The 224,851-nt window shown below is 41.8% G+C and overlaps 5 protein-coding genes, 1 non-coding gene and 2 pseudogenes across 9 annotated transcripts; 4 read left to right on the forward strand and 4 right to left on the reverse strand.

The window, feature by feature from the left end:
- Window positions 1–18,054: 18,054 nt before the first annotated feature.
- On the reverse strand, window positions 18,055–23,249 carry FAM25A (family with sequence similarity 25 member A). 2 transcript variants are annotated; one of them, XM_045569031.1, is made up of 4 exons: window positions 23,161–23,249; window positions 20,585–20,895; window positions 19,427–19,489; window positions 18,055–18,229 (listed from the first exon to the last, which is right to left on the reverse strand). In XM_045569031.1, the coding sequence occupies exons 2-4, from the start codon at window positions 20,655–20,657 to the stop codon at window positions 18,096–18,098; spliced, it is 270 nt and encodes an 89-aa protein (XP_045424987.1). In that variant the 5' UTR covers window positions 20,658–20,895; window positions 23,161–23,249; the 3' UTR covers window positions 18,055–18,095. The 2 variants fall into 2 exon arrangements, with proteins under 2 accessions (XP_045424987.1, XP_045424988.1); XM_045569032.1 differs by lacking the exon at window positions 23,161–23,249 and having other exon boundaries at window positions 20,585–21,053.
- A 6,239-nt stretch (window positions 23,250–29,488) lies between these two features.
- LOC123650308 lies at window positions 29,489–29,800 on the forward strand (annotated as a pseudogene).
- A 7,973-nt stretch (window positions 29,801–37,773) lies between these two features.
- On the reverse strand, window positions 37,774–40,379 carry ADIRF (adipogenesis regulatory factor). Its single transcript, XM_045569033.1, has 3 exons — window positions 40,216–40,379; window positions 38,168–38,230; window positions 37,774–37,991 (listed from the first exon to the last, which is right to left on the reverse strand). Exons 1-3 carry the CDS (start codon window positions 40,274–40,276, stop codon window positions 37,885–37,887), a joined length of 231 nt encoding a protein of 76 aa, XP_045424989.1. The 5' UTR covers window positions 40,277–40,379; the 3' UTR covers window positions 37,774–37,884.
- A 5,058-nt stretch (window positions 40,380–45,437) lies between these two features.
- On the reverse strand, window positions 45,438–49,936 carry SNCG (synuclein gamma). Its single transcript, XM_045569034.1, has 5 exons — window positions 49,697–49,936; window positions 48,864–48,905; window positions 48,407–48,534; window positions 45,986–46,057; window positions 45,438–45,705 (listed from the first exon to the last, which is right to left on the reverse strand). Exons 1-5 carry the CDS (start codon window positions 49,815–49,817, stop codon window positions 45,685–45,687), a joined length of 384 nt encoding a protein of 127 aa, XP_045424990.1. The 5' UTR covers window positions 49,818–49,936; the 3' UTR covers window positions 45,438–45,684.
- Window positions 49,937–50,934: 998 nt separating this feature from the next.
- On the forward strand, window positions 50,935–66,566 carry MMRN2 (multimerin 2). 3 transcript variants are annotated; one of them, XM_045569035.1, is made up of 7 exons: window positions 50,935–51,139; window positions 58,810–58,938; window positions 59,018–59,124; window positions 59,214–59,294; window positions 60,011–60,187; window positions 60,364–62,178; window positions 65,333–66,566. In XM_045569035.1, the coding sequence occupies exons 1-7, from the start codon at window positions 50,976–50,978 to the stop codon at window positions 65,713–65,715; spliced, it is 2,856 nt and encodes a 951-aa protein (XP_045424991.1). In that variant the 5' UTR covers window positions 50,935–50,975; the 3' UTR covers window positions 65,716–66,566. The 3 variants fall into 3 exon arrangements, with proteins under 3 accessions (XP_045424991.1, XP_045424992.1, XP_045424993.1); XM_045569036.1 differs by having other exon boundaries at window positions 64,830–65,426; XM_045569037.1 differs by lacking the exon at window positions 65,333–66,566 and adding an exon at window positions 62,298–62,672.
- Window positions 66,567–74,506: 7,940 nt separating this feature from the next.
- BMPR1A (bone morphogenetic protein receptor type 1A) lies at window positions 74,507–210,943 on the reverse strand. The gene is made up of 13 exons (XM_045569039.1): window positions 210,901–210,943; window positions 146,264–146,378; window positions 119,595–119,814; window positions 109,826–109,988; window positions 108,026–108,128; window positions 101,058–101,154; window positions 100,807–100,903; window positions 89,108–89,252; window positions 83,936–84,128; window positions 81,773–82,070; window positions 79,727–79,902; window positions 78,406–78,536; window positions 74,507–78,319 (listed from the first exon to the last, which is right to left on the reverse strand). The coding sequence occupies exons 3-13, from the start codon at window positions 119,659–119,661 to the stop codon at window positions 78,194–78,196; spliced, it is 1,596 nt and encodes a 531-aa protein (XP_045424995.1). The 5' UTR covers window positions 119,662–119,814; window positions 146,264–146,378; window positions 210,901–210,943; the 3' UTR covers window positions 74,507–78,193.
- Window positions 138,162–138,268, forward strand: LOC123650470. Its single transcript, XR_006739346.1, has one exon. It is a non-coding gene; the product is annotated as a U6 spliceosomal RNA (small nuclear RNA).
- On the forward strand, window positions 152,524–154,692 carry LOC123649746 (annotated as a pseudogene).
- Window positions 210,944–224,851: the final 13,908 nt, after the last annotated feature.

Raw genomic sequence — 224,851 nt, forward strand, 5'->3', positions numbered from 1 at the left:
TTTTAAAGAAACAGGGCAATCCTCCTGCCTTGGCCTCCCAAAGTGCTAGGATTACAGGCATGAACCACCATTCCTGGCCCCTATGGGTTTTTCATAAATGTCCTTTAAGAGGTTGAGGAAGCACCTTTCTTTTCCTAGATTGTTCAGGGTTTTTATGATGGAAGGACATTTTCTTAAAATGTTTTTCTGCATCTATGGAGATGATTATGTTTTTTTCTCTTTATTCTACTAATAAGGTATATTACATTGATTTTCATATGTTCAAAGAACCTTGCATTCCTGGATAAATCCCACTTGATCATGGTGAATAATCTTTTCTATATGCTGCTGGATTTCAGTTGCTAGCATTTTGTGGAAGAATTTTCCATCTATATTTGTAAGGGATATTGTTCTGTGGGTTTTTTTTCCTGTGATGTCTTTGTCTGATTTGGGATCCAGGGTAATACTATCCTCATGGAATGTAGGAAGTGTTCCTTCATTTTCCATTTCTTTCCTAGGGTTTGTGAAAGACTGGTGTTAATTCATCTTTAAATTCCTCATAGAATTCACCAATGAAGTCTTGATGCTGAGCTGTTCTCCCCACCTCAAGTGTTTTTTTAGGGAAATTTTTTATTACTAGCTCAGTCTCTTGTTACAAGTTTGCTCAGATTTTCTCTTTTGTCTAAAGTCAGTTTGTCTGGTACTTGTGTCTTTCTAGGAATTTATTTATTTCATCTAGGTCATTTAATTTGTTGTTATAGTTCCTCCTTGTAGCCCTTTTATAATCCTTTTTATTTTGTAGGGTTGGTAATAATGTTCTCTCTTTCATAGTAGTAATATGTCGTTTTTCATGGCACATGTTAAAATGTCACAGAAGCTAGCTTTAAGGAGTTTCCACCAGCCAATTCTAAGACAGCCAAGCACCAAAATATATAATGACATAATAGTATAACCATTGAATAAAGAATTAGTGCATCCATGCTAATATAAATAAATGAATTAATGGAGGAAAGAAAAACTCTCACAGGAACATGCCAACTGAACAGGGAAGGAATAAGGCTGAGCACAGTGGCTCACACCTGTAATCCTAGCACTCTGGGAGGCCAAGGTGGGAGGATTGCTTGAGCTCCGGAGTTCGAGACCAGCCTGAGCAGGACTGGAGACCCCATCTCTACCAAAAATACAAGAAATTAGCCAGGCATGGTGGCACACGCCTGTAGTCCCAGCTACTTGGGAGGCTGAGGCAGGAGGATTGTTTGACCCCAGGAGTTTGAGGTTGTTGTGAGCTAGGCTGACGCCATGGCACTCTAGCCCGGGCAACAGAGCAAGACTCTGTCTCATAAATTAACAAATAAATAAGGAAGGAATAAAGTTAGAAAATCTCCACTGATATAAAACAATTGAATGAATGTTTAATGGGGAAAATGATATTTATATAGTCTCAAAGTAGCTCTCCACAAATTATTTATTACAAAAGGGAAGAACAGTAATTTTGCAATTGAGAAACCTATTGAACACTATTAATCAAAATTAATATCACTAGTATTGAGAAATCTGGAATCATGATTCTAGATATCATGCATTGAGAAGGATAAAACATCCACTCTTGTTCTATTCCTGCTAAGTAACAACATTAATATGAGAAAGCATGAAGCAAACCACAAGTTGATGGACATTCTACAATGTGCTTATACTGATGTCAAAAATTATTCCAGATTAAAGGAGATTCGTGACAATTATCACCATTTTAATTCCCTTGACAATTTTTTTATTCTACTTTTTGAGATTATTTTCTTAGTGGTTTCCCTAGGGATTACAATTAACATCTTAATTTATGACAATCTAGTTTATATTAATACCAACCTAATTTCACTAGTCTACAAAAGCTCCTATGTAGCTCTGTTCCCTACCCCCACTTTTCTGCTATTGTCATTGTCATACAAATTACATCTTTGTGTATTATATACCAATCAACAAAGACCTTTAATAATTTTTTTATGCAGGTGTCTTTTTTTTTAAGTTTTATATTTAGTTTTCACAGATATCAGAGGTCTACCTTAGATAATAGGTGTGGTCCCACCACAATAAAATGGCATTAAAATTAAAAGTTTCATGACACAAAACAACTTAAGCAATTCGGAGTTCCACTGAGCTGGATCTGAACTTGGGAGCACTTTCTTAACTTGATGCTTTACTGTGAAAACATTAAGCACAGAGTTAGTTTAATCCTAAGATTTCTAGATAGAGAATATGATATCAAGCCAAGATGGCAAAGCAGGAAACATGAAGGCTCTGGAAGCTGATACACTAAAACTTGACCCATGGGTATTTATTGCCATGCATTTATAAAACTTTTCTTTAACATTAAGTGCTTAGGAGTTAGATGACCAAAGTGAGCTTGATCCATAAGTGCTGAGGGAGAAAGAGAGGTGACTGTCAGTTGACTACTTCCCACTCTGTGGAAGTGCCAGAGATGTTCTTAGTTTCCACACATACCAGCTTCAGTTTCTGTCGGCACCACCAACTGCAGGGGATGTAAGACATTCCTAGGGTTATCTAAACAGATGGCTGTGTTAATAGTAATAACGCTCCTGGGACATTCTTAGGCTGGAGTTAAGCAGACCTTTCCAGAAACCAAGAATGTTCGAGTTCCCAGGCATCAGAGTCTACCCTGGTCATTATGGGCTTCATGACTCTTGTGAGCCAAAGAACTGGCATAGAATGTACTGATTCCCTCTCTTAAATGCTAGAAAGGTAATGCCTGTTAAGGCCTTACAGTCTTTCCTTCTTAGGACATACAATATTTTGGCCATTATCTTGGGTATGATTAGGAAAATCTTACACTGGTGGTGAGATCCTCACAGAGAGCCCCAGGGGTGAGGGGAACTGGTAAGGGGTCAAAGTTGCCGAGTCTGGAAGCCTCTCAAAATCTTCAACTGTACCACTTTGTGCAGAAGCCAGAGCTGAGCTGTCTTTGGAAAACCCGATGCCTGAAGTTCTCTCTAGAAATTGCTTTCTAATTCTGTAAACGCAATACTCACAAAAGCACCCAATTTCAGGTGGTGGTGTGAAAGATGCAAAGTAGGACACTTCAGGAATTAGTCCTCCACTGAGACAACTATTAGACGAGAACTCAACTATTTTGGAATTTTGGAGTCTAGTCAAATACTTGCAGTGTCCAGGGGAGTACTTGATGAGAAAAGGCTAGTAAAATTCAGTGATTTTCAACATTTTACGTAGCAGCTACCATTCCGTATCCCATAGCCATAGGGAAGACAGCCCATATGTGACATGCTGGTGCCATGGTGGGCAATAGAGACCTCTTCTACCAAAAATCAGGGTTGTGTGTTTTTATTAGCCTGACAGTTCAATGAGGGGCTAACACAGAGGCTGGCAGTTGTTTCAGCCCCCTCAGATTTAAGTGACTACCCCAGTGAAGTCAGTCACGGAGATTTACAGAGAACACCTCTTTTTTTATTCTTTTGTTTTCTTATTGGATCCAGACATTTAAGGAAATCTGTCAGGTCACTGCCTGACCACAGAGATAATGGAACAGAAACTTCAGTAATCATGGAAGACAAGGAATATACTCTGTGTAGAAATCATTTGGAAAAGTCACTGAACAAACGGATGACAGCAGCCTTTATCAAGTAATGACAGCAGTCCCATGGGAGGGAGGAGACTCTAATTTCTAAAGTTATCACATTAACAATTTTCAAAATGTTCAATTTCAACCGAATTTTGCAAAGCATACAATGAAACAGGAATGTTTGGCCAATTCACAAGTGGAGAGGGGGAGAAGAAATTAACAGAAATCATCCCTGAGAAAGTCCAATGACTTCCTAAACAAATACTTTAACTGTCTTAAATATTCTCAAAGAGCTGAAGGAAACCATTGACAAAGAACCAGAGGAAATCAGAATAATCTATGAACAAGTAGGAAATATCAATAAAGAGATAAGAACTATTTTTTTAAAGGATCAAATAGAAATTTTTGAGCTAAAAAGTATAATAGCTGAAATACAAATCTCACTAGATGAGTTCAACAGCAGATTTGAGCAGGCAGAGAAGAAAGAATCGATGAGCTTGAAGACAGAGCAATTGAAATTACCCAGTCTGAGGAGCAGAAAAATGAACAGTGCCTAAGAGACCTATTGAACATGACCAAGTATACCAACATGCATTATGGAAATCCCAGAAGAAGGAGGGAGAGAAAGAACGAGACATTATTTGAAGAAATAATGACCAAAATATCCTGAATTTGCTGGAAGGTGTGAATCCACACATTCAAGATGCTCAACAAATTCAAAGCAGGATTCACTCAGAGATCCACACTGAGACATATTATAATCAAACTGCAGAAAGGCAAAGACAGAGAATCTTGAAAGTAGCAAGAGATAAGTGACTCATCACATACAAGGGATCCACAATAAGATTAATAGTTGGTTTTCATCAAGAACCATGGAAGCCAGAAAGCAGTGGAATGATATATTTAAAGTACTGAAACAAAAAAAATCATCAACCAAGAATCCTACATCTGGCAAAAGTATCCTCTAAAAAATGAAGGAAAAATTAAGACATTCCCAGATAAATAAAACCCAAGGGAGTTTATCAGTAGCAAACTTGTACTATGAAGAATGCTAAAGTGAGTCCTTTAGGCAATAATGAAAGGACACTAGATCTTAACTCAGAGCCATATGAAAGAATAAAGGTCACTGGTAAGGGTAACTATGTAGCTAAATACAAAACAAGTGTGGGGTTTTTTCTTACATAATTCTTTTATTCTCCTTTATGACTTAAAGACATGCATAAAATAATTTTACATCAATGGGTATTGAGTGTTAAAAGAGGTAATTTGTAACGATAACAACAACTGGGGGGATGGCGGAGGAGTTCAAAAGGAGCAGAGTTAGTGTATGTCATTGAAGCTAAGTTGGTATCAGTCTAAACTAGATTGTTACAACTCAGCGCATTATAATAAAGTAAATCTTCATGGTAACTGCTCAGAAAATAACTAAAAAATATACAGAAAAGAAATTAAGAGAGGATCAAAATGGTACAGGAGAAATAATCAACCAAACACAAAAGAAGGCAATATTGGAGGACTTGAGAAACAAAAGAGATATAAGACATGTAAAAACAAACAACACAATGGCATAAGTAAATTCTTCCTTTCAGTAATCACTTTAAATGTAAATAGATTACACTCACCAATTAAAAGACAGATTAGCAGAATGGATTTTAAAAAGAAGCAAAGTGACTCTGCAGTTGTCTCCCAAGGTGGGCTGCGCTGCCCAAGCCACTGGGCTGGGGAAGCACTGGCAGTTCACAGCGGGGCCAGCTCCTCCCAGCACTCTCAGGCACACAGCCCGGGAGCCAGTGGCACCGCCCAGGATGCTACTGAGCCGGCTGCACAGCCCGTCAGGGACCAGCACTAGCAGAGCTTCTCCCACCTTGCCCTGGGGCAGATAAGTGGCACCCTGGCGCCCCCTCTTTGCCCACAGCCCCACCAGCATCACACCCTGTGGGCCACAGGGGTTCATGCAGCCATCAAGCAAGATGGCACACTAGAAGCAGCCTGTACAACCATGCTCTCGCAGAAAGAATCAAAAGTGGTGAATATTCCCCACAAATGGAAACCAAAAGTGAACAGCAATAGCTATTCTCTTATCATATAAAATAGACTTTAAATCAATAATGGTAAAAAAAATACAAAGATGGTCATTACATACTGATGAAGGGATCAATTCAACAAGAAGATACAATAATCCTAAATACATATGCACCTACACAGGAGTTCCCAGATTCATTTTAAAAATCCTACTAGATCTAAGGAAAGAAATAGACAGAAGCATCATAATAGCTGGGGACTTCAACACTCCACTGACAGAACTAAACAGAAAATCAACAAAGAAACACTGGACTTATGTGAGATTATAGAATAAATGGACAGAACATTCTATCCCAAAACTGCAGAATATATATTCTTCTTATCAGCACCAGGGACATTTTCCAAGATAAATCATATGTTTGATCATAAAATAAGTCTCAGCAAATTTAGAAAAATCAAAATCATATCACAGTGAAATAAAGCTAGAAATCAATTCCAAGAGGAACTTTCAAAACTACACAAATACATGAAAATTAAACAACCTGCAGCAGAACGATCCTTGAGTCAATGACGAAATCAAGAAAGAAAGAAAGAAATTTTTTGAATTGAACAACAAAGATGACATAAGCTTCCAAAATCTCTGGGATACAGTAAAAGCAGTGTTAAGAAGGAAGTTCATAGCCTTAATGCCTACATCAAAAAGATAGATCGCAAATTAACAACCTTATGTCACACTTGAAGGAATTAGAAAAAGAAGAACAAACCAAATGCAAAGCTAGCAAGAGAAAAGAAATAGCAAAGATCAGGGCAGAACTAAATGAAAAGGAAACTAAAATAAAAATACAAAGGATCAGTGACAAAAAAAGTTGTTTTTTTGAAAAGATAAATAATATTGATAAACCACTAGCTAGATTAACTAGAAATATAAAACAAGGGATTCAAAGAAGCTCAATCAGAAATAAAAAAGGAGACATTACAAGTGATCCCACAGAAATACGAAATATCATACAAGATTACTATGAATACTTCTACACACACAAACTAGAAAATGTAGAGGAAATGGATAAATTTTTGGAAACACACAACTTCCCAAGCTTGAACCAGGAAAAAATAGAAATCCTGAACAGATCAGTAATGAGTAGCAAGATTAAAACAGCAATAAATCTACCAAAAAAAGAAAAAAAATCTCAGGACCAGACGGATTCACAGCTCAATTCTACTAGACCTACAAAGAAGAACTGGTATCAATCCCACTGACACTGTTCCAAAGAATTGCAAAGGCAAGAATTCTAGGAATTCCTAATTAATTCTAGGAAGCCAATATCACCTGATACCAAAGCCAGGAAAGGACACAACAATAAAAGAAAACTATACACCAATATCCCTAATGAACATAGATGCAAAAATCCTCCACGAAATACCAGCAAATCAAATCCAACAACACATTAAAAAGATAATTCACCACAATCAAGTGGGTTTCATCCCAGGAATGCAGGGGTGGTTCAACATACACAAATCAATAAATGTGATTGACCACATAAACAGAAACAAAAACCATATGATCATCTCAATCGATGCAGAAAAAGCATTTGATAAAATCCAACATGCCTTCATGGTAAAAATCCTCAACAAACTAGGCATAGAAGAAACATGATTCAAAATAATTCAAGCCATATACAACAAACCCACAACCAATATCATGCTGAACAACAAAGTTGAAAGCATTGCATTCCCCATATGAACTGGAACAAGGTAAGAATGCCCAGTATCATCACTTCTAGTCACATAGTATTGCACGTCCTAGCCAGAGCAGTCAAGGAAGAGAAAGAAATTAAGGGCATCCAAATTGAGAAAGAGGAGGTCAAACTATCTGTTTGCCACCTGTATGATCTTATATCTAGAAAACCCTAAAGATTCCACCAAAAGACTCCTAGTTTATAAATAAGTTCAGTAAAGTCTCAGTTAAAAAATTAATGTACACAAATCAGTACCATTTCTATACACCAATAACAGTCAAGCTGAGAGTCAAATCAAGAGCTCAATACCATTTACAATAGCTGTAAAGAAAATAAAATACCTAGGAATGTACTTAACCAAGGAGGTGAAAGATCTCTACAAGGAGAACTACAAAACGCTGATGAAAGAAATCATAGATGACACAAACAAATGGAAAAACATCCTATGCTCATGGATTGGAAGAATAAACATTGTTAAAATATCATACTGCCCAAAGTAATCTATAGATTCAATGCAATTCCTATCAAAATATCGATGTCATTTTTCACAGAATTAGAAAAAATAATCCTAAATTTCATATCGAACAAAAAAAGAGCCCATATAGCCTAAGCAAAAGAACAAATCTGGAGGCATCACATTACCCAGCTTCAAATTATGCTACAAGGCTGTAACAACCAAAACAGCATGGTACTGGTACAAAAGTAGATACATAGATCAATGAAACAGAATAGAGAATCCTGAAATAAAACCATATACCTACAATCAACTGATCTTTGAAAAAGCAAACAAAAATATACATTGAGGAAAGGATGTCCTATTCAGTAAATGGCCCTGGGAAAATTGAATAGGTACAGGTAGAAGAATGAAACTGGATCTGTATCTTTTGCCATATATAAAAATTAACTCAAGATGGATTAAAGACTTAAATGTAAGACCTGAAACCATAAAAATTCTAGAAGAAAACATAAGAAAAACTATTTTCAATATTGGCCTAGGCAAAGAATTTATGGCTAAGACCCCAAAACCAATTACAGCAACAACAAAAATAAATAAATGGGACTTAATTAAAAAGTTTCTGCATAGCAAAGAAAATAATCAACAGACAACCTATATAATAGGAAGAAATATTTGCAAGCTATATATATCCAACAAAGGACTCATATCCAACATCTACAAAGAACACAAACAAATCAGCAAGAAAAAAAATGAATGACCCAATCAAAAAGTCGTCAAAAGACATGAACAAATATTTTTCTAAAGAAGATAGACAAATGGCCATAAATATATGAAAATATGCTCAACATCACTAGTCATCAGGGAAATGCAAACTAAAACCGCAATGAGATACCACATTACCCCATCCAAACGGCAATTATTAAAAATCAAACAACAATATATGTTAGTTTGGATGCAGTGAAAAAGGAACCCTTGTACATTATTAGTGGGAATGCAAATCAGTACAACCTCTATGGAAAACAGTATGGAGAGTCCTCAAAGAACTAAAAGTAAACCTACCATTTGATTCACAGCAATCCCACTACCAGGAATCTACCCAAAGGAAAAGAAATCATTTTATCAAAAAGACTCTTGCACCCAAATGTTCATTCTAGCACAATTCACAATTGCAAAGATATGGAACGAACCTAAGTGCCCATCAACTAATGAATGAATAAAGAAAATGTGACATTTATACACCATGGAGTACTACTCAGACATAAAAAGGAATGGAATGTCTTTTGCAGGAAGAAATGTCTTTTGCAGCAACTTGGATGGAACTGGAGACCATTATCCTAAGTAAAGTATCACAGGAATGGAAAACCAAATACCACATGTTATCACTTACAAGTGGGAGCTAAATGAAGGGTGTATATGATCATAAAGTTGTGTAATGAACATTGAAAACCAGGAAGGGGGAAGGAAAAAGGGCAATGAGGGCTAAAAATTGTGTACAATGTACACTATTCTGGTGACAGGTATACTAAAAGCCCTGACTTCAGCATTATACAGTTCATTCATGTAACAAAACACACTTGTTCTCCTAAATCTATTGAAATTTTAAAAAAAGAAAAAAATAAATTTAATGCTAAAAAAGATGAGCAAAGTACATGATACATGATCCAATTATGCTGCTTGCAAAAGACTCATTTTAGACCCAAAGACACAAATTGTTTGAAAGTGAAAAAATGGAAAGAGAATGCCTACAAACAGCAACTAAAAGAGAGCTGGGGTGGCTGTGCTAATATCAGATTAAATATATTTTATGCCAAAAAAAGTTACAGGACACAAAGAACATTTTATGTTTATAAGAGAGTCAAATTATCAATAAGATATAATGATTATAAATATATATGGACCAAAAAACAGCCCTAAGATATATGAAACAAATTGACAAAATTGAAGGAAGAAATAGTTTCACAATAATAGAGACTTCGGTACCTCAATTTCAATAATAAACAGGACATTTAGACAAAATCAAAAGGGAACTAAAGGAATTGAATACTGTAAGCCAACTAGACCTAACAGACATATATAGAACACTCTGCCCAATAACAGCAGACTATATATTCTTCTCAAGTGCATGCATATATATGAAACATTCTCCATGATAGACCATATATTAGGCCATAAAACAATTCTCAATAAAGTTAAAAAGATCAAAATCATACAAAGTATATTTTCTAGCTACAATGGAATGAAGCTAGAAATCAATAATAAGAAAAACTGGACATTTTGCAAATATGTGAAAACTAAACAATACTTTTAAACAAGCAATGGCTCAAAGAAGAAATGACTAGAGAAATTAAAATACTTTGAGATTAATTACAATGAAAATGCAACATGCCAAAACTTATGGGATGTTGTGAAAGCTGTATTCAGAGGGAAATTTATAGCTGTAAATGCCCATTAGGAAAGAACAATCCCAAATCAACAACCTAACTTTTCACCCTAAGGTGTAAAAGAAGAGCAAACTAAAACTAAGGCCAGCAGAAGAAAGGTGTGAAAAAAAGAGCAAACAAAATCTGCAGCCAACAGAAGGAAGCAAACATTAGAGATTAGAGCAGAGTAAATGAAATAGAGAGTAGAAAAAAAGGTAATTGACAAAACCAAAAGTTGGTTCATTAATAAAACCAACAAATTTGATAAACTTTAAGCTAGACTGACTCAGAAAAAAAAGAAAAGCAGCAAATAACTAAAATCAGAATGAAAATGGAAACATTATTATTGAATTTACAGAAATTAAAAAGATTTGAAGACAATAATATGAGAAATTGTATGCCAACACTTAGGTGCTCTCATGGAAGTAATATTCATCGGGTGCCAGGCAGGTCGGAGGAGGGCGGAGGGGATGGGTAAATGTATAACAAATAGGTGCAGGGCGCACTGTCTGGGGGATGGGCATACTGGTAGCTCTGGCTTGGGCTATGCAAAGGCAATATATGTAACCAAAATTTACCCCCATATTATGAAATTTTAAAAAAGAAAATAATGAATTTAAAAAAAGAAAAATTATTACATGCAAAGCTGTAACAGTTAAAAAAATATCGTATGCCAACAAATTCCTAGAAACATACAGATTAGCAGAACTGACTCAGGAAGAAATAGAAAATCTCAACAGACCTATAACAAGTAAAGAGATTAATCAGTCATCAAAAACCTCCCAACACAGAGACAGAAAGCAGCACAATGGTTACCAGGGTGTAGGGGAAAGGGAGAATGGGCAGTTAATGTTTAATGGGTACAGAGTTTCAGTATGGAATGATGAAAATATTCTGGAGATGTATAGTGGTGCTGGTTTCACAACAATGTGAATATACTTAATGCCACTGAACTGTCACTTAAAAATGGTTAAAATGGTAAATTTTATGTTATGTATATTTTACCAGAGTAAAAACAAACAAAAAAATAAATCAATGCCCCAAACCAAAAAAAAGTTCAGGCCCTGGTGACTTCATTGATGAATTCTAACAAATATTTAAAGGAGAATTAAGACTAATCCCTTCACAAACTTTTCCAAAAAATAGAAGATGGGGGAACACTTTTAACTCCTTCTATGAGGCCAGTATAACCCTGATACCAAAGCCAGACAAAGACATCACAGAAATAGAAAACTATGCACCTACAGCTTTTATGAAAATAGCTATAAAATACTGAACAAAATACTAGCAAACCAAAGCCAACAGCTTATTAAAGTAGGATACACCGTGACCAGGTGAGATTTATCCCAGGAATGCCAGGTGGCTCAACATAAGAAAACCAATCAATGTAATACATCACATTAGTAAAACAAAGGACAAGACACACATAATCATCTCAATAGATGCAGAAAACGTATCTGACAAAATTCAACACCCTTTCATAATAAATACACTCAACTAGGAATAGAAGGAATTTCCTAAACATAATAAAGGGAATTTTTATGAATAATCCACAGCTAACATCATACTCATTGGTGAAAAGTGGAAAGCTTTCCCCTAAGAACAAGACACTTTCACCACTGCTAGTCAACATTGTGGTGGAAATCCTAGCCAGGATAATTAGACAAGAAAAAGAAATAAAAGGCATCTAAATTGGTAAGGGAAGAAGTGAAAATATTTGCAGATGCTATGATTCTATATATAGAAAATCCCATAGAATACACATATACACACACACACATACACACCTACTAGGGCTAATAAATTAATTCAGCAAAATTTCAGGGTATAAAATTAATACATTAAAGTAAGTTGTGTTTCTATACAATAGCAATGAAAAATCTGAAAAGGAGGCCGGGCGTGGTGGCTCACGCCTGTAATCCTAGCACTCTGGGAGGCCGAGGTGGGTGGATCGCTCGAGGTCAGGAGTTCGAGACCAGCCTGAGTGAGACCCCGTCTCTACTAAAAATAGAAAGAAATTATCTGGCCAACTAAAAATATATATAGCAAAAAAAATTAGCCGGGCATGGTGGCGCATGCCTGTAGTCCCAGCTACTCAGGAGGCTGAGGCAGTAGGATCACTTAAGCCCAGGAGTGTGAGGTTGCTGTGAGCTAGGCTGACGCCACGGCACTCACTCTATCCTGGGCAACAAAGTGAGACTCTGTCTCAAAAAAAAAAAAAAAAAAAAAAAAAGAAAAATCTGAAAAGGAAATTAAGAAAGCAATTCCATTTACAATAGCATCCAAAATATATAATATCTAGGAATAAATGTAACCAAGAAAGTGAAAGATTTGTATGCTGAAAATTACAAAACATTGCTAAAAATAAATAAGAACATTTTTTTTCATTCTTTTTGCTTTCTGTTCCTCAGATTGGATAATTTCATTTGTTCTATCTTCACATTCTCTGATTCTTTTCTTTGTTTTTTGAGACAGAGTCTCACTCTGTTGGCCAGGCTAGAGTGCCATGGTGTCAGCCTAGCTCACAGCAACCTCAAACTCCTGGGCTCAAGGGATCCTCCTGCCTCAGCCTCCCAAGTAGCTGGGACTACAGGCATGCGCCACCATGCCCAGCTTATTTTTTCTATATATATTTTTAGTTGGCCAGATAATTTCTTTCTATTTTTTAAGTAGAGACGGGGTCTCGCTCTTGCTCAGGCTGGTCTCGAACTCCTGACCTCGAGCGATCCACCCGCCTCAGCCTCCCAGAGTGCCAGGATTACAGGCGTGAGCCTCTGATTCTTTTCTTTTTTATGCTTGCTGAAATCTATTCTTGAGGCCCTCTAATAAAAATATTGTTTCAATTGTACTTTCAACTCTAGAAATTCTATTTGGTTCTTTTTTAAAGTAATTTCTCTCTTTATTCGTATTCTCTATTTGGTATCAATTTCATACTTTCCTTTAATTTCTTAGATGTGGTTTCGTATAGCTCTTTAGATGTATAAAATAGTTGATTTAAAGTCTCTTTCTAGTAAGTCCAATACGCGGGCTTTCTCAGGGGCAGTTTCCAATGTTTTTTCCTCCCTGTGAATGGGCCATAACATCTTTCTTTGAATTTCTTGTAATTCTTCTGAAACTGGACATTTTAAATAATATAATGAGACAACTCTGGAAATCAGATTCCATACCCCCTCCTGCAATTTGTTGTTATTGTTCAGGGCTTAGTTACCTGTCTGAACTAATTCTGCAGTCTGTTTTCTTTATTGTCTGTGACCACTGAAGTTTCTACTCAGTTAGCTTAGTGGTCAACCAATGATTGCACAGAGATTTTTTTAAATGCCTAGAACAAATCTGTCTCTCAGCTGTGCCAAGGTACTCTGTATTCTGTGTGCGTGTTGGGGCTCCCTGTCAACACTCAGCCAGGTGGTTACATCTGTACCTTAGCCTTCACATCCTGCTTGCTCAGAGCCTAAAGGTCAGTCAGAGGTGAAAGCTTTGAGCCTTCACTGGTCTCTCTCTTTTTTTTTTTTTTTTTAGACAGAGTCTAGCTCTGTCCCCGGCCTAGTGGTGTCATCATAGCTCACTGCAACCTCAAACTCCTGGGCTCAAGTCAACCTCCTGCCTCAGCCTCCTGAGTACCTGGTTAATATTTCTATTTTTTATAGAGACTGGGTCTAGCTCTTGCTCAGGCTGGTCTTGGTCTCGTGGCCTCAAGGGATCCTGCTGCCTCGGCCTCCCGGAGTGCTGGGATTACAGGCATGAGCCACTGAGCCTGGCCAGGTCTTTAATGAGGAAGTACACAGCCTTACATGTGGGAGTAGTCTTCTAGATTCCCAGGAGTACGTTAGAATTTTCAAAGCCCCTCTGGCCATCTCATTCCCCAGTTTCTCCTTTCAGGCTTTTGGTTAGCCTATTGTTTGCCCAGGCTGTTATCTCCCGCCTCATGCAGACACCACCTTAAACAATGGCTTCTATTAATAAATGTTTTTGACAAATGGACCTAAGGAAAGGGCTTTGTTGCACCAAGGAGCTCCTAGTCAGGACAAATAAAGACATCCTGGCAGTGAGGTCTTCCTGGAAACCACAAGCCAGGTTAAATAATGACAGTTCTCTGGGAATGAGGCTTTGGAAGAATGCCAACCCTGCGCTGTTGGTTTTCGCTGCCGTTGTGAGCTGTTAGTTTTCAAGGTTGCCGAGGAGCCAGTGGTGAGGGGATGAGAATAAATAGGGCAAGTTAAAAACACCAGGAAGCTGGCTGTTCTTAGGAAGATTTTGTTTTGTTGGTTTTAATTTGCTTTTATTTTTTTAATTTTATTTTTAGAGACAGGGTCTCCCTCTGTCTCCCAGGCTGGAGGGCAGTGGCCTGATCATAACTCACTGTAACTTCAAGCTCTTGAGCTCAAGTGATCCTCCTGCCTCAGGCCCCTGAGTATCTGGGACTACAGGTACTCGCCACCACACCTTGCTGATTTTTAAATTTTTTGTAGAGATAGAATCTTGTGTTGCCCAGGCTGATCTTGAACTCCTGGGCTCAAGGGATCCTCCCACCTTGGGTTCCCAAAGTGCTGGGATTACAGGCCTGAGCCACCATCCCTGGCCATTTTTTTTTCTTTCAATTTTATTGTTTTTAAGACTAATCAAGTGCAGTAGGGAGAAGGGGGGAAAGGGTAGAACAAGGAGTTCAATTTGTACCTGACTGTGAACGATCTTAACGCACTACTTCGGACCAACCTGTTTTTAATTTATTTTGATTAAATTCTCCCTAGATTGCTACAAACTTTCAGTTAACTTCCAGAGTTCTAGAAGAGTTGATTCTTTGTGTTGTTGTTATTATTTGTTTGTTGTTGTCAGTTTTTTTCATTGCTTTTATGAAGGAGAGAATTTTGGGCCGGGCGCAGTGGCTCACGCCTATAATCCTAACACTCTGGGAGGCCGAGGCGTGTGGATCACTCGAGCTCAGGAGTTCGAGACCAGCCTGAGCGAGACCCCGTCTCTACTAAAAATAGAAAGAAATTATCTGGACAACTAAAAATATATAGAAAAAAATTAGCCGGGCATGGTGGCGCATGCCTGTAGTCCCAGCTACTCAGGAGGCTGAGGCAGTAGGATTGCTTAAGCCCAGGAGTCTGAGGTTGCTGTGAGCTAGGCTGACGCCACGGCACTCACTCTAGCCCGGGCAACAGAGTGAGACTCTGTTTCAAAAAAAAAAAAAGGAGAGAATTTGGGGGAGTCCTGACTCCACCATTTTTGTTGACATCACTCTCTATTGCTTTTTTTTTTACTGACGTTAAAATATTCACACAAAATCTATTGCTTTTTATAACACGTTTAGAGTTTGTCTGAGGTTGACTTCACTGCCCTCGTTGCACAACACCCACACACAGTAAAAAGAAAAGGAGAGACGACAGGAAGTGCTTATTGTGTAACAGCGGCCTGCAAAGTGAGGCCAGGGGATGAGGGCAGTGCTTTTCCAACTCTCTGTGGAGTGGACCACGGAGCCGGGAGTGGAGAGTCGGCGAGTCGGAGCCAGTGTCTTTGTTTGTTTATCTAATTCATCGTGGTATGTAGTCCTGCACGTGGCTAGTTTACGTGCAGCTTGCTGTGCAAGTTCAACAACCCAAGCTGCTCTGTACCTGGCTCAGCAAGAATCATCCAGGGATCACTCTCTGGGAGGTCTGGGCAATGTCAAATTGCTGTGAGTTTCCAAACCCTCTCAGTCATCAAGTGGTAACAAAGTTCCCAAACCAGCAAACTTTGAGTAGCACTTTCTAGGAAGTCATCTTAAATAAGCTGGTACTGCCTAAAAACCACATTTTTAAAAACATCTGTATTGGTTTTCTCTTAAATTTATGCATCACAGAAATAAGTAATGTGGAAGCAAGGAGTTCCCATATTTGCACAGAGATGACCACTGTTCATATGTGTGCGATATATATGCCACCAGTTTCTTCTACTCTTACACAATTATATGTTTGCTTTATAAAAATGAACTCATTCTACATATATATCTTTTTTTTTTTTTTTTTTTCGAGACAGAGTCTCACTCTGTTGCCCGGGCTAGAGTGCCGTGGCGTCAGCCTCACTCACAGCAACCTCGAACTTCTGGGCTCAAGCAATCCTACTGCCTCAGCCTTCCAAGTAGCTGGGACTACAGGCATGAGCCACCATGCCCAGCTAATTTTTTCTATATATATTTTTAGTTGTCCATATAATTTCTTTCTATTTTTAGTAGAGACAGGGTCTCACTCTTGCTCAGGCTGGTCTCGAATTTCTGAGCTCAAACGATCCACCCGCCTCGGCCTCCCAGAGTGCTAGGATTACAGGCGTGAGCCACCGCGCCCGGCCCTCTACATATATATGTTGCAGCTTATTACTTTACTATACATTTTCCTGAATGATGTATGTGCATTTTCCTCATTTTTAACAGCCATGGAGTACTCCATTTCATATACTATATATGCAATATTCATTAGCCAGTCCCTGCTGGTGGCAACCTAGGAACAGTTTCCATTTTCAAGCTAAGGTATTTATAACACACTAGAAATAATAGGTGTCAACTCCATACTGTGTCCCAAACATAATAAGCACAGCAAAGCTTGCCATCCAAGTGATTTCTGTCAGCACTTTAGGATGTTTCCAATCTCTTGCTGGTTACAAACATTCTACAATGAATCTGTGTTCCCCTTTGGGCACCTGTATGTACCTGTGCACACCTGAAGAATAAAGTCCTGTGAGAGAAACTGCCATCCAAAGAGGGTATTTCAGTCTACACTGCCACCCATAATGTCCTCATCCTTCCGAGCTTGGATTTGGATTGGGGGATCAAAAGTCATCATGAACCAAGATACAGAGTCGCTGGACAGTGGCAAGTGTTCCAAAGCCACGATGTTGGAGATTCCTGGGCTGTTCTGAAACTTGTGAGGCCAGTGCTAGAAGAGAGCCAGAAATATGGTGAGCACCTAACTTATTCTTTAACCAAAACACCTTTTCTTCTAATTTCTGCTGAGAACAAATTTTTGCTTCCAGCAAGATTAATAAAGGATGCCGTATTTTTACAAGTCATTTCTCTTTTTTTATTCCAATTGTTTTTCTTTTCTTTTCTTTTTTCTTTTTCTTTTCTTTTTTTTTTTTTTTTTTTGAGACAGTCTCACTCTGTTATCCCAGCTAGAGTGCTGTGGCGTCAGCCTAGCTCACAGCAACCTCAAACTCCTGGGCTCAAGCAATCCTCCTGCCTCAGCCTCCCGAGTAGCTGGGACTACAGGCATGCACCTCCATGCCCGGCTAATTTTTTCTATATATATTTTTAGCTGTCCATATAATTTCTTTCTATTTTTAGTAAAGACGGGGTCTCGCTCTTGCTCAGGCTGGTCTCGAACTCCTGAGCTCAAACAATCTGCCCGCCTCGGCCTCCCAGAGTGCTGGGATTACAGGTGTGAGCCACCGCGCCCAGCCTAAACTCTTATCAGGTTGATCTGTTATCCCCACCCTGAGTCCTGCAAGAACATTTCAAGAAAACCCCAAAAACATGCAAGACAAATTATGGTCCTCCCTTGGGGTGTTTTTAAAGCATTGGGGTGCCTCAAAGCTATTAATATACATAGTTTCTGGGGAAACAGCCTTGTAGGAAACGTAGCATAGATACTAACGATTCTTTAAGAGCTCCTTACTGATGAGAAATCTTAGAATGTGAGAGAGAAGCATCTGACTCACCAGGGGAACCTATCCACCCTGCAGCTGGTCCCCTGTACTCGTGTACACCCGGCAGAGGAGAAACGGGACATGAACGGTGTTTCTGCTGAAAAATACTTGGCCTAGCATTTCCAACCAAATAGAAATAAATCCAGGACTCAATGTACACATTTCAGGGTTTTTTATTGAGATTTGGGAAGGGTCGGTGGTGGTGGCAGCTGTGCTCACTGCCCCAGCTTGCCTAGGCCCTCCGCTGCGTGGGTGACGGCATTTGTGACTGTGTTGGTCACTGTCTCAGTGACCTCCTTCACCACTTTGTCTCCTGACTCCTGGGCCTTCTTTAAGGCATCGGCAATAGCTGTTGGGAAGAAAGAGGAAGAATGTCTGGGTGAGCCATTCACTGGGCTAGCGTCCCCTGGAGTGGCTGTGGGACACGCAGTCTTACTGGATAGGTCCCTGGAGCAGCCCAGTGGGACCGAGGGCAGCAGGGCTCCTGGCAGAATGAATTCAGATCTGGTCCACTCGCCAGCAACTTGCATTTCTTCAGTGGAGTGAGACTGAGCATCTGCTTATGGGTGTATTGGCTACTTATCCTTCATTTTTGGGCAAACTGCCTGCTTGAATCTTTTGGCCATTTTTATATTGGGTTGTTACATTGGATTATCATTTTTATTACAAATATTTTTCATCAGTTTGTGATTTTTTCTTTTGGCTTGGTTTATAGTTTGTTGGGGTACCTTTTATTATGGAAAATTTTGAAGTTTTATATTGTCAAATTTACCTAGTATTTCCTTATGGCTGCTGGGGTTTCTGCCATCGTTGAAAAGATCCTCCCATCCCTGAGATTGCATCGTAGTCTCCTGTGTTGTTACTATGGTCTGAACTGTTTGTGTCCCCCCAAGTTCACATGTCGAAATCCTCACCCCCAATATGATGGTATTCAGAGGCTGGGATTAGTACCCTTATAAAGGAAACCATGGAGAGCCAGCTGGCTCCTTGCATGCGAGGACACAGCTGGAAGTTGCCATCTAGGAACCAGGAAGCGGTCCTCATCAGACACCCGCCTTACTCTTGGACTTGCTAGCCTCTAGAACTGTGGGAAATAAAGTTCTGTTGTTCATAAGGCACCCAGTTTATGGTATTTCCTTATAGCAGCCTGAGTTAACACAATTGTCATCTAACAATTTAATAAATTCATGTATTTAAATTTAAGTCCTTGATCCATCTGGAATCTATTTTGTTGGAAAGGATTGAGACACACATACATATGCTTTTTACATAGTGCTATTCACAGCACACACACACATAGTGTTTATAGAAATATGTATTTATATAAACATATAATTTTATATCTTAAACGTTTTGTCCCAGCACGCTGTCACATAGTCTTGTGACCTTGTCTTCTGAACATTCCACAGAGAGGACTAACTAGACAGAGCCCTAATGCAGAGTGATTCTGTGGCCGCCGATGCGACAGCGGGCCAGGGTTTGACCTGGTTAGTCAAACAAGGGGTTGGTCCCAGCACCCAACTTCCCTGCCTCCCGCCCGCCTCACCTTTCTCTCCAACCTCCTTGGCATGGTCCACCACCTCCTTCACCACTTCCTCCACGGCATGAACTGAAAAGAGACAAGTCCAGAGTGAGCGCACCTGCAGGCCTGCTTCTCCTCACGGCGGCCTCGGCACCTCTGGACATCCAGGGTGGGGCTCTGGGATGCTGCCCCCAGCCAGGATGGGCTGGTTCCTGGGAAGGACCCCCAGCCGGCTTCCTTCAGAGATGCTGGGAGACAGCCCAGTGACTCCCGCTGGGGCACGGGGCCCTGCCCCTGCCTGGCGGGCCTGGAATGCCCACAAGCCGGCCCTCCTGCCAGCTGGGGCCCGGAGCCCAGGCCAGGCCTGTTTGCCAGGTCACAGCCCGGCAGGATGTGCCAGCTGTCCTGCCTCCGGTCAAATCCCGAAGCCTCCTCCAACAAAACTAAGTCCCCCCAGGCAATTCCTCCAATAGGAGGGAATTCTCTGCCCTCCTCCGGTTGTGTAAGGTGTGGGTGGGAGCGCGCTGGATCAGAAAGATTTCCGAGTCCTAATTGTTACTCCACCCTCCACTGTTTGGTTCCCTCATCTGTGAAATGGAAATAAAGCAAAGCTAGAGGGCTAGTGAAAGATTAAAGGGGTGGTCAATGCCGGCTGCAGTTACAAATGAAGGAAGGACATGTCCGCAGCAAACTCCAGCACGAACTTCTTCCCAGTAGTGTCCGACAGGAGAACAAGCCTTCCCCATACAGCGTGGACCTCTGCATACGAAATGGGTTTCCACGGACTTGGGCGAAATTGAAAATGTCCTTTTTGACTTTGAACAGAATCAGACTTAGTGGCTGCTTAATGAAGAAATATTTGAAACTTTAAAGTTATGATAAAAATAGAAGTCCATCTCCCTGGGTGCCAGCTGCTCACCCAGGACTTGGGTTGCCCCCTTTCCCCAGGAGCCTCCTCTGGGCTGGTCCTTCCTGGCTCTCAGCCACGGACCCCAGGGGCAGGCTGAGCCTGAGTCTCGACACCCGCTTCACGCTGAGCTGCCCTCCCAGCTTGCCCCCCCCAGCTGCATCGTGTCCTGGTGGGGCTGGTAGGCAGGGTTCCCCACGGGACCAAGGCCCTCTCCTGCCTGCTGGGATCAGCTTCTGACAGGCCCAGGCGGAAAAGAGCCCCAGGGTCCTTACCGGCTCCCTCGGTGGCTTTCTCAGTGCGGTGGGCCAGGCCCTCAGCGGCAAGTTTCCCAAGTCCTCCAAGCATTGTGCGGCAGCAGGTGGTAGCCAAGTAGGATGCTGGGGACTGGTCCAACGTGCTTTTATAGACGCCTCTGCTGCCTCTCTGGGTTCTGGGGCACCAAGCCCCCGCCCCAGCCCGGTAGGAGGCTGGGCAGGTGAGTCAGCAAAGGCGGTGGCAGCAGGAAGAGACTGGGCGGAGCCGCCCCAGCAGTGGGGTGGCAGCTTTGCCCCTCTGGCAGCATGAGATCCCCGTACCCCATGTCCTAGGGATCATGTGAAGGGTAAGGGCGGGGCTGAGGCTGGACAGGAGAGGCCAGCTCTGGACATGCCCCTTCCCCAAGGCAGGGGGCCTGAGTGCTCTGGTGGATGAGAGCACTTGGGGACAGCAGCCCTGCCAGTCCTCTGGGTCCCAAGCTCCCCATGCCTGGACACTAATGTGTACCTAGTGATGAGGCCTGGGACTTCCAGCCTGCTGCTCAGGCCCCCAGTGTGGCCTAGTCAGGGAGTTGGAGGTCCTGTGGGGCTGGGCACCTAGGCAGCCCCTGAGGTCAGGAACACAATGGCCCCCCAATTTTCAAGGTCCCTGGCTCTGCAGAGCAGCTTTGCGGCCTTGATGGGCAGGTGGGGTGCTCACGGTAGTGCCTTGCCCAGGGCAGAGGAGGACACAGCAATGACCAGAAATGCAGTCACCCTGGCTTGCGGGTCAGCTGACTCTCACTCACCCAAGCACATGAGTGGCCAAGTGCCAGGGTGGCCGGCAAATGAGGGAACCCTGATCCTCTCTGCGCCTTGAGGCCCGGCCTCTCAGGGAGGCTCTCTGAGGTCAGCGGGGTTCCCCTACCCCCAGAGGTCCTGGAGGAGTAGACAGAGGACCCTACTGCCACTCAGGGAGGTGCTCTGGCCCTAGCTAGAATTCCCCAGAAAGCAGCTTCACCGGCTCCTGGCACATCACATTCGCAGGGAACCAGGCTGCTCCCTCGTTACTCAGGATGGACAGAGATGCCTCAAGCCACCTGCCACATACTGCGTCCCTTAGTCACTAGCCCAACCTGAGCCTCAGCTTCCTCAACTATAAAATGGGGACAACCCTCCATGACTTCCTGGCTATGTCACTTGCATGTTTTGGGTGGAGCAAAGCATGCAAGCTCTTACTAAACACCTGTTCCCTTGCCCTCATCACTGAGGTGCTAGGGAGGTGTCCCTTGGCAGTGAACCCCAACCAACCAGTGGTGTGGGCCAGGAAGTGGCTGGGGCATGAGACTGCCTTGGAGCCAGAGGGCTGGGGCATGTGACCCCTGCTGGCCAGGAGTTGAGATGAGAAGGCCTAGGCCTGGGGCGGGAGTCCGAGGCCACCTCCCCCCATGCAGGCTCCCTCATCCCTCAGAGCTGCCGTCCTGGGTGTGGCAGGGCCTAATTAGTGTTTACTGGACTGCGGGCGTCTCAGCCTGGGCCCTAGGAGCCGAGGCCCTCTCACATTCCTGTGCAGTGCTGCGGGGCTCTGGGGCTATGGCTGGCCCCCTGGGGTGGGCAGTGGGTGCAGCAGGACCTCTGGGTCACGAGGCCACTGTGCCATCTCCCTTGAGCAGGGGTGGGTCAGGGCGTGAGCAATTTGGAGAGGGCCTCTAAGAAAAAGAATACAATAATTGACTCTTACACACTTTACAAATATGTATATGTATGATCCTATGGACCCAGAAAGGGCCATGAAATTGGGGTGCCCTGGTGCTCAAGCAGGTCCAGACAACCCTGTCCTCCTCTTGTTACAGCCAAATTCCAGAGCGTTCCACCCAGGGCATCAGGCCAGCACTTCAGGGGATAGGGGGTACTTCTGGGACATGGCTGGTAGGAACTGGGCTGAGGGACCCCCTGGACCTGTCAAACTCCTCTGTTTCCTCTGTGGCTGTATGTGTCCCCCCCACCCCCACAGGGATCCTCCCTGCACCTGCTCCCCTGACAGATGTCACCCACTACCTCTGGGATGGCTTCCAGACCCCGAAGGCCCCTTCCCACGAGCCCCCACCCTGGGGTGCTCTTCCTAGTTCCCTCTCTCAGGAGCTCACCAGCCCCAGACAGGTCATTGTCAGGGCTCAACCACTCAGCAAGACTCTGGCCCAGTGCCTGGTTCAGAGCCTGGCTCCCCACAGCCTCAGGGTACTGCCGCCCTTTGCCCCCGATGGGCAACTCTTGCCCCCTCCACACCGTCCCCTGCCCTGAGACCCTGCCCTTCTTTAACACGCTGCCTTGCAGTGAGCACAGTGACTCCATTGAGCACACACCACAGCCCCCGGTCTCCTGGGCAGGGCTGGGTCCCGGCGCGAGTCCCAGATACCTGCTGGGGAGGAGGCAAGACACCTGGGGAGGCTGGGCTGCCTGGGACCAGACCTGGGCCCCAGGTGCTGGTGCTCTGGCCCAGGTCCGGTCCCACTTGGCCTTCTGGCCCCAGCTGTGACCAGCTCCCCATCCTCCCAGCCCAACCCAGCCTGTGTACCGCAGCAGGCCGACCCCTGAGGACTGGACCCCTTTCTCACCGAAGAACCTGGGATAGCCCAAGACTCTCCTAAGCATGGATGGATTTTGGTCTGAGGGCTGGGCTCGGTGACTCCTGCAGGGAGCAACTTCACCTGCCTGGATGAGGCTGAAGATGACTCAGGTGGGGCCCGCCCAGGGGGTGCCCATCCTCCACCATCTCATCTTGGAAGAGGCCCAACCCACACTGGGCCCTGAGGGAGCCATCCCTGAACACAGGCACCCAAGTCAGCATATCCTGAGTCAGAAGGTCAAGTCCAGCCTCCTCTCAGGCAGGGGGAATCTGGCTTTGATGGGAGCAGACCAATTCTGCAAGTGGAATTTGTCCACAACCCAGTTTGGCAAAGGACCAGGGGCTGAGTCACCATGTTGAGGAGAGCCGATTTGCAGACACAACTTGCCAGCTTAGCAATTATTTCCAAAAAACAAATCGTTCATTTCAGACAGTTAAATACTTAGAGCCATCTCACTTCTGAAGCATGACTATTGATTTCTTCTGTGATTTAAACCCCATACGTCACAGATGTCCTGAGTTGTGTGAGAATCCGTCTCACCTGTGCTTTCTCCCACCTCTGCTTCGTGGACTTGAGCCCACAGTGCGTTCTGTGCCCCCAGATCCTGCACGAGCCGACCACGCTCCAGAGCAAGACTTGCCCAGCAGCGTGCACGGTGTCAGTCTGGGTCCTGGTGAAAACCGGAAGACATACTCAAACGGGTACCTGAGAAAACGGACAGTTCACAGGGGTGTGCGCAGAGTTAAGGACACCAGTGAGAGAGGGTGAAGCGCCTGGGGACCAGCAACAGTGGGAGTTGTTATCTCCCTGGGTCTGGAGTGGCAGGAGAGGTGTCCGCGGACCCCAGCGAGAGCCGGGACCGGAGGCGGGGATCTCCAGACGGGAGCCCCAGCCGTCAGCGGAGGACCACGGCCACTGGCACACCACGCCCGCAAGGAAGGAGCTGGGGAGTAGCAACCTCTCCCTCCCTCTCCAGTCTCCAAACAGTATCATCCCCCATTGTGTGAACTCAGCCAGGGCCAGAGGGTGAGGGAGCCCGGGCGTGCGGTCCAAGAGGGCGCAGGCAGGGAGGAGGCAGGCGGTGAGCTGGTGTGGAGGGCACGCGGAGAATCCCAGCTCCCCCTGCCTGACTTCTGGGTCCAGTGGGAACATGGCAGCAGCTTAATTCTAAATTGTCCCATTTCTCCTTCTTGGAGCTCTACGGGGCAGCGAGGAGAACAGAGAAGGAGAAGAAAAGGAGAATGAGGAAGAGGAGGAGGAGCAGAAGAAGAGGAAGAGGAAAAGGAGGAGGAGAAGGAAGAGGAGGAAGAAGAAGGAGGAAGAGGAGGAAGAAGAAGGAGGAGGAGGAGGAGGAGAGGGGATCTCGTCATCAACACATACATCAGACTTAACTTCAGAGAAACTAGGAAGCTGGGAAGATATGCAAACCCAAACACAGGTGACACCAGCAGGACCGATGCAGGAAGCCAGGGAAAAGCAGAAGAACAGGGCACAGGAGGGACCCCGTGGACGGGGTGTGTGTGTGGGGGGGGGTGTTGGCTGTTGCCAGCAACGCTCATTCCCAGGAGGAGAGGACCCGCTGTGTGAGAATGAAGACCTGGGGAAGTGAAGAAAGTAGGGGCAGATGGTGCCCAGGAAGTCCCGAGGTGTGGCATCTCAGAGTGCCACTTTCCCAGAGAGAAGGGAGCCCCTTGGGGAGGCTGCAACAGGGGAAAGAAGGCTGGTGGTAGAACCTTCCCCAAGCCGGTTGGGTTCTGAGAGGCAGAGCGGTTGTGGCTACACAAGTGAGTCTGACACATTTGTGAAGGAAGGACGGGCTGCTAAGGAAAGGAGCCGGGGACCCCTCCCTTAGATGCCCACTGAGCCCCACCCCTACCCACAGGAATTTCTTTCTGAGGATGGGAAATTCCACTTCATATTTGAAAGACGCCACCATGAATAGAGGGTCTCATGGCTGATATGGTAGGTTCCTCTCTTCCAAGTCAATAGTATAGTTTCCATACATTTCTCACCCGGACTCCCAGAACGTTCACTTCTTACGTATAACCACAGTACAGAGATCAGAACCAGAAAATTGACATTAGCATATTTAACTAAATTAAATTTAATATTATTTCATGAAATAACTAAACTTTCTAATTTAAATAAATTTAAATTATTTAAATAAGTTAAAATTAACATATTAACTAAACTAAAGACCAGTTTTTCCACTAATGTCCTTTTTCTGTTCCAGAATCCCACCCAGGGTCACACACTGCATTTAGTGGTTATTTCTTCTTCATCCTCCTGCAGTTTCGTAGGACTGCAGCGACAGTTCCTCAGTCTTTCCTTATCTCTTTCATGACCTTGACACTTGTAAGCAGTACTGGTCAGTATTTGTCAAAAGTTCCTCAATTTGAGTTTGTCTGATGTTTTCTCATGATTGGACTGAGGTTATGCATTTTTGGCAAGATTACCACAAAAAACGATGTGCTGTCCTTCCCAGTGCATTATATAACAGGGTTACGGTGTTGATATGTCTTATTACTGGCAATGTTGAACTTGGTCATTTGCTTAAGGTGGTTTCTGCTGGGTTTCTCCACTGTGAAGTTACTGTCTTTCCCCCTTGTAGTTAACAAACATCTTGGGAGAAATACTTTGAGACTATGCAAAATCTGTATCTCCTTAAACTTAAAAAAAAAATTCTATTTTTAATTGTGGTAAAATATACATAAAATTTACCATCTTAACCATTTTTAAATGCACAATTGGGTACTGTAGAGTATATTCACATTGGTGTGTAACCAGTGTCCAGAACTTTTTCATTTTGCAAAACTGAAACTCTATCCATTAAACAACTTCCTGTTTTCTCCTCCCCCCACAGTCCCTGGCAACCACCATTCTACTTTCTGTTTCTGTGAGGTTGCTGACCCTAGATACTTCACGTAAGTGAAATCATACAGTATTTGTCTTTTGTAACTGGCTTATTTCACTTAGCATAATGTCCTCAAGGTTCATCCATGTGTAGCATGTATCCGAATTTCTTCCCTTTTTAAGGCTGAACGTTTCATTGTACGTATGACCATATTTAGTTTATCCATTCACCTGTCAGTTGGCAGTCAGGGTGCAGCCATGATCATGGGTGTACAAATATGTCTTCAAGACCCTGCTTTCAATTCTTTTGGATATATACCCAGAAGTGATATTGCTGGATCATGTGGTCATTCTATATTTAATTTTTTTAGAAACTGCCATACTGTTTTCCATAGCAGCTGCACCATTTTACATTCCCACCAACTGTGTAACTAACTAGGGTTCCAATTGCTCTACATCTTCACCAACACTCCTTATGTTGTTTTCTTTTTTTTTTTTAAATAGCAGTCATTCTCGTTGTAGTTTTGGTTTGCATTTCCCTAATAATTAGTGATGTTGAGCATCTTTTCATATGATTATCAGCCTTTTGTATATTATGTTTGGAGAAATGTCTATTTAAGTCCCTTACTCATTTGTTAATTGAGTTTTTAAATTGTTGAGCTCTAGGAGTTCTTTATATATTCTGGATATTAACCTCTTACAAGATACATTATTTTAAAATATTTTCTCCTATTCTACAGGTTGCCTTTTCACTCTGTTGATTGTGTTCTTTTTTTTTTTTTTTTTTTTTTGAGACAGAGTCTCGCTCTGTTGCCTGGGCTAGAGTGCCATGGTGTCAGCCTAGCTCACAGCAACCTTAAACTCCTGGGCTCAAGCAATCCTTCTGCCTCAGCCTCCCAAGTAGCTGGGACTACAGGCATGTGCCACCATGCCCGGCTAGTTTCTTCTATATATATTTTTTAGCAGTCCAGATCATTTCTTTCTATTTTTAGTAGAGACAGGGTCTCGCTCTTGCTCAGGCTGGTCTCGAACTCCAGACCTTAAGCGATCCTCCAGCCTCGGCCTCCCAGAGTGCTAGGATTACAGGCGTGAGCTACCGTGCCTGGCCAGTTGATTGTCTTCTTGATGCACAGAAGTTTTAAATTTTGATGCAATCCAGTTGATCTATTTTATTTTTGTTGCCTATGCTTTTGTTGTCATATCCAAGAAATCATTGCCAAATCCAATGTCATGAAATTTTTACCCTGTGTTTTCTTCTAAGAGTTTTTATAGTGCTAACTCTTATATTTTGTCTTTGATCCATTTTGAGTTAATTTTTGTAATGGTGTAAGGTACTGGTCCAACTTCATGCTTTTGCACGTGGATATCCAGTTTTCCCAACACTATCTGCTTAAGATTGTCCTTTCCCAATTTAATGGTTTTGACACCCTCATTGAAAATCATCTGACAGCTCCTCAAACTTTTGCATACTAATTTGAGCATCTATCAGTGAACTTCATTTGCAATAATTATTACTGTGGTTTGCCTAATGGTGATTCACTATTGCCCTCTTTCTTCCCACATTAATTAACTGGAATTCTCCCATAAGCGTTGCCCCTTCTCCACATTTATTTAATCCATGATTTATTTATATTAGTATGGATTCATGAATATTAGATAGTAATGTAATACTATTGTTATTTACTTTGTTGCTCAAATTATTCCAGCTTTGGCCATTAGAAGTTCCTTCAGGTTTGCTCCCGTGTTCTTTTGACAAGCCTCTATTTTTTAAAAAATTATTTATTTTTGTTTCTTTATTTTAGTGTTTTCTGACTTTCTGGCACTCTAAGGTGTTCTGGGCTCATCTTGCATTTCCCATGCCCCAGCCCTACAATCAACCACTTCTCCTGAGAAACCTGGCCCCTGTTATTAAAGAATGGCATTTGGCACCAAGGTCTGGTGCTACATATGCTCATTACTTCCGGTTGTCATTGTGTCTAGGAACTCTCAACAGACAGAGCTAGGAAATATATGTGTGTGTTTACTAACCCATTCATATGTATTTCTGTATGTATCAGTACATGAATTAACAATCCATGCATCTACATTGATACTTCAGATTCCAATCCAGAACCACATAGGGTGTTGGAATAGTGTTCCCCATTCTTCATTTTTAATTTCTTTCTCCAACAGTGACCAACCCAGTTCTTACTATCTACAGCGTATTTACTTGTGTGTTCAATTCTACTATATGCAGAAAGTTGCTTCAGAATTGCTTACCTACAATCCTGTGAGAATCATATTTACTGAATAGATTACAGAATTTATATACAGTTCTTCTTGCCTTTAGCCCTACAGAATCCACTCAGTATACTATTCTCTACGGTTACTTGGGTGTTTTTCTTTTCTTCCCCACTCCCTTCATTGTGGCTATTTTCTTCACTTAGAGTTAGGTTTGCCTGTTAATGTTTCTGTTCCATTTTGGGCTCCCCGCCCACACATTCTAGTTGGTTTTAATTGTCTGTTTATATTTTGGGTGCGTGAACATTATTACTGTTCTGAGAGTCAGAGCTATAAAAAAGACTGAGAAGTGTCACTCTTCTTGTCCCTGCTATCTTGTTCCCACTGCCCACTTCTTTCCACCCCTTCCCCACTTCCCCACTGCAGGGAACCAATCTCTTTAGTTTCTGGCTTCTCCTGCATTTTCTTTCCACAAATAAGCAGAGATGTACTTTCTTACAGCCTCTTTCATTCTTACCATAGCATACCATAGCTATGTACTTCACTTTTTTCTTCACTTTTTTCTAACAGTGAAAACATACTTTTTTTTTTTCAAGACAGGGTCTGGCTCTGTCTCACAGGCTGGGGTGCAGTGGTGTGGTTATAGCTCATTGCAACCTCCAACTCCTGGGCTCAAGTGATCCTCCCACCTCAGCCCCCCGAGTAGCTGGGACTACAGGTGCATGCCACCACGCCTGGCTAATTTTTTATTTATTTTTTTTGGTAGAGACGGGGGTCTCGCTATGTTACCCAGTCTGGTCTCGAACTCCTGGGCTCAGGGGATCCTCCCGCCTAGCGCTCCCAGAGTGCTAGGATTACTGGCATGAGCCACCGCACCTGGCCAAAAAATATTTTTAAATGTGGAAAAAGAATACTCAACATTCCAACATGAATTTTAAAAATAAAAGAAAACACTTAATGAACAATAGTAGTCATGAGGGAAGACTATGAAACAGAAATGCCAGAACTCTGAGATGACTTGGCCAGATAACAGGAATAGACGGATCAGGAACGTACATAACTCAGGAATAAAACAGAAGAAAAAGCTCCTGGTTGTGAGCGTGGGCCGCTCTGGCTGGCCTTGGGGGCGGGGCTGTAAGGAAAAGTGCCAAAGCCACTGAGATAAGACAACTGAGGAACAGAAAGTTAAGTGATTTGTCCAGTCATGCAGCAAGTCTGAAATAAGAACTCTACCAGCGAGGAAATGGCTGCCTCTTCATCATTCTCCTCTGCTGGGGGGGTCAGTGGACGTTCTGTCACTGGATCTGGTTTCAGTGCCTCAGACCTTGCCCCAGCACAGAAAGCCCTTTCCACGTACCCCAGAGGAGCTGGAGAGGTGTTAGAAATGGCTCTGACAGAGTCCTCTGTGGGTCTGTTTCCAGTGTGGCATCCACGCTTAACCAGGTGAAACATGATTAGCAAGTTGCTCAGATGGAAAAACTAGCTGGTTTGGTACAAGAGCTGGCGGTTTAAGCCCGTGGAGCAGCTGCTGGGGTTCACGCCCTCTTCAGGTTGATGCTGCCTGGGCGGCCACCTCTGGTGGCAAGTGCAGAGCCAGCGGGGGACTTTCTCACAGCTCACATAGCCATCCAGAGATGCACGGCTGCATCCCTGAATTATGGATTCACATTTGTGCTTGGTTTCTCTGTATCTATCCACAGGCAACAAATACTTAAACATGTTATCTTGCAGGGGAAATTTGCGTTTATTTGTTTTAAAAAGTGTTGGGAGGCTGGGCGCGGTGGCTCACGCCTGTAATCCTAGCACTCTGGGAGGCCGAGGCGGGTGGATAGTTTGAGCTCAGGAGTTGGAGACTAGGCTGAGCAAGAGCGAGACCCCCATCTCTACTAAAAATAGAAAGAAATTATACGGACAACTAAAAATATATATAGAAAAAATTAGCCAGGCATGGTGGCGCATGCCTGTAGTCCCAGCTGCTCGGGAGGCTGAGGCAGAAGGATCGCTTGAGTCCAGGAGTTTGAGGTTGCTGTGAGCTAGGCTGATGCCACAGCACTCTAGCCCGGGCAACAGAGTAAGACTCTGTTTCAAAAAAAAAAAAAAAAAAAAGGGTTGTGAATCAGATTAAGACAATCAGTTTCAGGGAACCAGGAAATTTAGGTTGAAGCAATATTTATAAAATTTTCACAAGCCAGGTAAGGCACATGCCAGAATTGGCCAACTGAATGGCATCTATCCGGTCACCCATACGGTGCCTGGAAGTCTTCACCAGTCAAGTCCAAGGTCAGGATCTGTAGTTATAAAACACATTTCTGACCTAAAACAGTTCTTTTTGCAGATGAATGTGATTTCAACTCAGGACCTGTCCAAATGCATTTTAAATGTTTTTTTTTAATTTTTAGACATCTAATTCTATAGATTTAATTTTTTGTAACCTCTTCTAAATATGACAGATGCTGGCAAAAATAGTTGCTGTTTGAATGTTGTAGCACTTGTAAAAATAGCAAAATACTTTTATTTTATTTATTTGTTTTTTATTTTTATTTCAGGATATTATGAAGGTACAAACATTTTGGTTACATTTTATGTCTTCACCTCACCCAAGCGAGGATTAGAGGCATGCCCTTCCTCTCTATAATGCTCACCGCGTCCATTAGTTGTGAGTTTACCCCCCCAACCCCCTCATCCCTGGGAGAATATTACTACCGCATGAGCACCATAGTGTTGATCAGTCAGTGCCAATTTGATGGCGAGTACATGAGGAGTCTATTCTTCTGATCTTGTGATACCTGGCTTTGGAGGATGGGCTCAAGCTCTATCCAGGAAAATATAAGAGGTGCTAGATCACTGCCGTTTCTTATAATTGAGTAATATTTTAATGTTATATTAATATTATAATTGAGTAATATTCCACTATGTATTCCAATATACCAAATTTTAATAATCCACTCATGAATCGATGGACACTTGGGTTGTTTCCACATCCTTGCAATAGTGAATTGTGCTGCCATAAACATTCGGGTGCAGATGTCTTTATTATAGAATGTCTTTTGCTCTTTTGGGTAGATGCCTAATATGCTATTGCTGGATCGAATGGCATTTCTATTTTTAGCTCTTTGAGGTGTCTCCAAATTCTTTTCCACAGAGGTTACACTAATTTGCAGTCCCAGCAAAATACTTAAAAACACAGAAATCCTGAGTTCATCTCCTTGGTAGACTCAAGCAATTCTATAGCAAATAAATCCTTTGAAAGAGCTCCAAAAAAAAGAAGAAGAAGAAAAGCAATAAAACAAAGTATTGCAGATATGAAGACTCTAAGAAGAACAAGAAAGTGGATACCACAGTAGGTGCCTATGGAATGGAAATGGAAAAAGTAAAGAAAAGAAAGGAATCATATTTAAAAGATTCACAGTACTTAGGAGACAACAGGAGATATGGAAACCAGGTAGAAAAGAACCTCATACTCACACCTGGAATTCCAAAAGAGGAAAGCCAAGCAATGGAACAGAGCAAACATTTTAAAATACAATTAAGTAAGTACATGAAAGGTGCTCAACATCACCTATCAGGGAAATGCAAATCAAAATCACAATGAGAGCTTTCACCTCACACCTGTTAGATGGCCAGTATAAAAAAGACAAAAGATGACAAAAGATGGTGAGTGCCAGGCGAACTGTCTGGTGAATGGACACGCTTGAGGCTCTGAATTGGGGGGATGGGCAGACATGGACATTGTATATAACCTGAACTTATGTACCCCCATGATGAGCTGAAAAAAAAAAAAAAAAAAAAAGACAAAAGAAGCCAGGTGCAGCGGTACACACCTATAGTCCCAGCTTCTCCAGAGGCTGAAGCAAGAGGATCTCTTGAGCCCCAGAGTTTGAGGCTGAGGTGCATGATAATTTCGTCTGTGAATAACCACTGCACTCCAGCCTGGGCAACATAGCAAGACCCCATCTCTAAAAAAACAACAAAAGATAACAAATGTTGGTAAGAATGTGGAGAAAAGGGAACCCTTGTACACTGTTGGTGGGAATGTAAATTAGTACAGCCATTATTAAAAACAGTATGGCAGTTGCCCCCAAAATTTAAAAATAGAACTACCATATGATTCAGCAATCTCTCTTCTGGGTATGTATCCAAAGAAACTGAAATCAGTATCTCGAAGAAATATCTGCCTCCCATGTTCATTGCAGCATTACTCACAATAGCCAAGATTTGGAAAAAACCCAAATGTCCATCAGCAAACAAATGGATTGTGAACCAAAATCAAATTTTAAGGCTCACCCCCCCCACCGGCTGACTAAATGGACCCGCTCCTGGCCAAAGGGATATCCCAAAACTAAATTGTCTGCCAGGAGGAAGGAGGTCCGATATGCCTCATCATGCCCACTTCCCTTCTTAAAGACATCCTTTGTAACCCATTAATAGGCCTAAAGCTATGCAAGAGAAACCTGCAGTTCTTCAATTTACACAATAAATATATGTCAGGTAGCTTGTCTCTGATTAACAACTCCTTATCTTAAAACATTCCAAGCCCTTAGACAAAGCTTCTTGTCTTTAACCAATTACAAGTCAAAAAATCTTTAAACTCACCTATAACTTATAAGCCCTCCCCCACCTTTGAGATGGCCCACCTTTTTTTTTTTTTTTTGAGACAGAGTCTCGCTGTATTGCCCAGGGTAGAGAGAGTGCCGTGTCGTCAGCCTAGCTCACAGCAACCTCAAACTCCTGGGCTTAAGTGATCCTACTGCCTCAGCCTCCCCAGTAGCTGGGACTACAGGCATACGCCACCATGCCCGGCTAATTTTTTCTATATATATTTTTTAGTTGGCCAGATGATTTCTTTCTACTTTTAGTAGAGACGGGGTCTCGCTCTTGCTCAGGCTGGTCTCGAACTCCTGACCTCGAGCGATCCACCCGCCTCGGCCTCCCAGAGTGCTAGGATTACAGGCGTGAGCCACCGCGCCCGGCCGAGATGGCCCACCTTTTGGGGCCAAACCAATGTATGCCTCCCACGTATTGATTTATGACTTTACCTGTAACTCCTGTCTCCCTAAAATGCATAAAACCAAACTGTAACTTGGCCACACCGAGTCCACTTGCTAAAGGCTTCTTGGGAGTGGCTCTGGGTCATGGTCCTCAAATTTGGCTCAGAGTAAATCTCTTTAAAATTATCTTGCAGAGTTTTGTCTTTTTTTTTCTGTTGACAGGATAAAGAAAATGTGGTCTAGGCTGGACAGGCGGTATCTCACACTTGGGAGGCTGAGCAAGAGGATTGCTTGAGCCCAGGAGTTTGAGGTTGCAGTGAGTTACGATTTCTCCACTGCAGTCTAGCCCAGGCAACAGAGCAAGACTTGGTCTCTAAAACAAAAAAATTATTAACTCAGATCCAAGATGTCTTATCAGTTTATCTGTAAACATTTCATTCTTAAGACTTCTGGAGGACTAACAATAACCAAATAGCAGAAAATATTTCAGTAAAAGGAATGGCATCTTCAATTGCAGATCTAAGACAAAAACAAAGGTGTGACTCAGGGATGAGGAATGAAATGTAAATGCTACATGTTTTCACAATGTAGAAATGAGACAACCAATAGGAGGGGGAAAAAGGGAGAAGGGGAGAGAAAGTAGAAAAATCTGCCCTTTGCACCATCTGTAGTCTGATGGGAGTGAAAGCTGAAATCCAGTGGTAGGTGTTTTAGTACAGAGACGTGAACCTAAAATAAACTCTTAAGCCCCCCAGCCAACTGAATGGAACCCCTCTTGTAACAGAGATAATAGCTTGAAAAAGGGTAAAATGTTTTATGAGCTTTCTTTTTAAAACTCCCCCCACTCTTTTTTGGGAATTAAAACCTACATCCCTTCCCAAGGCCAATAACCGGAGGGGGAGGGGAGTGGTCCTTTGTTCTTTGTATCACAGGAGCTGGCTCAACTGGATTCCTTGAGATTGTCTTTGCTGGAGATGGGATGGATCAGGACCATCAACTGTAGTTAAACAGCAATAGCCTGAAGCTGAAAATCCTCCCTCTAAAAGCTTTGTATGTCTGCTTATAGTTAGAACGGAGGCACTTAGAGTCTCCATCCTCCTCATTTGCAAATTAAGAAGCCTCCCTTTCCTTCTCCTCAAACCACTTGTCCTCGTTCTTCTGATGTAGCCTTGGGGACAAGTGCCAAACTTTCAGTAACACTCTTGGCCAAGGAGACCCCAGAAATACCCTAAAGGTGAGTTGCTGGCCATAAGAAGGGAGATCAGACCTGCCTCATCATGTCTTCTCCCTTGGAGATAACCTTTGTAACTCATTAACAGGCATAATGATGCTATACAAGACAAACCTTTAAACCACACCTGCAGATCCTCAATTTACTTAACAGATCACTTGAGTGTGGGTACACCTCCGGTGGCTTGTCTCTGACTGGCAGACTTCCTTAACTTAAAACATTGTAAGCCTTTAGACAAAGCTTCATTTCCTTAACCAATTACAAATCAAAGAATCTTTAAACTCATCTATAACCTGTAAGCCCCGCACCCCTGGCCCCTGCTTCAAGATGTCCCACCTTTTTGTGCCAAACCAATATACACCAAACCAATGATTTATGACTTTATGTGTAATTCCTGTGTCCCTGAAATGTATAAACCAGACAGTAACCCAACCATTGTGAGTCCACTTGCTCAAGGCTTCTTGGGCATGGCTCTGGGCCATGAACTTGGCTCAGAATAAACCTCTAATTATTTTACAGAGTTTGGCTTCTTTTCTGTTGACAGAGATAAAGAGAAGGAAAGCTCATCCTACTGACTGAAAACGGGCAGTGAGGAAGAGGAGGGAGGAAAGAACAACATCCAGAGAGATTTATTTAAGGAAATGTCCTCTACTCACAATGTAATTTTAGTGACTTTGTGTCTGGCTAGACGGGGAACTGGGATCTGGAGAATTAGGAATTATTTGGGGGATTGGTAATGGAACACTGGATCTCTGGAGACCTGACTGAGATCCAACGAGGTATAATGGCCACAAGCTCTCTCCTCCTCAGCCAGTCTGGGCTCAACCAGCCTCAGGAACCTCAGTGGAGACAGGCCGGGGAACATGTAGGCTCCCATGGGCTCCCCTGGCACTGTACCCTCTGTGTCCCAGAAATGGGCAAAAGACAGGACCCAGCTGGCCCTGCGCTCAGGGCTTACAATGGAATAGAAGCACACAGGAACAGGCACATGCCCGGTGCCATGGGAGCACCAGCTCCACAGAGCTGGGGACAATGCGGAAGGGGCTGCATTGAAGAGACGGCTCCATGTGAGCCTGAAAATGTGAGTACTTACTGTCACCCAGTAGGAGGATGAGAGGACAGTCATTAATGTATTCACTCAGCAGTGCTGCCTGGGCACTGTGCTAGGCACTGGTCAAGCACTAATTAGCAGAAGGGACTTGGTTGCAGCCCCATGAACACCCATCACAGAGAGGCACATGGGAAAATAAAGGATTAATTAATTGTGACTGTGAAAAAGCAGTACAAAGGATGTGAGAATGTGTTTCCGGTGGCCTGGCCCATTCCAAGTGTGTGCGTGTGCGTGCGTGCGTGTGCACTTGCACTCACGGCGGCTGAGGCCTGAAGGATGGAAGAGCAGGAGCCACCTAGGCCAGGGCGGTTTCTGCAGAGCATTCCAGGCAGCAAATGCAGATGTGAACACGGCAGGGGCATGATGGGATGGGAACGGAAATGAATAAAGAGCAACCTGGCTGAGGCGCAGAGGGAGGGAACGCCGTGAGAGGAGGGTGGCCAGGACTGGCTCTTTCTCTAACCTGCTCTGTGCCCTAATCAGCAAGCTGGCTCTTCCTTAGGCTTGTCCCTCCTGTGGTCGTACGTGGCTGCTACAGGTCCAGGATCCTGTCTAGCCTCAAGATGTCCACTGGAAGACAAAGGATGCTTGTCTTTTTTTTTTTTTTAACGCAAGAAAAAGCTTTCTTAGAAGCCCCCTGGCCCTCACACCTGACCTCTCGTGCCCTAGGCCCGCGCTGGGTCACACCCCACGCCTACGGCAAATCACTCACAGGGAGAGCAAGTGAGGTCTCCTTCCTCCGCCGTTATCCCTATCCCTGAGTCACACCGCCGGGCAAGGACGCTGACCAGAAAGACCTTGGGGCTCTGCCAGCTCAGCCCCACCAGCCTCCCTGGGCGGCCCCGAGGCCGACTCTGGCGATCCCCGGATACAAGGGGTCCTAGAGACGCTGGAAGCGCCCCCGCACTGCCCCATGTGTCTCTCCCAGGACCTTCTCATGGAGCCACAGGGAGCAACCTTGGCTCATTTTGCAGACTTGGGGAGACCGTCTTTTGGGGGCAGTCAGCAACAACACAGAGCTGAGCATGGGGTCGGGCGCGGCCCCGGGTCAGGGTGGGACCTGTGTGCCGCCCACGGGAGAGATCTCAGAGCGTCACCCACAGCGAGGCCTGGGCTGGGAGCGGGCTTGGGGACACTGCCGCCTGCAGGCAGGCCCGGGAGGGCCCGGAGAGCCGCCCTTGAACGGGCTTTGGAAGGAAGGACGCCGCTTTGTCCCTTAAATCTTCCCGGAACTGAGAGATGCCGCGTAGTCTGTATTTGTGAATTGAAAAGGAAAGTCTCCGAGCGCTTGTGAGAAGATCAGAGCCCAGGTGGAGGGGGAAAACGGTGTGACGCGCGTGGGTGGGGAAGAGGAGCCGGGCGTGGCCGCCGAGGGGCGGGGAGGGCGGCCCGGGCGCCGGGGCTGGGCCTCATCCTGTGGGCGCTGTGAGTCACCCATCAGCGGGGCGCGCCCAAGACTGGGGTCGCGTGCTTGGACACGTGCCGGGAGTTCGGCTTGCTGGAAACCCAGTCCTTCGCGGACCCGCGTTCCCGGCCGGAGGCTACCGGTCTGTCTCCAGGGAAGGGACACTAGAGGGAGGGGACTCATGCTCACGCGCGCGCACACATGGCCTTGTCCCCCGCCGCCGCCCCCGGGCACAGCCCCGTGCGCTGGAGCCCCTCCCTAGAGGGCGGGGCCGCGTGCAGCCTTACAAAGCAGCCGCGCGGCGCCGTCCGGCACTGGTGCAGGGTAGGGACCGCGTAGACGTCCCGCGGGCCGGGTTGGGGGAGCGAGGCCCAGAAGCCCGGCTACTGCGACTCCGAGTCGCTCCCGCAACCTCCCGTCACCTGAGGTCGTTGGGGACGGCGGCACTGGCGCAGCTCGTGGGGAGAAGTTCCCGAAGCCCCGGCCTTTGCGGCACCCCCCCATCCCCCTCCCAGAGTGAGCCCTTCGAGGATTTGGGGACGGAGCGGGGACGGAGCAGGGCCGGGCCCCGGAGCAGGAGAAGCGGCTTTGGAATCAGGGGCGGGGGCTGGGGAGGAACTCATACCCAGATAGGGGCTGGACTGCGGGAAGAGCCATTTGAGGGGCGGGAACCGGGTTCCTTAAACAGTCGATCTGGGTTTCCGAATTTGGGAGGCCAGGACTCATGGGAGTTCTGCTCTTGGCGGGGGAGGACTGGGCCGGGTTTCCGAGGAGGCATGAAGTGCACACGGGATGGAGCATGAATTTTAATGTGGGGCCAGACCAAGGAGACAGCTGGTGACCAGAGCTTGGGGCCAGGCTCCGTTGCATAGGGCCTGTAGGGGCATCACCCTGTCTCCCTCTGTCATTTCATGAGGCCTAATTTTTTCGCGAAACCTGAGTAGGTGTCAGAGGCCTGCTTAGCAGTCTTGTCGATGGTTTCCTGGGTGGAGCTGGCCAGCTGGTCCATGGCTGGGGAAGGAGAGGAGAGGTCAGGGTGCCCATGCAGGGTTAGCATGGCCAGGGTCTCTCCCCGGGAAGCCTGTCTTGGGGCATTGTGGGCAGAGGGGCCTGCAGAGGAGAGGGTGTGCCTGAGCTGGGGGTGTGTTGGAGCTGCCCATCCTCCCTGCCCTCCAGCCCCACCAGACCTTGCTGCCCGGCCTCTGTGGCCTGATCCACCACTTGCTGAGCTTTTGCTCCGGCTGTTGTTACTGAAACAAGAGAGATGTGACTTAGAGCCCCTGTTGAGGCACCACTGACCACAGGGGTCCCACCATTGCTGCACCCCCATGCATTCTTTCTTTCTTTCTTTATTTATTTTTGAGACAGAGTCTTGCTTTGTCGCCCGGGCTAGAGTGAGTGCCGTGGTGTCAGCCTAGCTCACAGCAACCTCAAACTCCTGGGCTTAAGCGATCCTCCTGCCTCAGCCTCCCGAGTAGCTGGGACTACAGGCATGTGCCACCATGCCCGGCTAATTTTTTTCTATATATATTTTAGTTGGCCAGGTAATTTTCTTTCTATTTTTAGTAGAGACGGGGTCTCGCTCTTGCTCAGGCTGGTCTCAAACTCCTGACCTCGAGCGATCCACCTGCCTCAGCCTCCCAGAGTGCTAGGATTACAGGTGTGAGCCACCGCGCCCGGCCCCCCATGCATTCTTTAAAGCAGTTTGTCTTACAGGCCCAAGGGATGGATGCCAGTGACATGAAATCCCTTACCCAAGGCCACCCAGCTAGCAAGGGGCATGAGCCCTTTCCATGCCTCTGAAGAGTTCTTGTTTATTTATAATGCTAGGCCCCTCCCCTCTGGCCGGCTTCCCTTCCCCTCCCCAGACTTGCTGAGAAACTGTTGGACAGAGGAAGGAAGGTGGGGCAGGGCCAGGCTGCAGCTGGCATCTGGGCTGTGGCTGCTGCTGGACATTGCCCAGGAAGACCTCCCCTTTAACAACTTCTCCCCTAGAAGCCTGGCCCAGATGCCTGAATTCCCATCTTTAGTGCACTTGGCCCTGGGGCCTCCTCTACTTTTGCCAAGCTTTCTCACCATCTTCTCCCTCCTGAGGCCGGCCCAAGAGAGCACAAAAGCAACAAATGCCAGTGCCTCCTTGGACAGGCAGCTTAAGGCATTAGGAGACCAAGTGCAGGAAGGAGCTGAAACTTCCAAGGTCAGGCTGTCTCCTCTGGACCACAGTTTCTGCCTGTGGTGAAGGAAGTTTTCCAGGTGGGTCAGCCTGCTGGGTGGGCTGACGGGTGGCTGTGGCCTGCAGAGATCTGATCCATCCTTGCTGCAGGATGGGAAAGGGCTTACCTTACCCAGAGCCCATCCTTGCTGCAGGATGGAAAAGGGCTTACCTTACCCAGAGCCCATCCTTGGGAGAGGGCTAGGCAGGTCCTGGGTGTGCTCACAGAGGGTCTGACATGACCCATCAGAAAGCCACAGAGAAGCAGCCTTTGCACCCAGCTCACAGATGGGAAAAGTAAAGCCTGGAAGGAAGGGTCCTACAGACAGAGGCTTCCTTGGTGGCGTTGTAGTCTCACCAGGAGAACTGTGGGCTTTCCCTGGGGCACTGGTGAAGGAAAGGGTCGGTGTCACTTGACTGGGATATTGGGGGGAGGATTGAGAGCTGGAGTTCCAAGGAAGTCTGGGCTAGATGCTGGAAGAGCCAACCCGGTGAGCCAGGGGCCACCTCAGGTCCCCTACCCCCAACCCCAGGAATGTGTAGCCTCGGGAATGAGGAGAGAGGGGGAGGGACTAAGGCTGGGACGTGCCCTGCCGTGTGAGAACTTAAAGTAAGGAAAGGATTATTTTTCGGGGGATGGGGGTGGTGTTGAAACAAATCCCTGTGGGGTCGGGAGCAGCCTCCCCATCCCATCTGGTCCTTGGGCGGAGACCCCGGCAGGCGGAAGTCGGGGGCGGAGCGCGCTCTCTCCGTGGACCTTCATCCTCGCCTGAGGGCTGGGGTGGGGCCGCTCCCCGCCCGCGCCACCTCCCGTGATGGGCTCGGGCTCCTCCGGCACTGATGTTCCCAAACCTCGCTCAGGGCATCCTCCCTCCGCTGCCCGCCCCTCCATCTCAGGGGAGGGCCCTCCCGGGCCTGAGCCTCCGGTGTGCGCACTTGCGGGCTGCCTAGACCCGCGGCTTCTGCCCGCGCGCCTCCAGGCGGGAGCCCCTGCCTGTGCCCCAGGTGGCGTGCAGTCCTCACCCGCTTCCTGGGCCGTCTCCTCCACCTGTTGCTTCAGATCTTGCAAGCTCTTGCTGGCCATGGCTACTGGGGGTCTGCGGGGTCGTCAAGGGCAGTCGCAGCAACGCTGGATCCTGCCCAGAGCGGCGATGGCGAGCGCCAGCTCCGGTTTTTAAGGCGCCCCGGGGCCGGCCCGGCCCGCCCCACAGAAGGGAGGAGGCGCGGGGCGGTTCCCGGCAGACGGGCTGGAGAGTGACCGGGCCCTGCTCCAGGCTCCGCCAGCCTGGGAGCACATCCTGGCCTCCGGCTGGCCGCGGTGGGGAGGGGACAGTTCGAACCCAGGTCCGAAGAGGGGCTAAGGACTGCAGGGGCCCTGGGTTTGGGGTTCAGAGTAGGATCCAGGGAGGAGCTGGGGCAGGAGAGGGGCGCACACACCTTCGCGCACCTCCGCCTCCGATCCTGATTCTGGGCATCCCCCAACCGGTGAGCGCGGGGTCAGCGCCAGGTCGGGAGCTCAGGGCTGGAGTTGACATTAATAACAGCAGCTGCCTTTTATTGAGCATTTCTCTTGTGCCAGGTGCTACCCTAACGCTCTACAGTCTCTTGTATGATCTTTACAACTACCTCATGAAACGGGTGTTTTTATTAATAGCATCAGTTTACAGACGGAAACTGAAACAGAGAGAGGGCGAGTTAGGTCCTACCCAAACTCATTCGGCAGGGACTCAAATCCGCGTAGGTGGGCTGTCAACTCTAGGGTCTTGGCAACAGCCGCGCCGGCCAGCCCGACGCCCGGGTTCGGGCACTGCAGACTGGCCATCTGCCCAGTGGCTCGCGGGACCCAGCGCATGCAGACATGGGAGGGTCGGGTAAAGCCCACCCCCAGAGGGCGAGGCACCTGCGGACGATGCAACCCCAAGTGGAGGGGGAGAGGATGGTCCTCGCGTGCCTGGTCTAAACAAGGAGACGGCCATTGGTCACCAAAGCCTGATGAGTTGGGCAGCAAGCACGGCTCAGAGAGGGCAGGACTGCGCCCTGGCCTCTCGGGTCATCTCTCCTGCCGGGACGCATGGGGATAAAGGACGATCTGAGGGGCCAGGAGGGGAGTTAGGAACCTGAGTTTGAGTGGAGGGGTCAGGGATCCCGGGGGCAGCAAAAGGACCCGCGAGGCACAATCCCCTGGCATACAAGAGGCGCAGGTCAGGCCTCACGCTGCCCAGCGCTGTCCCACTCGCCACGGCCTTTGGAGCCCGAAGCCCGCGGCACACCCTCTCTGGGTCTGTTTGTTGCACCTCTGCTGGAGGCTCCCCTGTTCTGAAGCTCTGGGAAGCCGCCCCGCCCCCACCCCCAGGCCCACTCGGGCCTGCCTGGCCTGCAGGTTCCCTGCCTCTAGTGGAGGAGGAGCCCCTGGTGTGGGGCGTCTGGAAGCGCTGCAAAGACGCAGCGCGCCTAGGGCATGGATTAATTGAGAAGAGGTTAACCCTGAGCAAGCGGGAGAGGCAAACAATGAGATTAGGTAGAGGAAGAGGGGGAGCACAGTCGCAGACAGCAAAGCAGGGCAATGGCCCGCCCAGCTCCCGCCCCTCCTGGCGCAGAGCCTGCCCCTGCCCTGGATGCAGTGGTGCAGTGGGGAGGGGCCTGCTCGCAGCCAGGGGGGGACCAGGGAGCCAAGCCCAGTCCCTGCCGCAGCCCTGCCAGCCCTCCCCAAATCACCCGGGCTGGTTTCTGTAGCCAGGAAGGCCTCTGACTGCTCTAGTTAATCCCTCGGCCGCTGATGCTATTTGGAACCAGGCCCAATGGGTGATGAGCAGACAGAAAGGCAGCAGCCTCTGTGGGAGAGACAGCCAACCGCCAGCCGGTGATGGCAGAGACAGCTCAGGGTGGCCCTAAGACAGCAGGCACTGGAGTCACTGGGCTCAAATACCCCTAGGGCAAGTCCCTTCACCTCTCTGAGCCTCATAACAGAATTTCCGGAAGTGTTTTTGTGAAGATTAAATGGGTGCCCAACACTCACAGGGGACCTTGCAAGAGGGATGGAGCACTGGGGTGTCCCAGACTCGGAGAGACTAAGGAGAGAGGGCATTTCAGTGGTCTCCCTTATCTGCACTTTCACTTTCTGGAGTTTCAGTTAGCCGCTGCTGGGGCTTAGAAACCAGTACCCCCAAACATGGTGCTTTGCTGAACTGAACTAGCCTCAGGGTCTCTCTGACCATCTCCCGTCCCCCCATCTCTCAGTCCTTGGTCTTCCAAAGCACAGGCTGATGCTCTGTAGTCCCCTTATCTGCCAAAAGTCTGCACCTGCCACAGAAGAAAACCACCACCTCTAGGCTCTTCCCTGAGTTTTCCTTAACTGAACTCATACAAGAAGAAAGTCTGAAAAGTCTCAACACACCTGTACAGACTTTTGTCTGCTCTGAGGGCCCAACAGACTTGTCCCAGGCCACTGTATGTTCTCCAAGCCCATTGAATTTCCCTAAAAATCATGTACTACCCCCATAAAGTCATCCACACTTCCCCAACCCCCTTTCCCATGCAACCATCTGCACTCCACTGGGTGGTGGGGCAACCACTCTGATTTTCACCCCATGCATGCGAATAAATGTGTATGCCATTTCTCCCAGTAATCTGCTTTTGTGAGTTTATTTTTCAGTGAAACTTCAGAGGGGAAAGAAGAAGTTTCCTTTGGCCCCTACACCAAGGTCAGATGCAGTAAATGGAAAATTCCAGAAATAAACAATTTATAAGCTTTAAATAATTTTTCTTTTTTTTCAAGACAGAGTCTCACTCTCTTGCCTGGGCTAGAGTGCCATGGCATCAGCCTAGCTCACAGCAACCTCAAACTCCTAGGCTCAAGCAATCCTCCTGCCTCAGCCTCCTGGCTAGCTGGGACTACAGGCATGCGCCACCATGCCTGGCCAATTTTTCTATATATATATTTTAGCTGTCCATATAATTTCTATTTTTAGTAGAGATGGGGTTTTGCTCTTGCTCAGGCCGGTCTTGAACTCCTGAGCTGAAACAATCCGCCCGCCTCAGCCTCCCAGAGGGCTAGGATTACAGGCGTGAGCCACTGTGCCCGGCCTAAATAACTTTTATTACAGCATATTGTCATAATTGTTCCATTTTATTATTAGTTAATATTAATTTTTTTTTCTTTTTAAGTAATTAAAGGGGAGGCGAGGCCGGCTGGGCTGGCTCAGACGCAGGTAAGCAGGCAGCAGGCCTGATACCAGTGGGTTATTGTTGTTTGTTGTTGTTTTTGTTTTTTCCCCTCTGCGCCCCCCTTCTCCAGTTACTGTTAATCTCTTATGGTGCCTCATTTATAGATTAAACTTTATCATGGCTATGTATGTACAGGAGAGAACATAGTATATATAGGCTTCGGGACTGTGGTGGTTTTGGGCATCCCGGGAAGTTTGGGATGGGGCAGGGGACTCCGGACTCCTCTGGGGAAGTGAGAGGCTGCCTCACAGGGCCCAGAGCACGAGACAGGGGCTTAAAGGCAAAAAGCACTGCAGGTGCCCATGGGCTGGGGAAGGGGCTTCCTGGAACAGGCAGATCTGGATGTTTGTCATTTGAGTCCAGCAGTAGGCCCCAAGTGTGTGTGTGTGCGCGCACGTGCATGTGTGTGTATGTTGGGGGTGGGTGCGAGCAGCAGGGACCCTTCTAGGCTCCTTCAGCAGAGGCAGAGGGAGCCTGCGCAAGGCTGTCCCCAGGGGCCGGGTGTAGGTGCCCTCTTCCCCACCCCCAGTCACCTGAGCTGGCCTTGCTCCTCCTTGCTTTCTCACAGCCCAAAGAGCTTTCGGGCACACCCAGGCCCGGGGTGGCCTGCTGCTGGGACACGCACAGTCCTGTTTACATGCACGTGGTGTCTGAGCCGGGGAGCAGGAACACCCCTGACTGCCCTGAGCTGCTGCCAGACCCTTCTTCACTCCCGCCCTGGCAGGGTTTGCGGGGTAGGGGACCAGCAGCCCCCTGCTCCTTTCTGCCTCCTCAGTGGATGCCCAGGGGACAGCCCAGCTCAGCTGTGTTTGATGGGGCTTCTGGTCTCCAGGCTGCCTTGACCCCTGCTCCCCACTGCAGAGGCTAGCTGGGGAGGTGGTGTGGACAGGGCAGTGTCTGGAGTCAAGTGTGTACTCGGGCTCTGCCCCGGACACCCAGCACAGGAGGCCCCGGGGCAAGTCACTCAGATGCTCTGAGCCCAAACTGGCTGGGTGTCAAAGGGGAGGGTGGGGTCCCCAGGGAAGCCGGGTCTCTGTTCAGCCAACTCTGAACAAGACTGCTAGGCATGACGCAAACAGCCTTGCATGTAGGACATTGACCAGCCCAGTCCCTGGGTTGTTTTGGAACTTTGGGTATGGGGGGCCTGCCACGAGCACCCTGGAGCTTGTGCCGTCCCAGTGGCTGTAGCAGAGAATGGAGGTCGACCGGGTGGCTCTGGGGCAAAGTCACCTGGGCTTGTGCCCAGCACCCTCCTTCTCAGCAGAAGTGGGATCATACAAATCCTACCTGATAGGTTTGTTCTGAAGATTAAATAAGGTAAAGTGCTCAGAACGTACCCGACAGACGCCTGGGAAGAACTCAGCAAATACTAATTTTTACTATTTTTCTCTCAAGGCGAGGCTTACTCTTGTGCACCTCCGCTGCTGTGGTTTTTAATGACACCTCACAGGCTTCTGGGTGCAGGAAGGGAAACTCCAGCTCTACTTCCAGAAGGAGCTTGAGGCTGGGTGGGGCCAGGCAGGAGGTGCCCTGGGGTCACCTCATGTCTTTGCTGGGGAGGGTGCTCTTCATTTCACTGTGGGTGTAGACTTCACCATCTTTGAAGTTCCTGTCGCTCCAGGGAGGGCGTTAGGTGACCCTGCTCCCTGCAGGACACTGGAGCCGTGGACGCTGGTCCTCACCTCCTGCTGACAGCAGGCTCCTGGGAGACAGAGCGGGCAGGTGGGGGCCACCCCAAGGGTGAGCTAAGGCTGCTCCTGCAGACAGACAGGACCGCGTGTCCTGCCGATGGCCTGGGCGAGCCGAAGGCAGGGCCACCTGCTCCATGTTAGAGGCAATGGGTGAGTTGGGATGGGGGTGTTCCTGATGGCAGTGCCTGCTCGCATAGGTTCCAGAAGTGCCCAGTGTGTCCCTGTGGGGTACCTGGTCCCATCAACAGGCTGAACCAGTTCCAGTTCCTGGGAGGGCCCAACCGGCCTCTTTGTGAACTATGCAGGGCAGAGAGGACGCATGGCCAGCAATAGGGCTCAAGTTTTATTTGGAGTCACATACACACAAAATAAATAAATACATTCACAGCAGCATCTGTGGGGTCAGAAGGACCAGAGGGCAGGAAGGGCCAAGGGAGGGCGGTGCGGGCGGCCAGGCGAGGGGCGGGGAGTGTGGGCAGCTGCAGGTCACACGCCAGGGCGGCACTCCTTGTGCCACGAGGGGGCGGGGTCCAGGGCAGAGGAGTGTCCTCGGGCCTCCGAGCTGGCTGGCAGCCCTCTAGTCTGCCCCACTCTTGGCCTGGAAGAGAGAATGACCCTCACACACAGCTCCAGACCCCTGACCCTCAGTGTCCACCCTGAGTGGCCTGGGGAAGCTTGTCACCTGTGCCCCCTGCCTGAGGGGTCATTTGTGAGGGGATCTCACACTCAGGTCCAGGATTGGCCCTGCCCACAGTCCCTGTGGGGGCTGCAGGAGGTCAGGGGGGCCCCACAGAGCCTGAGAGCGAAGTGGGGAGTCTGTGGGGAATGGGGACCCTACCCAGGAACCCTCCGTGGTGTACCCCAGACCCATCTCCTACCTCTTCAGCCGCTTCCTCTTCCTCTCTGGCTGCCTCGTCCTCCTGTGGGGGGGCAGGTTGCTTCAAGTCGTCCTATAGGGGAGCAAAGGGGACATGAGGCCATGTGGAGGACGCAGGGACTCGCAGCTGCCCTGCAACCAGGGCCTCGTCTACCCCGGCCTCAAAGACGAGCAGAGGGGCTGGAGGCATGGGAGTGCGGGAGGTGTGGGAGCCAGACTGCAGCTGGGGCTCTGTCTGACGCCACCCCCCCCAGCTCTGGTTGGGGTGGGCTGAGGTCGGGTGGGGGCGGGGCAGAGGTCCCTGAAGCCCCAGGCCTGACCCTGCCCACATGAACACACGCCTTTGCCCTGCTGAGTCCCTATTCAGCCCTAGGACAAGGGATGTGTCATCAGTGCTCACACAGGGACCCTGCGGCCAGCGGGGCTAGGTGTCAGCTCAAGGCCTCAGAGCTCAAAGGAGCAGGGCTTGTGGGCCTCAGGTCAGGCTTGCTCCAGGCCCACTCAGGTCCCCAGTAGCATGGGTCCCTCTCCCTGCCTCCTGGATGGGCTCCGGGCACAGGCTGGTTAGGGCTAGCAAGGGTCACACAGTCCTCTCCCACTTCCCATCTTCTTCTGTCCCCCTGTACTCCAGGCCAGCCAGACACTTGGCCCAAGTGGTCATGACAGCTGGGGATCAGCCTGGACACTGGTCTCAGCACCTGCCTCTGGAGGGTCCTGCCACCTCTCTGCTGCCACAGGACTGTCCTGCCCTTTGTTGGTGTGGGGCATGAAAGGGCAGAACTTCAGAGTTGGCCAGGTTCCCCAGGGGAAGGGCAGGTGGTCACCTGCCTAGTCCTGCTGCCCTAAGGGGTGATGAGACCAGTGGAATGCACAGTCGCTCTGCATCCTTCTACGGTTCACTGGGGGTGAGTCATGACTGGGTTTTGGGTGTCACCAGGAAATGGGTCTCCCTTGGGGCAGCTGAAGGGCTCACCAGCCATCCTCCAGGCTCCTTGAGGAGGGCCCGGGCACCCCCACACTAGGGCCTCTGTAGCTGGGGGGGTGGGCAGGGAACGGGGTCTCCCAGGGCACGTATGGGTTCTGCCCAGGCACTGATGATGACAATACAGTCACCTTCATTTGTTGGGCGCTCACCAAGAACCAGGCAGACCTCTTCATCGGGGTCCTATCCCTGCCTCATCACACAGCACGGTGAGACAGACACTTTTGCCCCCGTTTTACAGATGAGGTAGAGGAGACCCAGAGAGGTTACTTGGATTCCCAAGGTCACACAGCTAGGAAGGGACAGGGTGGGGACTCGGAGAGGGAGCAGCTGCAGGCTCCTAGGATGTGGAGACCCCATGCTGGCCCTGGAAACAGAGACTTGGGTGCCGCCCCAGAGCCAGGGGCAGGGTGGCCTCTACTCTTCCACCCACCCACTCCCAGGTTCTCAGCGCTGGGAGCCTCGGACTCCACTGCCCAGGCAGCCTGGGCCTGTAGCAGGTAGGGGAGCTGGAGACAGCACCGCCACCCCCACCCCACCCCAGGTTGGAATCTCAGTCCCCCAGCCCACCACCAGCTGCACTGCCAGAGTCGCTCAGGGCACAGGCCCCTGGTGGGGAATCCAAGCCCGTGTGGACTAGCCATGGGACCTGGGGCACATTACTTAATCTCTTCGGGCCATAGTTTCCACACCCTGTCTCATGGGATTTTGTGCCGACTGAATGAGCTAATAAGCGTAAAATGCTTAGTGGAGCCTGCCCTGTGATAGGTGCTGGGACAGCTCACCTGGCCAACACCCACCCTGCTGCCGGGCCGAGCGCACACATGCACACTCACACATGCACACAGTCACCCATAAACACACACACACACACACACACACACACACACACACACACACACACACACACAGTGCACGTGCACACGCCCACTCGCACACAAAGGAGGCCGCAGAGGGCGGGGTCGGGCCGCACTCCTTTCCCACCACCAGGGGGCGCCGCTTCCCTGCTGCTTGGGGAGCCAGGCCCGGGAGGGAAGCTGGACCTGGGGGCAGGTGGTGACTTGGCAGCTCTGGCCTCGTGTCCACTGCCCGGGAGGCTGCCTGTCACCGCGTGAGGCCCTGTTTTCACTTACAAAGTGTGGTATCTCCTAAATGCCGGGAGCCATACAGAGGGCGTGGCGTTGAGCCTCACTTTCCTTGTCTATAGAATGGGCCCACAACACCCCCTCACAGGGAAGGAGGTGTGAGGATTCCAGTTGCGAATGGGTGTGAAACGTGAAACGCCAAGTTCAGAACCCCCTTCGCCCTGGCACACAGTGGGTGTGGAAACTGAAGCTTCGGTCTGTTTCCCTGTGTGCCCCAGGCAGGGTCCAAAGCCTCCTCCCTGGCCGGCCTCCCCGGGCCGAGGGCAGACGGGCCAGTCCGAGGGCTGGGGCTCACCTTGCGCACCACCCCAGAAGTGACCGCGATGTTCTCCGCCTCCTCCACGGTCTTGGCGGCCACGGTGTTGACGCTGGTGACCACAGCCTCGCTCACGGCGTTGGCCTGCTCCTTGGTCTTCTCAGCCACTGTGGGGGGACTCTGGCTGGTCTTGGCCCTGACCCCTCCCCACCTGGCTGGCCCACGCAGGTCAGGCCGCAGCCGCCCTTTCCCAGGGCACTCAGAGCCCGGGCTCTACTGGGACCCCCGGCTGCCCCCTTTCTCACTCCAGGGCAGCTCTAGTGCTGGTGGGGGGAAGGGCAGGCCCACCCTGGTCGCGCCTCGGGGTCTGGGTCCATGTAGGGTTTGGGAGCCCAGTTGGGAGTAAGGCAGGACACTGGGCTTGGGCCCTCAGTACTAGGGTACAGAAGTCCCGGGGGTCCCAGCCCCCATGTCCCCCAGTGCTGGGGCTCCTCACCTGAGGTCACGCTGTGCACGACACCCTCCTTGGTCTTGGCTCCTGGGGAGGAAGTGGAGGCATCAGCCCAGGCCCACCCCTCCGGGTGTTGGTGGTGTCAGGGCAAACACGCCACAGAACAGCTGACAGCTGGCCCAGCTGTGGGGTCAGTAGGGGGTGAGGAAGGTGTCTGGCGGCAGCGGCCCCTTCAAAGGGCCACTTCCTGCTGTGTCTGGAGGAAGTGAATGGATGGGAAGGGGACAAGACAGGGTGGGGGACAAGAGAGACCAAGCCTGAGGGGGACACTGGTTGGACTCAGGGTCTAGACCCTGTCGGGGTGTGGCTCAGGCCTGAGAAGCAGCAGCAGGACAGGGCGGCCAAGTGCTGAGTCATCAACCTCCCCTTCCTCCTCTCTGGAGTGAGCCACAGAGGAATGGGGCGGGTCGGACACTGAGCCCGGGTCTCATCTCCCCAGCCCAGCCTGTCCCTCTGGGCAGTGTGGGGACCTGTGTTCTGGCTGCTGGCCGTGGCAGCTCCCGTGTGGAGAGGGCAGAGAGCCCACCTGAGCACCAGGGTGCTTCGGGGGCTGCAGGCCCAGGGAGCCCAGTGTGTCTGGCCGTGCCTTTGTGTGTGCACAGACAGGTGGCCAGCCGTGTCTGCCATCTGAGTGTCCCTCTTGCTGTTCTGTCCCAGGCACTGTGGATGCTCCAGGGCTCAGAGACCCTGCCTTGACAGCCAGGGCCTCACCCCTCCCAAAATGCCTCCCTGGGGCTGGGAGCAAGGTCAGGCCAAGGTAACTGGGCACCCCACCCTCAGGCCACCATGTAGCCGCGCCCTGCCGCGCCCCCACTCACCCACATACATGACCCCCTCCTTGGTCTTCTCGGCTGCCTCTGTCACCCCCTGCTTGGTCTTCTCCACGGCACCCACCACGCCCTCTTTGGCGATGGAGAAGCCCTTTTTGAAGACGTCCATGGTGCTGGACAGGTCTGGGCTTGGCTGCTGCAGGCAGGACAGGAGCCGGACTCTCCCTGCGAGCTGCGGGCTGGAGCTGGCGCGAATGCTGCTGCAGTGGCTGTCCCCGCCGCTGCCTCCTATTGACGCGATGAAATATTGATGCAGAGGCCAGCTGGAGCCCAGCCAGCCCGGGGTGCGGGGAGGGAGGGACGGAGGCCTGCCTACACCTTCTCCCAGGGTGGGGCAGCAGGGGACCCTGCAGGCTCAGCCCTGCCCTCCTGCCCCTGCCCTCCAGGAAGGCGCTGCAGGGGGCTGGACACGTCTTAACCCATCCTGCCCCTCATTCATTCGCTGCCCTGCCCACCTATGGCGTGGACCCTGGCTGGGTGCTCTGGGGCTGGGGGCTGCTGTGTCTGGGCTATGCCTGGGGAGACAGGGACAGAGGGGGAGGCGCCTTGGCTGGTGCCCCCACGTCCCAGGTAGGGAAGGGGTCAGGCCATGCAGGCCTGTCAGGTGAGAGAGGCCAACCTCCCAGACGGATCTGGGCTGATCAGCTACCCACCAGCATCCTGGATGCCCCTGGCCAGGCTCTGCAGAACCAGCTGGAGGAGCTGGGAGGGGCACACAACGGGCTTCCCCAGGCCTTGGCCCCTGGCTGCACGCTGTGCAACCCCAGAATAGCTTCTTTCCTTCTCTGAGCCTCCACCCACCAGCTGGCTCCCACAGCCCAGCGGTGAAAGATGCTGAGGAGGCATGACGTGCCCCCCACTTCCTGGCCAGCAGTGTGGATGGGCAGTGGGTCCCCGAGACCAGCCCCACCGCTTCCTGCAGCCCCACCTTGAGGCTTATGTGCTTCTCCTGGCTCCCAGGGAGCAGGTTCCCATGGGGACGTGTTTGGTAGGGCCACCCCTTGTGTCTCCCACACCCCCAGTGTCCCTGAGCCAAGTCTTCTTGGGGTACAGGGAACGAACGGCCTGCATGGTTGGTGGCTCCTGTGGGGAGCAGGCAAGGGGGGGCGGGGGCCGGATGAGACCCACCGGGTGGGCCGGCCCAGGCCACTTCCTCTCTTTGTTGTCCCTGTGTTTTTTTCCTTCTGAGATTTAACTTGAAACCAACGTCACTGGCAGTTTCTGGAGTCACTTGCTGAGCCAAGCCTAAGCCTGTCCCACCACCAGGATGATCCTGACTCTGCTGCTCGGCCTCGGGGGGCCCCTAGCCTGGGGGCTGCTGGGGGCCTGGGCTCAGGCCCCTGGTACTGGGTTCTCTGACCCACACAGCTCCGGGCCGCCTGGGGTCTGGAGCGCAGAGGCTGAGGACACCAGCAGGGACCCTGTTGGACGGTAAGAGGGCCTGGATCTCGGCAGAGGTCACGGTGCAGGACCTGAGTCCCAGCTCTGCCAGAGCAGGGCCTCTCTTCCCCATCTGTGAAATGGGCTGATATTGTCTCTCTGCTGGGCCAGCTGTGAGGCTTAACCAGGTTCTCCTTCGAGGGGCCGCCCCAGACAGCCTGGACTGGATGCTCCAGCGTCCACCTAAGAATGACAGGGAGCTCCCTGTCTGAGCCATGGCGGGAACACGGCCTTGGAAAGCGAGGGAACAGCTCCTGCCATCAATCACCCAGCATGGGGGCGCTGAGGGACAGTGGCCCTGCATGGTTCCAGCTGGCCTGGCCATGGCTTCTGTTCTTCGAAAGAAATCAATTCTGAAAGCTGAGCCCCAGCAAGGCTGGTCCGGCCGGGGATGGGATTTTGATCTGAGTCCCTGGGGCGCAGCCTGACTGCCCAGCAGGGAGCAGAGAGGGAGCCCTGCTCTCCAGAGCACAGAGGGGCAGGGGCATCTGGGGGGCTCTGCCTTGGCGCCCCTGGGAAGGGGAGGGGTGGTCTTGTGACCGGGACCCCCGACACTGTCTTCCAAAGTTCTGTTTGTCCAGGGTCAGGGCCAGTCCTGCTGGCAAGGTGCTGGGCCTGTGGGTCCCCCCAGGGTCTGCAGTGGCCCCGGAACCTCATCTCCAACCACAGCAGAGGAGCAGGTGCCATTTACTGCGGGGTCTCTGGGCACCTCGCCAAGTGTTATCTCAGTTAACCCCCCAGACCTGAGGCTCAGAGAGGCTGAGCAGCGTGCCAAGGTCACACAGCTAGGGAGAGCCCGGGCAGCATCTGAATGTGACTCCAGAGCTCATGCTGGACCCTCAGAGTGGAGCGCTCAGAGGCAGCCCAGCCCCCGGATGCCCTGCCCCGCCCCCGACTGCCCCCACCTCCCTCACACACCAGGGTGGTTGGGTACATCTGTGTGGATTTGGAGGGTGAAGGGGGCCCACTCGCATTCACCCAGCGTCTCCCATCTGGATGTGTGACAGTCACCATCACGCTGGCTCACAGAACCGATCTGCCCGGGACAGCCTCAGTCTCGGGCAGCTTCCCATTTCCAGGTGAAGGTTTGCTGGGCACTTTCCCAACAGCAGATTTGCCTGGCAGAGGCAGGGCTGAGAGTTAAGTGCCCATCGGCCCATCGGCCCTTCGTGAGCGGGCCTGGCCGTGGAGAAACCCCCTCCTGCCGGCTCCCAGGTCTTCTCAGGGCCGGAGGCGTGGGTGATTCTTGGGGGTGGGGGCGAATCCAGTCACCCAGCTCTGATTTCAGGACCAAGGACCAAGTCTTCCCTCCCCAAAGCCACCAGCTCCATGCCTGGGTCTCTGGGCCACCTTCCTCCCTCTGAGGAAGGAGTGGGGAGCTGCTTGGTTGTGGGGAGGGACTTGGATCCCTTGGCCTCAGGGAGCAGGCCTGGGTCCCCTCAGCCGTTCCCTGGGGGTCTCAGTGTGGGAAGGTGTGTGCACCAGTACACCTGGCCCAGCAACACCCAGGTGTCCCGAGCCTGGGACCGCCCTGCATGCTGGGGTCTCCTTCCCACAGCCCTAGAAGCTGCGGCCCCCACAGGCCAGGCCCAAGTTGTCCAGGCTTCCGGAGGGCTGGTGAGAAGGAAGGAAACGCTGCGGCTTCCTGGCCTGATTGCTTCCCAAGCTCCTGTGATGGGAGGCGGAAGTGTGCGCCAGTCCCCCCTGGAAACGCTGCACTCCAGCAGCGGGGTGGCCACCAGCGGGGTGGCCACACCATTAGTGACGAGGCCTCCAGCCTGCATTTGCCCTCATGCCTGTTTGCAGAGCCCGGGGCTGGGGCAGGCCCTGGACACAGACCTTGTCAGAGCCCGAGCAAGGAGGAGCACGAGCCCAATGACTGTGTCTGTGGACTGCTGGGTGGGGGTGGAGGAGGGGTGTGGTTTGCTGCTTCTCAGGTGCTTGGGGACCCCAAGGGCCCCAGCCCAGGGAGCCAGCAGTGTGAGTGCTGGGAGTCTGAGAGGAGGAGGCCCTCTCCGTGCTCCCAGGCGTGGTGGGGTGTTTAGACCGTGGGCTCCTCAGACCCAGGACTTGCTGCCCCAGTGGGACTGTCTCTGAGGTTGGGACCCTACTGAGCCCCAAGGAAGGTTTCCCGTCTACCACATTGCTGTGACAGCTCAGAGGGGTGGGGACGCTACCCAGGGCCACAGAGCCAGGCCCCCCCAGGCATCCTCTGTCCTGTCCCCTAAGAGGGTGGTAGTGTAGGGGGTGCTGCTCCCAGTAGCCTGGCGGCCCTCACACAAGGAGCACCTGGGATTTTGCCACTGGGGTCGAGCCCCAGAGCAGTCCAGCATATGGCTGGAGGTCACACAGGAGCAGGGCGGAGCCCAGGCCAAGGTCTCTGGGCCACACTGCACCTCCTGCACCCACGCCTGCCCCGGGGCACAGGGCCCTGGGCATGAGCAGGGGAGAGCCCCCAGGCCCACACTCAGGGAACCCGGCTCTGGGCTGCCCGCTGAGGGGGCCTCAGGCTTCTCTGCCAAGGCTCCTTTCTGGCTCAAGGACAAAGCCCTGCGAGCTTCTCCCCTGGGACGGTTACGTTAATGGCTGGATTCAGGGCCTCAGAAAACAAGGCTGCTGAGAGTACGCCCTCCCTCCCCAGGACCACGTGGGCCCAGCGGGAGGTGGGTTTACCGGCTGTTGAGAGGCCCTCCAGGCCATTTACATAATGGCTGTGCTCCGGGCGGCCGCATCCATTATGCGGAAGGCTGGGCTAACAGCCCCTTCCCTGCAGGCCGCTCCCTCTGCCTGCCCCACCCCTGTGCTCCAGGACGAGCGCTTCTCCACGTTTCCAGAACTGGGGGAAGGGCCTGTTCAAGGTCACCCTGGGTTCAGAGAGCAGAAGGGCTGAGAGCCCGGACTTCCCAGCTCCCAGTTAGAAGCTCCAAAGGGACCAGCAGACTGTCCCATCTGGTTCAGGCCAAGGGCAGGCCAAGGGCAGGCCCAAGCCAGACCAGAGAGCCCCTTCCTACCCCCTCCCACCTGGCACCAAACTCTGGGCTGGCTCCTCCCCCTCCGTAGACCACTGGGAGATGGGGGCACCCAGCGGGGCTCCCCGAGGGAGGGCACAAAGAGGGAGCAGGCCTGCGACTATGGAGGGGCAGTGAGAACAATGGGCACTTCAGCAAGTTGGGCCAGGGGCACAGGCACAGAAGGCCAGCATGAAGCTGCCAAGAGCAGGAGGAAACCAAAGCAAAGGTCAGGAATGTTCCCAGGGCTTCTGGGCCAGCAGCCTGCATGGTGCCAGCGGAGGGACTGCCCAGGGCGGGGGAGTGCGGGCAAGAACAGTGGCTGCTGGAGCCCAAGATTCCGGAGGCCAGAAGAGAAAGTTCCTGGGCAGGAAGGGTGGGCGGCATAGTTTTCGGTTCCAGGAGCTGGAGGTGGAAAGTCCCCGTCACTCCTGGCAGGCTGGACCAGGCCGGGCGCGCTGGGGCCACAGGCCTTCCAGGCCCCTCTGCAGCAGGTCAGAGGGTGTGTGAGAAATGGAACTTTGTTTAGAGACAGTGTTTCTTAAACCTTGGCACTAATGACATTTTGGACTGGCTAATTCTCTGTGGGGGTGTGGGGGCTGTCCTGTGTATTGTAGGGTGTTTGGCAGCACCTTTGGCCCCCACCCACCAGCTGCCAGTCATGGGTAGCACCCACCAGCCAACTGTGACAATACACCTGGGAATAGTCCCCTCTCCTCCCATTCAGAACCACTGAGAGGTGGTTTAGAGAGGTGCTTTCCCCTAGGGCTGAGCCCGAGTTCCAGGAATTTCTAGGGGGCCCAGGGCAGGTGTCTGTGCAGCCAGGCATCTCACCCGGGGTTCCAGAGCTCCAGTGTTGAGCGAGCAGTCCTTCCTTTCTTCCATCCTCATCTTGATGTGCTCCCTTTTGCCCACTTACTAATCCCTTGGGGATGCACAGGCCCCTTCCTGGTCCCTGTCCCACTGATTGGTTTGCCAAACCCTGTGCCAATGCCCATGGTTTTCATTACTTGGCTTTAGAGCTGGGCTTGACAGTTAGAAGAGAAACTCCCTGCTCATAGTTGTCTTCCAAAATGTTCTTGCTATTCATCTGCATTTTCTCTTCCAGATGGAAATAATTTTATTTATTTTTTTAAGTTTTATTTTTATTAGTTATACATATCTATAGGCAGGGGTCAGAAAACTTTGAACACCTGTTTTTGTTAATATAGCTTTATTGGAACACAGCCGGGCTCATTCATTTACATACCGTCAGTGACTGCTCTTCTGCTACAATGGCAGAGTTGAGTAGATGTGACAGAGTCTATGTGGCCTAAAACAGCCTAAAATTGGGGTCAGCGTCGGGGGCATGTGACCTTGCAGGCTCACACAAGGCCCTGGACTCCGAAGGGCCCCACACTTGGTGTCACCATCCTGAAATTCTTCATAATACTTGAACAACAGGCCCCACGTTTTCATTGTGCCCCGGGCCTTGCAGATTATGTAGCTGATCTTGTGTGAAATGTTTACTACCTGTCCCTTTAGAGAAAAGGTCTGCTGACTCTCTGGGTTAGAGGGAACTGCTTCCACAGCTGAGTTAAGACAGTCAGAAGCCCAGCCTCCTCTCATCCTCAAAGGCAATGACTTTCAATTTTTGAGGTGATTCTTTTGCATTTACCTGTGTCTTAAATAACATGCTTACATTGCTGCTGCTTGGGAGGGAGGGTTATCTGTGACTCAGCTCTCCTTCCTACCCCACGCCACACCCCAAAGTGCATGCATGTGCACACATCCATGCGACTATACTACCACTTAGGGTTGAACCTTGAAATAAACTATGAAGCTTTTTCTCCTCCCTGCGCACTTTTGGTCTTCCCTGGAGTAAAAAGTTGTCTTGCTCTTGTCTTTGTCCACTCAATTCCCAACTCTCAGCCAGCTGCCCACATTTGCTCTCAACATCTCATTCACGTCAGGTGTTTGACCAGCTGCGTCTTCTTGGAGATGCTGCTCCCAGAGCCTCCAGGTGTGCTCCAGTCTGACTGCTGCCCTCTGTCCCCACAGCCCACTGTTGTCCCGGGCGCTCCCTTCACCTCGGTTCTGGGTTGGAACCTGTTTCCTGATACCAGGCTTTCTCTGTCTTGGTTTTTTCTCTTGTACTGCTGAAGCGCTTTCCACGGCACAGCAGTTCGGGCCCGGGCTGTACCTTAGCATGACTCAGAGAGGTTCAAAATGTGATGCTCAGGTCCCAACCTCAGGGAGTCTGTGATGGGGCCCAGAGACTTTTTTTTTTTTTTGACAGTCTTGCTCTGTCACCCTGGGTAGAGTGCAGTGGTGTCATCATAGCACTCATCATAGCTCACAGCAACCTCAAAGTCCTAGGCTCAAGTGATCCTCCTGCCTCAGCCTCCCAAGTTGCTGGGACTACAGGTGCATACCACAACACCTGGCTAATTTTTCTATTTTTGATAGAAATGGGGTCTTGCTTTTGCTCAAGCTGGTCTCAAACTTCGGAGCTCAAGCGATGCTCCTGCCTCTGCCCCCAGGGTGCTAGGATTACAGGCGTGAGCCACCGTGCCTGGCCTGGCTCTTTATTTTTCTTACCTTCTCTCTCCTATTTTTCATCTGTTTGTTCTTTTAGGGAATTTTCTTTAACTTTACCCTCTAACATTTCTATTAAATTTCCTTTCCATTTCTACTGTTATGTTTTTAATTTCCAAGGGTTCTTTTTTGTTCACTCCTCCTATCTCCTTTTTTTTTTATAGCTTCCTGTTCTTGTTTCTTGGGTGCAGTGAATTCTCTTATCAATCTGGGAATAGTGGAAGTTTTTGGGAAGTTCACTTCTCCTTGCACAGTCTTGGTTTTCTCCAAGTTGACTTTTTTCCTTTTGCTCATTTTGACCTCCCCTTTGTAACAGAGATGTTTCTGGGGTGATCCTTGGATCCCTCCATAAGAGCAGGGAGGGTGAGAAGCTGAGTAGAAGCTGGGTGTGTGGATGTGGCTTTCTGGTCCATGTTGCAGTAGGATGCTCTGGCTGGGCTATTTCATTGGGGGAACCCTGATGTCAGCATCTTCAGGTCGTTTCCTCTTGGGCCGGGCCATTTCCTGAGGAGCTTTTCTAATCTGCAGTGGAGGGTGACGGCTGCCACCAGGCTTCTGGGAGCCAAGTGGGAAAGTAGGCTGGGGGGGCCTCAGCACTCAAAATGGACAGGGCCACTCGGTCCTCTCAGTCTTCTCCCTGCCTTTCCCAGCAATATCCCTGTGTGACAGTGCCCAATGGCCCCAGGACAAAGACCAGCTCCAGAGAGTAAAATCTCAGCACCAGCCACTCCATCACCAAGGCCCTGTCCTCTATATCTCACAAATATGGCCACCTCTCCCATCGCCACCATCCTCCAGTCCAAGCTGCCCTCATCTCCCTGCTGGGAGGGTTTCTGCAACCAGGAACCACAGTGGCTCTTTCGTGTCACTTCCCTGCTGAAGCCCCTCTGTGACTTCCCATGCCCTCAGGACAGTCCAGCTCTTCCTCAAGGTCTGGCCTCTCCTGATGTCCCCAGCCTCCCTCCTCACTCCCCTCAGCTGATTCTCTCCCTTTAAGACATGGTCCAGTGATCTCCTCCTGAAAGTCTCTCCAGATCCTGGCACCCATCATTCTTTCTGCGACGAGTGCCTGCTCTCCCTTGGGACCCTGAAGGGAAGGTCTGCACCTCCACACCTGGTGCCTGGCACCCAAGAGGTGCTGAGCTGAATGGGCCTCGGAGTCATCACCACTTGCAACTCTGGAGAGCTTTGCCCTGGGAGCTGACTGCCTGGGGAAGGGCCCTCTGACCCCTTCCACTGACCCCATGGAGCCAGCCACCCGCTCAGTGAGCTGGGGCTCTGCCAGTATGAGTGTCCCCCCACTCCTGGGACCCCACAGCACATGCTGGGGAAGGGCAGAGATGGAGAGGCTACCTCTCAAGGGTTCAGGATGCTGAGTGAGACCCCCCAGCCCCCTGCAGGACCCTGGAGCAGTGGCCTTTCCCAGAAAGGAGACTGCTCTGCCAGCTGCTTTCCTTCCCCTACAACAACTCTTTGAAAGTCCATTTCTGTAATCGTCCTAATGGGCGTGGCCAGGTAGCTGGTGCCCTCGCCGTGGTCTCTGGTGAGGAAAGATGTGAGCAGTGACTGGGGAGGCTGCGGGGCAATGGGGCCGCGCAGCGTGTTCACAGAGCGCTTGTCAGGAGCCAGGCACGTGGTCTCAGCCGCCCCTTAGAGGAGGCACCACGATCTCCACGCATAGGTGGGGAAACTGAAACTCCCTAACTGCCTCGCTCATGCTCACATAGGCAGAAAGAGTGACGGATTTGAATCCAGGACTCTCCAGCCCCAGCTCCACCCTGAAACCTCCTGGCACCAGGAGAAACAGTGACAGCCCTTCTGGCTCTGCCAGTAACTTCGCTGTGTGATTTTGGGGGCTCCTCGGCCTCTCTGTGCTGACTTGGGGAGGCTTCAGGAAGGCGGCGGAGCAGGTGCCCTCCGCAGCCCAGGGATGAATAATGCAGAGCGCTCCCTGCTCAGGCTAATGGAGTCCCGGATTCCAGCACCCGGCGGGGAGGCGGGGTGGGCGCTCTGCACCAGCGCCCCCTGTCGACCAGGGTGTGGCTCAGCAGCCCTCTCCTCTGGCTTGCTTTCCAGTAACTGGTGCCCCTACCAGAAGTCCAAGCTGGTCACCTTGGTAGCCGCTTGCAAAACGGAGAAATTCCTCGTCCACTCGCAGCAGCCGTGCCCACAGGGGGCTCCAGACTGCCAGAGAGTCAAAGTCATGTGAGTGGGGGAGGGCAGGCCACTCGCCCAAGTCCCACGGCCTCACCTTGGAGTCACTGAGCCAGCCCTCCTCCCCCAGGTACCGTGTGGCCCACAAGCCAATGTACCAGGTCAAGCAGAAGGTGCTTACCTCCGTGGCCTGGAGGTGCTGTCCAGGCTTTGGGGGGCCCGACTGCCAACACCAAGGTAGGGCTCCCTGTAGCACCACCCCCTTGATCTCTGGTTAAGCAGCTCCTCTGACCCCTGGGGTCAACATCCTATGCTTTCTTCTGCAGATTCCATGGCAGTTATGGAGCCTGAAGATGCAGGTGATGACCGCCAGGAGCCTTGGGACGGGCCAGTCAGCGTGGCACCTGGTGTGTTGCTTTCCTGGGAGTGGCGGGCAGGCAGGCTGGCAGAGCCATATGTCCTGCCCTTTCTCCCCTGATAGGGCAGTGCCATTTCAGGAAAACCTTGCCCCAGAGTCAGCAGGGGCTCCTCTGAGGCCCTGAGCTACCTTCCTCCTCAGGGGCCAGGTTCACAGGGCCATCGGCTGCCTGCCTGCTGGTTGAGCAAACATACCCTTTCCCTTGCCCCCAGTGTCTGGGAAGAACTGGTTTGTTGGCATTTTCCTTGCCCCCAAACCCATGCCCGGAAGAGGCATTGTCACCCTCCCCTACCCCCCAACCAGGGCCAGGAAGTTGTGCTGGCCCTGGTCTTGGAGTCACCACAGGAAACCCACCAAGAGACTCCACTGGGCATAGGGCCTTTTGAGGCTGGGCCCAAGGTTGAGAAGGCAAATGAGTTTTGTCCTGTGGTGAACTACTGTTGACAAGGGCTGCGGTGAATCATGTGAGGCCACATCCATGTGCTGAGGAGGGGAGTGTGTCAGGATTGATTAGTCATGGCTGCTGTGGGCGTGGGAGGCAGGGAGGGCTCACTTGCTATGCATTTGCTCTCCTGATGCTAAAGGCTGCAAAGGTCAGAGGACATCAGCATGTACCTCTCCTGCTCTCAGCCCCCAAACCTCCTCCTTTGATCTGCCCAGGCCCGGTGGGTTAGCCCTTGATGCTTATGTGTGATGTGTATTCAGGCCACCCTATTGCTGAGATCAACCAGCTTGAGGTGCAACAGGAACTACAGGAATGGCTGCTGGGAGATGTCCAGAATGACATTCAGGAGGTGGCAGACAGCCTGCCAGGCCTGTGGAAAGACCTGGCTAGTAACCTCACAGCCGCAACAACAGAGGCCAATGGAACACAGCAGCTGGGTGAGTGGCAGGCTCTAGAGGCAGAGGCAGAGCCACATGGAGAGGGGAGGGCTGGGAGAGGCGGGAAGGCTCAGACCTCAGAGGACTGCGCTAGTCCCGGCCTGGGGAGGGGCTCCCAGCCTGGGAAGGGGTGTCTGCTTCTGCAGGGCTTTTGTACAAATGTGTGTCTGTTGCAGAGTTCCCTGGTAGCTCCTTGGAGCAAGTGTTGCTGCCCCATGTGGACACCTTCCTGAAAGTGCATTTCAGCCCCATCTGGCGGAGCTTCAATGAAAGCCTGCATGGCCTCTTCCAGGCCATAAGAAACCTGTCTCTTGATGTAGAGGCCAACCGCCAGGCCATCAAGAGGGTCCAGGACAGTGCCGTGGCCAGGGCTGACTTCCAGGAGCTTGGTGCCAAATTTGAAGCCAAGGTCCAGGAGAACACCCAGAGGGTGGGCCAGCTGCAGCAGGACGTGGAGGATCGCCTGCACACCCAGCTCCTCTCCCTGCACCACTCCCTCTCTGAGGTCCAGGCCGATGTGGACACCAAGTTGAAGAGGCTGCACAAGGCCCAGGAGGCCCCAGGGACCAACGGCAGCCTGGTGGTGGCAGCCGCGGGGGCTGGGGCAAGGCCAGAGCCGGACAGCCTGCAGGCCAGGCTGGGCCAGCTGCAAAGGAACCTCTCCGCGCTGCACGTGGCCATGGGCCACGGGGAAAAGGAGCTGCAGAACACCCTCAAGGACATGAGGACCACCCTGGCCCAGCACGCGGATGAGATTAAGGAGCTGTACTCCGAATCCGACGAGACCTTCGATCAGATCAGCAAGGTGGAGCGGCAGGTGGAGGAGCTGCAGGTGAACCACACAGCGCTGCGGGAGCTGCGGGTGATCCTGATGGAGAAGTCTCTGATCATGGAGGAGAACAAGGAGGAGGTGGAGCGGCAGCTCCTGGAGCTCAACCTCACCCTGCAGCACCTGCAGGGCGGCCACGCCGACCTCATCAAGTATGTCAAGGACTGCAACTGCCAGAAGCTCTACTTCGACCTGGACGTCATCCGGGAGGGCCAGAGGGACGCCACGCGCGCCCTGGAGGAGACCCAGGTGAGCCTGGACGAGCGGCGCCAGCTGGACGGCTCCTCCCTGCAGGCCCTAAGGAGCGCCGTGGACGCCATGTCGCAGGCCGTGGACGCGCACACAGCGGAGGGCGAGCGGGCGCGGGCCGCCACGGCGCGGCTCCGGAGCCAGTTGCAGGCGCTGGACGGCGAGGTGGGCGCGTTGAAGGCGGCAGCGGCCGAGACCCGCCGCGAGGTGAGCCGGCTGCACAGCTCCTTCGCCGCCCTGCTGGAGGACGCACTGCGCCACGAGGCCGTGCTGGCCGCCCTCTTCGGGGAGGAGGTGATGGAGGAGATGTCGGAGGAGGCGCCGGGGCCGCTGCCCCTGCGCTATGAGCAGATCCACACCGCCCTGCAGGACGCAGCCAGCGGGCTGCAGGAGCAGGCGCTCGGCTGGGACGCGCTGGCCGCCCGGGTGGCCGCCCTGGAGCAGGCCGCGGGCCGTGGCGCACAGCCCCCACGGCTGGCAGAGCGCCCGGAGCCCAGCCACGACACGGGCGCGCAGGAGGCGGGCGCCACGGCCCTGGCCGGGCTGGCCCAGGAGCTGCAGCGCCTGAGCTCGGAGGTAAAGCTCGCCGGGCGGTGCTGTGAGGCCTCCGGGGCCGCCTCCCTCAACGGCTCTCTCGAGGGCCTCCACGGCGCGCTCCGCGCCTCCGAGCGCAGCTTGGAGCAGCACCTGCACCTCTTCCACAGCCTCTTTGGGAACTTCCAAGGGCTGGTGGCTGCTAACGTCAGCCTAGACCTGGGGAAGCTGCAGGCCATGCTGACCAAGAGAGGAAAGAAGCAGCAGAAAGGCCTGGAAACTCCCCGGAAGAGGGACAAGAAGCAGGTGGAGCCTTTGGCGGACGCACATGTCACAGGGCCGGTGCAAGCTGCCTTGGGCGCTGAGCTCTGGGAGGCAGGTGAGTTTCTGGGCCCGGGAGACCAGGGGACTCTAGGGGGCCAGGATGAAAGAGAACAGCCTGGTCACCGGTCACCATTACTCAGGGTCCACCTTCCCCTTGACCCACTTTCTTTACAGGGCTATGGGCCTCTTAGGCTACCTAGAGTCTGGAGGGGCAGGAGAAGTCACAAGAACCAACTGCTGATGCCAGAGCCTACGAGCTGGCACGGCCCCCTCCATGCTGCTGCCCCCCTGCTCATATACACACGCTGGGTGCCTGCTGCTCCTGCCGCAGAGGAAAGGGCACCACCTCCCTTCCATGGCACACCCTCAAATCCCTCCAGCTCTGCCCTTCCCCCCCTGTGTCTTTAACCAGCTTACCGCTGTACACAGGGAGTGTGCACACGGGCTGGAGCCGCCTGCCGTGGCAGTGCCCCAGGAGTGCAGCAGCAGTCTCCCGATCTGCTGTTTTGCCTTCCACAGTTTCAGTTTCCAGCATCAACCACTGTCCGAAAATAGGCAAGTGCAGTACAGTAAGATATTGTGAGAGACAAACCCCATTCACATAACTTTTATTTCAGTATAATTGGTCTATTTTATTATTAGTTATTGTTGTTAATCTCTTACTGTGCCTAACTCATAAGTGAAACCTTACCACAGGTATGTATAGGAAAAACTATAGTCCATAGAGGGTCTGGTACGATCTGTGGTTTCAGGCATCCACGGGGGGTCATCCCCAGGGATGAGAGGGGACTGCTGTACAGGGAAAGGCTGAGGCCTGAGAGGAGCTCGTTCTCTCCGTGTGTGTCCCACAGTAGTTAACCTGGCTCGCCGCCCTGTGCCAGGGCCCCTGCAATGCCCCTTGTTGGGCTGCATGGTGAGGAATCATCACAACAGCTCGAGGATGCACTCAGTATCGCTACCTACCACCTTTCCCCAAACTGAGGCTCAAACAGGGGAAATGTCCTGCTCCCACAGCCAGCGAGTGGCACAGAGGAGCGTTGGACCCAGTCCAGCTGTCTCTAGCGAGCTGGCTCTCCCCCTTGGAAAGGCCCTCAATGGCTGGTCCCTCCAGGGCCCTGGGCTGTGGGCCTGGGAATTGGCTCTGAGGCTGAAGCCATGTGTGGCCAGCCTTCTCACCCCCTCCCTGAATGTGGCCCTAGGAAGGGACCACTAGGCTCTGTGCCTCAAGTAACTCTGCCTGAGGCTGGCGCCACTCCTCACCCAGATGCAGGGCTAAGCACAAGGCTGTCATGTTGGCTGTCTATACCCTGGTGCAGCCTGGCCCGTGGGAAGTCCAAGGCCTTGTTGAAGGTCCCATCCCTGAACCCCAAGGCCCAGGAGGCAGTGTGGAGCAATGGGAAGAGCCTAGGCTCCAGCATCACTTATCTGTTTCTTCCTCTGTAAAATGGGAGAATCACTGCCCACATCAAAGGGCTGATATGAAGGCAGCTACCTTTACCAAATGCCCAGCACAAGGCTCGGCACATGCAGGAACCCAGTCCATGTTTTCCCATTTCCCCAGCATTTTCAGGACTGAGGCTGTGTCCATCACCTACCCTAGCTCTTCCATCCTTTTTCCTCAAATGAGCAGCGCAAGGCCTCAATGTGCTGATGACTTTCAGAATTTGCCCAATGGTTTAGGTATCTGTGTTTACCACTGCAATATTTTATAATTAAAAAAAAATGTTTTCCTTAAAAAAAAGTCCCCTTATTCGTCTTGCAAGCTGTAGGGCTTGAATTTGTGCCCTGCAGGGACGGGCACTCTCCGTTTGCACACGCCTCCACCTGCCGAGGGCCTGCTGGGTGCACGGGCTGGGAGCTGGGAGCCGGGGGCGCAGGCCGCGGGCCGCACACCATGGGGTCCGAGGCCTTCCCGCGGCTGGGCGCGAGCGCCACCTGCTGGGCGCCGGGGGAACTGCGGAGGCCGAGGCGGCCTTCCGCTTGGCGCGATCTTACACGAACGGGAACGCTGTTCTGAACTCTCTCATTCTCAGAGTATTTTCCAGAACCAGAGAAAAGAAACATTCTGTCATTCACAAGGCTATTGCTGGATTGGGAGCCAAAGAGCTGGGGCTCTATTTCTGGAACATAAGTGGCCGACTGCTGTGCAAAGTGCTCCTCCTCTAGACCTTGGTTTCATCCCCTGATGAACAGGGTCGTGGTCTCGGCTCCTCGAGAGCTAGAGCCTCGAGGGAACCCACGAGGGCGGGACATGCCCTTGGTGCCACGGCAAGTGTCGCGGCCAGGACTCACCCACGCTTCCCGTCCCTTGGCCCTACCCTCCCCCTGCCGACCGCCGGCCAGGCAGCGCCGCTGGCTCCTTGCTGGCCGTGGGGTCCCCACCCACGCGGCGGGGTCCTCTGCCCCCATGCCTGCGCATGCGCGGGGCACCTGCGCTCGGTCTCAGCGTTACTGTCCTCCCGAGGCTGGCTCGTGCGCTCCTGCATGTGGCAAAGGTGAGAACATCTGAAATCAAGAGACCCAAGATCCGCTTCCAGCTTGGTAATTTACTAGTTGTGTAGTCTGGAGCAACAAGCTTTCTGGGCCCCAGTTTCCCCATTTGTAACCCCAGGTCTCTGTGCAACATTTTGAAAACCACCTGAAGAAGACCAGCTTGAACAGGCCTCCTTTCCCCAGCCCCACCTGCTCGTTCCTTCTTTCTCTAAGGTCCTGTGCCCTTATCCAGTAGGAACCGCCCTTCGCTGCTCCACAGTGATCTCCCTATCAGCACCATTACCTTGAGGATGGGTAGCATTTTCTTTCTTTCCCCGGGTATCTCAGGATTCCCAGCAGGTAGCAGTGGTTTGGGAGCAGGCGCTTGGGTTCCTGCCCCCGCGTGCCCTTTGCACACCGTGTGGCCGCAGCCCCAGTTCCCTCAATCAGGGATACTTTTCTCTCAAGAAAGTTGGAAAAGGGATCACACAAGAAAGAAAGTGCTTTGTTAAAATGTACATCAGTTGAGACAACAGACTTGTATTTTCCCTTCTCTGGATTCATGAAAACCTGAGAGTTGGCAGTTTAGCTCCTGCTCCCGGCAATAACATTACTATTGGGAAATGTGTATTAACATTTCCAGTGCTAATACAGTGAGAAAGGCAGGTCTCAGGGTTTAATTTCCCATCCAGGGGAGTGAGGGACGAGTCACTGAGCACTTTCCTTCTGTGTTTCAGGCGCCCCTGTGGCCTTCTATGCCGGCTTTTCAGAAGGGACAGCTGCCCTGCAGACAGTGAAGTTCAACACTACATACGTGAACGTTGGCAGCAGCTACTTCCCTGAACACGGCTACTTCCGAGCCCCCGAGCGTGGTGTCTACCTCTTTGCAGTGACCGTTGAATTTGGCCCAGGGCGAGGCACCGGGCAGCTGGTGCTTGGAGGTCACCGTCGGACCCCAGTCTGTACCACTGGGCAGAAGGGTGGAAGCACAGCAACGACCTTTGCGATGGCCGAGCTGCAAAAGGGGGAGAGGGTGTGGTTTGAGTTAACCCAGGGGTCAGTCACAAAGAGAAGCCTGCCGGGCACTGCATTTGGGGGCTTCCTGATGTTCAAGACCTGAACCCTGGGCCCAGCTCTGGTCAGACATCATGGACTTGCCCAGCTCTCCTTAGCCTGGGGCTCTGGCAAGAGATGGTCCGGAGACCACCACCCAGTTGGTCTAGCTCTTCCCTGGAAACCTGCAAAGACACTGTGGTGTAGGTGGCCTCCCTCTAGCCACACCGGATTTGGCTGTTTCTCAGTGATGAGGAGGACTGGAATGCTTCTCTGGCGGGAACTATTCTTGGCAAGTGCGGACCTGGGCATGGCTGTGTCCTCAGACAGCGCGGCCTGGACACCAGCTCTCTGCCACACCCTGAATTCTACAACTGCTTTGGTGTTTTGCTCCTCCTGTGGTTGGAAACTTCCGTACAACACTTTCAACCTTTCTCTTGCTTCCTCTTTTCCCTAATCATATGCTAGAAAAGCCATTCTTTCCCAGAAGGAATATTTAAAATGGAGGTGACATTTTGGCCAATATTGGAAACTAGTCTCCAGCCACTACAGGGCAATAGGATTAAACCAATCCCTTTGGTCCCTGTCGGTCAGAATTGGGAGACAAAGGATTGGTTGAGTTAACCAAGGGAAAGGAGATTAGTGTCTTTTCTATAGTTTCAGTCATTCCTTGTATTTATCTGTAATTTTAATTTCATGTCTTTTTCTCCTTGCCTCGCACAGGGGAAAGGCCAAGGCATGCCAAGCATGAACTGAATGTGAACAGCCGTCACCTTTTTTGCTTCCTCCAGTATCTTATGACCACCCTCATTCTTATTAGCATCTCTACCCAGGAAGGGAGCTGAGGGAGGAAGTGAAGGAAGACTAAAGATCTCTCTCAATAATGATCAACTTTGGAATAAAGCAATGCCCTTCAAACCTCTGCCTCATTTACTTCGGGAGAGCAAAAACATTTGGTAAAGTAGCTAGAAATATGGGACAAAACAAAACTGTGTGGGGTAAATGTGACTTCAGGTCGTATTTGACTTCAGTTTCAGTTAATTCTACATAAAACACTCAGAGGCCTCCACACCAGGCAGTGACACTAATACTGGACCAGACAGTACAGCTCAGAGTCGCAGTTATTCCTGCAGTATCAACGGCTTTCAAAAAATTATAGATCCTCAAGTAAACAGGCTTGAGAAAGCAGTCATGTAGTTGTTGGAAAATAAAGTGGGTTTTTTTGATAGTAGGTATTCAATATTTGTTGAATATGCTCTTTGTAAGAAAATCAAATTGGACTTGGTAGTGAGTTGGTTGTTGGGGTTAACAAGGTTACCAGCACTTCTCATTGTTTTCTGGGGGTCATCAATTCAAATAATTGTTCCTCAGAGGTTTTTAGTTTTTTACCATGAAGCTTCATGTGCTCAGTGTTCTAAGATCAATGTTAAAATGAATAGCATGCCAGGCCACTCTGCCAGTGACAGTTTGTGGAGTAAATCACCTCTCTTGAACTTTTTCCATCTGTCGTGTGAGGTGGTTAGTCTAACAGCTCTCCTGAAGTATTCTAGTATCTTATCATCTTGACCACAGGTGTGAATCCAGCTCACCCCCAGTGCCGCTCTCAGTTGCCAAGACCAATCCTGACTTGAGACATAATGGGCGTGGGCCACTCCAGACCACAGATGGAAACCCAGTGGCAGGGGGTTACCCTTGCTGCTGGCCATACCATGCTGCTCAATCTTGCTGTTATTGGTCAGGCTCTGCTGATGACTAAGTTGAAACATCTAAGACTTTCATTTGGAATTCATTGCACTAATAAGCAGAGTGAATCGCTCCCTTCATAAAGGGTACAAGTCATCCAACCTTCATATGGTTGGAGCTCTTTGATAGGAAAGTGGTAACTGATCAACTCTGCCAGCAGCATGTATGACTCTCCCAGAAGTTTCTGGGATGAAACGAGAAATAATGGTTCTTTTAGACAGGATATTTTCCATGCAACAAAACAAACATGATTAAATTTCATAAAACCTTAACAAGTGTAAATTTTGTTTAAACAGTTCTATAATTAGGACCCCAGATCAGTAAGAATTCTAAAGTTCATCTGGCCAGGAGTGGTGGCTCACACCTGTGATCCCAGTGCTTTGGGGAGTTGAGGAGGGAGGATGGCTTGAAGCCAGGAGTTCAAGACCAGCCTGGGAAACATAGTGAGAACTCCATCTCTTAAAAAAAAAAAAAAAAGAAAAAAAGAAAAAATTAGCTGGGCATGGTGTGCTCATAGTTCTAGCTAGCTACTCGGGAAGCTGAGGTGGGAGGATTGTTTGAGGTTACAGTGAGCTATAATGGTGCCAGCCTGGGCAACAGAACAAGTCCCTGTCTCAAAACCAAAAACCCAGGAGGCATCTAGTAACTCTGGATGGAGACCCAGTAACACCCTTCCACTTGTGGCACCAGAATACCACAGTGGACTGAGCACACAGTGGAACCTTCCCCAAGCCTGATGGGGGAAAAGAACATGTAAGAATATTCAAAAATATTAGAAAACAAGAAAGGGTACCATAAACGCATCGGGAAAATTAGTAATTCCTGAAAAATAGGAAGTAGAAGGGATCAGGTATAAAATGAAACAGAGCAGTAAATCACAACCCAAAACATTTGAGACTGCTGGGGAGGTGGGAGTGTGTCTGGGGGTGCCCCAAACTCAACCCAGCCCTGCACATGCTTGGGGTCAGTGGAGGCAGGAAGCTCCCACACCCAGCTGAGCCCAGAGACGTCTCCACAGACCACAACATAGTGTCAGAATAATTCTTGTCCTTTACTCTTATTTCAGAAACTGAGAAGAGGCTATGCTGTATGGCCTATAAAATATTTCTTAAGATCCTCCTTTCCTCTCATACCCCAGCTCCTCTAGTATCCTTTTATCTCAAAAACAAAAGCTGTCCTGCCTGCAGCCTGGGCATCATTCTTCCATCCTCCTCCAAGAAAGCCCCCAGCCTGTCCTGACGATGATGACAGAACTCTTTGCGGGGTAGGGGAGGTGAACAAATGGAGTGGGGAAAGCTGGAATCCTCCTGAGGAGGCAAGAAGGGACAGGATTGTTTTTGCTCTAACAAACAGCTGCAGGCAGCTAACGAACACGGAGCAGGGGTGAACAGGTATTCATTAATACGAAAATGAGCAACCATCCCCAAACTGGCAAACACTTGTGGAGGACTATTAATAGCATCATGAACAAGAAGACCCAAAACTCAGCAAACTAAGATTTTGGAACATACATAATACATCTCCAGAAACACAGGAAATTAGAAATTTTAACTTGGATTGTGGTTCTAAATACCATCACCCCTAAACAGAACCAAAGTGCCTTGGAGAAATGGCTGACTCCAGGCCGGGGCAAGGAAAGTACAAGAGGATTCTGGAATCTCTTAATGTGCTCAGAAGAAAGAGGTGAGATGGGAACGTGTCAAAAGGACCGAGGAGCCAGCTTGACGAACTCCCAGTAACCAAGTCAGGGTCAATTTGGGCATCAAAACAAATAATGACCTAACAGACTATAACCCACTGAATAAAACAAGAATCCATGGGTGTATCCTGATGATAAAAAAATTAAGGGAAGGCCACGTGCGGTGGCTCACGCCTGTAATTCTAGCACTCTGGGAGGATGAGGCGGGAGGATGGATTGAGGTCAGGAGTTCGAGACCAGCCTGAGCAAGAGCGAGACCCCGTCTCTACTAAAAATAGAAAGAAATTATTTGGCCAACTAAAAATATATGTAGAAAAAATTAGCCGGGCATGGTGGCACATGCCTGTAGTCCCAGCTACTTGGGAGGCTGAGGCAGGAGGATCTCTTGAGCCCAGGAGTTTGAGGTTGCTGTGAGCTAGGCCGACGCCACGGCACTCTAGCCTGGGCAACAGAGCGAGACTCTGTCTCAAAAAAAAAAAAAAAAAAAAAAAAAAGGGAAAAGCTCTTAGAGCAGAATGCCAATTAAATACAGATGTAGGCCAGGCGTGGTGGCTCACGCCTGTAATCCTAGCACTCTGGGAGGCCAAGACGGGCGAATTGTTTGAGCTCAGGAGTTCAAGACCAGCCTGAGCAGGAGCGAGACCCCATCTTGACTAAAAAAATAGAAAGAAATTAACCAGACAACTAAATATATATATATATAAAATTAGCTGGCCATGGTGGCACATGCCTGTAGTCCCAGCTACTTGGGAGGCTGAGGCAGGAGGATTGCTTGAGCACAGGAGTTTGAGGTTGCTGTGAGCTAGGCTGATGCCACAGCACTCTAGCCCAGGCAACAGAGCGAGACTCTGTCTCAAAAAAAAAAAATACATACATACATACACATATATATATATGTAATAATGGAATTAGAAAAAGCACCACTTTGCAACCGTTGATTCAGATAAGAATCATTGCTGGATGCTAAAACATAGTCTCAAAGTATCTCCCACAATTTACTCATTACAAGGGGAAAAGGGTAACTTCAGAGAAAGGAGTATCACATTAAGTGACCGATGCTGACATCATCAATCGTGAGACCCACTGACGTCATGGCCCCCAGATGGGATGTGTTCATGAGTACCAAGTCCACAAAACCACTGGCTTTACTCTAAAAAATGTCAGTACCACAAAGGAGCTATTTCAGGTTAAAGGAGAACCAGGACCTGAGACCAGATTCAGGGCCAGGAAAATGTGTTCTCAGGTCTTCACTAGAACAGGCAAGACTTGAATAAGCTCTGTAGGTTATGGCATTGTTGGTACTTGCAATGGTATCAATGTTAACTTTCCTGGTTTTGATAGTTGTACATAATTGGTAAGTAACAGAATATTAATATTCTTGAAGTATTTAGCACTAAAGGGGCATCAGTTCTGTGACTTCAAATAGCTCAGAATAAAAATGTGTGTGTGTGTGTGTGTGTGTGTACACATGAACATTACAAACAGTACAAGATGAGATTTTACGATTCCTGTATATATACACACACACAATGACAAAGCAACTGTGCAAAATGTTAGCAGTTTATGAATCTGGGTGAAGGGTAAATTCCTTATACTATTCACACAACTTCTCTGGAAGTTTGAAATTATTTCAAAGTAAAGTTAAAATAAAACTTGATTGTTGAAATAAACTTGGTAGACAGGCTGAAAAAAGCAGAAGGTAGGATGACAGAGATGAGAAACATTAAGAAATATGGAAGAAACATTTAGGTGACTCGGTATTTGTCTAACCAGAAGTTCTAGATCTAGAAAAAGTAAAAAGGGAAAGGAGGAAACAAAAAATAAAGGGAGAAAATTTTCCACGTCCAAGAAAACATTAGAAGGATCCAATTAGCACTAAGCAACAGAACCAATATATCTAGGAAAGGCAAGTTTAAACTTCAAAACATCAAGAATAAAAAGAAAGTTGGTCCAAGTGCAGTGGTGTTTACAACTAATTGATCACAACCAGTTACAGATCCCTTTGTTCCTTTCTCCACTCCCACTGCTTCACTTGACCAGGCTTAAAAAAAAAAAAAAAAAAAATTAAAGAAAAAAAAAAGAATAAAAAGAAAATAAAGTTAAAATAAAATCTGTGTTGTTGAAATAAAAGACTCAGTAGATGGGCTGAAAAAACCACAGGCTTCTTGAAAATAAATGAAACTACGTGATGTGTGTCACAAATTAGACCCATGTCAGAGTTCACACCAGCAACAAGGGGAGCTGGGAGATCAGGAAGTGCTATGTTCAGACTTAGATCCTATCTCCAGCCAAACTTCTAGCCAAGTATGAGAACGGGATCAAGTAATAAAAATTGCTTTTTAAATTACAGCTAGATAGGAGGAATAAGTTCTAGTGCTCCATACTAGGGTCCCCAACCTATGGTGAGTTATATAATTACTTCATTATATATTATAATGTAATAATAATAAAGTGCACAATAAATGAAACGCACTTGAATCATCCCCCAACCCCCACCCCACCCCATCTCCCTGACCCATGGAAAAACTGTCTTTCATGAAAATGGTCCCTGGTACCAAAAAGGTTGGGGACTGCTGCTATATACCACTGTAGGATGCCTATAGGTAACAATAATACATAGTTTCAAATGGCTGGGAGGATCATGAACATTCTGAACACAAATAAATGCTTGAGGTGATGGATACAATCACTACACATGTATCAGAACACCACTATGTTACCCTATATGTACAATTATTAGTTAATTAAAAAAGAAAAACATTTGCTTTTAAAATGTTTGATCGAAATACCTCACACAACAGTGTAGGTCTTTTGTTGCAGATTTCCCATTTTCTCTTTTGAAAGTTTCTCAACACTTAACTTGCATCTCAGTCATACAGCAGAGCAACAGATGTACATCATCAACCCAAGCCATCATCTGAGTTTAAATTTGCTTTAAAAAATGGCTTCTCCCTCAAAAAAAAAAAAAAAGAAAAGAAAAAGAAAAAGAAAAAGAAAAAGGGACGGGGGTGGGGGGGGAACACAAATTCTTTCTTCTCCCGGCTTGAACATATTTTCAACATAAGTGTTCTATATTGACTTTAACACTTCAGGTGTCCTGCATAAAATTTAGGATGTGAGCCAGGCACAGTGGCATGTCTGTCATCCCAGCTACTTGGGAGTTACGGTGGCAGGATTGCTTGAGCCCAGGAGTTCGAGGCAGCAGCGGGCTACGATCACCCCTGTGGATAGCCACTGCAGTCCAGCCTGGGCAGCACAGTGAGACCCTGTCTCTAAAAAAATAAAACAAAAGCTTAGGCTATGAGTAGTGAAGTGGATGTAGGGGCAGTAGGAGATCTGGAATCTCCTTGGATTTCATGATTACAGCACAAATGGGACACCAAAAGTGAAGGTAATTGGACAAAGACCAGCTGCTAAATTTCAGGAGTAATAGGCAGGCCACACATATTCCATGTAAAAATAACAATTCCTATGCCATCCTACGGTGATTATGGATGAACCTTTCAGCCCTAGTTACTGCTTCTGTCCAAAATAGTTTTTGTATGTATTTAATACCCTGGCACTGTCTCCTCTTGATCCCTAGAGTCAGGGTGACTCACCCACCTGTTCTGACCCTGCACTCACAGTATTTACCTCTCCATGACCAGGACAGTGCCACCACACCAGGTGACCTCCACTCACACTGCCAGCTGGCCACGTTCAGCAGCCCATGCCCACCCAGCCAAGGCCATACTCCCCCAAGAGCCGAGGGAAGGCTTTTTAGGAACATGCACCTAATTTAATAAAGTATGATGTGCCAGAAATGGTCAGTGCAGTAGCAAGTGAATGGAGATGTGATAACTGAATTAGTGTCTGCTTGAGATTATCTAAAAGGATTAAGACTATTCTGGAGGAACAAGGATTAGACTATTGTGTTTCTTAATGTCTGCTCTATTAATACTCTCAAAAATATTAAGGAAACCTTGGAAATAGTCACTCTTCCAACTGAGCAGTGACAGTAACAGATTATGCTGGGAAGGAGAAATGAATGTATTTACACAGTGTTTGGGTTAGTGTTTTATAGATGAAAGGAAAGCTTGCAAGTATCTGATAGGCTCGGGAAAACCGAGTCATCTTCATCATGCTGCGTTGGAGTGCACAGTATCCCTAATTAAGCTATTATTATGAGAAAGGTTTTACACTGACACGAAATGGATTCCTGTAAGGAATCTGTAATAGCTATCTCCAAATATGCCTTTCTTTTGAGGGACATTGACCCGTACCAAATACTTTAGATGATCTAACATGTTCAGAGCCCTAAGCAAAGGCATTAGGAGGCCCATTGACTGGATGGATTTGCACACAACAGAAGACAGCCTGGACAGAGGGGAGACTCACTGCAGGTGGGACAATGACAAGACACTGTTGTGGAACAGAAGGAAAGCCAGCCAAAGCCTCACCTCCCGCTGTGGCAGGAACACCAGACAGAAGGCCAGATAAATGCATTCCATCACTCTAAGTAAAAGAAGAGAAAAACCTTGGAAGTTACCTGGCCAGGTAGTAAGGTGAGCACTCTGATGAACTGCTGGTAGGAATATAAATGAAAACCCTTTCTGAGTAGCAATGTGGGAATATTTTTCAAAACCTTAGATTTTTTTCATCTTAAACAAATAATCTCTTAAAAGATCATATCCACTAGTCCCATTTTCAGAAATAAAATAAAGATTATGTACAAGGATGTTCAATACATATTTTCCAAAACAACGGGCACAATCCCAATATTTAGTAGGGGATCACAGAAATAAATTATTCCATCTACTTGGTAGAATATTATGCAGTCATATTTTATTTATTTTAGTAGAGACGGGGTCTCACTCTTGCTCAGGCTGGTCTCCTGAACTCCTGAGCTCAAGCGATCCTCCTGCCTTGGCCCTCCAGAGTGCTACGATTACAGACGTGAGCCACCATGCCCGGCCTGCAGTCATATTTTTTAAACTATGTTTTCAGTGGATATTTAATAGTATACTATGATTTAATACTGTAAAAAATGCAGCAGAAAAAGATTAAAAAGAAATATTCAAATGTAAATAGTGGTAATGTCTGGCAATAGAATTTTGAGTGATTTTTGTGTGCTGCTTTATTCTTTCTTATGTTTCCCAAGAATCTCTGCCATGAGTACTTCTTTTTATAATCAGAAAATGATGTTTGCTTTCTCTTTTTGTGAAGGAAAAAACCCTTCATTCTAATAGGTTTAACTTCTGTACCTACACAACGAAAAGAGCATAAGTCACTTACCTGCATGTGCTCCGTACTAGGTTCTGGTACATCTTAGGAACATATGTCTGTACACTAACTTATCTGTTATAAAATCTCACCAGATGACTTCTGATACACAATACAGTCCGAGTATGGTATCACAAAACACATCACTAAAGTATACTAAAATAAGGTTATTTACTTAAAAATGATACATTGGACATAATCTGTGTATAGAACAAAGCAATTAATGGTAAACTTAATAAGGCACCTTTTAAACCAGATGCTGTACAAAATACATTTAGTGTGTTACATATCAAAGATGAATCTATATTTTTGGTGTTTTACAATTGCATAATAAAACTGCTTGTTTTTACCCTTCTTTCAATGCCTATGTACAGTATCCCTAATTAAGCTATGATGATATTTTCATTTTATACAATATATACTACATTTTAGTTTTTAAATGGGCAAGGACAAAAGTCACTAAAAGGGCTTAAATAATCCCATTGAAAGCAGAATACAGAGTACAAGCTAAAATTACAATGACATATTTAATCCTTTGCAAAAGCCGTATTCACATACTTTCCTTATGTGACCATCGTTACACATGGCTTCATCTGATACTGCCACAGATTTAATTTGGTTCTTATGAACACGTCTCCCCTCTGCGGTTTCCACTGTGACTCACCTTGCACTGAGACCAGATGAACTGCTACACTAAAATTTTAACATCTGACTCAAGTCAATAATAAATTTTACCACTTTTAAACAACACAAGGGCTATACTTTTTAAAAAAACCTATTACTATTTTTGCTGTTGAAATTATTTTACGTATTTTTAAACATTTCAAAACATTCACATATATGAAATGTGTTTTAATTTATAAAATCTGCCCTGGAATAAACTATTCAATATCAAATTTGATCTTAGGCCAAATTAAAGATGCATGATTCTTTAAAAACTATAGTGCACTTTTGTTCTAAACAGAAACAAAGGATAAGGTGTTGAATATTTATTACAGTAAATTAAAAAATCTGGCACATTCTGGGAAAACATAATTTTCAAAAACTATAGGTTACTTTCTAAGTTTAAGAAACACCTCTGGACATTGAAAAGGCAACATAAAATGTTGATCAAAATATCTCTGTGTAAATACTTTCAGAGAAATCAGATTCAAATTTTATACTTCAGAAACTTGTTAAATAAGAAAGCACAGTGAAAGCTTAGAATAAATACATTGAAGCAAATTCTAATGTGCCTTTAGTCCTAGAGATATTTACCAGCATAAAGAGAATTCATAAGGAGAATTCTCTTTGAGGGTTAACTTTTGCTGTTTATATTTAGGTAGTTTTGGATTTTTGTTTGCTTTTATGCTTTAATTATTTAAAGGGATGACTGACTGAGGCCACACATTTTTAGAACACTAAATTGTAAGTGGGACCAAATAACGGCTCCCAGGGTTTTAGAACTTATTTCCTAACTATGGTACTACATAGTACTTCCTCTTGCAGGGCTGCCATATTCTTTCACTATTTCAAGGGTGAGCTTCAGATTTAAGAGTGGGAAGGAGAGAAGAAAACAAGTTTCATTCAACACTTTCAGGTTTTAGGATTCCAAATATAGCAACATTTGCTTTTTAAAGAACAAGTTATACTAGAAAATGTTCTTACTCAACCAGTTTCTAAGGTTAACTCTTGATATCACTTTCACTAGACCAAGCTAATTAAAAGAAATCATTAGAGTAGTCTCATAAACTAATTTTTTGCTTCCACATTAGCATTTTAGCATTTCTAAGAATAAAGTTTGTACCTCCTTATGTATTTTCTTTATTAAGATGACAAATGATTTTCAAGATTTATAGTTTACCAAGTCAAAAATAAATCAAGGTTAACTGAAACTAAGTAAATCAGACGTCATAACTGTTCTCAAATCACATAGCAATTTAGATTAAAATACCTCTATTTCTTAGTATATAGATGGGGAAAAAATCCTGGAAAAGCAAGTTACTGAGTATTATCAATATGCAAATTTACTTATCTTGATGAACACTTCAAACTTTAAATATGTTAGAGGAAACTTATCAAACTTAAAACGGTTAAGGCAAGTTTCACATTTGTGAAATTTAATGTGCAGACAAATACTTAAGTTTTAACCTTAAATTACAGTCAAATTTTTGGTAATGGGTGGACACATGCTCTGAATTTGCCCCACTGAATTTAAACCTTTTGGGCTATGCTGTGATATAATCACACTGATTTTATGTAGTAATCAAAGAAAATTGTCTCATTTGATGCCTCATGAGTTGTATACTCAGAAGAGATTAATATTTAAAAGGCATTATGGAAGTATAATAAATTTAAGCAAATCGGAATTATTCCTTGAGGTAACAAGGCATCTATAAAGTATGTATCATTTTGTTGAATAACAGCTATACAGTGTACGTACACATACTGACTAGATATTGCACTTTTCTGCCTGACTCTTCATCGTCTTCATGAGTTAGGGAACAGAAATCATAAAACCAAAATTATCAAATGATTTAGATGCCTAAAACATGTTTAACAGTTGTTGATAAATTTGTATCAGCTGATGTAAATTTCTAATTAGAAATTCTTTCACAAAGGAAAATTGAGATGATATTAAGTTTTTACCTGAATTTAACAAAGGCCTGGATTTGATATATTACTTTGAATACATTAATTCTGAAAATTCATATTAAGTTCTACATAATAACTTTTCTTCCCTTAAGGATGGGATGTGAGGTACATGTAAGCTGGTTTCTATAGTATGAATGTTATGTACATATATAAAATATGGTTGTAAAGGAGTGGGTATTTTGCAAATAAAGTACATTACACACAAAATATAAATAACTTCCCTTTAAAAAGTTACTGAGAATAAAGAATACAGAACACGGTTATAGGCACTTACATTGCTATCAAATGCAATAATTTACTTCAATAAGAAGTGCTTTCTTTATGAACATGGTTCTTTGCACTGGGATCTCCAACTTTGGATGGGATACTCTCCATGACAAAAATAACTGCCCGAAAAATGATGGCCGTGGAAGGAAAACAGTCCAAATTTACAGACACTTTAAACTTCTTTTGGCTTTTATATCAACTTTTATGTTAAAAAATAAAGTTGGTTGGGCAACTATCTCACTTGCAAGGTAAATGGCTTTTATGAGATTGGCAAATCTTGGTCAGATATTGCATTTTTAAAGCACAAAACCACTGGCCACCAATATCTTCCTGTGCATTCATAAATTATTTTCTTCTAATTCAAATGGCAGCAGAGGAATCCTGGTGTGCATGTGTGTGCACAGATACACACACCACGATCAAGGAAGGCATGACAAACTACCATAAACTAAGCAGTATCCCAAGCAGATCATAATCTATAGGCTGTTTTACAAAGGTAGAATACAAACAGATTAAATTTTCTCAGGTAGAAGGCAAAAGTGTATATTTTTCCATTTCTGCTGAACTCATTTATCTTCTTAAGGCTTTCATAGAAAGCACCATTTTATGAACAGGCAATTCAGTACCCAGAGTTTGACTGGAGACTTATTAATCGGGATAGAAGTCTTGATGCAGTTCATAAAAACCTAATAAAAAAAAAGGCATCAAAAACCACATTTAAAATAAAGCTGTCCACATATAAAGAATGAATTGTTTAGAAGAAGTCCCAGCTTATAGTCTAGTAAGAGTACTGAAAGGTTTAATATTAGCAGCCTGTGAATGTGTACTGAGGAAAGAGTCTGAGAACCAAGTTAATATCCTTAGTCGACTCTAATTCCACCCGTTCCTTGGGTAAAACAGTTCTTGCAGTCTGGAGTTTCTCCTCACAACTGTTTAAGTGTCAAATCTTTACATCTTGGGATTCGACCATCTTGGCAAGTGTCTTCTTGATTCTCAATGCTGTAAGTCTGGAGGCTGGATTGTGGGCCCAGCATTCTGACATTAGCTTTAAAACTGCTCGCAGACACTGTAAGGTAAAGAGAATGTAGTGAGCAGACAGTATCTTTGGTGACATTTACCAATCACTTCTCCAGGGCACTGAGTTCCACTTACTTCATCACTGTTCCACCGATTAGACACAATTGGCCGCAAACGTTTGACACACACAACTTCACGCATATCTTCATATGATGGATCGCTGGGTACCATGTTGTAATATGGCAACTGGTATTCTTCTACTATCCCTGTAGGGAGTGGCAAAACACAGTGGGCACAAAAACGATGGCTGGACAAAATACACCAATGTATTTAGCATCCTTCTGTGAACTATGGAACTAAAACTTGCATAAAGAAAACTACACACTGGATGATTCACTTTCAATAGTAAATGTATGCTTTTTTCTTATTTATGCCCAATTATTTCCTCTACCTCCACTAGGGGCCCCCATTACAACTGTGATAGAGTCCATCAACAAACAGGATAGCAAAATTCCTTTAAAAAATGCACAATAAAATCATTTACTTATCCTAAATTTTAAATCTAATTACTTATATGATTATTCCTACTAATGAATATGGTTATTTTTTTTCCCTGAAGTAGAAAGACTTACCATGATGTGCAGACAAGAGTTCACACAGCAGGCTTGAGACTGCTGTCCCTAGAAAGGCCTGCTTGCAGGGTGGGCCCTTGCCCAGTGTCTGGGACCCTGAATGGTAAACAGTTCCCTACATGGACATAAAACTTTCCAAAAATGGTAAGGGTGGCTCACAGTTCCTAGAATGTTTGTACAAACAATGTGGTGCATGTTGAACATCTGCTTTCCTTCTGGGAGTTTGGAATTTTGGCACATGCCAGGCAGAGGATGCTTATGTGACCAACCTCCAATAAAATCTACAGTTCCTAATGAGCTTCCCTGGATGACAACACTTCACACGCATTGTCACAACTCAGCGTGGGAAGAATTAAGCACATCCCCTGTGACTCTACGGGGAGAGGACTTTTGGAAGCCATGCCTACTTTTCTATGAACTTTGCCCCAGACACCTTTTCCCTTTTGCTGAATTTCATTTGTATCCATTCACTGTAATAAATCTTAGCTGTGAGGACAGCTATATGCTTGAGTCCTTTGGGTCCTTCAAGAGAAACTGTAGAACCTAGAGTGTTCTTGGGGAACGTTGACATTATATAATCTAAATTATGTAACTGGAGCTAGGGTTTCTTTAAAAAAAAAATTTTTTTTTTTTTTTTTTAGACTTGGGGTCTCACTATGTTGCCCACGCTGGTTTCAAACTCTTGGCCTCAAGCGATCATCCTGCCTCAGCCTCCCAAAATGCTGGGAATATAGGCGTAAACCACTGGTGCCTGGCCTGGAGCTGTTATTTTTTAAATGAGGGGTAAACAAACATAATCTGAAACATATCACTCAAGCTCTTACCTCCTGTGATACAACGACGAGCCATTTCCCATATGATCAGGCCAAAGCTATAGATGTCAGCCATTATGTAGGGCTGGAAATGGTTTTTATTTAGGCTTTCATCTAGCACTTCTGGAGCCATGTAGCGTTTGGTGCCCACCCTGGTATTCAAAGGCACATCAACTTCATTTGTATCACTGCAAACAGAAGGAAGACAACGTCCAGGTTCAGGGCCAAGAACAAAATATTTTTGTCATATTTCATAAAAGCTTCTCTCTTTCTAAATACACATTTCCTTATCAGAAATCCTTGGGGCCAGATGTATTACAAAATTTGTATCTTTCAGACTTTAGAAAAACAACACACCCTTTTAAATATATGCTACATAGCATAAAACATCCCTAGCAGGGTTTGGAGCAGTATTTTTTTTTTTTTTTTTTTTTGAGACAGAGTCTCACTGTGTTTCCTGCGCTAGAGTGCCATGGCGTCAGCTTAGCTCACAGCAACCTCAAACTCCTGGGCTCAAGCAATCCTCCTGCTTCAGCCTCCCGAGTAGCTGGGACTACAGGCATGCGGCACCATGCCCGGCTAATTTTTTCCATATATATTTTTAGTTGTCCAGATCATTTCTTTCTGTTTTTAGTAGAGACGGGGTCTCACTCTTGCTCAGGCTGGTCTTGAACTCCTGAGCTCAAACGATCCACCTGCCTCGGCCTCCCAGAGAGCTAGGATTACAGGCATGAGCCACCGCGTCCGGCCTTGGAGCAGTACCCTTAATCAAACTCATTACTATGCCTGCAGTGAAACACTAAGCCTGAATACTCATATTAAACCAGAAAAAGACAATAAATACCTCACATTAGTCCAGGCCAGGTTTTGCCACCAAGTAAGTTTGGTGCCTCTCTGAGAAAGAGGACAACACTGAATATAAGAAAAAGTGGTAATTATGTCTAAAACCAAGTGAATGTGAAAATAAAGAGGAATCATTTGCTTTTACCACTTTCATATGATAAACTCAGTCTTCACAATGTAAGATTACATTTCTTCTTTTTGGGTCCAATCAACTTAGTTCTGTCATTAGTAATGTCTACATAATCATATCGATAATAAGGAATAAATGTCTATTGGCTCTTCAATTTTTGGACTAAACTTTAAAGTTGAAGACATGAATGTTTGTTGCTTAGGCCCCCAGGTCTGGCAGGTCTTGGAAGCTACTGTCAAGCAGAGAGCAATATAATCAATTGCATTTTCTTATATAGCATTCGATGAGTATTTAAGCCAACAAACACTACATTGACTTAGCACACTCTAATAACCAAGGGAGAAGATTCAAGTGTTTTTTACAGTTGTCTTACAGACTGGTACTTTTATTTTATGTCAAGAAATGAATTCTGAAATGTGAAACAGCTGCAGTATTCTAGAGTTATAACAACATTAAAATGGTTTCAATGGTTTCCTACAAATGTTGTAATTCTAATTGTTTAAAAATATTAATATCAAAGCGGTGATGGAGAAATGACATACGTATCCTCCCTATTTGTGAGAGTGTGAACTACGTGCACTTTCTGAAGGGATAAAATGCAATCCACCATAGTTTACAAGGTGTGAGCCCTTTGTCTCAGCTGTCCCTTCTCTAGGAATCTGTCATGGAGAATACTTGTAGAAGTGCTCAAGGATATAATATATGTAAATAAAACAGGACAATGTTCATTAAAGCTTTTTTAAATAATAGAAATAAACTGGAAGAAAACTTAACGTTCATCAGTTGGGTTACAGAATAAATTACAGTACCTCCACATTATGGAAAACTTGGCATCTGTTAAAAAGAATGAGGGCAATCTACATAAATTGAAATAGAAGGATGTCTACCATAATAAAAAAGCAGGAAATCAAGAATTATGTACGGTAGGATGTAATTTTTATAAAAAGAAAAACCCAACTACATATTAATATAACCATATAATGAGACTTGCACATTTTTAGAATTCCATTGTCCTGAATACAAACAGGCAAATGTCCTTTGGAGATTAAAATAATTTCCAAACAGTGGGGCAAAGAACCACTTACCTGTTGAATTTAACAGCAAGGCCCAGGTCAGCAATACAGCAACTTCCATTTTTCTTGATGAGGATGTTTTTGCTCTTTAGGTCTCGATGAGCAATTGCAGGCTTTCCTTGCGTGCCGTAAATTTCTGTGTGAAGGTGGCACAGACCACAGGCAGTTGAATATGCCAACTTGAGCAGGGCTCTGGTGTCTAGTGTAGCACATTTCAGGAAGTCATAGAGAGATCCATTTTCATGGTAATCAGTAATCAAATAGAGCTGAGTCCAGGAACCTGTACCTTTAATGTCTGCTGCTATAAAACCTGTCCAATTAAGGAGTTTAAAAGGTTAGTTTTCAGAGATGGCTAGGAGGAATAATAAATGCTCATTCAGGATACTGAGAACAACTTAGGTATCATGTACAGATCATAAAAATTTAATTTGCCTGACAAAATCTCTTAAATACTTGCGTTACCAAAAATTTTATTTCTACCATTTGTAACTATACTTTTACAACAAATTTACAATAATTTTAATAATTATGAAACTGACAATAATATGACCAAGAAAAAGATCATATATTATATAACTAACCAGGGGAACATTACCAATCTACAAGTTTCTCTAGTAGAAAAGGTTCTCAATTTCAAATCAAAAAGCGGACAGTATAATAAACTTAAAAATGTTCAGCCAAGAGTTGGGTTATTTGCCCATCAGTGACTCATCACACCCGCCTTCTCAGTCAGCTCCCTGACTACTAAGTCCACAATACTGCTCTTGTTTCCTTTTCACTTCTTTCCTCCTTTCTCCCTTCAGAAAAAGGTCAGTGAGTGCTGTACTGAATTCAATAGTATCCCCACAAAGTTCATGCCCACCTGGAACCTATAAATTGACCTTATTTGGAAAAAGGATCTTTGAAGATGTAATCATGTTAAGATGAAGTCATACAGGATAAGGGTGGGCCCTAATTAAATGACTAGTGTCCTTTTAAGATGGAAATGTGGACACAGGCACATAGGGGAGAAGGCCGTGAGATGACAGAAACAGAGACTAGGGTGTTGTCTATAAGCCAAGAGACACTAAAGATTGCTGGCAACCACCAGGAGCCAGCAAGGAAGGACCCTCCCCCTGGAGCCTCCAAAGGGAGCATGGCTCTGCCAACACCTTGGTTTTGAACTTCCAGCCTCCAAAACAGTTCTGCTGTTTTAAGCCACCGAGGTCATAATAATTTGGTACAGCAACCCTGGGAAACTAATAAAAGTACCCACTATATGCTGGCAAGGTACAAGCACTCTCCGAATTAAAGGTAGGAAAACAGCAGCTGAAAAGAAATTAAGACTCAAGATAGCCAGATCAGCGTATGCACCCTACTGATCAGATCATACCTAAGTTATTTTGCTATTTGTAAACGGGGAGGGGAGAGGTACATATACTAAGCACAGAACATACGATGGAGCTCCATGTTGGGTTGTTGAGCATACCAAAGGCAAAAGGCATAGAGTTAATGTCACCCTAGAAAGCTGCTTCAATTATCTATAAAAACCTTGGTCTTTAGCCAGGTGCGGTGGCTCACTCCTGTAACCCTAGCACTCTGGGAGGCTGAGGTGGGTGGATCATTTGAGCTCAGGAGTTCGAGACCAGCCTGAGCAAGAGCGAGACCTCGTCTCTACTAAAAAAATAGAAAGAAATTAACTGGACAACTAAAAATATATAGAAAAAAAAAATCAGCCAGGCATGGTGGCGCATGCCTGTAGTCCCAGCTACTTGGGAGGCTGAGGCAGGAGGATTGCTTGAGCTCAGCAATTTGAGGTTGCTGTGAGCTAGGCTGATGCCACGGCACTGGAGCCTGGTCAACAGAGTGAGAGTCTGTCTCAAACAAAACAAAACAAAACAAAACAAAACAAACAAACCCCCCCAAAAACCTTGGTCTTCATTACTATAGGAGTAAGTCCAATAAACCAGTATTTCTTTCCATTTGAAAATCATTGCTATTTCTTTAGGTAGTTAGTAAATAAAGTGGTTGGCATTCAGAACTGTGTTGTATTTAAACCACGTATTCTACTGGATTTCCTTTAGACAAACGCATATAGTTGAATTTGTATGTTTTCAAAACATACATGGCAGGTTTCTACCTGCACCTCACTAACCCTGTCAGATACAGAATAGACCCAAATCAATGTGTACCCACCAAGTATGTTTTCATGGCGCATTAGCACAGTTTGGTAGATTTCTGTTTCTCGAAACCAGCTAGCTTCCTCAGTGGTAAAGAATACCTTGACTGCCACTTTTTCACCACGCCATTTACCCATCCACACTTCTCCATATCGGCCTTTACCAACTTGCCGAACCATCTGAATCTGTTTGGCAATAGTTCGCTGAACCTTAAAGAAAAAAAAGTAAAAGGTTTTGAGCTCTTGATAAAAAGAACATATTAAGACTGACAAAGAGGTCTGACGGCCCATCCCATCAAAAAGCATGGTATATCCAACCAACCAACTTCAATTTTAAAACTTATAATGTGCTTAAAAGCATGAAACAATGTACAATGTATTCTGAAGTTATAAACTAATAGGCTGGTCAATGTAGCAGATTGTTTGTAAAAATGGTCATAATAATTTGCCTCCCAGTACATACAGCATGGGGTGGTCTTCCCTGCAGACTCAGGAAATGGCCCCTATGACTTGCTTTGGGCAACAGAACAGCAGCAAATGTGATGCAAGCAAAGACCTGACAACTGTTTATGAAGTGGGGCTTGCCCTTGTCCTTGTTGTTTTGGGAACCCTGTGACCAACGGACAGCACCACGTGAACTGCCAGCCAATCGTGTGAACTGTATCACCCAGCTGTAGCTGAGCAAGTCCAGAAAAGGAACTGCCCAGTGGTCTATACCCAAAACCATGAGAAACAGTAAATGTTTGTTGCTTCAAGGCACTAAGTTTTGTGGTGGTTTATTATGCAGCAAAATGCAAATGATAGTTAAAAATCTTCAACTCAGTCTTTAAGATTCCACATGATCTGGCCCAGCCCATAATTTGCTATGATCACTCCTCAGGCACTCCTTTTGTTTGCCTTATTTCAACTTTTAGAATTCACTCAAGCTTAACTCCTGCCTCAGGGTCTTTTTGCATGTCCAGTTCCCTTTACTTAGAGTGCTGTTTCTCTTGCTTAAACACCTTCATAGCACACACACTTCTCAATTGCTGCACTTATCACAATTATATTTTCTTTCTTTTTTTTTTTTTTTTGAGACAGAGTCTCACTTTGTTGCCCAGGCTAGAGTGAGTGCCGTGGCATCACAGCAACCTCAAACTCCTGGGCTCAAGCGATCCTACTGCCTCAGCCTCCCGAGTAGCTGGGACTACAGGCATGCGCCACCATGCCCGGCTAATTTTTTCTGTATAGATTTTTAGCTGTCCAAATCATTTCTTTCTATTTTTGGTAGAGACGGGGTCTCACTCTTGCTCAGGCTGGTCTTGAACTCCTGAGCTCAAATGATCCGCCCGCCTCGGCCTCCCAGAGTGCTAGGATTACAGGCGTGAGCCACCACGCCCGGCCTATATTTTCTTATCTACATGGGTATTTCCTTGAGTTCCACCCCCTACTCACAGGATACAGGTATTTATTTCGGACAATACCTGAAGTACAATAAGTGTTTTATTATTTGTTAAATGAAAGAGGTACACTGATTGCTACCTTTCAGAAGCATTAGTGATCATTCTAAATTAAAAAGAACTATTGTTCCAAGTTGGAATTGCATCTATAAAATGGCCATTTTGTGCAATAATTTACATACAATAGAATTCACCCTTTTTGAGAATAGTGCAGTAAGTTTTGACAAATTATAGTCATGTAAACACCCACACCATAATTAGGATACAGAACATTTCCAACACCTAAAAAAATTCCTACTTTTGGTTAATCCCCTTTCTAAGTCCCTGGCATCAGTGATCTGTTTTTTTATACCTACAGTGTTACCTTTTCTAGAGTATCTTAAAAACAGAAACATACAACATGCAGTCTTTTGTGTCTGGCTTCTCTCACTTAGCATAAAATGCCTTTGAAATTTATCCACTTTGCTGCACATAGTAGTTTGGTCCTTTTTAATGCTGAGTAGTATTGTACTATAGCGGTCCCCAACCTTTCTGGTACCAGGGATCAGTTTCACGGAAGACAATGTTTCCACAGAAGGCGGGGTGCAGTGGTGGAGCTCAGGCATGAATGCCTGGTTCCTAATAGGCCAGGACCAGTACCAGGCCTCACCTGGGGTTTGGGGATCCCAGTTACATCCATACAGTAGTATGAATGTACCACAATTCGTTTATTTATTTACCAATTAATGGACTTTCTGGTTGTTTCTAATTTATGCCTATTATGAATAAAGCTGCTATGAACATTCATATTTAGGTCTTTGTGTGGTCAAGTTTTCATATTTCTTGGGTAAGTAATTAGCAGAAAGATTGCTTCATTGTATAGAAAGTATATGCTTAACTTTCCAGGCAACTGTCAAACTGTTTTTCAAATTGGTTGTACCATCATTTTGCATTGCAATCAGCAATGTGTGAGATTTCTAGCTGATCTAAATCCTATGGGCACTTGTCAGTCTTAACCATATTAGCGGATATACCATAGTACTTCATTGCATTTCATGCATATCCCTGAAGATACTGAACGACATCTTTCCATGAGCGTATCTGCCATTCTTGTATCTTCTTGGGAAAGTGTTCAAATCTTTTGTCCATTTAAAAAAATTGGGATGTCTTATTATTGAGTTGTAAAAGTTTGTTATATATTCTGCACACAAACGCTTTATCAGATCTTTTCTTGCTAGTCTGTGACTTCTCTCCTTGTTTTCTTTCTTTCTTTTTTAGAGACAGAGTCTGGCTCTGTTGCCCAGGCTGGAGTACAGTGGCACCACCACAGCTCGCTGCAACCTCGAACACCTGGGCTCAGGTGATCCTCCCACCTCAGCTTCATGAGTAGCTGGAACTGCAAGCACATGCCACCACACTCAGCTAATTTTTTAAAATATTCTGTAGAACTGAAAGATGATATTAGGCCTAAGTGGTCCTCCTGCCTCAGCCTCCCAAAGTGCTGGGAATACACAGTGGTGCCCAGCCTCATTTTCTTAACAGTGTCTGTGGAATAGCAGAGGCATTACATCTTGACAAAGTTCAATTTATCATTTTAAAAAATGATTCATGCTTTTTGTGTACTGAGAAGTCTTTGCTCAAACCAAAGTCACAATAATTTTTTTTTTTTTTTTTTTTTTGAGACAGAGTCTCACTCTGTTGCCCTGGCTAGAGTGCTGTGGAGTCAGCCTAGCTCACAGCAACCTCAAACTCCTGGGCTCGAGCAATTCTTCTGCCTCAGCCTCCCAAGTAGCTGGGACTACAGGCATGCGCCACCATGCCCAGCTAATTTTTTCTGTATATTTTTAGTTGTCCAGTTAATTTCTTTCTATTTTTTAGTAGAGATGGGGTCTCGCTCTTGCTCAGGTTGGTCTTTAACTCCTGAGCTCAAACGATCTGCCCGCCTCGGCCTTCCTCAGCCTCCCAGAGTGCTAGGATTACAGGTGTAAGCCACCACGCCCAGCCCACAATAATTTTTTTCCAACATCTTCTGGTAGAGGTTTTATACTTTGACTTTTACATTTAGGTCTATGCTCCATTTTTTTTTATATATATATATAGAGTGAGGTAAGGTCGAGATCCAGTTTTTGGCAAATGAATGCCAGACTGCACTATCTGTTGAGTACACGGTCATTTTGCCACTGAATTACTTTGGCAACTTTGTAAAAAAAAAATTTGTTAACCATGTATGGGTGTGCCCCTTTCTAGACTATATTCTGTTCCATTGATCAACATGTCTATCCTGGCCGGGTGTGGTGGCTCACGCCTGTAATCCTGGCACTCTGGGAGGCTGAGGCAGGAGGACTGCTTGAGGTCATGAGTTCGAGACTGGCCTGGGCATCATAGTGAGACCTCGTTTCTACTAAAATAAAAAAAAAGGTAATAAATTTAAAATATACTTAAAAAAAATTTTTTTTTAAATTTAGTTTTAAATATGTCTATCCTTATACCATAGTATGTACTATACCCTGCTAATTATTGTAGCTTTATAGTAAGTCCAGAATCAGGTAATAAGTCCTTTTTGTTCTTCTGCTTCAAAGTTGTTTTGGCTTTTCTAGTCCTCTGCATTTTAATATAAATGTTAGAACAGGCTCATCAATTTCTATGAAAGTTTGCTCTAATTTTGACTTGATTGAAACAAAATTACATAACAATCTGAGGAAAACAGAAGTCAATAATACTGAGTCCTCTGATTCATAAATACCTCCACTTTTTTTAGGTCTTCATTAATTTCTTTCAGCAATGTTTCCTAATTTTCATTGTATAGGTCTTGCACAAATTTTGTTAAGCTTATTTCTAAATATTTCATGTTTTTATGTTATTTTAAATGATACTGCTTTTTAAATTTCAATTTGTAATTCTTTGTTGCTAGTGTTTATAAATTCAGTCATATTTGTATAATGACTGTATTCTGCAACCTGATCATTTATTAGTTGTAGTAGCTTTATTGTACCATTCTTGGGATTTTCTATATTAACAATCACATTGTCTACATATGAAAATGAAGACAGTTTTACTTTCAACTTTTCCAATTAAATTACAGAATTATTTAATAAGATAAATTTTAAAATTAGAGATCAATGTATTTAATTGCAACTAATGCCATTAAACAACTAAAAACCTATGTGCTGTTATACAGTCAAATAGAGTCCTTCTCAACCTCTAAATCTGAATATTTCCATATATAAAATCTGTTGGAATTATTTACAACCACCTTTAAAATTATTTTTATTGAATTTATGTTTTGGTTATATAGCATTACATTGACAGAAGTATCCTCTCTATGAAGATCTATGGGAGAAACTTCTCTTTGATTTTAGAATCTGAAATAGTTAAGCCATCCCTCAACCAATCAGTTTAACCTTATAATGCAAGGAAACTGACACCTGATTCCTCTTCAAGTTGGCTGTTAAAATACTTAGAGCAAAACTTGTGAGCTAACTCTTGAGCTTATACACATGTAGGACTTCCATGATCTGACTCTCTCTCTATAGGACTTTTTCCTAACCTTGTTTATGGTTCTATCTTACTTGCCTATTCTATGTTTCCTGGTTCACCTATTTTATTTTTAACTAATACCATCTTTCAAAACTGCATACATCTTTCTAAATAAGGAGAAAACAATGCGTCTAGTGTTGCTCCCTAATCTGCGATAAATATGCTGTCCATCATCATCTGAGGACACACTCTGTATCAACACCCCATTCATGTGTACATGAAATTTTAACTTACCAATAAAGGTAGTCCAGATCCACTCCCAGAACTTTGTGACTGGTCAATAAGGTCTTTTAATGATTCTCCAACTGGAATAAATGCTTCATCCTGTTCCAAATCACGATTATAACGACGTCTGCTTGAGATGCTCTTGCAATAATGTCTTTTAAAAAAGCAGAAAACAATCTATGTTAAAATTCTAAAACTATAAAATTTTGAGTTAAGAAAAACTGAGGTTTTCTACACCATCATCTTTCCTTCAGAAGGAATCATATCTAATTTAGTTTATCGTAGGATAATATATTCTCTGTAAAAATACATCTAGAAATAGACTTTATGAGGTAGACTTCTCTATATCATGTTAAAATGGAAAGATATCTATGATGTATTGGCAAGTGAAAAAAACAGACCAAAATCAGGATGTAAAGCATCATCTTAGCTATAAAAAATTAAAGATAATATATTTTTACATACGTCTAAAAAGATAAGAAAGGATATATAGCATAGGAATATTTACTTGCTACTTCACGTATATATATTTTTCATTTGAATTTATAACCATGTATTTTCATATTAAGATGAATAAACATATTTCCATTTTAAACAAAGGGAAAAGGAATTTATGGAAAAGAAACCAAACACGTTCTCTTAATTCATTCTGATGTTTTTGAAGGCCTATTTAAAATTTCAAATTATGAAATATTCTGAACACATAGGAAGGTAGAGATTAACTGGCCCCTATGTATAGATCATTTTAATTTAATTAATATTAACATTACGGTATGTTTATTTTAGATAAATTTTAAATAAATAACCATTAGAAATATTTGAAGCTCTAGCCATTTCTCTGATAATTCCATTTCCCTATTTTTCACCTAAAAGAAAATCACTATCCTGAGGGTTTTTATATCCTTCCTATGTATTTACACTTTTATTATACATGTATATATTCATGAACAATGTCATTTCTCTATAGAAAAATTTACATAAATGGCAAATGTTGTATTAATATTTTATATCTTGCTTTTAAAAACCCCTCCTTATGTTTCACAAATTTATCCATGTTGATAGCTCATTTTTACTGATGTTGAGTATGTCAGACATTGTTCTATGACTCAATTCATTTTTATAAAACCCCTAAGAAGTAAGAACTGTTTTTCTATTTTACAAATGAGGAAATCACGGCCAAGAGGTTCATCACTTGCCCTGAGTCAGACAGCTGTCAAGTGGTGAGGCTGGGATCCAAACCCGAGGCCCGGTGCTAAAACCCATAATGCTTGTTACTACGATTCTTTTAAGGAAATGACTTAAATGGTGCCCAGTGTTCCTGTTATAAATTTGTCACAACTTACCCTGACGGCCATAGTTCAGTTATTTCCAAAAATTTGTATATGTTAATATAAATGGTACTGCAATAAACATTTTTGTGCCTATGCCCTCGTGCAGATATATGAAAATTTCTTGAAGGTATACATAACTTCAATTTTATAGATATCACCAAACTTCTCTCCAAAGTGGAATAACTTATACTCCCACCCAAAGCATAGTATCACAATATCCAGTTCCTTACAGTCTAATAATACAAGCTATGAACTGTCATATTTTTAGACTTTTGCCAATTTTGATGGGTATGAAACACTGCCTTATTTTAATTTGCTTTCCCTTAGTGAGGCTGAATTTCTTTTTCCCCGTGGTTCACAGTTTTTCTGTGAGCTGCCCATTCATGTCTCTTGCATGTTATTCAATTAAGGTGTTTAATCTTTTTTCTTTATTGATTCATAGGAGTTCTTTATATAATCTGGACACTGAATCTTTGATAATTACATGTTACAACAATCGTCCCTCAATCTGTGATTGTCATGGTATTCTATTTATGGTGTTTTATGTCAGGTTTTAATTTTAATATAGGAAAATTAATCATTCTTTTTCCTTTTTTTTTAATTGAGACAGTTTCACTTTATTGCCCAGGCTGGAGTGTAGTGATGTGACCACAGCTCACTGTGGCCTCAAACTCCTAGGCTTAAGTGATCCTCCCACCTCAGCCTCCCAAGTAGTTGGGACTACAGGTGTGTGCCACTATGCCCAGCTAATTTTTTAAAAAAATTTTTGTAGAAATAGGGTCTTCGTATGGTGTTCAGGCTGGTCTCGAACTCCTGACCTCAATCAATCCTTCCGCCTTGGTTTCCCAAAGTGCTGGGATTAGAGGCATGAGCCATCACGGCCAGCCTCTTTTCCCTTTTCAATATATGCTTTTTTGTTTTTGTTTTTGTTTTTTTGAGACAGAGTCTCACTCTGTTGCCCGGGCTAGAGTGAGTGCCGTGACGTCAGCCTAGCTCACAGCAACTTCAAACTCCTGGGCTCAAGCGATCCTTCTGCCTCAGCCTCCCAAGTAGCTGGGATTACAGGCATGTACCACCATGCCCGGGGCTAATGTTTTCTATATATTTTTAGTTGTCTGGTTAATTTCTTTCTTTCTTTTTTTTTTTTTTAGTAGAGACGGGGGTCTTGCTCTTGCTCAGGCTGGTCTCGAACTCCTGACCTTGAGCGATCCTCCTGTCTTGGCTTCCTAGAATGCTAGAATTACAGGCATGAGCCACCGTCCCCAGCCTTGTTTTTGTTTTTGAGTCTCTCTTTGTTGCCTGGGCTAGAGTGCCATGGCATCAGCCTAGCTCAGAGCAACCTCAAACTCCTAGGCTCAAGTGATCCTCCTGCCTCAGCCTCTCGAGTAGCTGGGACTACAGACATGTGCCACTACATCTGGCTAAGTTTTTCTATTTTTGGTAGAGACAGGGTTTTGCCCTTGCTCAGGCTGGTATCGAACTCTTGACCTCAAGGGATCCTCCCGCCTCGGACTCTCAGAGTGCTAGAATTACAGGCATGAGCCAACGCCCCTGGTCTGCTTTTGTGTCTTAAAATAACCTTGCCAACCCTTATGTCATCAATACCGTCGTCTCAAGAATTTAAAATTTTGATTTTCTCATTTAGTCCTTTAATCCATTTGGAATTTATTACATATATTAGAAATCAGAAAACTAATCAAATTAGATTTATTTTCCATATAAACAGCCCAATTTACTCAACCATTTTTATAATTTTATTTTTATTTTTAAAACTTTATATGAGTAATCAACTTGACTGGTTTAAAATTCACAAACGGGTATACAGTGAAAAAAGGGTATACAGCCCTATCCTTAAGCCAGCAAGTTCACTTCCCTGGAAGTGAGTATTTCCCTAGTTCCTTAGAAATGGAGGTATTTATAGTTTCTCAGGTTATCTTCTGAAGACCATGTATGTATATTCAAATAAAAATGTGGCCCAGCGTGGTGGCTCATGCCTATAATCCTAGCTGTCTGGGAGGCCGAGGTGGGCAGATTGTTTGAGCTCAGGAGTTCGAGACCAGCCTGAGCAAGAGCGAGATCCCATCTCTACTAAAAAAATAGAAAGAAATCAACCGGACAACTAAAAATATATAAATATATAAAAAAATTAGCTGGGCATGGTGGCACATGCCTGTAGTCCCAGCTTCTTGGGAGGCTGAGGCAGGAGGATCTCTTGAGCCCAGGAGTTTGAGGTTGCTGTGAGCTAGGCTGACGCCACGGCACTCTAGCCCGGGCAACAGAGCAAGACTCTGTCTCAAAAAACAAAAAACAAAAAAATCCATGTATCTTGATATTCATCTCCCTCTCTTTTCTTTTTTTCCCTTCTTCCAGAAGTGGTAATATACCATATGTACTGTTTTACATCTTGCTTTTATATTTAGTGATATATTTAGGGTATCATTCCACAGCTGTACACAAAGAGCCACTGTTTTCTTTAATGGCTAGATAGCACTCCATTGTATGGCTGTTAAACCATCCCCCCCCTGTTATATTTAGACTGCTTCTAGTCTTATTACTTACAAGTCTGAAATGAAAAAATTTCCTGGCATATCTGTAGTACAAACTACTATAAGTTAGAACAGAATTTGAAATTTTGCCAGAATGCTCTACTGGCGTCTGTAAAGGTTGTACCAGTTGCAATCCTTCTACCATCACTTGAGTGAGCCCATTTTCCATATGCCTTTATCCATACCACTTAGTTTTTAATTTCATCAAACTTTGTATTTTATTTTTACAGAACTTAGTACTTAATTTTATCAAATTTATTTTAACAAAGTACTTAATTTTTGAATGTTTATCTGTTTAGATCAACACTCAGCGTTTGCATTATTAAGACTGTAAACTTATCCACATGTGGGCCTCACTGTATCCCATGATTATTTTTTCTTTCCTGCATACTCTCTCACCCCCACACCCCGCTCCCAGCATAGGCAAAGCGCCATTACTTCTGGGGAAGAGGAGAAGCAAATCCCTCTGCCACTGGTGGATGTGTAGGAAACGCTCCCAGCCCCAACCAGGTAAAGGTCCGTTGATGCTGAGGGAGAGTAGACGCAAATACCCTCTCTCCTTGTGGAGAAGAATGGAACTCTTGTGGACACAGGATCCTAGAGCAGGGCCAGCCACCTCAGGGGAGGGCAAGAAACCACTGCCCAAGACCAAAGAAAGAAGCGAGGCAAGATCTGGCTGCCCAGGGAGGAGGTGCAGGAACCCTGAGAAGCCCTCATCCTTAAGGTCTGGCAACACACAAGCCTACCAAAGGACAACAGATCCCTCCCCCGCTTTCTACCTGTCCCCCACATGAGTGATATGTGACAGCAGGAGGGGCAAGAACATAGAGAGGGACCCCCACAGTGGTGCAAGCATGCTGAGAGAGCCAAAAGCTGAGGGGGGAAGCAGGAACAGAGAAAATCTCGCCCCTCTGCACCTAAATGCCCACCCCAAGCACAATGAAACAGCAGCCCATGCACCACCAAAGGAATCTGACCCCTGTGAGGCACTGAAGGCCCAGGCCCAAACAATAAACAGAACCTGAACCAATTCAAACCCCCACCCCCACGAACAGCCTAAGAGAAGAAGAGGTGTGCCCATTTCTAGGCATATGTATGTTTTATCTCGATCTCTGTTACTCTAAATGTGATGGACAACATTTGAAGTTATGAGACACGGCAAAAAGCTGGGAAAAACCACCCACTGTCGAGAGGGAAGGTGATCAACAGAACCAGTCTCAGAGACGACCCATACGTTGGAGCTATCAGACAGGGGCTTTAAAATAACCGTGATTAAAATGGCAAAGCATCTAGTGAAGACAGGCAACATGGATAAAAAGATGGAGAGTTTTAGGAGAGAAGTGGAGCCAAACAGGAATGCTAGAAATGTAAAACATGATATTAGAGATAAAAAATTCTTTTGATGGGCTCACCAGCACACTGGAGACAGTTGAAGAAAAAAAAAAATCAGTGAATCCAAAACTAGGTAGATAGAAATTACCTGAACTAAAACACAATGAGAAAAAAGGGTGAGAAAAATCGAATAAAGAATTCAAGAGCTTCAAATAATCTAAAGTATGTATAATTGGAGTCTCAAAAAGAAAAGAGACAGATAAGGGACAGAGAAAATGTTTAAAGAGATAGTGGACAATAACTCTGCAAAAATAATGAACGATATCAAACCACAAATTCAACAAGCTCAGTGAAACCCAAAGTAAATACCAAAAAGGAAACACACATACCCCTAAACATATTATAATCAATTTGTTTAAAACCACAAAGGGAAAATCTTACAGAAAGCCATGAAAAAAAACTACATACAGTACATCAAAGATAATTATGTGAGGAGCTATGCAAGCTGGAAGATAATAAAGTGACTGCTTTAAAAGAAAACAAAACAGGAAAACACCAAGCCAATCTGGAATTCTATATCTAGTGAAAATACCTTGGAAAATGAAGGCAAAAGATTTTTCAGACAAAAGCTTACAGAACTTATGGCCAACAGAGCTCCACAGAAAGAAGAAATGTTAAAGGAAGTTCTTCAGGCTGAAGGAATATAACAGATGAAAACATGGAACTAATACCTAGAATTAAATAAGTTAACTGAAGAGTGCTGAAAATGATGAAAATAAACACATATATAAATATGTCCTTTTTTCTTATTGTTAATTACTTTAAAAACTGATTAGCAGCCTTTTTTTAGGTATACAATAAATGTTTTTTCTTTCTTGTTAAATGACACATTACTTGCAATTTTTTTGCTACAATTGCTGTAATTTTAAAATCATTCATTTTTAATATTTAACTACTGTGGGAACAGGAATCCCTTAAGGATAGTGAAGATAACGGGCACACTATAAAGCCATAAATGGGCTTTTTATCTGATAAATTAATCTGTGATACTGCTTCCCAAGGCAGGCATTTCTGGGCCAAGGGGTGGATAGTTAGCATCAACAAAATTTACTGAGTCTTTACTGCATGCCAACCACCAGGGACACACCGATTCACCATGCTCACCCTTAATAATTCAACAGAAAAGTGGCAATTTAAATAGCCAGCCAGCTGATCATCGATATTAATGGACAAGTAATCTCTGCTACCTGTGAAATTCCTGTTCAGTGATAAAGGCAGACTTTAGGCAAATAATTATGAATAAGTAAATGAATACTTGCAAATGTCAAAAATGCAAGGTAAAAGTAGGAAATGTTATGGGGGTAGATCATAGGATCTAACCAATTTTAAGTGTTAAAGGAGTTATAAAATAGGATGCCAATGGAAAGTACAAGGAACTGGCAGAATGGTTACAGAAACGATACCTCATCCAGAATGAAGGGAGGTAATGGTTGGAGAGGAGGTTGTAGAAAAGGTACTGATTTTGAGGGTCATGTTGTCATGAATGTAAATCAGATTCAAGAATAAATTTGTAGCCAGTGGCCTGCAGCTTTGCATTTGGATAGCATCTCCCAGCAGCTGCACTGCACTGCTGGGCCTGCTCCTGAGCCCAGCTTGGGAGGGCCCTCTTGGACCTGGGAGCAGACCCTGGTCACAGTGAAGTCAGACAGGGTCAGGAGTGGCTGGCTGGGATGTGATCTAGCACTTTGAGAGGTGTGGCTTCAAGCTGGTAGAGATGAACATGGTGCAGGCACCAGAGAACATCCTTGCTGAGCATTACCAGCACCCGTGGCGGAAGCCCTTCTAACCAGCCCTCATCAGCTACCTGAGCTCCAGGCCTGTGGCAGCCATGGCCTGGGAAGGGTACAATGTGGTTCACGTCTCACATCAACTTGGTGGAGGCCAAGGACACTTCAGCATCCACATTGGCAACTCCACAGAGCGGGGAGCAGAGAGAGACCCAGGTGTGGTTCCAGAGCAGTGAGCTGGTGAACTGGGCAAACGGGGGCCATCAAAGCAGCGTGTACCCAGCCTGAGGGTTCAGGCTGCCCTTGGCCACCCAAGTGTCTAACTAGGACCAACTACTCTGATCAATAAGAACTCAAGCCCACACCCATACCTGTCTCTCCCAAATCACTTCCATGTTCACCTGCCCCACCCCAGCCCAGAGGGGTTTGAGCCACCAACTTTACCTGCCTTTCTGTATCCTAGCCAGCATAAGATTGGACCAAATCCTTTCTGTACCAAAGTGCCACAGACAACCTTTTTTTTTGGGTGGGGGCAGAGTCTCACTCTGTTGCCTGGGCTAGAGTGCTGTGGCATCAGCCTAGCTCACAGCAACCTCAAACTCCTGGGCTCAAGCAATCCTTCTGCCTCAGCCTCCCGAGTAGCTGGGACTACAGGCATGTGTCACCATGCCCGGCTAATTTTTCTATATATATTTTAGCTGTCCATATAATTTCTTTCTATTTTTAGTAGAGACGGGGTCTCACTCTTGCTCAGGCTGGTCTCGAACTCCTTAACTCAAACAATCCGCCCGCCTCGGCCTCCCAGAGTGCCAGGATTACAGGCGTGAGCCACCACGCCAGGCCCACAGACAACCACTGAGGTGTCTTCAAAAGTGACCTCTCCTCCCCCAAAGGGGAGATATTAAAATTCACTGTGCTGAGAAAAAATAAATAATAAATTTGTAGACTAATCTAAATTGGAGGAAAAATGTCATCAGAAAAAAGTGAAACAAAATATTAGTAAGATACAAAAAAGATATACCTTAATATGTTGAAAGACAGACCTCTCTTTAACTTTAATCTTACCCTTTTCTGGTTTGCTGTGGATAGCAACTTGTGACTTATTAAAGTCCAGTTAAATGTGAATGAATACCTGAAATTACTAATCTTGTGTATCTGATCAATAATGGATCTTCAAGCATCTAAAACGAGCACATAAAGTTCAAAAGCTAAACAAACAGGGCAGTCATGAGGCCCCTGTAATATTTAGTTTAAAGCTATGAAAGAAACCTAAATGGCCAGTTCCTGACGGCTGTGTATTTCCTGAGGTGTCCTAGGTCACTCACTTGAGTGTCCATAGCTTGATTCTGAGCTGAGTGGTCTTTTCAATCAATCTTAAAAGGTACTGTTAGTCTGTTATACCGGGGTTCGCCCTGTGTCCTGAAGCCAAACGCTCTCTTCAGGCAGTAAGGTGGGTAATCACAAGGCTCACCTCGCTTGTTTCCGTTTCTCTGAGATCAGTGTCTCTCATCGCTGGATGTCCTGACCGGCAGCTGTTAGGATGTGAGTGGGGCGTATCGATTATAGGTTTCATTTGTAAGATATTCTGCCTGGGGGCCATTTACCAGAGCCCTAGGCAGTATTTTTAGGTAAAATTTTTCTCTTGGGCTGGACAGATTTCCTTAATAATCATCCTTTCTGTTGTCTAGCACTGGATGTTGTCCGGGCTGCACAGCAAGAGGTGAGTATCAGAAGAAGCTTCATACATATTTACAGCCACTCCCCATCGCTCACATCACTGCCTGACCTCCGCCTTCTGCAAGATCAGCTGCGGCATTAGATTCTCATAGGAGCGCAAACCCTACTGTAAGGTGTGCGAGGGATCTAGGTTGTGTGCTCCTTATGAGAATCTAATGCCTGATGATGTGAGGTGGAGCTGAGGCAGCGATGCTAGCTCTGGGAAACGGCTGCAAATACAGATTATCATTAGCAGAGAGGTTTGACTGCACAATAAATGTAATGCGCTTGAATCATCCTGAAACCATCCTCCCACCACCACCCGACCCTTGGGTTCATGGAAAAAGTGTCTTCCATGAAATTGGTCTCTGGTGCCAAAAAGATTGGGGACCGCTGCTCTAGAGGGTACAGGCCTGGCTGATAGGGTTCTGGGAAGGCTGAGGGGCTCACCAATCAGTATGTAAATGTTCACCATACCTCCCTGTTTTCATTATAATGCCTCACACTCAACAATGGGATACCACAGTTGAGAAACTGTGTTTTTGTTCTCTCCAAAGCATATACTTCCAAGCCTTCTGTTAGGGAGGAGGTAGGGAAGTCACACGATTATTCATAGTAGTAGATAAGATGGAGTGACAATCTCAGCATCTGTGGTAGCCAACATCCCAAATGGCCCACAACGATCCTCACCTCCTGGTGGTTCATGCCCCTGGCTAGTTCCCTCCCATAACACATCAGAGCTGATCTGTGTGACAAATAGAATATGGCAGAAGTAACTTCCGAGCCTAGATTATAAACAGCATTGCAGCTTCCACTCCACTGTGGTCTCTGGGATCACTCACTCTCTAGGGGAGGGCAGGTGGCATGCTGTGAGCACACAAGCACTTTGCAGACGCTCACACTGAGAGCTACTGACTTGGTCAAGTGAGTCGCCTTGTAAGGTGATCTGCCGGCTCCAGTCAAGCCCTCAGGTGAGTGTAGTCAAGTCCTCAGGTGAGTGTAGCGTCAGCCGCCATCTGACTGGAAACTCATGGAAGACCCTGAGCAACCCAGTCAAGCAACTCCTGAATTCCTCATCCACAAAAACAGTGAGACAACAATTGCTATTGTAAGCCACTAAGTTTTAGACTGATTTGTTATCACAGTATTGGATAAATCAGCGTCTGACTTTCTGAAAATACACTTTCAAGCAATCCTCTGGGTTTTATTGTCACCCTCAACTTTACTTCCAGAGATAAAAACAACTGCCAATTCCTAAGTTTCTTGAGGGAATTCTATAGTATAAACTGGTTGTTTCTTGGCTTTCTCAATTTTTAGCCTAGGATTCAGACATTTTAGGTCTACAAAGTCACTTACTAGTCATCCATCTGCTCCATGGGTTCCAAGAATTTTTTACTGTTACTTTATCTCCTGTTCTCCTTGTCCTAGTTAGACAAAGGAGTTCAAAACTCTGTTGCTGTTTTAGTGGGCTGCTAAAAGCATGCTCAGTCTGCTATCTTTATTGAAAAGACCTTTTGTCAAACATTTGAATCTTTGCCAGTTAGGAGTAATAAACAATAAGTCAGTGTGATTTTTTTTTTTGAGACAGGGTCCCACTCTGTTACCCTGGCTAGAGTGCAATGGCATCATCACAGCTCCCTGAAACCTCAAACTCCTGACCTCAAGTGATCCTTCCAACTCTGCCTCCCAGAGTGCTAGGATTACAGGCATGAGCCACCACGCCTGCCTTCAGTGTGATTTTAATTTATACTTTTCATATTATAAATATTCTTGAGTATTCTTTTATTTTTATTTTAAGAGCTATATGTATTTATTTTTATATAAATCATGTGTTCATCTTTTTTGTCCTATTTTCCCATTGAATTGCTTAGACTTGTTTCCTCTTTGATTCACAGAAATTTTATATTTGAGAAATCATCCCTTCGTAATATGAACTGCCAGTGTTTTCCAATTGTAGTCTGACTTCTGACAGCTTGTGGTGGTTTCTGCCCCATAATAAAGTTTTATTTTTATGCAGTTGATACGATTAATCTTTTTTTATTTTAGTGTAATTTGGCGGTGGGGGGGTGGCAGAGTTTGCTTCTAAGTATCATGTCAGACTCAGAAAGTTCTTTCAAAGTCTGAGATTATTTTTAAAAATTCTCCCATGGTTCATTCTAGTACTTTAATCACATATATATATATATATAGTTCCAATCTGACTAAAATTTATTTCAGTGTAGTGAATTGACCCAATTTATTTTTTCCCATATAGCTGTCTAGTCCCAAATCCATTTATTGAATAATCCATCTTTTCCTCAGTGATCTGAAATGTTACCTTTATCATATACTAAATTTCTTTATGTACTTGGGTATATTTATGGGTTTACTAACCTGTTTCACTGATATCCCTATATTCTGCCAGTATGATAATGTTTCATTATTGAAGTTCATATACATTAGGGGCTGCCTCCTCTTATTACTTTTTATTTTTTGGCAATTGTCTTCTGAAATCATGACTAAATACAAATAATTCAGAAGCCTAAAAGTACTAAAAAACTATAATATAGGCCAGGTGTGGTGGCTCATGCCTGTAATCTTAGCATTCCGGGAGGCCGAGGCGGGTGGATAGTTTGAGCTCAGGAGTTCAAGACTAGCCTGAACAAGAGTGAGACCCTGTCTCTACTAAAAGTAGAAAGAAATTAGCTGGACAACTAAAAAAAGAAAAATATATAAAAAAAACCTATAACATAGCTGGTTTCTTGGGACACGTTTAAAAATTCACACATAAAAATTCCATTAATAAGAAAATCACAAGCATTCATGAACATACAAGAAGTATAAAATTGTGTCCAATTAACTAACTGGTAGTAAGGTCTTCTTTTCCCTTAAGATAACTATAACCTAGTAAGATATATAATCAGAGAATACTAAGTTAATGACTTGTACAACTGGCTTTAAAAACTGTTGATATATAGCATTCAACAAAATGTTTTGGATCAAAATAAATATCTTACTTGTAACAAAAGCAGCTGGAGAAGATGATCATAGCAATTATGCAGACAGCCATAGAAATGAGCAAAACCAGCCATCGAATGCTGCCATCAAATGGACCTAACAATGGAAGTAAACATATTATCTTTCTGTCGTATCTTATTAAATATGGAAAATAATTTGTAGTGTTAAATTCTACGTAGCTTGGTTACTGTTAAAAGCAGAGAAAATATTCTACTGAGTATCATGCTCAGACTTTTCTTAGCTAACCTACCTATAACAACAGGGGGCAGTGTAGGTTGCAAATACTGGTTACACAAATTTGTCCGACAACATTCTATTGTCCGGCGTAGCTGGGCTTTTGGTGAATCCTAGAAGAAAAGTAATGTTAAAATTAGAAATGGTTCGATATATTAAATTTATAATGAACTTTTTTAGTATTCATAAAATACAATTTCTACTAATTCACTGAGTGAAAACAACCTGCAAATTTTATATGTAAAAGATTGTTGAAAAATTAAAATTTGTGCTGACATAGTGTTGTGAAAACTGTAAAGTGTTCTTTTTTAAAGGAGAAATTATCTATGTGGATGGTGTGTTAGAACACTACATTATAACTCGTTTAATTACAGATAAACCAAAGTTTAAAAGCGTTTTTCATTCCAAACTTCAGCATATCTTAACAAATTTAGTGTTTGTAGTGAAAAAGTAATTACTTCAAAGGTTATGAGATCTTTTCCTAAAAAATGTGGGTAATAAATTTTATTATAATCATAAACTAGTATGTAAAGATGATCTCACAGTGATACTAAGACTTGGATGAGATTTAAGATTAGCCTAAAAAGTGGGGATTGTCCTAGTCCAAAAACAATGCTGGCTGAGAGCTGGGTTCAGTAGCTACTCAGAAGGCTGAGGCTGAAGGATCATTTGAGGCCAGGAGTTCGAGGCTGCAGTAAGCCATGACCGTGTCTATGAACAGCCACTGCAGTCCAGTCTGGGCAACACAGTAAGACCCTTTCTCTACAAAAAAAAGAAAGAAAGAAAGAAAGTAAAAGAAAAGAAAAGGCTGGTTAAGAGAAGTGGTTGAGTAGGTAGAGGATACTGTAAATCATAAATCCATATATCAACTATGTCATAATTATAGAGCCTTTACCTCCTTCAGAGCTTCTAAAAAAAAAAAAATTAAAGAGCCTGATGTGGAAGCAAGTTGAAGCCTACATGGTGAGGAAAGTGCAAACTACAGAAACTATTACAGACTACCAACCAGACAGGAGCTGCATCCCTAACAGATCAGGAAACTAAGCAGAGAAAGGGTGTTGTCACAGGAACAGATATTAACAATTATGTGTGACGTTTTATTTGATTTACAGTACAATATCTGACAAGTTGAATGCTGACATTTCAGCAATGCCCGGGAGAATTGCCATTCTGGACCAAAATACTAATAGAAAGAAACTGTTTGTCACTCTAAAAGTAGTAAGAATATAAGCAGCAGTTAACAACATCATTCTTAAATATCAGATGGCCACAAAGGAAAAGCCTCGGTATAATCAGGTTTTACTTTTAAAAGGTGAACCCGAGTCCATGACTTGAAATTCTGTTAGGGAAGATGGACAAGAACATCTGGAAATCTCCAAAGGAACAAGTTTTACATTTAAACTGAATTTTTAAACTTTTTTTTTTTTTGAGACAATCTTGCTCTGTATCCCCAGCTAGAGTGCAGTGGCATCATCATAGCTCACTACAACCTCAAACTCCTGGGCTCAAGCAATCCTCCTGTCTCAACCTCCTGAGTAGCTGGGACTACAGGTGTGGGCCACCAAGCCTGGCTAATTTTTCTATTTTTTTGTAGAGATAGGATCTTGCTCTTGTTCAGGCTGGTCTCAAACTCCTGGCCTCAAGTGATCCTTCTGCCTTGGACTCCCAGAGTGCTGGGATTACAGGTGTCAGCCACCATGCCTGGCCAATTTTTTTACTTTTTAACAATATTTATTTCTAAATGATCATAATTAGAAAAAAGAGAAAAGCAAGATGTGCTAGGGATTACACTGGAGACTGAAATAATCCCAGATCTAGAGAAAACATAAATGAAGGATGGAATTAAGAGTAGATAACTAAAGATGAATAAAAGAAGTACCAAGCATCCAAGAATAGTTCCAGGAAGGCCAAAATGAGCTTAGCCTTGCAGAAGAGAAAGTGTAAAGAAAAACCAAGAAAGGGTTTCTTTGGCAGCCTGGGGAGAAAGTCCACCAAGCACTGGATGTATTGCTGACATAATAGTGGGTAATGAAGGACAAAAAAGTACAATTCTTCAACTCCTGTTTTGTTTCTGTCTTCTCTATCGGTGATGTCTATAGGAATGAAGAAGGCAGATCAAACACCAGTAAAGTGGGAACTGATATCCCAAATGTTTGAAGAGATTTTACAATGTTTCTGTATTTTATACGAGTTCATATCTTCTAATATAGGTGAATTAAATCCTGGGAAGATGAGATTGCTGTGAGATGGCTGAAAAGTGTGATTTAAAAATTTTAGAAACAAGCAGTGTTGGAGACTACATAGCTAAATGTCCTATTACTTTTCTTTAAAAGGAAAAGAAAATACACTTTGCCAACAGATTGAAGGCAGCATAGTACTATGGAAAAAGCCAGGGCTTTGGAACCACACAGTTTAAATCCTAGCTTTGCCAGTTACTTTGTGACCTTGAGCAACTAACTTTTCTCTGGGCTTTAGTTTCCTCTGCTGAAAAATACAGGATAAAAACACCTGCCTTATAAAGTAATTGGGAAGAAATGAGGTAGCATATACCAAATACTTAGTATACTAATAGCAAGTATTCAATAAATAAATTCTTCTTTCTCTGGTGAGCCTGACTTGAATCTCAGATGAGATTCCAGAGTAAGTCAAAAAAATTCTTAAGCCCCTAAAGACCCAGTGTGGTTTCACCAAGAGTAAGCAGTATCAGACTCAACTGACATCTTTCTGACATAGGCTAACTATATACCTGGGTAGGCAAAAGTCAGATCTGTCTAGATTATGGATTTGGGTGATACAACCTTTCCTTTCCTGCACTTCCCACCCTTCTCTTCCACCTAAGTCAATTTGTATCTCCAGATTTATGTGGGGAATAAAAATCTTTGTGGGAAAAAGATTCACTTGGCATTTATGAAGTAAGAGATTCTGACTTAAATAAACTTATTTAGTGTGTTTGGGCCAGAGATGGTATATGAGGAAGGAACTGAAGCCAAATTACAAGGAACAGCATTGAAGTTTCTGAAAAATAACTCATCCTACAGGAAGAAACAGAATCAACTAGGTTCACCAACAGAGACTGGGAGACTGGGGGAAATGTGAGGCATGGTGACGATTTGATCCCCACCTGGCGGGATGTGACAGCACTGGGGAAAGGCTCAGGGTAAAACTAAAGAGCTGTTCTGGCTACGTGTTATGTTAAAGGCAGTGATGTTTACCAAGATACACAGAAAGTTATATAAAGTGTTGATCGAAATTTTTTCCTTGTGTAACCCCTGAACAAATTCTGAAAAACAATGTATCCTTCACATATTTTTAGGCTGACAGCTAAAAATTTTCACTCTAAATTTAAATAGCTGCAAACAATGTTTTAATAATTTCTGGCTTTCTGTACATAATGACAGTTTAAAATAGAACTGTTACATCATTCTTTAATCTATTGAGTAGACTCTAAGAAGCATTGCAATTTGATATCCATTACCATCATTAAAAAAAATAAATGAACAAATGCTTTCATTAAAAATTAGGAATTTTATATTCTTATTTCTCCTTGAACTCTTATTTCCTTTCAACATCTCCAACAATAATTATGCCCTAATGTAATAAATTTTACCATAATTGTCCACATCAAAAATAAGTACATATAAATTCTTTTATTTCCTGTGACTGCATATCTAAGTCTCAAAAAATTTATTCTATTTTATCATAATTATTAGTAGTAGAAAATTGATATGTATTACAATCTTTATTAAAATACTAATATAAAAAAATTTTATTGGAAAAGGCATTTCTTAATGAGATGGATGGGACTTTTAAAAAATTAGTGCATAAATTTATGGATAAATATTACTGTTACAGTAAGAAGATTCAGCATTAATTTTATTCTTATTTTTTCTTTTGTTGGTTAGAACTTAGACATTTTGTCCACAAAAAAAAGATAATAATGGAAGAAGTCATTGTCCCATAATTCTTTAAAGTCTTTCCAAAGCATCTGTTAAAAATGCCATAATGATCCTATCATCAAAAATTATTTTCAATGATCTAGTAATTTGGTTGAAAGCAAAAAACTGACAAACACCTGACATACAGACGTATTTGATATCCTCACATACCCTACGCTGATACTTTTATTTCAAATTACAATACCGTTTGGAAACTTGAGGTTTTGCACCCCAGGCCTTCCATATGTAAACTGGGAGAGGGATGATTGTGAAAAGGGAGGAGGGAAAAGAGAAACTGCGCAAGAAGCGCTATTTTCAGGCAGATCAATATTAAGCAAAAGGACCTAAGGAAGTTTAGGATCTGTAAACTGATTCCCTTAAAATTACCTATGTGCCCATGTTCCCTTTGTGTGACAGTCTGTGTGTACCCAGGGATATGGGTAACTCAGTTTCAAGACTGCTCAGTCAGATAACTACACGGTAAAGGGTAACGTGTTAAGTTCTTACTATGTGCCAACTGTGCTAAGTTATTTACATACATGTTATATCATTTGATCTTTTCAATAGTTCCTTTGTGGATGAGAAAACAACTTCAGAGAGTAAAGCTCCTTGCCCAAAGTTTCACAGCTATTAAGAGGTAGCATATGGATTAGAATCCAGATTGTCAAGCTTAACAGCTAATTCATCCTGGTGAATTCAGCTTATCACAGGCCTATTTTAGGGGCCTGCAGGATACTGGTTACTACTGCTGGGCTCAGTGCCATAACCATATCTCTTTAATTTTTTTAAGTGATTAAAAAATATACAATATGTGCGGTTGACCAATATGCAAGTGGCATAAAACTGGAAGAAACAATTAAATCAGCATCCTTTAAATCCTCATAAATTAGAGCAAAGCACTAAATTTTTTTCTTTTTTTTGGAGACAGTCTTGCTCTGTTGCCTGGGCTAGAGTGCCGTGGTGTCAGCCTAGCTCATAGCAACCTCAAACTCCTGGGCTTAAGCAATCCTTCTGCCTCAGCCTCCTGAGTAGCTGGGACTACAGGCATGTGCCACTATGCCTGGCTAATTTTTTTCTATATATATATTTTAGCTGTCCAAATCATTTCTTTCTATTTTTAGTAGACATGGGGTCTCGCTCTTGCTCAGGCTGGTCTCGAACTCCTGACCTCGAGTGATCCTCCCGCCTCGGCCTCCCAGAGTGCTAGGATTACAGGTGTGAGCCACCGCGCCTGGCCTAAGTTTGTTTTTTTTTTTTTTTTTTTTGAGACAAAGTCTCACTCTGTTGCCAGGGCTAGAGTGCCGTGGCACCAGCCTAGTTCATAGCAACCTCAAACTCCTGGGCTCAAGCCATCCTCCTGCCTCAGCCTCCTAAGTAGCTAGAACTACGAGAGTGCACCACCATGCCCCGCTGATTTCTATTTTTAGTTGGCCAGCTAATTTTTTTCTATTTTTAGTAGAGATAGGGTCTCACTCTCGCTGAGGCTGGTCTCGAACTCCTGACCTCAAGCGATCTTCCCGCCTCGGCCTCCCAGAGTGCTAGGATTACAGGCATCAGCCACTGTGCTCGGCCTAGGACTAATTCTTATATGATGAAATTTAAAATAGACAAGTATGTGACAAGTGTAGAGCAAAATTCCTTCCAATGCCACATACTTCTCTGTGTCAAGAAAGCAACAGCACCAGTAAAGAGTGGAGGAGATATGGCTCAGCAGCAGCATGAGTGAAAGACAGGATTTTAGCTGACAGAAAGTTCAGTGTCTCAAGAATATGGTGTGATTGCCAAACATCTACCATGAGGAAAAAGGAAAGGGTTACTTACTCTCTGCTTTTTCCCTGGTCAGACCACACTCAATTCTGCACATTACACTGAGAAGCTGGAGAGTGAACAGCTCTAATGCTGGCCCTGTAAGGAGCAGCTGAGGTCACTGTGAAATACTATTTTCATTGGGCAAAGACTAGAGGTTGTGGGGAGGAAGATAGGATGAAGCTAACTTTGGAAAAGGGGTTAGATCTGCTCTCTATAGTCCAAAGAGAAGACAGATATGCAATTATTTGCAGAGAGGTTGAGACGTATAACCTTTCAGGTTTCTATCAATTATGAGAATTTCTGAATAATATTAATAATTTTCTAACATAGCTGAGACTTGAATTGTGTACAAACAATTCTATCTGGAGCTATTTTTCAAAAACATTGGAAGGATCTCCTGGAGTAAAATTACTATACAGAATTTTGAAGAGATCAGGTTTGTAACCCAGAGCCATCAGGATGTTGATAAACCATTACTGATCCTCTGATTCCTTTGCCACTGCTCTCAAACTAGCTCCACTGACATCTCCTTACAAAGAATTAACATTTCTAGGTTGCCTCACAGTGATACAAAGGTCATTGCCCATCATCTTAAAGTCATTTCAGTAAATTTTATAATCTACAAATAAGTGTGACAATATTATTTGTTACACTAATAACAACTTAGGATGACTTAAAACATTTTTTAAAGGAAAATAATCTGGGCTGGGCATGGTAGCTCACGCCTGTAATCTTAGCACTCAGGGAGGCTGAGGCAGGATGATCGATTGAGGTCAAGAGTTTGAGACCAGCTTCAGCAAGACTGAGACCCCATCTCTACTAAAAATAGAAAGAAATTAGCCAAGGAAACTACAATAGAAAAAATTAGCTGGGCATGGTGGTGCACGCCTGTAGTCCCAGCTACTTGGGAGGTTGAGGCAGGAGGATGGCTTGAGCCCAGGAGTTTGAGATTGCTGTGAGCTAGGCTGACGCCACGGCACTCTAGCCTGGGCAACAGAGCCAGACTGTCTCAGAAAAATAAAATAAAATAATATAAAATAAAAATTAAAAAAGCAAAATAATGTGGAATTTCAATTACCACAGTCATATTACTTGAAGTAAGAACTAAGCTTCCTCTTACACATTTGCTTACATGAACATACAGCAACGTGTAGATCGAGCACATTTCTCCTTGGAGAAATCAGTGTTCTCCATAGGGCCTCTCCCTTCTTTACCTCATGGGTCTCAAATTAGATCTTACCTTGCACTGAAAATCAGATCCTTCATATTTCATACACCCTGAAGCTAATGTGGTTTCTCCCTGGTCATCTTCTTCAATGATGGCAAAGCAATGTCCATTAGTTCTAAAAGAGAAAAAAACAAACAACATAGTTTCACATCAGAGAGTACGAATGAAATTTGAGTTTGAATGTAAACAGGTACTGATTGCCTTTAGTATCTTGTTTTTTGAATTAGAAGTGCACTCACATGTAATTTATTGGCAAAGCCATATAGCGTTTAAGGCCAATGAAAGCTATGCCTGAACTAAGATTAAAAAGGCCAATGAGAACTCTATGTCAAGTGGAAAAGGATTTCCCTTAAACAAGTGCTCCAAGTAAGATATGTGACTTTTCTTTGCAAATCAGTCATGTGACCATAGCTGATTTGTAAAATTCTGTAAGTAAATAATCTTAATGTTTTGAAAAATACTTAAAAATAACTTTGTCCCTTTTTACCCGTAATATTTTCAGTATTCACAGACTGAACATAATAGGTAAAAACAAACTTTTCTGTGAACCATACAAACAGACTCAAAGACAAAAAAAAGTAGTATATTTGGGAAGAAAAGTACCAAGATTCTGAAAGGCACTTTTTACCAAATGTGGTAGGAAAACAGGGAGAACTTCTGAATGTTGAGTTTTTAGTATTTACATAAATATATTTGTATTTAATGAAATTTTATCATTTTAGTGTTAGTATCCTGTGAAAATTTAGGATACGTTCCTTTCGACTTTAATAGGTATGGAAGACACTTCTAAAAGCTTTTTCTGTGCTATTTATTGTTAATATCAGTGAATGTATTGCTTCTACTTGAAAGAATTTTGCAGAGCTGTTCATTATCTTTTTTTTTTGTAGAGACAGGGTCTCACTATGTTGCCCAGGCTAGCCTAACACACATGAACTATCACACAATCTCAAGATTTTACTTGTCAAGTTTTATGCTTTATATCTGTCCCATTCAAAGAACATATAATTATTATAAAAGTACAAAACATGACACCCATTGTTACTTTATTAAGAGACAATTAATTGACTGATGAGATAGAGTTGTTCAGGGAATTTTGTTTTTTTGTCTAGTAAGTCAATTCCTCAATGTCCCCAAATAATATGGAACAGAATTATATGATCATATGTAAACATTTTGAGTAATTAACATAAAATTTAGTAAGAAAATTAAGATAATTATATAAATCAGATTTGGATTGGAGAGTTTACAGGTAAGAAAATAACACAAAATTATCACATCATTTTCATATATGCATAAAATATTTCAACCAATTAAGAAGTAGGAAGCCTGTAATCCTAGCACTCTGTGAGGCCAAGGCGGGAGGATCACTTGAGCCCAGGAGTTTGAGGTTGCTGTGAGCTAGGCTGACGCCATGGCACTCTAGCCCGGGCAACAGAGTGAGACTCTGTCTCAAGAAAAAAAAAAAAAAAAAGTAGGAAGTTGTGGGTAAATTTTGGTTTCTTCTTAGTAATCTTTAAGTTTTCCACAACAACCATAAATAATTTTATGATAAAAAGATCAGAAAATAAACTCAAAATGTTAGATAAAATTAGATTCCTTTTATCTTCTTTAAAAAGCTGTAATATAACTCTAATAAAGTAACTATTGATCATTTAATGGTAATATTATTCCTATATACAAAATAAGAAGCTTTTTGGCTCTTTGGGAACATGCCACGAGGGAAAAAAAACTCAGATAATCTTAATTCTTAAAATAGCACTAAATGCAATTTTATTCTTCTAACTCTTAAGAAGGACTGCATAAAATACTTACATGCATGTGTTATTAATAGCATCATCTGGGCAGTGTCCTGAACAATAGCACTTTAAAAAAGGTAAGGTATCCTCTGGTGCTAAGGTTACTCCATTTTCTGACTTTTTCTGGTCGGAGTCTGATTTCATCCCGGTGCCATGGAGCATGCTGTCTAGATTCTGCCCTGTATTCAAATATGGAATTGTAAATAAATCATTTCTGAAAAGCTAATTGTTTGATTATAACTTTCAACAAGAAAGTTGCTACGCTTTCTTATCACAGTCATTGCAGCTAATGTGTTTCTCTAGAAAATAACTTTCAGTCATACAATTAACACATTTACCAATAAACTATTATGCACAGAACCCCAGGTAACTGCAGGGTATACAAAGACAGCTGTGTCACAATTTTGGTCCTAGTGAATGACAAATAAGAATGGCACAAGGTAGAATATGGTCATAACTTGTAAGAAAGGTACAAAATGGGGAGTCTCTTCAGGGAAGGCTGAGACTGTTTTCAAACATTAAAACACAGACAATTATGATTTTTCTTTTAAACCTGATTCAAAACTTCTGACTAGCTAAAAAAAAAAAAAGAAAAAAAGTCCTTTATTTGTGCCTCTGTGGAAAAGGGGTTACTCAGTATCTTGCTTTGGCCTTTTATTGCTTAAGTAAGGGAACTGTGAGAGCATGGGGACCGTATGTTATCTGGAGGCTTGTACCGGAAGGTCATTAGTCTGAGTCCAGATCGTGCGGCCAGACAGGGAAGGCTGCTGCACGGCAGTAGGGAGCTTATGGAAATAGAACTGGGCTCTTGCATTAGAGTCTAGCAGCCTCCAATGACAGACACTTTGCATTCAGTTCTATTTGATACTGAATCTTTCAGGTTGGAAGCAGAACTAAAACAACTATTTTAGTAATTCCTCCCTCTAAATCAGCTGAGATCAGCTAGGCTGTCACTTGCAGGTTACTCTCAAGGGAATGAAAGGTGGAGCCAAACAAATAAGAATGTATGTATTCATTATAAATATTAAATAAGTGGTTCAAGACACAATGTGAACTTGACTTTAAACTTAGCCATACTGATGAGATGAACTATTAAAAAGAGAAAAAAAAACACACATGCATACAATAATGACAGAAAAAGAAAATGCTGCTAAATGAAGTGTTTTAGTGATCCATACATTCAATTTTAATAATCTTCATTGTTTATTTGTTTTTTAGAGACAGGGTCTTGCTATGTTGCCCAGGCTGGCCTCAAACTCCTGGGCTCAAGCAATCCTCCTGCCTCGGCCTAACTTTTGCTTTCTTATGCTGAATATTTAGTATAGGAATTCATTACTGAATGAGTATTTATTAACAGAAATAAACACCAAGAGAAAATAATTAAAAATAAAAAGAGAGCTAGAGATTCATGTGTATACATATATCACCCATCTCTCTCACCACTACTCCCCTTTCAGAAATGAATACTGCAGACCTCTCCATGATCAGCTCACAGCACTCTCCCTCCACTGTGCTCAGTACAGGGCCTTCTGTCAATTCCCAGAACATGTTAATCTTCTCCCACCCACAAGTCCTGTGTATTTACAAATCATAAAATTATGCCCTGGAGTGGGCTGGGGGTATAGGTTATATTTAAAAACATACACACAATATTTAATAGCTTACACGCACAAGTTACACACATACTCAGTAAAACATGGAAATGTATACATACAGAGACAAATAGCTGAGAGATAAACATAACTATATATAGGCCAATTTATAGAATGCTCCATCATCAATGGCAATTTTTTTTTTTTTTTTTGAGACAGAGTCTCGCTGTGTTGCCCGGGCTAGAGTGAGTGCCGTGGCATCAGCTTAGCTCACAGCAACCTCAAACTCCTGGGCTTAAGCGATCCTACTGCCTCAGCCTCTCGAGTAGCTGGGACTACAGGCATGCGCCACCATGCCTGGCTAATTTTTTCTATATATATTTTTTAGTTGGCCAGATAATTTCTTTCTATTTTTAGTAGAGACGGGGTCTCGCTCTTGCCGAGGCTGGTCTCGAACTCCTGACCTCAAGCGATCCACCCGCCTCGGCCTCCCAGAGTGCTAGGATTACAGGCGTGAGCCACCGCGCCCGGCCCATCAATGGCAATTTTTGACATCAATGATTTTACTAGATTTTTATTCCTGGCTAAATAATTTTTCTTACTTTCCCAGTAATTTATTGGCTTCCTTTATATAAAGCAGAGGAACTGCGTCTCCCCTAATCTTAAAATAGAATGTCTATAATAGGATTCAGATGGCAAAATGCTGGAAAGCTGGAGAGACTAATGGGATATGTATGCATTGCACATATAAGGTAATCAGCAACAGTAGTATTCCTAATGAATTTTATAACAATAGTCTGCATAATTAGTTAAACAGGGACCAGGAATACATCAGTAAGAGGAAAGTCAAGTATAAGAATTGGCTAAGGTGGTGTGTCTACTAATAGAATTGTGCTGTCCAATATGGTAGCCACTAGCCACATGTAGCTATTTAAATTTAGATGAATTAAAATGAAATAAAATTAAAAATAAGTTTCTCACACTAGCTACAATTCAAGTCCTCAAAACCACCCATAGCTAGTAGCTCTCATAATGGACAGCACCTACACAGAACAGGTATTGGCTTGATGGACCACCCAGTCTCACAACTATTCAACTCTGCTGTTATAATGCAAAATTGGCCAGACAATGTGTAAACAAGTGAGTGTGGCTGTGGTCCAACAAAATTATTTACGGACAATGAAATTTGAGTTTCATATAATTTTCATGTGTAATGAAATATTATCCTCTTGATTTTTCTTCAATCATTTAAAATTGTAAAAACCATTCTTTACTCATGGGTGATACAAAAGCAAGCAATGGGCTACATTTAGCCTGTGTGCTATCCTTTGCAAATTACTGATAAAGAACATTTCCAACATCAAAGAAAGTTCTCACACTATGGTGGTCTAGGGAGAAAAATTGAAGAGGAAAAAAAAAGATGACTTGGTGGCAGGGTCAGAAAGCACAGCAATGGGCTTTCATTATCTGATGTGATAATTATGTGAACAATTAAGCTTATTTTATGACATTCTTGGAAGGCAGAATAAGACCCAATAAAGGGAAGTTACAGTGAGATGTATTTCAGTTGAATACAAAACACATTTCATAAGTTGGCACTAATCAAAATTAGTTCTGAACCCATTATCAAGAATGAAGTGATTCCTATATGTACTGACATGCAGTGTTACTCATAATGTTACTGAATGACAAGGAAAGCTGCTGGAAGCCTGACTAATATTACCCATTAAATACCACATGCTTGGCCAGGTGCAGTGGCTTACACCTGCAATCCTAGCACTCTAGAAGGCCGAGAGGGGAGGACTGCTTGCGGCCAGCAGTTTGAGACCAGCCTGAGCAAGAGCAAGACTCCCATCTCTACAAAAAAATAAAAAAAATTAGCCAGGTGTGGTGGTGCACACTTGTAGTTCCAGCTACTTGGGAGGCTGAGGCAGGAGGATCACTTGAGCCCAGGAGTTTGAGGTTGCAGTGAGCTATGATGATGCCACTGCACTCTAGCCAGGGCAACAAAGCGAGACTGTCTCAAAAAGACAAAACAAAAACAAATGCTTAAAAAAAAAGTTTACATTGTTGCATTCTTGTTCTATTGCATTTTGATCAGAGAATGTGGCTTATGAGATATCTGATTCTTAATGGAAGTATTATTTCAAAATTAACCAAGATAATTCAAGGGTGGTGTGGGTTTGGGAGAAGTGCATGGGGGTATAGATGAAATGGGTTTGGTCAGGAGTTGGTAATGTCAAAGCTGAGTAACAAGTTCATGGAGCTTCATTATATTATTCTCTCTACTTAAGTATATGCGTGAAATAAGTATTTTTCCTATAAGTAGTTTTTTAAATACCCAAATAAAACAAAAATGCATGCTCCCAGTAAAAAAAAAAAATTAAACCATACAAGCAAAGTGAAAAGTCCCTTTTAGTCCCATCTAATCCTTCCCCCTCTCCTTAATTGTAATGCTGTTATCTGTTTGGTATGTATGCTTCTAGTCCTTTTGCTATGTATTTGCATGTATACATATGAAATATTCTTTCAGAAAACTTTACAGAAGCAGAGAAAATTGTAACTCACACATACCCATATAACCAGATTTTATAATGACCAATTATGGCCCATCTTGTTTTACTTTTCCGCTTTCATATAATTATGAACCTAATACCAGATATGTCATTTTATCTGTAAATATTTCAACATGCATCTCTAAAAGATAAGGACTTAAAAAAAAGTAAACACAATCATCACACCTTAAAAAGTTAACAGTTGTTCTTTATCCTTACCAGTATTATCAAACATCCAGGCAAAATTCAAATTTCCAATTATATCATAAATGTTACACATTGTTTTAAGAGTTTCCTTCGGCCGGGCGCTGTGGCTCACGCCTATAACCCTCTGGGAGGCCGAGGCGGGTGGATTGCTCAAGGTCAGGAGTTCAAGACCAGCCTGAGCAAGAGCGAGACCCCCGTGTCTACTAAAAATAGAAAGAAATTATCTGGCCAACTAAAAATATATATAGAAAAAAAAAATTAGCTGGGCATGGTGGCACATGCCTGTAGTCCCAGCTACTGCGGAGGCTGAGGCAGTAGGATCGCTTGAGCCCAGGAGTTTGAGGTTGCTGTGAGCTAGGCTGACGCCACGGCACTCACTCTAGCCTGGGCAACAAAGTGAGACTCTGTCTCAAAAACAAACAAACAAACAAACAAACAAACAAACAAAAAAAAGAGTTTCCTTGAATCAGGATCCAAATAAGGTTCACACATCACAAATGGCTATCTCCAAGTCTCTTTAATCTATAGGTTTCTTCTTCCTTTTTCTTTCCTTGAAGTTTACTTGTTGAAGATACTGGGTAATTTGTCTTATAATATTTACCACCACAGGCTGGATTTTCTGATTGCATCCTTCTAGCATCACTTAACATGTTCTCTTGTTCCCAATAGTTTGTAAATGGTACTTTGCTCTAAAGCTGTCCAATATGGCAGCCACAAGACACACAGGGCTACGAGTACTTGAAATGTGGCTACTCTGTAAGTTGTAGTGAGGAGGGACACAAATGTCTAGTTATCTCTGTTTTCAAGGACTAGACTAATTCAACAGGCGTAGTATAAAATAATGTATTCTAATTCTACCATTTCTTCTTATTTACGGAATACCTCTATAATGAGATGCTTTCCTTCATCTGCTAACTGGATACAAGCGGTATAGTTCACATAAGAAAGGTGGAATTAATGCTTGATTTTTCCCACTACTTATCAGTTTTCAAAATTAATGAGTTTGCTTGCATCTTTCAATAGTAGCCAATTAGTTCTTTTTAAAGTGTCATTAAAAACCCATGGATTTAAACATAATTAATTTTTTCAATCTACTGCAGTTATTATCCTTACTGTTGGCTCAAACTGTTCCATCTCTGGCCAATTCAAACCGTTCCCTGTATCCTTTTAACTTTCTCCTGCTTTCTGGCCAAGATAGTCCAAGCTTACCTTGTACCCTACCTGTCACAGACTTAAAAGTGATTCCAAGGACTTCCAGAACCTTTTAGTGAAAAAGATAATCAGAGACCATAATCTGGGTGTTATAGGCGCTTGTTGCTACTGTGTTGATCAGTGTAAAAATATACAGCTAAAAAAATAGTTTTGCATTTTGCTTTTTTCACTTTATCTGTATTCATCTGTTAAATAAAAATGTATCGAGTAACTATACAGTGCTAGGCACTGGTTTAAGCCCTGGGTGACTAGAACTGTAAACAGTATAAAGTCCCTTATCTATTAAAGCTTATAGTCCCAGAAAGAAACAATAAGGACCAATAAATACTGACATTTGTACTATTTTAATATTTATTCACAGATAAGTGCTATGAAACCAAACAAAGCAGGGTCATTTTCTAGCATGGGAAAGGCGTACAGCACCTCACAGCAGAGGCCACTGACGGCCAGGAGCACAGACAGAGTAAAGGTCAGGAAATTCCAGAATACCACATCTAGACAAGATGTAAGTTTAATGGACCTAAAGCAAAGACCAGAAGCAAGTAGATATTAACACTACTAAAATTTTGAAGGAACTGTACTGCCAAAGATGTCCCAGTAGTCAGGCTGACTCACTGAGCCTGTAAGTTTTCAATTAGGTAATTTCCAGTACCCAGACCTCTATACTAACAGAAAGACCATCCTCCACCCTGTCTATCTCAGAAGTGGCCATGATGGCAGGAACACTAGCCAAGGAACACCAGAAACAAAGGAAATGCTCCCAGATAATAAAACTGGGGGCTGTCAGAGAGACTAACCATCCTTAATTGATAGGCTATGAAGCAATAACTACTAAGGTTGCTCCCAAATTTTCCTTCCTCTGAATGGGAGTTTATGTAGTACTGATCCTATTTCATCCGCACCACTGAATCTGGGTACACTGTGCATTTACAATTTCTCTTTTAGCCATACATTGCTGGACCATAAAGAGCCACATCTGGACCTGAAGGAGAAGGCTGCACACTAGCCAGAAGTCCTGGATTAGTAGCTGAGTGCACCAAATGGATAAAACTCTGGGTTATATAACTCTTTGAAGACGAATTCAATATTTCATACCAACATGAGCATTTTTAGTATATGCATGTGAGTAAGAGTATGTATGATGTTAGGGAGACGAATGCAGTGCCCTACAGCAGATACTGTTATTTTTCTCCCCTTTACCTTGCTGGCAACAGACATGCACACATGTATATACACACACATACATACACACCCTTTTTTTGTTTACCGTCTGTCCCTCCTATACGTGATTTAAGAAAGCACAGCCCTATTTTCAGCAGAGATAACTGTTGGTCTAATCCAATGAGTTTAGGTCCATTCTCCTTATCCCTGATTTGTCTAACACAAGAGCATGTAATAAACTTTGGCCACTATGATTAGAAGGAATTCTGTTGGAAAAATGAAAACAGTGTCTGGGGAAAGATTTACCAATTAAAAAGAGACAGAAAGAGCTATCAATTCCTCTTCATTCACTGAATGTTGTCAATCTGAAGCAACTATTAATATATCTGTGTTATGTCTGGCCCCTCAGCAGCCACACTGTGGCTGTGAAGGGAATTAACCTATAGCTAAACTGCTATTTGGAAGATGACACAGTTGAAATAGAGAAAGAATGTGGGTCCTTTTTTTTTTCATTTTTTTTGAGACAGAGTCTCGCTCTGTCACCCTGGGTAGAGTGCAGTGGTGTCATCATAGCTCACAGCAACCTCAAACTCCTGGGCTCATGTGATCCTCCTGCCTCAGCCTCCCGAGTAGCTGGGACTGCAGGTGCCCGCCACCACACCTGGCTAATTTTTCTATTTTTTGTAGAGACGGGGTCTTGCTCTTGCTCAGGTTGGTCTTGAACTCCTGAGTTCAAGTGATCCTTGTGCGTCAGCCTCCCAGAGTGCTAGGATTACAGGTGTGAGCCACCGCATCCAGCTTAGAATCTGGGTCTTGATGAGCCACACAATTAACCTATGCAGTCCCCTTAGCCTCAGACTTCCTGAGTGATATTACAAGTCTGATCCTTTCCCCATTTTTCCTGCCTCAAATGCAGATAATAGCAGCCATTTTGTAACCATGAGGAAAATGCCAAGAAAATTACAGAGACATCAACCTTGACACTACTCAGTTACTGAATGAATACCAGCAAACACCCACCACCTACATTAAAAATAAATCTCTTACTCATTTAAAGTTACTTTTAGTTGAATAATCAGTTATTTGAAGCTAAAATCCAACTCTAAAATTTGTGACAAAGAAAAAAGGATTAAGTACTTATCAGATGTTAATATCAAATGACTCATTTTTATATTCAAACCTGAGTAATTCACCCCAGTGTAAACCACTTAAATCTATACCTAACAGTTAATGCTCAAAAATTTCCTTGTTGGCTGAGGTGGGAAGATTACTTGAGGCTAGGACTGAGACCAGCCTGGCAACATAGTGAGACTCTGTCTCTACAGAAAAAAAAAAAAAAAAAAAATTAGCTGGGTATAGTGGCATGCACCTGTAGTTCCAGCTATTCAGGAAGATGATATGGGAGGATCACTTGAACCTAGGAGTTCAAGGTTACAGTGAGTTATGATCATGCTACTGCACTCCAGTCTGGGCAACACAGCGAGATCCTGTCTCTAAATCAATAAATATAAATTCCTGTTAAGATAAGCGTTATTTCTATGTTATAACAAGGAAACCAAGCAAAGAAATTTACTTTCTTAAGCCAAAATTCAAGATAAAGCTAGAGATTAAGTCAAAAGTTATTTCCATTAATACCATTCTGCAATCCTTCTTAGCGATCACTAAGAAATAATATCTTTTCTGCATTGGTTTTAGTTTTCTAATCTTTAAGAGCAAACGTTTTTGTGTTATCATTTGAAGCAACTATCAAAATAATTTTTTGGACTGGAAATGTTAACAAATTTTGCTCTTCATCAGAGAAATGTAATAGTTACTAAGATTTTTTGCTTACACATGATTATACATGATAACTAATTACCAATTTATTCCATATAATAAAATTTTATTATAGAGCAACTTAATTTGTGGTGGTAGATGAGAATTTTCTATCATATTACCAATATGTGATCTAAACAGATTTAAAATTTTTTATACCAAAATGGAAATTACCTGGGAGTGAGGTAGCAAATATAAATGTTACTATTAAACACTTCATCTTCAAAACTATGACAGCTTTGGTCGATGCTGATCAACAGGCATATAACATATTAAAATAAAGGTGTTGTATTAAATAATTTGGTGTTTCACAAATAAAAGTGGCTTTTGCAAGAGGGCTCTATTCTGAGCATGGTAATAATGAGGAAACTGTTATAATACTGAGGCAACAAACAAAGAAGCCGTAGAGTCCATTGTGTGTTCTTACTGTAAAATGAAAATATCAAAGCTTTGTGGTGTTAATCATGTTTCTTCTTGTGGGCAGATACAAATCCATACCACTGTGAATGAAACATGATGAAAGAACAACCTGTCAAGTCAAAATTGGAATGAAGATGTCCAATAAATTCTATCTGAAATCCTTTTGCAAAACAGTATTGTCTCTTCAGTTTAAAACATTATCCTAATTAAACCATACAGGAAAAAGCTCATGTGCAAACACAGTCTATCTGGTCCTAAGAGTCATTGTAATAACTTCCTGTTGGACAGTTCCAAGCTGTGAACACATACTAGCAAAATTACAATACTGCTCATAAATAAACTAGAAGTGCTCTATTAAGAAAGTTTAGCATAAACAAGTGCCATTTATCTTTCTGAAGTCTTTTAACAATAATAAAATGATTTTTAAATTATTATTTACATGTATCCTTCTTGTTTTAAAGGAGACAGGAATTTTGAAGCTCAGCCTTGAGTGCTACCCTGTCTTTTAGGCACTAGGTTAAGTGCTTTATATACTTTATCTCATCTAGTCCTCACAAGGCCTGATGCTGTATAACATAATGCCTATATTATGGAAGAAAAAACAGGCTTGGAGAGGCTGAGATTTTTAAAATACTTGAAAATATTTCCATCACAGCCAGTTCAAAATTATTTGGCATGTATCTGTTCTTTGCCTCTTTACTTCAAAGCTGTGCTGGTATATTGGGCCTGACTATTCAAGAAGGGATATGAGTTGAAAGAACAGTTGTAAAAAATAGTGCTTTTTATATACAGAAGTAAATTGCTAAAATGAGTATCAATTTACCTTGAACATGAGAAATGATGAACAGATAGGCTCCCAATAATCTGATATAAATATATAGCTGAGTCATTGTTCAATTTTAATGTTTCCTGTACACTGTCACCTTCAATAACTGGTCCTCCTATTTCACTAATTTAAATGACTATTATTCAATGAGATTTTTCTCGTAAAAGGCCGCAATCACTTGACAATGACTCCAACTCCCACTGCTTTCTTCTTATTCCTGAAAGACAAAAATATTAAGAAGGTAATGTGCATAACTGAATTTTGGAAAGTTTTCAAAAACTGAGAGGAAAATAAATGTCTAAGCATACCTTTAAACTAAATATATTCTTAAAGATTAAAGCTACTCTTTTCTTTTTACTTTTTTAAAAAAGGCACTGTAGTTCCAAAGCTTAAATAATTTAATAATAATTTGCAACCTCCCCTGACCTCAGATTAGTCACATGTAACACAAGAAAAGTACTCTAAATAATCTCAGCAGTCTTTACTGGCTGTGCTAAAATAATTAAGTTATTTTATAACTATCAAAAATTCCTAAATATATTAAGAATGAAACAAGAAAAGTTAAATTTTAAATATAATTTTAAATACTTCATCAATATGCTTTTAAATCATAGATGAAATAAAAATATCTTAAATCTTTCTAATAAATAATTTATTCTGACAGAAAAGAAAGCCTACCTAGAAAATTATACATAGTTAAATAAGCAGTATGCTTCATTATTAAAGCAAAAGCAAATAGAAATGTTTTGTTTTTTTTGTTTTTTTACTTTTTAAAAAAATTTCAAAGTATTAAGGGGGTACAAATATTTTTGGTTACATGGATCAATTTTGTAATGCTCGAGTCATGGCTGTAAGTGTGCCCACCACCCAAATAGTGTTCATTATACCCATCAGGTAGGTTTTTGCCCCTCCCCTACTACCTGCTCCTCCTGCCTCACTTCCACTAAGTTTTACATTTCTCTGTGCACATGCTCATCTGTTAGTTCCAGTTTAATAGCAAGTACACGTGGTGTTTGTTTTCCCTCTTGTGATATTTCTCTTAGGATAATGGTCTCTAAAATGTATCTTAAATAAAATTATTTTCCTAAAATATTGTAAATCTGACTTAATTAGAGTAAAATTGGGCTTTTAATATGGATGACATGAAATATGACCTTTTCAAGTAAGGTCTAGTGATTAACATAGACAGTGAACTTTATAAGGCCTCAAAGTAAAATAGTTAAATAGGTAATAGGGAAAAAAGCCTACTTTGTATCAAGATAAATAAAATTCTATTTCTCCCCCATCCTATTGTTTCAGGCAGTTTGATTTTATTGACTTAAGCTTGAACTATTCCTGAAAAATGCAAAAGGTTTTGCTTATTTTTGATTATAATCAATCCTGGTGTGATTTCTACTATTAATAACCTGAAAAAGAAAAAAAACCTGAGCTGTTTTATTTACCTAAAAATTTTGCACTTTGGCCAGTCATGGTGGCTCACACCTGTAATCCTAGCACTTTGGGAGGCCGAGATGAGAGGATCACTTGAGGCCAGGAATTTGAGACCAGCTTGACTGAGCAACAGCAAGATCCCCTCTCTACTAAAAATAGAAAAATTAGCCAGGCATGGTAGTAGGCACCTGTAGTCCCATCTAATTGGGAAGCTGAGGCAGGAGGATCACTTGAGCCCAAGAGTTTGAGGTTGCAGTGAGCTATGATGATGCCACTGCACTCTAGCCAGGGCGACAGAGTGAAAGACCCCATCTCAAAAAAAAATAACCAAAAAATTTGCACATTAATTAGCTCTCCAAAGGTATGTATTGAGGCAAATAAGGTTTACAGTGAGGGATCATTTATATATGACTTAGTTCTAAAATCGCTGCAATTTCTTATTTCTCTATTATAAAATTGTTTACCATCACATAATGCTGAGAATAAGTTATAAAGTCTCAAATAATTATAGAATAATATTTGTAACATGATTTAACAGCATATCTTCAGAAAACTTCTTAAAATTATTCAATTATGATTCTAAGGATCCAAGTTTCAAATTCAAGATAAGTTTCCAGAATATTTCCAACCCTCTCCTCATTTCTATCCTCATTTCTCTCCTCACTTCTAATTGCCCATTAAATATCTCTACTAGGATTACACTCCAGCTGTGTGAATCCCATTCACATCTTTCCTTCTCGCTGCTCTAACCCTGCTCCTACCCCTCCGTTGGCTATAGTGGGGAAAGGCAGCACCATCTCTGCAGTCACGCCAGAAATCCTAGCTTCATTCCTGCCTCCCTTGCTAGCTCTCAGCCCCTCTCCAAATTTTCACTTACCCATTCACTCATTTATTCACCAACATCTGTTAAGTGCAAATTACAGACCAGCCTAAGGTACTAGAAATACAAACATGAGTATGCCTGTTTCTGCTTCAGTGAGCTCACAGTCTTGGGCAAGAGACTGCTATAACTTGTTACATCTTTCAGTGTCACCAGTATTACTGTTTAAGCTAATTTATTTAAAGCGCTACCCCCAAGGCACCCTGCAGAGCCTCCCATGAGACCCTAGGTACTTTTCCTCTCAGAGAAAGGGGACTGCATGATTCCTTCTGCAAAAATGTCCAGGACCCTGTTACCCTTGGCACAAGTTCAAATCCTGGATCTGCCTTAAATAAATAACCTAACCTCTCTGGATGCATTTCCTCATCTTTAAAACTAGGTGCGGTTTTAAACTAGTTTAGGCTAGGTACAGTGGCATGTTCCTATAGTCCCAGCTACTCAAGAGGCTGAGGTGGGAGGATCACTTGAACCCAGGAGGTCAAGGTTACAGTAAGCCATGATCATGCCTATGAATAGCCACCATACTCCAGCCTGGGAAACATTGTGAGATCCTGTCTACAAAAACAAACAAATAAATCTGGAAAGATATTTATTAATCCATAGTTATTTTGAGAAATAAACAATAATGAACACACATATTCATCTCTACGTGCCAGTACCATTATAAATGCTTTGCATATACTAACTCATCTTATAAAAGTGGTACAATTATCTTAATTTTACAGAGGAAGAAACAGGCAAGTAGACTTTAAGGAATTTATCAAAGATCACACAGCTGGTAAGTGGTAGGGTTATAATTCAAATCAAAGAAATCTGACTCCAGACTCCATGTGTTAACTGTTACCTTACGCTGCCCTGCTGGACATTTTGTGTATATTGTATATTGCCAAACACATATTATAAACCACTTAGGAGAGCCTGGTACAAAGTAGGTGCCCAATAAAACTCTCCTCCTCTCATGCATGTTTATAACACATTTGCCCACCCAGCTCAGGAAGTAACAGGTGCTACTCCTGACGATACCATCTGTAAGAAATTTTTACAGACAAAAAGCTGTGATAACTTGTATGGAAAACAGCCATCAATAGAAACACACTGCTACAACCAAACAGGATAACCATCTCACTTTATTCCACCTGGTCAGGCCTGTTAAGCACTTTAGAGAAGACTAGTGGGAATGCAAAGGACATAGAAAGTACTCCACTTGAGATACAACTAAAAGAACCAGGGGTCTTTACTCACCAAGTATGAAAGGAGCAAAGTCTGAATGCACCTTTGTCAGGGACATGACTGGCATGACAGAAAAGAAGACCAGATCCCTTCCAATGCTGAAGTCCTATGTGAACAGTGTTTTTGCCACTGAATATTAATTTATTCCCTAAATGTTTATTAAGTGCCTATGTTATGGATGATTCTATATTAGACACCAAGAATACAGTGTTGAGAGCAAAAGAGATCCAGCCTTCATGGAGTTCACAGGCATTAAAGAAGATAACTAAGATATTCAGACACCGAACAAGACAACACAAATGATACATAATCATAACCTATAGTAAATGCAGAGGAAAAGTGCCAGGTCCTAGAGGACTACGGAGCAGTGACCTAATCTAATCTAGATGGAGGAGTTAAGGGAAGCAACGCTGAGAAGTGATGAAGTTCTAGGCACAGGAAAAAGCCTGTGCAAAGATCTTGAAGTAGAGAAAAGCAAAGAGAGAACAATGTTTGAAATGTTAAGAACAAGTGATAGAGTGATGGTTAAGGGTGAAGAGACAGAGAAGACAAAGACCAGGTCAAGCACGGTCATATTAAGAATCTGGGAGGCCGGGCGCGGTGGCTCACGCCTGTAATCCTAGCACTCTGGGAGGCCGAGGCCGGTGGATCGCTCGAGGTCAGGAGTTCGAGACCATCCTGAGCAAGAGACCCCGTCTCTACTAAAAATAGAAAGAAATTATCTGGCCAACTAAAATATATATAGAAAAAATTAGCCAGGCATGGTGGCGCATGCCTGTAGTCCCAGCTACTCAGGAGGCTGAGGCAGTAGGATTGCTTAAGCCCAGGAGTTTGAGGTTGCTGTGAGCTAGGCTGACGCCACGGCACTCACTCTAGCCAGGGCAACAAAGTGACACTCTGTCTCAAAAAAAAAAAAAAAAAAAAAGAATCTGGGATTTAGGCTGGGCGTGGTGGCTCACGCCTATAATCCTAGCACTCTGGGAGGCCGAGCCGGGTGGATCGCTCGAGCTCAGGAGTTCCAGACCAGCCTGAGCAAGAGCGAGACCCCATCTCTACTAAAAAAAAAAAAAAAAAAAAAAAGAAAGAAATTATCCGGCCAACTAAAACATATATAGAAAAAAAATTAGCCGGGCATGGTGGCGCATGCCTGTAGTCCCAGCTACTGGGGAGGCTGAGGCAGTAGGATCGCTTGAGCCCAGGAGTTTGAGGTTGCTGTGAGCTAGGCTGACGCCATAGCACTCACTCTAGCCAGGGCAACAAAGTGACACTCTGTCTCAAAAAAAAAAAAAAAAAAGAATCTGGGATTTAAACCTAAGTGGCCGTGATCTGGATTCTATGTAACAGGCTAGAGGGGGCAAAAGCAAATAGACCAATAGGAAGAATACTGTGGAAATTTAGGGGACTGACGACGGTGGTTAAGATTAGGGTGGCAGTGGTACAGTGGATGGATTCAGGATATACTTCAAAAATAGACTAATGGTACTTGATAATGGATTAGATACGGGGTAAGGGAGAGTGAGGGGGGTCAAAGAAGATTCCCACATTTTAGTAATGAACAATTACTGAAATGGGAATAAGTAGATTTTGAAAAGAGTGAAGGGAAGAGATCAAAGGTTCAGATTTAGACATTTGAGATTACCCAAACGGAATGGTCTAATGACCATTTGGTTCTGAAGCTTACAGGAAACATTGGGGCTGAAGATATAAATCTGTTATGTCAACAGCATAGAGATATTCAAAGCCATGGCTCTGGATAAGATAGCCTTCTAAGAGTGAAAAGAGAAGAGGGCTTTCTTCTCTTTTAAATGAACAGAGAACTGTTCATTTAAAAACTGCATCCTAGCCTGAGTAAGAATGAGACCCTGCCTCTACTAAGAAAAAAAAAAAAAAAAAAAAAATTAGCTAGAAGTTGTGGTACAAGCGTGTAGTCCCACCTAGTCAGCTAGTTGGAAGGCTGAGGCAAGAAGATTATTTAAGCCCAGGAGTCTGAGGTTGCAGTGAGCTATAATGACACCACTGCACTCTCTACTCAAGGTGACAGAGTGAGACTCTGTCACAATAAATAAATAAATAGCATTAATAAGTGCATTAACACCACATACATTTATGTGACATTCACTGATAAAATAAGTTCATGATCCAAGATCATGAATGTACAACGTTTATGTTGTGTATATTACCACAGCTGAAATATAAACTACTATTCACAAGTGATATTTTTAACAGTTAAAGATAGAGCCTAATTCCCTCCCTTGAATGTGAACTGGACTTAGTGACTCACTTTTAACAAAGTAAGATGGAAACAACAGTGTGACTTGTGACTAGGTCATAAAAGGCACTTAAGCTTTCTCCTTGCTCTCTCTTGAAACACTCACCTGAGGGAAGCCACCTGCCATGACATAAGGACACTCAAGGAGCCTCACAGAGAGTCCATGTGACAAGGAACTGAGGCCTCCTGCAGACAGTTATGAGTGAGCCACCCTGGAAGTGGATCCTTCAGCCCCAGGGAAGCTTTCAGGTGACTGCAGCTTCACAGACACCTTAACCACAATTTTATGAGAACCCTAAACTGGAACCACCCAGCCCCCAATGGATTCTTGACCCTCAGAAAATGTATGAGAGAATAAATGTTAGTTGTTTTAAGCTGCTACATTTTGGGGTAATTTGTTAGGCAGCAATAGATAACTAATGCAATCATTATTAGAAATGTGTCGAAATAATAAAAGCCTAATCACTGAGAGCCACTGCAGAGTCAACCAAGACAGAAGTCTGAAAAGCACAGACAAAAAAGGAATACAACAATACAAGATAGTCAAAATGCCCTAAGAACTGGATCGTGTAACTGACATCTTTCTTTCAAGGGAGTTACCAAAAGCAAGCTCTTGTTTTCAAATTATCACAATAAGGCAGGCTCATTTTAGGGGAAAAAATCCTATGCCTAGTTCTATGCTATGTACTGCTACATTTGCCCTTTTAAACCATGGGTTCCATAAAAATGACATCAGTTTTGTGTTCTACGTAAAGGCACTTCTCAAATCATACATAACCCGGGTACCAAATTTAAGAGAGTGAATTATGATGTCAGCCTGCTTGGTTTAAAATATCAACTCCAGTACTTACTTACTGTATGACTCTGGGGAAGTTACTTAAGCTATCTAGGTCTCAGTCTCCTTAGCCACAAAATGAGGATAATATTACTAACTCCAATGAGTTAGTACCTTGCATATCAGTACTAAACACTTCAATAAGGAATAGATGTCAATTGTTATCATTGTGATTGTTATTATTAGTAACAAATACTGAAGACTTCTTTACTTGTCCCATATTAACTTTCTATAATCATGATATAGCAAAATATTAACCTTATTTTACAACCACTCTTAAAACTATTATATAATTCTAACATCTGAGAATAAGACATATTTTTTTTAATTCCTAAATAACTCATCAGAATTTTTATGTAAATTAAAAAATACCTACTCTTGCAATGTCAAGAATATAAGGACATGCAGACATTTAAAATGCTACATGATCAAAACTTTAAAACGCTGCTGGCATTTAAAAGCTCTTAAACAAACCAAATAGGCATCTAAATAAATGTATTTTCTTTGCTATATACAAAGATTGGTGCAGTTTCTTCTTCAGGAAAATAACATTAGGGCAAAATTACTCAATAAAATATAAATAATTTCTTTTGAAATAAAAAATTTTAAAGCTTAGCAAATAGCAAAAAGCCTGAATCAATAGTTCAATTAGAATTTTAAAAAAAAAGCAGGAAAAGGCTGAAGTCAGCTGAAAAAACAGACTAAAGTCATTCTTTCCTCTTCCCGTTAAGCCCCCCACCCTTAATTTTTACTTTCTAGTAGAGAGGTTTGGGAATTTCCAACAAGCTGGCCAGCTGCCAATTCCATAAAATAGCAGGGAGAAAAGTCGCCTTTCCAGGGGTCCCTCCCCCAGGCAGCTCCAGGCGCCTGGTCTGACAAGCTTTTGGAGAAGGAAAGGGCTCACTGCAGACTTTCTGGCTCCACAGCCATTGTTTGCACGGCTGCTCTGCTTCTTATCCAGAGCTTGCATTAGCATAAGAATATCGTCTTTTCCCTTAACCAGCAACTCATCCATTCCTTCCCTGATTTCTAACCTCCTCCCCATCAATCTCTTAAATTAATATACACATGTACAACTGGAGCAAGAGAACTCATGGTAATTTTTTTTTTATCAGTAACAATTTCACCCAAATCTAAATACAAATGCTTAAGAAAATAACTTGCTTAAAGAGTTGTGTGAGTGTATCTGAGGTAATACACACAAATCTTACCAAAAAGCCTGCCCTGGAGTCCATGCTGTGAGATCTTGCTAGGGGCAGGGCAAGACATTCATAACAAGGTCTTTTAGAAACTCTGACAATTATACCCATGAACCAGGAGCAAAGAGAACCAACCATATAGCTAAATTCTGACCTAAAATAGAAATGGGGAAGAAGTTCCACTTTATAGACTGCCAGGTCTTTATCACCTTGAGGCTACTAATTTCATCACCACCCTTGAAATTACTTTCTGACTAGACTCTACCTGTTGCCCATACTCAGTTACTCATTCAAAACAAATCACACATTTAACCTTTGTATTTCTGCTCAATTGTCCCCTCCTCACTCAAAACCTTCACTTTCCTTCTGTGTCAAGATATTTTCCCCAACAAAGTATACATTCTTCCAGAACCAAAGAGGCAAGACAAACTAGTATAGCATTATATATAGTTGATGCATTTTTTATTGTTGTAGTTTTTTTTCTTTTCCTTTCTTTTTTTAGAGACAGTGTCTCGTTCTGTTACCAAGGCTGGCTCAAGCAATCCTCCTGCCTCAGCCTCCCAAGCAGCTAGAGTTAGAGGAACATGCCACCACGCCCAGCTAATTTTTAAATTTTTTGTAGAGACAGGGTGTCACTATGTTGCCCAGGCTGGTCTCAAATTTCCTGGTTCACCTTAGCCTCCTAAAGTGCTAGGATTACAGGTGTGAGCCACTGCTCCTGGACATAGCTGATGCATTTGTACATTTTATGCTCCCTCACTAGGGCCCTCAATATTAGATACACAAGAAATGCTTTCTGGTTTATGAAATATCTTTAAAAATAGGAGATAATCTATTTTCAAAAGACCCTGTACCGCAAATCCCCTAACCTAGTTTCACCAAAGGTCGTTTAATTGTATTAAATTTAAAAATTTCACAAATAATTAGAACTAGATTGTGCCATACACCAAACTTTGGCATATCTGTGCTCAGAAGGCATTCTTAATGTCTGTCAGCTGTTAATTTAAGAGATCTGGGTGTTATTCTCCCGTTTCTCCTCTGGAATAAGCACAAATGACCAAAACAGGTGAAATGAATCAGTAGTTGCAGAAATGCCTGGAAGGGGAGAGGGTCTGGTCACCCCTGTGGGTACATATTATGTATACAGGTTGAGTGTGCCCTATCCAAAATGCTTGGGATTCAGAAGTGTCTTGGATTTCGGATTTTTTTTTTTTGGATGTTGGAATATTTGGATCATATATACTTACTGTTTCCGCATCCCAAATCCAAAATGCTCCAAGCAGCATTTTCCCTTAAGCATCATGTTAGCACTTAAAAAGTTTCAGATTTTGGAGCATTTCAGATTTGGGATTTTTGGATTAGGGATGCTCAACCTACACTGGTAAACAATACTGTCTGTGTTTTTCCATAATATTTGAATAGAGATAAAATCAGTATAATTGTGGTAAAAGTTCAAGGTCTAGCACGAGACACATCTAAGTCTTCTGTGCAGACTAAATGAGAGAATCTCATCTATACAGTATTTAATGGTAACTGCTTAATTATGTTAGCACACCATCATCTTTGTCATTTTTATAATTTTCAAATTAGTCTTGCATGCATCATCCCATCTATATGACCCTTACAGTAAGTAAAATTATTCTACTTTTACAAAGATAGGTTCAGGGAGATAAAGTGAGTTGTTGAATTTCAGACAGCTAGTATCTACAGTGGACAAATTAATTAACACCCAGGTCTCCTAATCCAAAATGCAATGTTTACTCCAGCATATCATAACTAAGTACATTTAAAAAAAACCCAGAAGTTATTTTTTTTATTTAGCCACATAAGATTTTATTTCATCTTCATAACTTTGCAAGGAGAAAGTGAAACTCAGCAAAGTTAAGAAACTGCCCAAGTTAAGAAACTTGCCACAACCAGTAAGTGAGCAAATCTGTTGCTGACAAAGCCCAAATCCCACTGACTACTGCATGAGAAGAGCTAGTAGGAAAGCAATGGGATTAAAACCCAAACTACTGTGTCCATTATTACACTATTGCTTTTCAGTTCAAAAGCTTTCTATTCTATGTATATAGACTCTGCTTTCTGATGCTGAAGCTAGGACACTGCTAACAACATGTCCTTCACCTGCTGGCTCCCTGATGGGTTCAGGGAACTAGAGGAAGCTGGAGGAGCAAGCAGAGAAGGGACTGACTTTCTTTTTCCCTGATTTGGTTGGCTGTTTCTGTTAAGAGTTGCCTGAACGCCACCCTTTACAACAGGCAGCAGCAGTTTGCTCTGGTTCCCAGCTTCCGTCCACACTCCTACTACTAGCCTCTGGGCACCCTTTTGGACCCAGCGGTACCTACTCCTCAGAGTCTTAGCCCCAGCTTCTCAAAACCCCAGCTCTGAACTCCTTAGGGGGCAGCAGTAGCTGGGCTACCACCCCTTCCTAAGAAGATCTAAAAATATGTAGATGATTTTTTGGTTGGAATAATGTCTGGGATATGACAAGACATACAGTGACCAGGGACCAAGATGGAAAATACAATGCAATGTGCAGGGACAATCCCTCAAAATAAAGAACTGTCTCAACCAAATGTCAACAGTGTCCTCCTTGTTGATAAACAATGATTCTTCAATAGTATGTTGCAATTATCATATTTCATTATCATCTAAAGGTCCCTTTGCAGTTCCAGCTATTCAAGTGGCAACAATATTAGGTCTCTAAGAAGAAAAATTATCTTGATCAAACTAATGTCTGAATATAATTTTACTTTTTATTCTTTTCTTCCCACCTGACTGCTTTAAAAACGAATCATTCTTGCTGTATTAACCACAGTGCTTGTACAATGTAAAAGCAATTTAAAACTCAACCATTTCTCTCCACTTTTTACTCCTATTTATAATTTAAAAAAAATTCAAAGTATAAAGATTTTCTCTAAGCTCCAGGAGTAGAGGCTCTGTCCTGGGCTAAGCCTATCAGCGTATTCTAAATTCTATGCCACAAAGAAAAGTTAAGAGTTGGTCTGATGGAGTCTCAGGACTTTTCTGGGACTGCAGACTGCAGAAACAAAGTCATTCTTTCAGACTGAATTTGAATAAGGAAAAAGCAGTCCAGAAGCTGCTGGCAGCTATGATGGGCCAGAAGGCAGAGCTAGGAGACTGAAAGAAGCCAGCTCTCCTTGGAGACATCAATGAACCACTCAAGCTACCTTGCCTGGAGCCTTGAATTACTTAAGGAGTTTTCAGTTAAGAGCCAATAAATTCTATTTTTTAGGTCAGAGAGAGTCAGTTTTTCTGTTACAACCAAAAACATTCTAGCCGATATAAGGATTAAAGGCAAAAGCAAACTTTAGTATTCTAGGTTAGATTAGCATAAAATCAGCAATTCTGAATAAAGTCAAAGGTCTTGTCAGAAAAGATACACACTTGCAAAGGAAACACAGGCTGGTATAAGAAAGAGCTAATTATTTTTAAGACAGCTCAAATAGTATAAAAATTGACATAATAATGTTATCAGCAGCTATATAATTATTACTCCTGATCTTTTCTCTTCTCATCCCCTAAATATGCTAGACCCTGAGTCTTTCCCACCTCAGTTAACAGCCTCATTACTCTTCTAGTTTCCCAGGCCTAAAATCTCAGTTATTCTTGACTCTTTTTCCCTCCTTCTCATATTCCTTATATTATCTGTCATCAAATCCATTGATTCTACCTTCAAAATCTACCCAGAACCCATGTACTTCTCACTGCTGTCCAAACCACTAACACCTTCATTTGGATTGGTGAAACAGCCTCCTAACTGGTCCCCTGCTTCCACCCTTGCCTGCCACGTACTCTCTACACAGCAGCCACAGTGATCCGAAGAAAAAGCGTATTAAACCACATCATGCCTCTGTGCAAACCCCTCCACTGGTGCCCCCAGTCACTCACACTGAAAACTAAAGTCTACAACGGCCAGCCAGACCGCACTCACTCCATTCCAGATGCACTGGCCTCCTCGTTGTTCCTTAAACATGCAGCCCCCCTAGTCCTGCTGCAAGACCTTTGCATTTGCGGGTCCCTCTGCCTATCATATTTTTCCTCCGGACACCTGTAATGACTTGCTGCCTTACCCCTTTCTAAGCACTTACTCAAAACCCCTTTCTTACAGGGTTCCTGCCCACCCTATTTAAAATTGTAATCCCATCCCCATGCCTGGCACTCCTATCCTCTCTTTCCTGCTATTTTTTTTTTCTTTTTAGCAGTTGTCATGCTGTAATTTGATATATAATTTGCTTTTCATTTTGTTTATTGCCTGCCACCTGTTCCAGAATATATACTCCACAAGGGCAGGAGTGTTAGTCTGTCTCATTCACTCTGTATTTCTAGGTCCTAGAACAGTGCTTGGCATATAGTTGGTACTAAATAAATATTTGCTGAAGGAATGACTGAATAGAGCAGGAGGAATTAAAACGTTATGCCAATTCCTTTTACTTTTTATATACAAACCAGACTTTCCCAAAAGAGCAGCATAGTGGATAAACTATCCCATTTCCTTATCTCAACACAACTGAAATGATACAGAAACCACACCACTTCCTTTTGCTCACTTCCAGCTCTGTGTCAAGATCCAGTGAGGAAAAATTTCCACTGTTTTCATGCGTATCCTCAAGTTTGAGATATGAATTAAAAGGTCTTAAGAAAGGCTTGTATAAGTAAACATCATGTCCCAAAATCTAAAATACTGCTTAAGGCAAACAATGGCTTGGGTTGTACTGTTGCAGTACCATACAGTTATACTACATTAAATGACTGTGAGAATAATCACAGACAAAAAGAAAACACAGTCTTTTCTTTAGTACAAACAATGTGATCTGACAAAAGGAACCTCAAAGCACTATTTAAACTCAATTGCAATCTTTGATTGCACAAGAAAGCAGGCACAAGAAAAGGTTCAAAAGTTATATTTATACATAAATTGTAAGTCCTTAACTGCTCTGAATAAGAGCAAAGGGTGTTAAAATCAGAACTTTAACAATTCTTCCCTTACAGGCATGACCCACAAACTACAGCATAGGAAGCCAAAACATTACAAACATGTAGGTCTAAGAAAAAAACACCCTCAGATTACGTATTCCTGCTATATGAATGTGAAGCCCAAGAACTTGGAAACCCAGGAAGAGCTTGCCCCCTTGTAATAAGACATCTACATTTTATTTTCTTTACTTTGCGTCACATCTCTTCAGGCTAAAATGTACTGGGGCTTAGGGTGTTTTCATTAAATTCTGTGGCATGAAATGGACTTGACATTTATTTGTCCTTTTTCCCCTTTTAACATCTTTCTTTAAGCTCAGGCACCTGATTTTTTTCTGAGATTTCTAGTTTAAACATCAACTTGTCTTTTTATTTTAAAGAAAGGATTGTAACTTAATAGCATTATTTCGCAAATTGTTAAACTTTCTATAGATGTATAAAAACTTTATCATTCCATATGCATAATTTTTTTTCACACAATATTGTGAGACATTTCCGTGATGGATACATGTAGTTATTCTTAATTCATATTCATTGTTATGTAGTTTTCCGTCCTATGAATATCTTATAGCTGTATTTACCCATCCTCCTGTTAATGGACATTTTATTTTTTATATTATTAAGGGATGTGGTCTCACTATGTTGCCCAGGCTGGAGTGCAGTGGCTATTAACAAGAGTGATCATAGTGTACTGCAGCCTCCAACTCCTGGTCTGAAGTGATCCTCTCACCTCAGTCTCCTTCCTGGGAACACAGGTGCATGCCACCATGCCCAAACATGTTGATGGACCTTTTAGATGGTTTCTAATACTTTGGTATAAGCAATGGTTTTGGTAGATAAAGTTGACCCTTGAACAACAAAGGTTTGAACTGCAAGGGTCCTCTTATATATGCATTTTTCCCCCAGTACAGTTGGCCTTTGTATAGCAACCTAACACAGATCAAAAATACAGTATTCACTGAACATGAAACCCGCAGATGCACAGGACCAACTTTGCATTTGTACGGGTTCCACAGGGTTGACTGCAAGACTTGAGCATATGCCAACTGTGGTATCTGCAGAGGTTCCTGGATCCAATCCCCTGTAGATCCTGAGGGATGACTGTATTCTGACAATTTTTTTTTGCTTTTACTTTTAATGACATAATTGGTATGTATTTATGAGGTAAAATGTGATATTCTGATACATGTATACAATGTTTAATGATCAAATCAGGGTAATTAGCATATCTATTACCCCAAACATTTATCATTTGTATTGGGAACATTCAAAATTCTCTCTTCTAGCATTTTAAAAATATATAATAAATTGTTAATTATAGTCACCCCACAGTGCTATAAAACACTAGAACTTATTCCTCCTATCTAGTTGTAATTTTTGTCCATTAACCACTCTCTCGCTATCCCCCTCCCCACAACTCTCCCCTTCTCAGCCTCTAGTAACCACTCTTCTATTTCTACGATACCATTTTAAACTTCCACATGAGTGAGAATGCACAGTATTTGTCTTTCTGTACCTGGCTTATTTCACTTAACATAATATCCTCCAAGCCCCTGTTGCTGTGAATGACAGGATTTCCTCCTTTCTGTAAGGTTGAATGCTATTTCATTTCAATTTCCCCATCATCATTTATTGAGGAGACTGTCCTTTTGCCAATGTTTGTTCTTGGAGTCTTTGTTGAGAATCAGCTGGTTGTAAATGCATGCATTTAATTCTGGGTTCTCTGTTCAGTTCCATTGGTCTACGTGTCTGGTTTTATGCCAGTAGTATGTTGTTTTGTTTACTATGGTTTTGTATCATGTTTTGAAGTCTGTTAGTGTGATGTCTCCAGCTTTTTTCTTTTTGCTCAGGATAGCTTTGGCTATTTGCAGTCTTTTGTGTTTCCGTATGAATTTTAGGACTTTCTCCCCCTAGTTTCAGGGAAGAATGTCATTGGTATTTTTACAGGAATTGTAAGGAATCTGTAGATTGCTTTTGATGGTACAGTCATTGTCACAATATTAATTCTTCCAACCATGAACATGGGATGTATTTCCATTTGTTTGTGTCCTCTTCAATTTCTTTCGTCAGCGTTTTACAGTTTTCCTTGTAGAGATCTTTCACCTCCTTGGTTAAATTCATTCCTAGGGTGTTTTTTTGTTTGGTGGGAGGAGGTTGTAGCTACTATAAATGGGATTGCTTTCTTGATTTCTTTTTCTGCTAGTTCATTATTGGTCTATAGAAATGCTATTGATTTTTTGTATGTTGATTTCGTATCCTGCAACTTTGCTGAATTCATTTATCAGTACTAAAAGTTTTCTGGTGAAGCTTTTAGGGTTTTCTATATATGTATGTATGTATGATAGGTCATCTGCAAATAGGGAAAATGTGACTTCTTCTTTCTAATTTAAAATGCCCTTTATTTCTTTCTCTTGCCTAACTGCTCTGGCTAGGACTTTCAACCTTCATTTTTGATTTATCATTTTGCAGTTCCAAATACAAAACAGTGATAAGCACAATTTTAAAATAGTAAAGGACATAAGAATAAACTTTAATAAACGGAAAGATGTATCATGTTATATATAGGAAGCCTCAATATCAGGTATGTCAATTGTTCCTAAATTAATTTAAAATGTAATGATACTCTATCACATGAAGGAAGCTCCCCTCTATTCTCAGTTTGCTGAGAGGTTTCATCATGAATGGAGTTAAACTTCATCAGTGGTTTTTCTCCACCTAGTGATACGATCACGGGATTCTTCTCCTTCAAAATATAAATAAATTAACACTAATTCACAAAAAATATACTAATTCACATTAAGAACTTTCTTGAAGAATACACCATCTTTGGTAGTTTTTAAGTATGTCCACAAATTCTTTCACGTACCTCTCTTTAAGAGGTGGACACCAATTCCTCTGCTATGCGCTAAACTGAGTGAACTTCCTTCTAACAAAAAGAACAAACAAAAAGTCCCAAAGTATGACTTCTGACATTAGGTCTTAACAGGCACTGCAGCTCCCTCCTTGCTCTCTTGCTTGGATCACGTTACGGGGGAAGCCAGATGCTGCTGGTGTGAGGAACTGAGGCCTTCTGCTAACAGCCATGTGAGTGAGCTGTCTGGGAAGTGGATCCTCCCGGAGTCGGGCCTTCAGATGGCTGCAGCTCCTGCTGATACCTCAATTGCAACCTCACGAGACATCCTGAGCTAGAACCACACCCAGCTAAGCTGCTCTTCAATTCCTGTAAGTCAGTAAGTGTTTCAAGTCTTTAAGTTTTGGAGTAAACTATTCTTGGATTCCTGAGATAATTTCAATTTGTTATTACTGTATAATGAATAATTTGGTCTTTGTTCTAGGTCCTGGGAGGAAACCTCTAAATCCTTGGGATTTCCTTGATAATAGGAGTATCTTTGCTATTTGTGAGCCTCATGGATCATTCCTGAGTCTATGCTAACAAGATGACTGAGGATGGGGGTTGGTCACCAGAAAGATCACCATGTGATTAGAGGGTTTGAGGCTTTGAGTCAGCCAAACCTCTAGGGAGGGGAGAAGGCTGAAGACACAGCCAATTATTCAATCATGGCTACATATAAAACTCCGTACACTGTGGCTCAGGTAAGCCTCCTGGTGGGCGAATGCATTGATGTACCTAGAGAATGACATGCCCTCATTCCAGCAGAAGAGGGCACAGAAGCATCATGTTTGGAACCCTCACAGATCTCAGTCTGTGTCTCTTTTATTTGGCCGGTCCCGATCTGTAACTTTTATAATGAAACCATAATTGTATGTATACTGCTTTCCTGAGTTGGACAAGTCATTTCAGTGAGTTATCAAACTTAAGGCGATTCAGAGAAACCCCCAGATTTGTAGCTAATTAACCAGAAGCCCATGTGCCCGGGAACCACCAAACTTGTAACTGGCATCTGCAGTGGACCATCTTGTAGGGGACTGTGCCCTTAAACCTGTGGAGTCTGATGCTAACTCTGTCAGAATTATATTACAGTCAGTACTGTAGACATGATATATACAATGGTTAAATATACTACTGGATTTGTTTTGCTATTACTAGGTTTTACATAAGCAAGACTGGCCTGTATTTTTTTCATATTATTCACGCCTGGTTTTGGTATCAAGGTTATACTAGCCACATACAATAAACTGAGGAACTAACTATTTTGCTATTCTCTGGAACAGTCTGTGTAAACAGGGACATATCTACCACCTGAATAGTTTGAAAGAATTCACTCTTAAAATCACCTGGGTCAAGGACTTACCTGTAAGCATATGGGAGGGGGTAGCTCTTTAAATTACAAATTCAATTGTTTAGTAGTTACAGAAATATCCAGGTTTTCTCTTTAGTCTGAATCAAATTTATTAAGTTATGACTTTCTAGAAAGCTGTCCTTTTGTTTAAATTGTAAAATTTATTGGCATAAAGTTATTTAAGGTATTTGGTTATTTTAAAAAGTCTCTTCTGTATCTGAAGTTATATCCCCTTTTACATTTCCAGTATTATTTGGGCTTTTAGTATTTTTCTCGACTGATCTTTCAAATGCTTTATTGACCTTTTCAGAAAAACAACTTTTGGCTTTGTTAATCCTCTTCAATGTATCTTTTTAAAAAATTCATTATTTCAAACCCCAAATTCTTTTTTCTTTCAGACCCCAAATTCTATCACTTATTAGCTAGAAGCCTGGATAAGTTTCTCTCTGTGCCTCAGTTTCCTCATGTGTAAAGTGGTGAAAGTAACAGCACCCACCTCATACGGCTTGGTAAAGATTAAATGAGATAATCCTTGAAAAGAAATTAATCAGTACTTGGTACACAGCAAGCGCTCTGTAAGTATTAGCTTTTCTTTTTATCATCTTTTATATTACTTCACTGGAATTTATTTTTTTCTTCCCCAATTAAAATTAGAACAGCTTATTAATATTTAATTATTTTAAAATACAAATACACAGGATGTCAGTGTATCACACAAGTTTTAGTATCTCCTAATTTTCTTTATTGTTTTATTCCAGATGTTTTCTGATTTGCATTATTATTTTTGATCTGTGGGCTTTACAGAATGTGTTTTAAAATTTCCAAGTGTGCATACATACAATTTGTTATTCATTTCCAACCAAAGTACATTTCTTGTCAGAAGACATGGTTGATATTATTTGAAATGTATTAGAACTTGCTGTACAGCCCAATAAATGGTCACCTTCATAAAATGCTCCATGTGTGCTTAAAAGAATGTATGTTTTCTAAGAATTGTAAGAGATTAACTCTTTTATTATTATCATCATCGAAGAGGCAGGGCCTCAATCTGTCGCCAGGCCTGGGCATCATAGCTATTCACAGGTAGGATCCTAGGTCACTGCAGCCGCAAACTCCTAGTCTCAAGTGATCCTCCCTCCTTACCTCCAGAGTAGCAGGGAATACAGACGTGTGCCACTGCATTTGGCTAGAACTTCCAACCAAATGATCTTATCCTTTTCTCTGCTCAAAAAACTAAAAATATTCTCATTTCATAGGATGGAGTTAGCAAGACTTAAGAAGAATTTTTGTGACCTGGCTCTGCCAAGCCCTCCACCAGCGTCCTCCCACTCCTCCACAGCCTTACAATGCGGAAGCCCTTGCAGCCCCTCTAACTTCACAGGCATTCCCCTCCAGACTTCCATTCCTTTGCACGCCCTTTGTGCTCTCCCTTTGGTCTTTGCTAGGTTATGTACAATTCACTCTTCAAGGCTTAACTAGGAGTGCTCACTTCGGCAGCACACATACTAAAATTGGAATGATACAGAGAAGATTAGCATGGCCCCTGTGCAAGGATGACAGGCAAATTTGTGAAGCATTCTTCAAAATTAAAAAACAAAACAAAACAAAAAAAACTTAACTAGGAGTTACCAACTGTAGGCAATCCTTGATCCCTACTCATCCAGCTGCTTGGGGTGTCTCATCTCTACTTCTAGTGCACCCAGGAACGCACCACAGCTGCTTCACAGAACTGGAACATTCACTCAAAAACTAACTTGGTTATGTGCCATGTACTGACTATCCAAGACAAATAAAACAGACACGATTCCTCCTCTCATAAAGCTTAGTCAGGTGATATTTTTACTTACCTTGCAGCATTGTAATCTCCACTGCCTAGCACATTACTAAGTAAAGCAACAAATATTCAATAAATGAATAAAAGGAATAAAAATAATATTAATCTCCCATTAAGAGAAATATAATTGGGGAGTTAAGCCAACTATAAAATCACATAATGCACTTTAACAGTTCTTTATTAGTACATTGCCACCTAAAAATACACGTCCAAACTGTATGGTAACAGCCAGTTACTACTGACCCAACAATCTCTATCCAAGTGCTAGCTCAAGAAGTTTGCTCCCATAATCACCACCCTTTTGTGATTTCTAGATGTCACAGAAAAGAAATTTAGATCTGCATCATAAAATGGAGAACCCTAATAGACCTCTTTTGAAAATATTTCTGGCTTATTTCATATTTTGAATTACCTTAGTACTAAGAAAGATATTAAATACCAAAATTAACTAATGAAGGAAAAGAATACATAAACAGACCAATATAACCTGACCTAAAAACAAGAGGTCACTGAGATGGAAATGGGACAGAGGAAGGCAATGGGGTGAAAGGGTAGTGAAAAGGGACTTAGGCTTTGGTGCTTATCATTTAAAATTTTATATAAGAACTTATTTAGATGTTGCTTATGTAATCTTTTAAAAATTAAAAAACTGTTTTAAAAAGAGGCAGTGAGGCCTTCCCTAACCTCTACTCCACAAAAGATGGAAGGGGGAAGGGAAGACTGGAGGGAGGAAGAAAAGAATGTAGGAAGTAGATGTGATCAGAGGTTAAATAGGAATTTCTATCTAAGGCACCTAGATTGGAAATTACCTTACACATGCTTGAAACAATAAGATGGAAGTGCAGGAAAGAGGTTATTAGGCTGGAAGACAATATTATGAACTGAAATGTCACTACAGAGCATGAAAAGATGCGACCAAAAATCTTGCATGCCCTCCCCAACTATATCATATGCAGCTGCATATTCACAAACAACCTGAATCTAAAAGCACCTAAACTGGAGACAGATCAAGTAAGTAAAGGAGAAACATAACCTACCAAACTTAAAATTAAGAAAAAAATAATGATATCTTAAAAATTTAGTTATGAAGAGGCAGCTGGGTGTGGTGGCTCACACTTATAATCCCAGTACTCTGGGAGGCCAAGGAAGGAGGATCACTTGAGGTCAGGAGTTTGAGACCAGCCTCCGCAAGAGTGAGACCCCATCTCTACTAAAAAATAGAAAGAAATTAGCTGGACAACTAAAAATAGAAAAAATAAGCTTGTTGTGGTAGTGTACACCTATAGTCCCAGCTACTCGGGAGGGTGAAGCATGAATATCCCTTGCTTGAGCCCAGGAGTTTGAGGTTGCTGTGAGCTAGGTTGACAACACGGCACGCTAACCCAGGCAACAGAGCAAGACTCTGTCTCAAAAAAAAAAAAAAAAAGGAGGCAGTCAGAATGGAAGAGTGAGAACAAACTTTCTATGTCTCTTTTTCTGGAGTAGCATAAGAACTAAAGAGCCTGAGGACAAGGCCTGGATGATGTTTCTGAGACCATGAGTTCTAGGCCTCTCTACAAAAGTGAGTGGGTGTGTGACTAGATTTTCAATGGGGTCCGAAGAGAAACCAATATTCAAGATACAGCTCATCTTTTCTACGTGCCTAGGGCTAAGTGCAGCAAGGCTGCACGCAGGCCCTCAATAGGCTGCTAGACCTAATACATCTCAGCAGACCCAGAGGCAACCCTCATAGGCTACACTGCTATAGAATCTTGCATTTGGAGGTGTCCAGAAACACTGAGGACGCCTCCCAGAGCTTCGAGAAATGGGTAACAGTTTGATATCCACAGAACAGAAAGACTCCTGCCTTCCAATGCCTACTGGACAACAGATGCCTACAGTCAGAACTAAGTAAGAGCTCAGGGAACCCAAAACCCCCAAGAGTGAACATAAAATAATATAACTCATTTAAAGGAAACTCAGTAATAGGCAGGAAGACTAAGCTTAAAACTACAACCACTTAAGCAGAACTAACAGATCAGGTGATTCTGAAGCTGTCAGTTTAGATTAAGGGCCAGAGGAGAAGAGGCTCTCAGCAAATCAAGCCCCAGAGCTAACTGCCCTGATGCTCAGGCTCACTAAGCTCAAGGGCACTAGAGGTATCAGTGGTAGACTGAGACGCTGTGCAGATTTTCTGGTAAGTCCCTACAGGAGAGTTGCAGCACAGACCTCTAGACTTCCCGAAGCAAGCACAAGCCTTCGACAGCCCTGTCTCAAAAGCAGTTCCTGATACGACGCTGGACCCCAGTGGAGAACTCAACCACAGAGCACCAAGGATTTTATGACCAGAGCTACCCATCATGATCCACCAATTCACAAGGCCAGGTGCAGCAGCAATCCATCCCAGGGTGGAACTGGTGTATTTGGAATAGAGCCTAGACAGGTCTAGAGGGCCTGCCTCCAGTAAACTGTAAGAGGTAACCCAGCACCTCATGTGTCCTACCCCGTCACACTGATTTTTTAATTTCTCCTTGCACCAATAACCTCATGGTAGGTAAACTTGGGTCCTGGTTAACAGACACAAGTGAAAAACGGACTGCGGCTGCTCTATAGCCCTACTCAGAGAGCTGTGAAAGACAACGGTGAAAGGACATTCTTTCAATGGGTATCGTGAAGGGAAAAGTGAGCAGAGGAGAAAAAACGTGGGCCTCTGGGCACCGGAGAATGGTTTGGCTGATTGGTTAGAGGGATGGAAGGGGCAAAACAGGAAAATAAGAGAAAAGAGGCCTGGAAAATAGGCACGTTGATGGCCCTATGGGAATCAGCAAAGTGCCAATCTTTATGTTTTATGTTAATGCTCACCACAAATCACCACCAACCGAAGAGGCATTTAACTACATCCCAACTACCAGTGGATGACTCGTTAGTGGCTGTCAGCCAGCTTCTGACCTTGGCCTCAATGCCTGAGCAACAGGCCCATGAACTGAGCCATTATAGCAACAGAGGAAGGCTTTACATGGGCACAACAGCCTAGGCGCCTTCTTATGAAGGGTGATCTAATTACTGCCACTGCTGAATGCCAATAACACAAGGAGGTGCAGAACTAACACTTACTCCAGATGTGGGTTCGCCTTCTTTGCCCAGAGTACACCCCTGTAGAGCATCTCATGGTGAATATCAATTATGGCCTCAGGACCAGCTGCACTAGTGGGGATTAAAGCTTATTCTACTAACCCTCTTGTTTTAGATATTTCTATTAGTGATTATAACCAGCTACCACACTAAAGGATCAGGGACAGAGTGGACTTAATGGGGCATGAGGTAATCTTAGTGATGCAAGGGGCTAACTCTAGCAGACACTTGCAGGGCTGTACAACACATTCCCTCAGCCCACCTTTCTCACTGCAGCCACTGTGGACAGTTCCAGGCACTGTCCGACAGTATCTGGCATCAAGTACGAGCCCAGGCACTGCTCTGTTTTTCTCCTCAGAGACTTCTTCAAACCTAAAGAAGATAGTTCAGCAGTACAGAGGAACCACAGAAGTGCTAGAGTTAAAGCTCATGGAACAACTCTCAATTAATAAAAGATGAAAGTCAGTGGATAGGCCGGGCGCGGTGGCTCATGCCTATAATCCTAGCACTCTGGGAGGCCAAGGCAGGAGGATCACTTGAGGTCAGGAGTTCAAGACCAGCCTGAGCAAGAGCGAGACCCTGTCTCTACTAAAAATAGAAAGACATGATCTGGATAGCTAAAAATATACAGAAAAAATTAGCCGGGCATGGTGGCACATGTCTGTAGTCCCAGCTACTTGGGAGGCTGAGGCAGGAGGATCGCTTGAGTCCACGAGTTTGAGGTTGCTGTGAGCTAGGCTGACGCCATGGCACTCTAGCCCGGGCAACAGAGTGAGACTCGGTCTCAAAAAAAAAAAAAAAAAAAAAAAAAAAAAGTCAGTGGATAAATGTCCCAAGCTCCCTGTCCTTTGGTGGGACAACAGAGAGGTATGTTCAGAGGGCTACTAGGGGGACAGAACCCCAGTTCTATTGCCCATATCGGCAACTGGCTCACTAATACACCTTATGTAACTCTACTCCCTTCTCTGCCTGCTTTTTCCATTCTCTTGCTTCTGCTTTGTTGGTTCATCACCCAGATAAATGACCAGCTGTAAGTCCTTTTCTCAGGCTGGACTTTCAAGGGAACCCAAACTAAGAGGTGGTAAAGTCAGGATTCAAACTGAAGCCATCTGGCTCTACTGCCTGCGCTTTAAAACAGAGTATGCTGCCCCTTTACAGTAGTAATGTGTATTGTACATCATGGGGCACTAAACACAAATTAGAAGCAATGAACAAGTGTACACACAGCAACAGGAGCTCTGTCTAGTGTTGAAAAAATTTTAAAAAGGCAAAGTGTTTGTAGCAAAACTTACTTGTGTTAATTAAACACACATACACACCCACCAAGAACACAATTTGTTTTATATGGATACATTCATTCGAAGAAATATAGCAAACAAATCAGAATGGTTTCCTATGGCATAAGGAGAGGAAAAATAGAGTGGAGGATCAAATAAAGGAGATACTATAAAATAACAACTCAGGGGCCTTATAGAAAACAAAGATAGTAATTTTCCTGTCATGAATTGAAGGTACGATTAACTTCAGTTTCTGAATCATAGTCCAAAACAGAAAAAAGTAAAGGGGAAAGAACTGCCATTACTTGAACAGAAAAGTAAGGATTACATGTCATGAACAGGAGGTATCAAGATAAATATACAACTACTAAAATTTTTTAAAATTCAGCCAGGCCCAGTGGCTCATCCCTATAATCCTAATACTTTGGTAGACCAAGGAGGGAGGATCACCTGAAGCCAGGAGTTTGAGACCAGCCTGGGCAACATAGCGAGACTGTGTCTCTAATAAAAAGTACAAAAATTAGCCAGGTCAGTGTAGTCCCAGCTATTTGGGAGGCTGAGGCAAGAAGACTGCTTGAGTCCAGGAGTTTGAGGTTGCAGTAAACTATGACAGTGCCACTGTACCTAGACTGGCCCACAGAGTGAGACTCTGTCTCCAAAAAGCAAAAAAATTAATTCCCTTGCATTCTGTGAGTGTGGAAAAAACTCGAACTGTTTTCCCTCTGCTTTCTCACCACTACAATCAACAAAGAAGACTTGTATGACCAAATGTGTGGGGACTTCTCCCTACAAACAAGCAAGTAGTCAATTCTGCATCAGACACCAGCAGGGTGTCCTCCAACTCAATTCCAACACTATCTACCTGGAGATGGCATCAGACCCCACAGGTTGAAGGCTCAGTCCTTAAGAATGTCCCCCACTTCCGATGCTAAGTGCAAGCCCCAGGTTATTTTGCCCATGCTTTTGACCAACCAGCTGTAAATCAGGGTTCCCACAGCCTCTTCCTCAAGTTCGATTAACTTGCCAGAGCGCTCACAGCAGGGAAACAGGTTTGCTGGTTTATTATAAAGGATGTCACAAAGGATACAGAAGAAGAGGTGCATAGGGCAAAGTACGGGGAAGGCGTGCAGAGTTTCTATGCCCTTCCAGGGTGCACCACCCTCTAGGAACCTCCACATGCTCAGCTAGCCTGAAGCTCTCCAAACCCAGTTTTTTGGAGTTTTTATGGAAGCTTTATTATACAGGCATGATTGATTAAACCACTGGCAACTGCTGATTAACTTAACCTTTAGCTCTTCTCCCCTCCCCAAAGTTTGGCGGGGGTGGGAGTGTAAATCCCAACCTTCTAATCCTGCCCTGGTCTTTCTGGCGACCAGCCTCCACCCTGAAGCTACCTAGGTGCTGCCAGCCAGTCAATCATTAGCATACAAAAAGACATCACTTTGGAGATTCCAAGGATTTTAGTTGTATGCCAGGATACAATTTGACTAATGAAATATATATTTTATAATATCATACCTTCCAATTTCCACTCAGCAATCTTCTACTCATCCTTCAAGACTCTGTTCAAATATCATTTCTTACATGAACTCTGCCTGACAATTTTCTCCTTAGCCTTTCTAGGTGATGCCAACACTTTCTTTTGACATGGTTACATGTGTATTGTTTACATTTTTTTTGAAAAATTATAATCATATATAACTATGGGGTACAAAGTGATGTTATGATGTATGTGTACAGTATGGAATGATCCAATACACTTTTTCAATTATAATATAGCACTTTTCGAATTGTACTTGAATAACTGTTTACATGCTCATCTCTCAACAGGCTATTCTTTGAGAGTAAAGCAAGGAACCTGATTTACTGACCATTTTGTGTTTTCAACACCTAACACAGTGCCTGGCATAGACCAGGTGTTTGATACATGTTTAAAGGGGGAAAAAATTGGGCAAATGGAGGCAAAGGTGTCACTCACTCACTGCTATACTTCTGAGAGGTTTTAATATTAGAGTTTGTCTTTACTTGGATGGTGAAGGGAGATTAGAAAAAAAGGAGACAATGAAAACATTTGTGACACATTACAGAGGTAAAACTAGTAGGACTGGGGCTCTGGCTGAGGGCAGGAAGCAAAAGATGAGGAATCAGATACAGGACTGAGACTTTGAGCCTGTGTGACAAAGAGGTCCACTAAAAGAAAGGGATATTGGGTGTGAAGCTCATGATGAACTAAGCGGTAGACAATGAATGTGAAGTCTGCGGTGTTAACACGCTAAGCCATCCTGCAAATAGTTGAAATTATGGGTCTGAATCTTAGAGAAAATGTAACACCTGAGAGAGAAAGTTGAGAGAGATCATTTTAGAGGTAATTGCTGAAATCATTAGATTAGGAAAGACAAAGAAAAAAATAGAAGAATTTCAAAGATAAAACCTTGAGGTCATTATTTAAGAGTAAGATCAGAAAGGAAAAAATTGTGAAGGACTAACTAAAGAAGTAGAATTAGAAGAGCACAGGGTCATGGAAACCAAGAGAATTTCAAGAAGGAAAAAATGACAATTACTACAGCAATTAAAGAATATGAAAACTAATAAAAGAATTAGAGAGTCACAGTATTTTCAGAGGAGCCAGTTTGGCAGGGGCCGTGGACGATGAGTGAAAGCTGTGAGCAGAAGCAACAGGCAAAGCCTACCACTTCCAGAAGTGAAAATAGAGACTGCTTCATAAAAATGTATGCCCTGTCTATTTTTTAAAACGTAGATCCCTGAAGAATTCAAACCTTTTACTTGACAATTTCAGTATGGCTTTTACACCAATGAGCTTGATTTCCCAGTACACATTGTCTTAGAATGGCTTCCTTTGTCTTGTTTCTGGCATGACTGCAGCTCCTATTTCTTTAAGTTCTATTTCCTGCTTCTTTAAATCAAATTCTATTTCCAAAGATCTATCATCCTGACATGTTAAAAATCTTCTCCTGAGTTCTAAAATTTGTGAAACTTTCAGAATAATGTAAACATTCATTTTTTTCAATATAATCTACCATTCTGAACTCTGCTTTGCAATCTTAGAAGAAATAAGTAAATAAACCATTTAATGCTTATTTTCTACAAGTACAGTTAATAAAGTGATATTAGTAAGAATAAACATTTTTCACTCTTGAAAAGGCTCAACCTTTGTAAGAGGAAAATATATTAGAATTACTTATGAACTTATGAGCAAGGTGATTAAAGAAATTAATATAAAGTGGTGTTTTAAAGAAACTAAAGAAGCTGAAATGTTGCAGTGATAATTTTCAATCATTAAGAAATGAGAATTTTCATATTATTTTAATTATTTTATTAAAAGGAAAAGTCTATTCCTTACCTCGGAAATGCAGCTAGATAAAACTGTGTTTCCAATTTTCTCCAAACAGCTTTGACCTATGCTTCCATCTCATGAATTCCAAGACAGTATTAAACTGATGCATATTTTCATAAATCTGTTTAGAAAAAAAAACTTATTTAAGACTTGAAGAACTTTTGTTTTTCGGAATAACACATGTAAAAGCAATGCTAAAAATGTTTCACGTGCAAAACTATACATTTTCAAAGTAAAGTCAATGAAAAGTTCTACAGTTTTTTAGAAACCTATCACTTTGTCATTTTCCCCAACCTCTGCCCAAAGAAGTTTTTAGTTAGCTTAAAGCTTTGAGGGGGGAAAAAAAAATCTCATCTCAATTTGAAAAAACAGAAACAGGTAGAAGCAGCACTACAATTTACAATTCTGTAATATTCAGATTCCCACTTAGGTAAAAATATATTTGACTACCTAGCTAGTATCTCTTTTTTCACTTTTTATCACAAAGCCTCATAACCAGTTTTAATTTCAGCTGAACTTCTACCTGGAACACTAGGACTTGTGAAGATAAAGAATTAATTGCACTGGTTGGTCTAAGTCCGTGGGATAGGTTTGAACTACTGTATGCTAATACTGCCATTAATATCCTACTGATTTAAGGGACAAATATTCACAAATCTAAAAGATGGAAAACATTAACACATTTAATTTATTTAAAGATCTGTGTGCTGTTTACTTAGAGATCTTAAAAATAATTTTATTGCATTTATCTTGTAACTGAAACTTGAAATAGCAAAGTATTCTGTTTCGCATTTTAAAATGAGCTAGCTGTATGTACATTACTTATGTCCCACTGCAAGGTCAAATGCCTTTGTCTTCAAGTCCATTTAGAAGTATCATTTGTGTCACACTGAGGTTTAGTAATCTTGGCAATAATGACTAAATTCATGTAAACTGGGGCAACCTGAACCGGTCTAGCATATCAGATAGCAGTCTTTCTTAAAGACAACAGTCTCCACTAGGCAGACAGGCGGCCACAGGACCATGCTAAATCTTTCATGGTCCAACTAAAGACAGCCTGACCCTGAAAGCAATTAGTAATGCTTTGTCTCCATTTAGGAGCCTTTAACAGTCTTCTCAATGCACTAGTTACCCACAACTTAACCAGGCCCTTAACATTTTTCAGAGTGTCCATGACTATAATACTCTCAGACTATCACTCAGGGAAATGAGGGAAGGCAAGAATGGAGACTTCGTTTTTAGTGTTTTTCTGAGATGTTCATAATCTTAAAGAATTTCCCTTATACTAATCAAAAACGAAATGCATTGTATTTCCATTTTAGAAATGGCATAAAGGTTTTTCTCCACAGCCACTCTTTGCCAACTACTCCATTCATCCCTAAGGGAGTGTATGAGAGAGAGAGAAGGCAATCATTGTATTAATATTAAGCAAAGTTCAGATTAATCTATTCCTGAAAAAGTACAGTCCATCAAAGTGTCTCTGTTTAAAAATATATGACTTGATTCTAATTCTACCAGATATTTCCAATGGATCAAATAGTAAATGAAATTAACATATAAGCCACTTACCAAGCATTATTACAGCACTATTTATCACAACATTATTTCCTTGGTTAAAAAAAAGTTTTAAGCTTTAGGCTAAATCTAAAGTTTTAAAAAAAATATGATAATATATAACTAAAAGAACTTTCAAATATCCCATCTTCAAAGTTTAAGACCCCAGATTATCCATTCTCTCTCTGTTCTCCCACAAGTACAAACACTAAACAAAACAGAAACTTCAGAAAACCTTTTCTAAAGATTAAATTTAAGACTAGCTGAGGAAAATCAAGTAAGATTTGATTTCATTACTCAGAGGTAAACAAAAGACAAAGAAAAGGATATGCTTCACGTACAAGTCTGCAAACTACTTTGTATTATACATACTAAAAATTGTGTGAATAAAGTAAAGGTTAGGAACTTCACAATACAGTGCTATAGTCTTACAAGCACAAATCTATAAATATCTACTTAGGATTTACATAGGCAAAATGTTGCAAACAACTTGAGCCACTTAATTTACTAGGTAATTTAGCACAGGCTTTCAGCACTATAAACTTGTGTTCAACAACTGCAAGGGATGCTACTCAAAACTGAACACTAAAGTAATTTTTTCACCAAGGATTTTGTGTCTGAAATTTTTAAGCTTATCAGTTATAGAAATATATTAAAGAGAAACACATCAGAGCTTTTTAATGACTTAGAATAAATGAAAATCAAACCTTTCTAAATATATTCTAACATTTTATATTTCAGAGCTAACATTAAAATTTCCTCAATAACTATTTTCAAAGAAATGTAAAAAATCATTCTAATCCCACATTTTCTTTAAAAATATCTTTTTCTGCCATCAAAATGTAAATATCCTTCTTGGTTTTCAAAATTATTAAAATGGTTAAATCTTAAACCATCAATATACTTTAAAGATCACTAACCATATGGAGCCCTTCAGGGATACACATTGATTATGGATATTATACTAGTTATCTTGGACTCTGAGATGTTAGCATATCACCCATTGATTTCCATGTTAGTAAGATTTGCTTTACAGGAAAGAATAGCAAGAATATGCTTTTGATAAATATACTCAGTCTAAGATGAAATTTAAGATTGCTTTAGAGTTTTTACCATATATCAAAATGTAGTAGAATTCTTAGTATTCTGAAGAATCAGCAACACTGATTGCATATTTTGTTCTTCTACCACTCCAAATCCTCTCTTCCCTATCTTCATTTCTCCTTTCCTCTCGGCACCCATGAAAAGCACCTCATATACCATACAAACACTGCTATAAACCCTCCATCTGTATTCATATAGCCATCATTTATAAATCAAATTACAAAATATTCTACACTTTACAAACATTTCAGTTGGGATCTTAAACTAAAGGTATTACTGTTAAAACCTTCAGTACATTAACTAGAAAACTCAAACATTATGCTTTAGAAAGACATAACACAGTTTTAGTTTTAAATAACTCAAATAAACAGTATAATTTAGGCTAGTTCATCATGTATTTCTATAATGAAACATATGACCACATAACACAGAAAGGGAGGGTCAACTCATGAATGGGTTGTATTCTAAAGTTCCAAAAGTTCATTTGTAAATTGAATATAAGCTTGATTTTGAAACTCAAGATAAGTTTTCTCATAAAACCAAACATATAAACACTAATATTAAATCCATAATACAAATAAACTTAAGTGTACAATTCTATCACAGCACTCTTGTGCTTAAGCATATTTCTAAATCAAACTGTATGTTGCTTATTCATTTCCGTATCCTAGAATCTAGTACAGTTAATGACACAGAGTAGGATTTCAGCAAGTACTAGTTGATCTGAAGTATTGAATAGGAACAACTCAGTGATTTGAAACTGAGTTGTCTAGAAAATCTAACCTGTCTGAACAGCAGAAAAGAACCAAAAGGAGAGGGGGAAAAGGCTTCTTCCATGAGATATCAGAAAAAGATATTAATACTTGGCCTAGATAGCTCTGATCTAAACCAATTGTGGCAATTTCTATTCCCCTTGCCTGTGAGTAGTTTGGCAACAAGGATTTAATCCAATTCTGGTCAATAAGACAAGAGAACAGGGAACTTCTGGGAAAAGTTTTCCTGGCTGATGAAAAAAGATGCCCAGGTGAAAACATCCTAAACTCCCCCCCCACTTTTTGCATACAACTCTGTTTGAATGTTGTCAACCAGAACCGTCGTAGCCATCACAGGACCACAAGGACAACCCAACAGATGAAGAATGGCAGCAGCATTAAAAGATGCAAAGAACCTGGGTCCTTAGTGATACTGTTATGCCTAAATGAATTAATCCTAGAACTATCTTAACTTGGATCTTCTTATTATATTAAATTCTCTTATTTAAGCAATTTTCAGTTGTCAAAAGTAACCCAGAAGATACAGTGAGTTAGGAACAGATACACCATTCGTTTCCATGAATTCAACTGATATCTGCACAATATTAACTCCCTTAAATTTATACCTCAGCCCAGATATTCTTTTGAATTAGATACATGCTTTCAAACTACCAAACAGCTCTGTTAAACATTTCCTACAGTGGTACATCATGACAACAGTATCAATATAAAAGCCATCACTTACTAGCACAAAAATTGTTTATGTACCTGTAATTCACGTTTTTGGCTAATAGCACAATCTACCCAACTGCCAAAATTTGAAATCTTGGGATCATAAGCCCTACCCTCTCAGCTTCATATAGTATATTTACGCAGTTATTAAATGCTGCCTGTTCTTTCTAAGTCTGATATACGTATCTTCAAAATCTGTGTCTCCTCCCCTCTATATACATCATGTAGTGCAGGCTCTCATCTTTCTTTCTTTTTTTAGACAGAGTCTCACTCCGTTGCCCTGGCTAGAGTGCCGTGGCGTCAGCCTAGCTCACAGCAACCTCCAACTCTTGGGTTCAAGTGATCCTCCTGCCTCAGCCTCCCGAGTAGCTGGGACTACAGGCATGTGCCACCATGCCCAGCTAATTTTTTCTATATATATTTTTAGCTGTCTATATAATTTCTTTCTATTTTTAGTAGAGACGGGGTCTTGCTCTTGCTCAGGCTGGTCTTGAACTCCTGGGCTCAAACAATCCGCCCGCCTCGGCCTCCCAGAGCACTAGGATTATAGGCATGAGCCACCACGCCCGGCCTCTCATCTTTCTTATAGCCCACCTCAATTCTTAACCTCTATTCATTGTCCCTGTGTTCCTAAAAGATCACTGTGCTTTATGAAAAGATTATAAATATCATATGTCATTAGGAAAATATGAATTCAAAGTACAATGAGATACTGCTACACAGCCATTAGAATGGCCAAAATCAAAAAGACAGACAATACTAAGTGTTGGTGAGCACACAGAGAAACTGGAACCCTCATACATTGCTGATGGGACTGTAAGATGATGCAGTCACTTTGGGGAACAATTTGCCAGTTTCTTAAAGTTAAATATAAACTCACCATAGAATCCCAAATATCCTCTATATAGGAACCTAAACAAGAGAAATGAAAATATGTATCCACACAAAGACCTATCTACAAATGTTCACAGGAGCTCTACTCATAATGTCTGCAAGCTGGAAACAACCCAAACATCCACCAACTGCTAAATGCATAAATGCTAAATGCATAAACAAAGTGTGGCATAACCTCATAATGGAATACTATCAGGCAATAAAAAGGAACAAACTACTAATACATATTACAACATGAATGAGCCTCAAAACATGCTAAGTGAAAGCAGTCAGATGGAAAATACTACATATTGTATGATTCCATGTATACCAAATGTTTAGAAAAGGCAAATTTAGAGACAGAAAACAAAGCAGTGGTTGCCTAGACCAAAAGGTACAAGTGAGTAACTGTGGGAAGTGATGAAAATATTCTAAAATATCCACAGCACAAGTCTAAACATTTTCTAAAAATAAAAAGCACACTTTAAAAATTTTCAATGATTTCCAATTATTTACAAAATGAAGTTCGAATTCTTTAGGAGGACACTCATAGACTGCTATAATCTGCTTTCAACCTATTTAACCTGCCTGTCTTCTGCTACAATCCCTGCCAAAAAGCCTCCTGCTGGCTATAGTAAACTATGTGTTTGCTGTTTCCTAAATACGCCAGCCTACTTAGTACTTCTACCTTTTTTCACAGTTGCAATTCCATTTCAAAAGTCAAAGTGTTCTTATCTTTTATCTTTTGCCAGGTGAACTTCCATTTGTCCTCACAAAGACCTACCTCAAATACCTCCTCCTTGTTCAATCTTCCCCATTCCCTTATGTAGTTGCTTATTCTAAAGGAGTCCAGTAATAACACATTGTGCACTTACCACAATGAATTATGATGAACTGCTCATACATATTTCATTTTTACAAATGTTATCATACAGCAATACCATTTTACTAGTGCTGTGTCCCTAGTGTTTTAAGCATAGTCCAGCGCCCGACATATAGGAGGTAATCAATACACTTGTGAATAAGTGAATCATGTGTTACACTGAACAGAAAAATCCAAAAGTAGGTAAAATGAGCTCTGCACTGGAAAGACATTTGTATAAGGATGCTTACTGCCACTATTACATAAGAAAAACAGGAAGTTATCCAATGTCACCTAAATGTTTATCAGTATGGGATCAATTAAACAGTTACACTAAAACACTATACAGTCATTTAAAAGAATGAGAAATCTTATCTATTTTTATGGACATGGAAAGAGGTCCCAAGTACTTTAAGTTTTAAAAAAATATAAAATAAGTCACTCCTTTTATTTAAAAGAGCAAACAAAACTATACACACATACATAAGTACGTGTGTGTACCACATATGAGGAAGGTGAAAGGCTGGCTGACATATGCAACAGCTTTGGTGTAGACAAAAAAGTGGAAATAACATCTGCTGACAGCCCATCAACTGACAAATGGATAAACAAAACATATCCACACAATGGAATATTATTCAGCCATAAAAATAAAGGAAGCCATACAAAGAACTGATTCATGATACAATATGGATGAACCTGGGAAGTTGCTAAGTAAAAGAAGCCAGACACAAAGGGCCACACATTGTATGACTTCATTTATACGTAATATTCAGAATAGGCAATTCCACAGACACAGAAAGCAAATCACCAGCTGTCTAGGGCTGGCGAGTGGGAGTGGGAATGGAGAATGACACCAAACGTATGATCCACGAAGAAAAAAACATAATAAATTGGACATCATCAAAATTAAAAATACTTACTCTACAAAAGACTCTGTTGGGAAAGTGAAAAAAAGGTACAGACTACGAAAATATATTTGCAAACTACATATGAGACAAAGGACTCATCTAGAATATATAAAGAAATCTCAAAACTCCAAGTCTGTGGGGGTGGGGGGCGGTGCACAGACTTGGGTCTCTATTCAGCAGGATGGGGTTTGTAACCAGGCCTTATTCTTAAAGGCCTACTTTAAGAGATACCAAGTGAAATTTAGAAGATGATGAGAGGGTAAAACTGCTTACTACACTCAGAAGAGCTTGGCAATATAGGGTAAAAGTAAGCACAACACACCCAAATACAGAATGATAGTCTGTGTAACTAACATACTGTTTGTCAGACTGCTTGGGCCCGTATAGAAGGGGACATGATAGTCTGCACAGTTTATGCACATGAGCTACCAAAATATGGTGTGAAGACTGTCAATGGAAAAAAGTTAAATTTTGTAAAATAATTTTAAAGAGATTTATTTTGAGTCAAATTTGAAGATTATGACCTGGAGTTATGTCCAAGAGGTCTTGAGTAAGTGGACTCGTTGTGGCTGGGTTATAGTTTGATTTTATATATTTTAGGGAGACAGGGGTTATAGGTAAAGTTATAAATTAATATGTGGGAAGCATATATTGGTTTGGCCTGAAAAGGTGGGCCACTTTGAATTGAGGGGTTATAGGTTATAGGTGGGTTTAAAGATTTTTTGGTTTATAATTGGTTAAAGACATGAAGTTTTATTTAAAGGTTTGGAATGTTTTAATATAGTTGTTATTAGAGATAAGTTACCGGGCATATATTTGTTGTATAAATTGAGGACCTGTAGGTTTGTCTTGTATAGTCTTAGGCCTGTCAATGGGTTATAAAGGATGTTCCCAAGAAGGGAGGGGGGCATGATGAGGCATGTCTGATCTCCTTCCTCCTGGCAGGCAATTTAGTTTTAGGATACTCCTTTGGTCACGAGGGTGTCCATTTAGTCAGCCGGTGGAGGGGGTGAGCCTTAAAATTTTATTTTGGCTTACAAGGTTGACCTGACAAATTGTGCTGCAGCATACCGTACTGGCCTGTCGCTGGCCCGCAAGCTTCGCAGTAGGTTTGGCATGGACAAGATCTACAAGCCCAAGTGGAGGTGACTGGAGATGAATACAATGTGGAAAGCTTCGATGGCCAGCTTGGTGCTTTTACGGGCTATTTGGATGCAGCCCTTGCCAGAACCACTACTGGAAATAAAGTTTTGAGGGCCCTGAAGGGAGCTGTGGATGCAGGCTTGTCTATCCCTCAAAGTACCAAACGATTTCCCTGGTTACAATTCTGAAGGCAAGGAATTTAACACAGAAGTACATGGGAAGCACACCGTGGGTTGGAATGTTGCAGATTATATGCGTTATCTGGTGGAAGAAGACGAAGACGCTCACAAGAAAAAGCTCTCTCAATACATAAAGAACGTCACTCCAGACATGATGGAGGAGATATATATGTAAGAAAGCTATACAAGATAATCCAGTCTATGAGAAGAAATCCCAAGAAAGAAGAGGCGGAACCGTCCCAAAATGTCCCTTGCCCAGAACAAAGACTGGGTAGCTCAGAAGGCAAGCTTCCTCAGAGCTCAGGAGCAGGCTGCTGAAAGCTAAGCCAAACAGCAATTTTCTTTGAGGATTTTTCACATAAAGACAATAAATTTATTAAGCAACCCCTCCCAAAACAAACAAAAATCTCAAAACTCAACAGTACAAAAAAAATTCAACTAGAAAATTGGGCAAAAAATATGAAGAGACATTTCACTGAAGAGGATATATGGGTGGCAAATAATCCCATGAAAACATATGGTCAACATTACCAGACATCAGGGAAACAGAAATTAAGACTGCTGAGATCATCACTACATACCTATTGGTGCAGCTAAAATAAAAAAGTGACAAAACCAGGTGCTGACAAGAATGCGAAGAAAATGGATCTCTCATGCATTGCTGGTGAGCACGTAAAATGGCACAGCCACTCTGGAAAAGTTTGGCAGTTTCTTCAAAAACTAAATATACGCTAACATGCAACTCACCAACTGTACTCCCAGGCATTGACAAAGATTCTTGCTTGGTCAGGTTCCTGAACTATCTCCTACACCCATCTGTGCACTTCCTTATAAAATCCAGTTTTAGCCAAGAACCTAAGTTAAGCAAGCACCCCCCACCCTGGTATCTGATCAGGTTCCTCATCCTCCACCATCCCCCAGGTGATGTCTGGTCACCCTGACCTGTCTTCAGCAAGAATCCTGTTAGGTTGGTTTAGCCAGAATCCTCCTTACCCCCTGATGTTTCTTCTTGGTAATTTCCCATCCACTGACCCCACCTGCTCTTTAGCCATCACCTCCCACTTGCCCAAGCTATACTAAGCACCGAGGCCAATCTCTGCCCCATGGCAGGACACTGCAGCAGCAGTCCCTGCACCTACAGTGATAGTCTTTATCATGCTTTAACAAGTGTCATGGAATCACTTTTTCTTTAACGGCACCTGTCCCAAAGAAATAAAAATTTATGTCCACACAAAAACCTCAACATAATAAATGTTCATAGCTGCTTTATTTTTAATAGCCAAAAACTAGGAGCAGGGGGAATTATCCTTCAACAGGTAAATGGCTGAACAAACTATGGTACATCCATAATGAAATCCTATTCAGCAATAAAAAGGAAAGAACTGTTGATTCACATTACTTGGATAGATCTCAAGGAATTAGGCTAAGGGGAAAAAAAGCTAATTTCAAAAGGTCACACACTAGATAATTCCATTAAATAGTCTCAAAATGACAAAATCACAGAGACGAAAAACAGATTAACAGTTGCCAAGGGGGCAGGTGTGTGTAGTACAAGGGAGAACTTTGTGGTGATGGAATTTGTGTCTTGCTGCCACGGTGGTTACTTAAATCTACCACACGTATGTTTACAGAACATAGAACTATACATGAAAGATACCAATATCAATTTCTGGTTTGATACTGTATTATGGGTAGTAAGAAGTAACTATCAGGGGAAAGATGAAGGGTGCAAGGGACCTCTCCTTACTATTTTTGCAATTTCCTGTGAATCTATAATTACTTCAAAATTTTAAAAAATCTATTTTCTAAAGATAGTGCTTTTACCTCTGTGTTCCATTAGATCTTGAATAGTAAAATAACTCTTCAAAGACTATTCAAGACATCATCTTTCTTTTATGTGGGTATAAGTATACATATGTGTGTATATACCTATGTGCTTCTTTTTTTTTTTTTTTGAGACAGGGTTTCACTCTGTCTCCCGGGATCTCTCATGCATTGCCAGTGAGCATATAAGTGGCGTGATAACGCAATGGTGTGATCATAGCTCCCTGCAACCTCAAACTCCTGGGCTCACACAATCCTCCTGCTTCAGCCTCCTGGGTAGCTGAGACTACAGGCACGTGCCACCACATATGGCTGGGTTTTTAAAAATTTTTGTAGAGACAAGGGTCTCGCTATGTTGCTCAGGCTGGTCTTGAACTACTGGCCTCAAATAATCGTCCTGCCTTGGCCTCCCAAAGTGCTAGGATTATGGGCAGCGTGAGCCACAGCATCTGGCCACATGTGCATTTTTTGAATAGCAAAGAAGAAAAGATTAGCTAGGAAACTTCAATTCTGCAGTGGTTTCTAGTTTCCTATGGAATGAAGAGTCCCCAGAGTAGAGGACTAAACAAAACAGCAGTTCCCAGGTCAACTTCTGAGTCCTCAGTCTTAAGTTAGGAAATGGCCTTTTCCTCTTGGTATACCTCCTCCTCTGCTCTGTGAAGCAGTGGTTATCCCAAGGTGAGTGTCAATCTGTTCTAGGGGTAGCACCTGCAGCAAAATTAACCCCCAGATAATCATCTATCTCTATGTTCTTTCTCACTTTATCTTTCCCAACTATGAAGCATGAAAACCACTTCGATATTCTTTTATTCACTACAATTTAATAACATACTATAACATAAGACATTTAAATTATTTGATACATCCTCTTTACTTTTCCAAAGTAAATCCAATTTAGTCAGTACAGAAATATACCGCATGTCACCTGTTTTTCTCCTATAGAGCAGTGGTCCCCAAACTTTTTGGCACCAGGGACTGGTTTCATGGAAGACAATTTTTCCACGGACTGGGGAGAGGGGACAGTGGGAATGGTTTCAGATGATTCAAGCGCATTACATTTATTGTGCAGACAAACCTCTCTGCTATTGACTATCTGTATTTGCAGCTGCTCTCCAGTACTAGCGTCACCTAGCGTCACTACCTCAGCTCCATTTCAGACCATCAGACATTAGATTCTCAGCCTAGATCCCTCACATGCACAGTTTACAGTAGGGTTTGTGCTGTGAGAATCTAATGTTGCCACTGATCTGACAGGAGGCGGAGCTCAGGCGGTGAGTGAGCAATGGGAAGTAGCTATAAATACAGATGAAGTTTCTTCTGCTGCTCGCCTCCTGCTGTGTGGCCCTGTTCCTAATAGGCCACAGACTGGTACCAATTCAGGGGTTGGGGACTGTAGCTATGGAGGTGTTCAGAAATTACCAATAGATCATTTGTTTTATTGGCTGATAAGTAAAAGTACCTTGGAGCAAGCTACTCTGAATTTCACCACATGAAACAATAAAATTTCTACTATGAGGAATTATCAGGAAGTGATTCTGGATTGCTAAGGGTCCACTGATTCTTTTAAAATGTGCATTGTTGCACCTTCTCAACACATAAAGAAATTTAGAATTGACATTATGAACACCAATTACAGAGTTATGCTATAATACAGTGAAATCATCAGGGACTATGAATACATACTGTTTATTCTAGACCTAAATGGTCCCCAAAGAGTGTTGTGTCTACTTATTTACTTGCTTATTTGTATGTTTTAGCTTGTATTCCCATCTTTTTCTTAAGTTTTCTCTTCTTTGCTAACACCTACCTGGAATGCACATTTGCCAATAACACTACCCTCTACCCATTTTTCATTTACATCATCCCTGGGAATCAGAAAGTTCTATAGCAGCAGCCCCCAACCTCCCCAACTGTTTTGGCACCACGGACTGGTTTCAGGATGATTCAGGCAGTTTCATGGAAGACAATTTTTCCATGGGAACAGGCGGGGCGGGGGGGGGGGGTACTCAGACTGTGATATGATTGATGGAGGAGGCAAGTAGCTGAAGCTTCTCAACCACCACTGTGCCCCCTGCCTTCCTAAGTTTCACTGGTGGCAGGGCAGGGTGTTGGGGACCCCGCAGGGAAATAAAAAGGCTGCATATGACTGAACACATCTTCCATTACAATGAATTAATTGTTATGCTGTGATATTATGATTGAAAAAAAAAAGACCACTTAAGGAGAAGGGAAAGATGACATACCTGAATGAGTCAACCCAGGAAAAAACAAAGATGGGTGGAGCTTAAAAGCAAACACATCTCAGACTCCTACTTGACATTTCTAAATAGATATGCTAAAACTCAAAACACATGAAACATAACTCATCTTGCTTTTCCATCTTCTCACAAACCTGCTCCTCTTGAATTCCTTATTTGGCTTAATCCACAACTGTTTAAAAGAAAACATTTTGCCATTACCTAGTAAAGTTGACAGTACACATACCAAAGATACAACAATTCTAGCTCTGGGTATAAAACCTAGAGGACCGTTTCTATACAGCTACAGTGAGACATGCACAACAATATTTACAGCATTTTTTTCTTAATAGCAAAAACTAGACGAAACCCAAGTGTCAAAGAACAGCAAAATGGATAAGCTGTAATATACTCACAAAATGGAATTATCACATTGTAGTGAAAATGAATGAACCTCAGCTAAGAATGTCAATATGAATGAAATCTCAAAATTAAAATGTTGACTTAAAAAAACAAGTCCAAGATGAATACATACATACAGTATAATTCCATTCTTATAAAGCTCAAAAATAGGACAAGCAAAAAAAAAATGTATATTAAAGAGAAAATACCAAATGTGGTAAATCTTACAGAAAAACTAAGGGAATAACACCAAAATTTAGGAGGGCAGTTAACTCTGGAGAGGGAGAAGTAATTGTCTGGAGGCATAAAGGGGTTCAAAGATGCCATTACATTTTTTAAGAAAAAAGGTTGGGCCAGATTTATTCACTTATGATTATTATTATTTAAAATGTACATCTATATTATACATACCTTTGTGTGTAGAATAGGTTTTAGAATATAAATTCTATTTTAATCTGAAGCAAACACAGCTAAATGTTAGTATTTTTAAAATCTGTGTATTTAGCTACATACCCAGATGACATAAATGTCTTTACATTTATGAAAATGTGCATAATTGTCTATTATGTATATTACAGACATAGTACTATAGCACTTTCCGTATTTTTGGAATATATCATACTAACAACATTAAGAGTAAATTACTGCAAGACCATATTTTGAAATTTGAGGACACTGTATCACAAATCTTTAAGAGCAATACATCAAAACAAATATTAAGCTATTATAAAATGAAAAAAACAGAATGTAAAAAAATTTACTTCACCTCCTAATGTAATGCAATGGAAAATACACAATGCTATCTACATTGTATTCATTACAAAATATTTTAATTTTAATGCATTAATAGTCATGAAATATGATCATCAAACTGTGGGATATCCTATATATAAAAAGAAAAAACATGATGAGATTGCATAAAAGACCACGGGGGCAGGGGTAGTAGAGGTGGGATAGTGGCTAAAGAAATTTAACAGTCAAATGCAATATATATATATATTTTTTTTTTCCTTGATTGGTTCCTGGATCAAAAATCAAAACAGCTATAAAGAACTGTTCTGGTGGGAAAATAAAGGAAATGTAAATAAGGGTCACATATTAGATAATATTATATTAATACTAAATCTCTTAGGTTTGATAATAACTCTTCAGGAAAACAACCTGTTCTTAGGATATACCTGCTAAAATATGTAGGGGTTAACTGTCTAGATGTTTGCAGTTTACTTTCAAATAGCTCAGAAACAAAATGTATGTTTTTATAAACAGAGAGAAAGAGAAAGCAAATGAGGCAAAATGTTTGCAAGTGAATGAGTATTTACTATCCATTCAACTATGAATTTGAAAGTTTTTAAAGTAAAAATGTGTGAAATATGTACTTTATTAGTTACGAGTAATAATTTTACTTTTAGGGTTTATTGAACAATGTTGGTCTGAGTTTATTGAAATCAAATATTGACAGATGCACAAGGAAGTCCCAAAGATCTTTCCTCTGCCAGCAAATTTTTAAACGTCTTTTTCTGGAAATTGTGAATTATAAGTTGAATGAAAAATTAAATCTTGCTTAAAAGGTCAAAGATTGTGTCTGTGCTTCAGAAACAAGGGCAAGAACTTTTTTTTGGCAATTCAATTATACAATATATAATTTATGAAGATTTTATTTGATATTGCCGAAATAGCTATTAATATAACCATACTGATATATTACAATAGTATTTCTAAATGTCCTATTTAGCAAATAGAAGAATATTTAAAATTTCTTTCCCAAAATAGATTTATTTCCTAATGATGCATACTCTAAGATTATATTTAAAATATTTTTCAAGATTGCTAAGCAGATAGTAAGGGTGGATCGAATTTGTTTACATGGATACAGTTTCCTTAAAAACTAATTACACTTCATGAAAAATGGATAACCATCTATCACCTTAAGGACATGCACTGGTTATGCCAGAATTTAATTCAATCAATCTGTCATATAATATGTGACTTAATTATTATTTACTAAAAACTTAAAATTATCTTTACTAAAAACCCAGTTGTCACTCACCCAAGATGTATCAATGAGAGTAATGATATTCTAGAAATTGGAGAAAATGAAATTCTTTTCAATTAACAGCACCCCTGTAAAATCTATCACTTGTATAGGAGTATGTAAACTAATCACATCCAACAGGAGGGGGAAATAGTCTAGAGATACTTCCTCCAAAGGCCAGGTATGGGACAGTGTTGCTACATGTCTGTAGGTGGGTAAATACACAGGGAAGAAAGTTTTAGCTGGGAAGCCTACATTTAAGCTCTCATCTCTATGTGATGAGAGGCAGGTAGTTAATTACTGTACAGCACTGTCTTTTAAATCAGTGAGTCACATGCCTAAGGGAGGGGCCTATATGCAGCACAGGCAGCAACTAGGGCAATCAAGGAAGATATCAAAAGGAAGCAACACAAGGTTCCAGAGAGTTGCAGGCAGACAATTAGAAGCAACTACCCCAATATAATGCACATAATCCAACAGCCTGACTAGGGACTACCCACCTTCTTGCAAAAACATACCCTGTACCTTTGGGACTAAATTTGTGAGGCTAGATATATTTGAATTTCAGAGAATATTCTTTTTTCTTCCTTTATTCTTTTTTTTTTTTCCTTTGGACCACTTACACCAAAGAATTTCAGAGAATATTCTATCATCAACAGACAAGTGAGACTTAGAAAGAAAAAAAAATATATAATACTTCCAGGGGCACTGTAGCAAATTTGAAACCACTTAAGATACAGTTCCCTACACCTACAAGCAACATTTAATCAACATGGGGAATCAAGCCATAAAGATATTAAAATTTAAATAATGAAACCAGATGACAATACAAATGTTGTCATACCACTACACATGATGATTAACTAAGGAGCACAAAAGACCACTGTTTCACAGGTGGGAAGATCACCAGGGCTGACTCCAGAGAAGTAACTTAAGGTAGCCTTCCAAGGACTGGCAGGATTTGACAGCATGCAAGGAAGGGGGTGGTGCAGCTTCAAACAGGTATTCTGTGGGGAGAGCCCAGGAAGGGTGCCCTGTGCCCGGCCATGGTTCCACAGGGGAGCCACATTCTAGGGTGGAGGAGCAGGATCATCAATGTATGGTCTGACCCAGATGACAAATACACAGGCCCCCTGAGGCCCACAGCAGACATCAATACTCATTTCAGTTCTCCTTGGAACCAAGCATTAAAGACCTCACAGTCCTTCTCAACATAGAACCCCTAGCAGCCAAGATGTCAAGATGTTTGAAATCATCTACCATTCTTTTAGGAAGGAGAGGGTAAAAGTGAGGAATATAGGGATAAGAGCATGGCTCTGGCCAGACTGAGTACCAAGGTTAGATTTCTGGCTACTCCACTTACCTGTCATAATCCTTTGACCAAAGTTGCTTAACTTCCTCTATACCTAATCTGTAAAATGAGTACAATAATTGCATGCATCTGAAAGGTGAGGATCAAAGGAGTTAATATAGGGATAGAACTTACAACAGTGCCAGGCAAACAGTAAGCACTTTCTAAGTGTAAACTACTATTATTGTTCTCTATCAATAGGAAACCAACTGTATTCTCCAAGAGTAATTAGAAGTTTTTGTAAGAAAGTAATGTAAGCAGCTGTATTAAAAGGTTCCTAGATACAGAAAACATTCTGAATCACTGATAGAAACACCATTCAGTACTTAATAACAATGCCTAATAGCATCAAACACTTGCTGGTTGATTTAAGAACAAAATTATGGCAACAATGATATTTACTGAGCTCTGTTTTTTGAACATTTACTATGTGCCAGTTACTGTGCTAAATTCTATACATTTATTATCTTATTGAAGCCTTAAGATAAGCCCAGGAGACAGGTACCACTACTAATTCCATATTATAGATTACGAAAACTGAGACTCAGAGTGGTTCAGTAATCTGGCCAAAGTCATACGGTTAATAAATGGCAGAGAGTTGGAATTTAAACCCAGATCAGTCTGACTCCAGACACTGCACTTTTAAAATTGATGCCATACTTTCTCTTCCCAAAACCTGTGCCAGTCATCCATGATATAACAAGAGAGTAAAATCCAGAATACTATTTAGATGAAAATGTTCTAAAACTGACTAAGATGATGGTTGTACAGATCTGCACATATACTAAAAACCACTGAAATGTGTCTTTTAAGTGGGTGAATTGTATATGTGAATTCTATCTCAATAAAGCTGTTTAAAAAATTCTTACCAAAAAATAGTAAAATTAGGCTATAGAGTAATTAGGATTTTATCTACACACAAACTAAGACTAGAATAAAACGAGAGATGTGAATTTACTTAGGATAGAAAAATGAATACTTTCAGAACAGAAAGATTTAGAATCTACATATATATACACATTCACACAGACATCCCCACACTCAAGTCTGACCTGAGTAATGAATAAAATTTAGATCAAGAAATATCTGTGGCTAACCATGATGTAGCGGTGATACCCTTAGAATCCAGTTTACCATTTTGGCAAGAGAGGGAAAACAACACATTCATCATATTGTTATACTCACTTTTAGTAAGGGAGCAGCATAAATTGTAGGCAGTAGCATGAAATTTGTTTGAAAAATGTAATGATCTCTTAATCTTTGAAGTTGATGTTGTACGTACCATTACTTTTAGGAGATGAGATGCATAGTCAAAGGAAGCACCAAACTTCAAGCATAAATTTCTAATTTGAGGATAAAAATTAGTTTTCTAGGAAAAGCCAAGTTGCAAAGATCTTAAACTTTATGTAACTGAAGTTTTCCCAGATAGGCAAATTGTTATGAAATATGGTATTTTTAATACACATACAGAGATGTCTACAGATGGAAGTGGCTTAGAAAATAAGTAGCAATCAAGCTTTTTATGTGTGAGGATACAGTCACAGAAATTAAAAGGTAAGATAAACAGATACAAGCCGAGTACTTATTTGATACATGGCTGGTTTTACAACATTCACATACTTGTCACATTTAATTCTCAAAACAAGTCTATAAGGTAGGTACTCTTCATCTTCATTCAACACATATTTACTGGGTGCTAGCTATGTGTCCCGGGAACTAAACTTGGGGATACAGCAATGAATCCAAAAAACAAAGAATCCAAAAACCCTGCCCTCTTGGAAATTATATCCTATTTCCCTGTGTGTTTCAAAGGGCTCTACAGAGTCAGATTTAGTAGGTGGCAGAGATGGGATTCCAGTTCATATATGACAGATCACAAGTACATATTTTGATTCACTCAAACTATGATTCTAGCACGTGTAACTACTGCTCAACAGAAGAAAAAAATAACTTCTACATTTATCTAAATAACACTTATTTTGAGAATTTTGAGTATTTTGCTGTTTGGTTTATACTACTGCCCTCAATATAGGAAACGATCTGTAACAAACTTCCTTCCATCTACTTTGTAAATTTTAAAGCAAAAAAAAATCACTGAGCTAAAAGAAATATGAAGACTTCTTCATTTGTTCCCTAAAGTTATTAACCAAAGAACGAATGATTTCATGCTTCAGCAAACTTCTTAAAATACTGGGGGAAGATTTGCTAGTATTTTGTTGAGGATTTTTCCATCAGTGCTCATAAGGGATATTTGACTGTGGTTTCCTTATAGTGTCTTTTTCTGGCTTTGGTGTCAAGGTAACGAATAGCCTCATAGCATGAGTTACCTCATCTTTACCACCTCTTTAATTTTTTGGAAAAAATTGAGGACTGGTGTTTGTTCTTCTTCAAGTGTTGGGTAGAATTTACCAGCGAAGCCATCAGGTTCAGAGCTTCGTCAGCAGATTTATTCCAATCTCTTTACTAGTTACAGATTTATTCCAATTTTCTATTTCTTCATGATTTAGTCTTGATAGGTTTTGTTTCCAGGAATCTGTCCATTTTTTCTAGGTTATCCAATTTGTTGGTGTACAATTGTTCCCAGTACTCTTTTATTCGTACACCCATGTTCACAGCAGCATTATTATAGCTAAAATGTGGAAGCAATCCAGGTGTCTATCAATGAATGAATAGATAAGCAAAATGTGGCATACACATACAATGGAATATTATTCAGCCTTTAAAACAGGGAAATTCTGATACCTGTTACAATATGGATAAATCTTAAGGACATTATACTAGGTGAAATAAACCAGTCACCAAAAGAAAAACACTACATGATTCCACTTACATGAGGTACTTAGAATAGTCAAAATCATAGACACAGAAGTAGAACCTTGGTTGCCAGGGTAGGGGGAAGGGAGAAGGAACAGTCATTGTTTAGTGAGTTTAGTTTTAGTTTTTACTAGGTTAAAAGAGTTCTGCAGATGAATGGTGGTGATGATTGTACAAGATTATTAATGTATTTAATACCACTGAAGTGTACACTTAAAAATGGTTAAGATGATAAATTTTATGCATATATATTTTTACCACAATGAAAAAAACTGGAAAAAGAATATTGAGGGAATGCAGATATTGAAGAGCTTCAGCACAAAGACTATGTGCTAAGTTTTTCCTTTTACTTATATTTTCATAGGTAGCAAAAAAACATCCCTACAGACCATTTAAAGCATGCCAGAAGGGCAGAAACACAAAACCAATGTACTATAGCCTACTATTTCAAAATGAGCTAAAAACATTAAGAAAATTACATAAAGTATGAAAAACAACATCAGAATGGAAGAAACTCAGAAATGTGAGAACATGACTCAGCAAAGATTTAGAAATAAACAAAAAAAATATTTCAGAAATAAAGAATAAAACTAAGGAACAAAAGAGTGAATAAACACAACTGATAATGCCCTAAGAGAAATGGAATATGAGAAGAACAATTGTAAAAGTAAAAAAAAAAAAAAAATGAAGAAATAAAAGGATTCTAGAGAAAGTGACAAAAATCGTTCCAACTTTTAACAGGAATCCCTGGAGAAAGCCAAAGTAAGGGAACAGCCAATACTAAAAACTGTAATTCAAAACAATTTGACTAAAGTAAAAGATTAGAAACTATATATTAAGGCATACACTGTATACTTGAGAATATTGAGCCAAAATAATCAACACCAAGATTTATTAAAATTACAGGATTTTTAAGGAAAAAATATTATTTGGGCATCCAGGCAAAAACATCAAGGGAAAAAAATTACATTAACAACAGACTTTCCAAAATAAGTATTTTATGCCAGAAAAAAATTAAAATACTCAAGGAAAGAAAATGAAAGCCAAGAATTTTATTGTTAGTATAACTATTTTTCAAATATAAACATTACACATATCATCATATAAAAACTTCAGGGACTATTGTTCCTATGAGCCTTTCTGGAGAAATCTACTAGAAAATGAGTTTCAGAGAACCAACATAAATAGGGGGATGTTGACATGAAGACTGGAGATGAGCATTAAATAGTTACTTGTAGACTAAATGGGGATGAAAACAGAGTATGATGGGTATAATGCGCATATATGCTCTAATGGCTACATGAACTGGTAACATATAGAACACAACTACACAGGTAATGCAGGGGAATGGAGAGCATATGCAAAAAAAATGTTTTCAATTGGTGGTGGATATATTCGTATTGTTATTCTACAACTGTCAGATATGAAATGTGTGACAAAATAAATGAGTAATTATGGAAGATTCTATCACCCTTATGTCCTTGAAAATCAGGATTCCCAATTTTTATCTGCAAGTATATCCACTGAAAAGACCTAGAAACAAAGACTAAACCATCCAAGCATCTCTACAGTCCTGATTAGGGTTTTGGAATACCATTTTCCATTGGGAAAAAAAAAAACAACAAGGCTTCTTGGAGATACTTCAGGTGTGAGGCAGAAAGTGTAGATGTTCCTGGAATGTCTTGTTTTACAAAGTAGTAGGGGAATTTCAGAAACTATGTGAATCATGTCAAAAGGACTCAGAAGCCAACCTGAAGACATTCCCATGGCCAAAAATGGGACAGTTTGACTTTCAACAAGTATAAAAACTACAGTGGATTGAACCAATAAATGGGTTCATATCAATTCAAAAAAGAAAAGAAAACCAACCACCTTCCGAAAAGACAGGGAGCCAATTCATTATTTCAAAAATTGTTACAGTTCCAACTATATGACATTCTAGAAACAGCAAACTATGAAGGAAGTAAAAAGATTAGTGGTTGCCAGGGGTTGAGGGGAAGGAGGGATAAATAGGTGGAGCACAGAGAATTTTTAGGGCAGTGAAACTACTCTGTATGATACTATAATGTGGATACACATCATTATATATTTGTCAAAACCCATATACTGTACAACACCGAGAGTGAACCCTAATGTAATGCATAGACTGGTTAATAATGACATGTCAACATAGATTCATCAGTTGTAACACACACACGCTGCTCTTATAGGGGATGCTCACAGTGGGGCAGGCTATGCCCGTGTGGATCAGGGAGAATACAGGAACTCCCTGTATTTGCCCTTCAGTTTTGCTGTGAACCTAAAACTGCTCTTAAAAATAGTCTATTAAAAGAAACTGCTAAGTTAAAAAAAAAAAAGCCTCAAGCATTTATCTTGCCTTTCCTATTTCCTGGAAAACCAATATGGAAATATTTCTTTATAAATATACCAATAATCCCATTCCAAGGTATTTACCTAGTGAAATGAAAATTTATGTTAGAACAAAAATATATGCATGAATGTATACAGCAGCCCTATTCATAATCACCAAAAACTAGAAACAACCCAAGAAGTCCTTCAAGAAGTGAATGGATAAACAAACTGGCACATCCATTCAAGGGAATACTGACCAACAACACAAAGGAACAAGACTATTGATACATGCAACATCTTGGATGGATTCCAAAGGGCATAATAATGCTAAGTGAAAGAAGCCAGTCTTAAAAGGGTATTTCAAAAAGACAAAACTATGGTGACAGAGAACAGATTGGTGGTTTCCAAGGGTTAGGGAAGGGGTAAGTGTGTGACTACAAAGGGACAGCATGAAGGAGTTTTTAGGTGACCGAATTATTCTGTGTAGTGATTGTGGTGGTAGTTACATTAATCTATAGATGTGTTAAAATTCATAGAACTATATACCCCCCAAAAGGTCAATTTTAACAGTATAATAATTTTAAAAATAAAATTTAAAAGTCATTGAACATAATCTGATCAAGTCTCTCGACATAGCTGCCAATTTGTAGAAAATACAGAAGAGAGAGGAAGTTGAACTGTACCATGAGAACACAATAAAAAAAAAAATCCAGACCATAGGAAACTACAGTTCAAACACACACAATTCTTCAACAGATAAATGGGGGTGGGGGGGGGGCAGTAGAGGGAAGAACCAGTAGATTAAAATAGACTTAAAAGACATATTAAGATACATACACAAAAAAAGTTACAAAGAAAAAAATAGATAAACTAAACATTATGAAAATTAAGAACTGTAGTGCTTTAAAGGGCACCATAAAGAAAGTGAAAAGTAGGCCTCCTGCGGTGGCTCGTGCCTGTAATCCTAGCACTTTGGGAGGTCAAAAGGCAGGAGAATCCCTCAAGGCCAGAAGTTCGTAGATCAGCCTGAACAAAGACAAGACCCCATGTCTACAAAAAACAGAAAAATTAGCCAGGCATGGTGTGCACACCTGTAGTCCCGGCCATTCGGGGGGGCTGAGGCAGGAGGATCTCTGGAGCCCAGGAGTTTGAGGTTGCAGTGAACTAAGATGACACCACTGACTCTAGCCCACGAGAGCAAGACCTTTTCTCAAAAAAAAAAAAAAAAGAAAAAAGAAAAAGAAAGTGAAAAGACAACCCACAGAATGGGAGAAAAAATTTCCAAATCATGTGTCTGATAAGGACTTATACCTAGAACATAGAAAGACCCATTACAATTCAATAATAAAAAGACAACCCAATTAAAAAATGGGCAAAGGATCTGAAAGATACGTTTCTCGAAAGAACATAAGCAAATGAGCAATAAGCACACGAATACATGTGAACATTAGTAATCAGGGAAATACAAATAAAAACCACAATGAAATACCACTTCATACCCAGTAGGATGGCTATAATCAAAAAAATATTAATAATAACAAGTGTTGGTGAAGACTGGAGAAACTGGAACCCTGATACACTGCTGGTAGGAATGTAAATGTTGCAGCCAATTTGGAAAAGAAAACCAGTTCTTCAAATGGTTAAACATAGAGTTACTTGATGATTCTATAATTCCACACCTATACAACTGAGAGAAATAAAAACCTATTTCCACACAAAAACTTAAAAAAGAATGTTCACAGTAGCATTATGAACAACAGGCAAAAAGTGGAAATAACCCAAACGTGTATTAACTGATGAATAGATAAATTAACCTATACAATGGAGTAATATTCAGCAATAAAACGAAATGAAGTACTGATACATGCTACAACATGGATGAGCCTTGAAAACAACGTGCGAGGTGAAATAAGCCAAACACCAATATGTGATTCCACCCACATGAGGTACCTAGAATAGGCAAATTCATAGAAAACAGAAAGTAGACTAGTGGTTACCAGAGGCTGGAAGGAGGGAGTAATGGGGAATTATTGTTTAATGGGTACAGAGTTTCTATTTGGGATGATGAAAAGTTCTAAAAATGCACAGTGGTGATGATCGCACAACACTGTAAATGTACTTAAAGCCAATGAATTGTACACTTAGAATGATTAAAATGGTAAATTTTATGTTATATATATTTTACAATTTTAATAAAACAGCAGGAAAAGTTGAGAGTGATTTTTTGCCTTCCCTGTCACTGAGAAGAGATTTTCACGATAAATAAACTATTCATAATAAGAGAAGTGAAACTAAAATAGATAGGAGAGCACTGGACTCACTCTCTCTGAGTTCAAGTTTTGTTTGTTCCACGACAGGAATACCATTTACAATTCAAGTATTGACAAAACTTTCAAAGCATGTAACTGGAACCCCTATGAGTAACCTGTGATGAATGAAACAACAGAGATTATAGAAGATAGGCATGTAATGTCCTGACTGGGGTATCAGTGGGAGATGAGGAGGGGACAGAGAAGGGAATTCTGGAAACAGAAAACCAGAATGCTTGACCATAAACTGAGGCAAAATGCCAGTGGTGATTGTGAAAGTGATATCAAAACTGTAGCACTTCATAGTTTAAAAACAGGTTTTCACCCACATTCTAAGTGAATTTGACAATAATCTCATGACTTAAGTCAATATTATTCTCAATTTTTATGGGAGCTGGGGTTCAGACAGGACAAGTGGCTTGTCAATGAGTAGGAGACTAGGATACAAACTCAGGCCATAGTTTCAAATCCCTAAACTCAATTATGTTCCACCAGGGCCTTTGATCCATCCACATTGATGCACGTAACAATAGTTCATTCCTTTCTGATGCTGAATAGAATTCCACGGTATAGATGTGTCAGTTTTTTTTAACCATTCAGCAGTCAAAAGAACTTTTGGCTTGTTCCCAGTTTGAGGCAATTATGAATAGAGGTGCTGTATGCGTTCACATACAGGTTTTTGTGTGAACCTAAGTCTACATTTCACTAGGATAAATACCTAGCAATGAAAATGCAGATATATTTTATAAAGGGATACTTCCCCTGTAATTTGGGAATTTCAACTATTATTTGATTTTCCATGGAATAAGAATGCCAGGAACAAATATTTGTTTCTTTCACTTATCAGCTTTTTAAATAATGAACTGGGTCTCTATCTTCTCTGAAAATGTAAACAAATAGTGAATTCTAATTAATGATGTGCATAATGAAGTATTTAGTGGGAACTGCACTGATGTCTGCAAATATTTTGCAATATATAAAATAGTGAAATGGATTAATCAATTCAGAGGGATGACAGATAAATAGGCACATATATCCATATAGGTGTTCATAGTAGAATTATTTTAACTTCTTTGTATGTTTGAAATTTTTCATCAAAATGTTGGAAAGTACAGTACTTTTTTGTACTGTAACATGCAGCCACAGATTTTGCTAAAAGCAAGACAAATTCTGCTGCACATTCAAGAAATACTTTTGAAAGTAATTCCTACATCTCATACCAATAATTCAGGCTCAAACACAGCACAACCTTAATATAACACAGATGTTAAGGGAAAAGCCTTAAAATTTTCATTATAAAATCTGTGTTACAAATTATAGAAAAAATTACCTAATTTTAAAAACACCTATTTTCTTTAAATTTATAATTCAAAAAGAAAATATCAACTTTGGGTTTCCAGTCCAGCATGTAATTTGCTTGGAAACTGATTCTCAAACTTCACAAGTAAGAAATTGAACAAACTGAAAAATCAACGCTTTTAGGATCCATCAGAGAAATGAGGTCACAGGGCAAACCACTGGCCCCCAAATTGGAGACAGACAGGCAACTTACAAAGGATCACAACTTACCAGAGCAGAAACACATGAACAGAACCTCAGCAGGAAGGAGTGCTGGTGTAAGAAAACCTGAATTATAACTAACAAAAATCTCTTCATGCTTACAGCAAGGGGAGGGGAAAAGGAACCCTGTTGAAACACACCAGAGCATTCAGTTCTTCTTAACAAGTCTGCATTTAGCAAAAACTACTTAACCAGAGCCTAACTAACCTGGGAGGAAAGAAATACCCAACTCCATCTGACTCTAGGCTTCCATATAGAAGGGAAATAGCCAATTCCAGCTCCCTGTAGACAACAGAGTAGAGAAATGCCCAACTCTAGCCCTCCTACAGCCTTCCATGTGAGGGAAGGGGAAAAGACTGAGAGGCACTGGCTAAGTTTACAGTCTAGGGACACAGACTCACTAAAAGGCTGAGAACCAATCTTAAGACTATACATCACTTCCCCTCCCCCCACACCTTACCCACATTACTAAAGGCCTATTTACAGCAGTTCCTTTTACCCAGTTAAGAACATGTCTGGCTATCAGGAAGAAAGTACAAGGCCTATTAAAAGGCAAGAAACTTAGTTTGAGGAAAAAGAGAAAGCATCAGACCCAGACTCAGATATGACAGGGATGTTGGAACTATCAGACCAAGAATTCAAAACTATGATTAATATGCTAAAGACTCTAATGGATAAAGCAGACAGCATGCAGAACAGAGGGATAAAGTAAGAAGAGATGGAAATTCTGAGAGAGAATCAAAAAGAAATGTTAGAGATCAAAAACAATGTTAACAAATTAAAAATGGTTTGATGTGCTCACTAACAGATTGAACATGGCTGAGGAAAGAACTGCTCAGCTTGAGCATAGCTCAAGAGAAACCTCCAAAATCAAAAAGAAAAAAGGCTGGGAAAAAAAAAGGAACCCAATATCCAAGAACCATGGGACAACTACACAACATGTAACGCATGTGTAATGGGAATATCAGGAGAAGAAAAAGAGAAAAGAAATAACAATATTTGAAGCAATGACTAAGTATTTCCCCAAATCAGTGTCAGACACAGAACCATAGATCCAGGAACCTCAGAGAACACCAGGTAGGATAAATGCCCAAAAAACTACACTAAAGCTTATAATATGCCAACTCCAGAAAATCAAAGATAACAGAAAACCTTAAAACCAGGGGGGAAAACACTGTACTCACAGAGTAACAAAGGTAGGAATTATATCCCATATCTCCTCAAAAACTCGAGTGGAGTAAAATACTTAAAGTGTTGAGGGGGGAAAAAACCCAATCAAACTAGCATTCTGTATGCTGAGAAAGTATCCTTCAAAAGAGAAAGAGAAATACTTTCTCTCTCAGACAAACGAACATTGAGGGAATTTATCATCGGTAGATCTGTCTTGCAAGAAATGTTAAAAAGTTCTGTAGGGAGAAAGAAATTGATACAGGCCAGAAACTTGGGTCTAAATGGAAAAAGAAACAACATTACAGAAGGAATAAGTGAAGGCAAATAAAAATATTTATTTTTCTTATTCTTTTCTTTTTTCTTTTTTTTGAAACAAGGTCTCACTCTGTTGCCCACAATGGAGTGTGATGGCACAATCATAAGCTCACTGCAACCTCAAACTCCTGGGCTCCAGTGATCCTCCTGCCTCAGCCTCCCAAAGTGCCAAAGTGCGGGGATTACACTTGAGCCACCATGCCCAGCTATTTTTCTTATTCTTAATTGATCTAGCAGAAAATAGCTTGTTCAAAATAATAGCAACAATGTATTGGATTATATACACTTACATATAAGTGAAATAAATGAAAGCAATGGTATAATGGATGGCAGGAAGCAATTAGGAATATTTTGTTATTACAAGGTATTTGCACTACCCATAAAGTAGTATAGTGTTATTTCAAAGTGGATGTGGATTTGCTGTAAATGTGTATTGCAAACTTTAGGGAAACTGCTAAAAAGGTAAAAATATATATATATTTGATATGCTAAGAAGGAAGAGAAAATGGAATCACATAAAAAGCTCAATTAAATCAATATGGTAGAAAAAGAGTGGAAGAGAAAAGAACAAAGAATAAGGGCAGGAAATAGAAAACAGTAACAGACATAGATATTAAATTCAACTATATCAATAATCACATTAAACTTCAACAGTCTACATACATCAATTAAAAGACAGAAACAGAACGGATCAAAAAATAAGACCCAATTATCTACTTTAAATATTAATATAAAGACATATATAGATTAAAAGTAAAAGGGGTGGTCCAGATGCTGTGGTTCACACCTGTAACACTAACACTCTGGGAGGCCGAGGTGGGAGTATTGCTTGAGTTCAGGAGTTTGAGAGCAGCCTCAGCAAGAGCAAGACCCCATCTCTACAAAATGTCCCATAGAGTTCATTGGTCTTTACTATTGATAGTTGTAGAATGGTGATTTTCTTCCAGTTTTGTCACTAGATCTACATTTATCATTCTGAATTCTATCGTAAGAATTCTTCTTACTCCCTTATCTATCTAGCTGTTATCACTATGGACTGTTAGATGCCTATTTTATTCAATGAGTTATAATCCATTACAGCCCTTATGTTTTTTCATGTTCAAATTGTCCCAGATTTTGACAGTAGGAGTCTCTTCATTCTGGCTCTGGTGTTCTTTGGATATGGGATATGGCCCCATCTTTTTTTTTTTTTTAAAGCACTTCTTTACTTTGACACAATAATGTTCTAAGCCTTGTCTTGGACCTTCTTTGCCCCATCTCTGGACTCCATCATGTCTCTGAGGAGCCTTAGTTTTTCTTACTGGGAATTGATACGTAGAAACCAAAATCTGGGCATTGGGTGTTCTCATTAGTACTGAAGTGTCATTGCTTCTAGCCCCTTTCAGTGAACGTATCCTGGAAATATAAAGCCAGACCTACAAGATTTCTTTTGCCTTTCTTCATTCCATATTTTATTCTAATTTATTTTTAAATTTTTAAAAATTGAGGCTGGGCGTGGTGGCTCACGCCTGTAATCCCAGCACTCTGGAAGGCCGAGGCGGGAGGATTGCTCGAGGTCAGGAGTTCGAGACCAGCGTGAGCAAGAGCGAGACCCTGTCTCTACTAAAAAAAAAAAAAAAAAAAAATAGAAAGAAATTAACCCGACAACTAAAAATATATAGAAAAAATTAGCCAGGCATGGTGGTGCATGCCTGTAGTCCCAGTTACTCGGGAGGCTGAGGCAGAAGGATTGCTTAAGCCCAGGAGTCTGAGGTTGCTGTGAGCTAGGCTGACGCCATGGCACTCTAGCCAGGGCAAAAGAGCCCCCCCCCCAAAAAAAATTGAGATATTTTTATATATGCATATATAGCAAAATGCACAGCTATTATGTATACAGTTTGATCAGTTTTGACAAACGCATGCACCTCTGTGACCACTATCAAGACACTGTTTTATAGTTTTAAAAGACTGTTTCCCATTGCAGGTAATATAGATTTATTCACAAATTCATTTGTACTTCATTTGAACAGGCATAATCAAAGGTAATTTTACTGATATTACTCCACTGAAACTTAAAAAATGTATTATATTCTGTGGCTTAATGCAGATACAGTTATTTCCTATCAGTCATTTGTATTTTATTTTGGTAGAATTGGGCAGCAAAGGTTTTAACATTTCCTCAAGGATTTTATCGTTACACTTTCTAATTGCAAATTATAACGATATAGGAAACAAGGTGTGTATTTCTTTATGAATGAGTGAAGTACATTGTGGTTTCTGGATTTTTTGTCAAGTGTTTCTTAGAACTGTTCTATCAAATGATGGCACTACCCACAGAAAGGTAATTTTCAATAGCATTCTTTTTTTAAACTAGTGGAACAGGATGGAGAGAGTTGATTGATCTTTAAAGAGAAAGCATGACTTTTAAAAGGGATGTTTCTAGGGTGGAGAATCTGTCAACTTAATTTCACAGGTAACTCTAAAGTCAGATTAGTAAGATTTTGCAGGACCAGAGGAATGATCAAAAAGTGGAGAGGAGTAGGAGGAATTGGTGGAAAATTAAGAATTGTGGGATCTAGTGAATAAAAAAGTCAGCTTTTCTTCTATAGGATTCCAAAATGAACCATACATTTGGTTAAATACTGTACTTTAATAGCTTTCCAAATTCGCTGGAAAGTGTTAGAATGATGAGTTCAGGAAGCATGCTTAGCATAAGAAATGAAGGCAGGCCGGACTCTGTAATCCCAGCACTTGGGGAGGTGGAGGTAGAAGGATCCCTTGTGAGACCCTGTCTCCAAAAAAAAAAAAATTCAATCAGGCATGGTGATGGGCGCCTGTAGTCCCAGCTACGCTTGCTATCTCTAGACACTCAGGAAGTTTCTCGTCATATATATGTACATCAGAGATTTTTTCCTCACAGCAGTATCACTAATTTTATTCTTACTTTAAAATAATCCCTATTGATGTTTTAATTCCCATTCTAAAGTTTTCCATTACATATCTTTTCCACATATCATATTAATTAGTTCTTACTAGAATTGTTTCTCAAGTCCTAAGAAGTAGGACTTTTGACAGATAACACGTGGAAATGTTATTTTCACAAAGAATTACCATATGCTGTCTTGTTTTTCTTAAAACACATACAAATGGCCCTATTTTAGGTTTCCTTCTTTCCATAGATGTGAGCATTGTCACTCCCTCCCTCAGTCCCACTATGTGAAAACCAGTGCAAATGCAGTGAGCGATGGCACCTGAGAGCCACCGCGGGTTGGGGAGGAACCATGGAGCCCCAGAGGTGAGGGGACCTTAAACTTAGCTCCACTGCAACTGGGAATATAGGTCCCATGCTGTCTATCTTACAGTTTTTCAAATGTCAGAAACCTGCGTTTTCTTTTTGTGAAATCTCCCAATTTTCAATTTTTAGTAACTTTTTAAAATTACAGTATAAGGCAAACATAAGCCTATAGGCCAAATCCAGCTGACAGGACATTAGTTTGCAGCCTCTAGGTTAAAGAATCATGGTGGATCTGCTATTCCTCTTTTTCTTGTTTCTATATAATTCTTCCCTCCAAGCAGAGATACGGCAAGTCAGAAACTTGAAGTTAAAAGACCCACCACCACAACTAACTGCCATTAAAAATCTCTTTTTAAAAGTAGTATTCCATATTTGCATTTTGATACTGATTTGGGGTGGGAAAGAAATTCATTTTTTTTGAGGATTGATGGTAAGAAATTAATTTTTAAATTTACAATTACTCTTGAAAAAAAAGTAGTTTTCTTATATCCAGAGAAGTATTATAACATTTATAGAGCACCTACAGTATGCCAGCCACATTGCTAAGCACTTCACACTGATTTTCCATGAAAGCCTAAATTATCTTGTAAAGTCGATTTTATCATCTCATTTTGCAGATGATTTGCAATAGTTCACAAAGTTCTCAGTTTTTGTTCCTCAGCATTCAGAATCCAGCAGAAATGGCTGGTTAGGGTTGCTTTTTGATAGGTATTATCAATCAAGAATAATTACAACCATCTTAAACCACAATAACAAAAATGCAAAGTGAAGGTTTTGAAGGACAATATCCTTTGAATAAAATAGCTAAAACTTTAACTTCAACTCCTTAAATTCTCCAGTTTCAACGATCTTCCTTGATCATTATATCACTTTAATAGTCAATTATTTAGTATTTTCAAGACAAGTAAAACTGAAGTCAGCTCTTCTTTTTGGTTAATATGTTCCTTTTTAGAGCCTCTAAAAACAAAGTTTTTCAAAAACTGAAGCTTTTTTATTAGTATAAAGAGGACCAAAAAAAAAAAAAAAAAGCATAGACTGCTGCCACAAATAAGTTATTGAGCACATAGGCTAGGCAAGGCACTCAGCTAGGCCATTATGCAGTGAATATGCAATGAACCAAATAAGATTCCCTACTCACACAGAGCTTATAATTTCTGAGAAGAGAAATGGATCTGAAAGAAATGTTCATGCAAACTATACTTTAATTATAAGTGCCACAAAGGAGATCTAAAACAGAGTGCTAGATAGCTTTGACAAAGGTGTGTGAGTTTAAGTAAAAAGACATTACTGGGCAAAATCTCAATATAATTGGGAAGGTAAAAAGACAAACTGCTCTCTTACAATGAAATGGTTCCTTTAAAATATTACAAAGTCTGAAGACTTACATTATTAACATCTTATAAATATATAATTCTATTCATAATTTAGATGTCCTAGAATAAATTTCTATGTCTAAGTCTTCACTTTTTATCTTTTCAAAGCCATTCATTTTTCCATAAGACACAAACATACAAATAATAAACCTAAGTATTTAAAAAGTCAAACCCTTATCAGGATTTAAGTCCAAGGCTCAAGGAACATTTCAATAATAAAAGCAAATTATATGCTTATAAAAATAAAAAAGACAAAACCAATGACATTTGTCAAATAACAAGGAAAGGACAAATAATTAAAATGCTGCTTTTACTGATAAATGTAAAATACTTAAAGTTAGTTTTTTAAGTATGGAAATTGTGATGAATAGTCCAATTACTTGGTTTTTGCAAAGATATAAAAATGTCATAGGTTAGGAAGCTACAAAAGCAAAGTGCCAAAGTGAGTCATAATCTAATAAAAAATTGGCATCAAAAAAAGGAATAGATCTAAAAATATGCTTATAAGACTGATGTAAAGCTTCCATGATCTTAAATGAATAACAAGATGTGTTGAAAATGTGTCTCAAGTCTCACTAGCAACTAATAATTTTTATATCAAAATAAGTCTTAAGTGAAAGATTCAAAAATCTAATCTTTCTCCTGAGATTTACCTATGAGGTTTACCTACATCTAATTTTTAAATATACAAATATATTCCCTTAATACTTTAAATGATAATAACCTATAGATAGCATCCAACCCTATTCTCACTAGTCACTTTCAAACATCTTCCCTGTGTCATGCAGTAATAGATTTCTTGACATTATAAGAAACCATACAACTTTCTTGACATTATAGTAAACCATACATCAGTCTTTTTGGAACAAGGTCCATTTGGACACACGGAAGTTTAGATGAAAAGCCCTTGATGGTGCCTGACAATGTTATGCAATTTGAAGAATGAAAAATCCACAAATTCTAACAGACTCGGCTTCTCTTGCCCCTTCGAAAAACCATCCTGAAAAGAGTGAACCAAAATATAAGTCATCTCATCACCATACATTTGCTAAGCATCTAGTATGTTTAAGGTCCCCAATATGTACGATAGGAACCAGAAAGCGAGATGAGTGGCTAAACTGCCAGAACAGGTGTAGGCTAATGCCTACCTTTTACCAGGTTATTTTAAATTTCACAAAATTAACAAATATTATGGTAAAATTTGTATACCTACTGTATACTTTATTGTATACAGTAACTACTAGTGGTAACTAGTGTCATTATTTAAAATCAAATTAGGGACACAGAATAAATACATAACAAGAAACACAACAGAACAAGCTGGCACTAAGCACTAAAGAGGCATAGAAAAGAAAGAAATGACCAAGCACCAGGATGAACTGAAGGCTTCAGAAGGCTGGGGCTTAGCAGGGAGAGGGAGGTCACAGAGCATAAAAGAGAAGCAAAGATAAAGCTAGAGAATTGGAGCAATAATACAGAAAGCCAAGTATGAAATCAAATGATTAGGCAAAAATATGTAAGTAAATTATAATAGAAGTAAGTCATGAGCTAGAGAGAATAAAACTTGTATGAATAGAACAAAACAGAATATCAAGTTCCAATGCCTAACCACAAATTTCTACTGGCTGTACGTTTTCTCTTTTGGAAAAAGTGTACTGGGAAAATATTCGGTTAAGAAAATACAGCACCAACTCTCAAAACACTAAAAAGATTGGTACAAATGTGATTAATATTTCTATGGCATAATTCTGATTATTAATTATAGTTACATTCTTCAGAATAGTATTAAGCAAATTGATGAGCATTACTCAAAATGACCTAGAAATGAAAAATAAAAGCCATATTTCTGAATGGACTGATAATGTTTAACAAAACCTTTGTAAACAGAGGTTTACAGATAATCAGTTTACAAATAATGCTTAAGCTTCTTAAAGCCTCAGAAAAGGGACCAGTTACACATATTTATGTAATACATTTAAATTTTAATAACCAAAATTGTTTAAATTATTCCTCAAAGGCTAAAAAGTTTATATTCTAACTAAAACTCAACTAGGAAAAATTATAGCTAAAACAGTCAAAGTAACATACGGAATATGGCACTGGGATTTTTATGACAGTTGTTATGTGACTTTTAAAAAGTCTTCATTTATCTAAGAGGAGCAAAGAAACAGAACAAAAGAAATATTGTACCTACTTTGGGGACTTTTTATCACCACGCTCCTGAAACACACATCCAATTCATGCTATTTTATCCCAAGAAAGTTATTTTTTTCCCTCAAAATACAATACAAAATACTCTCTGATACTCTTTAAACTTAACTCAATTATAAATCTGAGATAAATTTAACTATATTATTAAAATATAACTTTAAAGCCTCTCAAAACATCTTTTAAAAATACCTCTGAATATACAAAGAAATAATCTTTTGGCTTACTTGAAATGCTAACTTATACAAAAATAAAGCCTTTAAAAGAATAAGCAGCAATTTTTACAAATATTTAAGTTAAAAAATCGTACTTATTTGGGGGCCTACTGGGAAAGTGTCTAATTCTCTTGCCTCCGTGTGGGGGCAGGCTGAAGACATCATGGCAAGGGCGTACTCCAGCCTGGCAGTGCCTCTCCAAACCTGAACTGCAGTAGCAGGCTCTGGAACAAAGAACGTGTAACTTGATCTTTCCTTCTCTCCTCCTTCCCAGCAACAGTCAGAAAGTAATTTAACCTCTCAAAATGGCATCTTTGTGCTACTTAGGGAGAAGAGATCTATTCGCTATTAAGGGAAAAACAAATCAAATCACTTCTTAAAAATGATTTCTGCTTAACATATAGTAATATTTTTGCATCACACTTAGACAAGCCAATTATAAATGAAGACTTCACTACTTGAATAAAATGTCTGCTACCCAACATTAAAAATGCAGCTCAAGTTTTAAGGTCAGTCTTACTAACACAAGGTGGACTTAATTTGTTTCTACAACAAAGATAGTAAGTAGCTCCTAAGAGGTCTTCAGAAGAGAAATAGTTAAGAATAAAAATAATCTAGATAAACTTGAATTTTAAATCCTAGTAGCTTAAAAGAATCATGCAAGTTATGTACTTATAATTCTCATATTATCTTTTCATTTACTCTAATTTAATAAAGGAAATAAGTGAGTCTGGAAATCTGGAAAAGAACAATAGAAACCTGAAAAAAAGATTTGCTAGGGACACCAAAGGGTGTATTGAAGTTTCTCACCATTGACAAAAATTTTAAAATGCATTCTAAAATTAATACCAACAAAATGTTATAGAATTTTTATATATTTCAAGGCACTTCTACATTAATGACCTAATTCGATCCTCACAATAAGCGCTGAGTTAGGTGAATCACATATTTGCTTATATGAGCCAGACACAAAGTTTGGTGAAAGCCTCTTGACTTCAGTTTACAGCCCAAAATTATTAATTCTATTTCAATATAGACTGGTAAGCATTACTGTCCCTACTTTATCAAAGAAACAAGTTCTGAGACTTAAGTAACTTGCCTAAAATCACAGTGCTGATACACAGCAGAACAAGATTCAATCCAGGTTTTACCCCTAACCACAACTGAAGTCCTTACCTTTATCAAAATAAATAGATAAAATTAACAGTTTAAAATTACATAGCTGACTAAAAACCAACTGTGGTAGCAGAATAATGGCCCCTGCAAAGACATCCACATCCTAATCCCTGGAACCTGTGAATATGATACTTAAATGGCAAAAGGGACTTTGCGGATGTGACAATGGGTGAAAATTGGAGATGGGGAGATTATCCTGGATCATCCTGGTGGACCCAATCTAACCACATGACACCTTAAAAGCAGAGAACCTTTCCCAGCTGTGGTTAGGAAGGGAAAGAAATGACAAAAGGTCAGAGATAAGACCTGTTGACTTTGAGGATGAGCAGGAAGGAGGGCATGAGCGAAGGAATGTAGCCAACCTCTAGAACTGGAAAAGGTAAAAAAGAATCAGACCCTACAGCTTCCAGAAAGGAACAAAGCCCTGCAGACACCTTGATTTTAGCCTGGTGAGACCTATGCTAACCTACAGAACTGTAAGATAATACATTCGTGTTGTTTAAACCCTAAGTTTATAGCAATTTGTTACGGCAGCAATAGAAAATCAAGACACCAACTATATGACATGACTGTTTTGTACTTTATATTAACTGAATACTGTCTTAAACCACTAATGAGCAAATATGCAATCAGAAAATCAGAAATCCTTTCCCCTGTATAGATGAAATAAAAATACAGGGACCCTTCACTATTCATGCTGTACTTTATTAACTCTTCTTCCTCTTCTCCTACCTAACAAGTCAACTGTAAATACAAAACCCTGAAATTCCAAAACACAAACCCAACTTTCTTTCGCTCTTGTCTACACCACTCTGTGTGTGTGTGTGTATAAATCAACAGGATGATCAAAGGACACAGAGTAGCTGAAGGAAAGACTGAAGTGATGACTAGAAAAGAATGGGATCATTAAGTACAGGTGATAGAAGGCTTACAAGGAAACAGGGCAGTGAACTATTGAACAGAATGTGGAATACTGACTATAGTTCAAAGAATATATGTCAAGGAATTGTGCTAGATAAAATAACAAATAAGGTAGTCCTTGATTTAGGTACTATTATAATCATTTACATGTGGGGAAACTGAGCACAAAACAATTATATAACTTAGCAAAGTCACTATAACGTCACTCTTAAATCTGTTCAACAGAATCCAAATATCATTGTGATCTGACACCCACCATGACCCATTTTAAAATGAAAATTTCACATCAATTTTTTCCTCCTTAAACTCGTATTTCCATTAAATTTGCCCCACATATAATAATTTCTAATGCTTGAAAGTCTTAATCATTTAGTTATATATGTCTGAAAAAAATGGGAATTTTAAAAAATTTCCTTTGACCATAAATAAGCCTCTAAGTGTTTAAAAAGTATTTGGAATTCAATTACCATTACAATTATTAGCAGTACACAACTGATTTAAATGACAAATATAGATCTGATAAGTAATTACATTAAAGGTAAAAACTTTACCAGAAATGTATCTCTTAATGAGATGGATAAGGCTTTTTTTCAACTACTTCATGTATCTTTTTGAATAATTATTACTAAAATGAGACACGATTCAGCAAACTTATTTCTACTTTTCTGTGTGTATGTATGTGTGTGTGTTTTTAAAGAAAGCACTGAAAAATCTTATTCCTATGAACAGGTAAAAGGGAATGAAAGGAATTTTGTCAATTGGGTCACACAACTTTTAAAATACTTTCTGAGTTCATCTATTAAAAAATCCCATAGGGATTTACCATCAAAAATATTTTCAACGATTTAGCAGTTAACAAACTATTTTTGAATATTAGAACTAAAAATCCTTCAGTTTTGTTAGAAGCAAAGAAATTGGACACCATTAAAGGATTTGTTCCCCAAAGGTCAGGGCCACTTACTTAACACTAACACCAGTATCTGGAATCACCACTCTGAGGGGCCCTTAGGTTTGGTTTTGATTTTGGAGATGAAATTCACATGCCGGCCGGGCGCGGTGGCTCACGCCTGTAATCCTAGCACTCTGGGAGGCCGAGGCGGGAGGATTGCTCGAGGTCAGGAGTTCGAGACCAGCCTGAGAGAGACCCCGTCTCTACTAAAAAATAGAAATAAATTATCTGGACAACTAAAAATATATATAGAAAAAATTAGCCGGGCATGCCTGTAGTCCCAGCTACTTGGGAGGCTGAGGCAGTAGGATCGCTTAAGCCCAGGAGTTTGAGGTTGCTGTGAGCTAAGCTGACGCCATGACACTCACTCTAGCCCGAGCAACAAAGTGAGACTCTGTCTCAAAAAAAAAAAAAAAAAAGAAATTCACATGCCATAAAATTCATTCTTTTTAAAGTACACAATTCAGTGGCAATCAGCATATTCACAAAGTTATATAACCAGCACCACTATCTAATTCCAGAATATTTTCATCACCCTAAAAAAAAACTCAACAGTCCTGCCCAACTATGCATGTCCCCAGTCTACTCATCTACTTTTTCTCTACAGATTTGCTTTTCCTTGACATTTCATTAAAAACGGTAAAATATGTGATCTTTTGTGACTTACACTGTGCATAATGTTTTTAAAATTCATCCATGTTGTGGCATGAGTCAGTACTTCATTTTCTTTTCATGGGTGAATAATAATCCATTGCATAGCTAGACCATATTTTGTTCACCTGCTTATTAGCTGATGGAGATCTGGGTCCATCAGTTGGCTATTATGAATGCTGCTGCTGTGAACTTTCATATACAAGTTTTTGTTGTGAACGTATTTTTTAATTCTCTTGAGTATATACCTACAAGTGGAATTGCTGGACAATATGTAAACTGTTTAACTTCTGAAGAACTGCTAGTCTGTTTTCCAAAGCAGCTGTACCATTTTACATTCCCACAGCAGTGTATGAAGGTTCCATTTCTCCACATCCTCACCAACACTTCTTATTACCTATCTTTTTTATTATAGGCACTCTAGTGTGTGTGCAGTAGTCTCTCATTGTGGTTTTGATTTGCATTTCTCTAATGACTAATGATATCTTCATGAGATCATCAGCCACTTGTACATCTTCTTTGGAGAGACACCTATTCAAATCCTTTGCCCATTTTTAAATTGGATTATTTGGCTTTTTAGGTTAGTTGTTAAGTGTTCTTTATGTATTCTAGACACAAGTTGCTTTTCAGATGTATGATTTATAAATGGTTTCTCCCATTCTGCGGGTTGTCTTTTCATTCTGCTGATAGCGTCCTTTGACACACACAGGTTTTTAATTTTGATAAAGTCCAAATTATCTTTATTCTCTGATTGCTTATGCTTCTGATGTCATATTGAAGAAATCATTGTCTAATCCAAGATAAAGATTTATACCTACGTTTTCTTCTAAGAGTTTTAAGGTTCTAGCTCTTACATTTAGGTCCTTGATCCTAATTTAATTTTTACATATGGTGTGAGGTAAAGGCCCAACTTCATTCTTTTGCAACTGAATATCCAGTTGTTTCAGCATCATTCTTTTGGTGTCCTGGAATCGTCCTTCTACCCTGTTCATCCCTGAGGTTCTTCCCCAACAGGGCAAGTACATCATGGTAAGAGTAGGGTCAGGGGAAGAGTTATGCCATCCTTTTTTAATAATGGAAAAGGCTGCGGTGGAAAGGAATGTGGAAAAAGGGAAACTGCTCGAAACACTGGTTCAAAGGATGATCAATTTTAGGAAAGAACGTATGTGGAGGTTTAAATTTAGGATTTGGAAATTGATTCACTTGAAACTATCCATGCGCTTATGTACCTCCAGGAGTCTGTGTTTCCACTTCAGTCCTAAGACTGATGTTTGGATACTGCTCTACACTACTTACTGCGTCCTAAACTCGGAGGAGGCAGGGGTGGGGATGGAGTATCATTCGTGAAAAAATTTTTTTTTAGACTTTTTTTTTTTTTTTTTTTTGAGACAGAGTCTCGCTCTGTTGCCCGGGCTAGAGTGAGTGCTGTGGCATCAGCCTAGCTCACAGCAACCTCAAACTCCTGGGCTTAAGCGATCCTACAGCCTCAGCCTCCCCAGTAGCTGGGACTACAGGCATGCACCACCATGCCCAGCTAATTTTTTCTATACATATATTTTAGTTGGCCAGATAATTTCTTTCTATTTTTTTTTTTTTTTTTTAGTAGAGTCGGGGTCTCGCTCTTGCTGAGGCTGATCTTGAACTCCTGACCTCGAGCAATCCACCTGCCTCGGCCTCCCAGAGTGCTAGGATTACATTACAGGTGTGAGCCACCGCGCCCGGCCTGTGAATAATTTTTTATATTTCAATTGAGTGAATAATAAAGTGAGAGAGGGCTTAGGATGAAGTTGATGAAAAGATGAAGCCTACACGTCTTCAGCCCACATTATTTGGCCAAATAGAAAAGTTCATTTCCAGCCCATTTTACAAGAAACATATTTGATTCAATGTATGATTTAACAAAATAGAATTATTTTTTCAATTGTATTTTATCTATCTTGAGACAAAGAATTGCTATCTTGCCCAGGCTGGTCTCAAACTCCTAGGCTCAAGAAATCCTCCTGCCTCAGCCTCCCAAGTAGCTGGACTACAGGCACAAACCACTGTGCCTAGTTTATTTTATTTTATAGGTTACATTTATTTATAGATTATTAAGTATGAAGTGTCTGTTTCCTTAAGTACTAAGTTTGACAGTTAATATCTCTGATTTCACTTTGCGATATATTTTTTTATTGTGAAGGTACATCCTCATTCTTGCAAACACACGTTTTGGCTTGTGATTATCTTTCAATTTTTTTTAAGAGCAATTTTTGTGAAACCATGGATAAGTCAAAAATTTGTGTTATTTTTGAATATGAGTTCTGTTATGGAATCAATGCAGCACAGACACCTCGAAATATCAATGAAGTGTTTGGGAAGGATGTGGCTAATGAATGCACAGTAGGTGGATGGTTTGAGAAATTCCATTCTGGTGATTTTAATCTTGAAAATGGTCAAGACCAGCCTGAGCAAGAGCAAGACTCTGTCTCTACTGAAAACAGAAAAAATTAGCCTTCGCTACTAAAAATAGAAAAAATTAGCCAGCTGTGGTGGTGCACACCTGTAGTCCCAGCTACTCAGGAGGCTGAGACAGGAGGATTGCTTGAGCCCAGGAGTCTGCGGTTGCTGTGAGCTAGGCTGACGCCACAGCACTCTAGCCTGGGTGACAGAGGAAGACTGTGTCTCAAAAAAAAAAAAAAAAAAGAAAAAGAAAAGAAAAGAAAATGAGCCACATGGGTGACCTGAGACAGACGACCAAGGTGGGTAATGATGAATTGAAAGCTGTAGTGGAAGCAAAGCCATCTCAACTTACAAGTGAATTAGCAGCAAGGTTTGCCGTTACCATTCCAACAATATTGGACAATTTGCAACAAATCAGCAAGGTAAAGAAGCTGGATAAATTGTTTCTTCATATTATTATACATATGCCTGCCAGTTCAACAGGTGACTTAAGGATTATTTTATTTCCCACGTCTTTAAGGATGAGTAAATACTGACAGCATTTCTACACGTGATGATTTTACTATTTCTGCCTTTTGCTCCTAATCTAAGTACTCAATCTCCAAATCTGTCTTTTATTTTAGATTGAAGCTTCCACCTGGTTGGTCATGTATTTTGTATTCCACTGTTAACCTCTATGTTAGATATACCTTATTGCTTTTTTCTCTATGTTAAATATACCTTATTGCTTTTTACTATATAAAAGTTAATTCTTTTTCAAACTAAAAATCAAGTATCTAAACATTAATTAGTGACCCCCTTCTTTACCAGTGTGTTCAGGTTTATTAAATGCTAAATTTAAAGTCTGACTCTGTTTCTGTACTCATATTCAATTTATTTAATCTATTTTTTTAAATCCAGTATCAAGTATTCTACTTCACACAGTTGTACCCTGAATTGAAATGACACATATTTTAAAAGAGTGTGAAATCCATAATGCAAACATTAGATGGCAACTTTATTTATTTTAAATGCTGATATAAGTCTCTGAATGATAAAGATGACATTTCAATCAATTAAAAATGCATATTCACTAGTGCTGACAAACTAGCTAGCCAGCTGATTTAAAGGGGAAAAATGTTCTATATCTCATGCTTTATACCAAAAATAATTTGTAGATTGATAAGGTATTTAAAGCGAAATAACATAGTTTTGGTTTGGTTTTTAATATTCTTGGATAAGGAAAGGCCATTCTAAGCATGACACATTAAATTTTTGAAGGAAGAATAAGTTCCTTTTAGAGAAAATGGTGTTTCAATGGCCTATTAGACATCCAAGTGGAATACAAGTCCACATTTCCAAGGAGAGGATCAAGCAGCACAGTAAAATTTGGGCATCATGAAAATTTGAAACATAACTGGTTTCAAAGTCATGAGGTCAGATAAGATCAACAAAAGGATGAGTATAGCTAAAAAGGAGGTATAAGGAGTCAGTCCTGGAGGTACTCCATGAAAAAAAAGACTGGGATGGAGAATTTCTTGGTATGCTGTCCTGGAAGCAAGTGAAGAAAGTATTTCAAGGAGGGAATAAGTAATCACCTGTGTCAAATACTGTTAGTTAATAGGTCAAATAATTCAGAGATGAAAAAGGTAGAGTCATGGGTGGGTAACCTTCACAATATACAGTTTAGGCAGGGTGTTGAGAGTGAAAGCTTGATTTGAGTGCACTCATGAGACACTGGGAGGAGAAAAATTGGAAACAAAGTATAGATACTTCTTTTGGGAAGAAGAAGGAGGACGAAGGAGGAGAAATGAAAAGAAAGGAGGAGGAAAGAAGGAGGAAGGAGGCGGAAAGAGAAGGGAGGAAGAAGGAGGGAGGAAAGAAGGAAAGAAGAAGAAAAAGAAAAATGGAGCAACAGTTAGAGGGGAAAGTAGAGTCAAGAGAAGCTTTGTTGTTTTTTAAGACAAGAGAAGTAAGGCCAGGCAGGATGGCTCATGCCTGCAATCACAGCACTTTGGAAGGCTGAGCCAAGAGGATCGCTTCAGTCCAGAAGTTTAAGGCTATGACTGTGCCACTGTACTCCAGCCTGGGCAACAGCATGAGATCCTGTCTCAATAAAAAAAAAATTAATCAGGTGAGAGAAATAATAGTACGTTGGTATGTTGATGAGAACAATCCTGCAGAGTGTAGGAGAAAAGGGATGGAATTAGAGCACAGCGGAGGTTTGGGGCCTTGCTGGAAGCATGGTCAATTCATTCCATAATAATAGAGAGAAGTGAGAATACATGAAGCACAGACAGGTGGATAGAAGTACTGGCAGGAGCTTTATAGACATTTTCTTCTTATGGTATTTACTTTTTCACTGAGATGAAAAGCAAAGTTGTGCGCTGACAGTATAGATGAGAGAGGTGATGGTGGATGATTGAGAAGGTTTAAATGATCACCTCGGTCAGACTAGGATAATAAATGGACTAGGAACTCTTGCTGAGAAGCATTAAGGGCTCACCTGACCATAGTGGTCATTAATTAGAGGTAAGAACAAATCAGCAGTTAATTCTCCAGCCACTTGTAGCTGTAAAAGTGCAAATGCGGAATCAAAGCACCCAAATATCTGAGACAAACACTGACAGAATTAAAAGAAACAGACAGTAACATGACAGTAATAGGAGGTTTCAATACCCCCACTTTCAAAAATGGATAGAATAAGCCAGCAGAACATCAGTAAGGAAACATAGAACTTGAACAACACTATAGACTAATTGGAACTAACAGACATATACAGAACACTCTACCCAACACAGGCAGGATATACATTCTTCTAACATACACATGGAACATTCCCCAGGATAGATCACGCTAGGCCACAGGACAATCTTAAAAAATTTAAGATTAAAATCACACCAACTATCTCTTCTGACCACAATGGAATGAAATTAGAAATCAACAGCAGTAGGAAAACTAGACAATTCATAAATATGTGGAAATTAAACAACACAGTTTTGAACAACTAATGGCTCAAAGAAAAAGTCACAATGCAAATCAGAAAATATCTTGAGACAAATGGAAACAAAAATACAACATTCCAAAACTTAAGGGAAACAGCAAAAGCAGTACTAAGAGGGAAGTTTATACAGTGAATGCCTATATTGAAAAAGAAAAAAGATCTTAAATCAACAAGCTAACATTACACCTCAAGAAACAGAAAAAGAACAAACTAAATCCAAAGTTAGCATAAGAAAGTAGTAAAGATTAGAGCAGAAATAAAATCCAGACCAGTAAAGCAACAGAAAAGAATCAATAAAAATAAGAGTTGGTTTTCTGGAAGAAAAAAAAAAAAATCAGTAAAATTTACAAACCCTTTGCTAGATTAAGAAAAAAACCAAAGACTCAAATAATAAAATCAGGAATGAAAAAGACATTACAACTGATGCCACAGAAATAAAAATGATTATAAGAGACTACTGTGAACATTTCTATACCAGCAATTTGGATAACCTACAAGAAATGGATAAATTCCTAAAAACATACAACCTGCCAAGACTGAATCATGAAAAAATAGAAAATGTGGACAGACCTATATAACTAGTAAGGAGATTAAATCAGTAATAAAAAACCTCCGAACAAAAAGCCCAGGACCAGAAGGCTTCACTGGTGAATTCTAACAAACATTTAAAGAAAAATTAACGCCAATCATTCTCAAACTGTTCCAAAAAATTGAAGAGGGAACATTTCTGACCTCATTTTATGAGGCCAGCATTACACTGATACCACAAAGATACTACAAAAACAAACAAGAAAGAAAATTACAGACCAATATCCCTGCTTAACATTGATGCAAATATCCTCAAAAAAAAAAAAAAAAAAAGCTAGCAAACCAAATTCAAAAGCACAGTAAAAGGATCATATACCATGACCAAGAGGGATTTACCCTGGGATGCAAAGATGGCTCGACATATGAAAACCAATAAACGTTAATACACACCAACAGAATGAAGGACAAAAATCATGTAATCATCTCAATTGGTACAGAGAAAGCATTTGACAAAACTCAACACCCTTTCATGACAAAACACTCAACAAACTAGGAATAGAAGGAAGTTACTTCAACTTAGTAAAGGCCATATATGGTAGTAACTGGTGAAAAACTGAAAGCTTTTTCTCTAAGATTAGGAACAAGGAAGAAAACCTACTCTCACTGCTCCTTTTCAACACAGTAAAATCAGAACAACTGGCAAGAAAAAAAAAGGCATCCAAATTGGAAAGGAAGAAGTAAAATTATCTCTTTTCATGGATAGAATGATTTTATATGCAGAAAATTCTAAAGATTCAACCAAAAAAACCTGTTAAAACTAATAAATGAATTCAGCAAAATCAATACACAAAAATCAACTGCATTTCTATACACTAACAGTGAACAACACGAAAAGGAAATAAAGAAAACAACTCTATCTACAACAGCATCAAAAAGAATAAAATATTTATGTATAAACTTAACACCAAGGAGGTGAAAGACTTGTACACTGAAAATTACAAAACACTGATGAAAAAAATTAAAGACACAAATAAATGAAAAGACATTCCATGTCTTTTGAAAAGACAATCCATTCATGGATTGGAAGATTTAAATATTATTAAAATGTCCATACTACCCAAAGTGATCTACAGATTCAATACAATCTCTACGACATTCCAATGTCGCTTTTTACAAAAATAGAAAAAGCCACCTAGGAAATCTCAAAGGACTCCAAATACCCAAAACAATCTTGAGAAAGAACAAAGCTGGAGGCCACACATTTTCTGATTTCAAAACATACTGCAAAGCTACAGTAAGCAAAACAATGTGGTACTAGCATACAGACAGACTTGTAGCCCAATGGGACAGAATAGAGAACCCAGAGAGCCCAAATATAAACCCTCATGTATTTGGTTAAATGATGTTCCAAGACTACACAATGGGGAAAGGACAGTATCTTCAACAAATGATGCTGGGAAAACTGGAAGTCCATATGCAACAGAATGAAGATGGATCCTTATCTTATACCATATATAAAAACTAACTCAAAATGGATTAAAGACCTAAACATAAGATCTGAAATTATAAACCTCCTAGAAGAAAGCACAGGGGAGAAGCTTTATGGCATTGAATTTGGCAATGATTTCTTGGCTATAAAACCAAAAGTACAGGCAGTGAAGTAAAAATAGACAAATGGGACCACATTAAACTTAACTTCCATGCAGCAAGGAAGCAATCAATCAAGATAAGAATGAAACCAAGGAAGAGGGAAAAGGCAACCTGCAGAATCACAAATGTTTGGAAACCATATATCAGATAAGGGGTTAATATCCAGAATATATAAAGAACTCCTACAACTCAACAACAACAACAAAAAAAACCAACCTGGTTTAAAAATGGGTGAAGGACTTGAATAGACATTTCTCCAAAGAAGATACACAAATGGCCAACAAAAATATAAAAGAATACTCAACATCACTAATCATTAGGGAAATGCACATCAAAACCACGATGAGTTATCCTCTCACAGCAGTTAAGATGACCACTATTAAAAAAAGAAAGAAAAAAGTAACAGAAAATAACAAGTGGTGGTGAGGATGTGGAGAAATTTGAACTACTGTGCATTGTTGGTGGGACTATAAAATGGTACAGCTGTTACGGAAAACAGTATGAAGGTTCCCCCCAAAATTAATGATCCAGCAAAACCACTTCTGAGTATATAGCTAAAAGAACTGAAAACAGGATCTCAAAGAGGTATTTGCACACTCATGTTTCATTGCCGGACTATTCACAATAGCCAAGATGTGGAATCAACCTAAGTGTACATCAACAGATGAATGGATAAACAAAATGTGGTATATACAAATGATAGAATATTATTTAGCCAAAGAACATAATCATGTCATATTCTACAACATGGATGAACCACAAGGACTTTATGCTACATGAAATAAGCCAATCATAAAAAGATAAACACTGCAATGATTCCACTTATATGAGGTATCTAAAGTAATTAAACTCAGAGACAGAAAGTAAAACAGTAGAATGGGGGTTGCCAGGGGTTTAGAAGGGGGAAACAGGGAGCATTCTTCAGTGGGTACAGAGTTTCAGTCAGGCAAGATAACACAGTTCTAGAGATCTGCTGCATGACTACATACATATATACACACATATATATGTATGTGTGTGTGTATATATATATATAATTAACAATACTGTGCTGTATACTTAAAAATTGTTAAGAGGGCAAACTTATATTGTCTTTTACCCCATTTTTTAAAAGTACAAGTATAGAGAAGGCACAGTTGGATTTAACCAGCACTGGGGTTTCTCAAATAAGCAATGAAGCAAGTAAGAGCAAGGGTCTTGAAAATATTTGCAAGTGAACAACTATGATGGAAAATAGAAATTAAACTGAATAAGGAGAAGGGTGAGGACATAAGGGGACAGTGTGGTAAGGAACAGTGAAAAGATAATAGGATCAATGGGTTCTCAGTCCCATGATGTAAGAGAATTGTTGGTACCAGAAGGTGTGAGATGAAAAAACGAGAAGTGACAATCAGAGTAGAATGCTTGAAATTGAAACTATGGAGGGGGTTACAGTTATTATAATTTTTAAATTATTATCTATAATAGACCTGGGGCATGACGATGGGTGACTGACGGAGGATGGAGGACAAGAAACTAAGAGGCTAGGAAGGCGGTAGAAGAATCACCCACCTGGATGTTGAGATCACCAAGAATTAGAATAAATACAGGAGAAAGTGAGCCATATAACACAAAATATTTAGGGAATTAGGGGGTAATAACCCAAGGTTCCATGGAAAACTGCAAGGAGGTATTATCTGATGACACAAGATTTAAAATGATGTTTTTTGTCTGATGTTCAGGAAGGTGGGAGGGAGGATGATCCGGAAGCAGCAAAGGGGGCAAAGGATAAGCTACCTCCAGGACCACAGGAAAGGGGGTCTGCAAGAGAAAATTCTCCCTTTTGGGTGGGCTGCAAAAGAATTAGCATCCTCAAGTATGAACCACGTTTCAGTTGCAGGGGGCCTTAATCAGGGCCCCATGTTCTCACAGAATTCAAAATCTGGCCAGGCGCGGTGGCTCACGCCTGTAATCCTAACATGCTGGGAGGCGGAGGTGGGTGGATTGTTTGAGCTCAGGAGTTCGAGACCAGCCTGAGCAAGAGCGAGACCCTGTCTCTACTAAAAATAGAAAGAAAGTATATGGACAGCTAAAAATATATATAGAAAAAATTAGCCGGGCATGGTGGTGCATGCCTGTAGTCCCAGCTACTCGGGAGGCTGAGGCAGAAGGATCGCTTGAGCCCAGGAGTTTGAGGTTGCTGTGAGCTAGGCTGACGCCACGGCACTCTAGCCCAAGCAACAGAGTGAGACTCTATCGCAAAAAAAAAAAAAAAAAAAATTAGCCAGGTGACTAAAAATAGAAAAAAATTAGCCGGGGGTATGGTGGCTCATGCCTGTAGTCCCAGCCACTTGGGAGGCTGAGGCAGGAGGATTGATCAAGCCCAGGAGTTTGACGTTGCTGTGACCTAGGCTGACGCCACGGCACTCTAGCCTGGACAACAGAGCAAGACTTTGTCTCAAAAAAAAAAAAAAAAAAAATCAGAATCCATGAACTTAGACAGGAAAAAAAATTACATCTTTATTTTTACAAACCTCAAGCTGAACTTTAAATTTTTCTTTAATTATGAGCCTAGGCAGGACCCACAGTAGTATTATCTGTGACTTTATAACCAAAAGAAATTAGATATTCTCATCAAATTATTAGTTGCAAATAACTCAAAGTCTTATTTATGTTCATCACTATTTAAAAATTAGGGCAGTTGTTAAAACCCACCACTGGGTTATTTAATGAGTTAATAAAAGAACATATTACTATATCTAAATATTTCTTAATTACTTTAATAGCTGTATTTCAATAATTGGTTTCCTTTGTAATCTTGTGTATTTTATTTTACCCGTTTAAAAACATTAGTCTGAGAAGGGGTACAGAGGTTGCCCAAAAAAGTTAAGAAACCTTGAGAAGGAGAAAGTGAATAGAATGTTCAGAAAGAAGAACATGGGAGGTTCCAAGAGGGGGAGAACAGTGGGAGAAAAGGGTCTGCCAAGGGAATAATACTGAGCCAGAGAGGAAAGAGGCCCAGTGGGAGGTGGAAAAAACAAAAGGAGGGAGGCAGAGAAAATGTTAAGCAAGAAAAAGGCAAGCTGCAATGCAGGATGCGTTATACCATCTGTATAAAGCACCAAAAAAATGGATATATACTTTTGTACTTAGACAAAAAAATCTTAGGAGGATATACAAAGCAGCAACAGTAGTTACCAACAATAAGCGAGGAGGACAGCAAGGAGAGAATGGGGAAGAATGAAGTTCACTTTTCTGGGAAAAAAATACCTAGTTACTTTTAGAGGAATCATTTTTCTATCTTCCTTAGTATATTCATGGGTATTCTTGCAGGATACTAACGGTGAGGTCTCAGGCTCTCCAGGGAACTCAGTGATACATTCTTTCAGGGAATGCTGTCCAAAAAATCACATTTTTTAAATAGCAGGGTGAGATGGGCATCACAGTGAAGGGGTTTGCTCTCTGGGACTGTCATGAAGAAATAAGCCTTGTGTTAGCCCATCAAAACATTTGGCTTGCATTGTGGTAAGTGGGAAATTGGAAGCCTCATCTCCTATAGCACTTCCCTCATTATTCAAAGCGTGTCTGGGAAAGGAAACTGCCCACTAGGCCAAGGATTAATAGGCACATCTTATCAAATATGACAAAAATTGATGGCACTTTTCAAATTGAACAGCTACTGATGGTGTATAGGGAACCTACTGACTTCTTTGTTTACCACTAGCATACAGCCACCTTACTGAACTCATTTATTAGTTTGTCAATTGATTCTCTTGGCTTTTCTAGGTAGGTCACAGGCTGTGCAAAGAGTACAGGCAGAGTACACATTTTTACTTTCCCCTCAAATTACTTACACCTTTTTTCATTTAGCCTCTCTTATTCCATTGGCTGGGGCCTCCAGCATTAACACGAGCATTAAAAGTGAGTTCTTAGTATTGTTATTTCTTTCATGGAAAATATTTTACCAGCTGGGTTTGCTATATGCTTTAGGTAGGTTTACCCTTTATCAGGCTGAGGAAGTTTCCTTCTTTTCTTAAACCTAGTCTATCAGAAATGGTTACTCAATTTCATCTAATATCTTTTTTGTCACTGAGATGATCATACTCTCTTCCCCCTTTATTAATTTACTGTAAAATGACACTAATATATTTCCTAAGGTCAAATTATCCTTGAATCCCTGGGCTAGCTTTATCCTGTAGTTTTAATACACTGTTTGATTCTATTTGCTAGTATTTTACTTTGAATTTTACAAGTAGGTAGTAAGTGTGAACAGCCTATGGTTTTCTTTTTCTGTGCTATCTTTGTCTGATTTTGCTATTAAGAGCAGGGCTATGGCTAGCTTCAAAGAGCATCTTCTCTTTTGCATTTTTTTCCTTTTCGTGGAAAACCTATGTAAGAACAATCCATTCTTTTTAAAGTCTTAAAAAACATCTGGTCCTCGAAAGGAGTGTATCTTTGACAATTTTTTCATAAGCTACTGGGTTATCAAGCTTTTCCATTTCTTCTGACAATTTCAGGCTTGGTCCAAGACCATCCTTGAATACTGACAGAGGAAAGCAATGACAGATTTACAACAGTATCACACCCTTTAAGTTATCACTGAATATCCCTTGATGTGTAAATTTAATAAAATACTGATTCAGTGCTGAAGATATAAATAGGAAATCTAAATTTAATTAAAAAAGTGATCTGCTATTTTTAAAACAATTTTTATAATTCCTAGGAATTAGGAACAATTCATTTAAAGATGAATTAAATACACACTGTACAACAATGTACACATCATAATTAATGATACAAATATATGCTCAGTTTATTTAGGATATGTTTTTTCTTTCAAAGTTCCTTTTGCTATTTCTACAACAGAACCTATAAATAGAAAATGCACAGCTGCCCAGCAGATGTATAATTTCAGTGTTTAGATTCCATTCTTTCTAGCTTCATTCTGCTAGAGGTTTTGGATTTTCTATTTCCATCTGGTTTTTGACCTCCCTCAGTTTAGTTTCTACCTCCCCACATCCATTATTACAGAAAAGTATATCAAATCTGAAACATATGAACTTTTTTTTAAAGCTTAAAAGTTGCAAGATTAAAAAGGAAAGGAAGAATATACAGGGAAAAAAAGATGAGGCAACTGGAATAAGACAGCCAAATTTTCAAAACTTTCTATTTCTATTTGGATAACTCCTCCCCTTAATTTCAAGTTTTTTATATTTCAGGTTCAGACATTCAGGTATAATGCATGAATGGAACTTCAGCTTTACTCACCTTATTTGCACAAATTCTTAAGTTATGGTAGAAAAAATTAGATTTTTTAAAAAAACTTACCATGTATATCTGAAAACGTTTACAGATGCTATCTTTGAGTGGTATGAATATGGAGGATTTTTACTGTTTTCTCAGGGCTTTTTGTGTTTCAAATTTGTTCTGTTAGCATTACTTTTGTAATCAGGAGGGAAAAAAGGCTTTTGAAGAGAAACTTTCAAGAAAGGGGATTATTTTTAGATGTCTACATGCAGTAGCTAATTATGTTTAAACAATTTTTATAGTACAAAAGCAATTTTAATAATATACCAGATTAGTATTCAGGACCATTAACAGTAAAGATCAGGTTTCATTTCTCAGTCTATTTGACTCCAAAAACTACCCCACAGATGGGCTTATTCACTTTCATTTTCAATTGATGTTGCAGTATTTTTCATCTTTTTTTCTTCTTGTTCTCTCACAGGGTAGATTTTAAATGTATTCTAAGAAAAAATACAAATTACATAATTATGTTATAAACATCTACCCAATTTCAAATATTTTAATTATATTCATGGTGAAGCTGTGAAAAAAGGCTCATCTGTATGACCACATCAATTAAACATGTATCTATCTCAGATATGAGGAAAAACAAAGAACTAAATTTTTCTTCCTTTGAGACAGGGTCTCGCTCTGTTGCCCAGGCTAGAGTACAGTGGCGTCATTACAGCTCACTGTAACCTCAAACTCCAGAGCTTAAGTGATCCTCCTGCCCCAGCCTCCCGGGTAGCTGGGACTACAGGCATGCCACCATGCCTGGCTAATTTTTCTATTTTTTGTAGACACTGAGTCTCACTCTTGCTCAGGCTAAAGCACTAATTCAAAAAAAAAAAAAAAAAGGGAAGGGTTTTGGATAAATACGTTAAAAACAACTATATTCCATTGACCTTTTAAAATTGTTTAAGATGCAAAGAAAAAAAATCAGTCAAGTCAAAAAATATAAATCAAAAGGTTACCTATGGAAAATTTCTAACACATTTTATATATTCAAAAGAGTAGTAGAAGTTAACTAATTGGTGAAAGTCAATCCAATTTAACCCATCTTATATATTTATTTATATATACACATCTAGACTTGGAGTAGAAATGATGTTTTTACCAGATACCTCAGGTAACACCACAGCAAACATAGGCAAATTTATCTAATCTATGTGGAGAATCGGGGGCAGGAGGGCTGGGCATGGTGGCTCATGCCTGAATCCCAGCACTTTAGGAAGCTGAGATGGGAGGATCATCTGAGGCCAGAAGCTCAAGAACAGCCTAGGCAATAATATAGCAAGACCCTGTCTCTACACACAAACACACACACAAAAAAATAGCCAGGCATGGTGGCACACGTCAAGTCCCAGCTACTTCGGAGGCTGAGGCAATAGGATTGCTTGAGCCCAGGAATTTGAGGCTACAGTGAGCTATGATTGCAACACTGTACTCCAGCCCAGCCAGCAGAGCAAGACCTTGTCTCTAAAACAGTTAAATTTAATTAAATATAAAAACAGGGGAAAAACTAAAATGCTTGTTTATATAGTATTAATACACATCATCCTCATCTTAAAACTACTCTATTCCATTTGAGAACTGATATAATGCTGTGATTGAGAGGATGGACTTTAAAGTCAGAATGTCTAGGTTTGAATCCCAACTCTGCCACTAGCTATGTAACTCTTGACAAATCACTTAACTTCTGCAGCCTCAGTTTCCTCATGTAAAAGGGAACTGGTAACAGTACCTATATCATAGAATACTTATAAGGATTAAATGGATTCATGTATAGGATTCAAAATAGAGCCTAGTATTAATACATAGCAAGGAAATATGTCAGATACTACTTAATCCATCTCAATCTTGTATTTTACTGCCCTGCATTCCTTAAACTAAAACCCACTTGCTTTTATATGTGAATAATGGCTGAAAATTAACTTAAAATTGCATAACACTCAAAATCTCCTACACTAAGCAAAAATATAATATCAAACTAGTACTTCTTGAGTGCTTTTTATTTTAATGTTTCCAAGGTTTGATAAACTCCAATAACTCCATAAAAACTAAGGAATAGGCTGGGCATGGTGGCTCACGCCTGTAATCCTAGCACTCTGGGAGGCCGAGGTGGGTGGATCACTCGAGGTCAGGAGTTCGAGATCAGCCTGAGCAAGAGCGAGACCCCATCTCTACTAAAAATAGAAAGAAATGATCTAGCCAACTAAAAATATATATATAGAAAAAATTAGCCGGGCATGGTGGCGCATGCCTGTAGTTCCAGCTACTCGGGAGGCTGAGGCAGTAGGATCGCTTAAGCCCAGGAGTTTGAGGTTGCTGTGAGCTAGGCTGACGCCACGGCACTCACTCTAGCCCGGGCAACAAAGCGAGACTCTGTCTCAAAAAAAAAAAAAAAAACCAAGGAATAAGATATTTGAGTTAATGTTCCAATTAAAAGGGTATAACATGCAGTTTATAAATTTGAGATAGAAACAACATACTTAATGCTAAAACTATATTGAGCAGAATTAGAATACACTTGGAAATGGAAACACTGAGAAGATCAAATGGTCATCTATAACTATAGATGTTATATAGTGATGTGATAGCTCCACATAAAGAGAATGGGATTTGGTGTCCAAAGGACTTTAGTAAGAACATAAGGTGATAATCACACATAACCTTAATAAATAATCTGAAATCAGTGCAAACACAAGAAACAGTTTTATTTTTCTAGTCCCTATCACCAATTGTGGCTTGTCAAATCTCCCTTTTCTACCTCGTAAGGACATCTTGAAAAATCCCTGTAGCTTTCAGTTATTAAAAAAGTCCAGTCCAATTTACTGCAGTTTAAAACTTTAATCTGCAGTCTCATAATCATCTCCTTCCTCTCCAAATTCAGGCTTGGCCCAGGGTCCAAGACAGTGCACCCGGAGGAAGGGGTGTGGTCTGATCTAGGGGAAGGATGGAGGAGACTGGAATAGCTGTCTCAGCACTGGAACACTTGTGCAGGTATCTGTGGTTGCTGCCACTTCCTGGCTAATACTGACTATACTGTCTGCATCACAGGCAGCCAAATGATGGCTTTTCTTCTCAGGACAAGTACAGCTCTTTGGTGAATGAGGGGACTGGGGTCTCTTACTCCCACCTAAAGACTAGTTTCAGCTCAGCCTCTTCTACTTTTGCTCCCCTCTCCAGCAGAGCCAGCCCTAGCAAGAAGGCTAAAGCCTTGCTTCTGCATTACCCACCTAAACAGAAACCCACTACTATCCCTTCTATTCATAGATTTCTAATTTTCTTTATCCCTTGCTCAAATAGGCACAGATAAACCAGCCAGCTGCATAATGACTATCACCTAGGTAACCAAGACACCCCACTCCATTTTTGGCTAGTACTCTTAAGATACAACTCTGTCCAACTTATTTCTCTCTCATAAATATTCATCTTCACTAACATTTACTAAGCTACTATGTGGCAAGTACCATGTTAAATGCTTAACTGTATTCTTCCATTTAGTCCTCACAATAACCCTGTAAGAGAGGACTATTATTATCCCCATTTTACATATGAGCAAATAAAGCTTACAGAGATTAACTACTTTGGCTGACGGTCACAAACCTAGTAAGCAGAGTGTAATAAGGTACAGAATACAATAAATAGATAACTAAACATATAAATAAGCCAAGACTTAATTACCCTTTTTAGTTATTTGGTATCCAGATAAATGGAAAGTCACTGTAATCACATCAGGATTTCTTTACTCTTTTAAGAAATTAATACCTTCTTGGTGTAAAGATTTAACTTAACCTTAACTGAATGACTTTCTTTGTTGTCCTCCTCAATGATATGAACAGAGGAACTTGTTGCAAACCAATTATTCTTCTATGCAAATTGATAAAATGCTAAGAAAGAACAAGGAAGACTGAATAACTTTAGGAAGAGCAAGGCTTAGTCAACACAATTAAAGTTATTATGTCACTTCACTAATTAACAGCATTATTACTGTAGGAATACATGCACAGGAGTGGGAGGAGTGTTTCTAACAGTATATGCTACTCCATTTAACAAATTTTTAGTTTTGGAGAACAGATTTGGGAAAATGTAGTTTAAAGAAATTTGACTCATGCTCTTTATATTTAAAATACTTTTTATTTTTAGAGAGAGAAACTTCACTTTATTATCCTTTGCCCTAATAGACAGAAAAACATCTGGCCATTGTTGGGGGAATAAAAAAATTTTCCTCTACCCTCTTAGGTTCACTAACTGGGGCCTGAGAATTAAACTGACAAAAAACAAATTTGCAAGAGAAATGATAGATTTTGATTCACATATGTACAGAAGTCCACAGAAACACATGATGCAAGGGGGTCATTAGAATTTGGGGCTCATATACCATCTTAATAGGGAAACTAGAGAGGAAGAAAGGGAACTTAAACACTAAAAGCAAGGAACTTTGGGAAAGATAAATGGGCCCTTAGAAGACCAGACAAAGATAAGATACGCTAATTTGTAGCAATGTCTGCTTAGGTGTGGGACCAAATTCTCTCCTGTGATATGACTCAATTATCTCTGGTAGCAAAACTCCCAAGAAGGGGATTTATGACCATTTAAGTTTGCAACAATTGAAGTCGAAGGGAGGAGATTTATGACAATTGAGTTCTTTTGGGAGGCTCTGCTTCTTGGTAGACAAGAGAGTTCAGGAAAAAAGCCTGTTCTCACATGTTTTCAGCCCAAAATCATTTTTGTGTCCCAGTAGCACATTCTGGACCCCTCTGCTGTGAACAGATACAAATATCTGAACACTGACTTTGTACAAAGCAGGGCATTGGTACTGTTGGCAATACAAAGGAGCTTATAATAAACTGAGAGTATAAGACAACTTAATTTTTCTGTTTTTTAATACTTCTACAACATCAAAGGAATTCTATATTATAACATTCTTTCAACTGGCAGACTGGCAAATATTTACATAGACTGATATATGTTAGGAGGGGAGCACGTGCTCAAACACTGTTGGTTGACGCATGAATTGTTAAGAGGATTCTGCAGGGCAGTCTGACACTTTCTACCAAATATGCATGGCCTCTCTTACAGTAAATGCATTTCTAAGAATCCATCCCATAAAATAAAAACAGTCTCACATGATATATACAAACACCAGAACATTCCCTGTAATGTAAAAGAAAAAACTGGAAACAATCTAATTATTCATCAATAGAGGATTGGTAAGTAAAATTAAGGTATATCTACACAATGGAATAATCAACTACTAAAAACAATGAGAAAGTGGAAAAGTACTGACATAAAAAGAGTCCCCCTTATGCAGTGAAAATAGAAATTTAAATAAAAAGATGTATAGTATGACCCCCACTTGAGGAGGATGGGGAAAGAGAAAGAAATGAAGACAAATAGAAAATAAACTTATACTTATCTCCATATATGTAACGTCTACTAACAGAAAAAAGCACACGGTTCTATAGTAATATGCAAGCCATACTAGAGTTTCACCAAGCATATTAAAAACTCTGAGAAGGTTTATAGTAATAAATTTAATGTATTAATAGACGGTACAAGAAATACCAAAATACTATCTTCAAATAACCATGCAGGAGAAGAGATAACTTTAAGGTTTGGACCACTGAGGAAGGCTTCATAGAAGAGACAGGAATTTACACTATATTTTAAAGCATTCTGATGGGCAAAGAACCAGGGAAAGTCAAAGGCAGCACTGTCCAATATAATGTGTAATTTTAAATTTCCTAGTTGTCATATTAAAAAAGTAAAAAGAATCACATGAAATTAGTTTTAGTATATTTCTTTAATCCAATGTATCCAAAAAATTATCATTTTAATATGCAACCAATATTTTAAAAGCATGAGATATTTCATATTTTTTGTTCTACCTTCAAATCTAGTGTGTCATTTACATTTCATAGCACAACTCAATTCAGACTAGCCACATTTCATGTGTTCAAGTAGCCACATGTGGTAGTGGCTACTGTAGTAGACAGTATAGGTCTAAGGATTCTGGACTCAAACCCAGAACTGGACATTTAGGTGACTTAGGCTAATAAAAGACTAGTAGGAAATCAAAGAGGCAGAAAAGGCAGACGGGCCAGAGCAGAAGGCCAGTCTGAGATAATTTGGATTTTATATTGTAAGCAAATAAGAAACCAAAGAAAAATATTTAACAAATAGGGATGATGACTAAAGCACTATTTCAGGAAGATTAGCTGTTTTTCTTTACTAAGATACACATAAAAATTCAACATGTAATTTTTCCCCAACATTTTTATTACATGAAAGATTATTAAAATGGAGATATAAAAAATAATCTGTCATCCAGTAACTGTATTTTGTCAATTTGGTGTACATTTAACATACTTTCGGATAATTATTGTTCAAATATTTTTATTTCATGACATTTTTCAATGATGTTTTTGAAAAATACAGACATATTAAGAGCCAAAATTTAAGTCTTTACTTTTTTTTTTTTTTTTAAAGAGACGGTCTCACTCTCTTGCTCAGGCTGGAGTGCAGTGGCATGATCATAACTCACTGTAACCTCAAACTCCTGGGCTCAAACGATCCTCCTGCCTCAGCCTCCCGACTAGCTAGGACAACAGGTGCTCACCACCACGATCGGCTAATTTTTTTTTTTTTTTAAGACACAAGTTCTCACTATGTTAGGCAGGCTGGTCTCAAACTCTTGGCCTCAAGCAATCTTCCCACCTCAGCCTCCCAAAAGCCTTTAAATTTCCTATCAGGAGCTTCTTTTAGCTAGGAATCTAAAAAATCCTTAAATACAAATTTAAAACACACAAGACCTATACTACTGAAATATATCACAAAGAATTTTCATTGCTAACAAGAAAACTACCTGCAAATTTTAACATCCATAAAAGAGTATCACAACTATGCAAGTCGCCTACAGATTTAACCTAAAAATTGAGAATCTACACTCACATTTCAGATACTTTACCTAACAGCTAAAGAAAAAAAAAAAACTAATGCTCAAAAAAGGAGGTAAGAAAGCAGGGTATGCAAAAAGTACCACTGATCATAAACTATATTCCCTTCATTACGCGCAAGGCCTGCCAAGATTGGAAGAGTGACTTTTCAACCAAAAGTCAGAAAAACAGTGATGTCATTAGGACCTGCAATTTTGGCAACTAAATTCTCTGCATGGAATTCTCTCTCTGTCTTTAAGTAGAAAAATGTTCTTAAAGTTTACCAAGTCCCTTTTACTTTTTAAGATAAGAAAATAGAAATTCAGGTAGGTTCAGTGTGGCATCCAAGACTGCACAGCTACTCTCAAAAGTGGAGAAATTAAAGTAAAAAAGAAAAAAGAAAAAAGATTGCACAGCTACTTAGTGGTCGAACCAGTACTAGATATTATTTATAAAAAATGAGAAGCCAAAACTTACTCATTTTGCTACTTATTAATTTTTTATATTTCCCAAATTATCTACAATAGATATATTGTTTTTATAATTTTTTAAAAGCAGCAAAAACTGTTTGCTTTAAAAACTACTGAATACTTTAAGAAACATTCTCTTTCTCCTTTCTTGCCTAAGGTCTCACTCTGCAGGGCACTTTCTCCAGAAAGCCTTGCAAAGCACCTGCATCCTAGACAGGCCAGCTTCCCTTATCACTCACTCTTGGTGTAAGCTCCCGGGGCTTCCCTGTTACAGATCTTAGCATAACTACAATAGATAATTATTTATTATCTATCTTCTCTACCCAGGCCTTAAATTGGCATTTCTCAGGGCTCTGTTCTAGGCTCTTTGCTGTATATACCAGGAGTTCCTGATCTGATGTCCATCCTAGCAACGGGAATTATACACAAAATTGTTTTATTTGTATATTTTTCTTCAGATTTTAAAAAAAATTGACCTTAAGAAGGGTTAAGAATAAAAAAATACTGAAATAGTAGATTTATGTTGTTTACCTGCCCAGAGCCACCTTTTCTTTGGGGAAACCACACTTGCCCCTCCCACATGGTTCCACCGAGACCCGGTATTTAAACAGCTCCCTGACTGCTCCAGCAGGGCGGTAAACCAGGACTGGCCAATAATGGCACCCCATTCTCCATGCAGACCCAACGAGACTCTCCAGGAAACAGGATGCATGCACCTGGAAAAGAGGTTCCCTATTCCCCTCCTGATTCCACAGCAGTCAAGCCCACTTAAGCCTGGAGTTGCCAGCGGGTCTCCTCTGCCAGATGACTGCACCTGCTTGAAAATGAGGTCCAAAAAGTGGAGAACAGAGAAGACAGAACCCCAATTACATCATTTGAACACTTAGATCCACCCATGCCTATTTCTAGTCTCTTGAAAAACATAATGGGCGGGGGGCAGCTTTTTTCCCCTTTAAACTAATTTGAGTTGGGTTTGTCACTTGCAAGCAAAAGCTACTTGAGAGAGCCACCCAATTCCCACTGCTGGAATATAAAACCTGTACGGTAATCACTCCCAGATGTCTATCTCCAGCCCAAACCTTTGTCAAACTCCAGATCCATATGTACATTTGCCAAATGGAAATCTCTATTTGGTTGTTTCAGAGACACCTCAAACTCTGTAAGATCAAGATTACACTATTTTTTCCCACAAATTAGCTTTCCCTTCACATTTGTCATCTCAGTCAACACGCATCTATCTACCCTGCTTTCCAAGTTAGAAACCTGGGAGTTATTCTTGCCAAACCCATTCCTTCTCTCATCCTTAGCTAGTTACCACCTCCAGTCCATTCCAGGCCCTAATTATCCTCCACCATCTTATGTAGTATGAGCAAGGTCAGAAATGCCTCCCTATGAGTTTCAGTGTCTTCGGTCTTCCTCTCTTCAAACTGATCTTCCAATGAGTAACTAATATCCCCCTAAACTGCAAATCTGATTATTTTATCCCTATATCCGGCATAACTCACCCTCCTTTATAAGGCAACAGCCAATTAATTATACACAGCTAGAGAAACAGCTGAGCTCCACTGTTTCAGACATTAGTGGTATAACAAATCTATACCATGAGAAAACAAGGTTCACCAGAAACAAAATTATAAAAGGAAGAGTAACAAAGTCCATATCAGAGTAAATAAAAGATAATCGAAAATAGTTTCCTTATCTGTTTAATGTCTGTTCATTAGTTCTATATTTAATTGCCCATATGAACTTGGTTTAGGGATCCACTTAGCCCACCCTGAAATGCATGCCACCGATCTGTTCTCCTTACACCCTTAACTAGTGCTTTCTTCAAAAACCAGTACAGGGGATCTCTAGGCACATCATTTCATCTTTATTTTTTTAAGAACTAATAGTCTTTAAAATATTGGCTGGAAAAACTCATGCACATGATTTAGTCAAATATCCAAACACATTTTTGGATCTACTTTTTAAAAAACTAAGTATAGCATAATTGTTAATGCTAATATAAACATTGGACCTTATCTTTAAACTGATCCATACAATTGGGCATCACAATTCTCCCACAATTCCCTTATTACATAGTCTGTGCCATTTTGTGAAAATTACCAGCTCTCAGAAAAGTTGTGAGTTCAGAAAATAAGCAAAAGAAATTAGGGGGAAAAATATAAAAAGTTGGGGATCAAAGTACTTCCCAACCAGACTGGCCTACCTAGTTGTGGGAGACCCCATTCAAAAATAAATATTTCTGGCCGGGCGCAGTGGCTCACGCCTGTAATCCTAGTACTCTGGGAGGCCAAGGTGGGCGGATTGTTTGAGCTCGGGAGTTCGAGACCAGCCTGAGCAAGAGTGAGACCCCGTCTGTACTAAAAATAGAAAAGAAATTATATGGACAGCTAAAAACATATATATATATAGAAAAAATTAGCCGGGCACGGTGGCCCATGCCTGTAGTCCCAGGTACTCGGGAGGCTGAGGCAGGAGGATTGCTCGAGCCCAGGAGTTTCAGGTTGCTGTGAGCTAGGCTGACGCCACGGCACTCACTCTAGCCCGGGCAACAGAGTGAGACTCTGTCTCAAAAAATAAATAAATAAATAAATAAATAAATAAAATATTTCTCTACCCTGCCTGAAACTTTTTCACTTAAAAAGAGGTTCAACAAGCATCCTCCTTTAAAAATAGCTTTTCATAGTAACAGTACAGCCACTCCCAGGAGTTGAAATTATTTCTTTTCAACATCCACACTAACGGAGTAAGTGTTTTGGCTAGGAAGAGAAATCCTATTCATCAATTCTAAGATGCATATATTTTTCATATTTTAGTATCTCTGAAAGTGGGGTGCACTCTACAATCAATGGTTTCTTGCAGATAAACGCATATTTTCTTTAGTGGTCTATAAAATTATGGTGCATCTTACACTGACATAATTCAATGCAATTCAACATTCAACATTTAATCTTATAAGTCTTAAAGATTTGGTTCAACTGGTCAATATGGACCCTGTGGTATTAAAAAGGCATTCTAAGAGCATAAAAACTAGCAACAGGTGGGAGAGGTAGAAGGTTAGCATGAGAAGAAGTCCATTTTCCTTCCTCTCCATGGCTCCCAAGATCCAAAACTGATCAGTACAGTTCTCTAGCCACTGCTAGGCCACACAGGAGTCTCTCCGCATTTATTTATTTTAATATACAACAAAGTCAGTTACAGACAACCTGCAATCTAGCAGTGAAGCTAATATTTGTTTAAAAGAAACTGCTCTAAAAGACCAAATGGCTCATGGAACTGCACATTTAATTTGTGCATAACATTGGGTATAAGCTATACTTCAATAAAGGTGATTTTTTAAGAAGACAAATAAGAAAATACTAGATAAGAAATTGTATGCCTTAAAAAAACAATGTAGGACTTTGGAAGAGATTCCGTTCAGAGGAAAAAAATGGGTAAGATTTACGAAAGAAGTAGAATTTAAAGAATGGGTAGGACTTGGACATATGACAATTTGACCATGTATGCAGTCCAAGTAGAGAAAACAGTATAAACAACAATCCAGGAGAAGGGGGAAAAAAGAATATGGGCAAGGAACTAAAATAGCGATAGGTAAGAATAAGGCAAATCTGAGGTAAATTATCATAGAAAGAACTTCATTTAATGGAAGACACTGGAAACCTCTGTGCAGAGAAGTGGTAAGAACTGGCTTCAAGATTAATTTGGGCAGAAATGCATACGATAAACCGGATAAAGGAGAAAGGGAGAAAGTAAAGGTAAGAAGGTCTTAACATTAGTCCAGGTGGGAGGAGAACCTGATTTAGAGTTAGCAAAAAAAAAAAAATTTTTTTAAAGTACACACACACACACACACACACACACACGCATGCAAACACGGGGGTAGGGGGAGAGAAAACTATATGAAAGCCAAATAACACTAGATTTGAAAACTCAATAAATAAATTTCTGGAAAACATATGAAACACTAAAATTCACACAGGAAGTAGAAAACCTATACAACCAACAGCTATTAAACAAACTGAAATGGTATTCAAAGTCCCCTCCAGAAAAAAGATCTGGGCCTCAATGGTCTTTCACGTGAGATCTGCCAAACTTTCAAGGAACAGATAAGCCCAGTCTAAACTGCTTCTGAAAAGAGAAAAAGGAAAGGTGCCCAGCTCATTTTATGATTTTATTGCTACCTTGATACCAACATGCATTAGGAATTGTAGCAGAGTCAGCAGGAATAGAAAGCAGAAGAGTTATAATATCATGAAACCAGAATCACAGATGTTGGCTACCACAAGATATGACAAAAAGGGAAAACACTTTGGTGTTTGGTGTGTCATTAACAGAGACAGGGAACACCAGAGAAGCAAGTTTGAAAAGAAAAAGAGTTCAGTCTGAACCAGAGCAAGCAGGTACAGATAATGCATAAAGCAACTGAAAAAACAGGATTCAAGTGCAGAAAAGAAAGAATAAAGAATTGGGAATTATTCAGATACAAAAGTCTGAACAATAATGTCAAGGGACTAGAGACATACAGGAAAGTTATCTGAAAAGTGAAACTTGGAGAACACCTATATTACAGGAAAGAGCAAAAAGAGAAGGCAAAAATGAGCAAAGAAGAACAAATTCAGTATGTTACATAAGCCCCCTTTTTCATCTAGTTAATTGTAGTCATCCTTGACAATTGCCCTGGGTTCCAAGGTAATATTTTAAAGGAATCCTCAGATTCTCTCACCACCAGCAGCACCAGGTCAAGTCACCATTTTAAGCTCTTATAATACTCTGCACTTTAATCAAAATCAAAATTATATTTAATAATAAAATTCATTCTTCAATATACGTCTCCCCCACTAGACTTTAAACTCCATGAGGGTAAAGACTGTATCTGTTACTGTTTCCTGAGCATTAGAATACAGCAAGTATTTGCTGAATGAAATGTACAGACGAATGGAAGCCAAGAAAAGGAGAATGTTAAATGTTACAGAAAAAGCTCAAGGACAGGACTTAGAAAAGGTGCTTGAATTTGTGAAGGAAAAATCCAGATAACAAGGGGTTAAGAACGGACAGTCACCAAGAAAAGGCAGGAAAAGTAGACTACTCTTGGTAAACTCTAGAAATAGGATTATGGATTCATTATGAATGAATGAATTCTACCTTTATTTCAATTTTGCTCTATTTTGCAATTTTTCTTTAATGACTATGTATTACTTTTGTAATGAAAAAACGTTCTAAAATGTTAACATGATTTGAAAAGCAGCAACAAGACAGCTTGAGGGAGTAGCAGACTTAGAGAAAGATTTTTGTAAATGGAAGGAATCTCAAGTACATTTGAACTTTTAAGATCCCAAAGAGGACAGAGAGGATAACTCATGCTCTGTTAAATAGGAAAATTAGAGAAAAATGAAACAAGGTGTTACCTACTAAGAAGGACAAAATAATATTCTTCCTCTGAGCTGGAAGTAAAGCAGAGGATAGAAGGAATCTAGGGAAAGAGCTCCCACCCGCTGCCTCAATCTTTTCTGTAGAGGGCAGGAGAAGTGAAGAAAGCAGAAAAGGTTTGAAATGGGGTCCAAGGAGAAGGTGAAGGGAGAAAAAGTAAAACAGGAGCAGAGTACTGGTTCTATTAAAAATACATTCTAAATTTCAATAGACCTTTCATAAACTCAACCATTCCTAGATCAGAGAATTGCCCACATTTTAGCTTCAAATTTAAAAATCTAAGTAATTCTGGTCTACAGTCTTTATTTCAACAATCGAAAACAATAGGAAGCATTAAGTTACATTCTACTTTAATTCAAAGTTTGACTCCTCTTACAAGTAAATACAATAAAAGAGTTGTTTTCAACTCAAGCAACAAAATAGCGATCATTTTAAGTGTGAGTAACTAAAAATGTTCCTAAACGTAAAAGTGTTTGCAGAAAAAGCATGCTTTAAAACAAAACAAAATCTCGTAAGCCTGAATACGATGTTTCTGGGTTCAAACCCCAACTCACTTAAACAAGCTATTTAACATCTTTGCAACTCGGTTTCCTGGTCTAAAAAAAAAGAAATGAGGAATACAATAAAACAGGATTGTTATAAGGATTAAATGACGTAACACTGGTGCCAAGTTCACATTATATACTCAGAACAGCTTGTTAACCGTTTAAGAGAGAAAACCTGCAGCACTTTGATCAAATTAAAACATCCGAGAGTATGAAAGAATACAAGTCACAAAACGCCAGACCCTACCACACAGCATATTATTTTTCTTCCCTGACGCAAGCTCATTTTTTTTTCTTGCCAAACCTTTCCACTAGGAGTCTGGAAAGAGAGAGAAAAAAAAAAGAGTCCATGCGATCCAGCAGAAAGTTTCCGAAGCTCAAGTGCAGAATCTCAACACAGACATGGCAGCGGAGGCCGCGCAGGAAAACAGGTGAAACGACAGCAGACCTGGCGGAAACGCGGCACCTTCCGCGGGCCGGTGCTGGGGCTGCCAGCCACTCCTCCGGCGCGCCCCCCGCAAAACTGACTTCGCTGCTTTCTGCTTTCTCGCCAAAGCGCACAGAGACAAATCACGAATATCAACCTCGCGGCGCCCGGGGCGGGGAGGTGAGCGCTTTTCCCATGTAAGGTTCCAGAGGCGTCCCTGGCGCGGCTCTCGCCCACACCGCCAAGCCCGGACTGGGCCTGCAACCCGGGCTGGGGAACAAAAGAGGGGCCCGGCGGCGGGTCTCCAGCGGGGCCGCGGCCCGGCCAGTCTAGGTGGGACCCCGCGGGGTGACCGGGCCCGGACGCCCCTCGCTCGGGCCTCGGCGCCCGGCGCCCTCCGAAACTTCGCCCGCGCCCGCGCCGGCCTCCCCGCCGCGACTGGCCTCTGCGGCCCGCACACGCACTTCCCGGCCGCCAACTCACCCGGACCCCGGGGAACTCATCCTCCAGCCCTCGGCGCGGGGCGGGGGCGCGGCGAGCCGCCGGGGCGAGGCGGCGGCCTGGCTCGGCCTCGGCCCTCGGCGTGCGCGGCCCAGGCCCGGTCGCCCCTCGCGCGGCCGAGCGATCCTCGTCTCGCGCGGACGTACGCGCCGGAGCCCGAGCCTTCCTGCCCGCCCTCCTCCCTTCTCCTTCCTCCCTCCCTCCTCCCTTCTCCCTCCTACTTCGCCGAGCCGGGCAGGCGGATTCCAATCTCGGCAGCCGCCGCCGCCGCCGACACTCGCGCGGGAGGAGGGGGCGGCGCGGGCGCGGGACCTGGGGGAGGGGCGGGCCTCCGCGGGCCTCGGCGCGGCGCGCGCGCACCCGACCCCAGGCGCCGGCCCCGCCCGCCCGCGACACGAGTGCAGCCGAGCGCGCGGCGAAAGCGCCCGAAGGGTCCTTGGAGCCCGGCGCCCCGATGCCGGGGAGGAGGACCCGCCGCCGGCAAGGGGGCGCCGGGCTGCTGTTGGGTCGGGGGGGGGGGGGGACGGCTTCTCCGCGCGGGCTGCTCCCTCCCCTCCCGCCAGCCCCACTGCCGCCGTGGCGGGGTCGCGAGCGCTCAGACGGAAGCGGCCGAGGACAACGCGGACACGGCCGCCGCCTCCCCGGGCCCCCGTTCGCGCGGACCCCTTCTCCGACCCACACTCGCCGCACGGGAGCGGCAGTCAGCCGAACTGTACAATCAGCCAGATCGCTCAGAAGGCACCAAGCTACCAAGGTGGGAGATTGCCAAGTCGTGGTAGCAGTCGGTGCGACAAAGAAAAGAAAAATGTAGTCACATTGCATTCCTTATTCACCCGCCCCCTCGCCCGCGCTCCCCGGCCTCTCTTCCCGGGCTCTCTGCCACCGCGCCGACACGGCGACGGAGGGGAGGAGAGCCGCGCGCGGGAGCTGCGGGGACATCGATCCGGGGCCCCGGCCCTGCCCGCTCGCGCCCCTGTGATCTGCGAGCCCGTGAATTCCAGAGGCATAAGATAAGCCGCGGCCCGAGCCCGCCTGAACTGAAGTCAGCGGACTATAAATATTCCTCACATCTCTACCTTTGGCTCACTCTAGTGACCTCGTATACCCTCCGGAGGCTCGTTCCCTCCGTTCGGAAAATGCAAATAATTTTCACTATCTCTTTTCTTACATTTCTCCTCATTTGTGGAAAACTCTGTTAAAAATATTCAGTGACCTGTAGGTGAAGAAAGAGGCGATAGGCTCCATTTAACCAAACGTGTCTTTGGTAAGTAGTTCAACAAATGCATTGAGTTCAATTAAGTCACTTTGCAAAAGATAGTATTTTTTAAAAATCCCTTTTTTAAAAAAATCACTTTTAAAACTGGGTAAAAGGAGAAGGAAAAGAATGTGCCAGGCACTGATACCTGGATTTTCACACATTTCTTGCCCGAAGAGATGTTTAGATTCCAGAGTATTCCATAGTCTAATGTAAATGTTTAAATTCCCGTGTATTTTTGTTTAGATTTTTTTGTCCCTCTCTTATCCTGACCTTGTTATCCCCCTTTGCCCTTAATGCTTCAGATGCCCTCCATAATTCCAAATTATTTTTCATTTCTATTTTCCTCTCTAATCTTTTTTCTGAGCTCGCTCTTTAGCTGTCTCCAGTTTGAGAGTCATGGGTTGTGGTATCTTGCTATGCAGGAAGAATATGATACTTGAGATTCCTTGCATCAGCGAAAATTGGTCACTTTTCTCTCTCAGGTTTCCTACACACTATTCTCCTTTAATTTTAAAGGAAAGGGTGTACCTTTTGCTCAAGGAGATTCAGATTGATTGGGCAAAGAGCTCCTTGATGTACGCTGAGCAATGTGTCATGGCAGAGAAAACCACAGCAAGTGTATTGTGCCCTCTAAGGCCTACGTTGATTTTTAGACACGTGAATCAGTCTATAAAATAGCCAACAATCTCAGGTTGGAACTTTAGTACAAGTTTCTGAGATGTACAAATCAGTGTTTCCTGTGTTGTGTAGTGCCACTATAGAAATGAGAGCAAAATTGTGTCAAATTTTAAGTTGTGGTATCTTTGCTTCCCTAGAGAATAATTTCCTTTTCAGATCCTTGGGAATTGTACTAGATATCCTTTTGCTTTCTGTAGATAAGGCCCACCTAGTGCCCAGGCTTAAACCCTCAGCAACCTACCTACCGACAACTAGCGGGGCATGGTGTTCTCTCTGGTTGCTCGCATGTTTGTGCATGCAAGCCTGTTTCTCCGGTTTGCCTTGCCCACTGAATGAACAGAGCAGCCAGGAAGCTCAAGGAGACATCTGGACACGTATGATCTAGCCCCTAAACTCAAAGGCAACACCTCAAGGTCCAAATTTAACATTATCTAATGTGGTTTTTTTTTTTTGAGTAGGTTAATAGAATAGGCTGGAAATGGGCCTTTTCCTTTGCACTGTTAATTTGAAGTATAGGTCCCAAGAATGGTAGCTGTTACATGCCTAAATCAGTATTAGTTTGGAATGGAAATGACTCTTCCTCCGCTCCACAAGGACACCTTCCCTGAATACCTACCTTAAATGAACATCCCATCACAGCCAATTTCATGTTCTTTATACCACTTTTTACTCTCTGAAATTATCTTGTTCATTTAGTTATTTGTTTATGATCTGAGTCCGTCTGCCCCACCAGAATGTAAACTCCATGACAGCAAAGACTGTCAATCTGTTCTCAACTCTCTCCTCAGAGCCTGGTGCCTGGCATGTGGTAAGTACTCAGTATTTGTTGAATAAGTGAGATAGATAAACATAGAATTCCTGTAAGCATTTCTGAACTTTATCACCAAGACCCTTCCAGTGTTAGAGTGTGGCGTGGCTGGCTATGTGGGAAAGCATGAGGGTTGATGGGGGAAGCCATGGATTACATCATCTTCAGTGAAATGGGGACTTCTGCCTTAAGGGATCCTAGTTGAATAGATTAATCCAAGTTAATCCATCCAAAGTCATTTTCCTGTTGTAAAGATTTTATGAGGCAAAAGGCAGCACTAAGTCTGTGTGAGTCTGGAGATGAGTTAGAGCCCAGTGAAGAGGGACTAGAGAAGGAATGGCATTGGTAGGGGAACACTTCAGGTTGGTTTCAAACGCAATATTAAATAGACAGGTGTTATGCAGAGTAGAGGAAACAGCTTCATTTTTCAGCATGGACGCTACTATATCATTTTATTGGTTAATAGTACCACTCCATCATGATTTAGAAGGACCAAGCCAAAACAGAAATTGTGTTTAAGAAAAAGATGAATGTATATAATTCAATGTACAAAATAAAGTTTAAAAGCATGACTTTGTTCATGTCTTTACAATGGTACAGTATTTTACTTCCCCTTCTATGTTTACTAAACAACTTATTCCTTACTCCTTTTTTTTTTTTTTTTTTTTTTTTGAGACAGGTCTCTCTCTTTTGCCTGGGCTAGAGTGCACTGGTGTCATCATAGCTCACTGCAACCTCAAACCCCTGGGCTCAAGTGATCCTCCTGCCTCAGCCTCCCAATTAGCTGAACCTACAGGCATGCACCACCATACCTAGCTATTTTTTTATTGTTTTTTTGTAGACACAGGGTCTTGCTATTGTTCAGGCTGATCTCCAACTCCTGGCCTCAAGTGATCATCCTGCCTCGACCTCCCATAGTGCTAGGATTACAGGTGTGAGCCACCAATGCCCAGCCCTTACTCCATTTTAATTTCTCTTTGCTTCAAAGCACTGTTTACTATGATTGAAAGACAGTTGGCTGAGAATATTGCAGCAAAGTAGCCATCATTTGGTCCTACCTAGTCCATGGCCTCTGCATTCCTCCTTCCCCTACCATTTATATACCCTTTCCCATAGAACCCAATCTTTCCTAGGCTCTGAGGGAGGAAGAATTTTCAAAGCTTCAGTCCAGAGCCCAAAACTCAGCCTCTGCTGCTTATATGGAGAGCCCTGACCCTGGCTCCTTTCTAGGAACTGACACACAGCCCTTGTGTTTGAAACTCTGGCCTGTGAACCTACTTGGAACTCAAATTTCTTTGCTTGTTGTCTGGGCTCAGCCCCAGCCCTACAGCCCAGACTCTGCTGTGTACAAATAGATATTCTTGGTGGCAACACTTACTTGCCTCCAGCTCTTAGTTTCTATATTCTAGAGTCCCTGTGTCTGTATTCTACCTACCTACTGGGCTTTCTTTGACCCACCGCCTCAGGTGGACATCCTGCCGCCTGCTGTTCTCCTGGACTACCTACCACCTGTTGTTTGCTCACTGCTTTGGCTATCAGCTACTGCCTAGAGGGTGAGGGCGGTAGTTCCTCCCACCAAGCACCCAACCCCAGTTCCCACTCAGCCCACTGTAAATCTTGGCCTTCCTGGTCCTGCTGTAGCTCACCGCCCTGCCTTTCCCTGACCTCACGGTGCTGGGTTTATGACCTATTACACCTGGATTATTTTTTAACCAGATAAAAAACAGTGTAATAATATATATATGTATAACTATAACATGTATATAGTTTTTGTCTGGTTAAAAAATAAGTGTAATAAACATATTCACAAATTCCTAGTATCTGTTCTGAAAAATATATATATATACCAAATATACATTCAGAAATGAAAGACCACTATCTAATTATACTTATTATTCCTAAACGCAGATTGCACTCAAAAATTCTTTTCAGGCTACTAGTCCAGAATTCCCAGTATGTGGAGCTGAGTATGATTACCTCGTAAATGACTATTCAAAGGAAGGCAAGGTGCCGGGGTAAAGATTCAAGCTGAGATAACCGGGGAGATAAAATCCCAGATCAGGAGTGCAGAGGCATTAACAGCCATGCTATACCTACTGTATACGGCCTACTTGGTCATCCAGTTGTATTCCTAGGTGTGGTGTGGTGTCACCAATGTGACCAGGCATACTAGTTTATCCACCAGATATGTTGGGGGTGCCTATCCCTGTGCTGGACTTGTGGTTCCAGAGGACAGGCTCTGTCTTACTCTCACTTCGTTTTATCTAGCGTGCTACCTGGCCCACCAGTAGGTAGTCAGTAAATATTTATTGAATGGATGACTGTATTTACTAACCATCATGGTAGGCTCCTGTCCTCCAAAAGCTTAAAAATATCTACTAGTAAAAATAAGACATGTACATAATTCTGACATTTAATGTTTGTTTCTGAGCCAGGAGTTATTGACTTTAACATAGTTGATACTTTATTTCATTCCATACTGAAAGTGTGCCCTCACTCATTTCTTTTTATTTCTATCAACCAAGACAGAGTTGGGGTTGTTTTGTTTTTCAGTGTTTTTGAGGATTAATAATAAAGCACTTTTTTTGATGGAATGGGAGTCTACTAACATGCTGTACATGATAACAACAGAACTGTCATTGACTTTAAATTCTAACAACTTGTTTTCAATAAATAGTGTTTGAGGTTCTTTTTTTTTTTTTTTTTTTTTTTTTTGTTTTTTGTTTTTTGTTTTTTGTTTTTTTTTTTTGTGTTTGAGGTTCTGTTTGCTCTTTAAAACGACTTTCTCAATTCTTTCATGGAGATACCTGATCATATATTTAACCAGTAACCAATACTTGTCAGTGTTTCCTTTAAAATGTGATTATTTTCCATTTAGTTTGCTACACACCTTGAAGCCTGTCTTCCAATACACTGGAATTATACCAGCTCTCCTCCCAGTTGGTCATTCCCTCTTTCAACTAATCTTGCCCAGAGTTTTTCCATATTCCTCTTGTGAAACACCAGTCACATCAAGTCTGGAAACCACTGCTATATGGCAACATTCTGCTAGACTGGTCTCCCTACTTTCTGAAGAATGGGCCATATTCATTCTTTTTTTGATGCCATTCTCTTGCCTATAATGCCCAAGTACCACCTCTTCCAAGAAGTCATCTTTGCTCTGTCCTAAACTCCTTAAGCTTTTCTCTCTATTGACTTTTTTGCATAGCTTAGCTGTTCCTGTGTCTTTTTTCCAAACAAGATTTCATACCTTTATTCACTTACACATGAATAGGGGCTTCTCAGCCTCCCAGCCTAGGAAAGGATAGTTTAGGGGTTATCAAAGTACACAAGGTATCAAAAGAGCAGTCCCCAGCTGCTGGGGCCTACCAGTTATTGAATCCTTGCCCTTGTGAATCCATTGTTTTCAAGGCTCAGCTGGAGGCGGGAGGTAGTCACTAACTCCCTGATGCACCTGCTATGCTGCTGTGTCCTCCCTCCTGTCCTTCCATAGTTACCACTGTTGCTTTAGTCACTGTGCTGAGCACCAGGGTTGCTAGATTGCACAACTCCAGGGGGGTGCCATTCATGTCCTGCGTGGTGTGAAGAGTGCTCCCTGGAATTGTGTATTGCAACATCTGCCCAAGGTCCTACCGAACACCAGGAAAGTGCTACTCAATTGCAGGCAGGGAGCCTAGTCCCTGGCTTGTTTAAAGAACCAGCCTTTTTTATTGTTTAACATTATATACACTTCAGGGCATTTGGCAAGATATATTTAAGTGTTTGTTAATTCTGTATTATAAAATATGAATGCATATAAGTAAAGAGATTATAAGAAAATAGAGACAAAATGTTGGCAGTATTCTGTGGTGGCCTAATAGATGGCCATTATTTTCTTAATAAGCTCTATCTGCCCACAATGGATATTAATTTTATAATCAGAAAGGTAGATATTGCTTAAAAGAACTAATTGATAAAAAGATTGGGGAGAAAAATGAAATTGGCAAGATGCGTATTTGTCAGAATGAAGTCAGTTAGAATCCCATATAAGATGTGTAAAGTTTTCATTTATTTGAGCGATGTGAATGTTTTTCTTAGTAACAAAAGTTATTCTGTTGTTATACTTGCAATAATGCATCATAACAATCAGATTTCAACTATATTACATAGCATATTTAATCATAATTAAGATATACTATTGATTACAAGATGCATTATTTTATGTACAACTAAGGAAGAAAAAAGACTGCCAATTAAACTATGACACATTATTGATTGTAAGACATCCCAATTTCAGAGAGATTAAAATGTCAAAAAATGTGCACCTGGGTGAGAATTGATGAAATACAGTGTGTTTTAATGCATCTAGAAGGTGAAAATGCCATGTAGGTCAATAGTTTGAAATGTTGAGTTTCTAGGTTTTTGATATATAATCTTATTATTATGCACGATTCCTGAATAGCCATACTATGAATGTTACCACAAAAGCAGAGGCAGTGCAGTTCAACTGCACATAAATACATAAAACAAGCAAAAGTGAATAAGTTATGATTCAGTCACATAAAGTTTAGAAGAAATACTAGCATTAAGTCATGTGCTTGGATTATATTACAAATAAAAAATTAACTTTCTGACAGCTGCTTATACTGAAAGTGTGTGATGACAAGAAAAATTGAATTTTAAATGTTTTAAAAAACACACAAGTTTATCTTTGGAGAAGTCAAACTGAACAATCAGAACAATCTCAGCAGCGCGCTAGAATGACTTTCCATCTATGCCGGAAGCTGAACAATAGTGCTTGTTGCTTATGGGGCCATCAGGAAAAGCCAGCTGTGGATTTCTTTCTAGTACAATTAATTGTTTCCGCTGTATATAAAATCGAAAGAATTGGGTGCTTTAGTGCGGAAAAAGGATATCCTGCTACACTGCTCCCATTTCCTCACAGAGGCTATTACAGACCCTTTCACCATTAATTCGCATGCACTGGATTATCCTGTGATGAAAGACCAAAAAGCCTTTTCATTTTTATAGTCTCTTATCTCCTATTTATTTGACACCTCTCTGGAGATACCTGCTCTTCTCCCAAGACTGGCTAATTGCTAGGATGTCAGAGGTGGCTAATGACTGGCTTCCTTTTCAGAGACTAATTGTGAGCCCATCTCTATACTTTGTCTTGGGGTGGCCTTTGTCATTGCTGAGAAATATTCTGGGTCCCATCATTGTTTGAAAGGACAGATGCTGTATTTTCAATGCCAACTTTCAATCCCTGCCCACAGTACACTTTGAGACCAGCAAGTGACTCTTACATAAATCCTTTGTGTAGACCTGCACTGGACAGGGCAATAGCCACTTGCCGTGTGTGACTATGTAAATTCTAAATTAGTTAAAAGTAAATTAAAGTTACAATTCAGTTTCTCGGTCTAGCCACATTAAGTGCTCAATAGCCATATGAAATTAGGGGCTTCCATGTTGGGACAGGGCAGATATAGGACATTTCTATCTCCATTGAAAGTTCAGTTAGACGGTACACGCATAGATCTGCTTGCTCAGCTCAGACCTTAAGAAATGGTATCTGAAACCATTGCTGTTCTCACTATTCAAAATAAGTGGTAGAAAGACTCTGTATCAGGGATCTTTTCTGTAGTTTGTTACTAGGGATGTATCTCTAAACATGTAGAGCACCAGAAATAAGAGTTGCTGTTCAATGGATATAAAGTTTCAGTTTATACGAAGTGTTCTTACCACAATTTAGAAAAAAAATACATTTTTTACAAATGGTAGAAAATTGGCCAAAATGCTAAACAGTGGTTGTCTCCCAGTAGTGAGACTGTGATCACTTTTTTCTTCTTTCTACTTGTATGTGTTTTTCAGATTTAATAAGTGCATACTTTCTTAATTAGTAAAAATTAAAGATATCTAAACCCATTTATTTCTTTTATTGCCAGTTTTCAACTAAGGTGGTTTCATCCAGTCCCTGTCTCTAAGACAGGAAGTAGTCATTTTGAGCTACTGTTTCTTCAAAAATTACTCTCAGGCAGCATCTTTTAGTTGAGAGATCTGTATTCCCTCTATCCTGACGTGAGCGGCATCAGAAACTTGTGTTTGGGCTACGCAAGAGCCCTGCTAAGTAGAATCAGAGAACATCCTTCTGGAAGAGATGGCTCATGACTGCTAGCAATCCTCTCCACCCAGGCATTTGCTGGGCATTTTGCCAGGCTCCATGCATTTCTAGACTATAGTCCAGAGTCTTGCAGTCAAGGCCCAGCAGATTAAGGAAGTTTGTAGATTGAAGAGGGCTCTAGTTTTACCACTGAAAAGAGAACCATAAAAAGTCCTCCTTTCCCAAAAGTTCTGACATGACCATACAGGTTTAATTAGGAATAGCAAGCTGTTTACAGCAAAGTATAAACTGTGTAAAGCAGACCTCAGTGGACACTCCCAAAGGATGTCCCGTGAACCTTTGCTTCTCTGAGTCCAGATTCAGCAGATCTGGCTTGGTGAGGTAGGGTGCTGCAACGCCAGCCCGGGGAGTACCCCAGAAATCCCTTTCCAGAACTTTCCATTACCAAAAGAGATGGCTAGAGAGCTCAGGGAAAGCCTCTCTTTTTCTTTCCTTTCTTCTTTGAAACTTGAAGCCAGTCCCACTGTTTTCTTGAGTACTTTAGCACCCATCCACTAGAGAGACTCTTGAGAAACATGATGCGGTGAGAACACAGACTTTGGAGTCAGAATCCTGGCTGTATTTCCTAGCTTGTGACCTTGGGCAAAGTTTGTCAACCTCTCAGAATCCCAGTTTCTTCCTTTCTAAAATGGGGATAATACCAATCTAGTGGGACAGATGTGAGAATTAACTGAGATAGCATATGCAAAGCGGTTGGCACAGAGTCAGTACTCAATTCAATTTAGTTACTTTTCCTTTTCCTTCTAGAAAGTGATTGGTCCATTAGTATTTATGTTGAAGGGGAGAGAAAACAAACTGTAAAATTCTTAATGAACCTCACTTCAGATACAGCCCAGTGCAGTTCAGTAATTAACGTGTGAGTTCTGCTTCGGCTTGGGCTGGGCTCCAGTCCTTCATTCCAGCCTGGGCTCTGGAATTCCCCTCTCTGGAAAACCTTGGCTGCCCACTCCCAGGCTGGGTTAGTGGCCCTCCTCAGCAATCCCACAGCACACACCTGGCCTTCTGCTCTTCAAGCTGGGGCACCCAACACTGAGCATGGAGCACATAACATTATACAACATCTTCTCCAGGGCATCAGCTTGTTGTTTGTTGCTGTTGTTTTTAATAACTTAAAGTGCATGATTTTTTTTAGCTAAAACATTAGATTGTAAAAGAAATTTCACAATTGCAGAGGGTCCCTAGAGGACATGTGTTTGCTGTCCTTTGCTTCTAGATCTGCTTTGTAGAAAAGCTGGAGAAGCATTTATTGCCATATGATAGTGAAATTCTGCGGTCACTTATCTATTTCCTCCCCTAGACTATGAGCTCTGTGAGGCAGGGGTTGTGCCTCACTTGCATCTGAATTCGCAGTACAGTACTTAGCTACTTAGCATGAGGCCTGGCTCAAAGGAAAGCCTCAGTGAATGTTTGTGGAACTGAACTCAACTCTTTCTCCTGGTACTTCTGGTGAATACAGTATTTCCACCCAGGACAGGAAACATTTGACTGACAAGATGTCACATTGCGTGCCTAGTGGAGAGAGGTATTTTGGGGAGAGGTATTTAACATATCTGAACCTCGGCTTCTCTACCTGGGAGGGTTGTGAAGATTCGATGAGAAATGATACATAAAGTGCCAAGCACATAAGCATAGAAGGTACACCCACACACACAAAAAGCTTATTTCCTTTCCTCCAAAGTCACATTCTGGTTATTAACCTGCAAGCTATGAGATGATTCTGGTCATTTTAATCATTCCAAGCAACTCAAAAAGGACCTGGTACCCATGGCTTAGGTCTGAGCCACTGCCCCGGGCTTCTGTAACACCCCTGTTCTTCCTCCTAAACTCCCAACTTAATATTAACCATGCTCTCAGTCTGGGTTTTCTTCACATTAAACCTGGGTTTATAAGACAGGGATAATTCAACTAGACGGTGGAGAAAGGTAAGCACCTGTTAGGAGGCAGGAGCCTCAGAGCCATTTCAAGCCTCGCCTCACTCAGTAATGTGATTTACCCTCCCAACCCCAGGGCATGGCTTGGCCCTGGTTCTGGGACAGCCCTGGATGAATGTTACCAATTCGTAACATACAGCATGAACCAGGGAATCAGGAACCCCCAGTGGCTATGTCCTTCATTCTGTTGGCCTGGGTCTAAAGTAGCTTTACCAGCAAACCAATGAAGCTTAAACTTCAAGGCTCTTCCCTCACTTTCAAAGGCGCCTGTGGGTGCTAAGAGTTGCTGGAATATTCTAGGTTGAGAGGGGAAGCTTGGTTGCAATCAGGGAGCATTCCTATGTAAGTTTCTCTGATAACTTACCTAAAGAAATTTCCGAAGAAAGAGACCTAGAGTTCCGTGACTTCATTCATTTGTTGTGATTTTTTTTCTCATTCTAAATGAATACTCAGTTTGGTATTTGCAATTACTGTATATATTCTTCTTAAAGATGGCCCCACAATTCCTGGATCCCAGGCTGAATCAGGCCCTTCTCCAATCTCTGCCTACTTCTCTCCAATGTCTCCCACTAAAAAGTCACAAGTATAATGGGAGGGGACTCCTCTGTGGGGGGTCTCTGTAGAGGGGACCACATGCAAGATAAAATCACCATTGCTACTTGCATTTCTGCTTCTAGCCCAGGCACACGTTGGATGCCTTGCACCAATTCTTCTACAAATGCTAGGACCCTCTGGCATTCCTAAGGGCTTCCCACTAGAAGGAAAAAAAACAATTTTGAAATAGTCTCTTTATACCTACTTTTATGCATCAAGTAGACTTTGAACTAGAGTTAGATAAAGGGAATAACTGATTTGCAAATAGAAATGTAGTCTGTTAAGTATTTACTTAATAAAATACTTTGGGTTTTAGATAGAATTTGTGTGTGGAAAGAAAGGCACTCTGTTCTCAGCTAAGCAATAACAATGATGGTGTTCTTTTGTCATTTCATTTCTAAATCTCTCCAATCTAATACCTAAGTGTAGATGGAAAAAACCAAAAAGCATAATCCAGTGTGTGCATACACTGCTCTGGAAAAGAAATCAGAGTTTTTCACAGTTTGGCTAATACATAAACGTGCTCCAAATAGTTATTCCTCATAGCTGCTGCTTGTATAAGAGGGTGGGAAAGACAGGCAGGTGAACAGACAGTGTTGAAATAATGTAAAAATGCAGAAGTGTTGTGGAAATGCCAAGGAGGGAACGCTGCCCCACAGGGTGGCCAGGACGATGGTGTGTCCTGAGAGGGTGGAACACGGCAATTGAGAGGTGAGGCTGGAGCTGTGGCTGGGGCCGATCGGTAGGTGTCCTGAATGCAGATCAGTTTGTGCTCTACGGAGAGATAGTGGGAAGCCATTTGTGAGTGTTGTCCAGGATCATTTATTTTACCAGATTTATTTTCAGAGAGATCTCGAACAGGAGATGGATTAGGGGGTGGGCAGAGAGCAAAATGGAGACTAGGAGATCAGTTAGGAAGCTGGCGAGATAACCCAGAGGGAGATGTTGGAAGACAGGAGTCCTGAGGATGGACAGGAGAAAACAGATTCGAGGCAGGTTCAGGAAGTAAATTTGGCCGCCTGCGGTAATTATTGGTTGTCAGAGAGTGTGAGAGAAGAAAGACACTAGGAGGGCCCGGATCTCTAGCTTCAGTGGCTGAGTGGTGCCTGCAATTCACTGAAAGAAAGAACACAGGAGGAGAAGCAGGGTGGCTGGGAGGGTGAAGAGCTCAGCCGGTGGCAGCTCCGGAATCGCAACGAGAAAGCGTGCGGGGCAGTAGGACTGTGGGTTTGTCTGGAACTCTGTTTGCAGTAACAAGCAGTCTGCGTTTCCTTAGAGTGTATGTTTAGACAGGACAGCGTGGGTAAAATGGGTGGCAGATTATGGGAGCTTCCCCCATCCTGAATTCAGCATTGCACATCGTATTAGTTGAGGTTCTTTTGTTTGCAAGTGAGAGAAAGCCAGTTTAAACAAGCTCAAGGAAAAAGGGGAGAGTTAGCAAACCAGGGAAAAGATAGGCCTGGGGCCTCAGGAATGAATAGATCCAGGAGCCCTCATGTCGCAGAACACACTCTCTGTCTCATTTTGAATCTGCTTCTCCATGTCTGTTGGCTTCATTTTCTCCTGGGGCAGACAGACTTTCTTCACACGGGAGGGAAACAGGGGCCTGTTGGACTTTCTTCCAGCTCAGCTACTGGTGAGAGTAGAGACTCTCTTTCTCCAACCTCCAGTTTTAACATAATCTCAGGGGAGGATTCTGAGTGTTCTGGCTTGGTTCACAAACCCACTACTTGAACCAATCGCTGTGCCTAACGGGGCAGGGTCTGGACCAGAAGAAAGGATAGACAAACACGCAGACGGCCATTCCTCCAACCTGTGAAACAGGTGGGCTTGGATGGCTGCGGAGCGTCCAGGTGAGGCCGTGGAGCATGACCTGGACTTGTGAGCCTGAGGCTCAAAGGACAGCTGAAGACTTCTGTCTGACGGCTCAGAAAGTAGCTGATGGCTTTGACAAAATTAAGGATTGATGCAGGATGGATTCCACAAGCTCAGTGAGTAGATTAACCAATGGTAATTGGTATAGTTTGGATATTTGTCCCCTCCAAATCTCATGTTGAAATTTGATCCTCAGTGTTGGAAGTGGGGCCTGGTAGGAGGCATTGGGTCATGGGGACAGTCCCTTATGAATGGCTTGATGCCATTTTGTTGAAAAGGGCCTGGCACCTCCTCTTCTCTTTCTTGCTGCCTCTCTCACTGTGACACACCTGCTCCCCCTTTGCCTTCTGCCATGAGCGGAAGCTCCCTGAAGCCCTCACCAGAAGCAGATGCTGGTGCCATGTTTGTTGTACAGCCTGCAGGACTGTGAGCCAAATAAACCTCTTTTTTTGATAAATTACCAAGCCTCAGGTATTCCTTTATAGCAGCACATAAAGGACTAATACAATCATTATTCTCAGAGAACCCCCATATGTATTTTATAGGGGTTTAACTAGGATCAGACAGTGAAGTTCATAGTTACAAAGTAAATTGTTTTTAAAAGAAAGCAAATCTCAGAACAGCATGTATAGTATGATTGCAATACAATAAAGCAGTGTGTGCCACCTGTGTAGGTGTGTATGCAAGCCTAGGTCGCTGTGTCCCAGACATCAGAAAACGAAACTGTGCCATATCCACATAGGACTGATGTTTCCCAGACTGAGGACAACCGCATACAACCTTGACTATTTTGCCATATTCATACAGAACTGCTTGATAGGCGGCTTTGAACATTTTTTTCCAGTGAAAAGTCTTATAGGAAAAATAA

This window comes from Lemur catta, chromosome 14, assembly GCF_020740605.2.
Source record: "Lemur catta isolate mLemCat1 chromosome 14, mLemCat1.pri, whole genome shotgun sequence".
Taxonomy (NCBI): Eukaryota; Metazoa; Chordata; class Mammalia; order Primates; family Lemuridae; genus Lemur; species Lemur catta.

Excerpts from the sequence above, each read along its gene's own strand:
- FAM25A (XM_045569031.1), bottom strand. The coding sequence starts at position 20,657 with ATGCTTGGAGGACTTGGGAAACTTGCCGCTGAGGGCCTGGCCCACCGC. Across the intron at positions 19,490-20,584 it reads GAAAGCCACCGAGGGAGCCG|TTCATGCCGTGGAGGAAGTG; the intron begins GTAAGGACCCTG and ends GTCTCTTTTCAG. Across the intron at positions 18,230-19,426 it reads CAAGGAGGTTGGAGAGAAAG|CTATTGCCGATGCCTTAAAG; the intron begins GTGAGGCGGGCG and ends TCTTCCCAACAG.
- ADIRF (XM_045569033.1), bottom strand. The coding sequence starts at position 40,276 with ATGGCCAGCAAGAGCTTGCAAGATCTGAAGCAACAGGTGGAGGAGACG. Across the intron at positions 38,231-40,215 it reads GGAGACGGCCCAGGAAGCGG|TAACAACAGCCGGAGCAAAA; the intron begins GTGAGGACTGCA and ends CTCTTGTTTCAG. Across the intron at positions 37,992-38,167 it reads CACAGAGGCCGGGCAGCAAG|CCATGGACCAGCTGGCCAGC; the intron begins GTCTGGTGGGGC and ends CTCCTTCCCCAG.
- SNCG (XM_045569034.1), bottom strand. The coding sequence starts at position 49,817 with ATGGACGTCTTCAAAAAGGGCTTCTCCATCGCCAAAGAGGGCGTGGTG. Across the intron at positions 48,906-49,696 it reads GGAGGGGGTCATGTATGTGG|GAGCCAAGACCAAGGAGGGT; the intron begins GTGAGTGGGGGC and ends CTTCCTCCCCAG. Across the intron at positions 48,535-48,863 it reads CGTGCACAGCGTGACCTCAG|TGGCTGAGAAGACCAAGGAG; the intron begins GTGAGGAGCCCC and ends GTCCCCCCACAG.
- MMRN2 (XM_045569035.1), top strand. The coding sequence starts at position 50,976 with ATGATCCTGACTCTGCTGCTCGGCCTCGGGGGGCCCCTAGCCTGGGGG. Across the intron at positions 51,140-58,809 it reads AGCAGGGACCCTGTTGGACG|TAACTGGTGCCCCTACCAGA; the intron begins GTAAGAGGGCCT and ends CTTGCTTTCCAG. Across the intron at positions 59,125-59,213 it reads GCCCGACTGCCAACACCAAG|ATTCCATGGCAGTTATGGAG; the intron begins GTAGGGCTCCCT and ends TTTCTTCTGCAG.
- BMPR1A (XM_045569039.1), bottom strand. The coding sequence starts at position 119,661 with ATGACTCAGCTATATATTTATATCAGATTATTGGGAGCCTATCTGTTC. Across the intron at positions 109,989-119,594 it reads CATCATTTCTCATGTTCAAG|GGCAGAATCTAGACAGCATG; the intron begins GTAAATTGATAC and ends ATTTGAATACAG. Across the intron at positions 84,129-89,107 it reads GATCTGGACTACCTTTATTG|GTTCAGCGAACTATTGCCAA; the intron begins GTAAGTTAAAAT and ends TTTTTCTTTAAG.